Here is a 243,793-nt window from a genome sequence, read left to right as displayed (position 1 = left end):
CAGAGGTGATATCGGTGCGAAGGGAGTTGGGAATGGACTTCATTGTTGTAGGGAAGATGAACAACTGACAGAGCTTATATATAGTGCCGGTTGTGCCTGGATGAGTAGTAGATGACATCATATGTGTCATCCTGATGATACTGAGACTTTATGATGAGTAATAGCCAGGAACAAGGCATTCAGGAACCACACTCAAAAAACCCTTTCAATGCATCCCTTGATTAGAAATTCTGTAAAATATTCTAGACTTATCTGATTGACTTGAATCAAGATTTGTCATTTAGCTGAGAAGGGGCACTACAAACGCTACACTGACCCTGAGCTACCATTCTCAGTAGTTCCTCCATTATTCAGTGTTTTGTGCAAAAGTGACCAGCATAGAAAGGGTTTTTTGAGTCACTGTACACTGCCACGGCGGAGTGGTAAACCTGAATAAGCCCTGAAAACTGTGGGCATTCCTCTAGAGGAAGAACAATGTCGGCATTTTCAGAATGCGAGACACTGTGAAGAAAGCGGCAAATGAGCTCTTGCAGCTCTTGGCACTCGATTTGATTCCCCAGAGCCTGGACATCCCGGGGATACCCCTGCGCTGCTCCGAAAATTAGTCTTTGAGATCCGTTGAGGGTCTTGCTGCTCACCTGGTTTCTTAGCGAGCCTAACATAACCAAGGACAGATGGCCCATCAACATCTCCGTCATCATCTCGCTCGGATACACTGACACCGGGGACCGGTTCCTGGCTTTTCTCTTGAGGCGGAGTGGGACTCGTACTCCGTACACCATGATGTTCGTGGCCGCGTTGAGCTGTGAGCTATATGTCAGCATGTTTAAGAGTTCAGGATTTTCAGATACTCCTTACATAGCGGTGCTTGAGTCGCTGGATCCTGCGAGCTATCCAGCATGCCGCGGGACATGTAATCAACACGCATTGCAGAGAGTTGGTCCAGGCGCTGGTTGGTGACCATCATTTGCATGATTGCTTCGAAATGGTTGGATCGTCGCCAGGGCTCCTTGACCGCTTTAATGTGCTTAGACTCGGTGATCGAAGAGCATAAGCCATTCGGGGCGCCGAACAGGCGAATATGGGTGTGGTAATGAGTAAGTGCGTGCTGCCGAGGGAGGGAGAATCCTTCAGGTCGCACACCAGTTTCTTGGAAAATCGTTCGAAAAGCGTGGAACCGCTTCAAGGCATTCTCAAGGTCGCGGAGTGTTGCCTCGTCGTGAACGTTACGTCTTGTGAGGTAGCAAAATTCGAGAAAAGCTCGGATGGCTTGCACCATTCGAGAGGGGACGTGGCCGGAAAGTGCAGGGAGATAAACCTGAGGGCATTGGAAAACACTGCATTTAAGAGCATCAACAAGACAACTTACTTTCATCAAAGCCTTCGAGTCATCACCTGTCCATTGCTTGAACCCACGTCCTTGAGGAAACCGCCGCAGGCCAGGGAATGACGGGGTGGCACTGATTCTGGGCACAAGACACAATCAGCAATCATAAGGTGTTCTGTTAAGTTCGACCAGGCTTACCGGCGATCTATATCAGCGAGGATTTGATTCGCTTGCTGTTGTCCGTGAGTCTTCACCAAATATGCTTCCACCTAAGTAACTAGATGATCTTTAAATGAGCCCTTGATCAACTGGTGAAGAATATCTGGTGAGAGCAGCTCGTGGATATCGGCCCGCGGAAAGTCGTTTGTGAACGGCTGGGGGTCGGTTGTTAGTATCAGTGATGTATGATAAGGACGAGTCCTGGACGACACAGCAAAAAAAATGAAGGAACTCGGAAACTCTCGAGAAGAATGAGAATTGTACAGTAATGAAGCTCTATGTGTGAATATGATCATGCTAGTGCCAAGGTCTTCGAAAAGGAGCCGGAGTTGGTGTTCGACTTTGCCGACCCAGTTGGAGAGACAGTCGGCGCCTTTGTGCGTGTAGAAGGCTGAGGTGGCCTCAGGTGGGAGTGAGTGGGGGAAGAATGCGATAGCGTATGGGGAGGGTGCTTACAAATGCCTTTGCCGTAGCTTCTGCAGCTGGATGCAAGTGCACGGGCAAGGAGTCTTTTGCCTGTTCCTGGTGGTCCATGGAAAGGAACATCGCGCGGAGGAATGATCCCAAAGTTTTGAAACACTTCGGGATACAGGAGTGGGAGTAGCGTCACTCGCAGTGAATGAATGTCTGGAGGGTATGTACTACTTTTAAAAAGGCATATTTGGAAGCAAAATGAAAGGGAACATACGTTCATCCAATCCACCAACATCATCAAATGACACCGCCTGGTTGGGGCCCAACGGGCCGGCATCTGCGAGAGCAGCATCCCCACGTACCCGACCAAGGTTCAACAGAGTGCAAGACTCAGATCACCTGGCAACACACCAACTGATCCAACGCCCAACCGGGCGCGCCGCCGCACCCGTGCCAAACATATTGCCCATTGACCCAACAAGTCCTTTCCTCGGCCGCCGCGTGCACGTAACATGGTCATCTCCAGGCATGCCCATCCGCCACCCAAGCTCAGCACCCGGCGCACTCCATCCAAACTGCTTGCCCTTGCGTGCCACCCCACCCGCGCGTCACTCTCCTGTGCGAGAGCTGCCTCCCAAACTGCCACCATAACCGTTGACACGGGTGCCTTTACACGCGACCTGAGTGGTGGGGGAATCTGGTAGTTGACGGGTGCACGGCGGCGGAATGTGTACGGCTGGCCGTCGGTGTGCCCCGCCCGTGGCGGCAGAGATCCAAGGATCTTGGCTGGAGGGGCCATCTGAAGACCTAAGAACATGTCGGGGGTGAGGCTCTTGGAGCGCAGATGCGGTACCTGCAAAAGCCGAGAGATGTGTGTATGTATCCAACATTGCACAAAGCAGTAGTACAGTCATAATAATGTAAGGCTTCGCCTTGGTTTGAACGCGTACGCGCTCTAAATCAGGTGACTTACCCCGGGTTCGCACGATTCCGTTGAACAACCCCCTTCACCCTTGTCTCCACGACGAGCCCTTCATCGTACAACATGCCCTTATTCCCCTTCATATCCATATATCTTCCTCACTCCCTTTCACCCCTCGGACCATACCATACTCACCGGTCAACTATTTAACCCTGTCATACGCACTCTCAATGATCAGTCAGTTTCCCACCGAAGATTCACCTCAAGCCTCGTTCGAACCGGCCGTCTCTCCCGCCCTAGCAAAGTACTCAAGGTAACCAGCCCTTAGCTCAAGTCCTCAAGTTTATCAAGAACCAATCCCTGTTTTCGCGCGCATCGAACAAAGAATACTATTAAAAGGTCAATTCCTTCCAATATCTATCTAACTAACATCACACCCGGTCAAAGGAATCAGAATCGGCTAGCCGGAGGCAGCCTCCCTCGCATTAACTAACCTATTCCACCCCGGATAGGATCATTACAACTGGAGCCCACCGCGAGGGTTTCTGGTTTCCTTTGTTTTGACACCATCCCGTATTCCCATCCGCGTTCCTGCGGCCACCTCCAACACGCCTCCCAAGCTCCCGCCACGCGATAAATCCGGCCGCTTCATTTCCAGCTCGAAAGCCTCAACGTCTGCCTCTCCCGCGCCGCCTGGTTCATTCCCATTCACTCGAACGGGACTCCGCTTTCCCCCAGCACCCTCTATCAACGAACTACGCGAGTCCCTGTCAGGAACTGCCTCTGCCTCGCCATCTCACACCCTCTCTACCGAGCCTTTCACCCCAATCTCTGAGCCAATAAGCCTCGATCCTGCTGCGAACTCATTCACCCCATCTCCCGAGCTCTTCGAATTAGATCTCGAACCACCTGAGCTTGAATCCCCTGCGCTCTCTCCCCTCACCAACCACGAATCTCTCCCCCCTCGTACCAACACTCCGCCTCCCGCTGCCCCTCCACAGATCATGGCTACCCCAGCACAAATGCCTACGCGCGGCCACCATTCTGCACCCAAATTCACTGGCGAAGGACAGTTTCTCAGCCGGTTCTTCGACGAAATAGAGGCTCTAGCTGTGGCAGCCAACCTGAACGACAGAGACAAGATCCTCTGGACCTTACGCTACGCCGAAAATGCTGAATACGAGATCTGGTCCACTGGATTACCTGAGGCCAGCGGCGCAAACTGGATCGCATTCAAGACAGCCGTCACGCGGCTCTACCCTGGCTCTGATGACGATAGGCGCTACACCGTCAGCAACTTCGAAAGCTTCTGCGAACTCCACTCACGAAAGGTCATGCGCACGAAGGAGGACCTTGGCAAATATCATCGTGAATTCCTCACGATCTCCACGTTCTTGAAAGGCAAGAGCCGCATCTCAGAACGCGAAGTCAACAAACTCTACTTCTCGGGATTTGACAGCGCGTTCCAGCAAAAGATCCGCGAACACTTACAGCTACGCAACCCGCTCCATCACCCCGACGACCTCTACAACGTAAACGACATCTATGAAGTTGCGACCTTTATCCTTGATGCACCAGTCCCTACCATTATCAGCAATCTCATGCCTTCGCGTGAGCGTGCTCCCGCCCTCTCGCCAGTGAAACAAGAACCATTTGACATGTCAGCGATACAAGCAGCAATCACGGCCTCTATGCAGACAGCCATGACCGCCGCCACCCAGAACATGACAACAATGATGCAGCAGTTTGCGACATCAATACTCCAGCCAACGATAGCCACTAATTTAGCAGCATCACAAACACCTTACAGGCCTTACCAACCACCTGCTCCTGCCACGTACACACCCACGGTGCCCGTATCTGCAGCACCAGCTCAGCCTCAGAATACACCACTCCGCCCAGCTCTCCCTCCCCGCTGCCCCTTTTGCTATGAAACCACCTCTCACACTCGCATGCAGCAGTGCACGATCTACCACGCCGCCTTACGAAAGAATTGGGTCTACCGTAACGAGAACGGCCGTCTCGTGCTCCCAAATGGTCAGGAAATAACGCGAGCGCTTCGCGGCGGATGCTTTATGGAGCAAATCGAGAACTGGCGACGCGACAACAACTACCCAATGGACACGCCCGATCCAGCCGCATCGCAAACAACCATCCGTGATCCCCCTCCTCACCAGCCTGCTCCCGCGCCACCACCAGTCGCCTCTGCAAACCTCATCACCGTCGGGAACTACAACTGGAGTGAAGCCGAAGATCCATCAGCTAGCATAGAAGAAGTAGACGAAGAAGATGGGCCGTATGATATACCTATGGAAGAACAACTCACCATTGCGCAGAACGTGATTTCAACCCTGTTCAAGCAAAAGAAGCCTGATTCGACTAAGAAAGAGGTCCGATTCGAACAACCCAAACGCGCAACCAGGTCATCGACGGCCTCCACCACCACTCCGACTCCACCCGCAGCTACGACAACTCCCGCCAAACGAACTCCGTCCTCTTCTACCCCCATTCCTCCGCCCCCGCCACCAGTAAACCACCTCAAAGAAGCACTAGAGACTGGCCAAATCAAGTCAAACCCGCAATATCGTTACCAATCAAACGCGGAAGATCCCAAGATCGCAAGTAGTGTGATTGAACGCGCTCTCGACGCGCCAGTTACTGTCACTCAACGCGAACTTCTTGCACTCGCACCGGAATTACGGCGCCACATTCGCGACCTCACTATGACGAAACGAGTGCCGACAAGCGACACCAAAGTCTTGTACCAAGAATGCACCACCGATTGCGGCAACGCTGAGGCTTCTTCTTTCTTCAATAGCGAGGCTGACTTCGAGCAGGAACATGCCTTATCTCTCTTAGTACAGGAACGCGAACAGCTCGTCTCGGCCAACGACATGGAATCCCTACGTGTCGTCACTCTCAAACTAGAAGACACTCATTTCGTCAGCTGTATCCTTGATTCAGGTTCGCAAATCATCTCTATGCGACGCGCCATCTGGGAAGCACTTGCCATTCCCCTCGATCTCGACAAAGGCCTCGTTATGGAATCAGCAAACCTCACGACAAACAAGACGCTCGGCCTTGCACGCAATATCAAAGCAAGCATCGGCGAACTTGACTTTTACCTGCAGATTCAGGTTGTCGAATCGGCTCCGTACGACATCCTCCTTGGACGCCCGTTCCATTGCCTACTTTCGGCTGTAACCCAAGACTATCCTGACGGGCGACAAGACATTTCGCTTCGTGACCCCAACTCCAACCTTCGCATCTCTGTCCCCACGACCGAACGATGAGTCAAGCGCTGCCCGAAAGGCCACATGCACCCCATGCACCAAGGCTCACACCATTTTCACGCGTCGATGATCCGCCAGTAAGGGGAGACGTCTTCTCCAATACCTATTCCGTTTATACCACTTTCATTGATCCCTCCCCGTTTTCTAAACCAGTCTCGCAACCATCTTCGGTCTCGTCCTTAATTCATACTATACTTCCCGCGCTCTCTCTGCCTGATCCCCATACTCCGCCGCCCCCTCTGCCCTCTTCTTATGTATCTCATTATACTTCTAATATTTCTACTCCGTCTCTTTATCATTCCGACCCCCGCTCTACTGTATATCTTGAAAAACCCCTGGACAATTATTCCGTACCTAATATTTCCATATTCTTTGCCGCGAATGATGACCTCCCTGCAAACGCTATGTCCCCTAGTGGCCATGTGCGCATTTGCGAAAAGGGAAAAGTTCTGAGCGGTTACTACTATGATATTCCATTTACTTCACCTTCATTTGACTCGTTCGCTTTGTCTCATGGTTCCCAATCTTCTTTCTTACCTACCGATCCCCCGCTTCCATCTGCTACGTCTTTATTATCTCAGAAAAAGCCCTACAAGAAAGTCGCTAACCGCATTAAACCAGTCGCGACAACACTCCCTGCTGAATACCGCATCGTACGACGAGATCCCCCTGACATCCTCGCCGATTTATCCCCACTTCCTACACACCCTCCCGACTTCTCGCCTGGCAAACGCTACACCCAAGAACGCTTCGAAAAGCAGAATATCGACCCTACCAACTGGCTCTGGCCCGAAGAAAAGAAGCTCGCCCACTTCATTCTGCGAGATAAAGAGTTCGCCTTCGCATGGGAGGAACCAGAGAAAGGCAGGTTCTCATCCGAATGGTTTGACCCAGTAATTATCCCTACAGTCGAACATGTACCATGGGCACTTCGCAACATCCCAATCCCACCTGGCATCTATTCCCGCGTTATCGACATCATTAAGGACAAAATTGCATCCGGCGTTTATGAAGATTCAAGCTCATCTTACCGATCTCGATGGTTCTGCGTACTCAAGAAGGACGGCTCCTCGCTACAGCTTGTTCATGACCTCCAACCACTCAACGCGGTCACCATCAAGGACGCATCTCTCCCACCTCGCATGGAAACCTACGCCGAAGACTTTGGCGGCTGCGGATGTTATGGGCTCTACGACGCCTTTGTCGCCTTCGATCAGCGTGCCCTCGATGAACGATCAAGAGACCTTACCACATTCCAGACGCCCCTTGGTGCCAAACGACTCGCTTCACTTCCTATGGGTTACACCAATGCTGCGCAAATTATGCAAGGCGACGTCTCCTTCATATTCCGCTCCGAAATCCCCCACATCACTAACCCTTACATTGATGATGTCCCTGTTAAAGGTCCTCGAACTCGCTACGAACTGAAAGACGGCTCCTACGAAACCATTCCCGAAAACCCAGCCATACGCCGTTTCGTCTACGAACACCTCTCTAACATGTACCGCCTCGCTCACCGTATGATGAAGTTTGGCGGCACCTTCTCCGGCAAGAAGGTTGAGCTCTGTGTCTCTCGCGCCCTTATCGTTGGCCACAACTGCACCTACGCTGGCCGCGAACCAGATGATAGTCGCGTTCAGAAAATCAAGGACTGGCCACACTGCAAGGACCTCACTGAAGTCCGTGGTTTCCTAGGCACACTTGGTGTCATGCGCATCTTTATCAAGGACTTCGCCACTCATGCTCGTCCTCTTGTCAACCTCACAAAGAAAGACACTGACTTCGCCTTCACTCCTGAACATATCAATGCTATGAACACACTCAAGCATCTCGCCGTCAACTCTCCCGCGCTTCGCCCTATCAACCACTCCTCTGACAAAGAGGTTGTTCTTGCTGTAGACTCTTCCTACATTGCCGTGGGCTACATTCTCTCGCAGATTGGCAACGACGGCAAGCGCTACCCATCTCGTTTCGGCAGCATCACCTGGAACGAGCGTGAATCACGCTATTCTCAAGCGAAGATCGAGCTCTACGGTCTCTTCCGTGCCCTACAGGCTACTAAACTCTGGCTCGTTGGTGTAAAGAAACTTGTCGTTGAAGTTGATGCCAAATATATCAAAGGCATGATAAATAACCCAGACATTCACCCTAACGCTACCATTAATAGATGGATTGCCGGCATCCTTCTCTTTGACTTCGAGCTTCGACACGTACCTGGAAAATCTCATGCCCCCGCCGATGGTCTCTCTCGCCGACCTCACGCTCCAGAAGACCCGCCAGTTGACGAAGATATTGAAGCCTGGATTGATGCCGCAAACGGCTTTATGCTTGAAATTCGGTCGCGTCATCAATGTCGCCCCACGTCACCTCACCATTGGAAGCTCGAACCCGCTATCTGGACTGTCGTCGACCACGGTGAAGACTTGCCAATTCATCCGCCCCAGAACTCGCGAGCTGCTGACCGCGACAAGGCTATTGGCGACATTGAACACTTTCTTCGTACCACCGAGAAGCCGGCTCACCTTAAAGACTCCCAGATCCCTTCCTTCATCCGCCGCGCTCTCGACTTCTTCGTTCGTGATGGCAAGCTCTGGCGCAAAGACCCTCAAGGCCGTCACAAGCTCTACATCCCACTCCCGCGCCGATTCTCTCTCCTCCGCCAAGCGCATGACGAGCTTGGTCACAAGGGTATCTACACTACACGCACTCGCCTCCTCGAACGATTTTGGTGGCCACAGCTTGGCCGCGACGTCCAATGGTACGTCAAGACATGTCACGACTGCCAAATCCGCTCTACGCAGAAGCTACATATTCCTCCCACTCCCACTATTCCCCCTTCCCTCTTCCGCCGTGTGCACATTGACACCATGGTTCAGCCACTCGCCAACCGCTTCCGCTACATCGTTCACGCTCGCTGCGCCCTGACAGCGTATCCAGAATGGCGTGCGCTTCGCCGTGAAACGGCCGAGCACATCGGCATGTTCATTTTCCAAGAAATACTCTGCCGTTGGGGAGCCGTTGAAGAAATCATTACCGACAATGGAACACCTTTCGTCAAAGCTGTCGACTACCTCGCAAAGACTTATGGTATCCATCACATCCGCATTTCACCCTACAACTCCCAGGCAAACGGTCTCGTTGAACGCCAGCACTACAACGTCCGGGAAGCTATAAGCAAGGCATGTGACGGCGATGAAAAGAAATGGGTTTCAGTCGCACCAGCAGTCTTCTGGGCCGAGCGTGTCTCCATTGTCAAGGCCACAGGTTTCTCCCCATACTACATGGTTCACGGCGTCGAGCCGACTCTTCCTTTCGACATTCATGAAGCAACTTACCTCGTTCCCCTCCCTTCCACCCAACTCTCTACTGCCGAACTCATTGAACATCGTGCCCGACAGCTTCGCAAACGCCCTGAAGACATAGAGACCATGCGTCAGAAGATCCTCAAAGGCCGCATCGCCTCTATCGAGCAGTTTGAACGCCGCTTCACCTCGAACATCCACGATTACAACTTTCAGCCTGGCGATCTTGTTCTCGTCCGCAATATCAAAATTGAAAAAGATTTATCTGGCAAGATGAAGGCGCGGTACATCGGTCCTATGGTAGTTGTTCGGCGAACGCAAGGCGGGTCATACATACTCAGTGAACTTGACGGCGCTGTCTCCGCTCTCCGATTCGGCGCGTTTCGTGTCGTCCCTTATTATCCCCGCTCCCGCTCGTCACTTCCCCTTCCAACACATTCAACGGACGACCTCCTCGATGACGAAGCCACAGACAATCTTATACACGCTGTTCCCCTCATTCCCCGTAATGTTCCATCCTCACGGCACCCCATCTAGACTCTTCTCCCATCTGTTTCCCTCTTCTTTCCCACCCTTTCCCTTGATTTATGTATATTTCCTCTTCTTTTCTTTTTTTTCTCTTACTCTACTGTGTTTTATCTGTGTACGTTGACCACGGAGGGTCAACATCTATACCCCCCGGGAGATGTAAGGCTTCGCCTTGGTTTGAACGCGTACGCGCTCTAAATCAGGTGACTTACCCCGGGTTCGCACGATTCCGTTGAACAACCCCCTTCACCCTTGTCTCCACGACGAGCCCTTCATCGTACAACATGCCCTTATTCCCCTTCATATCCATATATCTTCCTCACTCCCTTTCACCCCTCGGACCATACCATACTCACCGGTCAACTATTTAACCCTGTCATACGCACTCTCAATGATCAGTCAGTTTCCCACCGAAGATTCACCTCAAGCCTCGTTCGAACCGGCCGTCTCTCCCGCCCTAGCAAAGTACTCAAGGTAACCAGCCCTTAGCTCAAGTCCTCAAGTTTATCAAGAACCAATCCCTGTTTTCGCGCGCATCGAACAAAGAATACTATTAAAAGGTCAATTCCTTCCAATATCTATCTAACTAACATCACACCCGGTCAAAGGAATCAGAATCGGCTAGCCGGAGGCAGCCTCCCTCGCATTAACTAACCTATTCCACCCCGGATAGGATCATTACAACTGGAGCCCACCGCGAGGGTTTCTGGTTTCCTTTGTTTTGACACCATCCCGTATTCCCATCCGCGTTCCTGCGGCCACCTCCAACACGCCTCCCAAGCTCCCGCCACGCGATAAATCCGGCCGCTTCATTTCCAGCTCGAAAGCCTCAACGTCTGCCTCTCCCGCGCCGCCTGGTTCATTCCCATTCACTCGAACGGGACTCCGCTTTCCCCCAGCACCCTCTATCAACGAACTACGCGAGTCCCTGTCAGGAACTGCCTCTGCCTCGCCATCTCACACCCTCTCTACCGAGCCTTTCACCCCAATCTCTGAGCCAATAAGCCTCGATCCTGCTGCGAACTCATTCACCCCATCTCCCGAGCTCTTCGAATTAGATCTCGAACCACCTGAGCTTGAATCCCCTGCGCTCTCTCCCCTCACCAACCACGAATCTCTCCCCCCTCGTACCAACACTCCGCCTCCCGCTGCCCCTCCACAGATCATGGCTACCCCAGCACAAATGCCTACGCGCGGCCACCATTCTGCACCCAAATTCACTGGCGAAGGACAGTTTCTCAGCCGGTTCTTCGACGAAATAGAGGCTCTAGCTGTGGCAGCCAACCTGAACGACAGAGACAAGATCCTCTGGACCTTACGCTACGCCGAAAATGCTGAATACGAGATCTGGTCCACTGGATTACCTGAGGCCAGCGGCGCAAACTGGATCGCATTCAAGACAGCCGTCACGCGGCTCTACCCTGGCTCTGATGACGATAGGCGCTACACCGTCAGCAACTTCGAAAGCTTCTGCGAACTCCACTCACGAAAGGTCATGCGCACGAAGGAGGACCTTGGCAAATATCATCGTGAATTCCTCACGATCTCCACGTTCTTGAAAGGCAAGAGCCGCATCTCAGAACGCGAAGTCAACAAACTCTACTTCTCGGGATTTGACAGCGCGTTCCAGCAAAAGATCCGCGAACACTTACAGCTACGCAACCCGCTCCATCACCCCGACGACCTCTACAACGTAAACGACATCTATGAAGTTGCGACCTTTATCCTTGATGCACCAGTCCCTACCATTATCAGCAATCTCATGCCTTCGCGTGAGCGTGCTCCCGCCCTCTCGCCAGTGAAACAAGAACCATTTGACATGTCAGCGATACAAGCAGCAATCACGGCCTCTATGCAGACAGCCATGACCGCCGCCACCCAGAACATGACAACAATGATGCAGCAGTTTGCGACATCAATACTCCAGCCAACGATAGCCACTAATTTAGCAGCATCACAAACACCTTACAGGCCTTACCAACCACCTGCTCCTGCCACGTACACACCCACGGTGCCCGTATCTGCAGCACCAGCTCAGCCTCAGAATACACCACTCCGCCCAGCTCTCCCTCCCCGCTGCCCCTTTTGCTATGAAACCACCTCTCACACTCGCATGCAGCAGTGCACGATCTACCACGCCGCCTTACGAAAGAATTGGGTCTACCGTAACGAGAACGGCCGTCTCGTGCTCCCAAATGGTCAGGAAATAACGCGAGCGCTTCGCGGCGGATGCTTTATGGAGCAAATCGAGAACTGGCGACGCGACAACAACTACCCAATGGACACGCCCGATCCAGCCGCATCGCAAACAACCATCCGTGATCCCCCTCCTCACCAGCCTGCTCCCGCGCCACCACCAGTCGCCTCTGCAAACCTCATCACCGTCGGGAACTACAACTGGAGTGAAGCCGAAGATCCATCAGCTAGCATAGAAGAAGTAGACGAAGAAGATGGGCCGTATGATATACCTATGGAAGAACAACTCACCATTGCGCAGAACGTGATTTCAACCCTGTTCAAGCAAAAGAAGCCTGATTCGACTAAGAAAGAGGTCCGATTCGAACAACCCAAACGCGCAACCAGGTCATCGACGGCCTCCACCACCACTCCGACTCCACCCGCAGCTACGACAACTCCCGCCAAACGAACTCCGTCCTCTTCTACCCCCATTCCTCCGCCCCCGCCACCAGTAAACCACCTCAAAGAAGCACTAGAGACTGGCCAAATCAAGTCAAACCCGCAATATCGTTACCAATCAAACGCGGAAGATCCCAAGATCGCAAGTAGTGTGATTGAACGCGCTCTCGACGCGCCAGTTACTGTCACTCAACGCGAACTTCTTGCACTCGCACCGGAATTACGGCGCCACATTCGCGACCTCACTATGACGAAACGAGTGCCGACAAGCGACACCAAAGTCTTGTACCAAGAATGCACCACCGATTGCGGCAACGCTGAGGCTTCTTCTTTCTTCAATAGCGAGGCTGACTTCGAGCAGGAACATGCCTTATCTCTCTTAGTACAGGAACGCGAACAGCTCGTCTCGGCCAACGACATGGAATCCCTACGTGTCGTCACTCTCAAACTAGAAGACACTCATTTCGTCAGCTGTATCCTTGATTCAGGTTCGCAAATCATCTCTATGCGACGCGCCATCTGGGAAGCACTTGCCATTCCCCTCGATCTCGACAAAGGCCTCGTTATGGAATCAGCAAACCTCACGACAAACAAGACGCTCGGCCTTGCACGCAATATCAAAGCAAGCATCGGCGAACTTGACTTTTACCTGCAGATTCAGGTTGTCGAATCGGCTCCGTACGACATCCTCCTTGGACGCCCGTTCCATTGCCTACTTTCGGCTGTAACCCAAGACTATCCTGACGGGCGACAAGACATTTCGCTTCGTGACCCCAACTCCAACCTTCGCATCTCTGTCCCCACGACCGAACGATGAGTCAAGCGCTGCCCGAAAGGCCACATGCACCCCATGCACCAAGGCTCACACCATTTTCACGCGTCGATGATCCGCCAGTAAGGGGAGACGTCTTCTCCAATACCTATTCCGTTTATACCACTTTCATTGATCCCTCCCCGTTTTCTAAACCAGTCTCGCAACCATCTTCGGTCTCGTCCTTAATTCATACTATACTTCCCGCGCTCTCTCTGCCTGATCCCCATACTCCGCCGCCCCCTCTGCCCTCTTCTTATGTATCTCATTATACTTCTAATATTTCTACTCCGTCTCTTTATCATTCCGACCCCCGCTCTACTGTATATCTTGAAAAACCCCTGGACAATTATTCCGTACCTAATATTTCCATATTCTTTGCCGCGAATGATGACCTCCCTGCAAACGCTATGTCCCCTAGTGGCCATGTGCGCATTTGCGAAAAGGGAAAAGTTCTGAGCGGTTACTACTATGATATTCCATTTACTTCACCTTCATTTGACTCGTTCGCTTTGTCTCATGGTTCCCAATCTTCTTTCTTACCTACCGATCCCCCGCTTCCATCTGCTACGTCTTTATTATCTCAGAAAAAGCCCTACAAGAAAGTCGCTAACCGCATTAAACCAGTCGCGACAACACTCCCTGCTGAATACCGCATCGTACGACGAGATCCCCCTGACATCCTCGCCGATTTATCCCCACTTCCTACACACCCTCCCGACTTCTCGCCTGGCAAACGCTACACCCAAGAACGCTTCGAAAAGCAGAATATCGACCCTACCAACTGGCTCTGGCCCGAAGAAAAGAAGCTCGCCCACTTCATTCTGCGAGATAAAGAGTTCGCCTTCGCATGGGAGGAACCAGAGAAAGGCAGGTTCTCATCCGAATGGTTTGACCCAGTAATTATCCCTACAGTCGAACATGTACCATGGGCACTTCGCAACATCCCAATCCCACCTGGCATCTATTCCCGCGTTATCGACATCATTAAGGACAAAATTGCATCCGGCGTTTATGAAGATTCAAGCTCATCTTACCGATCTCGATGGTTCTGCGTACTCAAGAAGGACGGCTCCTCGCTACAGCTTGTTCATGACCTCCAACCACTCAACGCGGTCACCATCAAGGACGCATCTCTCCCACCTCGCATGGAAACCTACGCCGAAGACTTTGGCGGCTGCGGATGTTATGGGCTCTACGACGCCTTTGTCGCCTTCGATCAGCGTGCCCTCGATGAACGATCAAGAGACCTTACCACATTCCAGACGCCCCTTGGTGCCAAACGACTCGCTTCACTTCCTATGGGTTACACCAATGCTGCGCAAATTATGCAAGGCGACGTCTCCTTCATATTCCGCTCCGAAATCCCCCACATCACTAACCCTTACATTGATGATGTCCCTGTTAAAGGTCCTCGAACTCGCTACGAACTGAAAGACGGCTCCTACGAAACCATTCCCGAAAACCCAGCCATACGCCGTTTCGTCTACGAACACCTCTCTAACATGTACCGCCTCGCTCACCGTATGATGAAGTTTGGCGGCACCTTCTCCGGCAAGAAGGTTGAGCTCTGTGTCTCTCGCGCCCTTATCGTTGGCCACAACTGCACCTACGCTGGCCGCGAACCAGATGATAGTCGCGTTCAGAAAATCAAGGACTGGCCACACTGCAAGGACCTCACTGAAGTCCGTGGTTTCCTAGGCACACTTGGTGTCATGCGCATCTTTATCAAGGACTTCGCCACTCATGCTCGTCCTCTTGTCAACCTCACAAAGAAAGACACTGACTTCGCCTTCACTCCTGAACATATCAATGCTATGAACACACTCAAGCATCTCGCCGTCAACTCTCCCGCGCTTCGCCCTATCAACCACTCCTCTGACAAAGAGGTTGTTCTTGCTGTAGACTCTTCCTACATTGCCGTGGGCTACATTCTCTCGCAGATTGGCAACGACGGCAAGCGCTACCCATCTCGTTTCGGCAGCATCACCTGGAACGAGCGTGAATCACGCTATTCTCAAGCGAAGATCGAGCTCTACGGTCTCTTCCGTGCCCTACAGGCTACTAAACTCTGGCTCGTTGGTGTAAAGAAACTTGTCGTTGAAGTTGATGCCAAATATATCAAAGGCATGATAAATAACCCAGACATTCACCCTAACGCTACCATTAATAGATGGATTGCCGGCATCCTTCTCTTTGACTTCGAGCTTCGACACGTACCTGGAAAATCTCATGCCCCCGCCGATGGTCTCTCTCGCCGACCTCACGCTCCAGAAGACCCGCCAGTTGACGAAGATATTGAAGCCTGGATTGATGCCGCAAACGGCTTTATGCTTGAAATTCGGTCGCGTCATCAATGTCGCCCCACGTCACCTCACCATTGGAAGCTCGAACCCGCTATCTGGACTGTCGTCGACCACGGTGAAGACTTGCCAATTCATCCGCCCCAGAACTCGCGAGCTGCTGACCGCGACAAGGCTATTGGCGACATTGAACACTTTCTTCGTACCACCGAGAAGCCGGCTCACCTTAAAGACTCCCAGATCCCTTCCTTCATCCGCCGCGCTCTCGACTTCTTCGTTCGTGATGGCAAGCTCTGGCGCAAAGACCCTCAAGGCCGTCACAAGCTCTACATCCCACTCCCGCGCCGATTCTCTCTCCTCCGCCAAGCGCATGACGAGCTTGGTCACAAGGGTATCTACACTACACGCACTCGCCTCCTCGAACGATTTTGGTGGCCACAGCTTGGCCGCGACGTCCAATGGTACGTCAAGACATGTCACGACTGCCAAATCCGCTCTACGCAGAAGCTACATATTCCTCCCACTCCCACTATTCCCCCTTCCCTCTTCCGCCGTGTGCACATTGACACCATGGTTCAGCCACTCGCCAACCGCTTCCGCTACATCGTTCACGCTCGCTGCGCCCTGACAGCGTATCCAGAATGGCGTGCGCTTCGCCGTGAAACGGCCGAGCACATCGGCATGTTCATTTTCCAAGAAATACTCTGCCGTTGGGGAGCCGTTGAAGAAATCATTACCGACAATGGAACACCTTTCGTCAAAGCTGTCGACTACCTCGCAAAGACTTATGGTATCCATCACATCCGCATTTCACCCTACAACTCCCAGGCAAACGGTCTCGTTGAACGCCAGCACTACAACGTCCGGGAAGCTATAAGCAAGGCATGTGACGGCGATGAAAAGAAATGGGTTTCAGTCGCACCAGCAGTCTTCTGGGCCGAGCGTGTCTCCATTGTCAAGGCCACAGGTTTCTCCCCATACTACATGGTTCACGGCGTCGAGCCGACTCTTCCTTTCGACATTCATGAAGCAACTTACCTCGTTCCCCTCCCTTCCACCCAACTCTCTACTGCCGAACTCATTGAACATCGTGCCCGACAGCTTCGCAAACGCCCTGAAGACATAGAGACCATGCGTCAGAAGATCCTCAAAGGCCGCATCGCCTCTATCGAGCAGTTTGAACGCCGCTTCACCTCGAACATCCACGATTACAACTTTCAGCCTGGCGATCTTGTTCTCGTCCGCAATATCAAAATTGAAAAAGATTTATCTGGCAAGATGAAGGCGCGGTACATCGGTCCTATGGTAGTTGTTCGGCGAACGCAAGGCGGGTCATACATACTCAGTGAACTTGACGGCGCTGTCTCCGCTCTCCGATTCGGCGCGTTTCGTGTCGTCCCTTATTATCCCCGCTCCCGCTCGTCACTTCCCCTTCCAACACATTCAACGGACGACCTCCTCGATGACGAAGCCACAGACAATCTTATACACGCTGTTCCCCTCATTCCCCGTAATGTTCCATCCTCACGGCACCCCATCTAGACTCTTCTCCCATCTGTTTCCCTCTTCTTTCCCACCCTTTCCCTTGATTTATGTATATTTCCTCTTCTTTTCTTTTTTTTCTCTTACTCTACTGTGTTTTATCTGTGTACGTTGACCACGGAGGGTCAACATCTATACCCCCCGGGAGATGTAAGGCTTCGCCTTGGTTTGAACGCGTACGCGCTCTAAATCAGGTGACTTACCCCGGGTTCGCACGATTCCGTTGAACAACCCCCTTCACCCTTGTCTCCACGACGAGCCCTTCATCGTACAACATGCCCTTATTCCCCTTCATATCCATATATCTTCCTCACTCCCTTTCACCCCTCGGACCATACCATACTCACCGGTCAACTATTTAACCCTGTCATACGCACTCTCAATGATCAGTCAGTTTCCCACCGAAGATTCACCTCAAGCCTCGTTCGAACCGGCCGTCTCTCCCGCCCTAGCAAAGTACTCAAGGTAACCAGCCCTTAGCTCAAGTCCTCAAGTTTATCAAGAACCAATCCCTGTTTTCGCGCGCATCGAACAAAGAATACTATTAAAAGGTCAATTCCTTCCAATATCTATCTAACTAACATCACACCCGGTCAAAGGAATCAGAATCGGCTAGCCGGAGGCAGCCTCCCTCGCATTAACTAACCTATTCCACCCCGCATAGGATCATTACAATAAGTACGAGGTAATGGACCATATAGTAAGTAGTGGATAGATAAGTAAGGTGTCCGCATAGATAAGCATGGTGTCCGACGCGGGCAGTGCAAGAAATGTAATTGTTCGAACAAGAAAATGGTTCAAGTGAGAGACAGAGAGAGAGATAGAAAGAGAGAACAAAACATAGTCAACAAAGAGGACAAAGAGGCATACTTACTACGATATCAGCAACAAGTCCGTATTCATCCCAAGCCTGACCAAGCTCGAGATTCTGTGCAATGGCATCTGAATGATCCCGAGTTCGGGGAAGGGCTTCCACATCGAGGTCGTCGGGATGAGACATACATCTAAAATCGAGAGTTCAGCATTGAACATCAAACAAAGAGGGGCCTGCGTACTTGGGGGCCAAGCCCAAAGATAGTGTGTCGAAAATGGCCATCGGGAAAGCGCAAGACCTCGGGAGTCGTCATGCCTGGGCGAAGCGATTGAAGGATATATGAAAGTGAAGAATGGAAAAGCTGGCGGCGGAATTTTCGGAAGGCTGTACTATTTGCGTGTTCTTTATCGGCTGTGATTTCTTCTGTAAGCTGAATATCAAGGTAGTATAAGAACAATCACATACTTTTAGGAATGGCGAGAAATCCAACAAGCACTACTCCGTCACGATGAGCTCGGCATGTTGTGTTGTGAATATTGCCAATGGAGAGGTAGAGGGGATAATATTCATTTTGGCCCGTTGCGACAGATACCGTTGTTTTGTCGCTGCCAAGGATAACCGGGACAAAGACGGCACCCTTTGTCTTAGGGTCTTTGGCTATGATGTCCTACATTACGGAAGTGAGATTGGATCACTCGCTGGGAGAGAAGTGCTTACAGATTGTCTCCAGGCCCAATCACCGGACATGAAGTCCTTGTACCGGCGCTCGTCGCTATCGTCGTACTCGCGGTATGCTGCATAATCAAACTCGCCTTCAAAATCGGGATTATCAACGATGTTTTTGACAAGTTCCCGGGGATCGCGGAACCAGACAGTGTTTTCGTCATCCATCCACTGGGGGATGTCTGTAGCTGGCTTCGCGCCTTGGTAGAATATGGAAATTGATTGCCACGGAACGCCGCCGAGGGGAGAAGAGTCGATTGTTGCCAACATCGCCTTGTGGTTGGCAAAGGGTGCAGACCCTGTTTGATTCCATATGTTCATTAGGTCGTCGATACGCTCCTGGCGCATTTGAACACGCCGAAAAAGCAGGTCAGCGGTTTCAAACGCGCTGCGGCTTTCAAAGGGGGTCCAGTCATCATCCGGTCTAATATTTCGAGGCTGTGGCGACGCGTTGGGAGGAAGAAAGGCGCCTTTGGCAGTACATGGAGCCCCTGCCATGGTGGGACATGTGTCAATACTAAATACAAGGCCAGAAATTGGCTGAACATACCATTAATGATGGGGTGGAAGTGCTTTGAAGCCCCTGCATTAAATGCGGTCTCGGCATCTGTCTCAATCTCGACATCTTCCTCGGAATCGGCAGCACTTGATGCTGAGTCTGGGTCTGGGTCTGGTTTTGCATAAGTTCGAGCTAATGCTTCGGTATAATAAAACTAGGAATGTACCTGTTGAGCGAGACTCTAAGTCCAAAAATGAGTTTGATCTGTTGTCCTCATCGGAAAAAATTGTGTCGTCTAGTGAAAAATCGGAAGTATCATTGTCGTTGTATATCGGTTCCGGTGCGTGAGTTGGTGAGAAGGGAAAATGATTGGGTTGCTCTTCAGCGTGCTGCTTTGCATGCCAGCTCAAGTGCTGAGTGAGGCCGGATTGTGATCGGAAAAACTTGGAGCAACCCTCGATGGAACATGGAATCACTTTGGGAGCGCGATTTCGGCGTAGGCCTGCGGTACGATGTGCTGGAGAAGCCATGGAGGAGCAGATTTCGAGAGATTTATTCTGGAGAACTCGGCGTGAGGTGTGCGGCTGTGGAGAGTGTCCCAAACGCCCTAGTTCCATCAATCTAATATATAACTTAGTGACCATGTTGACAAACAGAGAAAAAGCGACACATACCCTGTTCCCACCGTTCGAGTTCAACCACCACCTGCCCGTCACTGAAAACACTTCCTCTGCCTCCCAATCTCGATGCCTCCCAAGACCCGCGCGAAAAATGTCGATGTGCATCCCGGTGATGCGGTCCCGAAGCAACGGCGACGCAGCAAGGCTGAGATACAGGAGGCGGCTGAGGCCGAGAAACTCAGCAAAAAACAGGCAGAGGTAAAAACCAGGAAAAAACTCACCAAAGTTGCCCAGGCAGAGGCTGCTATTCTCCGCAACAAGGAGGCAGACGAAGCAAGCGAGCCTCGTGTTCGTCCTCGGCGGCAGCCTCTGAAGCGTAGCCACGCGTTGTTGGACGTCACACAGCCAGAATCTGACAAGGAGAACCATGGTATCAGCTCAGATGGTGAAAGCAAGTCATCCTTTGTACCTGAGGGCTTCATGGATCCTAGCTCGGACTTCGAGGTTCCCGTTGCTCAACCTCGCGCAAAGCCCACCACCAAGTCCAAGAAGAAAAAAGGCGTCTCTATACGCGCTGAGATCGAGCTACTTCGTCACCATGGCTTGTTGGCCATTGACGAAGCGCAGGAGGCGGAGGAAGAGGTGATGGTGATGGAAGAAGAGCCTCAGATGCCAATCCCACCTAAGGTCAAGTAAGTCATCTCGATTCTCATCATCAGTCAAATGCTCACGCGTTGTCAAAGTCTTCGCAGGGCCTGGGAGACGCGAGGTGCCAGCGTGAACACAATCGAAGAAGCCATGATGCCGCCGGCGAAGAGGGTCAAGACGGGAACAAAGTTCCCCGGTGAGAAGGCTGCTGAGATTCAATCTTTCGATGTGAACAAGGCACCCAAGGTGCCGAAAGGCAAGGGACGCGAGAGGGCTGTCACGTTCAGCGACAACGCTGAGCCTGAGCATGCCCTGGAGCCTGAAACTCCCCATCCCCGTCCCACGAAGCCTCACTCGCGTGCACCAGACAACCTCTTCACCCCCGGACCCGGCCCAGCACCTCACCGTAAAGCCACCTTTATTCCCGATTCTCCCCTTACTCCGGAGGAGGCATCTCCTGTCAAATTCGGTGGAATTGCGGATCACAAAGATGGATCCGATGATGAAGAGCAGATTGCGGCAAAGTTGAGTCCTGTTAAGGCTGGAAGGCGTGTAACCTCGACAGTGAGTTGTTATTCACCCAAATACCTCCAATTTTTCGAACTCACTGTTTTACTAGGCCATTGTCGCGATTCAGCCTGCGAAACTGCTGAAGGAGGTGCAGCCCAGCAAGCCATCTGTCAAGAAGACGAAGACGCCCACGGACATAGAGAGGCCGCATGCTGCTCCTCCGAGTCCGAGTCGTGCCGTCCCTCATGCCCACTCTAGTAGCCACAGCGTAGAGGCTTTTGATGCTGACTCTGATGACGGCATTCTCAATGCCCGGCCTGTGCAGTTCCGTTCAAGGGCTGAGCCTACGGTTGGCCACGGAGAAAGATCCGAGAGATCCTGTGAGTTCTTGTGTTCAATGTGTTACATTTATATTATCCTGACTCGTTGCGCACCTTTTAGCTCAGCATGAGTCTGTCCCAACCAAAGTCAGCTGCGCACCAAGCACCGTTCCAAGCCGTCCGCCCTCGACAAGGGCTACCAACAAAGATCTCCCAGCTGGTGTCGACCAGGCAACCTTCCGCCGGGTTTACATTGAAACGGTTATCAAGTATGCCGCAAGACTCACCAATCCTTGGGAAAATGCGAGTGCCTTGCACATCAAGATCTACCAGGCAGTCTGGAACACTGTATTCCCTGAGGTTCCTCATACGTTCAGCCTGAATCATACAGATGATAAAGTCCTGTCGCTGGTAAGCCCTGATGTTGAAGACTTCCTGGCACCAACAACTCACTGTTCGGTGAATCTCCAAGATCACTCAACGCACGTATGAATGGCGTACAAGGCTTGCCGGAGAAGCGATCAACGCTGTGCTCCAACTTGAGAACAGCGATGCCGAGTTCAAGGACCTCGAATACCGCAAGGCGTGGGTTACTTGGGCTCTTAAACCCAAGTACTGGGGCTTCACGTTCGCTGTGGCCGACTCTGAAAATCCCAATGTCAGTATCTCCAAGTCCCAGTTTTCAATCATCGGCAAGTCTAATTATGGGCCGTCTAGGACTGGGAGGGTTCGTTTGAGTCAGATATTGTTGCTAAGACATTTGCGGCTCACTTCAAGTTCATCAACCGCGCTATCACCGTGAAGAGTCTTCCCCACCTGACATTGGTTCCTCCTGGAGGCGCGTTGGCACTTTCCCTTGTTGCTGTAAGTTTTTTCGCTGCTTTTGATCTTTTTCTCACCCACTGTCTTTTATTAGGTGGAGCGCGCCTTGGAACTCTGGTCCCAGGACGTGCTCAGCCCCTCTCCTAACGGTACCCAAGTAACCCTACCAATGTTCGACTCCGCCACTTGGGCCACTAAAACCGCTGGCTGGACCCAGAGCTTCCTTAAGCTCAGCCTCGAGAGCTGGGGTGACATAATCGAGACCGCGCAGAGTTTTACTTCTGCGGCGTGTAAGCCCCCGGTCAAGGACAAGGTTATGTTGGCAGAGCCTCTTGATGCCCGTGCGAGCTTTGTTCCCCGGCCGAGGCGGAAGTAGGGCTATGGAAGCAACGGCGGTGAGTACCATAAGTATACTGTTAGCTGCAACGACACTAATGATTCCTGATTAACCAAAGAGCCTCCAGCGCGTGCGCCTCTACCACTGCTCAGGCCCTAAGTATACCCATGTCCATATCTCCTGCACGCGCACAGTACTCTTGTTGCGCAATTGTACATACAAGGCTCTCATCGCTTCTCCGCCATGCCACGTACATGATGTACCCAATACGGTGCCGCACCCCTCTCGTTCTCAGCCGTAACCCCCCTCCGTCTGTCTGATATCCACACTCAATGAATCGACGAGCACTTAACTGCTGGCTGTCGCTATACCCCACGAGTCCTCAACATATATTCTCAAGACCTTCATCTTGATACACTCTTTTGAAATTCCTTCTTTTACGCTATTGCTTAGTTATATTTGCACTGATTTCACTTTCATACACATGTTCTTTACTTACTACTCTCCTTCGGACACTCTCGCTCGACACCCGCCATACTCGCCCATACACGCTCGATCTTCTGTCTTGATACACACTTATTCGGCACCTTACCACATTGTTCCGACTCCTTAATATGATCTTTGTTATCCTTTTTCTTTGTCTGAAAGCCGGCTGAATTGAATCTTGACTTGTCTTGATACTCTCTTGATGCTCCTTGAAGAAGTCTTAGTCTTTCTGAGCTCAGAAGAGTGTCTGAACTCAGAAAAGTGACCCTTCGTAATTAAGAGTCTCGTCTGATTGTCTGAAAGCGCTTAATAAGCGCTTTCAGACCCCTTGCCCTTTTCCTGATGTTATCCATTATGTGCAAATTACCTTCGTCGAATTGGTTGATGTCCGATTACATAAGTTAACAAACCTTGAAAGTGCAACTATACAGAACACTTCACACCATTCGGGAGTTTCCGAACCACCCCATCGAATTATCTGGTAGCAAGTAGATCACCCATCGGCGGCATTCTCAACAACAAAATGGTCAACATCCCGAAGTACGTCTTGACGGTACTTGTCCGCACAATACCTGACCACCATTTGTTCTGCAATATTCTAGGACTCGCAGGACCTGTGAGTTAAGGCAAACTTCCGAGATCCTTCTGACTTAACAGCTCGTCTCTGATGCGTAGACTGCAAGGGCAAGACATGCAAGAAGCACACGTACGTCTAGAATTGCTCTGGATACGGACGTATGGCTAAAGGAGGTGATGTAGCCCTCATAAGGTGACACAATACAAGAAGGGCAAGGATTCCCTTTTCGCCCAGGGAAAGCGCCGCTACGATCGCAAGCAGTCGGGTTATGGTGGTCAGACAAAGCCTGTCTTCCACAAGAAGGTAGGCCCTCGCGCGTGGAGTGTACCGATTACGGATCTCACATTCCCGTCTTTCGTAGGCTAAGACAACGAAGAAGGTCGTACTACGGTTGGAATGCACAGTGTGCAAGTACAAAATGCAAATTTCCCTGAAGCGATGCAAACAGTGAGTGATCTATACTTGAAGCTATTCGTATGATGGTATATCCTATCTCCAGTTTCGAGCTCGGTGGCGAGAAGAAGACCAAGGGTGCTGCCCTCCAATTCGTATGTGTTCAATGCAGAAAAATATCCTAGCAATCAGTGACTAACCTCTCTTCCATCTCAGTGAACGACGATATACACGAGGCCATGCTTATCGACGTTCATTCATTTGTCTCTATGCACACAAGCAGTTATGTACTCTTGCGCTACAATTATCTCCTTGATCACTACATGCCACGCGACGTATGTATATGTGGATAATCCTGAATAACTGACAGGAAGAGATAAATGAGTTTCCGAACGTAAGCGAAGACTAGGTCCGGCTGTTCACACTGCGAGTAGTAGTTGATGAAGGCATATTCAAGAGCTTCAAAAGCGATATAACAATGAACAACGAACAGCGTACGAAAACAAACAAAAATGAACCCAGTTATCTCTTTCATCGCAGTTACTTTTCTACCTCATTCAGTCTTCGACATCCCCATCTTCGTCTACACCAAGGATCAAATCCCTTACCAGCAAATCGGAACGTCTCATCTCCAATATGTCCTTTAACCGGATCATCATTTCCTGTTTATTTCCACCGGCGAATATGGTTGGGTTAGCGATAGCGTGAGCAGCTAAGTTTCGTTTCAGTGCCCCCGCTGAGAGTTGTCCGCAAACTTCTGGAGCGACGACGAGCGGCGGAGCGGGGCACGTTAGATACTTGGTATGAACACCTGTAGAGAAGGTCAATCAATCAATGCATCCACAACTATATGTGATGGAGGGCGAGCTTACGCGAGATGTATTTTTCGCATTCGGCAGGGCAGTCGATCCTTATGGTACGGTCATCTTCCCAGATCGCGTTGGCAAACCGGCGTAGACCAGGCATCCGTACGCCGGTGCCGACAAGACAGAGATATTCGAGTTTAGTTAGCACGAGGAGAGCGGGGACGGAGTCGTCGTCAATGGCGGGGTTACGCGAAAGGGAGAGGAATGCCAAGGTACGTTTGAGGGCAGTAAGGTGAAATATGCTAAACGTGTGTGAGCCATTGCTATCTGAAACTAAAGGGACAGTGCCTACGTTTCGTTTCCAACACCGGTTTCTTCAAGGAATAGGCTACTTAGACGGGGAAGGTGGTGTACATTCAGAATGTCGATGTCGCGAAGTTGAGCCCCGTTGAGGGAGAGTTCCGATAGGAATAAAAATGCGTCCGGTTTTCCGAGGACTAGGATCTATCTGTGTGATTCGTTGGTAACGGAGATGCGTGGACCTACCTGAGAGTGTGTCGTAGGAACCCAGGTTGAGACCGTTTTCGCGTGCCAGTGATTTGTCGAGAGAGAGGAAGCGAATCTCAGACATTCGAAAAGTGTCGAGAATGCGATATGTGAGAAGACCTGAATGGAATAAACGGACGCAGGTAAGCGACCACGATTCACAGCGTACCGTGGTTCCCGAGGAAGTCAAGGATGCCTTGATGGGATAATTCAGACAGAGCATATATGCGATCTTTGAGGCGTATACCCGGCATCAACGAGTCCAGGTGTTCGATAAATAACTTGATTCCTCGAGGAGTTTCGGTTCCAGTTACGGGACCTCGGAGAGCATCTATATATACGCATATAGTCTGAATTCCCGCAACGCAGAAAGCAACTGGACCTTCTAGAATTCGAATCCTAGCCCTAAGGCGATCTCCCTCAGACCTGGTGTCCTCAGAGGCGATTTCGGGAGGGGAAGAGACGAGGCTAGAATAGCGCAGTTTATCACGAGTTAATCCAACCTCGAACGAGCTATCGTGAACAGAAGCGCATGAGCGCGCGTATTTAGACGGTCCTTTTAGCTCAAGAAACGTTCCAGAATCATCGCAGAGTCGCTTCCGTTTCGAAGGCCGAGATTTGTGGGGGTTTCGCGCCAGAGAGTCCATGTCCGAGTCACAAACAGTCAATGTCGATTCGTCGTCGTATTCCCATAGAGGTGGCAGATGAGCATATAGAGACCCGGAAGATAGTTTTTCGGATACAGAGGGCATCGCGTCTAGAGCTTGAACTAGCAGACGAGCGAAAGATCTGGACAGAGTTCTTTGATCCCCGAAGGAGCCTTGGTTTCCTCGTAGATGGCTCAGGTAGCTAGAAGGGGAGACCGCCGGGCAGTACAGAGGATTTTGAGGGTCGATGAGTGGGAATTTGGCTGAGGGCATGATCGTCAAGAGAGAACCTAGTAGTAAGTAACGTGACTGATGAGTTGGGCAACCCAGAGTAATGTCGCGGCGCCAGCTAGTGGCTTCGTAGTGTATGCTCATCATCAAAGTTGGTTACAGTGTTCACATGACATTTGTCTTGCATAAGCTTCTTCTTCGTGGTTGTAGGTCATAACCACGATATTTGACATGTCACGTAGAAAGGTTTGGGGTCACACCTCTCCAAGCACACAAAAGGACAAGTATAATAGTAGGGGCGGAGGGAAAAAATATGAATTCATCGTATCATCCCTTCACTGTCGCTCCAAGAACTGCTAGCGTACGAAGAGCTCAACTCGTTATATCGAGCAATCTTGAGGCTCTGGGACGGTGGGATGAGTTTCTCCTCCAAACCGTGTGGGTGGTCACCATGCAGGACGCCGACGCGCTTCATGGCTAAGAGCTGTGGATGGCGAAGATTAGAAAAGGGGAGAAGGAGTGGGGTCTTGAGATGCGTACATTGTGCGCGGCATTGGAATGATCGTGAACGCCTCCGACGAAAGCAGTAGTAGCATCCTTTCCAATCATTTTGATGAGTAGATGCCGCCTGCCTGGATGTTCTTCCATGAAGCCAGAGACAAGGATAAGAGGTCGTTTCTGGGCTTGTTCTTGGACTGTGAGAAGAACGGAGTAAGCTATGGGGAACGAAATTTGTTCGCAAGTCCAGATGAACCATTTGGTGGGATCGTACTGGTACCATTTAATGGCGTTACGGTAGTCCATAGGGAATCGGTGATGGGAGTTATGATATCCTTCGCCAAGTTACGAGTGCGGTGACTACATGATGCCTATTCTGCCAGCGTACGATGGGGGTCTTGCTCAGGTCGGAAATGTCGGCGACACCGGTCTTGCGGCGGGGCCCGACTAGCATCCACCTGAAGTGTGAGTGGTAAAAACCTTTGTTGGCGCTGTAGGGATCGAGCTCGGTGCCGGTGTAACGATGATGAGCGTGATGCTTTCTAGACCAACACTTGATCGAGCCCTGACACGCACCAGAGCCAGCAAGAGCCGGGGCGAGCTGGAGTGGTACACCGGCATTGTATGAGCGATGAGACCACAGCCTATGATACCCAGCAGTAATCCCTAACCCCGTCACATAGTAATAGAGGATTGAGAAGAGGGCGGTCTGCCATGTGAGCCTCGTGTAGAATGCGCCGACGATCCCGATGACGGGGTAGAGATCAGCAGGGTAGCAGAGATCTAGCTGATCTCGTTTCGCCAGTTCTTCCAGGAGAAAGGCCGACGAGGTTTCTCGTTCTTGAGCGTGTATGCGACATAATTATCGGGAATGTCGATATCAATGGGGGCAATATCCGGCTGTGTAGTCAAAGTCGACATGGTGGTGACAACAAGAAAAGAGGAAAGAAGCGTCGAAGCGTGCAGGAATGTGGCAATATATATGATCACCCATCATCATAGTTTTTGGGATTTGGGAGTTGACGGATGGATTAGATGTACTCGAATCCCCCGTCGGCCTATTGTTTATCTCCCAGCCCGGTGAGGACGATAAGCGGGAGCCGCTTGGCTGGGAACTTGTTTTGGTATTGACCTCCCCAGCTTGGGGAATCCGTCTTGGGCTGATCTGATTGCTTTTCAACTGCTGATGAATAGTAGCCAAACCGAGTGACCGTTTGTGACCGTAGTAGCTTACTTTTGAGTACACATGAAGCAAGCTAGCACAAGTAGAAGGAGACAAGCCAGCGAACGAGTATGACCTGGTTGATTTAACCTGGGAGAATAACTTAGCGGTAAGTAATGTGACCGAGTCAGTGTGACTTTGTGACGACCACCTTGTACTTCGTCCACGACCATGGATCCGAATAACAGCCCTTTGCGATCACTGACAGTTGGGCTGACGAGAGTTTCAGGTCAGTACCATGTCAGACCTCAAACTAGAGGTCTACAAGGCTCTCGAAACCTATATTCACTGTCTTAGCGCATAGGCTTGACCGTCGATGGTCTAATTCACAATGTTATTCGGAATTAATCTCCCTCTGACAGAATGCTTTCAAGTTCCTCGCTACTGGTGCATCCGAAGAGAGGGACGTTTACTGCACTAGCAATATTACTACAGCTATAATGTGAAGCTATAACGCTCGAAGCTTTGCACACAGTACAATGAAGTATGTCTGAATGATTGGGCCAGCGAGGGGAAGGAGGCTAGAAACATGGGTGTGCATCGAGTGAGATAGGTTGACAAGCTACACGAATCAACACCGAACATACATTGACCTCCTCCTCGGGACCCAGCGTTATAAATACCGCAACAACTCTCGCATTCTACTCAGACATCAGTCAATTCTCTCCGCAAGTCCAATACTTGTGTTCCCAGCTGGTAAGATATTTGCTGACTCTTCTCTGCCCGATGCTCACCAATAGTAAATCAGAGATGCCTCAATACCAGTCTACCTTTGTTCTGGCCATCCTTGCCGCCACTTTGGTTACTGGGCGTGGGGCCAATGACTGGTCCAAACCATGCTTTAATGGCGAATGTGCATATGATATTCCGACAAAAGGACAATCGGCCTCCATCAGATTGGTTAGTTCATAGCATATATCCTCTCGTGCATAGGTCTCGCTAACCAACCTTCGGGATAGATCGGTGCACCCCACGCTATCTCAGATATCACACCTGCTGCAGGATGGGTCATACTCGACTGTGATGCAAATTCGATGGCGCAAGACATTCGTCTTGTATGTAACTCCGACGATGCGGAAGCCGCTGGTTGTAGGTCTGTATTAGACCCATATACGCTGTTAGACGAGAAATTCACCCCTTTTGGTAAGCCATCTCTTCGACAGCGCCGGACCCGTCCACAAGTATGTTCGTCTACCTGAAAACGTAAACGGGCTTCAATCTCCTACTCCGAACTAGACTAACAAATGTTACATCGTAGTGTGGATCTGAGCCATTCGCCCGCGTCGCCAACCTCCGGGTTCATGAAAACCAGTCGATCCCCGAACATGCTGCATCAAAGATCTCGCGCCGTGACGGAACAGCGCCTCAAGTCTTTGCTATCAGCATCGATGACGATGTAAAGACTATTGTAGTCAAAATTCCGAACAATAACTGATTAAATGTGCAGTTCCCGAGCATTGATGTAACCAAGTACGGCCAAGTCCTCGCAGTTGCCGTTGGTCTGCAGTATTACACGTTTCAGCAAACATAATATTCACTATTGTCCACTAGGCACCAATGTCGCGGGTGTAGACACCGATTTCTCCGTCCCACGGAGTATCATCAGTCAGGTTGGCGCGGATCAATGGAGTGCACAAGCGGTAAAGGGTACGATCAAATAACCACAGAGCGAATGGAATAGTAACGCATTGCGCTTTCCAGACGTCACCGAAAACGCAATCAAAACCGTCAAGGCCATCCTAGATCCCTACTACGCCGCCAAACCTGACGGCGAGGTTGATGTAAAGAAATTGTTGTTTTGGGAAGAGACTGATGGCACAAGAAGCGACGGTGGATTCAAATGGGGCTCAAAGACGAGGAATTATACGCTCTCTTGGGCGGAAGACAAAACATTAGCTGGATGCAACGATCTAGCTTTCACAGCGGAAATTAATGCCAGGGTGGATAACAAAGCGTATGGTAGTGCGGCCTTCTTCAGTGCGGCAGCGGTCGTGGACTTGACCTTCTCGTCGATCAAGGCAATGGCAAGCAATCTTGTCGGTGAGCTATCTTATTTCTTTGCTTCGAGCTCGATTGATTAGATCGCTTCCTTCCCTAGACTTCTCCGCACACTTCGAGCACCATCTGACTTTAGCCCTCTCGTTGGAGGTAAATTCTACGGCCACTTAGCAGAACCCAGTAGTAACTAATCCCCATCTTTAGGGGACATTTGAAAAATCCTTTACTGTGTTAGAACCAGTGGCGATCCCTGATGCGGGGGTTGATCTCAAGTGTGTAAATGTTTCGAGTGCTATTGTACCATGGCTGACACTTTGGGTGGCAGGTATCTAGCTGCTGGTCTTATGTTCGGCATCGACGGAGAATTCCATACATCTGCTCGAGTCGGTCTCGAACTCAAGACAGGCTTTAAGTGGGGCATCGATAGAGGTATGCCATTGTGCATTTGGGATGTTGCTTGGCTAATAACCTGTATCAAGCTGTTATCTCCATCCCAAGTACTGAACAATCAACACCATATGCTCGAGACGGATGTGAGTGCCCCACAAAGATGACTCAGGTCCGCAGTGCGCTAACCCCACCTCGGGCAAGACTTCGACTTGAGCATCAGCGAAGATGAAGACGGCAACAAAGCGACGGGTGAAATCGGCTTTTCTATCACTCCAAAACTCATCCTCGGCGCTGAAGGCAAGGGCAAACTTTCCAACGTCAAGGTTTCTGGGAACGTTGGGTTGAGAGCTGGTGCTGGTCTTACGGTTGGGGTAACGGGGCCTCCCAGCGGCAATTCGGATTGGTATTGCGCGAAGCTTAATGGGTTCATCGAGGGTGTTGCTGGACTCGACTTTAAGCATCCCATTGCTCTCATACCAAATTGGGAGACGGAATATTCGTTGTTCAGGAAGGATCTGGAACTCTTCACGGTGAGCTACGATCTCATCATTATGCCTGGGCGGTTCCGTTTATTATTGGTGTAGCATGGGAACTGCCCAGTGCCAAAGCAAGAGAGGAGGAGTTTAGCTGGGTTGTTGCGACCTCGGTCTTCAATCAAGTCCCTCATCGAGCAGCTAAAGAATGGGCTGCTGTGCCCTAAGAGAGATATTAGCAAGGTGACTAAGGCTGACGCAAAGAGCGGCTTGGATTCTTCAACGTACGCGCCTCATTTTCCAGTTTCATCATGTGCGGCTCATCATTTTGATACATAGCATGAAGATGAAGAATTCAAAATGAACGCGAGGTCCGAGATTTATAGGTAGTCGAAGCTACGTACTGGAACTCCCTTCGTGTTGGTATTAAAGAGCTCGCTTATTTGATTCTGTGGTGCCTCCGATTGGGGGAGAGAAGTGTTATCAACCAGTGAAAAAACCTAGTTTTCCGCATACCTCAAATACTATGACACCATAGCGGACGTCCCTCTTGTCCCCTTGCTGAGCGGACACCGCTAGCGTAGTCGCGACTATCATTCATTTCCTTCGATTTCGGGAGCTAAGAGACATAAAAAGGGCCTGACCGGGAATTGAACCCGGGACCTCTTGCATTTCAGCCTTTCCATGAAGGGCGGTATTACTATGCCTAGAATGGCATTCCCCGAAGCAAGCATCGTACCACTAGACCATCAGGCCCTGTATTGAGTAGCCTACACTTGCGCTACAGGAGCCCTGGAACACAGGACATCTGCATTTTCCACGCTCCTAAAAATTAATCACTCGCGATCACACTTGCTATTTAAGGTAATTCATGGATTTAGACGCTCAAGGCTATTTGTCCTTATGATACACGCTCCTTTCGGTGATTCACAAGGTTACTTTTCAACGGCCACTCACAAAGTTACTTTTCAATGGTTATCCACAAAGTTACTTTTCGGCCTAACTTTCGTATGGGAAAAGTGAGTCGAAAAAGAGTGCACCAAATTCCTTTTTGGCCATTCTGTGTCCACTTTTTCCCATACAAAAGTCCCCAAAAGTCAGAAAAGTAACTTCATGATTCATGAATCACTGTCGAAAAGTAAACTGGTGCTTCACCTCACGACTGTGAGAAATTGATTCAATTGATTGGATCATTGACAACTACTTACGGTTACATAAATGTCCTGCTGAAATTGTTGGTGCTGATCGTGCTGAAATTGTGCTGCCAGTGAGCGGTAGTGTATGAGAGGAGTGAGGATGCCCTTGGAATCTGCGTCAAGTAGGTTGGGATGGAGACTGGGGGGAGGGTGTATTGAAAGAAGGGGAACTCACGGTTCTGTGACCGCCGAAAAAGGAATTTGTGCAGAAGAACTGCTCCCCAAGGGTAAAGCGAGGTGAAAAGCCTTGCCGATTTGGGCGAACATCGGACAGCTGATTCTCTTGTTGCCAATTGCCATTGCCAATTGTATTGCTATATTTTGCAAGGTGTTCGATGGTGGGGGTAGTTGACACGGGGGGGAGCTTGCCGCGATTAGTTGGGACTTGCGTCGGGCAGCACGAGCTGGTTCTTCGGTGTACTCATCGGTTGGTATTTGTTCCCTTAATTCGAGATGTTCCAGGTGTCGAGGCCCAAGCGTTCGCACAGTGTGCGCTTGCATGAATATAACGAGAGACAAAGAACGATAGCAAGTGGGTAGCAAGGGACATGGAATTTGCCTGGAGCAGAGTCATAATCCGCCGCGTGCTGTAGAGGACCTCGCCATTGAAGACGACGACGGATGTATGGTAGATGACGTCGATGTGCCGTCCTGTGGGTTGCCTGGATAATACGCCGTGGTTGAGTTCACAGCTGAACAAGCGCGCTTATCATAACGAGTACAGTTGCCAGACCTACGGTCCATCCTCATTCAGAGGCTGAGGAGCGACTGAGTGACGGAATAGCGTCGGTACACCCGCAATTAAAGGGAATCAAAAGGAGCTAAGGAACGGAAACAACGTGAGGTTCCCAGGCGATCAGACAAAGGGCGGAAAGAGAAGCAGGCCTCATGATGGAACACCTTACACCAACATGTGCTCGGATAAGGTCAAAATCCACCAAACGCGTACGAATGAACGGAAAGGATTGTCAGGCCGCTGTTTTGGCCAGGAATAGCAGACATGCGACAGAGCACACACAGACATCAACGTCAGGTCACTGTCTTGAGAACGACGGAGGTCACATTTGACCGAAAAATGTCATAATTCCCTTCCTTCCTCCTTCCAAGCTAAGCACTATGTCAGCGGGGCCACATTCGATGGTATAACACCTATGTATTTCGTCTGAGGCACTCAGGTTCTATGTGATTGGTAAAAAGATGATAACGCCTTAATGCCCTGCCCGAATGTATCGACGGGATGATAATGCGGCTGAATCCATCCAGAGAGCTTGTTCTTGATCGTTTGAGATTTATACCGCTTGTCTAGGAATATCAACGCCGCCCAGTCGTTTCGGTGCCTGATGGCGCGGCCTGGTTGGAAGTGAATTGGGTGGATGTTACGGAGAGAGGTTCATGTTTGGTTACCTATGCTCTGGTTGACGCTGTTCATGCAGATGTTTTCGTATAGTTCAACACCGGGATCTTTCTTCCCTTGCGACTGTGATTGGCTGTTCGACTTCGTTCTGACGAACTTCATCCGTTCCTGGAGTTCGGCTGACCCAAGGTTAGGGAAAGGTAACCCTATAATAATCACTGCCCGTGCGAGTTCGTCAGAGAAGTTGAGCCCTTCGGACAACTTTGCACCAATTACAGCGAACAACAAAGCGCCGTTTGATGTACCCTACGAAATGGTGTTAAACGGAAGGATTACACCATTGGATGGAGCCACCTTCGCCGCCTGGCTGTACGCTTTCAGCGTTGCGTCAACGTCGGTAGAGTCATGGGGTTCGAAGAAAATCTATCGTCAGTATGAAATCAGCATACCATCCGGAATCCGTGCATCACCACGTACTTGTTTCCTTTGAGTCAACTTCATAAGGGTACCCTGCTTTTCCCATAACGTGCGAACCTTGGCCAAGAATCTGTATGAAGGAAAGAATGCCACAGTACCGGCAGGAAGGAGCCTGCAGAGATTTAACAGAATTTGGCCGAGTTCCATCACCTACGAATAACCCAGGATTATCTCTAGCAGATCGAAATGAATAACAGACGTACGACTTTGTCGCTCTGCTGCTGCTCTACCCTGTAGTCCAACTCTACTCCCGATGGTCCGTTTCCAAGCGCCACACCCAGCAAGTTAGAAGGGGGCATTATATGCCCGCAGCTGAATGTCGACAGCCTTGATGATTCCAAGGGGTAGAATAACTGAGCGATAATATCGGACATCTGTAGGCCACCAGATCAATTTGATTGCTGCCCGCAAAGTGGAGAAGACTTACCGGAGACATTGTCCCGCCAGCAAGGATGACCGCTCTACAGGACTCTACCACTTCCATGAAGGCAGGAGATGGGTTCAGTGTCTGGTACTTGACCTCTACATCATCCGGGCCAGTGCAGGTGAGCATCACGCAGCCGTCTAGAAACGTGGTTCGAGTGGCGGTGACCTACGACCGTGAGGGTACGCACCTTCATTGGCAGATACGAGGGCGACAATCAACGCTTCGACATGTTGGAGAGGTGGGAGTGTGATTGACTCGTGGTTAGGCAGATCTAGGAGATTTTGGGATGTGAGTGGGTGATTCGTCGGTTAGATAAACCACGGACTGCTATGAAAGCTACTAGCCTCCGCATATTTGGATATCTTCTTCGCAACCTTCGAGAACACGCGTCAATGATTGACCGAAGATTCGATCACGTTCGTTACTTTGCTTTTCCGTAAATAACTCTCAATCTCCAAGAAGTTAAAGCCGGCAACATTTTTTCCGACGCGTTCCAAAAGACGAGCGGGTGTCAAGGCTTCTGTCTTCGTCTTCGCGTGGGCCTGCGAAGCACTGGCAGGTGACTTGGCCCACTCGACCAGGTATTCTTTCAAGGCTTTCATGAAAGTAACGAGACGCTTGAGATGGAGCATATGGAAGGCCAGCAATCTCGTCCGAAACTTGGCAACATAGTGGCATACTTGGGCAAATGCAACGCCTAGTGCTCGCGATGTCAGCCGCGCGCTTGTGATAGACAGAAGAGTGGAAATCAGGTCTGTCATAACCTCGGTTAGTCTGCTGCGAACCGAATGCTTCACTAGACGTCATACTGTGTGCTTCGTCGATAACAACAACCTGGTCTCGTAAGTCGATCCCCAAAGCTTCTCGAGCACCTTTGTGTAAGAGAAGATTGTAGGGAAGCGTCACCAACTGCTCCCTATGAGCTACCAATAGAAGAAGAGAGATGAAAGAAGGTACCTCAGCCTGGGGAATCGCATGGCGAGACCCGAAATACGGGCATGTATCAGCTATCTTTCCTGCTTCGGCAAGTTCTTCGATATCCTTAGGCGTCGACTAAAATATCCCTGTTGATTGTATCTGTCCAAAGCAGTCATTGGACCTACTAGTACTTGGTCTCGAAAGTCGATCATCTTACTCTCGTCCCCAATTGGAGGAAGATAAGGACATCGTTTATCAGCCTTGGCTAGGAAGTAATAAACATCATGGGACATTAGACAGAGGCGTATGCTTCTCGACTCACCGTCTAATAGGTCACGGCACTTATCATCAAGGTCCCATCGGTTTCGCCGCAGCTCCTCGTGTATGCAAAGCTGTTTGCGGGATCCCAGGGCTACGGCAGGTGTGAACAATGTAGTTATGTCGTCACTTTCGATCTCTTCGGCACTGCGTTTGACTCCTGGGGTGGCGGTTGTATGTTGGACCGTGGAAATGTCGGCGTGTAGGTTGAGCCGTCTTAATTCTGGAATGACTTGAGTAAGCTGCGAATGCGTACGGGACGCATAGTATATCTTGGTAGCGTGTGGTGTATTTGCTGCTCCATCCCATCCATTAGCTTTATTCCCGCCGATTTCAAACCTACGAACGCTCAAGATAAGTCAGTTGATACAACAATACGGCACTACAAACTTAGCCATTAGGGCCCGCACACTTGGCGATATATTATCGTCCGTGTCGACATCTTCGTCGGGTAAAAACATGTCATCACCCTCGATCTCGTCGGTCGTATGACTTTGCTCAGTAGTTTTCTCATGATAGTACCTGTCAACTTTCATAGGCAGTGCACGATACGATAATTATACCTGTCGTTTCTTAACCCTGGCTTTCGACATCTTGACCATGGCCTCTTCCCGCTTGCGAGCTTTAATGAGGCGGTCTCGGGTCTCTTGCTCCTCCACCTCAAGTTCACGTATCAGGCGTTGCCTCGTTTGCTCCACCACCCAGTCAGGTGCTACAATTAATATTTTAGAACCGAGCAGGCCTCATCTGGACTCGATGGACGGTACCATCACCGCTTCGCCTAGATTCTGGTAGTTTTCCCTTCTTTGCTCGTTGCTTCTCATCCATTAACCACGTCAAAGTAGCACAGAGCAAGCTTAATGTCTTTCCCTGCATGAGGGTGTAAACGAATCATCCCGTGTTCGCATTCGCAACATGAAACGCGTACCGTTCCTGTGGGACTCTCGATAATAGCTACCTTGCGGTTTTCGATGGCAGAATAGACATGCTTCATCAGATCCACTTGTATGGAGTAAGGAGGATCGAACGGAAATGCTGGAAACGATTCTGGGGTTCGTAGCGACAATGACATGGTACTCAATCAGAAACAACAAGGGTGGCAAGACGCGAAGTCGCGTAACTATCGGTCAGGTGAGAAAGAAAGGGAAATAGGAGTTTCTCCTAGCGAAAGGAAGGATGCACGTAAGCTTGTACAGTATTTACAGCAGCGTTCATGAAGTACAGTAAATCAAAGAGATTCGAAGGCATGGAAGCAATAAATGATAGGCTACAATGGAAAATATGATGTGTCTAGAGGGCTCGCTGACGAGCAAGCAGATCGAAAGGATAAGTCAGTCCCCGTAGATTCCAAGCGTGCACCCCAGCGCAGGCAAATCTTTGTTACACACTGATTAGCGGCATCACCATCCCCGGTATATATTAGATCCTCTGACAGGTGGCACCTCCCAGCTTGGCCTCCATCATGAAGCAGCCTCCATTTCGTCCTTGTAGTATATATGGAGCCACTCTTCAGCCTTCTCGTTTTCCTTCTTCGCCTGGCTGACCATTTGCGTGATTTTCTGCAGTGCTTCAGCTTGACCAAGCTTGCTTTCTCCCACAGCATTGTCCCCACAGTGCTGTATCTTCTCGCAGGAGGCCTGTACCTTCTTGATTCCGATGGCGGCAGAGGAGCCTTTCAAGTAGTGGCCCAGTCGTGATAGCTCATGTAAATCCTTTGCCAATCTGCGACACTGGGTTAACACTTAATCGTGGTGATGATCGGTGCAGTAACGTACAACGCGCGATCCATGTTGACGAATGTCTCCTTCGCCTGAACTAGATACGCAGCGGTCATTTCAAACGAAAACTCTTTCGTGTCCCCATCGTCGAGATCGAGGATTTGGTTGAATATCTCCTTATCGATGATGTCCTAGCATCAAAGACATTAGCTCAAATGGCTTTACATGACCTCCAAGGTGGCTGGGGTCTATTGAGAGTAGAGAATGGATAAGACATACTGATGGAATGTTGTCGTCGCCGTCATCCGTCTCGTCGTCAGCCAAATCATCCTCATCTGCCGGCGACTCCAACTCCTTTGCTGGTGGGGGCGAGGGGGCATCAGCGGCATCTACGGGCAATGGTTTCACCTCGGACGTAGGTAAGCTTTTAACAGGAGGAGAGGAATTTCGCCGTTTCTGCGTAGATTCCATGCCAACAGGAGTTTTGTAGGGGGCGTGAGCGGTCGACCTGTGATGCTGAATGCGCCATTGAGAAATGAATTATAGAATTTGGTGATGATGGGAGAGAGCCAAGAACGGCTAACTGATTATCAACGGACCGACCTCAGATTGATCTACTCTTTGTTCATATGACGTCCCATATGTACCCGTGGATGGGGCTAGAGTTACTGCTGTATACTACTACCTACACAACCTGCCCCTCCTTCAATTCCTCGATTTCCTTCGAGCTGTACCCCAATTCTTCCAGAACCTGGAAAGACGAATGTTGGGAACAGCACTTGTTAAGGGAGCACACGACCCCATACCTCGGACGTATGTTGTGACAGCCACGGCGGTGGGCGTCTCACGGGCATTTTCTTACCGTCATAAAATACTGCTGGGGCGACAACCTTGATTTTCCCTGCCCTCGGATGCTTTTGTCATAGTCAATACGCATTCGCTCGGTAGCATGCGGCCTTACATCAACCTCTACAGCTGCATGGCGAGCCTTCGCCTGTGGATGCTCAAACGCTTGGCGAACGTTGTTGATAGGACCAAATGGTATACTGTCGGTGGAGTCAGACGGAACAGCCTTATTACGCTCGATAACCACCACATACCCAAGCCCAGTGAACTTCTCTATCCAGTAATCTCTCGTGTTGGTGGTGAGCACGTCAGAGATGATCTTGATCAGTTCAGTTCGATTCGCAACCCTGGCAGCATTAGACGAAAACCGAGGATCATCGGCCAACGCGGGCTGCTCTAGAATGCGTGTAGCCAGGGTTTTAAACTATCGAGGTAAGTTCCTACACGCGTCGTTCGACATGAATAGGGTACACTTGCCTGGCGTTCATTTCCTGTCCCGAACATCAGGAAGCCATCTTTACAAGGAAATGCTTGGTATGGAACAATCGACGGGTGAGCAGTTCCATGTCGACCGCCCTCGTGTCCTGCGATTAGATAGTTCGACGCGACATTGGCGAGACCAGCGAGCTGTAGAGTTCAGTTTATCCGAGATTCGGCAAAGACGCGGGGATTACCTGGGTATCAAACAGGCTGCAGTCTACCCAGACGCCCTTGCCAGTGCGTTGTCTGGAGATGAGGGCAGCCATGATGGCCCCATGAGCATACAACCCTGTCGCAATGTCCGTCGATGCGACACCAACCTTGCAAGGCGGTCCGTCTGGCTCCCCAGTTCTATTTGGATATTGAGGGCAGCTGCACAGGACCGTAAAGAAGCAGGCAGGCTTACATGTGCATGAGCCCACCTTCGCCGGCGATTATGACATCGTAGCCTGGGGCTTGGCTATATGGCCCGGTCTGACCATACCCTACGCCAACTCAATCACAGCCTAAACAGCCTTGATACCGAGGATGACGTACCAGTGATGGATGCGTACACAAGGCCGGGGTTGATAGCTTTGCAGTCTTCATAGCCAAGCCCCATGCTAGCGAGTTTGCCGGGAATGTAATTCTCCACGAGAATATCCGCCTGGGCAATCATTTTATGGATGATCTTCAATCCCTCCGGTTTCTTGAAGTTTACAGTCATAGACCGTTTGTTTTTGTTCGCGGCTAGGAAGTAGGCCGACTCCGCTGGAAGATGTTTTGCCTCCGCAGGTGCACCTTCGATCAAAGGTGCAGATGGTGGGTCCCATTGTCCTTGTATATGCGTTGGTCAATATTCTGACTTGACTGAGAGTTTGCGGTTCCGCTTGTAACATATAGCTTGGATCAGGGGAAACCACAGGGGAGATCATCGCTTTAAGAATTCCCGCTTGGGCGATGGCAGCATTCCGCAGCCTCTCAGCTATCAAAATACGCGACGCACTGGTGTCATCACCCCGAGTAACCTCTTCAACTTTGACCACGTCGGCGCCGAGGTCTGCCAGCAACATCGTTGCCGTCGGGCCAGCCAAAACCCGGGTGAGGTCTACGACCTTGATGCCTTGTAAAGGCGGTGGAATTCCATTCAGTGCACTTGCTTGTTGCTGATAGAGCCTATGTGATAGTCCACGTAGAAATCTTGTACTCGCCCTTGTCATCAACATCATGGGAGGGTGGGGGCGGGGGGAAGGCAATGTGCACGAGTGAGAACCGCGGCCATGAGAGTTGGCGTTAGTTACCGGATCCGGCAACTTGAGCTCGTCACACCACAACCGTCAGCGTTCTCTCCCTGATTCATCTTTTACCATCACCACCACCACCGTCTGCAGTGCAGTATCCCTTCTTGAAAATGCTTTGCAGGCAAGTTATCCGACGCTTCCCAGCGTCGCCTGCAACATGGGCAAAGCAGTCTCATCGTGCAGTCTTTGCACTAAAACGTGACATGGCTACTCCGGCCAAGCCTCCGTCACCTAACGATCCTTTTGCAAATGGCACGAACGCATATTATGCTGAGGAGATGTACCGGATCTGGAGGCAGGATCCCAAGGCGGTACATGCTTCTTGGGACGTTTACTTCCGAGGCATGGACAAGGGCCTGTCGAGCCCGCAGGCATTCCAACCGCCCCCAACTGCAACCCAGCATTTACCACCCCCTGCTGATGGAGCGCCTGCACTGTATTCTACATCCGGGGAATTGGACGACCATTTGAAAGTGAGTGGCATGACGCAACTTGTGGACCATAAAATGTTCATCCCGGTTTTCTCCAGGTCCAACTGCTTGTGCGAGCATATCAAGTTCGAGGTCACCATGTTGCGGACTTGGATCCTCTGGGCATTCTTCACGCCGATCTTGTCGACTACCATCCCCCCGAACTTGAACTGAGTCGCTATGGCTTCTCAGAGCGCGACCTTGAAAAGCAAATCACGTTAGGCCCCGGTATCCTTCCACACTTTGCAACAGAAGACCGCAAGTCTATGACCTTGGGCGAGATCATTAAGCTCTGCCAGCGTATATATTGTGCGCCAACTCTTCGTGCATTTTTGGCAGCCATCGTTAACCCAATTTATTAGGTGGGGCCGTCGGTATACAATATGTCCATATTCCCGACAAGGAACAGTGCGACTGGATCAGGGAGCGTGTCGAAATCCCCAAACCATGGAACTACACCGTCGAGGAGAAGCGTATGATTTTGGATCGCCTCATCTGGTCAGAATCATTTGAGAAGTTCATGGCCAGCAAGTACCCTAACGAGAAGCGCTTCGGTTTGGAGGGTTGCGAAGCTCTCATCCCTGGGATGAAAGCTCTCATTGACCGTTCTGTCGATCACGGTGTGAAGCACGTCACTATTGGTATGCCGCATCGTGGCCGTCTGAACGTCCTTGCCAATGTCATCCGCAAACCCATTGAGGCCATTCTCAACGAATTCTCGGGAGACGAGGGCGATTCGCCTGCCGGTGACGTCAAGTACCATTTAGGCGCCAACTATGTCCGCCCCACTCCTTCAGGAAAGAAGGTCTCGCTTTCCCTCGTCGCCAACCCGTCACATCTGGAAGCCGAAGACCCCGTCGTACTTGGAAAGACTCGTGCTATCCAGCATTTTGAGCAGGACGAAACTTCCCACAACACGGCCATGGGTGTTCTGCTACACGGTGATGCCGCTTTCGCGGGCCAGGGAATCGTTTATGAGACCATGGGCATGCACAGTTTGCCAAGCTATGGTACTGGAGGCACCATCCACTTGATAGTGAACAACCAGATCGGCTTCACCACCGATCCCCGTTTCTCGCGTTCTACTCCTTACCCCTCTGATATCGCCAAAGCTATCGACTCGCCGATCTTCCATGTCAATGGAGACAATGTTGAGGCCGTCAATTTCGTTTGCCAGCTTGCCGCCGACTACCGTGCTAAATTCAAGAAGGATGTCGTCATTGACATTGTCTGCTACCGTCGTTATGGCCACAATGAGACTGATCAGCCAATGTTCACTCAGCCTCGCATGTACAAGGCCATTGAGAAGCAGCCTACTCCTCTCACACAGTACACTAAATTCCTGGTTGGCCGAAACACGTTCACCGAGAAGGATATTGAAGAGCATAAGAAGTGGGTATGGGGTATGTTGGAGAAGGCCGCGGCCGCATCCAAGGACTACGTACCCACGAGCAAGGAGTGGTTGTCTGCTTCATGGCAAGGATTCCCCTCGCCGAGACAACTAGCCGAGCAAACACTTCCCACCCGTCCTACCGGTACTAGCGAAGAGATCCTCAAGCGCATCGGAAAGGCCATCTCCACCTCTCCCCCCGACTTCTCTCCCCATCGTAACCTTCAACGTATTCTTACGACCCGTGGCAAGACGGTCGAGGAAGGAACCAACATTGACTGGTCAACCGCCGAGGCACTTGCTTTTGGTTCTCTCGCCCTAGAGAAAATTCACGTCCGCGTCTCCGGCCAGGACGTCGAGCGTGGTACTTTCTCGCAAAGACACGCTGTCATTCACGACCAGCACAACGAATCGCAGTACATTCCTTTGAACGACCTCGGCTCTAACCAAGCTCGCTTCGTCGTTTGTAACTCCTCTCTCTCAGAGTATGGAACACTCGGCTTCGAACTTGGTTACTCCTTGGTTTCCCCCGACTGTCTTACTATGTGGGAAGCTCAGTTCGGTGATTTTGCCAACAACGCGCAGTGCATCATAGATCAATTCATTGCTGCTGGGGAGCGCAAATGGCTTCAGCGAACTGGTCTGGTGGTGAGCTTGCCGCATGGATATGATGGCCAGGGCCCCGAGCATTCTAGTGGCAGAATTGAACGGTTCCTGCAACTATGTGATGACCATCCTCATGTTTTCCCCACTCCGGAGAAGATCGAACGTCAACATCAGGATTGTAACATGCAAGTGGTGTACCCCAGTACCCCTGCCAACTACGTGCGTTGTGATTTGTCCATCCGATTTCATTGCCTGATCATTGCAACAGTTCCATGTCCTGCGTCGTCAAATCCACCGCGACTTCCGCAAGCCAGTTCGTAGACATCGTCATTTAGAACGCGAGATGGTTATGCTGATACTTCGACAATATAGCTTATCATCTTCTTCTCGAAGAACTTGCTCCGTCATCCCAAGGCTCGTTCAGATCTTTCTGAGATGACCGGCGAGACTAGCTTCCAGCGATACATTCCTGACCCCCATCCCGAAGAACTCGTAGCTCCTGAGGAGATCAAGAGACACATTCTTTGCACTGGTTAGTCGTCTGTTTTGACACTCCTTATATTATGACTACATTTGTTATAGGTCAAGTCTACCAAGCTCTTCTAGCCGAACGTGAAGCCAAGGGCTACAACAATGTTGCCATTAGCAGACTTGAACAGTTGTCGCCCTTCCCTTACGATCTTGTGAGTTTCTTGACTGTAAGGTTCCGGGGCCGTAATCTAACTGTGTTCGTAGGTTACTGCACACCTAGACAAGTACCCCCACGCTGATTTAATGTGGTGCCAAGTACGCTTTAACCATTCTCTCTCCTGACTGGCCCGATGTTTACTCTCTTTACAGGAAGAGCCCTTGAACAATGGTGCTTGGAGCTACGTTGGTCCTCGTATCTACACCGCCGGCAGCCAGACAGCGCACCATAAGGGCAAGTACCCGTACTATGCTGGTCGTGAACCAACCAGCTCTGTCGCAACCGGTAGCAAGGTAAATTTGCCTGACTCACCTCAGACATTCGCCTCTGATTATCGTTCTATAGTCACAACACAAGAGAGAGATCGAGGAGTTCCTTGCCACTGCTTTCGATCTTGAAAATGTTAGACGTCTCCGTATAGCTTCATAATTCATTCTTGTTACTTGTCGTTCGCTGTCCATGGATGAACCATTTGTTCACGTAAAATATGCAATTAGATCTTGATAATGAATATTCTCTTCTCCAGCTCATCAATTAACAATTGTGTACTTCAGGATATGAACAGTAAGAGAGGCCTTGAGGCCTTGAGGAATGGACGTGGAATGATTGGATCCCGAAGTGCAATGTGGATTTGGCAATTACTACCCACGGCTCGGCATCCAGCGACTGCCGCCGAGACTCTGACCGTGAATTTCCGCTCTGGTCACTCTTCCAACAAATCTTTCCAACGGCCTCCAATGCTTTCACGAACGGTGCTCAGTCGCGCTGCTAGAAGCGCTGTGCGCAGTCCAGTATGTTTCTCTTATACCAGCTTGTAATGGTTTCTGACTTGGGGTGCTAGCGCTCTTTACGGGCATTTGCTACGGCGCACAATACTTCTGGTCCTTTTACGGAGGTGACCACGCTTTCCAATGGCCTGACTGTTGCAACGGAGGCGCATCCGCAGGCGCAGACCGCCACCGTTGGTGTCTGGATAGATGCCGGCTCACGAGCAGAGACCGACGCAACTAACGGCACCGCGCATTTCCTGGAACACATGGCCTTCAAGGGCACAGGCAAACGGACGCAACACGGTCTGGAGTTGGAGGTCGAGAATATTGGTGCCCATCTCAATGCTTACACGTCCCGCGAGCAGACCGTGTACTACGCCAAGAGCTTCCGCAAGGATGTTCCCGTCGCCGTCGATATCATCAGTGACATCCTTCAAAACTCCAAGCTGGAGAACTCGGCTATCGAGAGGGAGAGAGATGTTATTCTTCGGGAGCAACAGGAGGTTGACAAGCAACTGGAAGAAGTCGTTTTCGACCATTTGCATTCGGTTGCTTTCCAGGGTGCGTGCCTTCTACCTCCTTACCTCCGCTCTCCGTCTTAGATCATGTTGCGTTACAAAAGGTCAACCACTGGGGCGTACCATCCTCGGTCCTAAGCAGAATATTTTGTCTATCAAGCGCGACGACCTTTCATCTTACATAAAAACCAACTATACCGCCGACCGCATGGTCCTTGTTGGTGCCGGTGGTGTCGACCACGCTGAACTCGTCAAGCTTGCCGAAAAGCACTTCTCTTCCCTCCCCGTCTCCCCCAACCCCATTCCCCTCGGCCGTCTCGCTCACCCTAAGACATCATTCGTCGGCTCTGAGGTTCGCATCCGTGACGACGAATCACCGACTGCCAACTTCGCCATTGCGGTTGAGGGTGTTGGCTGGAGCTCGCCGGACTACTTCCCCATGATGGTCATGCAAAGTATTTTTGGTAACTGGGATCGCAGCCTTGGTGCCTCGCCATTGCTCTCATCACGGCTTTCACACATTGTATCTTCGCACAACCTCGCCAACTCCTTCATGTCCTTCTCGACGTCCTACTCAGATACCGGTCTCTGGGGTATCTACTGTGTTTCCGAGAATGTAGTTAACTTGGACGATCTTGCCCACTTCATCCTCAAGGAGTGGACTCGCATGGCAGTCGGTGCTACGGAGGCCGAAGTTGAGCGGGCAAAGAGCCAGCTCAAGGCTGGTCTCCTCCTTGGTCTCGACGGAACAACAGCTATTGCTGAAGATATTGGTCGCCAACTCGTCACTACTGGACGCCGAATGTCGCCCAAGCAGATTGAGATGGCTGTTGACGCTGTCACCGTCGACGAGATCAAGCGTGTCGCCCAGAAATACATCTGGGATAAGGATGTTTGTATTCATTCCCTCCGCTACTTGATAAATACTGATCAATGCCCTATTAGATTGCAATTGCCGCGATGGGAAGTGTTGAGGGTCTCCTGGATTATAACCGTATTCGTGCAGATACATCCTCGCTTCTTTACTAGATGTTCCCTCCTGTTTCTCTGCTGTGGGTCTAGTATAAAAAGTAGAATAATTCCCATTCACCATCACGTGGTCATTGCGCGCCATGAATTGAACCCCCTAAGTCTGTGTGTCAGTGCGTGCGTGCCTCGCATCTTGTGCTCGTATTACCACCATCGTCTGTACCATGACCTCTGTCGCCTCTGTAACCCGTCAAATCGCCGCCCTCGACATCAATGGAAAGAAAACTGCGTCCTCCTCCTCGATAAATCGACCAACTCACGCGAAACACCCCAGCCAGAGTAACGTTACGAAACTACTGACTAAGTTTGCTGCACCAAATCCGTTCCCGAACTCAACAGCGAAACAACCTTCAGCCTTGAGGCACCCCACCACAGCTGCAGCTTCTTCCTCACATCATGCGACAACCTCCACGAAATCAGATCCCCGCAGTGGCATTGACATTGGTACATATGATGGCGGTCTGGAAATTGAGAACGAAAAGAGGGGCGAGAAGGTTTATGGCGAGGCAGCAGAAGAGCTTGCGTTAGACTCGAGCACATCCAAGTACGCACCTTCTCAGAGGCTATTGGTGGTGGTTCATTGATAGGTATCTTAGGAAATGCCCAACAAGAGAATGGACACTTCACTCATTCGATATGGGGCGTCCTCTCGGTAAAGGGAAGTTCGGTCGCGTATACATGGTTCGCACGAAGGCCGAGCCCAAGTACATCCTTGCTCTGAAAACTCTCTATAAGTCTGAAATCATCCAATCCCGAGTGGAGAAGCAGATCCGCCGTGAAATCGAGATCCAGCAGAACTTGCGACATCCCAACGTCCTACGGCTTTACGGTTATTTCCACGATGAAAAGCGGATATTCCTTATGCTGGAGTTCGCTGGGAAGGGGGAGCTGTACAGGCAGCTCAGCAAATACGGCTGCTTCTCTGAGAAACGAAGCTCGCGGTATATCGACCAGATGGCGGACGCATTGTCGTATCTTCACGGGAAGCATGTTATTCATCGCGATATCAAACCGGAGAATTTGTTGCTCGGGATCAACGGGGAGCTCAAGATCGCTGATTTTGGGTGGAGTGTGCACGCGCCGGGCAATCGTAGGATGACCTTGTGTGGAACGTTGGACTACTTACCGCCAGAGATGGTGGAGGGCAAGGAACACAGCGAAAAGGTCGACTACTGGGCTCTCGGTGTCCTCACTTATGAGTTTATGATCGGCAGTCCTCCATTTGAGGATCGCAGTAGTGTGAACAGTGAGTCCTCTCCTTACTTGACCCGCGTATATTGCAGGTCACTAACTCTAGATAAGATACGTATCGTCGTATTGCCAAGGTGGATCTCAAGTTCCCTTCATCGATGTCTCTCGAGGCGAGGGACTTGGTCACTAGGGTGATTCACTTTGTATATCTCATTCGTCCACGAAGTGTTTCTTATCTACTTGCAATAGCTTCTACGATACGATCCGGAACAACGACTCCCATTGTCGGAAGTCCTACGGCACCCTTGGATTGTCAAGTACAGATCGAAAGGAGTGATCCGTGACGGAAGTGTGTAGTGCGCATCGTGACCACTAACGACCATCCGCGGATACCTTACCCCTACAACTACTGTCCGATGTACTACTTGTAGCCGCAGTAACACAGCGTTAGTTTCCGTTGCAAAGCAGGCTCGTGCGTGGCAGGAGATCAAAGTCCTTCGTGAACGCGTGGATGGTTGGTGCGTCCCATCGTCCTCATGCTCGATCTACGGCAAACTTCACTGTCATTTGGGTAGAAAAGCAGGCTAGACTACGATGTCTACATTGTGCCCTGCGACTTGTCTCAGACAAGATTGTAATACGCTGCAAATTCGTCTTCATCTTCTTCCTTCGCACTCAGCTCGATGACTCCTCGAATAACTTTGGTCACCTCTTTTCCTAGCAAGTATTCGAGGAATGCATTGGCCATGTCCATTCCTTCCGAAAAGTCAGACAACGCTTCTAGTAAGGAGATGTAATCCACCACGTACCTGCGGTTACTCCGGAGCTTGTCCAGATCTTTCGGTTGTCGTCTTCATTGATAACAAATCGTGCCTTAGGTATCCACTCAATGCCTTCCGTTTCGGTGCTTTTCTGATTCACGGACTCAGTCCAGATAATACGATGAGAGCTCGAGAAGGCTTACGACAACGAAGTTGAAATAAGATTTATTGGTGGTTGCTTTCTTACCGCGGAGGAGGCCCGTTCCCGCCAGAACCCACGAGCCGGTACAGACGGTTAGAATATGTTTAGCACCTGGTGCTTGGCGTATAATGAAGTTGAGCAGAGCCTTGGGGACGCCGTCCGGACGGGCGGAAGGACCTAGGAGAAATGTCAGTGCTGGCAATGGAAGACATCATATTAAGGAGCGACTCACCGCCAGGAATCAAGATAAGATCAAACTGCTCGTCGTCCTTGATCTCGTCGTATGTCCTGGACGGTACGACAAGAGGGCCTGGTGATGACTTCACGGGATCCAGTGTATGTGCCAGGTATGTGATCTCGATTGTGTATTTAGGTGGGGTTGAATTCTTGAATACAGGCAAAACTTTGACGACCTCTGGCTCAAGGAAACCAAAGAGAGCAATGGGCCCTTGATAGTCCAGGGACGTTACGTCGTCGAACAGGCAGACAGCAAGACGGAGGTTGGTTGGAACCGACATGTCGTTGACGGCTGCAAGTCACCTTCGCGCCAGGTTTTATACAGGATCATTGAATACCTGAGGCGCTGGTCACAATCAGCACTGACTAAGAATGCACCCATCTAACCGGTTGTCCATCAGACTGCGCAGAGTCGCGCAGTACATAGTACCCGTCAAACAAGGCATCAGGCGGGTCAGCTTGCCCGGTGTGCGCAATAATCTTGGTAAGACGAATGGCATATGGAGAACAGAGTCGATACAAAGACTCACATGGGTTCACGACCCTTGTCTGCGAACGCCCGCAGCACTTCGATTCGAACGTTTGAACACAATCCTGAGTCCTGGATTCGTTGTACGTTCTATTGAGGTATTGTGATGGCACCGCATATCCGTGAATCCATAACCTGAACACATCTTCCTTTGCGCCTAGATCAATCGAAGGGACACCACGAGAGCCGTGACAATCAAAAGGCCAAGCGAATTCACGTACAACGCGGGCGTTGCTCTACTTCTTCTACAAGAAACGGTACTTCTGATTATATATTTGTCGGACCATTGTCCTGAATATAGCAATAAGATTTCCATGACTGCTAGTCATCGAATAACGTCGCCAAGTAATCGTGGTTCGTCCTCGTCCTTGACTTTCTCGTCCTTCCTATCGAAATGATCTGGCCAAACACCCCTCCCCCCCCACCACAGTACTATGATATATTTCTCCAGCCGACGGACGATATCTTTTGTTACTTTGCAATCCCAGACTTCCAATCAGGCCAATAGGCGGCTCGAGATTCCTACGCTCGTCAAGAAACTGCTCCACTGACGGGACGCAGATGAATGTTACAGTAATGCCACTGCAGGGTTTCTATCTTGGCAAAAGCTGGTTGCTCGGCTTCAGACGGTTTCAAAAGTGCTTCAGAACAACTTGAACCTATCTCTTCGGCTATCAAGTCCTGCACATGTCGGTGTTGTTTGAAGAAGCTCGCCCCATCTTCTTTCTGTATTGAAGGAAAGTCCCGAATGCGTAAGGCAGCAGCGCGCAAAGGTGGCAGCAGAGAGTCTGAACAGAGGAAGGACCGCCTGCCTGTCGTGCCCTATATACATGTCGAATCCCATCGATGTCTTGTAAAGACAAGTGACATTTGCGGCGTCGGCATAACTCGCCATACGTGGGTCGTCAGTGCAAGCTCTGGAAGGGAAAGGATCAGAGAGCCGTAATGTGAAACCCACTTGTACAGAAGGGTGATAGCGTAGGTGCTGGAATGGCAAGGATGAGCGCTCTGCAATGATTGCGGTGCCAGCGTATCATTGCTTATGTAAGCGTCCGATGATTTCTATTCCTGGTTGGCGTGCCAATTCCTAGTCCGAGTCACTACTCTAAACAACCAAGCAACAGCGGCATCGAAATATCACGAAGCCTAGATTGGTGCCAACAGTTTGCGTCCCTGTGCCCTGTAGAATGTGTACCGGCTCGAGCTCTCCATCCACGGTGCACGGTCTCCAGCCATTCGTGCAATACCAGGTCATTTCCTGGAGCCAAGATGTATAAGAAAGTCTCAAGTACTCAAGCTCAAGGCGTTGACTCGTGCAGGCTGCGCTCAAGATTCAGTGGCACACAATGTGGTTGAAGAATTGAGACAAGTCAACTCGCCAGGGATGGGAATGTACAGATGACGGTCAGAATATTGTCAACTCCTTGAAATATTATTTTGGAAAGCTTCCGCGCAATTCACATAGCTCCAAGGAGCCTGTCCTTGCTAGCTCCAGCGACTATTCGCTTCTTCTAGTCCCCTGGTACTGCCAGTAACGTCTATTATTCTCATCTAGTACTGCAAGCGCCAAACTGACTACCGCTTCACGACGCTTCTCGTACTCTGTTGGCAGCTAGCACATCTACTAATTTGTGCTTTTCTTCCGCCGACGGCCTTTAAATAGGTGCCACCGTCCGCAATGCTACTCTAGCCAGTCCTCTTTTGCTTGCAATCGTACCCCCTTTGTGATCAACTCGTATGTTTTCTTCCTTGCTTGACCACTGCCTTGAACTTATTTACCGATGATGGCCACAGATAAGAGATGGCTAAATACCAGTCGGGCTTTGCCCTCGCAATCCTCGCTGCCACCCTCGTCGCAGGTCGTGGCGCGAATGACTGGTCAAAACCATGTTTCGACGGTGAATGTGCATACGACATCCCGATCGAAGGGCAATCAGCCTCCATCAAGATGGTGCGGAACGCTTCATTATAACAGCCTAAGTTTGTCGACTGAAGTCATCCTCTCCATCGTAGGTTGGTGCACCGCATGCCATTACGGATATCACACCCGCTGCAGGATGGGTCGTCCTCGACTGTGACGCAAATGCCAAGTCGCAGGAGATTCGACTTGTGTGTAACTCGGACGATGCTGAGTCTGCTGGCTGCAGGTCCGTATAAATTGCATCCCAATCGATATTCACTAAGGCTCGCGGTCATTGTTAGCCACCTCTTCGAAGGTGACGGTCCCGTACATAAATACGTCCGTCTACCCGAGAGTGTAAGTCGAAATCGTCTTCGATCAGCGATGTTCAACGTATTAACGAACACGCACAGTGCGGGTCTGAGCCGTTCGCCCGTATTGCGGACTACCGAGTTCACGAAAACCAGTCGATCCCCGAGCATGCGGCCTCGAAAATATTGCGCCGTGACGGCGTAGCTCCTCAGGTCTTCTCCGTCAGCATTGATGATGATGTACGCCAATCTGTTACTTGCGATGATGGCAAGGACGAGTGATCGACTCATATTCTTTTAGTTCGCTCTCGTCGACGAATCCAAGTATGGAAAAGTCTTCGCCCTTGTCGCTGGTGTCAATGAACCCAATGTCGATACCAACTTTGCTGTCCCGCAGGACATAGACAACCAAGATGTCGCGGATCAATGGGCAGCGCAAACAATTCAGGGTATGTATTCTGAAATGACGCACTTGTTGGGGCTCATCTGACCATTGCTGCAGACGTTGGCGTCAAGAACCTGAAGGCCACACTTTCGACCTACTACGTAACCAGACCTGATGGCGAGGTCGAAGTCAAGAAAACGAAGAGTGGAGAAGAGGTCGAGCCTCTGAAGTCGTCGGGCAAGTTCAACTGGGGATCAGAAACGAAGCCACTTACGCTTTCATGGACGGAAGAGAAAAAGCTCGCGGAATGTGGAAAAGCCGGCCTCAAGGCTGAACTCTCTGGCTCATTAGCAAACAAGGCGTATGGCTCGGCGAAGGCGTTCAGCGCAGCCGCGGTTATTGAACTGAGTGCATCGTCAATCAAGGCCATGGCAAGCAACATTCTTGGTGAGTGTAGAGTTGATTTGCGTCACAGAATAGCACGCTGATGCGACCCTCAGATTTCTCGGCGCACTTTGAGCATGATTTGACTTTGACACTATCTCTGGAGGTGGGTATGAGTAACTTTACTTAGAATCTGAGTGGTTGACATACCGTATTTAGGGCGAGGTCAAGAAAGAGTTCACCCTCTTGGAGGATACAGCCATCCCTCATGCTGGTATCGACCTCAAGTGCGTAAAGTCTATCACTGCTCAAACATTTGTGCTGATCGAAGACTGCTAATCTTTGCGTCGTAGGCTAGTGGCGGTTGGCCTGTTGTTCGGCGTCGGAGGAGAGTTCACGATTGCCAAAGCCAAAGTTGGTGTGGAAGTCAAGACAGGGTTCAAATGGGGGATTGACAAAGGTTTGTTCTATTAACTTCACAATTATTCTTTTGTATGGATGTTTATCTGTTTCCAGCTGTCATCGCCATTCCTGGCACTCATGCCGCCACGCCATATGCCAAAGATGGGTGTAGGTCATCGTGTATTGATATTCGTCCGAGGCGCTCACGCATATTCTTTCTTGCCTTTTGCTTTTTAGACTTTGACTTCGCCCTCAGCAAAGACGAAGACGATAACAAGGCAACTGGGGAAATCGGCGTGTCAATTACCCCCAAATTCAGCTTGGGTATCTCAGGGAAGGACAAGCTCTCGAAAATCAAGTTCACCGGTAGCATTGGCTTGAAGGCGGGACTAGGCCTTACTGTTGGGATCACGGGGACGCCGCCCAAGCGGGACTTGGATGCAATGGACGCCTCGGATGCATGGTATTGCGCGAAGATTGCGGCGTACATCGAGGGTGTCGCTGGTGTTGACGCGAAACACCCCGTCAAATTCATTCCGGATTGGGAGAAGGAGTACTCATTGTTCAAGAAGGAGCTCGAGATCTGGTCGGTAAGTACATCGTGTTCTAGGGATAACTGGGGCCAGCTTATTGGGCCTTGTGATAGCATGGCAACTGCCCCCAACCGAAGGAGAAGAGGAGCAACTTGCGCGGGTTGCTGGAGTCGAGAGCGACGGACCTGACGGTGAAGGATGTTGTCAACGCCTTGAAATGCCCGAAGAAGGATATCAGCAAGATGACTAAGGGAGATTCGAAGAAAAGCCTCAGCTCTTCAGCGTACGTATTTTCTGTCGGAGAATCCGGACATGGCTGACTAGCCCATTATAGCATGAAGATGAAGGACAAATAGAGGAATGATTTGTCGGCCGTCAACGAGAGACGATAATGCGTTAAGTACACGTCTTACATATCATTACCAACAGACTGCATCAGTAATAACATTATATCCTCGTCGCGATAGCCATATGGAGTGAATCTGAGTCTGCGTCCTGTTTCCCAGGATGGAGTTGAACGCTTGTTTTGCTTGACCCATGATCATGTCATTCTGTGTGCGGAATCCGGTCATGTCACCAACGGAAAGAAGCTCGTTACGAACCTTGTTTGCTGCGTGCGGATTCCCTATCTCTCGGAAATCCAGCGGAACCGCGGCCTTTGACAATACCCCAGGCGCCGACGTTCTCGTCGGCGCTGCACCGCAGAAGATTACCACCTTCGCTAGATTCCCGTGCACACATGTCAATGGCCATGATGTATGGTATGCGCTGAATTGTATTCAACCCTAGATCGCAAGGCGACGAAGGCCCAGGTACGGGCTGTGAAGCATCTTTCTTAAAATTCTACTGACTTTTCTCATCGGAATAAGGAACGTTGATGGAATGTTTTGAGGACAGTATGCCGGTAGGCGTTTCCAAAATTTCCGTAGTGGATAATGTGCATATACAGGTGTATAAAAGCTCAATGAAAGTGTCTTTTGGAAGCAACACTATTCGACCCAAGTGTTGAATCGATACTCGATTCTCAAATCTCCCCGATCACCATGTTGAACTTGCAGACTCTTGTCACCATTGTTTCCCTCGCTTTGGGGCTAGCCTCTCACACTCTTGGTGCTGTCCTGACCAGTAAGTCACTCATGTGCTGGCCACGGACAAGTCACAGACTGGCGTATCTGTATCCATTGACCATCGTTCTAGGTAGCATCGAAAGAGTCGCAACCGACAAAGCTGCCCTCCATGTCAACGGCATCGACGTCAATGTCGGGACGATCTCCGTCCCAGAAAGCCACATAGACAGGCTCATCAACGCCACCCTCCGCGTGCGATCACCGCACCCGGAGACGACGCTGACGAAGAGAACGGTCAATAATTGCTGCTCCTACGGATGTGGGTTCTTAGCTTTAATCGAGGAATGGGCCGCTTCATTGATTGATGGTCGGCATATAGGCAGGAGGACGTGCGTTGACGGGCTCAGCACCTCCCCTGACCCCCCGACGTCCGGCGACTGCGCGGCGTTGAAAAGTGCGCTCGAGGCACTCGCGGCCAGCGAGTTAGTCGGTGCGTCATTTCCGTGCAATTTACCCAACCAAGCTTCGTGTAAGCCTCCGAGTGCATTCTACATTCAATCGTTTAAAGCTGAACGGTTATTTGAATATTATGTATAGGCCCCAACTTCATCGTGTCGCCCGGCTATGAACGAGCGTACTGGTACGGCACCTGCTTAGTCGGCTTCATCAATCTCAACCCAACAGGCGGTGCGGATGAATCATACTGTGACTATCTCATGGTGCGTTCATAATAGGACGTTATATGAATCCAGGGTATGAATCTGACGAGGGTACTCGCCGGGGTTGTAGGCTGGGATCATTACGAGCTCGTATGACGAGTGCGTCGCGACGCAAGGGAAGACCGGGGGCTATTGTCTTCAGTATTTGAGTCCAGGATTTGTATATGCCCTCGAGTAAGTACTAAGCAATGGTTATTCCATGATCCGAGTCACTAACCGTGATTAATTGGGGGCTCGTGCAGATTACGACACGTCTGATACCTGACTTTATCGAGGGAGCTATCCCAGGGTTCTTGCGCAGTAGACGTAACTGGCACATTCGTTTTGGTCCTACATATGGGCAACCTTTTTAAGTATCATTGCGTTGGTCGTCTCGTTGTGAAATCATACGTTTCCCTTGCAAGAATATGAGTACTCAAATCAGGTTCCCGCTAAAACGAGAGGATGTTATAGATCCATCGGTAGAATGTAGGCACACCCCACATACCGGGGCTTGTGCTCGGACGGAGAGTCATGTGTCCATGACATGCTGGAGGAACTCTTCATCCGCGAATCATAGCGTACGTTGGGTGAGTGACGAGCGCTTGAGCACTTCTGGGCGAGTTGGGGTGGTTCGGAGCACGCGACGCCGGGAACTGGGGATGTAGACCAGATGAGTACCTGATCTTTTCTATGTGAGGCCAAGGCACGGACTGTACCTATGTAGTAAGGCGGCGGCGGCATTGCTGGCAACAAAGGGGAGAAGGCGGCGTCAGCATGTGCAACGACAGGTAGCAGGTGACGCGACCATGGGAGTAGAATTGAGTCACAAGATAAAGAGAGGTCGTGATACATCATCGTCCAGTCACTATACAACAGGTAGTAGTCACTAGCCATGATGTACATTATTATATATCACCAAAGCACACAGGTGGCGAACGAAGCGAGACGCGCGAGCGAGGACGACGCGCCTGGCTCGACCGCTCAACGCAAATGCAAATGCTCGCACTCAGACGCTTGCGAGACGCAGACATCACAAATGGCAGTGGCAAGTGGGCTGGGAGTTGGGGCTAGTAGACGGAGAGGAAGAGGGAGGACTCATGAAGGAGAGGGAGACGCAAGAGGGAGGCAAGGGGAAGGGGGGAGGGGGACGAAAAGCAAGGCAAGGCAAGGCAGCGTGAAGCGAGAGCGAACCAACGTACCTCAAAGCAACCATATCGCACGAGCACGAGGGGAGCAGAGGGCGTACACTAACAACAGACAGATATTGTTGGTGAACAGACACGTGTGGAGACTGCGAAGACGAAGGCCGCCAAATATCATGAATTTGAGATACAACATACTGAGCGATACAAGGGCATGTCTGTCGCAAGCAATCGTGCGGTGCGGACTTACACCGTAAAGGAGTCTATTTCCTCTCATTGTCCAACCTCACCATTTCCGTCACCTCCACGTTGGCTTGATAGAGTCCACCCAGAATCGGAAGCCCTCTGGCCTGCTCCGTTGATGAACCTGGCGCGCACAGAGGTGGAATTTCAGCCGTCCCAATGAGTGCTGCATAAGCTCCTTCGTGTTCTTGTAAAGCCAATAGAAGGAATTCGTCCAGAGTCTTCGGAGGTGTAGCAGGGCCACCTGTAGAGAATATCTGTCCTTGAAGAGGAACATACGCTAAGCCTGATGCTGTGGCCTTGTCGATGGCACCGCTGACAATGCCCCCGAGGATTGCACCAAGAACGAGTGGTAATTTGCCGTAGAGCCCTGGGATTGTACCCAAGGAATCGACATCCCATGCAAGGGGAACGATGTCGTATGTATTTGCGAGATTCCCATTCCACATCTGATAGGGAGCGGGACCATCAGTGATCAGAGGGAAAGCCCCTGCAAACAAAGCCGCAAACGGTTCATTTCCGGGAGATGGTCCCGCGGTTGGGTACACGAACACATTCTCCGGCGCATTCTGGAGTAGCCCCGCCTTCAGCAAAGCTAACGCGACTGTTGGTGACAAAGCGCCCCCTAGACTGTGTCCAGTGAACACAAGGCGTGAGCTAGGCGGAATGGTGCCCAAGAATTCAGCCATAGTCTGCTGACTAGCAGCGTTGGCCACAGTCAAGAGGGTGGAAATGCCGATTGCCGTTCCAGAGGCGACGTACGGCTTTGTGTGATCGATTGTAGTGGCTTGCTCTGGAGGGGTGGTGATCCCGGCTTGTACCCAAGCGTTGAAGTCGACGACTTTGTCAACATCTGCATCGATGGCGAAGTTCTCCGCCGACCCACGTGCGGTACCAGCGACAGCGAGAACATAGGTATCGAATGACGACCCATCGACTCCGAAATTGGCTGAGGGGTTGTGTGCAATGTACCAGACGCGGTCGGGTGCTGTCTCTGCGTTATCAGGCTCGGCCTTCCATACAGTGGGCCCCCAGACGACGGTCCAATCGCCAATGTTGGCGTTCGTCAAGGCGGGCTGCAAAGCCGAATCAATCTGGTTCTGCAAAGCTTCCTGCGTGCCCTTGCACGTCGAGAGCAAGTTGGACGCGATGGAGAGGGCGAACACTTGCTGATGGATGTTGTAAGACATGATATGGTTTGGGTTTCTATAGAGCGATTAGCACTGGGGAAGCAGAGAGCGAAGCAATCTCACTCACATACAATTTGATGGTCAGTTGAGATTGCCTGGTTCCTTCTTGCGCAGAGCCTTTATATATGTAGAGACTGCACCGTCCTAGACTGCCTGGGATATACACGCGCGCAAAACGCCGGAGCAAATGATATGTCTGAGGTACATCACGTCCCTCGAGGTCCCGAACAACTCTTTCTAACCGAATTGCTTTGAATGTGTGAGGCGAAATCTGACATGTATCTCTACATGTTCTTCGGCACAGGACAATCTCCGGACAGCGAGAAGCCGTCAATGGCTCGACTAGGACTAGGACCTATGTAGGAGTCTGGAGAATAGCACGCGGGGAGAAACCAAGACTGGGCAGCCGATGTGCTCTGCGATGGTATGTGGGCATTGCGGTCGGAAGTGGGCGACGGTGACTGATATTACTATTCGGCACCCACGTCGAGGCTGAGAGAACATGGGTGTAGTAGGCCAATATCGGGGACAGTTGAGAGTCATAACGCAAGGGCGAGCGGCAATAAGCAAACAAGTGGCAGATGGGTGGAAGGACAAATCTGGTCCTTACTCTTGGAGACGGACATGGAAGGGAGTCGGACTACGATAATACTGATACTGCAAAACCACAAAGCCAAACCGAGCTTTCTGGGAGCGGTCGCTTAACGTTTAACGTTCGCGCCCTTCCCCAATTCCACTTGACAAGCAAAGAATACACCCCACGTAGGGGGCGTATAGAACTCCTTGCTCTTGGCAGCTCTTGCTTAGCACGACCAATAATTTTATCGCAGGACCACACATCCCATGTTCGCTCACTCACAAGGCACAGAGACACAGGAAATCATGAGTGGCGTTGATTAAGCGTGGGTATCGACAGGAAGAAACTTTTGGGTATCGACGAGACCCCACGAGCGTAGACTTGGTTGGTGTACACCTAGCATTGCAACACGGTCAGAGAGCGTAGAGTAGGGACGACGAAGGAAAAGACCAACAAGTTCGTTGAATATAATCGCCGGGTGCTTTCGATCAGAGAGCGCAGAGCTTGGGTGGATCTTCACTGTCTGTAGATCGCAATACATCAATGAATCACATCGCACTGTGGATCGTGATGTCGGCGGTCTTACCGTATGTCCCATCGTCTGCTTATACGTCACTCCATCGGGCTGCAGCAGCGCGGAATTCTGCACTAAACCGTGCGCCAGAGCTTTGAGCACCGCGTCGTCATTGTTGTTGTCCGCGCGCACGCCCTCATCGAACGAAATCCCAAACCGCGCGCAAGTCTGTTTCAGCTGGTCACGAATATCGCGCGCCTCCAACAGGGCCCTTTCGTTCAAAAAGTGCTTCCGACACCACTCTCGTCGCCCAGCCTTGTTTTCTGCTAGCGCAATCTCCTGGTACGCTTTGACGACGCCGAGGATCGTTAGGTGGTCCCCCGTCGGATGGCGGAACTTGCGTCGCAACTCCGCGGCTGAATCGCGCTGATCGCTGACGTCGACGAACAGCTTTGATGAGGCAGAGAGGACGGAGACGATCTCGACGATCTCGGGCGCGCAGTTGTATTCCTTGGACGCGAGGACGATCCGTGCATAGCAGGGGTCGAGAGGGAAGGCAGCCATCTGGCGCCCCGTCGGCGTCAGTTCCTTCGAGTTATTGAGTGCGCCAAATAGCCAAAGTGACTTGTACGCCGATACAACTGGGAAGCGTGGTCAGCGCAGGTGCTGTGACAATTCATGATATAAAGATGTACCCGAATCATAGTCCGGCTTGTCCATGAAGTCGAGTTCTTGGAAATCCTGACCCAGGCATTTCAGCTGTAGAACACTCGATGTAAGGCTGCATCGTCTGATCTCGGGATCTGCAGAAACAGCCATGTTGTTGTAGGCCGCTTCTGTATACAGCCGGAAGCATACCCCGCTTCCCTACGAGGACGCGCAGTTATTCATGGAGGCGAGTCGAAGAAAGCTCGAGTTACTTACCTCTCGACCAGCACGTCCTGCTCTCTGATTGGCTGAAGACTTGGTGATGTCTTTCGTCAGAAGGGTATCAAATCCTGGAGCGCCTTGATTTCAGCATCATGATATCTCACAAAGGTCGCGGGACGCGCACCTCCACCGGTCTCTCGTGCGAGATATTGCTTCTCTTTGCACTTGCCTGTATCAATGACGTATTTGACGCCCGGGATGGTGATGGACGTTTCCGCGATGTTGGTGGCTAGGATACATTTTCGGGTATTTGGGGGAGCCGCGTTAAATACTTTTGAGTTCTGCCCTGCCGCTTGGGCAGCGTACATTGGACATATTACAACCTAGTAGGCAAGGAATTATTTGTTAGGGAAAAAATAGACGGACGGGGAGATCTTCTGGGTATATCGGCATACCTCCATAGATTTGTGGGGTAATTTATTAGCGTATAATCGAATGGACTTTTCGAGACTCTCGATGTCGTCTTGGCCTGGCGGGAGAGTATCAGAGAATGATAAAAGAAACGTGAAGGGTAGATAGGTATACCTGGTAAGAAAATGAGAACATCCCCAGGCCCTTGATCGGTATGAACCTGGAAGAAGACTCGCAGCGCCGCGGCCAGGTAATCGCTCTGACTCTCCGCCGAATGGAATATTTGTACAGGATGCTGCCTTCCTTGTATATACTCAATGGGAGCACTAATGTCGTGAAGTTGCAGTGAGCATACGAGTCACTGCGTAGCCTGCGGGACGTACTTGTCGAAGAACTTGCTGAACTTTTCCGCGTCGAGCGTTGCGCTCATGACGACAATCTTGAGGGGGTTCAGCAGCGAAGCACGGCCTTTCCCCTTCGCGTCCGACGGCTGGCTGCGGTATTTCTGGATGCCCTTGAGTGACGCAAGGAGGAGATCCGTGCGAAGGGTGCGCTCATGCGCCTCGTCGACGATGATGACGCTGTAGCGCGAGAGGAGGGGGTCGGAGAGGAGCTCGCGGACGATCATGCCGTCGGTGAGGTACTTGATGCGCGTGTCTGGGCCGCTGCGCTCGTCGAAACGCACGGAGTAACCGACGGCGGCACCGACTTTCACGTTTTGCTCGGCGGCGACGCGCGCGGCGAGGGAGGTGGCAGCGACCCTCCGCGGCTGCGTTACGGCGACCATCCGGGTCCCCGCGATCCCGGATTCGAGGATATATTGGGGCACCTCTGCGGGTTTTTGGAGCATCAAATTTAGTTGCGAGGAGCAAATGTGAAAGCATGGACGCACGGGTGGTTTTACCAGAACCTGTTTCCCCAAGTAGCACGATAACATCGTTCTGGCGAATTTTGGCGATCAATTTTTCTCTGCCTGGGCAGTAAGGTCAACCTGGCGCAATTTGACCACGGCACGGGAATTTGTATACCTAGTGCAATAGGTAATGCGCGGCGCTGCTCTTGCAGAGAACTTGATTTTCCTGGCTTAGTCGGTCCATCGACAGAGCCATTGGATTTCGACGGGGAACTTGGTCCGTTGGGAGCAGAGAATCGATTCGGTGTCTTATGAAGGCCATTCAACGAGGGACGCTTGCCTTGTTTTCGTTTCGATCGCGGGGAATCCTCTACATCGACCCAAGGCATTTTGACACGGCGTTTCTTGGGCGAATCGAAATTCCGAAGCTTGGCGGCTTTCTTGTTGCTCAGGATTCGTATTTTGGCCATTTACAGGGGAGGTTCGTGGCAGAGAAAGTGTTTGAAGCAGGCGACATATGAAAATTGGGTTCGTGGTGGACTTTGGTCGTACCTCTAGACGATCCATCACGTGTGCCTGGCTCCTATTCAGCTTCGAGTTCATGACTTCGTGTGTCCTTGCAGGTACAGCAGGACATTTACATACAAATGTAGTAAGGCCAGCTCTTCCCATTCCAGTCGCAGCGTTCCGACGGATAAAGTCTAAGCAGTGGGGTACGTCCGTATTAGCGTCCGTGCTACTGATCTCTAGTCCGAAGTGCGCTGGCTAACATGTCAATTTCCACAGCAACGCCGAATGGAACTAGGATGTCGAGAAGATTCAAAAGGTGGACGAGATAAGGCTGTGGACACTAGGCCCTCCGACTCTATCTCGCCTTCTTTCCAAAGTTGTACACTTGGATCCTTCTGCCGCCATGTTCGCTGCACCCGCCACAATGCTCGTCCTCGCGGCGCTCGCAGCCCTCAGCTCGGCCATCCCCGCCGCGCAGACGGCGAGCAAGTGCTCCACCGGGCCCGTGCAGTGCTGCGACAGCGTCGAGCACCACACCCAGCCGCATGTCAACAACCTCCTGCTCGGGCTGGAGCACTTTGGGCTGGTGAAGGGGCTCGTGGGCGGGCTGACGGGCAACGTCGGCATCAAGTGCAACCCGATCCTGCTGTCCAGCAACGACTGGTATGTGTCTTATGGGTGAGCGCTGGCAGGAATGAGCTGACTGTCTGGGGTTCGTGCAGCACCGCGCAATCTGTCTGCTGCGAGCACGTCCACTTCAGTGAGTCTCAGAGTGTTCGTGTACCGGGGCTAGACTGATTCACGCAACAGAGGGAAATATTGCCGTTGGCTGCACCCCGGCAAACATTGACATCCTATAGATGTAGTATGCACACAAATACGATGTTATCGCGATTATCGGTGTGTTATATACCAGTCGCTGTCATGTACCTATGGCCAGCCGCAGCGACATCCCCAATCTATAAAGAGATGGGATGAATTTATGATTGCAATGTAATTTATCCGAAGCCCCTGTCTATCTATGCAGAATGACCGCCGACAGATCAGTCATCACTTTACCTGTATACCACCATGAGTGCGAATGTCACCTTCGATCCGCTTGCAGGACATCTCCACCACCTCACCGCCGAGCAAATCGAGGCCTTTATTGAATTCAAGGACAATCTTGCGCTTGCGGGGCTGTATACCCATGCCGCCGAGCCAGAGTCGCCAACGGCATCGCATGATGATCCTACTTTACTGTGCGTGAATAGTCGAATAAGCTTGCCTCCCGGGCGGGCTTTGGCCTCGAGTGCGGACGCTCATGGGCGTGGACGTGCAGGCGGTTCTTGAGAGCGCGGCGCTTTCACCCGGGCCCGGCGCAAAGGCAGTTCGCGGACACGGAGCAGTGGCGCAAAGAACACGGCGTGGAGGGTTTGTACAAGACGTTTGACCCGCAGGAGTTCGAGTCGGCCAAGCGCTTTTATCCGCGATGGACGGGGCGGAGAGACAAGGTATGCGTCGTTACTCCAGATCACGCTCGTCATGCTTGAATCTACCGCGAGTGCAGCATGGATTGCCGCTGTATGTGTACAAGCTCGCGGCGGTGGTGCCGTTGCAGAAGGAACTGGATGCGGTCCCCCCCGCGCGGAGATACCAGCGAATGTCAGTGCGTGGCGCGCAGCTCTTCCGCCGTGCATTCACCGTGACGCGTCCGCCGTTGCAGCGTCGCCCTCTACGAGTTCATGTGCAACTTTGCGCTCCCGCTGTGCTCGCACCTGCCGCACGCGACGGCGCCGACGCCGGTGTCGTCCGTGATGACGATCATTGATCTGAAGGGCGTGGCGCTGACGTCGATGTGGTACCTCCGCAGCCACCTGCAGGAGGCCTCGCGCCTCGCGACGGCGAACTACCCCGAGACGCTGCACGCCATCGCCGTCGTCAACTCGCCCGGGTTCTTCCCGACGATCTGGGGCTGGATCAAGGTGCGCTTGCGTGTTTCGTGCGGGGTGGTGTAATGCGTTTGCTAGCTCGGTGTCTGATGTGTAGGGCTGGTTCGACGAGAACACGAGGAATAAGATACATGTCCTGGGGCGGGACCCGGGGCCGACGCTGTGTGAGCTGGTGCACCCGGCGGACCTGCCGAAGGAGTATGGGGGCGAGCTACCGTGGACGTTTACGGACGAGCCGATGCTGGATGATGAGGCCAAGGCTGCGATTGGGGAAATGCCCAAAGGGCCGGTCAAGTTTGTGGATGGCAGCGTCGTACGTTTGTACGAGTGAGCACGGCGGCATGGACACTTGGACGTTCAAACCCTCAAGTATCTGTAAGTATACAGCAAGGGAATTGGCTGCAATAATACTGCGAGTAGTACAAGAGCGCGAAGCAAATAATCATTTACTACAAGAATATAACATGGGGATGGCAATAGCGGGCTTCTGTGATTAGTACATATCCACCTGCGAGTTGGCTATGGCCATTGGGAAGGAAGGTGAGGTCATGCGAACGCTGACAGCGGGGCGCCTCGGTCATAGAACTACGCTTTTACTGCTTTTAGTAGTACTACTCACTCGCTTACCACTCTACAGGAACGCGACTGTAACGGGATCCCTCTTGACGACGACGACGGCGAGGCGTATAAATATTGAATATAATATTGAATACGTGCACGTTGGAGGTGAGCAAGAAGCAAGGCGCGATAGACCATTCTCTACCGGAAGTTGGGCACTGGTCGTAGGCCACACTCTGTCGTTGAACTTGTCTGCGGCGACGGGATTGGGAATATGCGGAAATCAAGTCTCCTGGATACGGAGTGGGTGATTCATGTGCCTTTCACTGGGACTGTGGCTTGGGCATGTGGCAGCACGTCTCTTGGCGCTGGTGACTGTACATCTCTTCAAGTGGGGACCACCAAAGTACCCAGACGTCTGGTTCCGACACGAGCTCTGGTTCGCAGGGGAAGCGAGAAACGAGGCCGACTTGAATGTGCTCTGTTGTGACTTGTTGCCTCATTAATATTGACCCCAGGCTATAGCTATATGCGCCTATGCACGTCTGCGTGTTGGAATGTGCGCTGAGTCGAGTGTCGAGCTTGCAGCGTGTGCGTCACCGTGACGATAATCAGACTCGAGTATGCAATGGCTTGGGATAAGCCTGGGCCGACGGACGACGCGCTGAAGGAGAGGCTTGTCATGGGTGACGTACATATCTGACCACAATTACCTTCTTCGGCATTTTCGTGCTGTTCTTTTTAGGCTTTCCTTCTGCGTCGTCGCTCTCTTTCCTTTTCATTCACCGTTTTTTGTCGTCGTCTGGCACGCACGATCGATGTCGACTATTCTCGAGCACCACACGAAGCAGCAACTCGACGACGAGCTGCCCATCCCCGACAACTACGTCACCCACTCCCTCAAACAGCATCCACCTCTGCCCCCCTTCCAATGGCGCAACTGGCGCACAGAGATAACATGGGTTCCCCTCGTCCTCCTCGTCTCCACCCCCCTCATCGCCGCTGTCGGCGCATGCTACACGCCTCTGCGCTGGCAGACTGCCCTGTTCTCCGTGTTCTACTACTACGTCACCGGCCTGGGCATCACCGCCGGCTATCACAGGCTGTGGTCCCACAGATCCTACAACGCCTGTGTCCCGCTGCAGTATGCTCTCGCCATGGCTGGTGCCGGCGCCTGCGAGGGCTCCATCAAGTGGTGGTCACGCAACCACCGCGCACACCATCGCTACACTGACACTCCCCTTGACCCCTACGACGCAACCGCAGGCTTCTATCACTCACACATTGGCTGGCTCCTCCTCAAGCCCCGCACAAAGCCTGGCTTCGCGGATATCAACGACCTGAGCAAAGATGTCGTCGTAAAGTGGCAGCTCAGGTGGTACCTCACCCTCACCCTCGTCATGGGCTTTGCCCTGCCCACCCTCGTCCCATGGCTTGCCTGGGGCGATCCGAAAGGTGGATACGTCTACGCCGCCATGATGCGCCTCGTCTTCGTGCACCATGTGAGCACCCGTCTTTCCCGCCCCCCTTAACGTTCTGATGCCCTGCCAAGTCGACGTTCTGCGTCAACTCCCTCGCACACTGGCTCGGCGCTGCCTCCTTTGACGACAAGCACACCCCCCGCGACCACCTCCTCACCGCCCTCGTCTCCATCGGCGAAGGCTACCACAACTTCCACCACCAGTTCCCCGCAGACTACCGCAACGCCATCCGCTGGTACCAGTACGATCCCACAAAGTGGTTCATCTCCGCCTGCGAGCGCGTCGGCCTCGCGACACACCTCAGGCGCTTCGGCGAGAACGAGGTCCGCAAGGGCAGGTGGAGTATGCGCGTGAAGGGCTTGAGGAGGGAGCAGGACGGCCTGGCGTGGCCCAGTCGCGCGGAGGCCCTGCCCGTTGTTGGATGGGATGCATGTGCGCTCGCTCGTTCATTTCTGTATATATGATCACGTTTGACTGTTGCGTAGTTCAGGAACAAGCGCGCACGCGCCCGCTGATCCTCGTCTCCGGCTTCATCCACGACCTCGCCCCCTTCCTCGACGCCCACCCCGGCGGCCGCCACCTCCTCGTCAAGATGGTCGGCAAGGACGCCACCACCGCCTTCTTTGGCGGCGTCTACGACCACTCGAATGCCGCGCACAACGTAAGTCCTCCTTGAGATTTTATGATTTTGTTCCATTAGTGATGTGCTGTGCGTGCGTAGCTACTCGCGATGCACCGCGTGTCCATCCTGCACGGCGGGGGCCCGCACGCCGCCGACGAGAGGTTCGTACCCCCTGCGCAGCGCCTCCGCATCGTGCGCCACGACGAGTAGGCGGGAACCCAACATCGCGGTGAGTCGATGAGGGGAAGAGAGACGAACGCGCGGCGCGTATATAATCAACCGTCTCACGAACGCGTTAATCCTTGGGCACATACATACACTTCAAACATTGGGACTCGTGATGCTATCGACGCTTTAAAGTTTATACTTGATATACTAGAATCTTTACCTACTTGCTCGCTACTTAGATCGTCCGTTCCTTCATTCTTTACACGCTGTCCGCCCTTCCGTAGCATAGTGACCTGCGCACCTATTACATGGAACACTCGTTTCGGTCATGGTCTGTGTGTGTCAGGTACAGGTGCGACAGTGTCAACAGTGGACGTCACTCAATGCATGCACCAAGCAATTTATTGCACCGTCACATAGCAGTATGCGTACTCGAGATGACAGAACACTATTAGAGAAGCCTTCTAAACGTCCTTCATCTTCATGCTATACAACAAGTCAGTTGGTTCATACCCGCGACGGACATGGAGCAGAAGCACGCACGCTGATGAGCTCAGTTTGCTCTTTGATTCCCCCTTCTCCAACTTGCTCTGATCCTTCTTCGGGCATTTCAATGAGTCGAGCACGTCATGGAATGTCAAGTCTGATGCCCTCGACTCCAGCAGACCATGAAGGGTGCTCCTTCTTGCCTTGGGTGTGGGGCAACTACCATGCTGTAAAAATATCACCCAGTCGGGCTGCCGAAGATCCTTGACCAACATATGCACTCACTGTCCAGAGCTCAAGCTCCTTCTTGAATAAGGAGAACTCCTTGTCCCAATCCGGGATAAACTTGATGGGATGCTTCAAGTCGACGCCGGCGACACCCTCAATGTGCGCAATGAGTTTCGCGCAGTACCAGTCCGACGACAGGGCGACATCCCTCTTCGGTGTTCCGGTGATACCAACAGTAAGCCCCAAGCCGGCCTTCAGGCCGATGTTCGCGCTGGCCTTGACATTCTTGAGCTTCTCTTTGCCGTTGATGCCCACGCTGAACTTGGGGTGGATGGTGATGTCGATCTCGCCGGTTGCTTTGCTACCTTCGCCATCTTTGCTGATTCCAAAGTTGAAGTCTTGTATGGGTAAAGGGCGGGTGAGTATTTGTGAGAGACCGAACACAAGATACAAAGACGCACATCCATCCTTCGCATATGGCGTGGCGGCATGAGCACCAGGGATCGCGATGACGGCTGGAGCAACAGATGAGACGCAGCGGGAACCTATAAAGCACATGGACGAACCTTTGTCAACACCCCACTTGAATCCTGTCTTGATTTCTACGCCAACCTGGGCTTTGGCGACCATCTCTCCGGAGACGCCGAACATCAGACCGGCCGCGACATACCTATACTTCATCAGTGAAAATTCCGAGGAGCAAGCAGTCACGCACTTGAGATCAATACCGGCATTGGGGACAGCGGTGTCTGGCATGAGGGTGAACTCCTTCTTGAGCTCACCCTAGATAAGCCAAATGAATGGTCAGACGCTTCCTTTGCAGCAACCCAATGACATACCACTAACGACAGTGTCACCGTCAAATCGTGTTCAAAGTGTGCGGAGAAGTCTGGGGGAAGAAGACCCAGTCAACACGCCAGAGCTGAGAGACCGAGACATTAATCACCTAAAATGTTGCTCGCCATGGCCTTGATCGACGAAACGCTCAACTCAATAACCGCAGCAGCACTGAACGCCGCCGCCGACCCATACGCCTTGGTGGCCAACGAGCCCTTCAGTTCAGCCTTGAGAGCCGCTGACCCGCAGCTCGCCAGTGTCTTCTCCTGCTTCACCGGCAGCGTGATTGCTTCGGTGCTCGACCCCCACTGAAGCTTTCCTGATTTCTTGGGAGCATCAAGCTCTTCTCCACTTTTAGATGTCTTGACATCGACCTCTCCGTCAGCCTTGGGCACGTAGTAGACGGTGGAGATGGTGGCTTTCAGGCCTTTGACTTTGATTTCGGCGTCTGACAGGGAATCATGGCTCCGCGAGAGGACCAAATGAGATCATAGTGGGATACATACCATTCATTGCTTGCTGCGCCCATTTGTCAGCGACGTCCTTGTTATCGATCCCTTGCGGGATAGCGAAGTTGGTGTCGATGCCTGGCATGTTGGTACCGACGACAAGCGCAAAGACTTTGCCGTACTTCGTCTCGTCGACCCTTGCAAACTATACAATGAGATGCATATCAGTCAGTTGCCCTCTTCAGCACAGAAGGCATGGAACATACGTCGTCATCAATGCTAACTGAGAAGACCTGGGGAGCGACACCATCGCGGCGCGAGATCTTTGAGGCCGCGTGCTCCGGGATCGACTGGTTTTCGTGAACGCGGTAATCTGCGATACGTGCAAACGGCTCGGAACCGCACTGTGCATTACTCATTACTTGATTGTACGACGAAACACGGAACAGGGGCTCACACTCTCTGGCAAGCGCACATATTTGTGGACGGGACCATCGCCCTCGAAGAGATGGCTGCAACGATGGTTAGCTACATGACTACAGGTGGAGACACCTATTCAGACAACACACCTGCAGCCAGCAGCCTCAGCGTCGTCCGAGTTACACACAAGGCGGATCTCCTGGGATGCCGCATTCGCGTCGCAGTCAAGCACGACCCACCCTGCAGCAGGCGTGATATCCGTAATAGCCAGCGGCGCGCCAACCTACAAAATCCAGTCTCAATGCCGAGTATTTATCAGAAAAATAAGAGAGATGTACCATCTTGATGGAAGCAGACTGGTTCTCGGTCGGGATATCGTAGGCACATTCGCCGTTGAAGCAGGGTTTCGACCAGTCATTGGCACCACGACCTGCTACCAGGGTGGCAGCGAGGACGGCGAGGGCGAAGCCAGACTGGTATTTAGCCATCTCTTACCTGTCACGCGCACCAACGAATCCCAATCAGCATGGATACATCACAGGAGATGAACAGAAGAACACACGAGTGTATCACAAGTGGGGAGCTTGCGAAGAGGGCGGGCTGGGGAACCCTGCAGCAGACATGGGGGATATTTAAGCATCGGGAGCCACGACTTGGCCGCTATGTTGGCTGTCAACAAAGCCTGAGAGCTATCAGCAGTAGTCTCGCAAAATCACCGTTCGAGACAACATGGTGGGTGTCATTGACGCGAGCTGGTGGCGGCGAGCTAGTGGTGTATTCGCGTCCTCGAGCTGTCTGCTAAGAGTTTCGGTGGGGCCCAAGGACTATGCCAGGGTCTAAAGGTCCTCTCTATCTGGCAAGCCAAAAGCTATCTGTCACCGATCGTGCCCATCATGTAACAGGCCTCTCTTGAACTCGAACCAGGAACCCTGGATAATCCCTGTAAATGTTGGATCGGAAAGTGCCGGGTTCGTGGCCAAAATGGGTGGATATAATAAAATTACCATATTGGGAAACTGAAATGAGTGGATTTCGAACCGACCTCCCAAAAAGGAAACAGGAGAGCTCCAGGCAGAGCCTGTTCTTTCTAAACTATGGACACCACCCACGGATGGGGGTTACAACGCTCGGGGAAGCATACTTGTCTGATATTTTGGAAGAAAGTATATTGAAAGTATTCTAAATACCTTAACATTACCATTATATAAAGTATTACTCAAAGTATGCAATGATTTAGTATCATACCCAATGGTATTTCTGACTTAGCAAAAAGATAAGCAACTCCGAAATCAAATACCTTTGAAAGATATCCTCCCAATATTTTCTACCAAAGTATAAATCAAGTATAAATCGTTTTGCACAGTAGAATACTTTTGTTTGCACCTTGCTGTTTCCAACTTCTATTGCACTAATCTACATACTTTTTAGCTGATCTATCTACAAAGTATTATACCTATAATACTCCAGACATTGATTCACCTCCTTTATTCTGAAAGTATAGATTGCTTGAGGGCTGGTTTGGTCTAAATGCAAGTGGGTTGCAGAGCGCAGTGTGTGTGTTCATGCAAGTAGGTGCAGGTTTGTGGATGTGGCTGCAGTTTTGCTGGTGCAGGTGCAGGTCTGTGGCTATTGTTATGGTTCAACATTCCTTTCTTTCTATTTTACTATTCTTTTCCTTATCTTATCAGACACGTAGTGTATTATGCAAGCATGCTTACCTACTTACAATATTCTGCTTATGAGCTAGTGGTGTATTCGCATCCTCGAGCTGTCTGCTGGGAGTTTCGGCAGCGCTGAGGGACTATGCCCACCTCATTATCTGTTATGGTCTAATGTTTCTTTTCTTTTTTTCAACTATCTTTTCTTATCTTATCGGGCACGTGATGTATTACAACATGCTACTTACATCATCCGGGCCGTCTTACTAATAGTCTCAGTCAGCGCCTTGCTGCTACTGCATGGGCGCAGTCAACAAGTGTCATACCTCGTGCAGCTGAGCTAACCTTTCCATGGAAAGACGGTAGGATACAGCATGTAGATAGACATGAGGACGTAGCATGTGTAGTAGTATATAAGTATCCTAATAAACACCCCGAGACGTTAACTCGTTCTCTTGGGATTACCACTGATATAGTGCCTAAGTCAGCGTCTTCGCGCTTTCTCCTCATCTCTCACTTCTCAACTTACTATCTCTCACTCTGATTCTTGTTGGGTCCGCATACACTTTATAGTGTATTAGTGCCGCCCTAACATTATCCCACATTAGTAAACTAAATAGCCTAGACCCTGACATGTGTATGACATGATTAAGTAGTTAGAAAGCCTAGTATATAGCGACTGCCAGTATAATCACAGCTATCTCCCAGATTGGGAGGTAGCTGGTTTTCCTAATGCGTGATAGCCACATCACCATCAGCCACCCCTTGTAAGGGGACACTCCTATTTTCTCTCCTTTCCTTCATCCCATGGACTCTTACCTACATTCCCTTCATTCCCCTTTGTTCCTTTTCGCTCCCTTTCCTTTCCACTTCCTTTCCACCCACTCCTTTTGCATCCGAGCCGCATCCGGTGACTCCGGAGTCTTCCCGCGCTTCGGACACTTCGGACTCGCTCGAACTCATTTCAGACACTTCGAATATGCTCGGACTCGTCTATACTCTTTGGGGCTCGTCCGGGTTACCTCTATCCTCTTTCCCCACTTCGTTACCCTTCACCCTTACTTCCCCAAGTCGCTGGCACAACTCCTGTGCATTTACCCTCCACTTTATTATCACATGTTTCCTTGTACCTTGTGATATTCGCTCGGACTTGTGGCTGGTGTACTGTACAGTTATCCTGCATTCCTCTCACACTATTACAGTATATACTTCGCTTCCTAGCATGGAGAATCCTTATCCTGTTCTCTTTGGATTCTCCCTCTGCTAGGTGAGCAGCCCTCTCATGTATTGTAGTTAGTCTTATTCATTCTTTGGATTCTCCCTCTGCTAGGCTCGTGCTGTGCGGCCATCTTGAGGTTGCCCTTACACCCCTGGCATCAACGCCCCAAGTCAGCTGATTGCGCCCTTCCCATGTGAGTCCCAATACCTCTGCTCAGGGCGCTGTCGCCTATTGCCACGGCGCAAAGTCCCACCCGCCGCCTGCCACAGTGAGCTCAATGCTTCCCTCCCCACTGTGCTCTACCTACATAATATATATATGTACAGATAGCAACGTGTATGCTCTATCCATTCGTCTCATTCCCTACAACTGCCAACTAGCTCGAACTCATGGTATACCTGTTAACTAGGGCGGGACTTCAAATCAGATTCTCCCACGGCCTTTCCTTTCAACAATCATGGCCCGCTCATCAATAGGCCTGTCTCACAGTGCCCACCTTGTGGTTGCTGACCGGCAAATGGGTGGCCGATCAACATTTCAGCCAAGGTCCCTTGTAGCGCATCAACGCAAACGAAAACGAGCGCTTCAAGAGGCAGATCAAGATTTACAGTGTCAGTACCTCTCTACCTTCCTACTTACTCACTGAACCATGACAGTTCTCAGCACAGAGACTCAATGAATTGTGGCCGACATACGTACCAAAGTCCACTCCGAAGAACCAGACAGAGCCTTCCAACAGTCCGACGCTTGATGACATGCAAGACAATGAGATGGAATGGGAGACTTTACCAAATGAGTTAAATGGTGATCAGCTCTTCTTGCACAGTATGCATGACATGCTTTCTACCAGGTGTGTACGTTTTCTTCCTCCTTACATGTCTATGAGAACATCCCATACACCAGATGGGATGGAGTGCACCACAGATGAGATCACCATACACAACACGAGAAGTTTGAATGAGTGTGGTTTCACTGGCAGCGCCTTCTCCCGGACCTTACCGACGCCCTCATCAGGTGGAAGAATGCCTTGCCAATGGAGCAATCCTCATCTGAAGACGATTCGACCACCAACAAAGACTTTGATGTATTCATCATTGATCTCTACACCCTTGAACACACCACCACCATCCACTGGACGCCTGATACTGAGGCTGCTGTTGCCCTCGTGCGGAATGGATACATTGGTGCCTCTCCTCAGGCCCCCACCCTTGCCATCTCCCTGAAGACGTTGGAACTCTATCACCGGCTACATCTACAGAAGCCCTTGTTCAGCTATGAGGCGTTTACAAAGGTCCTTTGTGACCTATACAATGTATAGTTCCCGCTTTCTCTTAACCCCCCAACTAACAAAAACTCCTAGGCACCCTACCGCTATTGCTGGCGCAATGCTTTGGCAAATACATACAACATCTATCTCCTTCTCCTGCACACAATTGACAAGCACATTTGCGAGGCGCTTGGGCGAAACACGCCGAACTGGCATGTCCTCAATGCCTGTCCACCCTGCGGGTATGAGGTGAGCCAGTCCTGCCCCGTTGATTGCATGCCTGACCCTCGTTGACAGCTTGAGGGTGAGCCTGAGCTTGCTTTCCGCCGAATGTTGGTACTCAACGGCAACAACTCGCTCAAGCAAATCACTCACGCTGGCCAGCATGACATTGCTGATTGCCGTGTGTATACTCAGAGTAACTACTTCCTCCCCCGTGACTTCGTTGATACCTTGACATGCGACAATGCTACCACTCTTCACCTTTTTTTTTTTGAATGAGCACCTGACAGTTCACCACGTCTTCAGTTGGATACCAACTGGATCCAGTTGGCAACTGGTGTCCAATTGGTGTTCAGTTGGTGTTCAACTGAATTTTTGACATTTTTTATTTGGCTGGGAAATGGCTACGAAAGTTCAGTTAAATATCAGTTCAGTTCAGTTCAGTTCAGTTGGACACCAGTTGAACACCAAGTGAACTAAGTGAATAATTAGTGTTCATTTGGTGTCCAACTGAAAATTCAGTAGAATGCCAAGTGGTCACCAATTGAACACCAAGTGAATGTCACTTGAACACCAATTGATAATAATGCAATTGTATATACATATATATTTTTAACAATTTTTAGACAATTTCTGTGAATTTATTTGAATTTTCTACAATTTATTGGTGTTTTTCTGAGGCAATTTCCGCTTTGGGACGTCCAAAAATGAGTTAGCAAGGGTTATCCGATGATAACTCATTTTTTTCCGGACGGGCGCTTATTGGGCGCTTTACCACGAATATTAATATTCTTTTTATTTTATTTTACTTTACTTTTTTTATTTAGGCGCGCGCCTATCCGGCAATCGCCGCGACGCCACGTGCATGTGACAGTGGCGTGCCACGCTGGCACTGCCGCCTCTCTCCCCTCAACCACCACCATCCCCCATCCTCTTGCTTTCACCAAACCCCCCCCCCCCAACGTCGCAATGCCCCACGCAAGCCAACGTCGCGAGGACGCGGAGGAGCTGCCAGGAACAACGAGGAGGGCAGGCCAAGGTAAGCTGCCCGCCCCCCTCCTTTTTATACAACTGACCGCCGCCCCGCCTCTCCCCCCACTCTCCAACGTCCACCAATGCCCCCCCCATGCCCCCCCAACGCCATCAACATCCCCCGTCGTCCCCAACGCCCCCCAACGTCGACGACGATGATGCGCACCCCCCGTCGTCCCCTCAACGCCGTCGACGACGCCACACGGCCCCCAACGCACCCCGTTGTCCCCCCAACACGCCCCAACACGCCCCCAACGCCCCCCAACAGCGACGACGACGACACGCACCCCCCCGTTGTCCCACCAACGTCGTCGACGCCCCCCTATGCCCCCTATGCCCCCTATGCCCCCATTGCCGTCGACGACGACGCCCGCCCCCCAACACGCCCCCAACGCCGACGACAACGACGCGCACCCCCCCCCGTTGTCCCACCAACGCCGTCGACGACCCCCAACGCCCCCCTATGCCCCCCAACGCCCCCCTATGCCCCCCAACGCCATCGACATCCCCTGTCGTCCCCCCATCACTGTCGACGCCCCCAATGGCCCCCGTTGCCCCCCGTTGTCCCCCCCATTGCCGTCGACAATGACGCCTGCCCCCCATCACCCTCCAATGGCCTCCGCCATTCCCTCAACGCCTGCCGTTGCCCCCCCAATGCACCCCCCAACGCCTACTGTCACCTGTCGTGCCACCACCAGCACTCCCAACAAGCCCAGGTCAACTAGGTCAGCAACCAAGGCCCTTCAAGAGGCCCTCAGGTGAGTCAGCCCCCTCTCATTCTCATTAGTAGTAGTTAGTAGTAGTAGTACTTAGTCTAGTAATAAATATAAATAAATTCCTTTTAAATTCAAATAAATTGACAATGAATTGACAACACCTTGTCTGATAGTGAGGACCTCCCTGTGCAAGTTAAACAAGTCAAGAAGACTCCCAAGACCAACAAGAAAACCAAGTAAGTCCTCCGTTGTCTATTTACTCATCCTCTCTTCATGCTGGTTGTTTGTAGGACCTCCGCCAACCGTGATGAAGAAGATGAAGAGGCTGAGGAACCTACTGTGCAGAAGATGACTGCGTACGTTTTTACTTGCTCTTGCTTGTGTCCACAAACTGACTGTCCGCACCAGTACATCTAGAATTCTCAGTGAGAGTGGGGCTGCTCTTGCTCCGCCACCTCGTCGAGCTGGGACTGGGGTTCTCCTACCTCCAGTCGCTCCGAGGATTGTCTCCACCCGTGTTCGCCGTGCTGATCCGGGTGATGTTCCCCAAGTCGTAGACAAGGGGAAAGGTCGCGACTTGACCAATCTCGGCTCATCTGACGCAGAGGACGAGCCAGAGGATAATGACGAAGAAGAGGAGGATCAGGAGGAGGAAAAGAAGTTGAGTGATGAAGGGCCAGGGGACATGGATGACGATGAAGAGAAGGAGAAGACATCGAGCGAGGAGGAGAAGGAAAAGATGTTGAGTGATGAGGTGTCCAATGCAGGTGACGACAAGAGTTCTGACACAGGTGACGATGCCATGGACCTCGACTCCAACATCACCCCTCGCAACCTGCCTGCCTCCAAGCGTCAGGCTAGCGCCTCTCCCATCACCCATCGCCATGTAGCTCAGCGCAGCAAGGCTGACCATGCCAACAATACACCTTTGCCTGCTCCTGTCTTTGCTGGGTTCAATGATATGCCTTCCTCTCCCATCGCTGACGACTTCAATGATTTGCAAGGCGCCTCCCGCACCATGGGTGGAGTTGCAAGGGCCAAAGGACATGGGGTAGCCCCCAACATGGCTGACTTCAGTGAGTTTGTGCTTTTCATACTTGGCTCACTTACTGACTTCTTTCTTAGATACCCAGCAAGCAGACCTTGTCCCCATTCACAATGAGGGCAGGGTCTTGGTGTACAAGCATGAGGACCGCACCATCGCTAAGCCCCGTGCTGTAAGGATCCCTTTGGCTTACACCTTGGGGCCTGTCCTTAAGGCTATGGTCAAGAAAATGACCGCTCTTGCAGGTATGTCACACATTTTGACTTGGCGTTTTTTGCTTACTATTTGTTGCCATTTAGACTCTGACATCTCGTTGTGGGTCAACGATGACTGGGAGATGAAGGGCCCATTTGCTGTGGCTATTGAGGGGGATGAGCCTGTTGAGTGGGACAACAACAAGGAAATGGAGTTGTTAATGGTAAGCAAATTCCGACTTGACTTGAAAAAAATTCTGACTCTATCTCACTCAGGAACGCTCAACCCAAGGCTCTGGCTTCCACCCCCCTCTGTCACCTCTGTCGACGCTCCCTCCACCATCTCATCTCTTGCCCCCTCTGCCTCTGTCTCCACTGCTGGTGCCGACACCGCCTCGCTTACCATTTCCCAGCAGCTCACCACCGCCTTCTCCGACCCCGCCCTTCTTCAGCTTGCCATCATGCTGAAGGTGCCCTACAGCATGACGCCCAAGGCATCTCAGAAGGGTGAGATCCTGCAGATCTATGCTCGGATGAAGGCAGCTGCCCAAGTCCCAGCAAAGTGGTTGGAACTGAAGAATGCAGGGAAGTGGATGTTGAAGTGATGTGCACACTTGTTGTACAAATGTATAACAAAGTTGCGCTATACCAAGCGCCCGGTTCCCACGCATTGGGGACCACCCATAGACACTGCCAACACCCATTGGGATGACCCAGGTCATCATGGGATGACTGGTGTTGAGAGCATTGCTAAAAGTGTGCAAGCACTGTTTAGCAATCTGTACATACATTACAAGCGCACGACTCCCACGGTCAATGCAACGTTCCCACGTTCAGCGCCCCATTAGTAGGTCTGTTGACCTCTATTGTGACCGCCGGAACAGGCACCGGAACGCCTCGGTCTCCGCAGGGAAGCAAAAGGAGCGAAAATAAAACATGGAGCCATCATTAGAATGATGTCTGGCATGTTCCCAAGCTGCTCCGGAGCTAATCAAATTCGGACGCGATTTAGTGGACACCTATATTCACGCCTCGCGCAGAACAGTACCCGTGGGAACCTGGGATGGTCATTTTCCTTACATGTCTAGAGTAATAGACACAAAGAGTCAATAGAGCGCAAATCATTACATATTATGGATTGATTGCATCAACATCATTAGTGATTGTTACCAAGGCAATTAGAGTGCATTAGGACGCTTCTACAAGCTTCTAATCAGACTATAATAGCCTATAGTTTAACAGTGGACTGGTCATGATCTTTCCATCGACGAACTTCGCTCACTCTACATCCGCAAGACCAACTACAACACCTACTCCAAGATGTTCAACAACGCTGAGCAGTTCCCCATCCTCCATGCTCTGTTGAACGACCCCACTTACGATCAGAGCTCAGAGGAACACAGAGCTGTCTGGGGAACTCACAAGCTTACGAAGGAGAACTTGGCAGCTGTCACGAAGGAGTTGAAGGACAAGGAGGACAAGGAGAAGAGGGCCAAGGAGAAGGCCAGGCTGGCCAAGGAAAAGAAGTCCAAGAAGGCCTCAACTTCGAAGTAGGTAGTTTGTTTGTGAATCATAGATGTAATTCAAATGATTTCGTGTTGCCATTTCTTGTTTGAATCTCACCTTGCATTTCAAGTTGTACTGACTTCAGCAGTTTTTCTTTACAGGCCCTGCTCATGCTGCTCTCTTTCTGGCTGCTCCTCAGACTCCTTCCATGTGTCTCTGCAGCACCACTGGAGGATCCCTTCCCAGGCATCCTTTTTGCAGACTTTGCCAAAGTGATCAAGTCCAGCTTTGGTGCCGACATCACTCTTGCCACCGTCTTGATGCTCCTCTTCAGTGTCACCAACAACACCGACCTTCTCAACCTTCATGGTCAACAACAAGCTGTCCCTACCAACACTCAGGTCGTGACTAGCTGGATGGCTGCCTTTGTCCGTGCTATCAAAGACAGGCTTCAGCTTGACTCCCTTGTCGCTGATGATGATTCGGATACTGAAATGAACACTGACTCTGACTCTGGCTCTGACTCTGGCTCCAACTCTGGCTCTGCATCTGGTTCTTGTTAAACTTTAGGCTATTATAGTCTGATCAGAAGCTTGTAGAAGCGTCCTAATACACTCTAATTGCCTTGGTAACAATCACTAATGATGTTGATGCAATCAATCAATAATATGTAATGATTTGCGCTCTATTGACTCTTTGTGTCTATTACTCTAGACATGTATGGAAAATGACCATCCCAGGTTCCCACGGGTACTGTTCTGCGCGAGGCGTGAATATAGGTGTCCACTAAATCGCGTCCGAATTTGATTAGCTCCGGAGCAGCTTGGGAACATGCCAGACATCATTCTAATGATGGCTCCATGTTTTATTTTCGCTCCTTTTGCTTCCCTGTGGAGACCGAGGTGTTCCGGTGCCTGTTCCAGCTGTCACAATATGTTGGAATGATGTAATCCGGCACATGATCACCATTTGAATGGACTGGAAAGGGGCATTGCCCGGCCAGTAATGAATAAATGGTTGGGTGGTCATGTGATGGGGAATACATAATTGTTGGTTGTGCAGTCATTGAACAAGGCCAGATAGCTCAGATGGTTAGAGCGTCTGGAAAGCATCCAGGAGGTCCTTGGTTCAAACCCTAGTCTGGCCATCTTTTCTTGCCCCTGATTTTAACACAATAGAGGTCAACAGACCTACTAATGGGGCGCTGAACGTGGGAACGTTGCATTGACCGTGGGGGTCGTGCGCTTGTATTGTATGTACAGATTGCTAAACAGTGCTTGCGCACTTTTAGCAATGCTGTCAACACCAGTCATCCCATGATGACCTGGGTTGTCCCAATGGGTGTTGGCAGTGTCTATGGGTGGTCCCCAATGCGTGGGAACCGGGCGCTTATGTAGCGCAACTTTGTTATACATTTGTACAACAAGTGTGCACATCACTTCAACAGAGTCAGGTCAGAGTCAGGTCAGAGTTGACATGTTTCACAGGCCAAAACCATCTGGAGTGGAATGGACTCTATATAGACTCTACTTGGAGTTTCACAGTTGATCCAGACTCAGACTGCACTCAAGTTGGACTCCATCCAAATCCAGGTTCACTCTGATAGGTTTAAGCTACCAGAGTTACTTAGAGTGGAGCTGGAGTGGAGCTGGAGTCTAACCATAGTCTAGTGAGAGCCAGGTCAGAGTTCAGCCATATAAAATGTGGCAATCTTGGCAAGTTGGGCTAAGAGTCTGAGTTGAATTTATACTGATTTTGATTCTCATATTACTCGGCAATGGAGCCTTCTAATATCAAATCAATCACAGATATTGTTTTTTTTTCTATGGAGTAAGTTAGAGGTTATTACACAACTGTTGACTCTCTTCTGAAGCATGTGTACATTAGTAGATTCCTATTGTTCAAATCACAAGTTCAATTGCATTTGTAATGACTCTTATCTGAGTCTATCTGAGTCTCAGTGTTCTTTAGAATGGGTGCATAATATTATCAGATGATAAGATTAAGAGTTTATATAACTTACTCCCATGTGACTAATCCAATCTGAGTCTATTTAGTGTACTACTCTGAGCAGCATTTAAATTGTTTAATAATCTACCAGAACTTCAAATCACCACTTCATACATGACTTATTGAACTATTTGATTGTGAATTAACACACAGAGTCATTCAGGACAAGTGTAATCTATCTGAATTCTTGATAGAGTTTTGGGTTCAATCTAGATAGAGTCTAAACTGACTCTGGATGAGTGGAGTGTTGCACATGCACCTCCACATGACCATGACCATCAGGACATGAGTCAGACACGCAGTTCGCAGTAAAACTTTATAGAAGTATCTTACTAATGATGTGAGTCATACTGACTAGGTATTGACTGTGCATCTATTTATATCTTAGGTAGATAGTAGTATATAAGGAGCCTGTATCTGTCCACAATCTACCAAGTGTGTTGAAGTGATGTGCACACTTGTTGTACAAATGTATAACAAAGTTGCGCTATACTAAGCGCCCGGTTCCCACGCATTGGGGACCACCCATAGACACTGCCAACACCCATGGGAACGACCCAGGTCATCATGGGATGACTGGTGTTGACAGGATTGCTAAAAGTGCGCAAGCACTGTTTAGCAATCTGTACATATATTACAAGCGCACGACTCCCACGGTCAATGCAACGTTCCCACGTTCAGCGCCCCATTAGTAGGTCTGTTGACCTCTATTGTGACCGCCGGAACAGGCACCGGAACGCCTCGGTCTCAGCAGGGAAGCAAAAGGAGCGAAAATGAAACATGGAGCCATCATTAGAATGATGTCTGGCATGTTCCCAAGCTGCTCCGGAGCTAATCAAATTCGGACGCGATTTAGTGGACACCAATCTTCACGCCTCGCGCAGAACAGTACCCGTGGGAACCTAGGATGGTCATTTTCCTTACATGTCTAGAGTAATAGACACAAAGAGTCAATAGAGCGCAAATCATTACATATTATTGATTGATTGCATCAACATCATTAGTGATTGTTACCAAGGCAATTAGAGTGCATTAGGACGCTTCTACAAGCTTCTAATCAGACTATAATAGCCTAAAGTTTAACAGGTTATGGGCCCTGCATCAGGTGATTGGTCACCTGAGCGTGTGAATTGATGTGCTGGATTAGGGGGCTGTGTTGGAATGATGTAATCCGGCACATGATCACCATTTGAATGGACTGGAAAGGGGCATTGCCCGGCCAGTAATGAATAAATGGTTGGGTGGTCATGTGATGGGGAATACATAATTGTTGGTTGTGCAGTCATTGAACAAGGCCAGATAGCTCAGATGGTTAGAGCGTCTGGAAAGCATCCAGGAGGTCCTTGGTTCAAACCCTAGTCTGGCCATCTTTTCTTGCCCCTGATTTTAACATGTTGGAATGATGTAATCCGGCACATGATCACCATTTGAATGGACTGGAAAGGGGCATTGCCCGGCCAGTAATGAATAAATGGTTGGGTGGTCATGTGATGGGGAATACATAATTGTTGGTTGTGCAGTCATTGAACAAGGCCAGATAGCTCAGATGGTTAGAGCGTCTGGAAAGCATCCAGGAGGTCCTTGGTTCAAACCCTAGTCTGGCCATCTTTTCTTGCCCCTGATTTTAACAGGTTATGGGCCCTGAGCTCTAACTTGACAACACTGATTGATTGTTCCTGCATTATTGAATTGCTGCCTATTGTTATACTGGGGGTTTATTGTGATTGATCTAGTGACTCATTGAGTACTGATCTCGCATTTTGGCCTATTGGAGCTTATTGAAAGTCACAACAAGACTATAACATTGTTATTGATAGTCACTACAGGACTCTAAGCTGTTATTGATAGTCATCACAGGACTCTAAGCTGTTAATTGTCAGTCACACAAGACTATAAATTGTATTGAAACACTATGTCTACTAGTTCAAGCTCAGATAATGGGGTCAAGGTGAAGCCACTGACCAACTCCAACTATCAGGAGTGGTGTGGTGAAGCCAAGGCCTATCTGATGCGACTGGGGCTGTGGAGACTAGTGTCTGGAAGGGAATCTAAACCTTCAGACAAGGCTGAGCTGACCAAATGGGAGGCAAAAGCTGAAAAGGCTGCTGGGGAGATTTACCTGTTGGTTGAGGCGGACCAAAGGATTCATTTCCGAGGTCTAGAGGATGATCCAGTGGGAATGTGGGCTGCCATAGAGAAGGCACACCTATCCAAGAAGCCCGGCGCACGCTTCAATGCTTATGACGACCTGTTCTCAATCCACAAGGAGGACAACGAAGGTCTCATCGATTTGGGAGTCAGGATTAGCAAGGCAATGGCTAATATCCAAAATCTGCGTCCAACAGGCTTTACCATTGAGCAGTTAGACGAAGAGCTACAGTGCATGGCATTGATTCGGGCTTTGCCTGATGAATACAAGCACTTGTCAGCTTCTTTGTTGCTAATGGAAAAGCTGGACAAGGATACTATACTCCAAGCATTCCGAAGCGAAGAGCTTAATCGTCAGCGCCAGACTGAGCAAGCGAATAGAGCCAGTCACAAGGGTTATGGAAAGAAGGGCGGGGCATACAATGGAAAGGGCAGAGGTCACCCCACAGTTGATGCAGACACCTGCTCATTCTGCAAGGGCAAGGGTCATTGGAAGAAGGATTGTGAAGCATTGAAGAAGGTCATTGCTAGCAACAAAGAAAGTGGATCAGGGGGGAGCAATGCCAAAGTGGCAGTGGAAAAGGCAGATGCTGCGACGGAGTTTGCTGGTCAGGCAAGTGCTCGTTCTATGAATGAAGCTTGTGCTGCATTTTCTAATGATACCCATTGGAATACAGATACAGGGGCCACTTCTCATATGACACCTCACAAAGAATGGATTCGCAATTATACCACATATAGAGTGCCAATTAGGCTAGCGGATCACACCATTGTATATAGTGAGGGCGTCGGAAATGTGCTCTTCAGACCTGTAGTTAATGGTAGACAAGTTAGAGATGTGGAGATCACTAGAGTACTCTATGTTCCTGCATTGTGCAATAATCTGCTTGCTGTTTTGTACTTGACTCGCAATAAAGGCTTTAATGTTCATATCACAAAGGAGAAAATGGAGTTTGTTCGTAATGATGTTCTTTTGTTCTGTGCTACAATCAATGATGCTGGTATAGGCTATTTAGATGGTAGTACAGTAGACACAAAAGAATTTGTTCATGTTGCATCCACTCTGCCTTTGGATCTGACTCTATGGCATAGACGGCTTGGCCACCAACACCATGACGGAATTAAGCAGATGATTAAGGATGAAATGGTGGTTGGATTGACACTGGACTCTTCTGCAAAGCCAGATCCTGTTTGTATTCCCTGTCTAACTGGGAAGATGCATGCAAATCCATTTCCTTCGTCATCCAACAGAGCTGATGAGCTGTTGGCATTGGTACACTCTGATGTTCACTATGTTGGCATTGATTCCCACTCTGGTCAGAAGTATTGGGTCACATTCATTGATGACTACTCCAAGCTGAAGGTGGTGGTTCCACTGAAGCTGAAGAGCGAAGTCTTTGCTGCATTTAAGCGGTTCAAAGCATGGGCTGAGAACCAGACTGGCAAACATATCAAAGTCTTCAGATGCGACCAGGGTGGTGAATTCATGAGCAAGGAGTTTGACAAGTATTTGGAGGAGCATGGTATAGAAAGGCAGTTCTCAGTGCGAAACAGACCACAGCAGAATGGAGTGGCTGAGCGTGCAAACAGACTGCTTAGTGAACGGATCACTGCAATGCTGGATGAGGCTGGATTGTCAAAGGCCTTTTGGGCTGAGTGTTTGGCTGCACTTGTTCATGTCTTGAACCGATGCATTACGTCTTCAGTAGCTCATGCTACGCCATATGAGGTGTGGCATAGACGAAAACCTGATGTTGGGCATTTGCGGGTATGGGGATGTGTTGCTTATGTGCATGTCCAGAAGGACAAGAGGGAGCATTTGGGTTCGCATATGGAGAAGTGCATATTCATTGGGTATCCTGATGGGTACAAGGGTTGGAAATTCTACAATCCAAAGACGAAGAAGGTCATCATCTGTGAACGCGCAGATTTTGATGAGCGCTACACTTACAGTGGCCAACTTCTGAAGGGCATTGATGAGCACGACCTCTCAGAACCAGCTCCTCCGAAAACCAGTCAGCAGAGCGCACCAGAGGCAACATCCAAGGACAAAGACAATGCTCAGCAAAGGGTCATCGACTTGCCTGCAGTTGATAATGACGATGAGGACAATAGCAGTGAGGATGACACTGTTGATGATGATAATGTGAAAGAAGAAGAACAGGTGGAGGGTGAAGCGCAACAGGATGATAATGAGACACCAGAGCCAGAAGAGACTCCCCCACCTCGTCCTCGTCGCAGAAGAGCTGCACCTCGTGTGGATGATAGTGATGATGAAGCGGAAGTCGATGATAGACCAGTGGCTGTAAGAAGACCAAAACGCGACATCAGACCTCCAGGGGAATGGTGGAAGGTTCCTGCTGCACCTCCAAAGGCCAGGGAGGCAACTCCGGACGTCTGGGAAATGCGAGATCCAACTCCTGCTTTAGATGATGATGATTCACAGTCTGAAGAAGAAGCTTTGGAGGCTGGTCCTGTTGGCAAGTTAGTAGAGCCAGAGACTTATGCTCAGGCAATGAGGTCGCCCCACGCTGCACAATGGCATGAGGCTGCACTAGCTGAATACAACATGCTGCTTGCTAATGGGACTTGGACACTGGAACCTTTGCCAGAAGGAAAAGTGGCAATTGGAGTCAGATGGGTCTTTCGGGTCAAGTATCATGCAGACGGAAGCATTGAACGGTTCAAGGGCCGGATTGTTGCTAAAGGATTTAGTCAACGGCCCGGATTTGACTATAATGAGACCTTTGCTTCGCCATCGAGACACGCTACCATCAGGACTGTGCTCGCTCTAGCTGCTAGAGATGATCTGCACTTGCGCTCAGTTGACATTTCACAGGCATTCATAAACAGTGATATTGATGCTGAGGTGTATATGGAGCAGCCTGAGGGATTTAAGCAAGGTGTAACCAAGGGTCAAGGAAGGATAGTCTGTAAATTGAACAAGTCTCTGTATGGGTTGAAGCAGTCACCTCGGTTGTGGAGTGAGAAGCTGGGTGAAGCACTACATTCAATGGGCTTCAAGAAGATTTACTCTGACCCCTCGCTCTACATCTATGATGATGGCACTGTCAGAATCATAGTCCCAGTGTGGGTGGATGATATCACTCTTGTTTCGAAATCAAAGGAGGCTCTTGACAAGTTTGTGATTGAGCTGGAAAAGCATTTCAAGTTGCGGGACTTGGGGGAGACTTCGTATCTGCTGGGCATGGAAATAACACGAGACTGGGACAACCACAAACTCTACATCTCGCAGCGTCAGTACATTGTCAATAAGCTTGCACAGTTTAATATGTCTGATTGCAAACCAGTGGGGACTCCCATGGCTCCAGGTATGAAGTTGACCACAGATGACTGTCCCAAAACATATGAAGAGGCACAAGAGATGGTGGATATCCCCTACATGAGTGCTGTTGGCTCCTTATTGTACTTGGCTACAATGTCCCGGCCTGATATAGCCTTTGCTGCGAGTGCACTGGCTAGGTTCAACTCGAACCCAGGCATGATCCACTGGAAGGCTGTAAAGCACCTGCTACGCTATGTGAAGGGCACGATGGATATGAAGTTGGTATATGGACCTGATCCCGCCATAGGAGATGAAATCTTCGTCACATACAGTGATGCAGACTACGGCGGTGATAAAGGGACAGGGCGGTCTACAAGTGGTTACTTGGTTAAGATTGGGCTGGGAGCGGTCTGCTGGAGCAGTAAAGCGCAACAGATGGTTGTTCTGTCAACCACTGAAGCCGAGTATGTTGCTGGGGTTGCTGCTGGTAAAGAAATATGCTGGATGAAGAACCTCCTCTCGGAAATTGGTTACAAGCCAACTTCGCCATCCACGCTCTACATGGACAACCAGTCAGCGATTAGAGTGGCAAAGAACCCCGAACACCATGGCAGAATGAAGCAACTCGACTTGAGCTTCTTTTGGTTACGCGATCAAGTTGATTGCAAGCGCATCCAGCCAGTCTATCTTCAAACAGAGGAAATGCCGGCAGACCTGCTCACCAAAGCACTGGCCAAACCACAAGTGGAAAAGTTGAGGGAGATGATGGGATTGGTGGGATAGGAGGACGTATTGGGCCAGGGGGTTGTTTGTGGGTGCCCCAATACGTGGGTCCACCAAGTGTTGCATCAGGGGGTTGTGTTGAAGTGATGTGCACACTTGTTGTACAAATGTATAACAAAGTTGCGCTATACTAAGCGCCCGGTTCCCACGCATTGGGGACCACCCATAGACACTGCCAACACCCATGGGAACGACCCAGGTCATCATGGGATGACTGGTGTTGACAGGATTGCTAAAAGTGCGCAAGCACTGTTTAGCAATCTGTACATATATTACAAGCGCACGACTCCCACGGTCAATGCAACGTTCCCACGTTCAGCGCCCCATTAGTAGGTCTGTTGACCTCTATTGTGACCGCCGGAACAGGCACCGGAACGCCTCGGTCTCAGCAGGGAAGCAAAAGGAGCGAAAATGAAACATGGAGCCATCATTAGAATGATGTCTGGCATGTTCCCAAGCTGCTCCGGAGCTAATCAAATTCGGACGCGATTTAGTGGACACCAATCTTCACGCCTCGCGCAGAACAGTACCCGTGGGAACCTAGGATGGTCATTTTCCTTACATGTCTAGAGTAATAGACACAAAGAGTCAATAGAGCGCAAATCATTACATATTATTGATTGATTGCATCAACATCATTAGTGATTGTTACCAAGGCAATTAGAGTGCATTAGGACGCTTCTACAAGCTTCTAATCAGACTATAATAGCCTAAAGTTTAACAAAGTGCTCTACCAGAGAACTTACTTAAGTGTGTGCATTAAGACTACCTAGCTACAAGTAGTACTAGTTTTATAACCAGTGAGTAGACACTAGTCTTTCACTCAGCGCACGCTTGTCCTCCCCATTAGGGTTGATGGACAGATGGTCGCTCAACATGGAGTCCAACCGTAGGTAGTCTGAGTGGACTCTCACTCCACTCAGATAGACTCTGCTCAGAGTGTAGTCAGAGTCCCAGAGTCCAGTCAGAGTCCAGTCAGACTCATACAGACTGTACTTAGACTCTACTCAGACTCTCAGAGTTCAGTCAGAGTTGAGTCAGACTCAACCTAGACTCAGCTCAGACCCGTGGGTCAGTGTCATGTACACTCCGTGGTATAATACGAGGTCCTGCTCTTCTGACCATTCCGCTTCTCTCAGCACCTTGGTCGGCGACCTCTTTAGTTCGGTCACTGCCTTAACTACTGATTCATCATAGTTTTTTTATTTTCTAATTTTTGATAAAATGGGCGACTCTGCTCTGTCAATTAGGACATGGCCTTGCTGCATGGCCTTGATTCGAAAATATTCCGGCTTCAAAAGGACCATTGTGTTGTCGTCCTCCCCCCTATCAAGATCCGGTCGTTTCGACAGGACGTCTGCCTTCATATTTGAAGCTCCTGGCTTGTGTTTTAGAATAAAGTTAAACCTTGACAAGTATAATGCCCAGCGCGCCTGGCGTCTGTTCAATTTTTTGGTTGTCATGAAGTACTCCAGATTTTTATGGTCCGTCCAAATAGTGAACTGACGGCTATTTCCTTCCAGGTAATGTCTCCAGGCCTCCAGGGCGCGAATGATGGCTAGCATCTCCTTGTCATGAATGTCATAATTCCTCTCCGTCTCTGAGAACCCTTTCGAAAGGAAAGCGCAGGGTCTCCACTTCTCATCTTCGCATAACATGGAGAGCACCGCTCCCAATGCATAGTTGGACGAGTCCGCCTCAATCTTCATTTCTCAATCCGTGTCTGGTAGCACTAGGATCGGTTCCTCCGTAAATAGGGTTTTGAGCTTCTCAAAAGCTTCCTGCCTCTTCTCGCTCCATATGAACTGCTCCTTTTTTGTGAGTTCGTGCAACGGTTTAGCGGCGGTGGCGAAGTCCTTTATGTGTTGGAATGATGTAATCCGGCACATGATCACCATTTGAATGGACTGGAAAGGGGCATTGCCCGGCCAGTAATGAATAAATGGTTGGGTGGTCATGTGATGGGGAATACATAATTGTTGGTTGTGCAGTCATTGAACAAGGCCAGATAGCTCAGATGGTTAGAGCGTCTGGAAAGCATCCAGGAGGTCCTTGGTTCAAACCCTAGTCTGGCCATCTTTTCTTGCCCCTGATTTTAACATTATGAACCGTCGATAGTAGTTGCTAAATCCTAGGAACTGCTGTACTTGTTGCACGTTCTTCGGAACCGGCCAATTTTTTACCGCTTCTATTTTCGCCTCCTCCATCTGCACTTCGCCATTTTTCACTACTACTCCCAGGAATTCTACTTCGTCCACCTCGAACGCGCACTTTTCTGGTTTTACATATAAATCATTGTCTTCAAGAATCTTTAGCGCTCTGCGTACTACTTCTCGGTGTTTTTGTACATCGTTGTCCGTGAAGATAAGTAAATCGTCTAGATATATAACTACAAGTCCTTCGTCGATGAGGTCCTTGAAGAGTTTGTTCATCATAGTTTGGAAGGTAGAAGGAGAGTTACTGAGTCCGAAATACATAACCATGGGTTCAAACACCCCTCTTGGCGTCTGAAAGGCGGCCTTCCATTGGTCTCCCTCTTTTATCCGTACATTGTTGTACCCCCATCGGAGGTCCATCTTCGTGAATAACCGTGCCTTCGCTACCTTGTCCACCAATTGCGAGATTAACGGCAAAGGATAGGCATTCCACACGGTGTGTTTATTTAAATACCGATAGTCCTGTACCAATCGTTTTTTCCCGTCTTTTTTCTGGACAAAGAAAACCGGCGATGTCTGTGGGGACTTCGAGGGTCTAATGTATCCTTTTTTCAGGTTTCCATCAAGGAAATCGTTGAGCTCTTGTTGTTCGACCGGCGACAATGGATAAACCTTCGAGGCCTTCAGTTCAAAGTCTGGGGTGAGTTCAATGGCGTGGTCCCATGGCCTCTCCAGCAGCATTCTCTCCGAGTCTGGTTTCCTAAATACTTTCATGAAGTCGTGATAGTAGTCCAGTACCATCTCTTCTTCCGTTTTTTCCTTTTGCTCCCTTAGTTTCTCCTGATCGTGTTCAATAACATAATCGTATTTTCCTACTGCCCTCAAGTGCATCTCCTCTTCTTCTTCGGTTTCAACGTGCATGTGCGTCTTCCACATCCGGTTGACATACATCCGGGCAACTGACTCGTAGTATTGGTTGGTCAGGTCGTCCAGCTCACGCAGGTATCCGCTTCCGAGGCGGTTCCACTGCCTTACTCCTGCTACCAATATGTTTCTCAAGCCCAGCTTGGGTTTCAGCACCTCGCCTGCCTCTTCCACATCTTCTTCTGACTCATCCTCTCCTGGATACGGCTCTCCTTGCATAAGCTGTCCCTGCTGGTCCTGGTAGTTTAGACACTGCCTTGGGCATCGCGACATGACTACCTCTCCCGTCTTCCAGTCGATCTCCGGGTTGTGCTTCTTCAGCCAGGTCAACCCTAAGATCACATCGACGTTTCCTAGGTTGGTTACGTAGAACACCATGACCTCTAGATGTCCTCTGAACAGCATCCGTATTTCCACCTTCTCTGTCACTCTTCCTGCGTTGTTGGACGTGCCATCCGCATTCCTGATGACCGCCGGGTTTGCTAGTTTTTTAGTTTTTATGTTATTTTTCTTTACGAATCCTTGGTCAATGAAAGAGTCTGATGCTCCGCAGTCTAGCATCGATTCCGGGCTCAGTGTGGTCAGGGTATCGTGCGTTCTAAGGGAAATGTCAATGGGTACATAATTTTTGCTTGAGAATGATCTCTGCACATAGATATCTTTGGTTGTTTTTTCTTTTTCTTGCGTCTTAGGTGTCTCGTCTGATGTCGAAGGAATAGATATATTGTCCATAACTACTGGTACATGGGGTTCGGCGACAAAAGAGGAGTCCGGCTCCGCGACGAGTGCTGCATACTTATTTTTGGAACTCAGGTCGACGCCTCCTGGGTTCCTTCGGAAAAACCCTGGCGGGTCAGCTCCTCTTGCCAGTACTCCTGCTGATCTTTGTACGTCATCTGCCTCACGTCTAGCCTTCTCTTGCAATCTCGGGCCATGTGCCCCAATCCTCCGCACTTGTAACAACGGATCGGCCCCCTCTGTGACCTATCCACGTCCATCGCATTCGGATCTCTAGCTGCGATTTGCGGAGCCGGGGGTGTGGGCTTCGCAGGTTGCTGCTGCTGTTGTTGTTGATTTTGGGGCGGCGTTTGTTTTTGATCATACGGGCGCCACTGGTTTTGTGGCGTTGTTGTCGTCTTGGTCGCCAGCTTAGCTGGTGCCGCTTTTGCATAAGCCTGCGCCTCTCTCCATTGTCTGTCCAAGGCGATGGCTTCCTCCTGCCATTCCTCGCATCTTCCTGGTAGGGGCCTCCTACCGTATATCCGGGTCAACAAACCCGCGTTCAACCCTCTCTTGAACAATTCGACCAAGGCTACGTCGTTGTAGCCTGTGTCGTCTTTATATGCGTTGAACTTCATGACGTAGTTGTTATGGCCCGGTCTGACCCGAACGATTATCTTTTCCTATATCTTATCTAAACGCGCCTATTACTAATTCTCATTACCATACCTTAGTAAGATCCTCACGTCTAACGCATGTCCGCAGTACATTACCAAGCTCCTCATGGAATCGGTGCGCGTTCCATGGAAAGACGGCTGCAGTAGGCATGTAGTAGTACACGAGGGTTATGCATGTATTTTAGTATTTAAGTACCAATAATATACCAGAGAACGCTAGCTCGTTCTCTTGGGATTTCCGCTAGTAATAGTGAGACCTAAGTCAATAAGCCCTTCATCTTTCTTTTGAGTTTTAGTATTCTTGTAGGAGCCACGTTAGTCCTAGACTAGTGTCGCCCTAACAGTAGTCCTCTGCCGTGTCCGAGCCTTGATGAAGATGGGCTAGGGCCGTGATGGCCGTATCCCATGGGTTGGGGTCTCCAAACGCCTCCTGGAGGCTCCGGCAAATTCTTCTGAGACTCGAGACCTGCTCGTCTGGTACCCGTGTCCTTACCCAGTCTAGCACTCTACCCGTCATCGTATTCTTCCAGTTGTCGACCTTTTTTGTAAGGGGACACTCCTATTTTCTCTCCTTTCCTTCATTCCATGGACTCTTACCTACATTCCCTTCATTCCCCTTCATTCCTTTTCGCTCCCTTTCCTTTCCACTTCCTTTCCACCCACTCCTTTCGCATCCGAGCCGCGTCCAGTGACTCCGGAGTCTTCCCGCACTTCGGACACTTCGGACTCGCTCGGACTCGTCTCAGACGCTTCGGACTCACTCGGACTCGTAGATACACTTCGGGGCTCGTCCGGGCTACCTCTATCCTCCTTTCCCACTTCATTACTCCTTGTCCCCACTTCCCCAGGTCGCTGGCACGACTCCTGTACATTCCCCTTCCACTTCATTATCACATGCCCCCTCGTACCTTGTGATATTCGTTCGTACCTGTGGCTGGTGTACTGTACAGTTACCCTTCATTCCTCCCACGCTACTACAGTATATACTTTGCTTCCTAGCATGGAGAATCCTTATCCTGTTCTCTTTGGATTCTCCCTCTGCTAGGTGAGCAGCTCTCTCATGTATTGCAGTTAGTCTTATTCATCTCTTTGGATTCTCCCTCTGCTAGGCCTGCGCTGTCGGCCATCTTGAGGTTGCCCTTACAGATGTCCTGCCGTCCGATGTTAGTGACTGCGAAAAGCATCCGTTCCGTGTGATCCTTGAACCGGAGTACAAGGTCCACGACTTCGGAGATAGATCCGTTCTCATTTGGTGATCCGTCAACATTGAAGACCGGAATCGGAGCGGACAGCTTGCGTCGGGTGAAACCATGGGCATCAGCAAAGCGCGGATGCATGAAGACTCCGGTGGCTCCGCAGTCCACCAGGGCCTGCAGGGTGCATCAGTGTTGTGTATCCGTGCTCTGCACTTCAACAGGTATATCTAGCGAAAGCTTGCCGGGCAGCGCGGAGATCTTATAGCTACTGGGTAGCCGCCGTTCCCACTGCGGGCGAAACCTTCGGAGTGTGCGGATTGTAACCGGAGTCATTTGCTTAGCGTCGGACGAATCATCGGAGTGATTGGAATCGTCTATTTCGTCTACGCTAAGACAAGCAAATCGGTTATTTACCAACGAGGTCGCACTGATCACTCGTTGGTCCGGACAAAATCCGCCGTGTCCGATTCCTCAACCGGGGCCGTTCCCTCATCGTCTATTCCTTCCGAGGTCCCCGCACTTTCTACAACGTCGGCCGCGGTCAAGAGATCTTCAATGGCGGACATCCGCTCCTCGGTGGTCATGAACCGGACGTCGTACCGGAGTGGGCACTCGCGGGACATGTGACCGGGCTTGCCGCATCGGTAGCAGAGCTGTGAGGTGGCAGGTCGGGAGCGGGTGTGGTCGACATCCATTGGGACACCGGGTGAGAGAGCCTTTGGAGGAGGCGGAGGTTGGAAACGGGGTTGCAAAGGTGGGAGCTGAGTCCGAGGCGTGGGGAGCACACCCGCAGGAGTCCGAGCGACTCCGGAGCCGGCTGCTGGTCGGACGAGGGATCCGGAGTGTCCGGAGTTTCCGGAGTGCACGCCAAAGTGGAAGGATTGGTTAGCAGCACGGTTGTCAGCAACCCGCTGTGCTGCCTTGTACCATTCCTCGAAGTCATCCTCGTCCGGACAGTCTGCGGACTCGGCAACACGGCTCTGGATGATGGAGTCCAATCCACGACGGAACTTCATCGTGATGTTAGAGCCCTCGGTGTATCCAGACTGGTCTACGAGGTCCTGGAACTCGTCGAGGTACTCCTGGAAAGTCCGACGCCCTTGGTGGTACCGGGTGGACTCCAGTTTTAGCATGGCGGCTTCGCGTTCCCGATCCGGAAGGAAGCGAGTCCGGAACTCGGTTGCGAAGGCGGCCCAGGACGCAAAGTATGGATCCTTCGGACTCCGGAGCACCATGTCTGCGTACTCCTTAGCTCGATCCTTCTGGAAGAAGGAGAGACACCAGAGGATTTTGGCCTGCTCGGTCGGGAAGTGGTCCGGACAGAGCTGGAAGTAGATGGAGCACGCGTTGTAGAACGCGCGACCATCCTTGTGGTTTCCGTCGAAGATCGGGGGAGAGGCGGGCTTCAGGCGGGAACGTGGGGTGTTTTCGGATCGACTCGGGGCGTGCTGGGAGGCTTCAGTGCCCCTCAGCTCGGAGTCCGGAGTCGTTTTCGGAGTAGTCGGACGGGGTGTTAAGAGGAGTCCTTCGATTCGGGCAAGTGTATCCTGGATGGAGCTGATTTGGGTTTGGTGTTCGTACGTCTGAGCCCACAAGGTCTGCAAAGTCTCGGAGTCCGGTCCTGAAGCGACTGGCTCGGATGGCGGGATCTGGCTGGAAGCGCCCGGCATTTTGGAGTCGTCAGGGGAGCGAGGGATGGAGTTCCTTGGGTCCTCAGAGGTGGGTGGGAGTAGCAGGAGAGCGTCCGGAATGTCCGCAAAACCGGAGAGACGTCGAGAACGAGTCCGGAGTGGCGCAGGACGTTTTCCGTAGGGCTCTGGTGCCAGGATGGGAGATCCTGTTCTGCTGTAAGGGCAACCTCAAGATGGCCGACAGCGCAGGCCTAGCAGAGGGAGAATCCAAAGATAATGAATAAGGCTAACTACAATACATGAGAGGGCTGCTCACCTAGCAGAGGGAGAATCCAAAGAGAACAGGATAAGGATTCTCCATGCTAGGAAGCGAAGTATATACTGTGGTAGCGTGAGAGGAATGCAGGATAACTGTACAGTACACCAGCCACATATCCGAACGAATATCACAAGGTACAAGGAAACATGTGATAATGAAGTGGAGGGTAAATGCACAGGAGTCGTGCCAGCGACTTGGGGAAGTAAGGGCAAAGAGTAATGAAGTGGGGGAAAAGGATAGAGGTAACCCGGACGAGCCCCGAAGAGTATAGATGAGTCCGAGCGAGTCCGAAGTGTCCGAAGTGCGGGAAGACTCCGGAGTCACCGGACGCGGCTCGGATGCGAAAGGAGTGGGTGGAAAGGAAGTGGAAAGGAAAGGGAGCGAAAAGGAACGAAGGGGAATGAAGGGAATGTAGGTAAGAGTCCATGGAATGAAGGAAAGGAGAGAAAATAGGAGTGTCCCCTTACAAGCTCCCTCCGGGCTTATCCCGCCTCCACCCTGTCTTCCCCGTGGTCAAACTCTTTCCCTTCGTCCCGGACCCCATTCCAGGTAGACGCCCTGTTGCTCCACCCCCTCCACAGCTTGTTGATGGAGAAGAAGAGCATGAGGTAGAAGAGGTCCGGAATAGCAGACGGTTTGGTCAGGTCCTGAAGTATCTGGTACGCTGGCGAGGCTATGGCATCGAGCATGACTCCTGGGAGCCCGCGAGCAACCTCCAGCATGCTGCCCAGAAGGTCAAGGACTTCCATGATCGTCATCCGGACGCAGTACACTCACTCCGGACGAGTCCGACGACTCCCGCACCGCTCCGGATGACTCCTACAGCACTGGACCAGTCTTGGGAGCGTTGGCGCAGTCGGAAGGCTCCGGGCTCTGTGCAGTCGTACTTCGACATCTTCTCGCAGCAGTCCGGAGTTTCGGGGTTGGTGAATTCGTGGCGCGGCAGGCAGGAATCTTGAAGGGGGGGTGATGTAAGGGGACACTCCTATTTTCTCTCCTTTCCTTCATTCCATGGACTCTTACCTACATTCCCTTCATTCCCCTTCATTCCTTTTCGCTCCCTTTCCTTTCCACTTCCTTTCCACCCACTCCTTTCGCATCCGAGCCGCGTCCAGTGACTCCGGAGTCTTCCCGCACTTCGGACACTTCGGACTCGCTCGGACTCGTCTCGGACGCTTCGGACTCACTCGGACTCGTAGATACACTTCGGGGCTCGTCCGGGCTACCTCTATCCTCCTTTCCCACTTCATTACTCCTTGTCCCCACTTCCCCAGGTCGCTGGCACGACTCCTGTACATTCCCCTTCCACTTCATTATCACATGCCCCCTCGTACCTTGTGATATTCGTTCGTACCTGTGGCTGGTGTACTGTACAGTTACCCTTCATTCCTCCCACGCTACTACAGTATATACTTTGCTTCCTAGCATGGAGAATCCCCATCCTGTTCTCTTTGGATTCTCCCTCTGCTAGGTGAGCAGCTCTCTCATGTATTGTAGTTAGTCTTATTCATTTCTTTGGATTCTCCCTCTGCTAGGCTTGCACTGTGCGGCCATCTTGAGGTTGCCCTTACATTTTCCCCCTGGATGTAGGAAAGAAGGAAGAGGACTTTTGTGGCCTCGTTGGGGAACTGGTACACATTCACGAACACGTATACTTCAATATTCCGGATGAAGGTCCGGCACTTTGCCCTTTCTCCGTCGAATGGTTCCGGGCGTGCCATTTTTGGGCCATTTCTGGCTTGGGGCGCGTCGGGAATGTCTGCGAACGGCGTTGGGGGCGGCGGCGGTGTAGGGGGTCCGGGTGGTGGTGGTGCTCTTCTGGGTATTTGGGGAAGCGGCCTTTGACTACCCATGCTGGGTGGTCTGCTTCGTTGATTCAGCGCTTGCTGGATCCGGGCCTCCATTCTCGCCTCCATACTCTCCATCATCTCCCTCATTGCCGCCATCATATTGTTCGATTGTTGTGGTGGCATTGGTGGATTTGGGATAAACGTGGCTGGCATGTTGGGGTCCATTCCCCCTCCCCAGATACTAGTTCCTGCGGCGGCCGCCGCATCCGCTGATGTATCTCTCCCGAGAAGTGTGGGCCTCCGCTGCCTGTCGTAGGGCTGAGCGGCGATTGGTCTGGTCGTCGAGAACGACATTGTTCCCATTGAAGAAGTGTCGACCGGGGGTGTGGCGAGGTGTTTTGCGAAGGTTGGGGGGGAAACTGGGATGATGATAGTTTCGAAAAGCTATGGGGTGCTTCTCAAAACTTGGATCACGGTTCGTTGGTTGCGTCGGTTGAGAGTTGGGTCGGGGATGAGGAGGTAAGGGAATACGGTGTAAATGTGCGAACGGGTGAGATGTGTGCGGGATGGGGGCATATAGGGGTTCCTGTCAATTAATTCCAAGTTTCAAACTAGCACGCGCCGGTGCCTGAGCAAATGGAATTAACGATTTAGGTTTCGTCGGCTACTAGATGCGAAGCGGTACACCGTCTTGCTGAACAAACAGAGTAGGGCCTTCTTTCTCTGCCCAGCACTCTGCGCGTTGACCCTTCCCCAAGGGTTGGTGATCAGTCAACGCCTAAAGACTCACTCAGAGGGTCGTCTAAACGTTACCCCGCTAGAGTGTAGAGTCGGTTGTTCGAATAGGGTGCACAGCTACAGGGGTATGAAATAAACAATCAAGCGCAAACGGCGCTCTCGAATGAAATGGAAAAAGGGTTAAAAGTTGGAGAAAATGGATTTAGAGAAACGTATCCTGCGTTTGACGTCGGTTCTTCGCAGTTAACGCTGCTGGGTGGGCGTACAAGGGGTAACTCGTTCTTCTGTTAGGGTGACGCTAATACACTATAAAGGCGTACGCGGACCCAACAAGAATAAGCGTGAGAAGTAATTGATTTGAGAGATGAGGGGAGTAAGAGCGAAGACGCTGACTTAGGCACTAGTATTAGTGGTATTCCCAAGAGAACGAGTTAACGTCTCTGGGTGTTTATTAGGGCACTTATATACTACTATACATGCTACGTCCTCATGTCTAACTACATGCTGTATCCTGTCGTCTTTCCATGGAATGTTTAGCTCAGCTGCATGCAGTATGACGCTTGTTGACTGCGCCCATGCAGTAGCGGCGAGGCACTGACTGAGACCATTAGTAAGACGGCCCGGATGATGTAAGTAGTGAGTCATAATACATCACGTGCCTGATAAGATAAGAAAAGATAGTTGGAAAAGAAAAGAAAAGAAACGTCAGACCATAACAGACTTGGGGAAGTAAGGGCAAAGAGTAATGAAGTGGGGAAAGAGGATAGAGGTAACCCGGACGAGCCCCGAAGAGTATAGACGAGTCTGAGCGAGTCCGAAGTGTCCGAAGTGCGGGAAGACTCCAGAGTCACCGGACGCGGCTCGGATGCGAAAGGAGTGGGCGGAAAGGAAGTGGAAAGGAAAGGAAGCGAAAAGGAACGAAGGGGAACGAAGGGAATATAGGTAAGAGTCCATGGGATAAAGGAAAGGAGAGAAAATAGGAGTGTCCCCTTACAGATAGAGAGAACAGCTTTGATGAAGGTCTTGACAGATGTCGAGGAGTCGTGTGAGATAGAGTAGAATTTTTTACGAAGGGACATACACGTAGATGGGGAATCTCTCTTGTACTCCTTTTGAAGGACTTCCCATGCCTGTCGTCCCAATTTTGTTGCCAGAGCATTCAAGGGTCCTCGGCAAGCATCTTTGACAAGAAAGAAGATGAGTCCATAGGCCTTGGCGTCACTTTGCATCTGGGCGGTCTTCGATAGCCCCGAGAACAGCGACTCAGCAGGGTTAGAACCCTTATCCGCATCAGAGGCTGAAGCAGAGGCAGTGGCACTAGCAACGGCAGGTGCAGGTTCAAGAATAGAGCCAAGGTCTTGAGTGTACAAGAACGCGGTAACATGGTCCTTCCAGCTAGCATAGTTTGTTCCGTTGAGTTTTGGGATGGTCGCAAAGAGTGATAGCGACATTTGGGCAAAGGCGGCAGAAGAAAAGGGTCGAGGCAGGTAGGGTTGAAGAGGAGATAAGTGGGCGCGAGAATTCGCAGCAGCTACACAGTGAACAATAGGGACAATCGTGGGCGCGAGGATCGCAGCGGCGGCACAATATAACTTGAACTTCGAAGGTTCAAACACAGAGGCCCATAACCTATTAAGAATGGTGGTACGGTGAGAACGACGGATCATATTAATTAGTCGCAGGTGGCGCGTAGTACAGAGTATTTGTACATGTTATTATAATGTAAGGCAAGACTCAAATTCCAACACTCCGCCGCTGAAACCTGGTACGCCTTGTTAGCTATCCCTAGGCATCATGACCACAACCAATTCACATTATTCAACAGGTGCACGCATTAAAATGAGCGCAAAGTCACACTAAAAGCAACGTCGGGCGCCTACCTGCCGCCGGGTTCGAGGATTAATTGGATGACGTAACTCGGATTCTCAGAGATCTTTCAGATCTGAGAGGGTCTCTTCTCTGTGTGCCACGATGAGCGCGCCTGTTCAGCTCTACGTCTACGACCTCAGCAATGGCATGGCATCCCAACTATCGCGCCAACTCACCGGCCGACAGATCGACGGCATCTGGCACACCTCCGTCGTCGTCTTTGGCCGCGAAGTCTTCTACGGCCAGGGCATCATGTCCGCCGCGCCAGGCAGATCCCATGTGCGTATACCACCCACCCTCACTCATGATCACTCACCGAGCTCACTCGCCGCCTGCATGTAGCATGGCACGCCGCTGCGAGTGATCGACATGGGGGAGACGTCGCTGGACGAGGCGACGTGGAATGAGTACCTCGACGACATGCGCGAGCACTACACCGCAGACAAGTATCACCTCCTTGACTTCAACTGCAACTCTTTCACCAACGACTGTATCGGCTTCCTCACCGGCGGCGCCATCCCTGACTTCATCAAAGATCTCCCCGCAGACTTTCTCTCCACTCCCTTTGGTGCTGCGCTGCGGCCTACCATCGACGCCATGTTTCGTGCTCCATCCGCTTCATCTACGCCCACCCCTGCCCCTAGGATACCCGAAACCCAGCCAGTGCGACCTGACCCGAATCCCCAACTAACCGCGTCGTTGCTGCAAGCCATAGCGAACCAGGCCGCCCTCCCAGAGCTCCCCCCTCCATTCACTCCTCCCACATCGACTTCAAATCCAACAGCAGCCACGCAATCCCTAACAGGCCCCATCCACCTCGCAACCAACCCCGCCTCCTTCCACACTCTCCTCCGCACCCACCGCGCCGTCGTCGCCTTCTTCACCCAGCAATCCTGTCCGCCCTGCCGCGTCATCGAACCCGTCTTCGAGCGCCTTGCGCACGATACCACAAATAACATCACTACTAACAGAAAGGGTGGCCTAGCGTTCACCAAAATCGACATTGGCGTCGGACTCGGCTCGGCGCTCGCGCAGGAGTTCAGCGTGCGCGCCACCCCAACGTTCATCTTCTTCTTGGATGGACAGAAGATTGCAGAAATCAAGGGCGCGGATGCGGGAGAGCTCAAGACGCAGGTCGATCTGCTCGTCTGGGGAGCATGGCCGCGTGAGTCCCCCTTCCTTCGTTATCTTCGAATCGTCTCTCTCATTCTTCTATTGTTCCGATTCCGTTGACTGATCGTTCGCTCACCCATTCGCTCGTTCCTCCGTCCATCTGCCCATTCATTGATTGGTGTTTAATTAATTAATTAACAACCGACGAACAATTAATCATGATTAACGAATATCCATACAAACTCATCAACCTATTTCTTTGCCAACAGCCCACCCACATGCGTCCCTCTCGACGCGCGCCCTCTCCTTCTCCCTTGCCCCCATTCTCTTCACCCAGCAGCCCCCCCTCGACGCGCTCGCCACCAAGTTCACCGCTTTCATCGACGCGTACTGCGATGCCGCCAGCGCGGATTCTGCGTGGGGGTTGGACGACACGGACACGGGTGGCAACAAAGACAAGTCATTGGGGGACGTACACGCAGCCAAGGCGGCGTTAACAGGGCGCGTCGTACCCTTCCTCAAAGCGCGGGCCACCCTCCTCTCAAACTCGTCCTCGAATCCCTCCTCCAAACCTCCTCCCAATACGAACGGCGCGTCGTCGAGCTTGGCGCTGAAGATCCCCATCGACCCCTCGATGCTCACCGCATTCACCCGCGCAACGGAAGTGCTGGTGGGAGCTCTCAAGGTGGAGGAGCTGTTCCCGCTCGCGGACATGTGGAGGTTGGCATTCCTGGACCCTCGCGTCGGACAGTTTCTCGCCACGCAGAACTCTCAAACTCCGAACCCCATCGAGGTATTCCTCGCGAAACAAACCAACTCAAACAACTCAAACGACGCGTCCACATCAGCACCGACATCGAGGAACTACACCCTCGTCCTCCTGCGCCTCCTCGCCAACGCGTTTTCCTCCCCCGAGTTCGCACTCCTTATGATGAAATCGCGTAGATTGAAGGACGCCTGGACGCCCCTCCTCGTCGGCGCGCTCCTGCACGCAGACGCAGGCGTGCGCACCGCCGCCGCAAGTCTGGCATTCAACGCCGGGGCCTACGGCTTGACCCAACGTCTAAACCCAAAGCCAAACCCAAACTCCCCACCCACCAGCTCCAGCTCCAGCTCCAGCGCGGAGGAAGACGGCGACGGCGAGTGGGAGGTAGAGCTGGCGAGCGCGCTCGTCGAGGCGATCGACCGGGAGACCGCCAACGAGGACGTCGTGCACCGCCTCGTCGCCGCCCTCGCCGCGCTCCTGCGGCTGTCGCCGTTCCACGAGCAGCTCGGCGGGCTGCTGGAGGTGCTGCAGGCGAAGGAGGTACTGAAGCGCAAGCTTGCCACCGGGAATTTCGGTGCAGGGGGAAAAGGAGGGGTGAAGAAGGAGGAGGTAAGGGCCCTGATTAGGGACGTCGCCGACAAGTTGTGCACGTAGGTATAGAGTGCCTTGGGAGTATAGTGCGTTGACGGTTGATTAGATTTAGACTAGGGGTGTTTCGATACAACTATGAACTATATTTATTTGCATGATTCTATTGGTATGATGGGCAATTCTGGTAGACTGGCTAGGCGTAGCACGACTTCGGCGAGTAGCTTTAGTACGGTAGACGAGATGGCTGTTATTATCCAGCGCATTACGCTGAAGTATGGATTGACCTACGTTGTACGCCAACCCCGTCTATGTGCAAGTGCAGATAACACCTAAGATTCCTTGCCATAACCTGCGAACCGGAGATCCTTTACTAGTGCCTCTGACATCCGGATGGGTACCCTCTGCTGCAGTCTCCAGCCGTTCGACTCTCGCCTCTAGCCTTTCCAAATACGTTCCTACAACCGATATAAATACCTTGATCTGCGGCAAACGAACTGATCATACTCACCATGATCGTGATGGAAATCACGATAATCATCGCTATCTCTCCGAGGAGCCGAGAACAACAGATACTGCACAACATTCAATACTACGTGTGCATTAGAAATCCTGGCATCGAAGTGCTGATCTCCGTCGACGCGATTGAACGTCCCGCTCGCGTTGTTTGTGTTCGATTCGATACTGCCATCTTGCTGGGTCGCAGCGCCCGAACTTGGCGCGGGAGCACTTCCGACCCCAAGACCTGAATCATGCAAAGCCACCATGCCTTGCAAGCATCAAGCAGGAACGTCAGTAGCTCGTCATACGGCAGAGGTCGATCTCATACCTTGATAGCGTAGTGCAGGGCCTAATATGCTATTCTCGTACGGTAGTGTGCCAGTGGGGGTGCGCGGACACAAGAGTGGAGGGGATACTATGTTCTGCCGTTGGAGACAAGCTTTGGAGGCGAATGTGACGACTATGCGTTTGTTGTGTGCAGGGTAACACCGTGGTTTATATATCACTTACGTTCCGGGTCATAAAGCTTTCAGGCTTCGTATTACAGTGTCGTCGGTCCGCATGCTGAGTTGGAGAGGACGGAGAAGGCCCAATTAGGGGAGCGTTGGGGTTCAATTGCTCGATGTCAACGTTCAACGTCAAGCGGCTGTGCCCTAAACTTGGGCATCTTCGATCACATTAGTGACCCCCCCAGTAGATAATATCATGATGCGAAACAATCGAAAATAACTGCGGACACTTTCTCATCCATAGTGTAGACTTGCCAACAATGCGGCCCTGGATATTGCAATCGTCGCTTGCTACAGCATCACTGAGCCCTTAGAAAGACAGAAGGCTTGAAATGGCACTAGAACCTCACAGAACTTTTAATTTTGCATCCAAAAACCCTCCCCTCATATCGTACGGTCCTGCTGACGGCAGCAGCGGCGTGATTACATTTTCGTTACAAAAAGGTCAAGCTCATCTTGAAGCCGGAAGTATACTGCCGGGAGTAAGATGAGGTGAGCGTACGCGCTATTCCTGTGGGAAGTTGTTAAAACAAGTCTTGATAAACTAGACGCGGGATCAAACTTATGGAATAGCTGAGTCAGGCGCTACTTGCTGGCTCTGAGCTGGTTATGCTTCTGATTTGGGAAGACGCTGTTAGTTTGATGATACTCCACTTGCCGTCAACCCAAAGCCGACACACGCGGGAAGGCAGAAAACGAATAGTATCACAACCCGTTCCAGTCTGGCGCCCGGGTACTAACCAGCGAAGTAAATAAGCGCCGACGGACCTGACTGCGACGATGAAGTACACGGTCTCCTCCAAGGCCTACCTGAAGATCTTCTTCCACGTCGCCAAGCACCCGCACACGCCCGTCAACGGCGTCCTCCTCGGCTCTCTCTCTTCCAATGTCGTATCCATTGTGGACGCCGTGCCACTGCTGCACCATTGGACGAGTCTCAGCCCCATGATGGAGATCGGCTTGGACCTCGCTACCCAGCACGCCGCCTCGCTCGGTCTGCAGCTCGTCGGCTACTACCAAGCTTCAGAACGCCTCGATGACACCGCACTCGCGCCAGTCGGTGAACGCGTCGCAAGTAAGATCAAGGATGGCTTTAGCGATGCAATCGCTTTCGTCGTAGGTTCACCTTTTTACTTTCGCCTTATTCCATCTAAAATCACTCGGCTCACCGCGATGCACGTAGATTGATGGAGAGACGATAGGCTCAGGAGCTCCAGCTCTGCTCGTACGGGTTTTCCCCTCTTCCCGTTCACCCCTTCTCATTCCCTGTACACAGCCCTACGAAAGCACGGGGCCAACCCCTTCATCATGGCGTCCATCTCCTTCTGACTCCACTCCCTACTCTCTCGATGACCCCGCCATCCCCCCACGCGCGGTATCCCTCGTCCGCGAGAGCCGCCTTCACGAGAAATTCGGCGACTTCGATGACCATCTCGAGGACGTTACTATTGGTTCGTCCCTCCTCCCGCTCTATTCCCATAAACACGTCGTTGCTCGAACCCTACTCGAACCCTTTCACTATGCTATTGGCGTATATTTGAATACTGCATGCTAATTGGTCTGTTTTGTTTCCAGATTGGTTGAGGAATTTAGACTCGGTACCCGCAGATCTGGGCGTATAGTGCCCACACTCCCCGCATGCCAACCCCTCATCACGTCACCGTACAACACTGTTTTCATCGTACCCACAATGCACAATCCATCGATTTAAGAACACGACCACCCTGCACAGGACTGGAACATCTTCTGTCCCTCGCCAAATCAATACCCAAACTGGTTATACGTGCATGGTTAGTAGCAAGTGATCGTACAACAGCCGGCCGTCCGGACTGTTCGCGCACAAAGTGTCATGCATTTGCTGCGGAGTTAGACTCTATGTATTGCCATGGTCTGCTGCTGAAATCATCTTGCTCCAATACGCGGAGGTATCTTCAAGATACAGAACCAAATGTATGTGGATGTTGATACTGGGGGGTTCGGTTTCGGGTATGAGATCACGTCTCTCAGCATTCCTATTGCAGATATTCGTAAATTGGCTAGGCAGTCCTCGCTGACGCTAGTCTTTGTTTCTCGCATGAGGAAATCCAATTTCTCGGCACCAGTGAGTAAGGATACGGCGGTGGCACTCTCTGGCAAAGTCCAACTTGACGGACCAACGACTCGTTCACAGGAACTTTGCATATATTGAGGCAGTGTGGAAGATAGTTGTGTGGTGTGTTGGATTCCTCGGCAGGCGAGGTTTGAATTTTGAGCGCTGACGAGGACTAGTGAACACGATTCGACTCGCTGCCTACTCACGATAGCAAAGGGGTGGGGGCACGCAGTGTAACAACAAAGCAATACAGCAGCAAATCAGGGTAGGATTGCTGCACCGCCTCGGTATGATGGTGGGCCGCGAATCACTTCAGCAGGTGTGTGATGAAAATCGAGTACAGTTGATTATCTCATAATGCATAAATGGATTTTGTGATTTTCTCGACGAGGGCACAACCTCTCCCCAAATCTATTAGTTAGATATTCAAGATGTCTATTATATCTATATTTTGATATTTTATTCGAAGCCAGCATGTGAGTGTACGATTTACACCGAGTCGATTAGTGTCCAAAAATATTATGCATTATGAGATAATCAACTGTAATATATGGTTGGGTTCACCGTTCCACTATAAATTACTATGAACATTTCGAAGCTGGGCCAAACCATTCCCCTCTTCTTCTCCACACTTAGTCGCATACAATAACCAAGGTTGCGGAGACAAATCCCAAGCATGTACAGCACCCATCCTCCCCACGATCGTGCGTTGGATCAACTTCCCAAGAACCACATCTGATTATTGTGTTGATAGAGTCTGTCCAAAGGACACTACCACATCCCGAACCACGTCCCAACCCACCCCAAGAAACTACCTCCAATCTGCCACACCCACCCCTTCTCCCCGAAGTTTCTCACAGCACTATCCCCAGCCAAAATTCTAGCATCCACAATACCAATAATTCGAGTGGCACGCTCAATCGTGTTACTGGGGACCAACGCTTCGATGCGCGTAGTGTCAGCACGCTCTTAAACTGCGAAGGGACGACTATCCAGTTGGTGGTAATGTCGGGGGAAGCTGCAGGGGAAGCTGCAGGGGAAGCTCGTGCTACGGGGCAGGTTCTGCGAGACGGAGACGGTGGTGCCAGCAGCAGTTCGTGCAACAAGTAAATCATAGGTCGCGGTATTTAAATCCATTTGCAGGAGCCGAGATACAAAGGTTGCAGGCCAGAACGGAGGAACTCCAGTCCGACATTGAGTGGATGGAGACAAGAGCAGAGGATCTTTTGCTGGAGATTGAAAGGCTGAAGGATGATGTACATACATTGTCAGGCAGATTGAGACGTTTGCACCGCGGAATAGCTTCCGCCTCTCGAAGAATGGGGAGGAATAGAGCAGAGCGAGCAAGGGGGTCTGGTGGGCGGGATTGATTAGATCATAAGCGTAGAAGAGTATGATAATAGCACCTTGGATATATTTATAGCGCCACCCGTGTAGCCGCATGCCCACAAGCTTTGATTAGTTGTTGATTAGTTGATTATTCGACAGACGGGCAGCACATCTATTCACTCAACGCATTCAAGGTTACACATACCAGCATCTCTATCTCAAGGTGGCGATACAGTGGCTAGGGATATAACGTGAGACCCTCCTTACAGTGCGCCGATCTTGTTCGCCAGCATCCTAAGAGACCAGCTTGAACATACGCGTCATAGATTAAGTAGCTCTGTAGCGCTTAACGATGGTTTACAATAGTAAACGTAGGTGACTTATTCGCAGAATCGCCCATCACTTCAAATACCGATCCAGTTAGTTCTCAGGATGCATCAAATATACCTAGTAACACCGAATGTTTACGACTCACCAACAACAAAATAATCGCCTCGCGGAGGCGTGTCTTGCGGAACGACGACGTGTGTTTTCCCTTCCATGATCGGTATCTTTTCAGCTAGCGGGTGCGCATTATCTAGATGCTCGTTCTTCCCTCTTCCGTGTCCAAGTACGACTTTGATAACTGAACTCTTACTTTCATCGGGTGCCCCTTTGGTGTTCCAGGTAACAGCAAACGGCCGCCCCGCCGTGATCGTGGCGCTTTCCGTTGGATATGTGACAGGCGGGTTATATACAATCTCCGAGTCACGGCGGGGGAGTGTAACGCGGTCTAAGAATGATTTTGATAACGAGGCCGAACGAGGATGGGAATGGATTTGGGGATGAGAATGAGGGTTCAAAGGCGTCCCCGAAGTAGGAAGAAACACGCCAGCGGAGAGGAGCACCAGGACCGTCGTCGGAAGTCTGAGTATAAAGGGCGATTTCATCGCGAGCTGGTCCAGATACGCTTGTGCGGATAGACGTTTAGATCACTGGGAGATTTGGATGTCACTCGACACTCAGTGCTTCGAACGTGAGAGTGAGTCTGCGAGTAGACTAGATATAGAGCTAGGCGTATCGATTGTTGTCTGCTGTAGCACGGTCGTTAGGTGTTTCGTTATGTGGTCCTGTAGATTTTGGCCAGTGTCCGGTAGAGTGTCTGGAGGTGGATGTGGAGTGGAAGCAGGTGATAACTTGAACGTCGGGAATCAAATTTACGTCCAAGTTGCGATCATGTGCTTGTCCTTGAGTCCAGTCGGCCGGCTCCGGCGTACCGAAACCAGGAATAATGCAGATTGAGAGCATATTGAAAGTACATATATACAATCGTGATTTAAAGCAAAACGAAAACATAGCGGGGTCTATATCAGCGATAAAACATACATTGAACCGTCCAGTCGCTCTTCTACATCCTTGCCTCCAGACTGGCCCACCTAAATGCCCACGAACCGACTAAACCCGCCGACCCTCTCTACACTCCTCCCCATCTCCTTCTTCCACCCCTCCAGCGTCTCTCTACATTCCCCGCACTTTCCCTTGACGTATTCTTCAGCAGGCCGGAACAGCGTGTTAATTCCCATCGTCCCCCTTACCCTACTCCCGTTCATTGCTGTTCCTACCCCGTTGCCATTGGCGTTTGCGTTGGCCGCTACCACGGTAGGGGACAGGGACGGATTAGGATTGGAAGAGGGCGAGAGGAGCTGTGTGAGGGCTGTTTGAAGAGCTTGAGATGAGGACGAGGACGAGGAAGGGTGTAACGGCGATGGGGGCAGCGCGTTATTCACCCCTCCGCCTCCGCCTGGTGTATCTGTATTCCCACTATCGCCTAAAACACTCGAACCCAAACCCAAACCAACCTCTACATCTCCCAGCATCATCCCGACACCCCCGGAGCCCAGCCGGCTGACCACCATTCCCCAGCCAACAGCCCAAACGTCGCAAGGGAGGTCGATGTCGCGGGAGGTGGGATTCCAGTGGTGAGTTGTTGGTGGATAGAGGAGAAATTGGTGCTGCAAGAGGGTGTGATGGTTGGAGGAGTACGCTATCTGTGGACAAGGTCAGTGGATTATAAGAAGGCGCACGCAGAAGAGGAAGAGGAATAGAGGAATAGAACAAGGACCAGTACTTGCAGTGACGGTCGGAGAAGGTGGTTTGATAGAACGAAAATAACCTAAATATAAGTAGTAGAAGACAGATTGAACGCACCCAAGCACTTCGAATAGAAGGCGCCAACATCTCTCCCAACCCACCAGTCCCACCTGATCTTGACCCCGAGCCCGAGCCCGAGCCGCTGACATCAACATCTACGACCATTGAACCTTTTGGATAATGCAGTGAGTGGGAATACGACGGAGAAACGCGAGTGATGAGGAGGGGGGAAATAGATAGTAGGGAGGCGCGTACCATCGGAGTTTGCGTTCAGTACCGTAGGCGTACTATTACCATTATCTGTAGTAGTGACCCCCTCGTCCCCCTCATCATTGGAATCAAAATCACTCGTTATTGATCTCGTTCGTCGCGTGCGTGAGGGCGGGGGAACAACCAGCCCCATTGCCAGCGATGATGCTCTGAGGCCCCATTCAGCGGCGGCATCTACCAGTGAAGGGTGCTTGTGCTTTATTGCGAAGGAAAGGATTTGGAAGGGGTTGGTGGGGAGCGACAGCCTGTGGATAATAAGTTAGCGAGCATAGTCCCGACTGGTTCGGCTTGTGGAAGAGAGAGACACTGGGGTGGAAGAAAGGCACGAAACATGATCCAATGATGCTACTCACCTAAGAGCGCGAACGGCGGCGTCAATTGCGAAGAAAACCCGGTATTTCTCTGCTGCTTCTGCAATTTGTTCCAGGAGGGGGAAGTCTAGCGAGCAATGAGCGGAGTCCGGTTGCTCATATCAGAGATATATAGCTCACCGTCGTGCGCGAGAGCCGAAAGGTCAGGCGGTGGTTGACGATACATGTAGCGCAACAGGATAGAGAGGACGGTGGAATGTTCTGCCAATGCTACGATCTCCGGAGCCTGCTGATTCGAGGTCTTGAAGGTAGATATATCGTCTGCATCAGCGAATATGTCAGAGTGCATCTTGAGGTTGATGCGGTGGACCTTGAAGAGGACATTGTCAGACGACAGAAGCGAAATGTCCGAGTCGGGGGCGTTGACTGGCACAGAACATCAGCATCAGAATCGGTGCAAGTGACGAACGTGAGTCAGACGTACATCGTCGAGAAACCGTTTGTCCGCTGATGTCCATCGCGTACAGCGGTGAAATATGGTGAACAGCTTCTGTGATTGAGCGCTAGTACAAGAATTGCATTTGAGCGCCCACGCGTCAAAACCAGTCAGTACACGATCCTCCAGCCGCTTCTGATTGCCGTTAATTGTATAGATCAACAATTAGCCATTGTCGATTTCTGCTGGCTAGCACACATTCTTGTTTGTCTGCACACGGATACTTTTACACAGTGTCTTATTGAGAGTAGAACGCCTTCAAGCGAGTCATTTACCTATCGTTCTCATTCCATCTCAAAGCTTGGAAAGAGCATGGTTGCGCAATCGTTTGTACAGTATTTTTACTCTACTCGCGACCACGTTGCTATGTTCCTGATAAGGATAAACCACTCTGACTCTCTGTGCTCGTCCTTTCTTTATGTCGTCCGTCCGATCTGGTATACGACAGTCGCCGCCAATGTACCGTCACAAATACTCACTAAACCTCTTCATCTTCCCCATCCGATACAAGACCTCCTCTTCCCAATCCATCATCCACTTCGGACAGCTCATGCACCTCAGCCCGATCACCTCCCTCGTCTGCCTAAATATCTCCTTTATTCCTCCACCTCCCGCTCCCCCACCATTCCCATTAGCGTTAGCATTATTACTGTCGTTATCGCCATTACTATCACTCAACCCAACGATTCCCCCAACCCAGCCCCCAATCCTCCATGCCACCTTCGCGTATAACTCCGTCCACACTTCGCACGGCGAATCCATGGTCTTGACACCTGGTTTGTCTTTAAGAGATTCCCAGTGATAGCGGGTGGGTGATTGGTACGTCTGGATCTGATGTAGGAGGAGGGAGAAGGAGTGGTGGTAGTGAACCTGCCAAACGCATCAATAAGAACTTTGATAACTGGGGAGGGGGAGGACGCACCCAAGCAATGAACGTATTCGCGTTCAAAGTTGATTGGATGTCTTTGAGAGGGAGACCAAGGGTATATGGCGCTGCTTCATCCATCAACGAGGTATATCTATGGATTGTCGCAATATGCAAAACTTTGAGTGGTTGGTGTGGTATAAACTCCCTATGAAAATGCGAAGGACGGTTTGAGTGATAGAATCGATAGAACTTTGACTGGTTGCACAATTCCAGGTGAAACAGGGGAAAGCCGAGGCCAACATACCTTAATCGATTCCTACACGCCTCTTTCGCGGCATGAACTTGGTACTTCTCGACTGCGGAGACGAGGGCTACAAGGGAGCTAAAAGAGATTACTGCGATGGTCGCTATGGGTTGTGGCTGATTGTGCATGAACTGGAAGAGAATTTCGAGGGTTGCGGAGGATTCCGTTAAAGTTATCGTCGGTGGTGGAGTGGGGCTGTTTGAGGGGGCTGTTTGAGTACGATTGAGAGGTGGGGGAGAGGGTGTGGGTGAAGGAGGCGCGCGACCATAGTGCTGAGACGGCGTAAGTGTTGATGTTGACGCTGAAGAAGGTGACGGCGATGGCGATGGTACACTATTTCGATTGCCGTCCACGCTGAAGAACTCGTTGCTACCTCCTTTTGTGCCCCCTCTATCATCCCTCGCCTCCTGGTCGCCCTCCGCCTCATCATCAGTATCCAGGCCCTTGCCTTTCGTTCCCTCGGCATCAACGATACGAAATTCCCCGCAGGCATCCAGCTGGGAGTGTCGTTGCTTTGATGCAGACACAGGCGAACTCGCAAAGGTATTAGGTGAGTCCGCGCTAAGAGCATCCGCGAAGAGAACGGGAATATTGGAGAACATTTGTAAGTTTACGCGCTTCAGTTTAAACGATATGAAGTCTGAGGAACGGCATGTTATGTCGCTCTCTGGGTTGTTGACTAAGTTTAACGACAAATATAACGTCAGTGCCCCACGTCAATCATCGACGAAATGCGCTAAGAACTCACTCACACCGAGAGGATATTCTCTCCATTGTCAATCGCGACTTAGGGCTGGGAGGGAGGTCTCTGAGTTGTGAACCATCAGATCTTGAAACCTTGAGGTTGATGCGTTGGTGCCTGGTTACAAGGCCGGGCTCACCTGCAGAATATAACAGCGACTCTTTAGATGATGATGGAATAGAAGAACAGTGTGGCGCTAAGCGTAGAGCGTGTGAGGGCGGCCATTACATAAGACTATGAGATGCTCTTTGTCAAGTCCTTCTGCAGTTGGTTTTCCCAACGTTGGCTTGCTGCATTGACGGTGTTGTTAGTCGCTTACATGCCACGTACACAGATGGACTGAGCTTGGAAGTAAATTGATCGCGAACAGGGGGTTACATATTTTCAAACTAATTTACATCGTAGGGATCTCGCCCAACCGCAGTTTCGCTGCTCCGAAAGGTATCAAGTTCACCTTCAATTTAGGTCCGACGCACGCGTTGGGACTGGTCGGGGGAGTAGACGCGGTCCCCTTAGTTAACCCCCACTCAATCTGGCAGGCGTCAGCGGTCATACTGACTGGCGACGAGTCGGCCGCCCAGGCGTAGAAGGGCAGTTCGGAAATATCTGCGGATTTATCAATGACCCTAATGCTGGAGGCATCGATTGCAAGTCGCCATTCCCCCGTAGGAAGCAAGGTATGGGCTTGAGTGTGATTGTCAAACTACGAAAGTGGCCAGAGTCAAATTAGCGTACACGGTTGCACTGAATGCGACAAATCACACCACTTACAGCCGTCAAGAAATCTTCAGGGGCGTTGGGATACAACCTTCTTACATCGTTCAAAGCCTGAGCACTCCTACGCGAGTTTAAGCAACATAGGCCGGAGCGTACATAAGTAATGCATCACCTTTGACCCGGTGTTACAGTATCATTGAACTGCAAGTCTATTGCATACAGTAGAGGGCCCCGATTCACGGCGATTGCACCATTCGGCCGAGCCTCGATGGTAGTCGGCATATCCAGTGTCACTTTAAACGTCGTCGTTCGAGCTGGTACCTAAATTGACCATGCCATGAAACTTAGGCACCATGATGACTAAGTCCAAAGGAGCACGTACTTTTACGATATGGAAAGAAGACGCATCTACATTCAAGCGAGCCGCACGACCGTTGTTCAAGGATATTGTGCTCTTGCCACTCTGAGCCCAATCGGGGACGCGAATCTTGAAATCGAAAGCTTGTCTCGCGGAGACAGTATATGTCAAAGACGGCCCAAAAGGATATAACGTGTCGACTGTAACTGTTCACGACATTCATCGTGCTGCGTAGATTCATTTCTGGGCGGAATACGTACCTTCAACTCGATTACTCGATCCCAACCGGCCAGAGAATGTCGCCGGTCCAAGGAAGGCATGGATGAGAGAAGTCCCATTCGCATCGGTGACGAATGAATTCGCCCAGAACTTTGGATATGCTTGCGGATGGTTGACAGTGCAACAAGGATAGTTTCTGTGTTGGATGGGTTAGGGATCACATTGAAAGCGAAGGAATTTAGACAGACAACTCACGGCTCGAATCCAAAGACATTGGAATCTGGGCCATTGTTGCCCCACGGTGGCGGATTCATTTCTTTAGCCCAAATCTGGTTGACTATCATCATAAGAAATAAGTCTGCGCCAATGTGCGCAAACGAGGGAATCCTACCTTCTTGGTCGTATTGGTGAGCTAGCAGTTCCGTAGTCAATCAGACGTCAGCTAATAAAGACTGGACTACCTACACTTCCAATCGGGCATGAGTGCAGCGGGCAACGCGTTGTACGCTAGAGTCTCTTCGATCGCAATTCTAGAAGGATGTTCTGGTGGTACATACCTAGCTTTTCGGCTCTATCAGCTATGGAGTTGTTGCCAAATATCTGGTAAATAACTGCGAGCGAGAATATCTGTTCACTGGCGCCACAAGTCAGACGGTAAGAAAGTTGGGGAGTGAACTCTACGAACACGACGGTGCACAGCTCTGTTCTGTTCTGATATCAGATAGGGAAACTAAGACATCACAAAGGGTGAAACGTACCCTCGTGAGGGATCCAAACCAGCGAGGTGCTCGTCCGCAGAGAAGGTACCTTTTTAGGGTTAACGGCATTGTAATATTGCAGGGTACTAATGTCATACCAGAAGCACGCCCGTGATACTTGTACAATAAATCCAGACGATTAAATGTGCTTTGCTTGTCACTCTCATCGCCGGTGAAGCGATATGCCAAAGCTTCCGACTTCAGAGCTAGCCACAAGGTAGCTGTGAGATCGACGCTTGAGCTGAGTAGACGGGATCTCACCTTCGGCATTGTTCACACCATGTCTGCGAAACCCGTAAGATTGTGAGGAAATGTCGACGAGTCACACTCACGTTTGCATATTTAGCGACGTTACAGCTTCCTTAGGAAAGTTGGTGTCTGTGTACCACTTGTTTTTCCAATCAAATCCGGATGCTCTAACCATTCGCATCGACTCTAGGAGCTCGGCTTCCTTGCCTACAGTAATAGAGGAGACGTTAGAATTAAAACATCTCTCGAGAAAACAAACCTCTTGGGAAATTATCAAAGAGCCATTCCAGAGATAATATCAACTAATGAAACAATAGGTAAACGTAAGCGGCGTTTGAGGAAGCTTACCTCTTCCCAGCGAACGAACTGGTAATCGAAATTAAAACCGTTAGAAGGCTGGCCTTGCTGATTATTGGACCAGATTTGATGGACTAGCGATGCAAAGCGATGCATCGCGTCCACGATCCGCTCAGTTTGTGACGGATCTGCTTCAGCGTATTGCTGGAACCTCCCATCAGTATAGCCATGATTTAGCTAGTGGCTATTCGGTAAGCCCACGTACAATGAGCCCCAGCAATACGAGATATCGAGGCCACACTAGCCGAGGAATCGACATGTTCCAATCGGGGCCAATCCAACCATCTGGTTGCTGGTTGTCCAAGTTGAAGTCAAGAAATTCGCGGAGTTGACCAATCAACCTTTGGTCTTCTAGTTGAAAGGCCAAGGCAATCATTCCGTTACTGTATCCAATGAGAATTTCGGAGCACCAGGGGACGGGGAGTTTACGCACAACCAATAAGGCCCAGATTCGTGCATCTCACTATATTCAATACTACCTCCTGGGACCCAGATTGAGCCTGCGACACTGGGTTCATGTAAGAAGGTTTTTGGATGAGGCGTAGAGTGCGGAACTTACTAACTATCGAAATCCCTCAGATGGCCTGCCAGACCCTCTGCTTGAACACGGGCTTGGTTCAAAGACCATCCAAACGGTTTGATGGCGCCAGTTGGAAGGCGTCCAAAGCGTGGGGCAATCACTAGTTCCAATCTGTTACTAATAGCTCTCTGAGTACATTGTGCATCCAGACGTACAAGTGCTCGATGCACCCTCAATGGGTTGCGGTGACGATGAAATCAATGCAAAGAGCGTTAAACCGGTCGAGACTTTCATCTACACATCACAAGTCAGCGGATTTTCTTCATTGGTAGATTTTGGCTACCTTGACTAGGAAATGAACTTTTGGACTGTCATTGATATACGACGACTTTATGTATGGCTTTGAAGAAGCGGGGCCGGTAGCGAGCTTCGTAGACTCTACCATCCGCAACGGACCGCTGATGAGAGAACATTATCGTCAGCTGATGTACTTATGGTGCAACTGATTGGAGGCATTTGCGATTGTTCCATGTGTCGCACTGGAGGCTATAGTATCATAACACCAGTACGTCCCATTTGAACATGAATCGGGCCCTGAGGAAGTGTATATTTTCCCAAGAACGGCGGCAGCGATCCGGATGTGTGCAGACATCGTCCCGGAATTGATAGTCGACGTAGTCATGAGAGCGTCCTTCCCGACTGTCGCGCTTACCCTTGTGTCACGTGGGATTTATACGACGCGCCAGACGCCGCCACCACCATTGCCGATCCGCCTACTCTTCGAAATCGATGGCCCGCAATGGACTACGGTATCAAGTCGCTACCAAATGGCAGGACTCATTTCGGAGGTTTAATCAACGCGAACCAGGGATCTCTGGGTTGATTGCCTTCAGTCAGGTAACACCATTGAACCCTCTTTGACGAGCGCTGGGTTCAAGTGGCCCGGATTAGGCTTGGGATGTCGCCACCGAATTTCTGAAACCAAGAAATATCAACGAACCTCTGCCCCCAAGGCAATACAGTAAGATGTTGCTCGAAATCATGCAGCCGTTTGGGTCCAGACACGATTCGTCACAGCGCAAGCAGTCCGTGCAGCACTGGATGTTATTCACAAGAGCAAGAGGCTACCTACACTTATCGAAACGTTCCTCAGTACGTGCTATATACTCGACACGATAACTGTATTAATTATCAGTATTGTAGGTCAAGTAGAGAGCCTATTTTATCTCATTCAGCAGGAAGTCGACCAATTCATGATCGAATACACTGTGAGTTCAGTTTTGGTGCTTGCTGCCTATCACTTCATCATAGGAACTAGGCGGACTTGGACGTCGGCATTATCTCAAAGATGGTCTATAGAGTACACGAGTGGATGAAAGAGTGGACACCTGCTACCGAGTGAGTAATCGGTTTCGCATTTTACCGGTAGGTATCTAATTAGCATTTGAGGCTTGGAGCTGCATTCCAATCAGTATATATCAACTTCTTCCAGACACATCTCTTCTCCATCTTGCCAGAAAGCTTTTCCAGTGCCTTTAAAGACCTCATTGCATCCACTCTTGCACCAGAAGAGGAGGGCGAGGCGCTAAAGCAGGATCATCAAATTTGGTCCACATTTGACGCGCTTGGCTTCATTGACCGCTTCGAGTCCCTCATCGCTAGTGTTGGTTATGAACATATTGAGCGCCATGTTCTTGAAACATGTACCGGACAATGGGGGGAACCCATGCTAACCCCTACGAGGGACTGGATGACTGCCAAGATAGTCCCATGGATGATTCATGTCTACGGACGTAACATCACAAGCAGTGAGCACTCACCACCTCACTCGCCGATCCTGAGTTGACTGGTATCATAAGCCGAGGAGGCGCGGGCCATGCTAGCTGGTGTGGGATCGCGGTTTGACTTTCATATGGCCAAAACCCTTTGTGACTTACGGTATTTTAGTCTTCCTGCCGTCAGTCTTGTTGTTGACCACTCTCATGCCAAAGGACCCGCGAAATTTTTGATATTATCATCGACTTCCCTGATTCTGAGGGGGCTCTGAAAGATCTAAAGGTGAGTCGGTACTAAAGCCATCCCCGTACGCGTCTTCATGGGGCTTTGTGACTGCTCTAGGAATGTTTGCAACGCGTAGACCAGCGCGCTGCCTTGGTGCAATCGTTACGCCAAGCGTGTGTGGAAGTACTTGCATCTATTCGGTTCCCACTAATCCCATGTCGAATAGTCACCGCAAGAGACTCCTTCACCCTGGTGCGGACACAAAACTTATCCTTTCACAATATGTCGCCACGATCAAGTGTCTTCGAATTGTCGACCCTCCCGGAGTACTTCTTTTCAAGGTAGCTGATCCTATTCGACGGTACCTTCGGTTAGTCTTATACCGTTACGTACCCTTCATCGATGCTTACCCGCGCTCGATGCAGTGATCGGCCCGATACAATTCGATCCATTGTAGCCAACCTCGTAGGCGACGACGACAGTGGTGATGCCCTCGTTGACGAAACTGAGCCACCTCGGCCGCTCCAGGCTGCAGAAATTGAAGACTACTCGGACCCTAATTGGGAGCCCGAGCCAATTGATGCCGGTCCTGGTGGGTCGAAGTGCCACCATCACCGAATCAAAGATACTAATTCCAATACAGACTTTCGAGCTAACAAACCCAGCGACATCATTAGCACTCTTGTCAGCATCTATGATTCGAAGGATTTCTTCGTAAAAGAACTTCAAATTTTGTTGGCCCAGAGACTGCTCGCTGCTGGTGATGATCAATCCGATAAGGTCGAGAAGGAAGTAGGTGACCATGCCATCCTTTTCATCGAATTTTCTCATAAATACGCGGGGTATTTGTAGAGGAGAAATATTGAGATATTGAAGATCCGGTTCGGCGAAGCTGCGCTGCAAGTTTGCGAGGTCATGCTCAAGGATATGACCGATTCCAAGCGAATCGACCAACATATACAATCCCAACAAGCGGTAAGTATCTCCTCCATTCGCTGTAGCCTCCTTCTCGTTTATCTTTCACTACTTTACAGTCGGTAATCCATCCCGCGATTATCTCAAAACACTTCTGGCCAGCTTTAGAATCCAGCGAAATTTTGATGCCCGGTCAATTGAAAGAGTAGATTATTTCCCTGCGGTGGTAACTACGCCCGTTCTTCTCTCACTAACCAACCGTTTCTTTCAGGCTCCAGGATCAATATACTGCCGAATTTACCAAGTTCAAGCCCGATAAAAGACTGCGCTGGTTAACGCACCTTGGCACGGTTGACGTCGAACTGGAGTTTGAAGACCGAGTTGTTGAAGCTCTCGTTTCGCCTCTTGAAGCTGCGGTCATCGAATTATTCTCGGAGCAGAGTATGACGGTGCCTATTTTTAGCTACTGCGTGGCTTATATGTGACATAGGCGAGTGGACGCTTGACGATATCGCTAAACGAGTGGGCTTGTCCCAACCGAATATCCTTTCCAAAGCGGTCAACACATGGCTAGACCTTGGTGTCTTGGCGTCAGCAGGGGAGGGGATTTACAGAGTCCTAGAAGTCTCCGCCGGCAAGGGTGCTGAAGCAAAAGACCACGTCCACAGGCCAAGTGAGTGGACGAATGTTTCTACCCTTCAATCTCTTATCGCTGCGATAGCTACCGTCGAAGTGGAAATGCCTCCAGTGGTTTCCGTCCAACAACAACAGGCAGAACAGATGAGAGTCTATTGGAAGGTGCGAGTTTTTGCTTAGAGCACCGTAATGTTTCAACTAAAAGCACTTCTAGTTCATCGAAGGCATGCTGACGAACTTGGGGGCGCTTCCGCTCGACCGAATACAAACGATGCTGAAATTTGCCCCTGGGTATGATCGGACGATCACTCAGCTCGCGGGTTTCATGGAAGCTGCAAGAAGGGAGGACCTAGTAACCGTTCGTGACGGGATGTGGAAATTGAATAAATGAATGTCGCTTCCAGTACCCCTCGACCTTGTAACGTTGTCAGCGGCGTCGAAATTTATCGAGTCGCTCACTTGACACTTATTGCTTCAAGTGAGGCATGCTACATACCAACCATATATTGTCTATCATACATTCACGTCGCCATGGATTAAATTGTACTCGCAAGGTCAATGACGCGGTTTCTTGTCTCCTTTTAGAGGTATGTGTTCGGACCTGGAAAGTCCAGGGGCAGGCGGCTGGGATTGCTGTGTTGTAAGGCGTGCCTGGTCGATATATTTATTGTGTACCTACCATCATTCCTTCAGTCAAAAATATGGCAAAGTTGCCGTGCTGAGAAATAATGCGCGTAGTTCTTGGGAGGCATGGTGGAGCGCTGCCTCTATGGTACTGAATCTATAGTACCGAAGCCGGACTATTCCACATTTGGACTCGAGCGTCGGAGGGGGCGGGGCAGGAAGGCTTCGACGTTTCGGTTTCGCTTCATTCCCCAAGCTGCTTTCGATCTTGATTTTGCCAGAATCGAATTAGCCTAAGACGGAAACGGCCATACTTCTGATGTCCCGAAACTGCGTGTTAAATTTCCCTGAGGCGCAGGGTCTCACATGCACAAGCAAGAAAAAAGGTATGATTGTTCTCAAGGCCTCTCTCACCGCTCTCCAGTGCTCTCCTCGTCTTTCTTCTTTGCGACTCGAAGATTGCAGCAGGCTGAACCCGGTTTGAGCGAAACCACACATTCTTTTTGACCACAGTCTTTTCCTCGACATACTCTCTCTTTTCCGATCCGCCAATCCTCCACCTCGCCGATGAATCACCATCTACGTTCACATACGCACCATGCTCGCGCTCACTTCAAAAACGATGTATTAGCAAGAGCTCCTTTTCCTACGCCAGCCCCCATCGACCGTAGGGCTATCAACCTCAACATAGATCTGCCCATCATCGGACCGCTTCTGTCTGTGCTTGGCTTGAATGGGGAAAAATCTACGTCAACACCCCCGAAGGCGACACCGACGCCAACACCCGCCCCAGCGCCCGTCACGACACCAGCGCCCGCGCCTACCAGTGGAAATACTGCAGGGAACACGGGAAATACAGGTAACGCTGGAAACACAGGTAGCAGCGGTGGGAGTGCCGACAGTGGGAGCGGAAGCAGCGGCGGAAGCACTGGCACTAATAATGGCGGTGGGAACGCAAGCAGCGGGACAGGGGCATCTGGTGACGGTACCGGCAATGGGAACAGCAATGGAAGCAGCGGTGGGAATAGTGCCAACAACAGTGGGGGAAATAGTGGTACCGGTGACAGCGGCAGTGGGAGCAGCAACAGCGGTAGCACCAGCGATGGATCGAGCAGCGGGGGCAACAATGTCAACTCGGATGGTTCGAGTACATCGCTCTCTGGGAATGGATCGTCCAGTTCCGACAGCGGTGCATCCGGCAACAATTCTGGATCTACCAGCAACGCAGCGAGTGGCAGCACCAACAATCTGGCTGGCGGCGACTCCCAGTCTGACAGCAGCAAGTCAGGCTCTCAGGTCGGTGGGTCGCAATCATCTGGGTCCTCGAGCAGTGGTGACGGTGCCGATGACTCCAACTCTGGTTCTGCGTCTGGCGGCAACAATGCGGGCGTGGCCGCCGCAGTGACCGGATCGCCAACTAATGGTGCTGCATTGCCGGGCATCACTTCCAGCGGAGGGTCTGCCAGTGGTGACCGCGGGCAGACGAACGATGGAAGCGTCACCACGAGTGGGGCTGGAGCCAACACTAACAATGGAGGCCTGTCGAAGGGAGGTATCGCCGCAATCGCGACTATAGGTTCCCTCCTCCTCTTACTCCTTCTCCTCCTTCTCCTCCGTCGTCGTTACATGAAGAAACGTTCCCAACGCCACGCCTTTTGGGGAGCGGCCTGGGCAAGACGGGGCTCGGGCAGCGAATCTCTGCAGAGGAGTGAGCTGACCATGATTGAGAGCGGTGGCGGATATCTCAGCGCACGAAGCAGCTTCGCTAACACCGACTTGGAATCCAACGGCTCTCCTCCATCATCGTATCCCGCGACGCCTCCCCCTCTCTTATTGAGTATGGATAGCCCGTCAATCAGCCCCCCGCCAATGGCGCAGATCAGAGATGGTACGGAGAGTACTCAAGGAAGCCCAGTCTTGATGTCCTTCGACAGTCCCCCGATGGCCGCTCGGTCTCTTTCCCCCGAATTTGATGTCAGAGTTGTCCAGCCAGAAGACAACGAGGACGACGAACTACAATCTATCTGTGTCCGGCCATTCACACCGTCCGAATCTTTCACATTCCCCAAGCCCCCTTCCCGACCTTCAACCGCGAATTCTGCTGACCTCAGCCGTCGCAACACCCTCACTCAGCAATTCCTCCCAGTTGGCTCTCGTCCCGCAACGGCGGACAACGTACTCGGCCGTCGACCAACATTAGCCCGGAAAGTCAGCACGCAAGCCCGCCCCCAGACTGCCGACGTAAACGTTTCTCGCGCTACTTTCTCTCGTTCAATGAGCATCATGTCCCGATCCTCCAGTCGCCGCTTCCGCCCCCCTTCTGCAACGGCCATGCCCAACCCTTTCCTCACACAGTCCGAAATGGACGTCTGCTCCGTCCGGAGCGTTGACCTCGAAGTCATCCAAAGGCCCTTCAACCCTACCTTGGACGACGAACTCCCCGTGCTTCCGGGAGACAAGGTCCGCGTTGTACAGGAATTTGACGATGGCTGGGCCTTCGTCGAAAAGCGATTCAGTGTCGACGGCCAGTGGCAATCAGGTCTGATCCCGGTCGTGTGTCTGCATGCTGGGATGGACTCCCAAGAAACACTGAACGCCCAAAGAATGAGTGCTTACGGAAGTACCTATGGAGTTGCTCTTTGAATGGTCAGTTCTTCGCCGCTTCTCGTCGCAAATGAGTAGCTAACAGTGATCTTCTTTTCCAGTGTAGTACTTAACCATTTCTCCTTCGCTTTGGGTGGAATAAGGCTTTATTGTGTATTGGACGTTTCCAACTTCCCCGCATTCCGATTCTCTTTCTATCTTCTAGCTGATCAACTAAATTTGTATATCTGACAGCGACAATCGTCCTCTACTTGTATATACGAACGGTGTATATCGGGTCCCTCATATCGTGTTTGTTTATACCACAGATCTTTTCTATATTCGACATTTATATACGTATTTTATCCTTCGTCATATTTATTTTTACGGTTTTCCTAAAATAGAGTGTCCTCTACGAGATGAGATGTAGGTACTTGGCTAATATTTATCGCCAGTGTATTTGGACACCTAACCAGGCCTTGATCGACGGTCAACATTCAATGATTAATGAGACACGAGAAAATAATCACCTTCCTAAACCTTCACCATGCGAAGGGGTTCGATGGTCGTAGCACATACGAGGCTCGAGTTTCAGAGGAACGTTCGCTAGGGTGTGTTGATTACAGAGCCATGCATGTGTCACTTCTGATAACGGCCCCACGCTGGGCTCGAAGCGCATGGTCATGATCAGCAGCTGGCAAGGGTGATTCGAAAATTCGAAATACGTATGGGTGATCGGGGCCACACGTACGTTCATTACAACTTGAAAGTAAATTTCGGCTCCGATGAGGCAAATAAAGCGACGTAAATATAACAAGAACACCGGAGAGCGTCGGCACCGTGTACCGCAATTACATCGATTTTGGATAGCACTTGATATAAATAAGGTAGGTCGTCCAAACAACCAGTGAATAGAATACACTCAACGGCAAGTGTCCTCTACCACGCGGCGCTAATATGAATGGATATTCATTCAGTGGTGAGTATGATACATCTGTGTTCGAAATTACATGTTTCTCAATCTTGGGTTTGGTCCAAAGTGAGATTAACAGTCATTTTACCCGTTCGTAACAACGGGCCGAACGCTTCGTCCAGCTTCGCAGCCTCCCCCTCGTGATCATCTTCGTACACCTTGCCACTAGCAACATACGTCTTGAGTGTGACGTCCATGTTCCGCAATGCCCCGTGCTGTGCGAGCGAGCGTACTGCGCGGTACAGTTCTTCATAGTCGGCGAGGGAAGGATAATCCAGTGCATCCAGATCCTTGCCCTCCTCGTTTGCGATCTCGATTACAAGCTCACGAATGGCACAAGGAAACGGAAGGCGAGCAATACAGTCCCGTATCCATACCATGGCACTGCGGTACGCCTCATCGGATTCCTTCTGGACCTCTAGCTTCAGCTCAGAGGGCCGTATGCGCTGACCTAGTTCGGGAATGAGAGACGAGCAGGGCGCTGGAAGGAGGATCGATCAGCGGGCACGATGCGGCGGTGCGGACGATATACCTGTCACAGTGAGATCAACTAGCTTGTCGGAGATTTTTGGGGGTATGCCCCAAGGGCCGTCGCCTAGGTGCTCGATGGTCAAAGACCTGAGATTCGGACACTCTATAGCGTCGATACGAGGGAGTCGATCTCCCTTGCCGATCACAACTAGTTCGCGGAGAGCCTCCAACCGAATGATAGACGGGTCCGCGGGTCGTAGCAATGCTCCATGGTCGAAGGTGTGGGTGATCACAATCACAAGTTCGTCGAGGCTGGTTGAACAGGCTGAAAGGAAGGGCAGAATATCCGAGCCGTCCTCGTCAACTCGCCAGCCGACTAAGGCAAGTTCTTTGAGGCAAAGTTCAGGGATTAAGGACATGATTCCAAGCGTGGATAATGCGATGTGTGCCGCGACCGTCGTGGAAGGATCCCAAATGAGACATAACGAAGTGAGATTCCTCATGTGGGCGAAGCAGTCTGAGACCCATGGTGGTGCTAGGGCAACATCATCATCCCACCACAGATGCAGGCAGACAATATAACGGGTGAGGTAGGGTGCAGTGAAATGCAGGAAGGAGAGTCGATCAAGAAGTCCAGCTGTATCTTGGTTTATGACTATTTTGCTGAAGATGCGGGGCCGGCAGATATCGTTCCAAGCGTGACAGACGAGGGAGCAAGCGATGAGAATGGGTGATACAGTATACGTAGCGGTGAGGTCGTCGTCGTCTTCTGGATCCTCGATGGAAGCAAGAATCTCGCGCACGAGTTCTACGGGGAGTCGGGAGGTCATTCCTATCAATTCTATCGCACACCTGCTGCGAACCGCAGGATTCAGAGCCAATATTTATGCTGTAGAAATGTACCCACCCGTCAGAGAGGAAGCTGTGAGACAGTTGCACTTTTGACAGCGAGACTTCTTATGAGTTGTGCAGTGCTTAGCGCTCAGGGTCGAGTTTCGTGAATCAGAATTCTGATCATCACGACAAGACTCACGATTCTATCGCAGTGTGCACTGCAATTCCAAGACGGACCACGCTGAAGGAAGACATCATACTTCGAGCGGACTACAGTACTATAGAATCAGAAGGGAAATGCCTTTCGTGAGGCACGCAGAAGTCGCAGACAAGGCAAAAGTGTGGGTTATTTTAAATGACCAAGTCAAATATCATTCCAACAACTAATGAGTATACACAGATGCATTGTTGACATCTACCCATGCTCGGTATACGCGACATCCCACTACCATATACAACTTTGCACGAGGCTCAGCCAGATACACCTCAACGTCGAACCCGCTTGGAGGCACTTCCCTTGCCTGCCGATGCCTAAGGCCTAATGCCTCAACATTGTTCGGCAAATATCCTTCAGTTCCTTCCCATGAAACGTAAGAAGTTCTGCCGTTGTTGAAAACTCCTACATCCTAACTTGACATTCGAAATAGGCCGTGTTTCAAACCGTTGAATCTTAGCGTTGGTACTCTGTCCGGAGACCGCCAGCGTCATTTTGGGTACGGCGACAAGCTTCAGCCACCTAATCTCCTTCAGGTCTTTGCTCTCCTTTTCTTGCCCTTGTCACAGCGGGGCTGCTATGAACAGCGCAATGGAATTGTTGGCATCAAAGATACGATCAAACTGGAACGCTACACGGATGTATGAAAAGCGTGGTCTACTTAGTTATGATTATAGTCCGTGAGGAAACACATGAAGAAAACACGACGAACACTAGAACAAGGCTTGAAGATTCAAGAAAGGCAGCACCAGAGATGATGTGGTGGGTTCTTCAGCATTGGATACTACCTTCAAACTGACCTATTATAGTTGACCGTTGCTGCGGACCTGCGGTTCCCTTTTGGCATGCTGTTTACAATTTGATAGTTCCTTTTCTGGCGCCCTGTTCGAATCACTGCACGGCAAGGCTACTCACGTCGACCCGCTTGGGCAGTGCCGAAGCTCCTTGGGCGACTGCTCAGGCCTCAGGCCCAGTACCAATCATTTGTCAAGCAGTGTTTCGCCGCTCAGTGCTCTCGAAACTGACGGTCGTATTGCCAACAACTCTTCGGCACTGGAGATATCACTGCGGTAACCGATATAGGTTTGATCCCTTGTGCCTTCTTCCGAGAGAATTCAGCGAACAGGACTTCATTCGTGTATAAGTACTACCCCAAGTTGATGGATGTTTCCTCAGCCCGGTGCTCTACACACAATCTCTTCTTCGGCTGGTCCGTTCAATCAGTACACATCAATCTCCATCTCTCCCCGCCATCACTATGCGATTCTCAGCAACACCTTTCGTGCATACTGCTTTGGCGTTGATGCTGATGATATCAGTGACGGACGCTGTTCCACTTGGCCGTGCAGCGCCAGCACCAAAACCTGTACCCGCTCTCCCTAAAGCTGCGCCGGCACCAAAGGTACCTGCAGTACCGCCCAAGGCCCCTGTCCCCCCGAAGGGTGCTCCCGGCCCACCGAAAGGCGCACCTATACCCCCCAAAGGCGCGCCGGTGAGTATGCCAGTACCATGGCATTGAACATCCCAGCTTAATGAGCTCAGAAGGTACCAACAAAGCAGCCAAATGGACCCGCTCGGCTGCCACCACCGTCAGGGCCTTCCAGGCAACCCCCCGGTGCTAGTCCGGGGAAATCAGATCCGTCTTGTGATGTACCTGTCAAGAACAGCAAAGGAAAAACAATTCATAAACGCTGCGATACATCCAACGACCCTCTTTTGGCTCACATCACCATCGACTCAAGTTGTGCAGCTCATGAGGCCAAGGTGAAAACTGCTCTGACGGACGCGATTACTCTGGCAACCACGGCGCATGGTATGGGGCCGGCTGACCAAGCGTAAGTAGTGACTTGGCATTGCAGCCTTTCGTTTAGTTGATGCTTTGTTATTAGGTTCAAGAACTACTTCCTTCCTACAGATCCCGATGATGTAGGTACAGTCCCAAAGGTGTTCGCAGCGATTGCTGGCTCGAAGATGTCAATGAAAGTGACATGTCCTACGGAAGCCCAAGAACCGAGTTGTAAGGGAACGTAAGCTGCAGTAACACTCCTTGCTCCAGCTGTAATGACAAATCCACGTCTGACTATAGGTTAGCATTGACGGACACGAAGCGATCTGCCAATCCTCCGACCATGAGGCTCTGTCCTGTCTTCTTCACAGATCATGAAACCCAACTTGATCTCAATAGCAAGCTATTTACCCCTACTGGATGGTGTACGGCTCCTCCACATACCCTGGGGAATTTCGTCACAGCAGGCCACACTATTCTGCACGAAATGACCCATTTCGGATATATCGGTCTCCAGGCCGGGCTAATCCAACCCACCGATAATGATGATACAGCGTAGGTTGAATCCTCGTTACGATGTCTATCCGTACTTACATCCAAGTGGAAATTCAGCGGGACTCTCGATATATTAGGTAAGAATGACGAGAATGACGGGAGGAAGAAGTACGGCAGTCCGAGCAGATATGCTCCGGCAGCGGCGCGGACACTCCAGCAGCATTGGGTCGCTTTCCAAGCCCAACAAGCATCGGGCACTAAACCCCAGAAACCGCTGAAGACTCCACCTCTTGCCCCAATGGAGAATGCTGAGAGCTATGCAGCTGCCGCTACTGGTGAGCCAGTCATCTCGCTTTATCAAGCATCCGCTAATGACTTGTGACCCACAGAATTCTATTTTGCACACAAGTGCCCTAACTTCGATCCCACTCAAGTGACAGCTGCGCCTTGAGATCCTGATGAAATTGATGGCGGTGCTACCTAGAAATTCGTGTAGCTATTCACTCCCTTTATTGATTGAGAAAAGCTTGCTTGCGTATCGCAATATTTCGTGTTTTCTGTGCGATCCTTCGTCAACGACACTCTGATTCCTATCCCGACTCCCTTTCCTTTGTCGTTTAGGCCCCAGGACCACAGAGCAACAAAGCTTCCTTATCTGTTCGTGTATCCAGTGGAAAACGAACTAGGATTTAAATGCTAGCCAGGCCCAAGACAAACGTCCCGAACACTCGTTTCTCCTCCGGCCCAAACATGTAGCTATGGTGTTATAATAGAGTGAGTGGTCGAGCGGCATGTGTCGATTCGAATCGGAATTACAGCCCATAAGCAATACGAAGATGTTTCATGATGTTTAACTGAAACACAAGTACCGACGGAACGGAATGAACGCATCTTTCATTTGACGAAGCATAGCAAAGCACAAACAAAGGTCGACTAAATAGCGATATAGTATCGCGGAAATATGGATATTTTTCGGATACCTTAAGTACGACAACGAAGCGAACTTATTCAACAGTAAATCCTTCGGTTTCCCTGTCGAAGTTGATCGTATCAATATATTAGCTCTCCAAAACCAACAGTTAACTGGACACGCACTCGATGGCGAAGAGCAGTTTACTCTCCAGGCTCTTGTAATCTTCATACGGCGGCAAATCAAGCCTATTGAAACACGTATGACTCCTCGGAAGCCCTTGAGGGTCGCCGGACTTCTCGATGGTGAATCGACGCGGTCCATCGGACCCTTGAAGGTCCTTGAATCCGTTGACGGGAAGGCGAGAGGTACCTGTTGTAAACTGAAGGAGGCGAACCTTGCGTTCGGCGGGCCATGAACGAAGACATTGCCAAAACCATTCTATGACTTGGTCGGTCTTCTCATAGCCCCGGTAGTCGGTGAATTTATTCCAATCATCACTAGTGGCGGTTTGGGATTACACGGCGTCCACACATCAATAACAAAGACATAGGTAGGCAAACGGAGAAGACGTACATGTCAATGTCAGACATCCCACCAATGAGCAGCTCAAGCTCGCGTTCATCAAAGACATTGATCAAGTCCCACGAGATAAGTTCGAGGAGTCCGCGGCTGAAGGCATTGAATTGTTCCTTCACCCGTTCAGATATCCGGTAGGCAACGACGGCCTTCACGTATTCGCCTTTGTTCTCTTCCGTCACGGGAATATCGCCGCCACCTGGTTTGAGTTCGACGGTCACAATCTCCCCAAAGCGTTCTTCCATCGTCGTGAATGTCTCGTCGAGGACGTCCGTGATATCGTTTTCCCTACGTAATCGACAAGGTGAATACAACACTAGCTGAGGGAAGGGGGTAATGGTAACTCACAACATCCAAGTTAATGACCGGTGTAGATCTGTATCAACGCTATCTAGGTCCTCCAATGTTGACGTCTTTTTTAGGATCATCTTGTAGAAGCTGCGGACAAAGTAGGCATCAAGAAATCGTCTGTGGAAAATCGCCAGGCCAAGGCATCGTCCAATGAATCGGAAGTAGTCCAAATGGTCAGGGTTGATGCCGGACGCTGGATTGATTTGGAGGGTGTAGTTATCACTGGTAGAATATTCGAACAACCCATAACTAGGATTGAAGATTTCGTGTGACAAAAGGAAGAACCATTCTCTAGTCAAGACACGCGCACTTAGTTGTGCTCCAAAGGATACGTGTATACACTAACCTCGAGACACCGCCATAGTCTAAACCTTCCTCGCCATCGAAGCTTACCATCAACCGGCGTTTGAGGTCAGTAGCTGGGAAGGCCATGACAGCAGTGAAACTATCTTCAAGGATATGACTTCGTCGCACTTTGATCTCGCATTTCCCTGGTGAGACCTGCATTCTGGGTTGACTCCTGAAGTACACTACTTTCCTGCGATAATCACGTTTGTATTTGGGTGCTGATTCGTCGACCTGTGATGGAAGCCGGGGATCGTCCCAGGAGGTAGTTCGTGTGTTGTGGTCAACAAAGTAGATTCGCTCAGCAGAAGTAATTCGCATCTCCCAACCCGATGGAAGAGGTCCGAGCTGTGGATTGGGGACTTGTGAAGGAAGGGCGGCTGTAGATTGCTGTTGCTGTCGTAGGGCAAGTTGTTGTCGGCGTGGATCTACCCATGTTGTAGCGCGAGTTCTATGATCAACAAAGTATGGTCGGCCTTCCGGCGTAGCGCGCTCTTCCCAGCCAGCAGGAAGGGGGATAGATAGAGGTGCAGCAGATGGCGGAGTCGGTATCGTTATTGTGCTTTGAGTTCGGGGTGGTGCATTCGAGACGGCTGGAGATACTGCACGAGCTGGTGTGTTGGAAGCGGAGACATGCGGAGACGGTGTCGTGGGAGGAGGAGATTGCTGAAACGTTAACGCTGGAGCATTGGGGGATCGCCAGCTTGTTGTCCTCGTGTTGTGGTCGACGTAGTAGGGCCGTCCGTGGGGATCTAATCGTCGCTCGAAACCTGGAGGCATAGGGTCGTCGTTCTCTATTGAAGGTGTAGGCATGGATGGAGCACTAATAGTAGAATATGGTCGAAGGGATGATGAGGATGTGGACGGCCTGGTCGACGGGGGTAATGGTACTGAAGCCCGGGCAGGAGTGAGGGACGACGACAAAGCCTGTGATGAGAACTCGGAGGAGAGACCTATAGTAGACTGTGCTCTAGGGAGACGCGAGAAATCTTGGGCTTCAGATGGTCGTTGTGATGGGAATGCGAATGTGAGCATGAGCTTTCCGTAGACGTTCAGCTTGTTTTCGGCCATTGTGAGATCTTTGGTGATGAGGCCTGAGATACATGAGATGCATGAGGCTACTGCGATGGGTAGATGGGCCTACTCACCACGATTCTCTTCCGCAGATTGTATCACCTCCGAAGCAGGAACACTGACTACACCAAGGAAACCCTGGTCTCGGTTTCGAAACTTCTTGTGGTCGAATACCTGGATCGCGATGGTGGACGACTGGCGGATATTCCTGAGGAGGGTTCAGTCCACGGGGCGCTCATCTTGTGCAAGGGAACGCGGACTCACACATCGAAGGTTTCATTCCAGAGTGGACTCAGCGACTTCTTCATGATTCGGGTCGTATTCGTTTGTTCACCGTCGACGGTGAGCACAGCGAATGGATCAGGAAGGCTAAAGAAGTCTCTCTTGACGAGCCCGTTAGCTCCCCCCACTGCATGCCGCCCAATAAGCATGAGAACCTAGGAAACGCTCATGATACTCACGAGTAACACGAATGGCCCTCTCTACGGTGCTTGAGCTGTGGAAGACAGAATGAGCCGGGCGTGAAGAGCGCAATGGAAGAGCTGACCTGCTCGCCATAGCCATTGAGATGGTATACGGTTGTGGTAGACTTGCTGCGGCAGCGTTCCAACAGTCAGCTTCAGGAATCAGCTTCGACGGGCGCTCGGCAAGCGGTGCCTCTGCAGAACGTGATCGTGGGACATAAAGCCCGCCTTGTCCGCATATGGAAAGAGGCGGAAACGTTTGGCGTCGGGCCATGGGCGCGCTGCGCATGTTTAGGATAGCGGAGGTGCGCGCGCGAACGCCCCTTGACACTTGCTACCATGACCAGGAAGTAGTGCTCCCTTTGAACGCTCTAAGCTCTAATACTCAAAAGCATTTAGATGTTGATCGCCAACTCTAATTTGCGTCAAACTCCAATGAGATAACAGTTGAACAATGAAAAAATCCAGTGATGACGTGCACGGTTTAAAGAATAAACGGCGTGTAAGTTACTTATGAGAAGCGACATGTGCGAAGCGCGCGGATAGAGTAGGTGCGAAGGTATAATCGGAAGCTAGGACGAGAGGGGCGGTCTATGCGTCTGTAGTCTAGTAACCTTCCTCTTCCTCGGGTTCGGCGGAATCAAGGCCGACCTCTTCGTAGTCCTTTTCGAGCGCCGCGAGATCCTCCCGAGCCTCCGAGAACTCGCCCTAAAAATCACAGACGATGAGCAGGGATAGCCACACGAGAGGGATATGCATACCTCTTCCATACCCTCACCAACGTACCAATGAACAAACGCACGCTTGGAGTACAGGAGATCGAACTTGTGATCTGATAACACGTATATCAGATTTATATTCAGGGCAAGGGTGTAGGTTACTCACCGAGACGAGCCCAAGCACTGGCAATGGCCGTGGTGCTAATGAAGACATTAGTCCCTTTCAGTTTCATGAAGATAGCATATACGTACTTCGACAGCATGCAGAGACTGCGGGTGTTCTTAGCGAGATCGCCACCAGGGACACAAGCAGGTGGCTCGTTGCAGATACCAAGCTAGATGACATCGATAAGCAAAGACACAGCAATGAGTATAGATGTCACCATACCTTGAAACCAGTCGGACACCAGTCGACAAACTGTATCGTACGCTTCGTCTTAATGGTGGCAATGGCAGCTTGGCAATCTTTGGGCATCACATCGCCTCGGTACAAGAGGGCGCACGCCACTGCAAAGTGATTGAGCAACGGATAGATCCGCATATCCCTCATGTTCACTCACTGTATTTTCCTTCTCTGGGGTCACATTTCACCTACGGTGCATGTCAGTGTATGCCAGATGGGGCTATCAGAAGTGACTCACCAACTGGTTACCGCTCTCGAAGCAAGATGTCGTCATCTCTGCAACAGAGTTCTGTTCGTGGCTAGCCTTCTCCGATGAGAGGAGGGGTGCATAAGTGGCCAAGGGGAAGTGGATACGAGGGAAGCTGAGCAGCGAAACTTAAGTAACATCCAGGTAAACGTCGCAGAGGCAAACATACGGGACAAGATTGGTTTGGAACTCGTTGAGATCGACGTTGAGGGAACCATCAAATCGAAGAGAAGCAGTGACCGAAGAAACGACCTGGGCGATGAGACGGTTGAGGTTGGTGAAGCCAGGAGAGGCGACTCCAAGTTTGGTCTTGCAGATATCGTAAATAGCCTCGTTATCCACCTGTCACAACGTCAGTCGAGATCAGGCACACTAATGAAAAAATACCCACCATGAACGAACAATCCGCGTGTTCCAAAGTCGTGTGCGTTGTGAGGACCGAGTTGTACGGCTCTACGATGGAACTCGACAACTGGGGAGCGGGGTAGACACAGAATTCTAACTTGGCCTTCTTCCCGAAATCTGCTGACAATCGCTCAAGCAGGAGGGCGCCAAAGCCAGACCCAGTTCCGCCACCGAAGGAATGGAACACAAAGAACCCTTGAAGCCCCGAGCAGTTGTCCGCCAGGCGCCTCAGCTTATCCATCACCGGGTCGATGAGCTCCTTGCCCACGGTATAATGACCTCTCGCGTCTTCAAAGAGGGCAATGAGAATTGAGAGATGAGAAGCGATAAAAGGAAACATACAGTTGTTGGCCGCGTCTTCTTTTCCAGTGATCATAGTCTCAGGGTGGAAAAGAGACTTGTACTTTCCAGTCTTGACATCGTCGATGACCCCAGGCTCGAGATCAAAGTACAGTGAACGAGGTACATGTTTGCCGGACGATGTTTCAGAGAAGAACGTCGAGAAGCCGGCATCAGTGTGCGACAAGGAGTCCGGAAGAAGACGCCCATCAGGCTAGAGCAAATGCTAAGAACCTGCCGTTATCGAAAAAAAATGGCACGACTTGCCTCTATTCCATGTTCCAAGGTGTATAGCTCCCCTGCAAATCTTGAGATTAGAACGTATCAATATACGATGGAACTTGCACATACAGCAGGCATTGCCAATTTGGACTCCTGCTTGGCCTACATGGATAGAGATGACTTCGCGCATATTCCAAGATTTTGACGATGGTGGTGGTTGTGCGTGAAGGGTGCGTGTTCTGAAACATCACGTGGGCGAATATGTACTTCGTGTATCGCCCCTATCATTCGCCCCTATATGGGATCAGACTCAGCGCTATTGTATTGCGCACGACACAAACACACACATCGACATCGTTTTCCTTTACATAAATGAATACATGAATAAAGACAGCAGTTGTACATCATCAACTAGAGTGCTCGATAGAACTCTTCCGGGGGAATACCATTCTTGTCATCCAAGTCATCATCAAGATCGTCGAGATTGTGATGGCCGTTCGTCGGGTTGCCATTGATATTTGGATATTGCGCACCGATTCCTGTGCCATCAGCAGTGTATGGATCAGTGGTCAGCCGAATCGGCACAACTAAGCGTAGCTCGGAAAACGGCGCCTTCTGAGGCTCAGGAGGAGTACACGACAAAATGACACAGTCCTGATCATGAGTGACAAACAAGCCGTTAGCGGTGAATCATGTAAACACGTTCAGATTTAAGACGTACCACAACCGTTAAACCGGCTGCAGAAAAACCACCGACTTGCACATTCTCATCGATAGCGATTTCCCCAGAGTACGCAATCCAATTCGGTCCGTCCCCCTACATTCTTTAGTAAGAAGAGATTCGAAGTTGCCAACCATCACACGAACCGCCATTTTGAATGCCCCAGTGCCCACCGTGTCTACGCGCCATATGTTTGTCTTCGTGCCAAGGACTTCGGCATTTCTTACGTCCACTGTCGTTTGTCGCACCAAATGACACTTCGTCATCCGCTTAGTGCTAGTGGTGCTAGTACTGGGTCCATAAGGGAGGAAGCTGGCCAATGAAACGGCCGTCGATCGAAGCTTTACGTGGAACGGTATCGGCTGAGTCATACAGAGCACCCTCGACGCTGGAATAAATAGAGTAACTTCTATGTCATGAAGATTCGGTGATTTGGATTCGATTGTCGAATGGAACGAGCGCCAGCCCGGCGTATCGCTAAAGCCATTCTGAGTGACCGTCATGGGGGCTGGAAGGGCTTTTGAGGGGCGGGATCGAGGGTGGTATACGAAAGATGTGGAGACAGCCCTACGAAGATGAATGAGCGCTTAGGACGAAGACGGGGACGATCTCAACAGACACATTACTGTGATTTGTCGAGCCGAAGATATGAGACTTGACGAGCGGTACAAGACTTGGCACAACATGTGGCTTGTCGACGAGGACAGATATTGAATAGTCAATTGTAGCGGTGAAGCCAGGTAACCCTGAGAGCTTGACATCATATGTGGGAGGTAAAGGCTAAGGCAAGATAAGCGACATATGACCATGAGATAGATCGAGCACACGCACATATGTTTTGCCCTCATATTCGAAATGAGTGGGTAAGGTCAAACTAAAAGGTAGGGTCGTTGGGCATTGCCCCCCTCCATCGGACTTGAACCACAACTGTTGTGAATCTAGACACAGCTTCGCCGAGGTATGACCGCCTTCTGCGACCTCTTTCAGTCGTAGCTTACCCTCAACCTACCCGGGTGTCGCTGATAAATTGCGTGGATATAAATTCACGACATACCTTGACCTCTACATTAGTGACCACCTCTGGTTTCACAAGATGCACCTCCCCTTTGACCAGACTTGCTGTCCCATACAATGGCAGAGCCGCATCCTTATCTTGCTCATCGAGCTGCAAGCTGACGTTCCCACTCTTCGACGGCTTCACGAACTTCCCTGCCGGTCGAGGGCTTAGTGCACCAGCTATAGCAATCCTTTCTTCGTATGAGGCCGGCTCTGCAGAGTACATGGGCGTTGCCCCGTTCACCAATGATGAGGCGCCCGTGCCATATCCTGGTAGACTAGTCGTGGACATTGCTTGTTGGTTGATGGTGTGGAATCAAAGACCGGGTGAAGCGCAGCAACAAGGTCGGCCGCACAATTCCCTGAATAAGCAGCTGTTTGCACACACACGGGCGTGTCAAAGCAACCGGATGCGCTAAGTGGATACTCGAGGACCATATGGTTTCCGGAGCCCCTGACTCAGCCCAGTAGTTGCCGCGACTCGGCATCATATCACCTTCTCACGATTTAATCATGGAAGTAAATACTGCGCGCCACTCCAGTGAAGTGACGTCACTTTGAAGTAGGATATATAGGCTCGGCGCAACGCCAGGCCCTCTCTGATCAACACCACCATCTACAACAATGTCAGACACTACAGAGAGCAAACAGCACCCATCACAGGTAGTTGCACCAACGAAGATCGACAGCGTTTCACAGCAAGGTTGGTGGTGGACCTCGAGCATCTTTCATGCACTCAATATTGATTGGTTTGGCGACACTCTAGCTTCTACACAGCCGGGAGATGGTTCCGAAGTCCGTATTGTAGATCAGCGCACCAGGGAAGAACTAATAAATGATCCCAACGTGCATGTCATTGAGGTGCCGGGCCAGAAAGTACCCTTCAAAGATCAAGTAATAGGTTATGCTCAGGTTGGTGTTATCTGGTCCGCCAACGCCAGCCTGCTTACTCACATAATTTCATTCCCGCAGAAAACTCGTGGCACGGTGAGCCTATGTTAGATTGTGCACTACGTGAATCGATCTCACATTTTCATTGACATCCAGCTCTTAGGAAAGGTCTGTCTCTAAATGCCAGTTGTAGTTACATGATGTCTTACTCAGTGTTGTAGACCGAAACTAAGCAACATGGGGACCAAATCCTCGAGGGCCGCGCAGCAGCTAGGGAGTGCAACGAATAAGAGAGGGTAAACGAAGGCCCCGGCCGACCTGGGCATAGTGTACATCTTTGAATAACGACGAGAGCATCATCTATATACTTCAGGAATAGTTATACATGCTACGACTTAGAGAAGGTTGAGCATACGTCTCTGTCGGCGTCAACGCCGCGCTCCTCGCCATCCCAATCAATGATATTTTGGGTGGATACTCAAAGTTTGCGGAAATGGTGGAAACGACAAGGCCAACAATTTCGACCTCCAATTTCGAAGATTGCTGGAACAAAGAAGGGAGAGATGAGGTATGTATCGATTCGTGGTGTAACTTTAAAGTCGGCGAGTTCAGGGTACTGAAGGGAGGGAATCCCTTGAGGCACGATATCAAGTGGGTTCTGGTAATGGGTTGCATTTCAGTCGAAGATACTCGAGCATGGGCGTACTTGCGCGCCGTTCCGGTACAACAACCGTAAAGTAAAGGCCCAAGACTCGCCTTCAATTTTTGGATCTCACAAATTATTTCATGTATGTTGTACAACGTTAGGTAAGTTGGTACTGGCACTAGATGACAAGCCTAACCCGCGACCCATAATTCATCACTGGAATACTTCTACAGGGAATGCTTGAGCCATTGCTTCGTATCCGGCAACACTGAGATGAAGAAAGTCTCCCGAGTTGAATTCAGCCTTCAATTGAGCAGGCGCCGCAGGATCCTTGACAGCGGCATCGAAGTCCACGACGGCATCGAATAGGTTACTCTCCCGAATGAAGGCGTTCACTCGCTGCCTCGTCTGTTCGCGAATAGAACTCGAGTACGGTTGGATTGCAGCGCTGAACCCAGGTGCGCTGAACGGGGTGATAGTGGCACCAAAAATGGGAATGTTCGCAGCATGCGAGCGATCGATTATTTGCTTGAAGGCAGATATGAGTCTGTCTCCAATATCCTGTTGGGCCTGCGCAGTAGCCGCTGCCACACCGATATCGTTCACTCCCTCGAAGATTATCACGAATTCCACGCCTGGTTGAGCCAACACGTCTCTGTCGAATCGACTCAACACATTGGGCCCCAGTCCGTCTGCGAGTATGCGATTCCCTCCGGCCGCCTGGTTTGCGAAGGAGAGTGCCTTTAAGGTTGGGTCTCCAGATGATTGGAGTCGTGCGAACAGCAGATCCGGCCAACGGTTGTTCGCGTCCGTTGTACTCCCCCTTCCATCCGTTATACTATCTCCAATGATGGCAACCGTACTCTGCTTGGTCGGAACCCACGCATCCAGAGTACTGATGAAGAACCAATGCGCTGTATTCTGCACTGACGGCGCATTTTGCAAGGTTGCCGCGTTGACTAAATTGCCGAATCCCATCCAACTAGTTGTGCGACTCCCAGGGTGACTCGTAATATCGTTCCCCGCTTGCCCCGAGGCCAGATACAAGCTCGCGGTCAACTCTGTCCCAGCCACGACATCCATATCAACCGGATCGGACACCACCAATGCTGCGGTTGGCACTGTAAACCCTGGCGCACCGCCAAACGTCAAAGTCTTCAGCGTCGTGGTATCGATCGCTGGACTTCCTGCGCCAGTGTCTGCGCTGCTCGCCCTTAAAGGCTTTGCGAGGGTGACAGCTGTGATAGGTAGGACTGTGGACCCGAAGGAGTTTGACAAGCGTAGACGAATTCGAGAAGATGTAGCTGTAACATGAATAGTTTGTCGGATAGTGGTATTGGAGAAAACGCGACCGCTGGTATTGAAAGGTGGGTTCGGTAAGTTCGCTGGCTCGGTCAACTGGGGCATCGAAGTCCAAGCAGCAACCCAATGCCCATCGGTGGCCTTAGCATGCCGACGATGGTTTTGGAGGGAGGAAGCGCCGTAGGTTTGGTCGATAAAAAACGCAAAGAGAAAGAGAACAAGGATGGGGAGTCGATTCGAGCCGGAGGTGTTCATCGTCACCGCGCTAGAGCTGTGAAAAGCCTAGGGTACGTGTCTGGTCATCGTTCTCTCTTATAGCATCGCTGGGAGGCGGATATTGCATCAGCCTGAACGGTGGGCACATAGCGGTATAACATCGGGGGGGCCGTGGGGCGGTCCGGGTGACATTATTGGACGTCGAAGCCCAACAACTCCGGCTACTGTCCTCGTCGAAGGTCAGCAGGACGGTATCGACGTCCTCCAGCCGGGCTTTTTATATTGAAGATAACATCTGTTGAGCGTGTAGCCATGCACCCACGGTATGTGCGAAACATAGTCGGAACCCGAATCGAAAGCCTCGGAGTCATCGCCGATACGTCCAGTCGAAATCAAGATGTAAATCCTTGTGGTCAACGAAGGGGAGATGCTTTCGTCGGTTAAGCCTGTCATGAACATGGCATCATTGCACAGGATCATGTTGCAGGCGCTTAGCTGAGCGAACTGGTATGTAGTATGCAATCAAATGCAAATTGGTTGTGTAAACGCGATTCGAACGCTCATGGACCTCATTTTGATGCCATTGGTTCGTATGAAAAACAGAAAACTATGGGAAATTACAAAAATCATGCGGGTTGAATGATGTAGTCTGGACGCTGGTTGTAGAGTATGCAATAGTCACTACAATGAGGCAATAATAAAATCTAGATAGCACATAGTAAGCACATCATGTCCGTGGGCAAACTGTAGTCATAATTTTGAGTGTTGGTATGGTACCGGAGTCCCTTGAAACGGAAATGTCATTAAACGTGCTACCGCGAAGTTAACTGGTCGAGCTCGTGTCCAGTGAGGTCCGTCCATGGATCAGTGACGAAACGTATAGGATGAGCATACTGGAATTCGAGCAGAGGTGAGGAATGTGGATCTGGGGGTGTAAGTGCAAGAACGATGAAGTCCTTCACCGCGAGCTGCCCAGCGTTAAACCCGCCAACCATGGTGTTGCGGTTGCACCTAACCTCTCCTTCCCAATCCAGGTTGGCTTCCTCTCTTTCAGGAACCAAGCAGTCCATGCTTCCTGCTGGTGGAGGAAGCGGCCATATCTTGCCTTCTCCAAGAGTGCAGTTTCTCCACGCCTTCTGCCCGCGCACTTGAACGGATATTTGGCGGAGTAGGAACACACGTATGACTGGCTTGGGGGTTGGGGGCGTATAGGAAGAAGAACGTGAAAGCCGGTGCTTTTGGGGTTTGAGGGAGGAGGATGACGGGCAAACGGAAACGGCCGTGGGCGGGAGCGAAGACAATGAAAGGGGGGAGTGTACTAGGGTAGCGGATGTATCGACGGTTGAAGTAGTGTCGATGGGTGACAGCGGATAGACTTCCGTTGATTGAGGGAGGAAGGCCCGCAGTGACGCGATCGTTCCAGTGAGTTGGATGTGAAAGGGGATGGCCTCCTCCAGACCAAATATTTGAGCCGCGGGTACCATCAGCTATCACATCGGCAGCGTTAATCACATAAATGGTTGGGGATTGGGGACGGAAGGACGTACATGACAATCAATAGGTGTTAGGCTAGAGCTAGGACGCGGTTGCATCTGAGCAGTTGCCTGTTGCCATTCTTCGGGCGCAACTTTCAGTGACGAGAATAGACAGGGACTCGAAACGTTGGGACGATGTGGTCGTGTCCGGGGATGGTAGTGGAGGCGGATGGAAATCCTGTAGGTCATTCATGTTCGTAAGTACATGAATTAAGCAAGTATGATGGCAATCTTTCGACGTACGTTTTGTTCTTTGTCAACCAAGTCATTTTGCGGTGGCGGATCTTTACGATTGTAACTACCAAAGTGTAGATACATTTGGCGAAGAGACCGGGCACGCCGGGGAAGGCGGTGTCAAAGGAGGGAGGGAGTGGTCGCGTCTTGTCGCCCTCTTCGTACGTTGACGGAATCAACAAAGAGAACGGAACAGAGTACGGGCATATAGGCTGTTCGGCAGTGGCATCCTTCCTCGACCAAAGAGTATATGTCTCGTTGACTAGTTTATGGGATTTGGATCCTCCTTCGGATATTGTAAGGTCCATCCTCCCATCAAGCTGGAAGTAAACGTTTAAGCGTGCTGTCGCGTCGCACTATCCTCGCTTCACTCACTTTGACAGTGACTTCCTCAACGATCGATGGGTTCTCGAGGCAAATGGCTCCCGAGACCACCGCGTGGCGGCCGTACGAAGGAACGCGGACACCATCCTCTTGCTCGTTTAGCACGATGCTCGTCCTCCCCGCCTTCTTCACAAACACCCCGGTGGGTGTTGGGCGCAACCTATCAGGTCGAGGAGTATGTTCAAGCCTCTCCTCGCCCAAAAGGAGTTCATCTGAATACTCCGGAGCAGGAGATGATGGGCTGTATTCCGGTAACGGGGATATCGAGACTAGTTTCGTGACTTCAGTCGCTGGCATGTAAGTGTATGTATGACAGTTCGAGGACAATTGAAGGAACCTACATCATGTCTTGGTCCGGTATTTATTGAACGGATTGAGCATTTCTTTGTACATGACTCAGTCAGGCGAAGGTCTGTGCCTGACTGCTGAGGTTCCGTTCACCACGCCTGATCATCGATCAAGGCTTGGGTTGGTTCGCCCAGCAAGCTCCAGTAAGGCTGCGGCACGGGCTCCAGCCCTAAGAATCGCCCTATATCGCCATATCGACGTCAAAGCACAAATAAATTTTGTCCACAAAAAACGTAAAGGAGGGTATTCGATGCAACCAATAGACACGGATTAAAAATAAACAATTCCATCAATACAAAAAAATCGCGCAATGGATACAAAGCTTTGCAACTACAAGTACCTGGAGACACCAACGCATGGTTCAAAACGAACGTTTGAGGCCTTTCATCTACGTGATGTCCGTGATTGCTGAGAAAGCCTCGAACTGGGTCTCTCGAGCCGGGAGAGCGTTGCTTCCAACCTCCTCGCACGTTCCGCGTCGCAGATGGTGTCCCACTCTTCATCTCTGCTCATGTAACTTACTGGCCTCGATGGCCGGTCGTCACTATCCGCCCGCACTTGGCTTGCTTGACTGGCCTGCGACCGAGGTCTCTGCGCCCTTGACGAATTCGGTAAAAACCCTGCCAAGAGCAATGTACTCCCGCGCGTGTTGCCGTATGCCGGTGGGGGTGGCGCCGCGATGAGATGGTCTTCCACATCACCTGTTCCTACACCACTTTGTGCCAGGGCCGACGCATAGGTGGGTAGCGGCGGGCGGTTCCACGGTGATAGTGCGATGAGGGAGTCCATATGAGGGTTGTGACCAAAACGCCGGGACGTTGGGAGCATCTCCCCAGCATGGAGATGGGCATAACGTTCAGCGCGCAGACGGAAGATGCGTCGCTCAATGAATAGCAGCTGGCCGAGGGTGGCGATGGCGAAAACGACATGCACAAATATGAATGATGATGTGCCTTTTAGCTCACGTCCTGACGAGGATCCTGGCTGGACACGCTGAACAGCAACCACCCAAGCGGCAATTGTACCACCCAGTATTATCACTTGAGCAGCGAGAGTGAGGAGCGTGGCAAGTCGAACGCCCCAGTATACTTTTGATTTGTTGAAGAAGCCGAATATGAGCTTCTGGTTAGCCTTGGCGCGGGCGGTGGTGTCAGTAGATGATATGCTGGACGCGGACGAAGGCAAGTTGTCTGTCGAAGCAGCGGAGACATGGATGGCGGGCGGCGGGGGAAGGTCTCTGTCTGCCGGGTGCCGACTTGGCATAGGAACATCGACATTGTTCGAGTCGCTGGGTCCTGCAACTTGATCCTCCTCCCTGTAGCCTATCTCCCCTCGTTTCGACGGCAATGGCTCAGCCTCTGGCCGTCTCTCCCGCGAACTACTTGGTGATGCTGATGAGATGGGTTCTGTCATCGCAGGGGTACGAGTAGGAGAGGATGTCGATGTCGATGGGCCTGGGGAGGAGAAACTGGAAGTCGAGGCGTCGACAATTGGGTTCATTTGCGCCAGAGACTCTCGTGAGACAAGGGTCGCTTGGTTCTGAGAGAGCCTCTACGCCCCCGATCTGTCCAGTTGAGGAAACGTACTTGGATTTACGCTGGTGATAACGTACAAGGGCGTCTGGGAAGAAAAGAAAAGGGCTTGCGCCTGGCAAGATCTTGAGCGAGTGGTGCGCCCAGCTGACCACGTCGTCGCAGAAGTGGATGAAGGAGAGATCGCTCGGTGAGGTGGCAGCAACCAGGCAACCAGGTCGGTCGTCGCGGTTGTGTTGGCAGAGCACGAATGGTGGGAACAATTCACCGACTGGCAGCGACAATCATTCCGAGCGCCAACGTTCAGACGTCCGGGCAAGTCCCAACAGTGGATGCAACAAGAAACAAATAGTTATCAATCAATTGTTGCGGGTGGAGTATCAATTCATCACATGGTATTCATATATTCATAGGGCACACAGCAACGAGACTCAGACTCAAATTCAAAGCTCAAAGTCGACCACTTTCGGCTCTTCGCGTGGTATAATCGGTCCTAGATCAACGACCGTGTAGAAAGCAAATGTTTTCACATCTGGTTGTTGCAGGGAGGAGGCCTGCTTCGACGAACCGGATTTGACTGGTGAATCCGTCGTCGGACTAACGCACGAACCAGTTCAGAGAAGACCGAAAGAGTGCTAGTTGATGGACTTACTCATCCAAAGCGCCGCCTTCGTCCGACCGGTATGTGTAGGTGACAAGCATGTTAAACTGCATGGAGGTTTGAGTAAGCAAGGAACCTCGGAATCCCGGAATCGAGTCAGAGGGAGTCATATCACGGACTTTAACATTACCCTTCGCCTCCTTGCCAATCACGACTTCACCGCCAACAACGGTGACATTCGCTCTTTTTTCCAATACACCAACGTTCTTTGTTTTCGTCTTCGCTTCTTTTTCGCGTGCAGCACGGCCGAGAGCACCATAGCCCGTCCCTCCCAGACCAAGACTTTCGTCGTCAAACATGTCTTCGTCGTCATCGTACTCCCAGGCTTCCGCAAACGCGGCGACAGCGAAGAAAGAAGTTGGCAATGAAATGGCGAAGGGTGGCCTCCGCGCCTTCTCTGGAACACTGGGGCTATCTTTAGAAGCTGTCTCCGCGGCGCTAGCACTGGTGATCGCAGTCACTGGCGTTGCTGTAGAGGATTGTACGCGTTGAACGGAAAGCTTAACTTGTATTGGATCATACAAGGGGTTGGTGAACGCCAGATGAAACGGATATGTCTTCCCCGCGTTCATCCCACCTTGGCTTTCCAAACTCTTCTCGTCCTCGGCTTGGGGAGCAGCTGTTGATCTTCCAAGGGTCCTCTTCGCATCCTGGGGAGTCGGACGAGCGTTCTGAACGTGAGGGAGTGTGATGACGATCGCCGGCAGATAATTCGCAGCCATGAGTTTGATCTTAAATCGCACAGACTGAGCCTTCTGCTCAGGCTTGATGAGAATATGAGTGCATGCAGGACATCGTTTCGTTCGTTTGGCATGGAGGGGGACACGAAGAGGCTTCAAGTCACTAGAAGATAAGGTTGGCACGACCGACGCAATCAATCGGGTTGGATACGCACTCGACCTTGAAAGACGACATCCAACTTAATTCCCATCTTTGCTCTATACTCGCTACCTCGTACGGGCTTTCGAGATGTTGCATCAGCTCCACATCGCGCTCCCCACCACCGCCTAAACTTGCTGCTGACACGACATCCATCCTGCTTTTGTATACCGGAAATTCGTCCTTGTTGGCCGTCCTGTCCCTACCCGGCCGACCTGGAGTGCGCCCATGAGCATTATTGTACCTACCCATCCCAGGAACATCGCGACTGAGCGCGGCCGACGCACCGGCCATCGCGGTAGACTGGTGTGTATGCGCATGGATATGTGGAGGATAGCCCGAAGTCGACGCGGCTAACGACGATGCGCGTATGAAAGGCTCGAAATGTTCGCGAAGTCTATCAAATTCGAGGGCCTCTGGAGCTGATTCTTCCGTTTTGTGCAATTGGGCTGAGAAGCCGCCATAAGTTCTAAACGGAATATAGATCCAATTCACTGGACCACGTACCAGCAAGGCCTGTCGGTTTCTCAAACGTGATCCCCACTTCTGCCGAGTCCCATCTACAATGATTGCAGTACAGAAAGAAAGGTGCCTCCCCCGTTCCGGACACATTTCCATACATCTCCGGCGGGTCAGAAGGCACAACGCTCAGCGTATTCATACAGTTCGGGCACTGAAAGCAGTTCCTGGCACATCGATTCTTCTCCGCGCGAACACTTGCGCTAGGGACTTCAAAAAGACAGTTCGGGCAGTAGTAGCCACTGACTTCGACAGAGACACAGCGGTTGCAGCGTACGGCGTCGCATTCTTCGCAGAAAAAGAGGGTGTGCAGGGGATGGAAGCTATGCGATGAAGACGGCAGGTGAGGTGGTGGTGGGACTGCCGTCTGGGACAAGCATGGGCAGTGGTAGTGAATGCTGGGTCCCATTGTCAAGGCGAGCGGCAAAATGAAGTTTACGCTTCCGATAGGGGTATCGAGGGGTATCAGGTGATGTACAGATCAGGGGCTAGGGTCTTTGGAATCCCACGCTCCCCCTATAGACCCTATCAATCCCTGTTCGCACAGAACCATAGAAGCTCACTCTGCAAGCACTCGAGCATTGAGCAGCTCGACTTCCGAAATGCTAGCAAATCTAGCCATGAACGTTCCATTTTATGGACTTACCGATATCGTATATTATAGTCATGGTCACGATTTGTATTACGTTGTAATAAAGTCAATAGGGCTGCACTTTTGACCTCTCTACCTTCGACCATGTATCTGACGCCTCACTTTGAGAGAGGACCACGAGTAATCACTAATACAAGTATTCATTCGTGCATATCTGCAAGCCGTAGACATATAACGCATAGTAGAACTCGGAATGTATCACATTCACTTGCTTGCTCTGGAACGTTTACACTCGACATCTAATAGTAAGTTCTATTTGAATTGAGAGCATTTGTACTCCGCTCTCGCATAGTAAATACTCAGTATTCAAGAAATACCCTTCCAACGCGCTGCTTAAAAGTTAAAAAGGTATTGGCGACTGCAAATGGTACACTGAATACCAAGGACAGCGTCAAAGAGGAGTCACTGTTAGGGAAGCATAGGTCAGTGCATGAAGCCTGCGCATGATGTCCGAGGCAAGCCTCAAGGCAGCGCAGACTCAGAGGGCTGATTGAAGCCCGAACCGCACCGCTGATCTTCCTCAAAAATTCCGATCATCCTCGCAACCTCGCTTTCATCTGACCAGCACTCCATACACCAGCAGGATCATTAGATACCCTAGCATCCCCCCGGTACACAGTCAGTCAAGTCTGAATCGCCCTCAAAACTCAGATGACTGTGACGATACCCAAGCCAGACGCCGAACATACCGTATTCCATGCGGGGTTAAAAGAAAAAGATGGGAATGTCGTGGGTGAGACTGAGGAAAATCCAGTGGTCACAAGCACACGATATGCTTTTGAGGTTCGTCGGTCTAGTGATAGCCTTCTCGGATTCCCAACTTGCTTATTTATACTTTCTTTCGTAGAAAACCGATTTGGTGCGCGTCAGCGATGGGGGAATCAAATCAGCCGCTCTATACGTGCGTCTTTAGAGACCCGAGAGGGATCGGGCTGACGCACAACCCTGACTTCAGATCTACCACAACCTCAAAGTCCAATCATACACTCCTCGAACTTGGCGCACGCACCCTCTCCACATATGCCCGCCGGAGCCTTACGACCCTTCGGAGCCCCTCAACAAATCCGTTTTCGACTGGATCTTCTTAATCTCGTCTCTTAACTTCAATTTCTGGTCTGAGAAAGAGGGGAGCGAAGAAAGGTTTGGGGTCGAGTGGCAGGAGGGATGGGAGGGAGCGGCGGCCACGAATAGGATGGTCCATACAGGCTACTGGAGCCTAGTAGCCGCCCTGAATCGAGGTCAATCTCCTCTTGAAGGAAACGACAGATAGAGGAGCTGAACATTTGACCATTTAGCCATGGCCGACGACGGTATACCAATAACCGATCCGAATTTCTACTCATCAGAAATTCTGTGTCCCGATTCGCTGATCGAACATGTATTCCGACCTGCGCAGGAGTGCTCGGAGACGATTCCTCTCCTCCAAAGTCGCATAGCCATCATGAGAGAGGTTGGCCATATCCTTTGCACAGTGAGTACTTTTGCACCCGTCCAGTCAACCAGAATGTTCAATACAACTTCAGAACTTCGGCGGTTCTTTCAAAGGGTTCAGCGACGCCTTTCAGTCGAGATACAACAACGAAGGGACTGCCCTTCAGCTAGTCAAAATGGTCACGGAGACCTTTCCCTCCTTTCGGGACGAGGTTTGGTACGAAGGACGAAGAGGTCAGACAAATATTGTTTTTCCTCTCAATTTCATTTATGCTGACCGTCTTTACAGTATACCTATGGAAGCGTGCACAAATCCTCGTCGCTGAGACATGGGCAGCGTTCTATCCACCATCGCCGCCATCTCCCTCCAACCCCCATCCACTATTTCCTGGCCCTCGCGGCGCGTCCATCCACCAACTGACCATGTTCGCAGACTACCGCGTCCCTCAGATCCTCCACCATCTTCGCATACTCGAATACCCTCCTTCCCTCCTCTCCCTACTGCACGCCGGGGCCACCCTCGAGTATGGGTCGCGCGAGGAATTGAGCTTGCGTTCGGCGAGTATAGTGGCTGTGGAACGTGTGCGGGAGGAGATCTGTTGCTTGATGGGGGAGAACGGGGAGGATGAAGATGGAGTGACGAGTGTGCTCATTGATTTCTATCTGTGGGATCTTGCGAAAGAGATTGAGACTGGAGATGGGAACGTCGAAGGAATCCAGACGGTCGCAGTAGCACCCATTCACAGGACAAGGAGTATTTGGTACTGAATGCAATTACGTGAGGGTGATACAGAGCATGGCAAGAATTTATAGTCCAAGGCGATATCTCCCCCTAAGGCTATCTTTTCTTTATAACGTCTATGGGTGACGACGCCTGAGGGAGGCATTAGCGATGGAGACGCGATAGTTCTGATAAATGAGGATCCTCACTTCATTCGTCGCGACTCTACGACTCTTGATGATCAGTTCAGCTTCATCCCAGAGCGTATTCCCGCTCCCGAATTTTGCCCAGTCGCTCCAAAGATCATCTGGCTGACGATAAATATACGGAACCGAGACTTCAAAGTGTTCTGAAGCCGCGAACACGATGCGCTGATCAAGTTCACCCGACGCGATTGTCTTCTTTCTGGCGAGGTCATCCCCGTCCGGCCATTCCTCGAACAGGACGCAGACTTGAAGGCTGGGCGGGAAATTCGCGATCAAGCAAGAGATGTCCGAGTCGACTTTCGGGAGATCTGTGCACAAGTGGGTGAGGCGCGGCAATCTGGCGAACAACCAGTACCAGGTCGTGCCCTCTGCGACAATCAGGTCAAGATGGGTCAACTGCACGAAGGCTGGAGGGAGCGGGCCGTCAAGAGCGGGGAATAGGGTCGGGAAGCAGGACAGGCGGCGCAGACCCTTGTTGTAGGAAAGGTCGATGGCTTCGTCGTTCCAGACCAGAAGGCTGACAAGATTGGGGCAGAGGGGGAGGATCTCGATGATACTTTGGATTCTGAATCGGTGTGGCAAGGTAAGTTCCTGTACCAGCAATGCTAACTCGGGCGATTTGACCAGCGTTCGCCTCAGCAAAGGCAGTCCGGTGGATATGTAGTCTGAGTCGAACGTGATCGAACGGTAGAGCTGTCGATAACACCTATGGGCACAGACATGTTAACCAATGTAGCGCAGCCTGAAGGCCTCCACATCCAGTGGAAAACGCGGAATTCACCAGTTCTTGAACCTTCGACACACCCACAAGACAGTTGGAAGCTGCTTCGGGGGTGTTGATTTACCCAAGACGAAATCAGACATGATTGCTTCGACACAGAGGCGCTCTACGTCTAGTGGAACATCAGGCATTTTGCTCGTGGTCACTGGTGATGGTGTTGAAAGAGCAAAGAGGTAAACTCCCATTATACAGCGCGTCAAAGCTTAAACATATAGACCCGACTTTGATAGTCCGCTTCAGCTTAGGGAAAGTACAATGAAAATCTCCACCTGGATGACAAAACATACAATTCGGTTGGTGGTAGTTCTGACGATGGCGGGGGTCGACTATAAAGTAAGTAATATACGAAGATAATAATGATAAAGGCTGGACAAGATACTATCGGCGTCGGCCGCTGCGCGTGCTCTGAAATTTGGACGTCTCTCTCCGTAACCGTCTGCACAAAGTCAGCACGAAACACTCAAAGGGGGTAAGAATGCGGACGCACCGACTGGCCCTTTCTCTCTCAATCTCCCTCTTTTCGACCTCCTCCGAACTCAACACCTCAAACTTCGTCCTGAAATCTTCTATGTCCGCCCAATCCCTCCACGCGCTCTTGAGCGTCTTCGGTCCCCTGCCGTCTTTCCCAGACCTACTCCATCCGAGCCCCAAGCCGGTTTTGTCCTTCATTAGGCCTGCCCCACTCTTATCCCGTTGTACGGCCCCACCAGCAAGAACAGACCCCGCTCGAGCGTGTTCTTCTTGTTCTGAGCTGCCTATAACTCCCCATTCGATCGCATCCTTTTTATGCTTGATGAGCTCTTCGTGTATGGCGTGGGCTATCAGAGGTACGGCCTCCCCGGTCAAGCCGAGTTCCATGCAGAGCTTTTGTGAAAATACTTCGGGCGTAAGTGGGGACAGAAGATCCCACTCGATGTGATCTTGGAGGTGATGATTTGCTATTTGGACGTCGATCTAACATCACTTTAGTATTAGTCTCTGAAGTAGACAGGGTCAAGGCAAGGAGGGGACTTGGACTCACGCTAACGATCACTCTGCAGTCGGGGATTTCTTCGCCCTCGCCCTCAACATCTAGGTCCATAGCCCCATCCATGCCAATTTCCATAGACGCTACTCCTTCGTGATCTTCCAACTGTGCACGAATCTGGTTGGTCACAGTGTCAACCCAAGGAACTGGCGACAGGTCGAGGTCGGCGCAAAATATCTTCGCGAACGTCTCGGGTTTCGTCAGTGTGTCGTTGAGGTTCCATACAAAGCAATCCCGTATGCGATGCGTGTCTGTCTCGAATTCGACGCGTATTGGGACGAGTGCCGGCGTCCGTTTAGCATGAGCTTCCAATTGTTCATGCGTCCTACAATGTCTATCAGCTGTCTATCCGCGTCGATGTCAGTATTCACTCACGCGTACTCGTGCGCAGTTGCCGCTACAATTCTTGGCTTGATGAACCTCTCCGGTGGTACCATGCCTAGGTAGCTTCGATCGAGTTCGGTGCTCTGTTTCGGTGGTGCCACAGGGACCGGCGTGGATGTTCCTGTTTGCGGGTTGCCAGTCCGCCGGGATTGGCGAATAGATGTTCTCGTTCCACCACTAGCCACAAAATCCGAGTCGTCCGACTCTAGTTCGCCAGCATCGGGAAGGTCGTCCCCGGAGCCAGGGTCCGCATAGTTCACCACGCCCCCCCTGCGCGTGGCCGTACGAGTAGCAGTGGAAGACGCCGTGGCAAGGATGGGCTGCATGAGCAGCGTCGTTCCGGTCCGCAGACGCGACGAGTATGTCGAGTAGACAGCCTGCCTCGTAGTCGGGAGAATGGATCGACGAGTAGGGGGTTGCGGGATAGGAATTGGGAGCGCGGGGATTTGCTGCGCTAGGAGGTATGCTTGCTGGGGCTGATATGGAGTAGGGGTAGCATTCGTTACGTTCATGGGTTTATTGGCTCGAGAGCGAGAGCCGCGCGTAACAGCCCCGGATTTGGGGGCTGGCGTCGGCGTTGACGACCAAGTATGCAGATTCTTCATGTACACTCCGGTTGTCGCGTCAATCTCGGTGCCATCGAGGCTTGCAGTATCGGAAACTCACCTTTTGAATTTGCTTGCTGAGGTACCGGTGCAGCGTAGCCTATTTGCTGGCTGGCGTTCTGCAAGCTGGAAATTGTTTGCTGCAATTGGATGTCGGACAAATTTGTATACTGAGTTGGGAAGGAAGATGACATTCTTGCAGTAGCCTGGTTTGGAAATGTGGGTGAAATGTACGTGGGAGTGGATCACAGAGTCCCCTTCAGCCTTTGACGAAGTAATTCTCTCCAGAGTACCGTCGGTATTCCTCTGGATCGATGCTGGCGACACGGCGAACCACTTTGGATGGGAAATGACCGTCAAAAAGCCCGAGATATGGCGGAAGTTAGGTCCAAATGCCGGGCGCCTATATTGGCGCCAGAATGGCTAGCCGACGCGCTGCGCGACGGCGCGGCAACACGCTTTCTTCAAGTTCCAACATGTTACCGCGAATACGACATTGCTGCTGTTTGGATGCTACGCTGAGAAGTATTGCCTCGCAAAGATGCGCCTCCTCTACTGCGTCAAGACAGAATCTAGGTCCTAACGACGGCATCCTGGAGGTACTCGAGCAAAGTGAGTTTTTCATTCAACATGGTCGAGTATTTCTCGCTGAGAAACTTGTGTCGACAATTGGAAAGATATGCAGGAAGAGGCCACAAAGCCTGAACGGAATCCATATAAAATACGCGCGTTTTCTACGGCTATCAATGCAGTTAAGCAGCTAGAGCGACCAATAGTCTCAGTGGAAGAAGTTCGATTCGTGCGTAACTTTCTTTGCTTACAATAACAGATATATTGACGTATATTAGCTGAGGGGAGTCGGTCCGGGTATAGCTCGTCGTATACAAGATTATCTTGACGTGCATTCTCCTGTCAGTATGTGCACTACAACTTTCAATGGAATTTGTTTTTCATACCAATGAGTCTTAGGTACCACGTCCAATTCCAACAGTGAAGACATCTGAAAGCTCGCTCTCTGCCTCCGAAGTCGCGAGACTGAAGGAGGACCTCATGTCAATAAGCGGAGTGGGGTACGTCTGATGGTGATATAATCCAATCACGACAGCAATTCTCAAAAGCACAGACCTAAGAAGGCCCAGACGTTGATTGATGCTGGATGCACATGCTTGAACGACCTGAAGCTTCCACAATATCGCTCAAAGCTTAGCAATGCCCAATTAATTGGAATGGACTTCCACGACCATCTACAGGAGTCGGCACAGAGGCACGAAGCTGAAGTAGTGGCGGTGAGTAGCCTTATGGTGTAGATGCGCCCCAGGAACATATACCCCCAGCAGCAGCTTATCCAGGACAGCGTCTCCTCAAAATTCGAAGTTCATTTGGTGGGGGACTAGTAAGTTGCACTCCCATTACTTGCGAACGGTCATATCATCCATCTAGTTAGTCGTCGCGGCGCATCCGCCTCCTCCAGCATTGATATCATGCTTCTGCACCCCTCGCATGTCCACATCCCCACTCCAGCACCCTTTACCTCGGCATCCAAGAAACCATCTCGCTCTCAATCCGTCTTCCACACAGCACCCCCTACCAAATCCTCACGGGCCAACTCGCCCCTCTTGACCCACGTCCTACCGTCGTTGCAAGACCGCGGACTGGTCGCTGCGGCTCTTTCGTTTGGTCTGCAGACGTGGCAAGGCATCGCGCTGGTTCCTGACGGTGAGAGCGGCGGTCGCGAAGATCGGCAGAAGCGGTTGCAGATGATCGGGAAGAAGGAGGGTAATTATAGACGATTGAATATTAGGTTTGCATCTTGAAGGTTACGATAATCCGCCTAGAACTAACCACCTATTTTGATGCTCATCTAGTATGGTTCCTATCAAATCTAGGGGCGCTGCGCTCCTTGCACTCACTGGCGATGCCGAATTTAACCGTCACCTGTACACCAGGGCCACTAAACTCGGTCTGCACCTCAACGAGTACGGCTTATGGCGATGGAATCACGAAGCTTCGACTGAGAGCGACATGAACCCTTTTGACTCAGAGCAGTCGGATAGTCAGTCTATACGAGGCCATTGGGAACTTATTAAAGCGGAGAGTGAAGAAGATATCTTCCTCGAACTGGGATTGGATTACGTCGCGCCAGAACGGAGGAATTATGGGTTCTTGGTGGAGATGCCAGGAAAGAAGAAACGGGGGAAGAAGCTGTCTTCATGACACTCATGCTCAGGGCGCTATCTGTCGTTCGATCTGTCGTTCGATCTGTCGTTCGCCGTCTACGCTCCTTGTAGCCGTCCCCTTCCACCTTTACTGAGCCCCCTGTGGTCTGGCTGCACGAATAGTTCCACATTGATATGGTAATAATAACTGCCCTTATATTGGTCTGATGGACATTCGGGGGAACTTGAAGATAATGACTTGATTGGCCATTAAAGCACTGCGCACCTTCTGTGCTAGTGCACTCAGTACCAAATACTCCTTGTCCTGTGGATGGGTGCTACTGCGACCGTCTGGATTCCTTCGACGTTCCCATCTCCAGTCTCAATCTCTTTCGCAAGATCCCACAGATAGAAATCAATGAGCACACTCGTCACTCCATCTTCATCCTCCCCGTTCTCCCCCATCAAGCAACAGATCTCCTCCCGCACACGTTCCACAGCCACTATACTCGCCGAACGCAAGCTCAATTCCTCGCGCGACCCATACTCGAGGGTGGCCCCGGCGTGCAGTAGGGAGAGGAGGGAAGGAGGGTAGTCGAGGATGCGGAGATGGTGGAGGATCTGAGGGACGCGGTAGTCTGCGAACATGGTCAGTTGGTGGATGCATGCGCCACGGGGGCCGGGAAATAGTGGATGGGGGTTGGAGGGAGATGGCGGCGAGGGTGGATAGAACGCTGCCCATGTCTCGGCGACGAGGATTTGTGCACGCTTCCATAGGTATACTGTAAGACGATCAGCGTAAATGAAATTGAGAGGAAAAACACTATTTGTCTGACCTCTTCGTCCTTCGTACCAAACCTCGTCCCGAAAGGAGGGAAAGGTCTCCGTGACCATTTTGACTAGCTGAAGGGCAGTCCCTTCGTTGTTGTATCTCGACTGAAAGGCGTCCATAAACCCTTTGAAAGAACCACCGAAGTTCTGAGATGGTACTGAGGATTTTAGTGGACTATATGGGCAGAAAGGGTTCTGACCATGCAAAGGATATGCCCGACCTCCCTCATGATGGCTATGCGACTTTGGAGTAGAGGAATCGTCTCCGAGCACCCCTCCACAGGTCGGAATATATGTTCTATTAGTGAATCCGGGCAAAGAATATCTGAGGAATAGAATTTCGGATCGGTTATTGGTATACCATCGTCGGCCACGGCTAGTTTTGACAGATTCAGTCCCACCGCTTGTTACTCACATCGCAATACTCGCCTCGATTTAGCGCCACTACTAGACTCCAGTAGCCTGTATGGACTTTTATCCTCTCAGCAGCAGGTCCCTCCCATCCTTCTCGCCACTCGACTCCGTACCTATCTTCGTCCCCTCTCTCTGACCAAAAGCTGAAATTGAGTGCTGCGATCAAGAAGGTCCAGTCAAGGACAGATTTATTGAAGGGGTCCGATGGGTTGAACGGCTCCGGTGGACATATATGGAGAGGGTGCGAGCGCCTTGAAGTTCGCGGGGTGTATGACCGAACCTTGAGATTGTGGTATATCTAGAGTCAATGCTGTGCGTCACCCGGATGCCTCTCGAGTCCGAGCATGGATCGAACGCACGTATCGGGCAGCTATTTTCACACCGTCGTCGCTGACATGCACCAAGTTGGTTTTCTAGGACAGAAAGTATAAGTCGGGAATCCGCATGCAAGTCTACCACAAACCTGAAATGCATATTCCGTACTAGCGATTACGGGGTTTTCTTCGGTCTGTCCATTGCCAATGTCTTCATCCTTTTCCTTTGACCTTGAATAGGATATATGTTCGGAGGCTGGTTTGAGTATCGTCACAGTCATTTGAATTTTGAGGGCGATTCGTAATTGACGGACTGGCCAATAAATGTATTAGTTAGGTATCCAGTGGCAACAGTACCTGTATCAGTGCTGCTTACTGACTGAAGGAGAGGGAGGTTTGGGGATGTTAATCGAGCTTCCCCTCCAATTGCCTTGAGGCCTTCTCGATTACGCCTCGGGTATCACTGACCTTTAAGCTTCCCGTACTCCTCTTTGACACAGTTCCTATCGAACGCATTCGCACCGCTGTTCGGTATTTAGTATACTATGTGCCCGTTGCATCGATCCCCTATGTCTTGGACGCGATTTCTCCCATAAGCAGCGCAGCTGGAAGGGTGCTTGGCGTACTAGCCGGACATCGCGTCTCGAATATAGCCGTCTCCAATTGTCGCAGATTCGTACCATTGTACACTTCTATTACCAGCCGATCTTGGACTTGCTACAAATGGGACTAAGGAACGTTTTACCCGCCCGCAATAATGGATTGAACACTTCGCTCTACTTCGCAGTCATCTTGCTGCTACTTTTGAGACGATTCTTGTATCTTCCAATTTGTCGTGCTGGGGGAGGGAGCTAAGTCCTTCGTAACCGGCAAGAGAAGACAATCCAGCCCATCTTCAACACGGCCAACGTTGCGTAGAGACACGATTTCAAAGGCAGATATCGCATGGTGGATCCGCATGTCCGGGATCCCGACAAGCTATAGCGAGCGCAGGATCTTGTATCGGTCGAGACAGTTTAAAACCCAGCTAGGTGCCAAGTAAATATCTCCATCGCGCCACAGTTGCAGCTGGCGGGTGTATGTACTGAGATGTGGAGCGGGAAGGAGAGTTGGCCGCTGCATTGTCTTTAACGATGTACTTGCTTGAATTCCCTCTCATGCAGAAATCCACAGGCCAGACTGTTGACATTGTCACCAGGTGCTATCCACATCTCTACCGTTCAATTGCGCTCAGCGCGGCAGACAATGACACATCTGTGGGACTGTCTTTGCTAAGACGGACGCTGGTCGAATTTCCCGAGTTGGCGTCACTGGTACAGGAACTCACTCTACCGCATCATTCAGCAGTCAGCGACGTCGAAGAGATCGTCCCTCTCTGCCGCAACCTAATTAGCCTTCTGGTCTGGAATAACAAAACCTCAGTAGACCTTTCCAACCACAAGGCTCTGCGCCGCCTGTCCTGCTTCCCAACCCCATTCCCTTCGGCTCTGGGGGGCCCGCCCCCGCCAAACTTCGTCCATTTGACCCATCTCGGTATATTAATCTCGGAGGGCTCAACCTGGTACCCGCAGCTCTCCAGATTGATAAACCTCACACATTTATCCACAGATCTTCCGTCGGTCCACTCGGACCTTCTCTGCTTGGTCGAACATTTCCCTCCAAGCCTTTGTGTCTGCGTCCTTTTTGAGGAGTGGCCATGGGTAGATGTCCGAATGATGTCCATCGCTTCAGGTGAAGTGGACCGACGCATCGTGTTTTCAACCTCCGAGACCGACATCGACCTCCCGGTTCCATATATATGCCGTCCGACAGAAGATCTTTGGAGAGACTGGGCAAGACGTGGAAACGGGAATACTCTCTGGGATGAAGCTGAATCGATCATCAAGAACCGTAGGGTCGCAACAAATTAGTGAGGGTTCTCGCCCACTGAATCTCAGGCATTCGTCGCTGAGATGCCCTTGAGAATGGTTAATCCAGGGACTCCCAGGGAATCTGTTACGATGTAATATGACCATACGTCTTGAGCTTGAGTGGTCAAGACGCACCGGCGTTGAAGGGGAGATTTTGTGTAGAATCTTGCCAGTCGCGGAATCCGGAGGCTTTAAATCCTAGAAGGCGAGCTGCTTAAAGCTTAAGAGAAACGTCCCATGCTTGGAGTGAACTCGCATGGTATGGTTTGGGGCAGACAGGGGTTGATAGGGTCTATAGGGAAATCGTGGGATTCTGAAGACGAACTTCATCTAATTAGACCGTGTCACCGCCGCTCAGCTATCTCCGTGAGTTGTTTTCTTTTAGTTTACAGAGTACGGTAAATTTTTAGCAAACCACGCAACCCGGTAGAAATGTTCGATTTCCCAACAGTCCCAACAGAAATAGAGCGCCTCTGCGTCGAAACCGCGATATCTGATATCGTCTGGGATTGTGCAGGATGTCCGGACGTGATTCCTGCCCTAATTCTGACATGCAAACGATTCAAGACATGGTGAAAATTTCCACTATTCATCTCAACGGATCAATCGATTTACCTGGACGAACTTTAGGTGCTATCCCTACATATATCGGTCCATTCGAATTGAGGACGAGGACAAAATACCTCTGCTCCGACGAACCCTTCTTGAATCGCCTTCGCTAGCTTCACTGGTCCAGGTACTGATCTTACCGGACGAGGCCCAACTTGACGACGTCCTTAGCATCGTCCCCCTCTGTCACAATCTGACCAGTCTTATGTACTGGCAAACTGAGTTCCATGGTGAAGTCGTCGCTCTCCGGGAACACAACGCTCTGCGTCGCTTATGCTGCTTCTTCGACCTTTTCTTCTCAAAACCCAACGACTGGAACCCTTCTCCTTTCATGCAGTTGACTCATCTTGACCTCGCTACCCACGATGAAAGCTGGTATCCAGCACTCGCGACATTGACCAACCTCTCATACTTATTTATCGAACTCGTCCCTGATACTTACGATCTCCCCCTGCTCGCCGAACACCTTCCGGTTAACCTAAGAGTCTGCGTATTGTTTATCAACCAACGTTGGTCGGAAGGGGACGTTGTCAACGTCAAGCCATACGCGTCTGGCGAAGTGGATAAGCGTATTGTGCTCGGCTCCTTTTATGACGCCGGTCTTTCTACTCAGTACGTCCATCGTACTATAGCGGAAGTGCGTTTGGAGTGGACAACATACGCAAGAGGGCGGAGCTTTTGGGAGGAAGCCGAATCAATCGTGAATCAACGCAGTGTGCTGAAGGAAAGTTGACCCTTCCCTCGCCTGTCCTAGCATTCTTTCATTCAAGTTGTTTACATAGGACTTTGTAACCGAAATCACACAGAGGGCTAGTGTCATTCAGCAGGAGAATAGTGCTGTTCAATGTTGTCCCTAGCGCACATTAGTTCCAAGCCACGACGAAGGCCTTGCTTGGTCGGCCAATCAGCTGGTCTATACTCCAACCCTCTCATGTTGCCAGACAGAAATGCTGCTAATTGCTCGCATTCGCCAAACGCCGTTGGTCTTCGCATTCTTCACGCGATGTCAACTATCTCCCGTCTCATCTGAGCTATTCAAACTGGTCAGGTTTGCAGCACTAGTATTTGGCATTTCAACTCAACCTTGTATCAAGTAAGCCGCATTATACACATATATAGCTGAATGGGCGTTTGAAGTGGCTCCGTTTAGTCTAAGCCCTCTACATGTTCACAAGTTACATGCAACGCTCATGTTAGCACTTCCCCACATGAGCTGAGACTGCTTAGTAGTGCCTGTTAAAAGGCCCTCTAGTTTCCAGCTTATCCTCACTCCCCACCGAACAAGACCCTGTTCATAGGATGTTCGCTCAAGGTCACTTTAATTCTGACGCTTCGAAATTTCACTAATCATAATACCTCCCTCCCAGGAATCCTTTTCCTGCTCCTCGCCCTCGGTCTGGTCCAGGCTCAACGACCAGGTCTTGTGTATCCCTTCGTCCGGGATCCTATGAGCTGACTCCTGAGACTCTGTCTGTACGGAAATTTAGGTTGCACGGCGCCGACACCTTCGCCGGGTAATGGAACCTGTGGTGCAGCGACGGCTACTCCGACGATCGCCCAACCCTTGGGCCTCGAGATCTCGAAGTGGATTTGGACTGGGGAAAATGCAGTACCCGCCGGTCCCAATCCCCCCGGTTCCCGTGCATTCCGCAAAACGTTCACGTCGCAATGCGGGAAATGTGCCGTTAGTGCAAAGATCTTGATCACAGCGTCAGTCATAACTCCCTTCCCTGCTCGCACATACTAATTTGCCTCGTCGATGTTGTAGGGACAATTCCTACAAGCTCTTCGTGAACGGAAACCCCATCGGCACAGGGGCCAACTTCACCGACGCCGAAGTATACTACGTCGCTCTGCAGCCGTCGTCAAACCTCTTCGCTGTTGAGGTCACCAACACGGAAGAGGGCCCTGCCGCACTCATCGCCAGCATCCTTGTCCAATACTCCGACGGTTCTACGGAGACTGTCATCACCGATGAGACATGGAGAAGGTTCCTCGGCTCTCCCAAAGGCTTCGAGCTCCCAACCACCACCGATCTGAGCAAGTGGGGCTTCGCTACTTTCCAGGGCTTGTATGGTGTGGCACCCTGGGGAAAGACGGTCGTGCCGCCCGCATTGTCGGTCAAGGACGCTGTGGTCATCTGGACGGGGAAGTTTGACAACAAGACTGGTGTCGCGCCAACGGTTGCACGGGCTTTCCGGAAGACAGTCGTGACGCCAGGGTGCACGAAGCGCGCCGTCAGCGCGACAGCCGTCATCTTTGTGTACGTCCTCATCGCCATCTTCGTGGATAACCCGTGCTGAATGAAGTCACAGTGACAACCAATTCATCTTCTACATCAACGGCGCGGTGGTTGGCTCCTTCGCTAGTTGGCGCGAGGCCAGGGTCTACCATATCCAGGTCCTCGACCCCGACGTTAACGTGTTCGCGCTCAACGGCAAAAATACCGGAGGACCGGCGGCATTCCAGGGCGTAATCCAAATCCTATACGACGATGGAACGTCCGATACAATCGTCACCGACACCACGTGGAAGGCCCAAGAAAAGGTGACCGCAGGTTTCGAGTCCCCCAAGTTAGACGACTCGAAATGGGTCAACGCAACATCAATGGGGCGCGCAATCACGTACAGAGTTCCTTCGGCGTAGTCGAAATTATAGAGTACCCCATGACTTCAATATAGCGCAACTTGGATGATGGTTGGATGGAAGATTTGATCATATAGTCTTTCATTCCTTTCCCACCTATAGAAGTAGTCAGTTGTATGAAATATCACTGAATGGGGACGAACGTGGGCAGACAGGATTCAAGCCGCCGAATGTTGACGGACTGGGGCAAACCAAGTTACACAACTACAGCTATCAATGACATCCTGAAAGGTACAATTAGGTTGGTACAATTAACGACAGACGACCACGCCGGGTCGATATCCAGAGACTCGAGAGAGGGGGGTACACAGTAAAAATACACGTAAGGGATGTGGCCTGTGATCTACGAAGATGTATATGAGATCAGTGTGCGATGTTCGTACGCGGCCATCACGATAAAGATGTTAGTGCTGGGTAAGGGTAACCTCGTGTGTGCGAAGCCCTTACCACATGAGATGAGATAAAAATATAAATGACTACGAGGGTGTATGGTAGTCCGTGAAGCGTTCTATGCTGAGTCGAGAACTTGAGGGTATCATTCATTGTCTAGATTGTCCGCTGATAGAGAGGCTCGACATCAGTACGATCAGTGCCTCTGGACGAAGATAACTTACAGGAGCCATCCCCCATTCACGATCCATCGATTCCAATCTCTTATGCATCGCCTGTCTGCACCGCGAACAAGTGACATGCCGAACAAGGGGGCGGAAGGTCCCATCAATAGTCTGAGCAGACACACCTATGGGAAACGGTGAGTTAGCTGGTTACATATATCTTGAAGAAAGCAGTCGCGCGGGTACGCACCAGGTCCTGCGGTGCATATTATATACGCCGCTGCCAGAGCCCACGCCCGTTTCAACGAAGCCTGATCTTCCGCGCTGCACCGATCTTCTGACGCACGGTCAATCAGGTGCCCCTCAGGAGCGGTACACACGATCTTTCTCAAGGCCTCCAATCTGCGTTTGTGCATCCCCACCAGACGCATGAGATACATGCCGCCCATTTTCCGCCCCATCTCCGGGACCAGCCCCAGCCTCCCACCAATGGGTTCGCCGTCGTCTGTCGGACATAGATCGAGCCCATGAAGATAGAGAGACGCGGTTTTAGTAAGCGGGTAGAAGTCAATGGATGCGGCGAGAGCGTACACCTCAACCGGATAAAGAGGGGCGTTGGCCGTCAAAAGCGCGAATAACGACGGCTCGCGGGGGTGGATATCTGATAGTGCGTCGTTCACGCGGGGCGAAGATAGTGCTAGCGCAGAGCCTTGCATGCCGTGGTTCACGTCGACGCCGTATACATTGTGGAGGCGATCGACAGCTTGCGAAAGGATGTGGAACGGGGGGGAGTGATGGGCGGGCGAGATGTCGTATATGAAATGGAGCATGATGTTCAATACCTGCGACTGATCGGGCAACATCACGAATTCGATTTCTGCATCTGTATCTGCGTCCGTCGCGCCTCGCTCAGTTTCCCGTGGGTTGTTCCAAGGCAGAAAGCCACACAGGTTATTATTCGATGCGGAGCGTAAAACCGAGGAATGGACGTAGAAGAACACGGAATCAGCAGAGAGCAGGACGAGGTCCGGCTCGAGGTCGCCACAATTCCTGGCTGCTGGGTGAAACGACGTTGAAAGCGAGACAAATGCGCCAGGTGCTTCGATCTCTTTTGAGGGACGTTGCGTATGTTCCGAAGACGCTATCAGGTCGTGTTCGTTGCTCTCCGATGGGGGTACCATGCATATTGATGGTGATGTGAGCGGGGTATACTATATCGCACTCCTCGCATAAGTCAACTCTTCAATTAAATAAGAACCAGACTCACGGGCGGTGTGGGTATTTCACCAGCACTCCCCTCCCGTTGGTTATAACATGTATCCATGGACGCGGGGGATAAGATATGCTGGAATATTGCCTCGAGTTCTGATTCAGTGGCCATCTCATCCGACGTGTTCATTATTGTGGGCGCCAGTGGCTGAAACGAGCGGAAGAAGAAGGGAGTTGGCCGGGAGATAGTGGTCGAGAAGAAAGAAGGAACGGAGTTTCGCCCAGGTTTGACCTGCTCTGACCTGGGATACAGAACTTACATATAGGACTGGAGGTTGCTCGCCATAGGCTGGCTATAGATTGAGTATTGAGAGCCGGTAGAAATCGAGGGTGTGCTAGGCCGGCCCATCGCACCCTATATATACCCTGATCCCAGCGATTGCGCTTATTGGCTCAGGTCGTCCACACTGCTACGTCGCTGCGCGTCTCGCATGTATCGAGAGGGTTTCCCCGTTCTCTTATGCAATTGGTCAAGCGGACGGGTACCCGCGTGGTGGTCGCCTTCCGGGTTTGTACGTACATCGTCCAAGGACGAACCGAGAATTCATACAAGTTCATCAATATTTTCGTCGGAGTGCTGGAGCGCTACTCAATCTCAGCCCAGCAAGAATAGTTGAATGCTTTACCAGAGACTAAGCGAAAATCATCACTAGCTACACTGACACCTGTCTCGAGTGCCACCCCTTCAGATGAGGCGGGAATTTCACAAGGATAAAATCGGGAATCGGTGGTAAGCCCCCATCCTTGCTGACAAGATTTCCTGGTACTTTGACAATGTCAAAAGTACATTCATCTCAATCGCAAGAAGCGAGCCAGCGTATGTTGCATCTACGTGATTAGCTAGTGTTGTCTTAGAGAGAGCATTCGGAGTGACAGTCGGCGGAAAGAGAGGCAACGAGCATACCGAAGATGTCTCCCTATATTGACAATAGTGATGGTAGATCAGCTAATGGTGATGAGGCGGATCCTGCCAACTCGACGTTCGGAACAAAGCAATAATGCGTGGCAAATCGAATCAATGGAGGGGTTGGTCATGCCGAGTTCGACGCAGATCAACGAGGGCGCAAGTACGGGTCACCACTGAGGTCAGGTCTGTTTTTGCCGTGGTTGCCAGGTCCTCGCGCCCAAGGGGTTAGTTATTCAATGAGAATGGAAACGCTAGCAGCAAAGACTTGCGTGCTGTTGTTGAGTTGACAAGCTCAGCGAGCTGTCCACCCTAGTATGGGATATCCTTAATCAACGATGCAAGCTTTGAGTTGACAAGTCACAAGAAGATGGATTGACATCCGGCAAGGGTAATTAAGAGGTTCATGTCGGTGTTGGATGGCGAGGCACGTGGGACGCAAAATCTCCTGGAGCACCTAGTGTAATCGGAGGTATCCCAGATCACTCATTGTCTGAGTTGGTTGTTCAGCGAATGATTAATGAGGCCTCGCTGGGGAAAGCGGGGAAAGCAGTGGACGGCCGAACCAATGCCTGTCTTCTCTTTATTTAACAGCAGTGGGGATCTAGGGTTTGAAAAGGCTTGAAGGGCTTAACCACTTCCCGGCGGTGATAGTATTTTAAGGCTTTGATGGATAGCGTTCATGATCTCGGACGATCTAAAATTTCCGCCACCGATGAGTATGAACAATGGATAGCGGTTGTGATGCCAAAATCCAAACATACCCGTACCGACGTCGAGATTAATGAAGCTAGAAGCCCGTGTCCTGGATAGGGGGTGTATCCCCATAGCCTGGCTTGAACATCTTCATCTGTCGATGATGTTTTGACGACCTCAAGGTTTAAGCGTGCAGGCAAAAGAAAAGATGTACCCGTTCTGGCGATCCCTGATGTAGCACTTGACGCGCGTTGTTGCCTGCAAGGGCTCCGTTCGTGTCTGTTCATGTCCACTGGTGAGACGCGATTGGGATCAAATCCAATGTCGAAGCTTGAGCGAGCGAAGCGAAAAACGGTTCACACCGTTGAGATCTACCCATCTGCTTACCGCCGGAGGACACAACAAGGCCCGGCGAGTCTGGCAGCAAAAGAGTTGTCCAACGGAGTTGTGCAATTAGCATCAGAACCCTACTCGAATGAGGGCGTTTTCCTTATATAGAAATCTTAGGCGGGATTCGAAATTACATGCTTTCCCCCTCGCTTTCCCAACGATTTCCTCGTTAGTTCTGCGAACCAGACGCGTATTCAGGCCGGCACATGCCTGCATTATTTTAGAATGTTTCCGTGATCCTAAAAGCAGTGCTCTGTGTGTCCATCGCCCAGGTATATAATAAGGCCCTTCAGTTAAAACCTAGTATCAACTCAGCTACTACCCCTCGCGTCCCCCAACCGTTTGACCAAACTGATGAACAGCTGGCTATTGAACACCTTTGACTCCTGCGACCCAAGGGTGCTCCCTGTCTGCGATGGGGGCATTCCCCCCTACGCACGCCAGGATACTCCCGTCCCGGAGGGGGTTTTACAACATGGCTTTTCGCCATTAGTTAACACTAGAGAGCCGGCCCTGCCTGACGCGTTGAAATTCCTCGTGCATGGCAAATCCGCGATAGACACGGTGTACGAGGCACTGTGCAAGGTAGGTGTAATCCCCCAGCAATGATTGATACAGCCCTCACTCAAAAGCATGTCTAGACGAACAGCGACAATGGCTGTTCGCTTGACAATCTTTTGGACATACATACATCGGACGAAAGTTTCCCAATTGAACCCAATATTTGTATGTCGATGTCGAACAGCTACGAAACTGGCTTTATCGCGCAGCCGATGTTTGACAACGCGGTCCGCTACGACGTTCCTCAATCGTGGCCAGTGCCTCCTCCCGATATCGCGACAATACCATCTGCATCATACCAGCGCTCCTACGCAGGGGGCAAGAGGGGCAGGGAGCGTTACAAAGAACATCTAGTGAGTACTCACAAATGCTGCCGGACACGGAATACGGAGGCTGAAGTTGATTCTTAGCAATCCTCCCCCTACAATCGGACACAACGGCAACACGCCGCGAACTCGGAGTGGTGGTACGGAGGGGACACTGCGTATCCGCCTCCTGAGCCACCCTCTTCGTTACGTCAATCGTATCGGGAGGATACTGTAGCCCAAAACCCGGGCAGCCAGAATGGGGCAAGCCCCAACGGTAGAACATTTAGAAACAGAGATTCGGGAGCCAAAGTCACAGTAAGTCTGCACCAGCACCTCCTCTCTGTTTCTAAAGTCTGATCATTGGGGCTTTCTACCACTCGGTGCACACGTAGTTTGACTTCGGCCTCCCCAGTCCCGCCGACTCCACAGCTTCGTCAAACGGGTCCTCGGGCTCTAGCGTCGACTCGAGGAAAAGTAGGAAACACCACACCGATAATGTGCGCAGCAAGGCTATCAACAACGCGAGGAACAGGCTGAAAGCCCTCTTTCCATCGAGAAAGCTGGTCGATGCTGAAGAAACAGGTACGTCAGAGCCGTAACTGCCGAGGTGTAGCACCGACGGTACATTCTTAGCCGTTCGCGTTTGCAAGTACATCCTATCGACTCGGATCGTCCCCGAGGATGAGGGAGAAGTCCAGAGGTGGTGGTCGAACCTGGCGCCCGCAGCGACTTCGCCCTCGGAAAGCGGGAAGGCCCAGGCTGGCGCGTTACCTGAAGACAAGGATGCACGACGAAGGGAGCTGAAGCGTCGGTCAGACGGCCTTCGGCACGAAGCCACGCGAGCCCTCAACAACGAGCTTCGGGCATTGTTTGGCCCGTCCGGATCTCTGGTAGATACCATGGATTTAGGTACGTGCGCCATGAATCCAGAGAAAGAACCGTCTAACGAGTGTATCTCTGATCAGCGTACGATTTCTTGGTGCATGCGAAGGAGCGAAGAGTCGTACCTGACATGACGGCGCCGGCATGGCGTGAGGAGTGTGCGGTGACAGCGGGTCCCTTCTTCGAAAAGACGAAGTGACTCACCATTGCACTTTCCTTCATCTGGGCTAGTCCCATATCTGTATCAGACCAGGAATGTTGCATCGTACCTAGAGCGAGGATGCAGCATGGACAGGACGTGTTGGGGAAAGGATAGGATGTTGTTCTCCGCGCACATATATATGATCGTCCGTTTTGCCCATCTTCGTCGTGGATGCGAGAGCTTGAACAGCAAGCACATGCTAAAAATGATGAGCCTGAGGTATTAGATGGTCGATGGATAGGTTTGTTGTATTTTCGCCGAGCGAACATGACGGATCGAACCCCGAAAGCAACGTGTTCGACCAGAGATGGCAATAACAAAGGATCCGTCGCCTGTATCGACCCCCCATTAGAAGAATATTCGAGGGCGTATACAGGACGTCAACGGAAGATAACGCGCCTGAGGTGAGCAATACTCCCACCTTTGCAGGTCCACGAAAGCGGCCGGAAGTGGACACACTCGAAGCTTGGAGCATTGGGGTGCTTCATGCCAACTCCGATTTCGCGCTCCGAGCCGGGTGACGCGTACACGCCGCCGTGCACAGCGGCGACACGCCTAATGAAGTGCACCCGGCGAGATTCTAGAAACTGTACACGCACTGGGTCAATACCCCAGCTCCCAGGACGACAACAAACGCAACTTACTCCAGAGCCCCGGGGGTGTACATAGTCCTTGCATAGCTCTCTGAATTATGCCGCTATTTTATAGTATTGCACGCAGCCTGTTCACCAGCTCCGGAGTCATTGTTCTTCGTCTAGGTATACGCGCGGAGTGGGCAGAGTACATGCGGCAGCTGCAACCAATCATCAGACCGTGGATTTGAATAAAGATTCCATTTCTGGTTCCCAAACCTTCCTATTGCACAGCCGGGACGAGGACACATGTCTGGGATTGACTCGCCGATAGGGAGGTGACTCACCAAACGTATTGTGTCCTCACTAGGGAGTCCGCGGTCTGTTGGGTATCGTTACCATGGTAGTATTCGTCCATTAGAGAGTTTGCGAAAGCCACCGAATGCCCAAATCGAGCGATTTTCAACTTGCGCAAACTGGTGGCTGGTTAGACAAGCATTTACTCCTTCTGTTGATTTTGATTTCTGCGGCATAATAAGCTCATACGCGCAGCTGTGAACGCGCAGCACAATACAGCTAGCCTGCTGCTTGGAGGAGAGGCTATCAGCAAATTCTAAGTAGACGCCCAAAGCCACCGAGTTCCGCAAGCTCCGCGAAAGCCACCCAGTGGCTTTCGCAAACTCTCTATTGTCCAATAGCTCAACTCTGAACGGGTCTCAACCCGCAGCGAAGTAAGTGTGATATCGAGACAAATGCAATTTCTAGTCACTGAGCGCCCGAAGTTAGGCGCTATGGGTATTTGCAACGCATCATAAACTCCATTGTGTGTATAACAATGGTTGTATGACTTATATTCCCATGCTACTCGCAAGAAGGTCCGTGAAGTGATCGATATCATCACGATACACGATTTGTGTCTGTAATAAGCAATCAGGTACCCTGCGTCCGAGACCGAGAAAAGGTTCACACGTCGTTGGTGCTGGACAATCGAAAGTCGAACGAAATCGTGAAGTACACGATTGAGGAGCACCGACAGGTTGTCGACGAAGGTAACGAGGACGCGTCTGAATTGAATTAGACGATGAATTGTGGCTCCTCTTCCTGATGGAACTGCTGCTAAAGAAAGCTGGTTTGATAGCACAAGACCCTTCAATCGCGATGTCGCGTAGACTGCAGAGGAATCGGGATTGAAGCCATATCATTCCGACTGTGGTCCCGGGCGTGTGCCATTTCGTTATCTTAGACTGACATGATGATGCTACCATACTAGTGCCCCTCCTTCCGTTCAAGTTGGCAACCGTTGAAGAACTTGCAGTGGATTTGCTCCAGCGCTATGCCCTTGCCAGCCTGGTATAACGAGCTGCGAAGACGCCACACCCAGAACTAACGTTTGCAACAACGGGAATAGTATAATCTACGCACAGCACTGTTATTCGCATAAATAGGGCTTCTTTGACTCTCAACTACTCAGCAACTATCCAGGAAGTGATTTCAGTTGTGAGTACTCTTCTTCAGCTCCTACTCTCCGAATTGATACTCACCCAATGCACTCAACAGGCCGTCATCACATCGTGCGTTCCTCCTCCAGATACTTACCTCAGCTCTGCCATTGACTTCTCTCGCAGAGTCGACCATGCGCTCTGCCTTTGTCATTCTCGCTCTTACTGCCCTTGCGGTTGCTCGTCCATCTGGGGCCCCTGGGGATATCACTGCCCGCGCGACTGATGACAACGACACTATATTTGACTGGGTAAAGGCCAACCAAGACAAGATTGCCAAAGTAGCAGCCGGTGGTCCGAAACCTTAGGCCAGCGTTCACTTTACGGCGGAGTGAGCGAATGTACACTACATCCGGATATGTCCATATGCATGTGACGGGCGTAGCTTCGACTCTGAGAAATGTACTGCCTTCCTCTATACAAGTGACACTCTCGCCGGATATTGTGGACGACTTTACGCACTATATCATATGAGTACCCGGCGCTGGGAATCGCCCCAGTACAGGAGAACTACTAGTTGAACCCAACTCAACATCCGGTATGTAGTTACTGAAGCTTTTGATAGTGAGTTGACGGAGGCGAACAGGCAAGCAAGTATGATGGATTGTCGACAAAACTGCTGTCCCAATCTTGCAGACAGTCGACGTGATTCCCAGCAACAGAGGTGTTGTAACCGTGGGAGTTGCGTCGTAACGTCAACTTTGAAGTCCCTTATTCTTCACAATGGCGAAACGGCGTAAACGGCCCCGATCAGGACTCTCTGGAGGAGATACCTTTTCACTCTATCAGAATGTCCTTCATGTGTAAGAAATACTCAAGAGGATGATACCGATTCCCGAGGACGAAGCTGCAAATCCAGACAACGACAGTCAGGATCTTACTCCTGTGGACGATATTGCTGATATCGTGGAGACATTTCGGAAGCTGCTAGGACCAAAGCTTAACTCACGCCCAGTACGTCACGGTCGAATATCACAATTCCCCTCTGTTGGATTTGAGCAATCTTGGCGGAACAGGGGTATAGAGATGCACGTGACCACTGTAATACCGTGTCGCGCGCATGTATTTCTTTATGCGTTTGCTGGAGTCTCAGCCAAACGCAATATATCTACTTGCTCACTCGGAACTCACGCGACCTCACCGGCTTATTTCAACACCCTCGATTCTTGGTGAACAGTCATCCCTAGGTGCTCTCTCTCTCTAGTCTTCGGCAAGAGGACATTGAAAAGCTCCGAGTCCACCTCCGAAGGGCCGTATCTGACGCTCGTGGCTAATCCGGGGCGGTTGGACGAGGAGCGTGTTATTGGCGAAAACCAGCTATGGTCCCACGAAACGTTCTATAGGCATTTGTGTCTCTTACAGTCCTCTGTCACCCAGGTGAATTCTAGAATTAATACCGCTTCGTCGCTGGCTGCTAATTTCTTCAGACTGAAGCCAGTGCTCGGATGTTCATCGATGCCTTTTGTTACCGTGCTGCAGCCATTCTTTCCTAGCGATCTTCCGAAGGCAAGCGAGTTGTTCTTAGCCTCGAGGTACCTATCAACGCTACCGCTAGAAAAGAAGAAGCTGCCTTAGAAGGTTTCGTTGACTATGCCATTCTGTTTGCTGGGGACAGTCGTGCTAGTGAGAATCTCATCTCTGCCCGATCTCTGCAGAGCCGATGCTTCTTGGTCTAATAGCTTCTTTCATTCGCGAGCCGCTTCTGTCAAAAATCCGGCTGCACTCTGATTTTGTTATCTTCGTCACGGAAGCAAAAGCCGTCGATGTATCACTCTACCACCAACTCCCTCAGGCGCTGGGAGAAATGTACGCCTGTTCTGCAGCCGTCAAGTTAGTGCCTGTCACGAGTCAGTCATATATCCGCTAACCCCTCGACTTCAGCAAGAAAATAATACGCGGAGCCCTAACCAATGGGCATGGTTGTTCCTGATTCTGAAAGTCCTTCCTGATGGTCAAGGTGGAGAGTACAATGTTTCTGAGGAAATCTCGATCATGACAGCCGGTGCCAATTTCGCTCTCGAAGTCAATTCAAATCCGTGCGCGCAGATTTCTGTCATCATTGCTAGCTGGGTGTGTATCGAAGCAGCTCATGGGCAGTATTCAGCTGATTGGTTTTCCTGCCTAGATCGAAAATAGTTTTAAGGACCTGGACAGCAGTGATTGGTACAGGGCCAAAGTTTAGGTTGTCTCGGTATTTTAGTGTTCGCGTTTGTGGAGTGTTTACTTTGTTTCATTCAATCTTCACTGACACATGGATGATCATTGTTAGTTGATACGAGGCCTTGGGTTCTCGGACATCAATGCGCAGGGCCTCACAGTGGCGCCCTACGTGGTCAGTTGGTTCATGGTCGTCCTCCATGCTTGGCATAGCGATCGCACGAAAGACCGCGGTTATCACATAATGCTCTCTTGTGCTATTTCGTTGGTGGGCTACGCCATTCCGAGTCTGGCTATCTTGTCGCCGAGGAACGTTGGAGGTCATGTGGGTGTTCCGAACCACACACACAAGCGCAGAAACTAACTTTTGACTTTAAGGAGCCGGGCAGCTAATGCCTTCTCTCTGACATCCGCAGGATGCGTACAGTGCATGTCACCAGGTCACGACAACTCGGTTACCGGGTGGCGCCTAATTTCATACCTTCAACAATCATAATTCCATACGGCATCGAAACGAGTCAGAAACACTTCTAACAGGTTGACATAGGCCAATGCTAATATTATTGTACACCCCAGCGAGATTGATCAAGTTTTCAAAAATTCATCTCCCTGATCACTACATGATAATGCTGATACCTCCCTCAGTGTTGCAGCCGAAGTTGGGCTTGATCCTCAGCGCCACGGCCTTTGAAAGATTTGAATGCCCGCAACACGAAGTACCGTTTTCTCGACTCTCCGTCTCTTCGATGTCACAAAGGTACGTAGACACGATAATGTTATCTAGAACCAACTGTACACTTGATGTGCCCATCATTGTCTTCTAAATAACTACAATTGGATCAAACACAGCTTCCAATCAAAACAATTGGCATTCAGACGGACCAAGTATGGTACGTAGCTTAAGAGGTGTCGCACGAACGTTGGCTTATTCTTTCGACTGACGGGACCATAATACACGAGTGGGATACCCTCCCCGTTAACGCGGACCCCCGTTCATTTTCCATGGCGGAAGCGACCCCAGACGTACCATTGGACAGCCTTATCATGGCACCGGAAGTTCCCACTTCTCTCCGCCGCCCAATCTTCAAGCTTCATAGATAGTCCAGATGCCGAGTAGCGTCTGTTGACATCATGATGCTTGGTTGTTGCCAAGTCCGATGTTGCGTCAGGCCCATTGATATTGCCCTCAAAGCTCATTCGGACTACAAAGGTGTCACATCGAAGTGCAAACGAACCGGCTTTGGTTGGATCTGAGCCTAGTTGGACGCCTGAGTTCTACCCTTTATACGGCGCCGACTAGTGAATGCGCTCCCCCCACATATGATGGACGTTGCCACCCCCTTCGCATAGCGTTGCAGAAGTCGGGGCCTTCGGGACGATACAAGCCGCGTCTTCCCATTGTCAACAGCAGGCAAATCCGGGGTACCTCACGCCCGAGTCGATGCTAGAAAGTGCCTGTGATATACGCCTCATACACTAGCTGGTTCTACTGGAATATTGGCCACCAGATACGACCATTGAGCAAGTCAACTCCTTAGGCATGTGCTCGGGCATCATGACCGAGCCATACCCAATAGAGGCCATCTCGGTACCAGTTCACTGCACTTGTCGCAAATGGTCAGTGCGTACTTTGGGGTAGCATCCTAAAATTTCGTGGGCTTATTGTCGTAAGTTATACAGGTGTTCGTGAAGGTTACCTCTCAGTTCATTCGGTTCTCTGGCCTCAAATGAATTATCCGAACACAACCTGCAATATGCCTCTTGATTGAAATCCCGTCTCCGACTCGACAAGCGAGCGCCGCTGCTAGCGCTACGGGCAGTCACAAGCTCACCAACAGTATCCGACTGAATGGGAGATTTCTGATCATATTGTCCCATGAATTTCTTCACCAGCGCTCAACGTTCAATCAGCACCAGCAAGTGCCACGTCGGCGAGTTTCTATAAAATGCTCCAGATTGTTCAATGGATGTACAACAGCCCACAGGTCACGAAATGGACGCCTTCTCCAACGTCAGTAACTGGCTCGCGCTCGGGACTGCAGTGTCTTTCTAACCGCGCCGAATCCCCCTCTTGCAAAAAGCGGACAGGTGATCAAGACATGGTACGAGAAGACAATGTTGATGCGTACGGCAGATATGTCGTTCTATGAACTTTGATCGAACTTGGTCATTACTCAGATCACATTATTGCAAATCCTCGTTTGCTCCGTCAGTTTCATGCACATCCTTAGCTCCTTTGCGGGAGATGAACTTGGCATATGCACTGCACGCCCGTCCTACGACGCATTGGGAAGCTTACCACGATTCCCTCTACACAGATGATCATCGGCACCTGCTTGAGTGTCTCGATGACTGCGGTCCGCCTGTGGTGCTTCGCAACACTTGGCCAACACTTTGATTTCCAAGTCAATATCAAGAAGACGCACCGGCTGATAACCCACGGGCCCTACGCGTTCGTCCGCCATCCTTCCTATACGAGTGGCGTCGCAGTGTGGCTTGGAGCGACGTCAGTCATGTTCTCAGCCGATCATTGGTTTTCCCGGTGTGTTGTCCTCCGGCGTGCCTGGGGTTGGGTACTTGGATGTGGCTTACAGAGTTGGTCGTGGCGGTACGGTTTGCCCTCGTAGTGCGACCTAAGGCGGAGGACAAAGCGTTGAAGGCTCACTTTGGACAGGAATGGGAGGAATGGGCGACCAGAGTGCCTTATCGTATATTCCCTGGTAACGTAACGAAGGAGTCCCTTGAAACCCGTGTGTCAACGTCCCCGTCCTTCTGCCCGTCGCGAGAAGATATCTTTATCGTACCTACACCCGCATTTCTCGCGCCATTGTCATGTTTTGTCGCGTACCTATTGGGAATGGATGGATGTTGCCATCATGAACGTAGCTTTCGCGAACCATGGTGTGATTTGATGACTTGATGCCTCTAAATATTGTAGTGAACCGTTGATATTTTTGTGTCAATCGCATTTACCCAGCCAAGGCATGAATAATTAATGTTTTATAAATATCGCGAAGCAAGCCCAGAAAAGCAAGAAAAACATATATACGGTACGTCTAGAGGGGATATATAATGTACGTATAACTAGCAGACACTGAGAGCTAAAAGCATGGAGAGGTGTGATGTATACAGTCTAAGAATATGCTGAGAAGGGATTGGAGGCTGTGGGGAATGTCCATCGAGATCTATATGTACTCGTAAAAGTCGTTTCATCGTACGTGATCAAGAGATGCAGGTTCAAGGGATGCAGTTCGTGACGGTTAAATCGATGCGTATATGAAGACCAATGGGGGAGCATCCAAAGTAGGGAGAGATGCCTGGCTTGATATGGCTTGCACGACATACGATATGTCGGCAAATGTGGGAGGAGAACAAGAAAGCCGATCAGAATATCAGAATTGCGGAAGCATATAAGCGTAAGACACATAGGAAAAAAAACAGTTCGACTTCGACTTCGAAGAGGTTCCCTTCAACAAGTACCCGAGCATCCATGCGGAGGGAGTAAGAGAGCAAATTTAGAAACACGGTGAACATATCGACCACGTGCGTAGGTCGCTAACCTCCATACGCGCGTCGATGTGGGAGCAGAAGGGAGTTGTCGCTGTCCAAAAGAGGGTGTCGATATTTCTCCGAAAACGGTCCTTCGGTGAAACCTCACGCATTTCAATCCTCACATACACCTGCCGGAAGCCAAGAACCAAGAAACAGACAAGGGCGTAAGAAGAGAAAGAGGCGGATTATTGGGAACCAAGGTGAAGGTGCTGGGCAGCAGAGATATCGCTGGGAATCGGCATATGCGCGGCAGCTTCGAAGTGACTGAATCCGGGGAGTTCGACCTTCTCTCGCTCGACGGTCTGTGTGGGCGTAACTTCCATTTCGTCCACGTTGCCAATGGTTTGTATGGTGACCGTGTTGAGATCTTTCGTTTTCGTGTCGTTGTCCTCTTCGGCGATACCCTTGGCAACTTCATCGCCGCCGGTCCCCAGAACACTTATTCCAATATTCTTGCGTTCCTGATCCCGCTCCGCGATCTCTTCATCTCCACTAAGCTCCATTTTCCCGACCATGCCACGCTGGGGACTAGAATTGTTCGAGGCCCGTTCTCCATCTCCATTGGATTCGGAAGAAGCAGAAGAGACCTTCTCATCCGTTCCCATGAGCGATTTGAGTGACCTGAGGGTAGGTGACGAGGTGGCGCTGGCTGCGAGCTTCAACGGCGGTAATGTAATTGGTGGCGAGCCAGACCGTGAGGCAGGTACCGAGCGCCCGAAGCTGAAACCAAAACCATTACTCGAGGTTCCAGGACCAAAGGCAAAGCTAGGCGTAGTCGACCCGCCTGAGGACACGTACGTAGATCGAGTACTGCTGTTGGGATGGATGGGTGTCATACCGAAGGCCATTCGCACCGAATGAGCAAGATGATGGTGATTCCCGCTTCCACCAGCAGGACTGATGCGATCCTCTCGCTCGCGTCCACCGAGGAATAAGTGAGGAGAGGGAGGTCGGGAACTAACAGCACTGAGGGTACCGCTGCCGCTGTGCACTTCCTTCTCTAATTCCTTACCCAATCCACTGGTCTGTAGAGGCAGGGGAGGGGGCAACGCATGGGTAACACTCTTAGGGCTACTTCCACCGCTACTCGGTCCACTGGACAATTGGGGTGTTGGCAGCGCTGCGGCACTGAAACCAAAACCGGACGGAGGGGGCATCTCTCCGAAACCGTTGACAACTTTCCGCTTGATAGAGCGCTGGGAGTCTCTAAAGCCATTGCTGCTGGGCGGACTGCCATACGGCGCGGTGTTAAAACGACTGGGACTGCCTGGCTCAAGTTTCACCGCGACGTCTTTGGAAGAACTGATCGGACTAAGGGGATGGCCTTTGGGAATAGCATGATGGGAGGGTGGCGGAAGCATGATAGGTGATGGCGCCCTAGATGGATTTGCAGAATGAAGATTGAGTGTTCGCAACGGCCCCAGGAAGGGGCTTGTCGAAGGAGTTATGAAAGCGTTGGTGCTGGAACTAGGATGCGCCGCCGTTGGCGAGTGTATCACACCCTGGGCGCTGTGATGTCCATCTTGATAGTACTTGTGGGGATCAGTGCTGTGTCGGTGAGAATTTGACGCCCCACGGCGAACTTTAGAACTAGTGTGCATCATGAGTGATTCAGAATCAGAGCTGATTGGTGAAGGCGATTCTTCATGGCTAAGTCCGATGGGTTTGTACTGACGGTCATGATGTTGATGGCGATGGCGTATTTGGGCAGCGCTAGAGTGGTCGGGACGTTCACCAATGCTGTGCGTACTTGGCCGATGATGTTCGTGATGCTGCCGGAGTTCATCTAGATGCGATGATGATGATGAGTGATGATGTGCGTGGGGGTGATGTATTGAGGAGGAAGAGCTAGGATGGCGCTTGTATGGGGCATACAGCGCGTGAGGTTTCGCATATGCATGGGGATGAGCGGGCCCAGAGCCAGCCGCGTGCGCAAGATCGACAAGATGACCTGAAGAAAACGACAAGCCCATACCAGGACGCAGACGGCTCCCTTGCTCGCGCTCGCGGGGATCCGCATCACTTGAGATAGGCGTCATTTGCCAAGCGGGCCCGCTGAGCCTCCTTGTACTCCTCTCTTCTCTTGGATACAAGCGATCTTCAACATCCCTCGGTTCATCGTCTACTGCCATGCGCATGTTAGACTCTCTCTCGTCCGATATGTCCAGCAAGCTGCGTGGGCCTTGATAAGGAGTGCTGATTGGACTGGTCGTGGCGCTCTGAGATGTCTTGATATTGAGACCACTGCGCAAGGACGACAGTGAAGACGATGATGCCCGGGTACTTGTGTAACCGAACTGCTGTTGATAATCGTATTCGCGTTGGAGCGCATCGACCTGTCGGATTTCCATTTCAGCTCTGCGTAGTGCTTCGGCGTGGCGGGCCTCATACTCAGCCCGCCGCGCAGCTTCGGCGTTCTCTAGGGCTACAAGTTCTTCCATAGCGGCCCGCGAAAGTGTTGCAAAGGGGCGAGCATCTCGTGATGTCAATGACGCTGAAGAAGGCTGCGGAAGGGGGGTCGGCAAGGCATGGGGTCGTAGGTTCGGCGGAGAGTGCTCTTCTGAGGTGTGGTGCGAAGAGGAAGGGAAGCTGCGGCGGGAATGGGGGATATCGTAGGAACCAACCGAGGTTGGGCGAGCGTAGTAGGAATCATCCTGAGGAACAGCAAGATGTTATGTCAGAATACAGCACGAAAGAGAGAGATGGTCAGAGCGCACCTCGTCGTCGCTGTTGGCGCGACTGCGAGCCTTCTTCTTCACTCTAACCCCGTGACTGCGTTCATGGTGTTGTGGATAGTCATCTGTCCCCAGATCACTCATGCCGAATATGGGGTGCTGGTCATAGTCGTCTTCCTTGATACGTGGTTCATCGACAGCATGGTGTACGTGTTTCTTGCCCTTCTTTAGTCCACCAGGCTCGCTTGGCTGACTGTGGGCGGAGATTTGTTGATTGGTATGTATTCTGGAATGTCTTGTAAGCTCGTCTGAGCGGGAGAAGCGCTTTTCACATGCAGGAAAACTGCAAGCAAAAGGTTTTTCGCCAGTATGGGTGCGTATATGCCGTGTCTATGGTGCGCAAAAGCTCGTCGGTGAGTGCAATCACCTAAGCGTGATAAGGAAGCTTGCAGACCTGATGCTCGAGTCTGCTGAAAGCACGGCCGCAGAGCGGGTATGGGCACTTGTACGGTCGCGGGGTGACTTTGTCGCCAGGCTTGTCCTGGGACGAGGAGGGCATGGCGGTGGTGGTGGTGGTAGGAAGACAAGAGGAGAGGTAGAAAAGACCGGAGAATGGCCGGGGAATGGATGTCGATTGTTAAGGATAACGTGGGGTAATGTGTCAGTCGAATCTAGCGCCCGAGCACTGAGAAAATATCATTTTTGGCGAACCCGCTTGATTGGGAGTTCCCCGCATTCGGATCGGTCCGATTGATACCGGTGCCTTTACGCTGCATGCGCTTACAGCGATTGTCTGGCATAGAATATTTCTGTCAGAAATGCAATTCCGCCAAATCGGCCTAAGTTACGCCGGTGAGCGTAGCGCGACAACCTCGTAGACAATAAGCGCTGGCGGATAGCCCTTACCGAGGCAACGTTGAAGGAACTTATGTACTTGGCAGTAATCCATTGCGATCGACTTTAGCAGACATGTGATTGTCTCGCCAGGACTTAACACGTTCATCGGGCAGTCCCGGAATCCCTTTCCCAGTCGGACCCGAATCCATCGTGCAAACATATGATGGAACATTTGACACGGTGATCTGCATCCCAGCCGCGCGCGGGGAAGAGCACAAAGCGGTTCAGAATGGTTCAGCGGCTCAATTGATCCACTCAAGGCGGCCCAGTACAGCACGGCGCGCCAAGCCAGCTGTACGTTGCAAAGAAGATACATTCATACCGTCTCCACCGCACCCCAGACTCGTACGTAGAGGCCTTGAACTTTGATCCCCATTGATCTATTCCCAAGTCCATCTATCACCCCTTCTCCTGACTCCTGCTTCGCCCATCAGACGCTCCTTTGTCCATCCGCCAGCCACATTTTCCATCCCGCTGATGCCCTTGAATACTTAGTACTTAACGCCCAGCGCCATGCAATGCAATGCAATGCAACCAGCTCACTAAATATAAAATCGGAAAATTTCACTAGCCCCATCCGCCGGTTCTGCCATCTTCGTGCCAACCCCATACTTACCCCGATGCGGCGGAGACTTTCATAGACCGAGCCTCCACCCGCCTCCACCAACTTTCGCCGGCTTCACGATGGTGCCTTCCGCGGAGATGATGCACAGAGCGATAAGATAATCAGGTGCATCCGATAAGATAACTCTGTCACGTGGAAGCGATTGTTTTGGCACTAACCTTGCAGCGCTTATTGTCGTTTTCGTTTTCAAACTGCAGAACACACCGGCTGCAGGTGCTGCACAATATTTCGAGTTTTGTCCGATTACCGACACAAGGTGTTCTCTCAAGGCCGTGAGTGCAGCGGCAGCACTCATCTCCTCCTCCGACAGAAACCTTTTTTGTGATTGATCGAGGTCAAGAAGCTCAATAGGTGTAGCCTCAAGTAGTACAAATGCAATACATGCAGTAGCAGAAGTTTGTGCTAGAGGTTTAGAGTATTGTACCAGGGGCAGCAAGTGAGCAATGAGTGCGAAGGCGCACTAGGGCTAAGTCCCTGTAAAAAAGTCCCCAAAGCGGCACACACTTAAAGGAATTAGTCGACACCAATCATGTCTGTATTCTGGTCAAGTTCATGGCCAGATATCCTGCAAGCTCCTAAGCCCCTGCGGGTCAGGTGATCGCAATGGTATATGAGACAGGGGAAGGGAAGGTTGTGAACGTGAGTTTACATCTATACTATCGAGTGCACAAAATAAGTATGTCACATAAGGGCTTGGCCAAACGGACCAGTGGTAAACCGTTCGCTGGCCGATGATCGCCTTCCGTCAGACTCCGTTCAACCGTCTCCCCGCAGCTCGTTGCGAATGTACGTATACACGCTCCAGGCGGTGGAGAAACTACGCGCTGGGCTTGGCTGGGCTCGCAATCGAACTAGTCGTCATCCGAATCGTAGGCTGTAAGATAGGAATCTCCGAAGGATCACGTAAATAGGGTCTTACGAATTTAGGGGAGCCTAGTCCATTTCGAGTGTCCAGATTGTTGCAGTGGGAACCGGAAAAACATGAAGGTTTACTTCGTGGTTTGCGAGATTCACCGATGGAGCATAGGGGCAGGGGCGCTGGCACCCAGCCGGCATACAAGGGAATAAGTGGGCGATAGAAAGATATGTGGGAGCCAGTACATATGTTCTGCAGCACCCGTTTCTCACACAATCTACGTTACATCGCCTCATAATCACCCCGCACTCACATGTGTTCACAGGTTTGCGCTGTCTGCGCTCGCTGGAAGCCTAAGTATGTGAATGTGCCAGCACTCGTGTGACTGACTTCTGATGGTATGTGCTTGCAGACTCGGCAAGTATGATTCTCAAGCCTGGCCACCGCAACCGTAGGCGAAGCCAGCGAAACCTTACTTTATTAATGAGTTATAAGCTCAAGCTCAACGGTGATGGAGTGGCTGGAGTTTCTTGGTTCCGGTGGGACATATGCACGGAGGCGGCCAGGCCTTACTTCGGAAATACATATAACCAGCGGCCCATCAGCGAAGCTGGTCGTCGCTGTCCCGTCGAGCCTCGCTTAACTTGTGTGGGGTCCAAGAGAATTCCATACACAACCACATGTCTGATTTTTCTTTTTCTACATATTCACAATCAGGGTACATCGAAACAGCGCGGACACAAGGAAACAAAAGAGGGAAAGAAACTGCATATGGATGATGGTAGTACAACTCCCGACGCGCACAACCCCATGGGCGCAACGAACTTAGCTCAGCCCTGGGATCTGTCTTCATATTTACTAGCCACCCAGTGACGTACTTCGCCCCCTGGTGCCACATTGTCTTGATGGTGAATGGTAGGCTCCCAGAAGCTTACATTGTACGGCTGTTCCTTCTCAGGTTTCGCCGTCGGTGGGAGGTCTCTGGGGTGGATTGCCTTCATGTGCCTCTTGGCGTTCGAAGGGGCCGAGAACCTCTGGGAGCAGTAGTCGCAACGAAAGGCTAGCATCCTTGTCAGTGACGGTTTGAATCACATCAGGGACTCACGTTGTTCCCCGGTATGGGTATTTTTATGCGTATCCAACGCGCTAGGGCGAGTGAATGTTTTGTCACACATATCGCACGGATGTGCTTTCGACGTTGTGTGAGGCAGCGCAGAGGTAGAAGGTGAGTCCGTCGTGCTAGTTGCGTCGCTGTCGTAGGTGTGGGCTCGTGGATACGGGTGTGCCGTGGAGGAGGAGAGGGTGAACCCAGAGGAGGCACCATGAATGTGGGTCCTAGCATCACTCATGGTGCTTGTAGGCCTGTAGGTTCCGCCTCTCCCACCCAGACTATTACATGTAGGAATGGGGGAAATCGGGGTGCTGTGTCCGTCGTAACCTTGATTAAAGCCTTCCAAGAATTATCGATATGAACGAATAGCCAGAGTCGGAGACTAAAGAGCCAAACCTCGTGAAGAACTTGCATCCTCGAATCTGTGGGGGTCACGGTGCCCCTGCCCGCGGGGCACCTGGCCTCGTTGGGAATATACACCTCTGTATGTACCTTTGGCGCGTTGGATCTATCAGCGGGCCTTCCCGGATCACAGAACGGCAAAACGCTTACCGCCACTGTCGTTGTCTCCACCGCACGTGAGACTTCTTACGCTTTGGAGAGGGATAATAGGCGTACCCTCAGGCAGCTGTGCAGCATTATTAGACACAGCTCTAACATGAGTACCGAGGGCTGTCCAGTTAATACTTACAGGCGATGGTTCATCGCGGGGCGCAGGAGGCACGGAATCTTTCCAGTTGAACACCGTCAACGTTGTGGGCGTCGGAATAGTGTCTGCATTGGGATATCCTGGGCCGATGCCTCTAGGTACCTTCGACATGTCGATTCGTCGCTACGTACGTCGATATCGACGTGACTTTCTGACACGGCTAGAAGGTCTCGAATGTACCTACCGAGTCGGTCGTTTCTTCGACCAAAGGTGGGGCTGATCTAGGTACGCGTAAGATAAAATTTTAGCGGGAGAAGCCGCCACCTACTACTTGGATAGAAGGGCGAATTTAAGTGTCTCCTTCAAAGATTAGCAAGAGGAGTGTAAAACTGCTTGATAGTAGTCAAGAGGCAGAGGAGATGCTTGATCCCTTCAATACTGAGCCATACTTATAGCATTGGAGGTAAGTATGTGCTGTTCTATGAACTTGCCTGAAACATAGCCGGGGAAGCTAAAAATAACGGCAGGCTGATCATCGAGAAGGGATCGAAGGTGGCTCAATGTGCGATTGAGGGAGATTAAAGGGGTACTATATTGCAACGTGGAGAGGCTGCAGGACACTACATTGCACTGTGGCGGTTAGAATATGCTCGAACGTTGCGTGGTTCGCCGGCGGCTGTAATGCCAAACCTTGTTCAATACGTGATTCTGCGTGAAGACACGAGATTACTGTCAGTGGCGATATGCGTTCCTTAAACATACTGACCATGAAGAGACGTACGTCATGAAGCGTACATGTTCCTTCATATACATACGTCGCAAGCACAGGCGTGTTCTTGATTTGATGCTAAACTGGGCGATCCGCAAGGAATTTGGCTAACGAGTGTTACAAAAAATATATCACCATTTCTGTCTCCTTGCCGCCTTCTTTGCGGCAAGCGTCTTTCTGCCTCTTGCCCCTCTGACGACCTGTAACTCACTAAACTTCTTCTTGGCATAGCGCTTCGCCTCTGCATCGTCGACAAGTTCGTCCACAATCGTGCGTTTTCGGTGCGATTTGGGCAGATTATCACTGCTTGGCGTGCCAAAAGGCGTGTCAGTAGGCAGCACCGTTCCGATCTACAAAACAGGACAACCGTGAGTTCGGAACTGAACCGGGAACGAGGCGAGCAGCTTACGGCGAAGTATTTGGGCAAGCCTTTGATGCCCTTACCCTCGCCTTCATCTTTCCTGTAAAACCGCTTCGGATCCAATTGATTACGAAGGCGAAGAGCTTCCACTTCACGGTGGAGTCGTGGTAGATCTGCCTCAGCAGGTGCCGGGAGATCGAACCACCCAGGCCCTGCGGTTTGCTTTTTCAACTGTACCCGAGGCCACGTTAATATCGCACATATGTATTTAACGGAAATTAGAACTGACTGCCTTTCGTTCCTTCTTTGTTAGGGGCTTTCCGGAAGATGAAAGTTCGGGGGGTGGCATCGGTGGCGCAGGTGCTGAGAGTGAAGACGTTGCGAGCTCAGCACGCTTGACATCGGGATCGTACGCAGGACCCTTGGGGCCTTTCTCGTTCAGTGAAAGGTAGGGTGACGGAAGTGGGCCAGGATTCAATGTGGGTAATGGTCTGAAGATGCGTTATTGAGGGTGCATTCTGTAAATTAATTATGCCACACACATATCGGTCTTGTCTGCCCCCAATATGAGGACGTCCTCCTCCTGGTCGAAAGGTATTGAAGGCTTGGCTGCTAGCCGAGCATTTTGTCTTGATTTTTCTAAAAGACTCTCCAGGTATGATGGTGTTACGAAATCGTCGCTAACTTCATTGTCTTCTTCATCTGAACTGGTTAATGAGTCTGATTCAGAATCTGAAGCACTGTCGCTGTCCGACGAAGACGCTGTAACCCGTAAGTTTCGTGAGACACCCAGAAATGAGGAGATTTACCTATTTCTCTCCCTTTGCCTTTATCTATACTTGTTGGTGTCGCTATCAGACTGATACGACGGGGAGATGCGTTCGGGCTCGACATGGAAATTTCACGAAGGTGTAAGCGCTAATATGCAACTGAGCGCTAAATTATACTCCTTCCTTCCGCAATGTTTCCCGTGTCACGGTTTTGTCGACAGTCAGTTGTGCTACGGCGTTGGGCGCGTCGCTACGCTCACACCGAATCGAATGCCGGCCCCAAAACAGCCTCGTTTGGCTTCAAGACTGTCAAAGAGGAGGAAAAGGAGGACCTCGTGAAGAACGTGTTCGATTCCGTCGCGACCTCGTACGACCTGATGAACGACGCGACTTCCTTTGGTGTCCACCGACTTTGGAAGGATGAATTTGTCTCCTCGTTGAATCCGGGAAAGAAGGGACCTATGAAGTGTATAGACGTCGCAGGGGGTACTGGAGACATCGCTCTCCGAATTCTTGACCATGCTCGGGAGAAGTTCGCCGACCGCGAAACGACCGTGGAGGTGGTAGACATCAATGGGCAGATGCTAGGAGAAGGTTACAAGCGGTTCAAGAAGACTATGTACCATAACAGTCTGTTTTCCATAGTTCTTATAGGTTGATGCACTTGCTGAACTCTGGCGCAGCTCCTCAGGTATCCTTTCACGAAGCGAATGCCCAGGCCTTGCCCGAAGCTCATTTTCAAGATAATACCTATGATCTTTATACTATCGCATTTGGTATCCGCAACTGCACGTCCATACCATCCGTTCTTGAGGAGGCGTACCGCGTCTTGAAGCCTGGCGGAACGTTTGCTTGCCTTGAGTTCAGCAAGGTCAACAATCCTCTCATGAGCATGTGAGTCGTGTATTCGCTCAGGATGCTACAACGGGTGATTCATATGAGTGCCACCAGGTTGTATGACCAGTACTCCTTCAGTGTCATTCCCCTCCTTGGGACGATTCTAGCTGGTGATCGGGACTCGTACCAATATCTGGTCGAATCCATACGTAAATTCCCGCCACAACCCGAGTTCGCGAAGATGATTAGAGACGCCGGTTTCACCACAGGAAAAGACGAAGACGGCGGCGCATGGGTGGACTTATGGGGAGGAATAGCCTGTATACACAAGGGGGTAAAAGTGTAGTTGGGGCCCTCTATAGATATTATTTATTATTTAGATGATTCTCCCCCAACTCTCGTGTGCAATTCGAACACCACTACTTCACTGGCACGCGTCTTCAGTGTGGCACGCCCCTAGTCGAGGCGACGGACCGGCGCCAAATACTGATCTCTACTACCTACCACCACCATCCCCACCATCTCTCCTCCTTCACCTTCTTCTACTATACTCAATCGCATTTCTTCGGGCTTTCGCAAGAGCGCTAAACTCATCAAGCGAAAGTCCCTCCCTCTATTGAAATCCGACGCCTCAGAAGATACCTTAGTCACGGACAAGATGTCTTCGACAGCTGGGCCCGCGATGCCTCCGGCTTCGGCTGACTTGGCAACGACATGGGCTTTCCTCGAAGAAGGAGTGGATCATATCATGACCAAGCTCCAGACCGGCGTGAGCTATAGGTAAGCACCCATCAATCGGCTTCTGTGGCTGTTAAGATGGAACGATGACCATGCTCTTTCGAAACACTCAGCAAATACATGAGCTTATACACTGTGGCGTACAACTATTGCACGTCGTCAAAGATGAGTGGCGCGTCATCAGACCACCCGACCGGGCTGAGCAACCGTTGTGAGCGTCTTTCACGCCAATGCCCTCAAACTAAGTCTTATCATGCATCGCATCTTCGGAAGCAGCTGGGGCAAACCTGATGGGATCCGATCTTTACAACAACCTGATTCGATACTTTGTGTCACATCTGAAAACGCTGCGTGAAGTAAGGACCCTAGTCGATCTTAATGAGCGGGCTTCCGGGCTGATTCTGGGTAACTCTAGGCATCGGACGCGCTCCAGGACGAAGAACTGCTCCGATATTATGCTCGTGAGTGGGATCGGTACACCACCGGCGCGAACTATATAAATCGGCTATTCACCTACCTGAACCGTCACTGGGTGAAGCGAGAGCGCGACGAAGGACGGAAGGGCGTATACCCTGTGTATACATTGGCTCTCGTGCAATGGAAAACCAACTTCTTCATGCATGTACAGCAGAAGAACACGAAGCTTGCTGGTGCCATCTTGCGATTGATCGAGCAGCAAAGAAATGGCGAGACAATAGATCAGGGCCTCGTCAAGAAGGTTGTTGACTCATTCGTTTCCCTTGGTTTGGACGACACCGATATCAACAAAGCGTGTCTCGATGTATACAAAGAGCACTTCGAGGTTCCCTTCATAGACGCCACCGAGAAATACTACAAGCAAGAATCCGAGTCATTCTTAGCCGAATCCAGTGTTTCCGATTACCTAAAGAAGGCCGAAGAGCGACTTCGGGAGGAAGAGGATCGCGTTGAACGATACCTACATACCCAAACCCGTAAACCTCTCATAAGCAAATGCGAACATGTTCTCATTAGAGAACACTCCGAACTCATGTGGGAAAGCTTCCAAAGCCTGCTCGATTACGACAAAGACGAGGATCTGCAACGCATGTATGCTTTACTCTCTCGGATACCCGAAGGCCTTGAACCCTTGCGCAAGAAGTTCGAGGAGCATGTCAAGAAGGCCGGATTGTCTGCCGTCACAAAGCTGATTGGGGAGGGTGCAGAAAATGTGGACTCGCTTGATCCGAAGGCATACGTAGATGCTCTCCTCGAGATTCACCAGAAGAACTCTGAGACCGTCACTCGAAGTTTCCGGGGTGAGGCGGGCTTCGTCGCAAGTCTCGACAAGGCTTGCAGAGAGTTCGTCAACCGAAACGCCGCCACCGGGACGTCAACCTCGAAGTCGCCCGAACTTTTGGCCAAGCATGCGGACATGCTGCTCCGCAAGAACAACAAGATGGCCGAAGAGGGTGATCTCGAAGGGGCATTAAATCGCGTTGTAAGCTTCTCCGTAACGGCCGCACGTTCAATCATCTTACTTTGATTAGATGATTCTCTTCAAATATATCGAGGACAAGGACGTCTTCCAGACGTTCTACACCACCAAGCTTTCGAAACGCCTCATCCACGGCGTCTCCGCTTCCGACGAAAGCGAGGCAAGCATGATCTCCAAGCTCAAGGAAGCCTGCGGTTTCGAATACACGAACAAATTGCAACGCATGTTCACCGGTAAGAACGGATAGCCACCCCCCCGACACGTTCACTTAATGAAACCGTAGACATGTCACTGAGCAAGGACCTCACCGATTCCTTCAAGGAGAGAATGCAACAGAACCACGATGATATGGACATCAACTTCAGTATCATGGTTCTTGGCACGAACTTCTGGCCTCTCACCGCTCCGAACAACGAATTCATCATTCCCACTGAGATCCAGCCAACCTACGAACGGTTCCAGAAATACTACCAGACGAAGCACTCGGGTCGAAAGCTTACATGGCTCTGGAACTACTCGAAGAACGAACTTCGGACGAATTACTTGAACCAGAAGTACATCCTCATGACGAGCTCGTACCAGATGGCGATCCTCCTGCAATACAACAACAACGACACTCTTTCATTATCCGAACTTGTAGCTGCGACGTCCATCAACAAGGATCATTTGACGCAGATTCTAGCTCTCTTGGTCAAAGCGAAGATCCTCATCAACGAAGAGACAGACCAATACGATCTAAACCCCAGTGAGTTACTACGATATGGGCTACAATTCATTGTTAAGTCTTTGTAGACTTCAAGTCGAAGAAGATTCGTGTCAACCTGAATCTTCCTATCAAGGCCGAAGTCAAAGCGGAAACAACGGATGTGCTCAAGACGGTAGATGAGGACAGAAAATACGTCATACAAGCCACGATCGTTCGGTCTGTCGTCTTTCCTCTCTATTACCAATTGCAACTCACGTTCGGCGAGCAGTATTATGAAGGCTCGAAAGACGATGAAGAATCAGGCCCTGATCCAGGAGGTTATTTCTCAAATCTCGCAACGCTTCGCCCCGAAGATACCTGACATCAAGAAAGTAAGCACTATGTAACCCCCACGCTGTTATTTCCCTAATTCAGCCACTTTCTCAGGCCATCGATACTCTATTAGAGAAGGAATACATTGAGCGTGTTGAAGGTACACGAGATACCTTCGCTTATGTCGCCTGAGCAAGTTACCTTCGTGATTGGGATATTGTCATTGCCTCCTTTGTAGCATATTGTTTAGCTTCTTTGCTTTTGTTATTTCAATCATCACTTTTCCAGGTATCGCCGCAGGAACCCCGCATGAAGTGAATTCAGAAGGAAAACATCAGCAGTGGCGCCTCTCAAAGGTTGATTCGGGCTTCTCAGACTGAGTTGCTAGTTATTTTCCGATACCTATGTGTGTAAGGAGGCTTCAACTCTTCATAGTTCGGAAGCAAGCAAAGTTCTCACACATCGTGTCATTTTTCCTTCCTTAGAAGTTCAGAATTCACGCCTTGGGGGGTTTATCGGCTCTTCACTGAATGTTTGGGCCAGTAATGCGAAAGCGGCAGCCGGCATCCCTCCCATACCCCAGAAAGTGATTCTCAGGTTTTCACAGCAATCTAAATAGTACGTTCTCCTTGCATATAATAGCCACTGTGAACGGGAGGGCCCACTTCGTTTGTTTGCCATGGATCCTCCGAAACTCGATGATACGTATGGCGGAGCACTCATCGGGCTGGTGGTAGGGGCGATGTGAGTCTTGACGTGTCCCTTACTTCCCATCGCGTAGTTGATCACGAACGGCTCGCTTGGACAGACTATATGGCGTCACTATCCTTCAATCGTGAGTTCAAACATGACCGTATACTCACTACTGCGACACCCCTTTGCAGGTACTTGTATTTTAGGTGACCCCCCTTGCATTGTTCTCTAAGGAGCATAATTCTAAACCCAGTCCGTAGGCGGTATCCGCAAGACTACTGGTTCGTTAAGTCCATGGTTATACTCCTCTGGTGAGTAAATGGAGACGATCCTTTCCGTACCGTTTACGGACGCCCACACCAAAGGGCTCTAGATACCGTACATCTCGTGCTTTGTACGATCACTATCTACTGGTATTACTTCCGGAACCTTTGGTAGTGTGCCTATGAAGAAGCTCATGCATCGTACATCGTGGCAGGGTCCTCGTCACGAACTACTCAAACCCCGAGGTGCTAAGCCAGACACACTGGTGAGCGCGTTCTACTCCGAGTACACGTGCGTTGCTAATATTTCTGTAATTGCGGGCCTCAGGAGCATGAACGTAAGTATACAACTTTAAATAGCTTGATCCCTCGCACGACCTTTACATGAACCGCATGTCAGCTACAAACCGACTGTAATGTAAGTTTTAGCTCCCCCTTGTGGTCATTTGCTCATCACAAGGCTCAGGGACTGATAGGGCTTGTGGTTGAGCTGTGAGAGGATACTCTGTGGGTCAGTGCACTTCGGTTTGCATTAATGTATCCTGTAGGTTCTTTGCAAGACGTGTTTGGATCAGTGAGTGATGTAATTTCAGGCACTGCGTACCTTAACGTTACTTTATTAGTGTCGAGGAACTGGGTTTTGACTGGTATCATTGTAAGGAACAAATTACAAGACCGTCGAATGGCATTGATGTTTATTTTTATAGATTGTGCTGGCCAACGTCCACTTCAGTACGTCTACACAATTCGTACTCTTCAAGCTCACTGAGAGGTATAAATAAGGTCTTGGAATATGTGAGCATCGTCCTCGTTGCCGTCAATCACCACAGCACTCAAAGATTACTCCAGACTTCACGGTGGAAGCGTGCGTCGGCATTATTACGCGTGATCCCAGGCTTTAGGTTTGAGCGCATGCTTTAGATTCCTCCTTGCTTCCGTGAAAGAATTTCCCAAGCTCATCGTACGTGTCGGCCCCGTTTACCCGGCTGTCATCTAACGAAACACGCAGTGGGTAACGAGTACTGGATTGGGGAGCGCTGCTGCCGCGGACATTATTATCGCCGTGTCGCTGTGTTTCTATCTAACGCGCAGTCGAACGGGCTTCAAGCGGCAAGCATTTCTCGGGACGCCGAGTCACACCGCCCTTCTCACTCGTCCATCGCAGAACGGACTCGCTGATATCAGCGCTGATCGCTTATAGTCTAACCACAGGTCTTGTCACCAGGTGATGAAATTTGCTTGATTCCTCCGATGACCACTCATCCTTTGCAATATGTAGTGTGATCGCGTCAGTATGTGTCGTAACGGTGAATCTCACGTACGTATCAACTCCTTGAATAACATACTAACATATCAATAGTTTGCCATCATGCCCACGAATTTCGTATGGTTATCATTTTTCTGGATATTGGGAAAATGTAAGACATCCCGCTAGCGTATGTCTTCGTTGATTAATCCGGACTAGGTTACGTGAATTCATTCTTGGCTGCGTATGTGTGGCAATAGCTACAAAGTGTCATGTACTGACGCGACTGGTGACAAAGTCTCAATAGCCGCGACTACCTACGAGAGAGGGCTATCGGTCACCGGGATGGATCGTTTCTCCAGTTGTCGCAACTACACCGCAGCGTCATATCATACCCAGAATTCTCAACCCCCATGGCTATTATAAAGGTATTCTCAGCTGTGTATTTTCATGCGCAGCATATTTGACTGTTCTCGCAGCCAACACCATTGTCTATCAACGTAACCGTCGAAACGAGTATTGCAGCAAAAGGGGAGCGTAGTGCCGCGGAGGTAAGACTGATCCACCGGAATATGTCTGGGTGATGATCCTTACTTTCAAGGAGCTAACTCCATCGACGTGTATATCGAAGAGTGGATCGCAAGAAGTTGTCTAATCATTCCTTAGTGGAGGGTCTACAGGATATGAATCGTCTGACTTCTGTCCTTAACTTACTTTGTGCTGGTCTTTACCTCTATCGCTACGATAATATGTTGAGTTTGTGAAGCTCCTAAGGGCTCCTGTTGCTCGTCCTGATTGGGTGCTACACGTGATTTCCAGCGCTTGCCAATAACGATCACAACGAAAGAACGTCTTCAGCCTTTCACGGCCTCTCACCACCAATGACAACGAATTTGCGCGACAGCATCCTCGCGGCCCTCGCGAAACTACCTGGAACTCGAGAATTCCATCTTCATGTTCTCGTATCTGCTCCAAGAAAGCATTCGGAGCTGTATCAATTTGCCCAACCCAGGCCACGCACATATTTGCAGGATATTCTGATTCTTTTGTCCGAACAAAAGACCCCCGACTCGCCTCGAATACTGGTCACTGCCGTCGAAGCGTGCGTCTACGTCCTACCGGCGACCTCTTGCGCTCTGTTGTACGTCTCGAAGGTCGACTCTACTGGATTCGCCTCCACGCCATCTCCAACATCGACCCTTGTTCGAACGCTGCTCGTTTACTATGGGAGTCCTACCACTCGGCCGGTGGCAGTTGATCACGTTTGGATCCAGCTCTTCGCGCGCGCGCAGGCCCAGTACTTATTCCCCAATTCCTCAGAAAATCCTGGAAAGCGCCCCCTTGGCGACGCGAAGCTCTGCGCATGGTGGAAACGCGTCCTCACAGATGTGGCGACGGAGCTGAATTCCTTGATAACCCCCCGACCTCTCATTAGGCTCCATTATATCCTCCCAGGGATGAACGAGCTTGAAAGCTTCAATATACTGAAATCGGGTCCCACGTCCCACAACGATACTCACGTTTGGAATTACAATCACCCATACTCACAAACCGAGATCCCCTGCCCCTGCCCCGCACCAGGTGACGCACAGGGGTCAACCAATCTGGGACACTTCATCCCTTACTTCGACGATGACCCCAAGTCTCGGTTCATGGACGAAATCGCGTATATCACTGATAAAGACGGTGTCAAGTCTCCTGTTCGGAAACGGCCGCGTAAATTATCGCACACCCAAACGGATCGCGAAAAGGCTGAAGCGGAGAGGCCGCCTTCTCCCAAAGGCACCCAGGTATCCCCCCTGGGTGAATTGGGAAGGGTGAGCCCTGATGAGTTTTGGGAACGGATGTCTTTCCGTCAAGAATGCGTTGCCGGTGCGGTGACTGGCTTTTTTACGCTTATATTATCCGCACCCTTGCCACCTTCTGACCAGCCAACGTCAAGCCCGTCCCCTCTCGCTCCGCAACCTGGGCAAGTCTCGTCCCAAATTAATAAACGCATCATGACTTCACTTACCTCTGGCGTTGAATTCTCTACGGAAGAGCGAGCAGTACGGGGGACAGAGGCGATAGAGGGAGCGATTAAAGGTTTGTGCGAAGGTTTGAAGACCATTCCAGTGGTGCCAATTTCCACGATCCATGCACCTCGCCCTCTCCGAGCTTCCTCCCCACATGATGTTGGCGGAGGACAAACCCCAGACCCATCACCATATCTCGCACTCCCGCGAACACCTTCACCTAAATTGGTGAACGGCAAACGAGCAGTGCCTGATGTCTCCCCGAATCCATTCCCAGAGCCTGTTGTATCTCTTGAGACCTACCGGTCGCATATCTACGGCTCCGTCTGCGTCAGCAACCCTCCGCTCAAAGAGCCCACGGAGAAAGGCGTGGGTGCAATCAAGGAGAATTCCACTGACAACACGGATGCAAGTGCGCATGTGACTTTGTTGACAGCTCGGAGGAAGAAGAAAAGGGCCTGATGAAAAGCAGAGGTGAGTGCATTGTTCTCATTTTACTTTACACTGTGGGTTTAATCAGGGTATTTTTAAAAGATGGACCATTGGAGAGACGGCCTAAGTAAATGTCAATCGAGAATGTAATTTGGCTTGTGTCCGTGCAATATAAATGCAAGGCTGATGAGGAAAGATATCAAATGATGGAGCTGTGCACGGCATGATGATGGGAGGATTTGAAGTATGTTTCGCAGAGGCACCATTGCAGTGCAGAACTTTGGCGGTATTTTGGTCCTTTTTTCGGTAGATTGCGATAAGCAGTTTCAGAGTGAAAGTGTGATGATCGGACGAAAAATGGTTCTGTTATGGAATTCTGTTAAATTAAAACAGAGTTCCCGGTTTGGCTGATTCTTGGCGCACAAGGACGAAGCAACCATCGCCTTCCCTCTTCGTTGGTTACCTCCCATCGTCGTGAACGACGACGACCACACCGAGTCCGCCGTTCGCCACGACGTCCAGCTTCTCTCCTTCTCACATTACGCTTTCTTCACGCATTTGCCCGCCCTTCGAAATTCTCTGCCGCTTTGCTTCCTAACTTTGCCCTTTCCTCGTTTAACCCTCGTTTTTATTTTCCCATCCCTCCTCCCAACTTACGCAATGTCCTTCCACAACGCCAGCGTCGCCACGCACGCCCCCCAGTCGCTGCCGCCGTTCGCGCAGGCCTTCAGCAACACAAACCTGGGCAATATCTCGTCGGGGGGCAACTCATTGCCTCCGATTCAGTCTAATGCTAACGAAAATAGGCGCGTCGCTTCTCCCTCAAATCGTTCACGCCCCCCGAGCGAGGAGGCCCCTGGCAGTCGAGTAGCTGGCAAGAAACGCGCTAGGGCAGATATCACGTCTCCTGAGCGCGATGACCAACTCTCCGACTCTGAGTGAGTTCCATACTCATCAAATGTCTACTATCAGCTCATTTCGATGTTCACACATAGGCGGCACTCGCCGCATATTGTTCAGATCAAAGAAGAGCAGGAACAAGAATCCTTGCATGCATCTCCGAAGGCTGGTTCTAGGCATCCCCCGGACCCGGCGAACATCCCTCCTCCGTCTTCGCTGCAACCGTCACCGTCGAAAAGGCGCCGAGCAGCGACCCTCAGCGGTGCACCCCATGCGTTGAATCTGAACACTGACTTGCGTCTACATACTGACCAGACCAACTCCACTCCTATCTCACCTGTTGTCAGGGGATTCACCATTCGTGACGACCCCGCTGCCATCGAGCAAGTACGATCATCTATTTCAATCAGCCAGCAACAAAAGGCCCTTATAGAGCAGCGCAGAGGCAGCGTAGCTGGAATTCTGTCACCCGGAACGAGTCGCGGTACACCTCCACAAACGGCTGGAGAAGAGAGGACGGCGCAGAAGTCATCAGTCCCGCAGCGAACGCGACGTAGCCCGAATCCCGTGCTGAACGTCCCCGTCACACGCCGCGCCATCAATCGTCCACCTAGTCCCAACTCCATCGTAGTACCCAGCCAACAACCGCAGCAGGCACCAGGAGTTAATACCCTTGGTCCTCCGCCAATCAGCTTCGCCCGTCGCCGTGCAGGCTTCCTGGGGGGCAAGAGGAAACCCGCTGACATCGTCATCAGTCCCCGAGAAGCACACACTCAGGAGCAGTTTGCTCCTGCTATTCAAAGCGCGCCGCCAATCCCTCAAGCTGGTGGACAAGCAGCATTATATTCTGGGGGATTTCCAATGACACTCCCTCGCTTGCCATCGGTAGCAAGCGGAGGGGATTCTGGGCGAAAAGTTGGAAGTGGAATAGTCCCTCCTACCCCTACGAGGCTCGCCATGCAGCAGCGTATGGCTTCTGGGGCGGGAGCAGCGGCACATCCTATCCCCGCATTCACCGGCCGTTCACCGCCTGTACCCTCAGTTGCTATCTCATCTACCCTGGTACCACCCACACCCAGTGCACTGCAGTATCCCGGATACTCTGGTGACAAGTCAGCCTTTCTTGCTCCATTCGAAATGTTCTATGACGCTCTAAATGATTCCAAGCAGCTGAAGAATTGGTTGGCGGAACAACTAGCCAAATCAAATTCGCTGATGCAAGGGTTAGCGCAGCAGCAGGAAAGGTTAAACGAGACCGTAGAGGCCCTCGTTGAGAGGCGCACCGGAGGCATGAAGAGCGAGATGGCCTCTTTGCGACGACGTGTGGATGAGTTGGAGGACATGTTACGGGACGGTGTACATGATCGTGCCGACACAGGTGACAAAGGTCTTCGCAATGGCGCTGCTACAGAGTCGTATGCCTTCCCTCCGGGGCCTTCTTCCGAACGCGCTCGCCCCGACGCACCAATGCGGAACGTGGAATCGCAAGGTTGGGGCCCGGACAAGGAGCGCGATAGAGATTATCGTGAAGAAATCGAAAGAGGGACAAACTCGCCGGCGTCTTTCGATGCACGCCGCCATTCTACCTCTGCGGCTCGCCTGGATCCTCCCCGATCTCATCACCAGTCTGAGATAGCACCTCCGTCGACATCACCTCAGATGTCGAGATTAGCCGTCCCATCACCTCCACAGGCCTTTCGTGAGGGTCCCGGGCGAGGGCCTTCTCCTCTTGGCAGGGTTTCTAACAGTGCCGGTCAGCGCAACTCTGGCGAACGACCTTCTCTCAATCGACAGCCATCTAGTTCGAGGTTGGGGTCCCATCGCCCCACTTTCCAACAGCCGAGTACGGAACCTACCGCCGAAGGCAGACAAGGTGTCGTTGAGGGTACAAGGAAAGGCGAAAATCGCGATCGTCCTGAATCATCCATGGACGAAACGTGAGACTGGGTCCGACCGCAAAGTTGTTGTATTTTCGGTCCAAAGTTGTATTTTTTATGATTCGCCCTCCATTCTGCTATGTTCGTTTTGCTGTCAGTATCATTCTATCTTTGAAGCACCCTTCACGACTGTCATGTGAGTTCACACATTCTTTTTTTACACCTTCTTCCACTCCCAGAACACAACATGAACACTTCGTGCTCGGATTAGCTCTGTACTCTTTGCTATTTCCAAAATCCGTTGTCGCTTTACTTTCATGGATCTCGCCGGTAGTATATAGTAGTCTTGTATCGTGATGCTATTATTTATCCACTTGTTTCTTGCGTAAATAATGGCAGCCCTTCGCTTCGTTGTTCTTTCTACACCACCGGGGACAGTAAAGAATCCTTCTCACGACTTTCATTTGTTCGATATTTGGCACGAACCCCATCCATGCCACACTCCTTACCCACAATCGCATTATACCAACGTTAACTTCCCACATTCCTTTGCCGCCTCCAAGTCAGATTCGCATCCATGTGTACATTTCCACCTATTCAATCACAGTTACCCTAATTGTATGATACCAAGCGTCCGCCAACATTGAATTAAACTTGTTTCGTCGACCGCTACTGGAGCTTTTAAATCAGCCATGGGCTTGTGCTAGTACCGATGGTGTGGTTCCATTCACGATGTCAAGCCCTCTGATTATCCGATATGATGGCTTGCCTTATAGTCTGTGGAGGTTCGTTGTTTAATTAGGTGCTTTAGCTCTCCACTTTCTACTATTTGTTACCATGACCCTGATGCTCTAGGTGCTATCACAGCCTTGCGATGATTCCCTCTAGGCTGTGACGGAGGGGTCAAACCGAACACACATGTGCTTCGAATTCAAGGCTCTACCTTGATTTTTGGTACGCTAGTTTTCTTCTGGACTAGGATAACCCGACTAATAATTAACCTATAGTAGCACAACAATTTGGGTGTACCAAGTTGACTGTTACGCGTTGTAGGTGGCTATAAATGCGCCGAGGGCATCCGTTTCACGCATCATTTAGCATCTAGCAATCCTTGGTGAGTATACAACAAGTCACAGTGAGCACGCAATTGACACATGGCAATGTGTTTTACCATTAGCCACCGAGTCGACTCAAAGTCCTCGCCATCTGACTCCCAACATGCGCGTCACCTTCTTACTCGCCGCTTTCGCTGCTGTTGCTTTTGCCGCGCCGGCACCGGCACAAGATGTCCAGGACGGCGGCATATCCGCATTGGACGCGGCAAAAGCTATTGGCGGAGCCTGCCTTAATGCACTGAAGTGCTCGATAGTGAAGAAGGTGAAAGGCGCCTAGTCAACGAAGGGGAGATATGCAGGTACCTCATTCAATCGACACACCGTAGAGCGCCGATACAGTAATATACTCTGGGCGAACGTTCGGCCACCAATTGAGTTGAAGTGAATACTCTGGTGCCAAGTCATGCACGAGAGGCTGACGTGTCAGTGATGCCATTATTGCGGTAGGCACACTGTGACAATATTAGCAATCCTCGAGCCTCGGTTGTCATAGCCGAAGGCATGAGATTGAACGGCGACGTAGCCTGGTGCTCACATGCCAGTTGTATGCTTGCATTCCTGGAAGTAATCCTTACCGGTGTCCAAGTGTTGCCTTGGAGACGTGATTTATTTAAAGTTTTTGAAGTATCCAGATTAACACCTATCAACACCCAAAAAACATCTCTCCAGATCAAAGGTAGATCATCTGTACGTGACTGGATGGACGTACTATCCCTTATGGAAAGTAGAGCGAAATACTGGTATACAGGGGTACACAAGGGGCTGACAGGGGCAGCCCAAGCATCCTTCATACATGTCACTATGTGAGAAGGTAGGCGTCATTTTCTGCTTCCGCAGTGAAGGCTGCTTACTGTAGCATGTTCAAGGGGATGGATAAACCCTTTTCACCCATAAACTTGCATCGACAATCGGCAAGATCTTAGCAGCAGCAATAGGCGTGCTACCAAAGAGCAAATCAGTTGAACTTGCAATGCAGTAGAGTTTCTTCCTTTTTGAGAGCAAGCATGAAGCTGTAACAGAAATATACCTGATACGGTAACACGCCGTGCACGGATTGATACTTTCACCCTGGGATCGATGAAAATAATATTCAAGTAAACGGATTATTAATTAATTACTTTCACTTAAAATATCTTACACTGCCACATTCAATACTATGCCCGAAAGTAAGCTTAAAGTCCCAAAGACTTAACAAATTAATATCTGTAATCAATAGTTTTTTTTCTTATACTTACTTGTTGCTAACTTTTAGAATATTTTCGGGTGAAGTTGTAAGGGCAACCTCAAGATGGCCGCACAGCGCGAGCCTAGCAGAGGGAGAATCCAAAGATAATGAATAAGACTAACTACAATACATGAGAGGGCTGCTCACCTAGCAGAGGGAGAATCCAAAGAGAACAGGATAAGGATTCTCCATGCTAGGAGGCGAAGTATATACTGTAGTAGCGTGAGAGGAATGCAGGATAACTGTACAGTACACCAGCCACAAGTCCGAGCGAATATCACAAGGTACAAGGAAACATGTGATAATGAAGTGGAGGGTAAATGCACAGGAGTCGTGCCAGCGACTTGGGGAAGTAAGGGCGAAGGGTAACGAAGTGGGGGAAGAGGATAAAGGTAACCCGGACGAGCCCCGAAGAGTATAGACGAGTCCGAGCGAGTCCGAAGTGTCCGAAGCGAGTCCGAGCGAGTCCGAAGTGTCCGAAGCGAGTCCGAGCGAGTCCGAAGTGCGGGAAGACTCCGGAGTCACCGGACGTGGCTCAGATGCGGAAGGAGTGGGCAGAAAGGAAGTGGAAAGGAAAGGGAGTGAAAAGGAACAAAGGGGAACAAAGGAAATGTAGGTAAAAGTCCATGGGATGAAGGAAAGGAGAGAAAATAGGAGTGTCCCCTTACATCACCCCCCCTTCAAGGTTGCGGCGACCCGACGCGAAGATTCCTGCCTGCCACGCCATGAATTCACCAACCCCGAAACTCCGGACTGCTGCGAGAAGATGTCGAAGTACGATTGCACAGAGCCCGGAGCCTTCCAACTGCGCCAACGCTCCCAGGACTGGTCCAGTGCTGTAGGAGTCATCCGGAGCGGTGCAGGGGTCGTCGGAGTCATCGGACTCGTCCGGAGTAAGCACACTGCATCCGGATGACGATCATGGAAGTCCTTGACCTTCTGGGCAGCGTGCCGGAGGTTGCTCACAGGCTCCCAGGAGTCGTGCTCAATGCCATAGCCTCGCCAGCGTACCAGATACTTCAGGACCCAACCAAACCGTCTGCTGTTCCAGACCTCTTCTACCTCATGCTCTTCTTCTCCATCAATGAGCTGCAGAGGTGGCGGAGCAACAGGGTGTCTACCCGGAATGGGGTCCGGGACGAAGGGAGAGAGTTTGACCACGGGGAAGACGGAGTGGAGATGTAAGGGGACACTCCTATTTTCTCCTATTCTCCTGTCCCCCTCCCTTCCTCCTCATTCCTTTCCCCCTTCCTTCATTCCACGGACTCTTACATACATCCCCTTTGTCCCCTTTCCTTTCCACTTCCTTTCCACTCACTCCTTTCACATCCGAGCTTCGTCCGGTGACTCTGAAGTCTTCCCGCACTTCGGACTTGCTCGGACGCTTCGGACTTGCTCGGACTCGTAGATACACTTCGGGGCTCGTCTGGGCTACCTCTATCCTCCTTTCCCACTTCATTACTCCTTGTCCCCACCAGGTCGCCGGCACGACTCCTGTACATTCCCCTTCCACTTCATTATCACATGTTTCCTTGTACCTTGTGATATTCGCTCGGACTTGTGGCTGGTGTACTGTACAGTTATCCTGCATTCCTCTCACGCTACTACAGTATATACTTCGCCTCCTAGCATGGAGAATCCTTATCCTGTTCTCTTTGGATTCTCCCTCTGCTAGGTGAGCAGCTCTCTCATGTATTGTAGTTAGTCTTATTCATTCTCTTTGGATTCTCCCTCTACTAGGCTTGCGCTGTGCGGCCATCTTGAGGTTGCCCTTACAGCAGTGTTGCACAATCAGGACGAATTACCCCTGTCATTCCCCTGTGCGACCTTGTGTGACGCGACACTTCCCTTACTGGTTGTCTCTTGCCACAGAAGCCCTCATTGTTCGAGGGCTAGAAAGACATCTGAAACAGCGACAACATTGAGACTCAACAGTGTTTCTTTGCATGAGATAGTGATCGACTTTTAGCTGGATAAAATGCTCTGGGCTTGTCAGAGGAGAGATGTGTTGAATTTTCGTAGAAAAATAGATTCGCAAGCCTTGAGTTTGAACGTTTGAACGTTTCAAGGGATCATCAATCCTCGATCAGCACTTTCCCACGATCTAACTACGTACAACCGTGGTTAAACCAACGTCAACACTCTTCTTTAGATATTTTTCTCAGTACGAATTACGAATGGAGGGGTTGATAACGCGGTACGTTCATGCGTCACAGTGGTAGTCTGAAGCAAAGGCAGAGCAAAGGAGGCCCTCGTTCCACAGCTGTAATTCGCAAGTCTCTGCTACTTAGACGAATTGTCTAGTGGAGTCATCATCTCAACTTTCTTGGACTTTCAGATCTCAGCTCTTGAATTGATGATCCCGCTGGCATGTTTTTTATCATCAGCCCGAGATTTTCGCTTTCAATGAATGTTCCTCCTATTCTACATTCTATCCGTTTCTGGCATGCAGTGCTGCGGGTTGCGACAACAGGCATGGTCATTTCCATGATTATATCATTCGATATTGAAGCTTGACTTCTGAGACTCGCCGAATAAACACTTCCATCGATTGGATCTCAGGTTTTCAACCTCGGTGAACAATCTCGGTGATTCTGATTGACGATCCCTAAATGAACCTAGAATCTTAACATTTTCTATCTGGGTTTTACGTTCGTATTGTATTTGAGCTTATACACGTTAGGTTGGCCATTGTAGATTGTTCATTTCTTATTTTGATATACACGACAAAAGGTTGACACTTTAAGACCATGTACATCCCAACGATACGACCTTTCTGTGCATGCCACTGGTTGGTACGCACCGGAGCTCAAAGCGATATTTACTGGTCGAGTTCGTGGGGCGGCTTCTGAAGTATGAATATACGACCATTCAACAATCTTGCCACTGTAAACCATGTGCCGGTGGAGTTTTTGCCTAGGGGAAGACAAGGAAGCGATGGACGCGACAGCGGAGAGGGGAGGCGGGAAGAGGATCGTTCGAAATCACTTTACCAGGCTAACTGGGCATACAAGCACCAAACATGAGATCCTTCAACCAAGTCTCAATTCGTTCCAGGTGCCTCCTGCAAGACTTTCTTGTTAGTACAAACGGGGATACCGCGTGTCCAAAACGGTCGTTTGGTGGATTCATCTATGTACATATTGGTCGCATATTTGAAGGATATCCCGTTGTCTACTTTCCAAGGTGAACTCTGCCACGAATTCGCCTAATGGAAACTCATCGACAACGGAAAACGGCTCTAGAAGTGTGGATGACGGACTTAGTTCCTAGGAGCCTTGTGTTGGCTAGCCATCACTGCACTGGCAAACTTGCTGCGAGATCGAATGGATGGCCCAAAGAAATACAATACCTGCGAAGCAATATCCGCATCGGCCCACAACGAGTAAGCATACCATAGGTGGCGGGCAGAAGGTTACGTACATATGGTATTGGTAGTAACAACACAGCGGCGAAGGCGAGCAAGGTATTTGCCCATTTGAACGTAAGCGCCGTCAGCAATGGCTGGATGAAGAGCGGAAAGGCCATTCCCAGTAAATTACCTGTATTTGGATCGCTGGGTTATTAGACTGAACAGGACGTAGATTTAGGTGAAAACAACGACAAAGAGATGGGCGTACGGAATAGGCTCTGGGCAGCTAGCGCAGAGGATGCAAATGGACCATAACTAGGGTGCATGCACATCAGTACATGCCACTACCTTTGCACTGATGCGAAAGACATACCAGTCAGCGAGGTAGGTGAACACCGAGTGGTAAATCAAGAACGATGCCCATCCAAAGATCTAGATGTGCGTGTACATCCAGAGATCAGTCGGCTAAATTTGCGTTCGGAAGGGGAGGCACATACCACGATGCCAATAATCAAACCAATCCAATGCACCCGCGTGAAAGAGCACCAGGCGTATATGAAGATGCCTGCCGGGAACAAAATCGCGGCGAAACACGCTGTGTACAATCGGGCCTCCATATCTCGCTTTGGATAATATTTCCTATACGAACAAGAGCGAGTTTAACTAGTCAGCAATAGATGTACAAAGCTAGATGAAAGACATACTTATAAAGTTGCTCCTGGTATTGAACCGTTATGAAGCCGAAGAGAGTCCCGATGCTACGATGGTCGAAGAGAAACAAATATCGTGAACATCGTGAGGAGGAAGCACATAGCATGACGCACACCATGCTGACGAACGCTGTCCCTATCTGCCCTTGATTAAAGTTATGGAGTGTCTTGAAGACAGTACCCATGGATCTAGGCGGGAGGCAGGTTATTAATTATCACAGCAAACGTACAATACGGGTGTCCACATACTCGATGACACCGTAGATGATACCCCAAGAAAAGCCGATCCACAACTACGCGGAGTAGGATTCAGGGTAAGTCAAAGAATTATCACCGATAGATCAAGAGCAATTTACACTGAACGCTATCACAATCGGCTCCGTGAACAACAAATCTGCAACGCCTTCGTAAATAGCAACAGGCATAGATGTAAGAAAGTACACCCACAAATGGGCCGGGTGCAGGAAACCCAAATCAGCTGCCCCAATCGTGGTCGATCGACTTTTGCACGAATTCTGTTGTAATCCGGATCGCCATTTTTCTTGGCCTCTTTGCGCGCCTTCGATGCGAGGCGATTGATGAGGATGGCAGATCGTGTCTCAGTAAGAACGAACGGTAGGATCAGAGTATACGCGACGCTGTACCTACACAGATGGAAATGATCAGCCTCGTGGACGACACAACAGAAGGCAAACACCGACATTAACTGTATCCATTGAATCCATCTCCAGTCAAGATGCGGATTCATTTCAATCCAGCCGGCAAGAATTGGACCGACGCCGGTACCTCCTACGGCGGCGGCAGAGAACAAAGCCATGGGCAGGCCACGTCTGTAAACAAAGTCAAACCCGGAAAATGCGAAAGCACCGAAATTCACGCACTCATGCGGGGCCCAAATATCGGCAATCGTGCCACCGACCATGGTAGCGCCAGTGGACCCAAACGCGCCTAACAAGAACCGCATAACTATGACGGATTGGATATTCTTCGCTCTGCCAAGGTCGGCGTAAGAGGCGGTAAGCGCTCTGTTGAAATGAGGGCCTACAGAGCTGTGCCTAGAAACATGGCACAAAATCCCACAGCGCTACCGACGTACAAGGGCATTCGGCCAAATTCTTCGCTCCATGAAGCTGTCACAAGAGGGACAACGCCGAAGCCAAGGGGATAGACCGCGAGGCCTACTGCTGCTTGAAACTCCGTGCAATTTAAATCGCGAAGCATTGACGGAACCCCCATATTATAAGCTCCCGCCGCGGAGGCTGGAACATTCGGATGTTACGACGATCGCTACCACAACTATGTCGCGACTTACATGCGAGAATAGTGGACATCGAGGCGACGAGTGTAATGGCCCATTTTCTGCGACGCGTGAAATTCATTGGATTGCGAGGGTCGTCTTCTTCGAAGTCGATCTAAGGAGGAGGAAGGTTATTAGATAGCATTGTCGGGAAGCAGCAATCACTCATACATATCGGTATCCAGGATGTTCTACACTGACGGTAGCTCCCTTCTCTACATCAAGGATGTCCTTGCTAGTGCCGACCGTCGACGACGGCGATGCAGCACTTTTCGTACCGTCGGCGGAGATTTGTACTTGTACGGTATTGTCGTCAATACTCGCTTCCCCCTCTACTGAATCAGAAGGTTGGTCTACGACTTGCGCATGGTGCCGCAAACCTGCCAGGTGTGGGACGTGATCCATATCCAATGCTTGGTTCAAAGTGGGGATGAAGCTAACGTTCAGCGGGAACAAAATGGTGGTATATCAGCCACCTGTGGTAGGAGCAGGATCAAAGAAGAGCCGCGGGCTGAGCGTTGGTACCAGCTACAGCGAGGGATGAACACAACGAAGGTGGACCGAAGTCAAGCAGAGAAGCAACGCCCACTGGTCCGGTAAAACCTTCGCGAGGCAGCTGAGAAGTCCAAGGTGAACATCCACGCGGCTCTGGGAGTTTATGAGTGCGATAGCGACAGCGTAGAAGATCCCCAGAGTAAAGGAGGAATTACAGGCCGATGCCAAGAGAATCGTGCTGCAGGATACGCGAGAGACGGACCAGGTGATAAAGGCCGCGGCAGCAAGGGGAGCGAGAGAAGTAATGGAGGTAGGACTTGAGGCCGTGGGGGATCATCGGATGGGTGGTGGCCCATGTGAGGGAGATGGCGGAGGAGATCAAGCATGGCATCGCAGGGGTGGGTGGTAGGAACGGGGGACAGATAGGAGTGACATACACGGATGCGACGAAGATGGGACAGGCGATCTGGTGTTTGGTGACTTTAGTCCCTGGTCCCGCCACAGAAAATGTTATGATGGATTGCAAACCTTTTGAGTAACATGTAAAGAGTGGACTTTACATGCTTGCTCCCAGGATACATAAAGCTCGCCCTCGGTCGAACCATTGTTTGCAAGAGGGTGTCACTGAAATAAAATAATGACCGACGGATGATTTTTCTATCAAGACAATGTTGCTCGAACCGACCGGTGTAGGAGAAGGATTCCATATTGGGGAATTCCATCACGTGGAGAAGGCCACAAATTCCAACTCAGCGATGTTCCCGCCTACTACGTACAACCGAACCACTTTGTCGCCGCTCAAACACCCCCGTCGCACATCCCAGTTTCTGGAGCGGTGAGCCATGAGGCCTTGAGGATGCTCACTTCCTTTGGTCAGACAATACCCATCCCATCAACATCCCATACATCTGCATTCCATAACCGGAACCCCTCCTGACTTTCTATCTCTCCTCCAGTTCAATCTCGCAGCTGATATACTCTCTCAATGATTGGTGAAATAACGCACCTGCTTCTTTTTATTCATTCATTCATATGGCGTATTGACATTAACATTAAGTCTGGCGTGCGAAGCAACATCTCTTTGTGGACAGTCTATCGTCTAGATCTGTCATTCGTTCCCAAACTAGTCATTCTTGTGGGCTACGGACACGTACTCACTCGCCAGTGCTCGTGTCACGCTCACGCTCGCTTTCGCGTTGAGAACGGTCGCTTGTCCGTCATCCAGCCACTCGGACTGATCTGCATGCACCATTTGTCGGGGCCAGTGTTTCACAGCATACAAGGACGGGGGGGACCACATGCGTCTTGTGCCCCTGCTGGCCTTGGTGGGCTCTCAGGTCTATGCTGATCTACTACTACTTATGTCGCTCGTTCATCCTAACCTAATCTTCTACCAAATCAGTCTGCGCCCCCGGCATCATCCCGCCGCAATCGCGACTCAATCTGTGGGGACTAGTGAGTCAGCTCGGCTAGCGCGTGCACCAACTACCCACCTAGACACGGCGCACTAATCCTTTGTCCGCGATCGCGATGACCTACAGGATTGGACGTGAAACCTGCCTGCGAGTCCACCGCACGCGCCATCTTGCGCCGTTGTCCATCGCTGCCTCGACGAATCTGTAACTCTTCGATAATAGCTCGTGTCAGTTCACTGTGTCAGCAAAGTAGCTTGCCCTGGTCTGGTCGCCAGTTGAGTCGGACTCGTAATGGAGCTGTGCTGTGCTGGTGCGGAATTCGAGCACGAAGAACTGTCAACGGTCGATATCGACAAGATCTAGCCACCGGTAACTGTATCAATTATACACCATCACTGTTCCTCACCGTTGTCGACGCTTGAATCCGCGATCACAACATTTCCGGCAGCGTGAATCATGATGCATGATGCATGAGTGCCGACGTATGTGATTCGTCAACACTGCGGAAGGTTGTATGAGAATCACTGCGTTATTTGAATACAAGGCGAACTCGTCACGAACCAAGTTTTGCCTTGCGCCTTTAGGGGCTTGCTGATGACTAGGGCCACAACGGTTGGGTTGATACGAGAAAAAGAAGATGACTGTGTAGGCCTTTCCAAAAAAGGCCATCACGGAGGCCCAAGTTGTCGTGGGGAAGAAGAAGCGACAGGTCGACAGCGAATATTGTAACCTCGACACCGGCTACGACACCCACAGCGAAGTCGGCACCTAACTTAGCAAATGTATCGTAAATGGGTCACAAGGCTGCCTCGTATGCTCCCTGTACAGCCTCGGTACAGCCACAACAAAAACCTCTACCTCTTGCCCCAACGCCGATAAATCAAAATGTTTATCACTTATGGTAGCTTTGCTGTGTTTGCAGGCGGAGACGATGCATACCCTATACCTTTTACTTCCTATCGTGCGTGAATCACGATTGCAAGCTTCCTCATTCAATACATCGTTGGATTGGGCTTTACACTTCCGAGTTGGCTTGACAGTTGCGCCTCGACTCATTTCTCCAGAGCGAAGTGACTTCTTTGAATTGTATCCTATTGCACCCCGATGTTTCCTGGGACATCCATCTTCGCAGTTGACACAGGGAAAATCAAGATATAATGTCGGAAAAGTTTATCATCCTCAACGATGCGCTATCCCGACCTCTTCTATCCATTCCGTCCCCCCTCTCCTCTCCGTTGCTGTATAACCTTCCGCACCGATTTCGCAGTCGCCATTAATGAACAAGATTAGTCCGTCTGGCGGCTTGATCATATCAGTCTAAGATAACGAAATAGCAACCATAGTCGGAACAGTATGACTTTACCTGAAACCAGAAGGGGTCCAGTCGTTCAGCAGGAGCCAGTACTAGTGTTGTTATTTGATAGCCGGCTAAACGATAAGGATGCGAGTTCCAAAGCGTGGCCTTTGCATGTGTGCAAACAAGACCACGTGGACTAGGGGGCGCGGCAAGAGCGCGAACAGAGCGTCGTGTTGGAAGACTTACAGATTCTTCATTCAGGCATCTACTGCATCTACGCATAGCCATTCCTCAGATATAACGCAGGCAAAAAGGTTGGAATGAAATGGTCGATCAAGGAGAGAAGGTGAGAGTTGACAATCTGGTCAGCACCTGCACCCTCCAAGACAATTAGATCTAGATGGGTCAAATGTACGAGAGCTTGAGGGAGCGGGCTGCCCAGATTTTAAGGAAATAGGGTCGGGGGACAGGCGGCGCAGAGCATTGTGGTCGTCTCTCAATTCCAAACCAGACTACCTGATACTCGTTATCTTTGGTAAGTCGAAGCTAGAACAGAGGGGGGCATATGCGTGGTGGGCATCTTGGGTTGCTTGGGAAGATCAGTGGAGTTGTGGGCCTGCCATCATATTGCCTGAGTACCAGCACACGCATGTATCGGCGCACGCTGATGGTGCATATCCCGGAAGTGCTTGTGCTGGGCAGGTTGGGCCGGGAGAGTTTGAAGTGGACGGTGAATACGAATAGGGCAGCGTCAATACGGTGCGCCGAGAAGATGAGGGTGAAGATGTACTGAAGTGGAGTTGTTGCCCACGGGAGGATAAGGAATCAATCTGCTTCAAGCGTCTCCTGCATTCTGACGAGCACAAACGGGGATACTGCTTCTCATCTATGAAGATGGTTGGGCGGATTCACCTATATACAAATTGGTCGCGTATTTGAAAGAAACCCCGTTGTCCACTTTCTAACGTGGGTTTCTGATGCGAGGTCGCCTCATGAAAGCTCATCAACAACGGGGAGTGGCCCTAGAAGTATGGTGATAGACTTATTTCCTAGGAGCCTTGTGTTGGCTGGCCATAACCGCACTGGCAAACTTGCTGCGCGACCGAATGGATGGACCATAGAAACACAGTACCTGGTAAGCAAATCCGCCCATGACAACAATTAAGCATACCACGGGTGACGGGAAGATGAGGTGTTACTTACGTATGGTATTGGTAGTAACAACACGGCCACGAAGGCGAACAAGGTATTCGCCCACTTGAACGTCAGAGCCTTCAGCAATTGCTGGATGAAGAGTGGAAAGGCCATTCCCATTATATTACCTGTATATAGGTGGCTAAATCATCAGACTGAACAGAGCGTAGATCTGGGTTTGGGAAACAAGCAACGATGGAGAGATGGGCGTACGGAATAAGCTCTGCGCAGCCAGCGCAGACGATGCAAATGGGCCGTAGCTGTGGTGGATGCACATCAGTGAAAGTCACTTTTGCACGGATGCGAAGGACATACCAGTCAGCGAGGTAGGTGAACACCGAGTGGTAAATCAGGAATGACGCCCATTCAAAGATCTAGATGTGCGTACATATCCAGAAATCAGTTGACTATAACTTCGCAATAAAAGGGAAGGTGCATACCACGATACCAATGATCAACCCAATCCAGTGCACCCATGGGAAAGAGCACCACGCGTATATAAAAGTGCCCGCCGGGAGCAAGATTGCTGCGAAACATGCTGTATAAAGTCGAGCCTCCATATCTTGTTTCGGATAATGTTTCCTATTTGAACGTGGTCGAAATCACCCTAGCGTGAAGCGAGATAGATGGAAAACATACTTATAAAGTCGCTCCTGATACCGAATTGTTATAAAGCCGAAGAGTGTCCCGATGCTATGATACGTGGTAAGAAAGCCATCATGTTAGCATTGGGAGGAGGAGGCGAGTAGTATGACGCACACCATGCTGACGAACGTTGTCCCAATCTGCCCTTGATTAAAGTTATGAAGCGTCTTGAAGACAGTACCCATGGATCTATGCAGGGAACAGGTTATTGATTAGCACAGCAAACACACAATACGGGCCTCCACTCACTCGATTACGCCATAGATAATACCCCAAGCAAAGCCAATCCACAACTACATCAAGTGGCATTCAGGGTGAGTACAGAAATTTTAAACGATAGGTCAAGGGCTACTCACACTAAAGGCCATCACAATTGGCTCCGTGAACAGCAAATCTGTAACCACCACCTGAGTAAATACCACAGGGGTAGGACACATCAAGGACACATACATATGGGCCTGGTGCAGGAAACCCAAATTAGCTGCCCCAATCGTGGACGATCGACCTTCGCACGGATTCTGTGGTAGTCTGGATCCCCATTTTTCTTGGCTTCTTTGCGCTTCTTCGATGCGAGGCGGTTGAGGAGGATGACAGATCGCGTCTCGGTAACAACGAACGGTAGGATGAGAGTATAAGCCCCGCTGTAGCTATACAAGCGCAATTGATCAGCTTCGTGGATGTTCGCAGCGAAAGGCAAACACCTACATCAACTGTACCCACTGAATCCATCTCCAGTCAAGATGCGGATTCATTTCAATCCAGCCGGCAAAAATAGGACCAACGCCAGTTCCTCCTACGGCGGCGGCAGAGAACAAAGCCATGGGCAGACCACGTCTAGAAAAAAGTCAAATCCGGAAAATTGGGAAAGCATCGAAACCCACACACTCATGCGGAGCCCAAACGTCGGCAATCGTGCCACCGACCATGGTAGCACCCGTCGACCCAAACGCGCCTAGCAAGAACCTCATAACTATGACGGTTTGGATATTCTTCGCTCTGCCAAGGCTGGCGTAAGAAGCGGAGAGCACTATGTTGAAATGATGGCTTACAGGGCTGTACCCAGCAACATAGCACAAAATCCCACTGCGCTACCCATGTACAAGGGCATTCGGCCAAATTCTTCGCTCCATGAAGCTGTCACAAGCGGGACGATGCCGAAGCCAAGGGGATAGACCGCGAGACCTACTGTTGCTTGAAAATCCGTGCAATTTAAATCGCGAAGCATTGACGGAAACCCCATATTGTAAGCTCCAGCCGCAGAGGCTGAACATAGTGTTACGACGGTCATTACCACAGCTAGGTCTAGGTGTCGGGACTTACATGCGAGGATGGTGAACGTCGAGGCCACGAGTGTAATGGCCCATTTTCTGCGACGCGTGAAGTTCATTGGATTGCGAGGGTCGTCTTCTTCAAAATCGATCTAAGGAGGAAGGTTATTAGATAGCATTGTCGGAAGGCAGTAATCGCTCGTACATATCGGTACTCAGTAGATTCTACACTGGTTGTAGCTCCCTTCTCTACATCAAGGATATTCTTGCTGGTGCCGACCGTCGACGACGGGGATGCAGAATTTTTTGTACCGTCCGAGGAGATTTGTACGTCAATACTCGCTTCTCCATCTACTAAATCAGAAGGTTGGTCTACGATTTGGGCATGACCATGCCATGAACCTGCCAGGTGTGGGACGTGATCCATATCCAATGCTTGGTTCAAAGTGGGGATGAAGCTAACGTTCAGCTACATCAAAATGGTATTTCAGTCATCTGTGGTCGGGCAGGATTAAAGATGAGCCGCAGGCTGAGTGTTGGTTTGTCATCGATTCCGGGGCGATGGCAAGACCGATATGCGTGCTTCGAGTCCATCGTACGATGGTATTTACCCAATAGATGCCATTAGCATCGTGTACGGGACCTGAGTATTGACGCAGTGTCCAGATGTAATGCAAGTTTCCAGTGAAGTCGACAGTGAATTGATTTTATCACGTGACCGCTTGGCTGCGACTCTGGCGACTGATCGAATTCGTTGTAACTTCTAAGTTCTCATTTAGTGGTAAGTGCATAATTCTATTATGACCCACTCACGTTTCGCCAAATTTTACTTATATCTGACAATAAACAGTAGGCGGTTGGGGGAGCTATTTGATTGCATCCTCTCCATAGGTCAAGCAAACGCGCCTATCGAAGCTCAACCGATGAACTAGCGAATAGCAAATTTGCGAACGTCAGCTGGATCCCGCTACGATGGACCATAAGAGTAAAGCGGTTGCGGGGCGCGCCTGGTCAGGTCAAGGACGCGTAAGACTAGGACGAGAACCTGGATGTCGGCGTACAAGCTTGACGTGATAAAACCAAACTTGCTGTGGAGGTGGACCCGAACAAGCAAAAAAAATGACAGAAAGAGATTGAGTTCTACGGAGGCTAATCCTTTATTGGTCAAAGTTACTCACTGAGGATGGCGCGTATAAAGCGCGACGGAAACATATCCTTCTGCCGCACCATTGGTCCCTTCTCAGCAGACCCAAGATGCACGCCGGCCCATGGTTGGTTGTGACCACTTTCCTTTTAACCCATGTCGTCGTTGCCAATCCTCTACGGAGGGCGCCCCCTGTCGTTACTCTCGATTCAGCCACAGTCACTGGGACCCAATTTGGGAGGGTGAACAGGTACCTGGGAATTCCATTTGCTCAATCACCGTAGGTCCCACAAGACTGTTCATTACTCGCCGACTGGATTTCGTTTCTGTCTTACAGAGTTGGGGACCTGAGGTTCAGACGACCTGAACCTATCGCCCCGTATACGGAATCATTTTCCGCCCTGACATACGGGAAGGCTTGCCCTCAGCAAGATGTGCAGCTTTCGCTTCCTGGGATCTTGGGCTTGGCCGACAGTACAACGGACTTTCTGACCAACACAGCTTGGGGAGTTGCCCTCCCGGACGGCGAAGATTGTAAGCTACAGTACTCTTCCTGTGAAAAGTGGTTGATAGAGGACTCCTAACTAGGCCTCACTATCAATGTCGTGACACCAGCATCTGCAACACCTGCGTTGAATCTGCCTGTTATTGTCGTGAGTTCAATCCCGTTGCTCATGCGATCATCGAAGGTAACCGCTTGTCCCCCTTTAGTGGATCTACGGTGGTAAGTGCATCTCGTGACCGCGTTTTCGAGCTAGTGCTTGACATTGACAAGGTGGTTTCCAAATTGGGAGCTCCTCCTTGTAAGACTCAATCGTTCTCTTTCAAAGAGCGATCTGACTGAGTACTTGCATCGACCTAGATACGATGGCGGATCGGTTGTTGAAAAGTCGATCTCAATGGGAGAGCCCGTAATCTTCGTTAGTATGAATTATCGTTTGAGCGGTATGTTCGCATTCTTTGGTTTCGTTCATAGTGGTTGAGAGCTTCGATCCGTCTAGCTTTCGGCTTTCTAGCAAGTCAAGAAGTCAAAGATGCTGGCGTGGCGAACCTTGGTCTGCATGATCGTGAGTTTAGTCCTATTACAACTGTCGGATATTGTAGTGACGAAGATGATATTTAGAACGCGAAGCGCTTCGATGGGTCCAGAAATACATACATAAGTAAGGTGGCGTCGTCGACGTTCCAGCAGAACAGTGCTCAAATTTTGATAGCTTTGGCGGCGACCCCACGAAAGTGACTATGTGAGTCTACAACTTTCTGCACGAACTGTAGCTAATTCATCCGTCCATCGTAGTTGGGGTGAAAGTGCCGGCGCCGTCTCGGTCTCTATGCACATGGTAGCAAACGATGGGGACACCGAGGGACTGTACCGCGCTGCAGTCATGCAATCTGGAACACCCGTTCCAGTTGGCGATGTGACCAAAGCTCAAGTTCACTACAACAATATCGTAGAAAATACCGGATGCTCCGGCGAAAGCGACACCCTAGCGTGCTTGCGAACCCTGGATTACGAGGTCTTGAAGGGCGCCGTGGATCAAACGCCGTCTATAACTGGGTACAATGTTCGTCGACTCCCATTGATTTTCTAGGAATGATTCACTTATTTGCTTCTTAGACGTTAGTGTTGCCCTGGTTGCCGCGCACCGACGGTACCTTCATCAGGGAGGATGGGCAGCGACTCGTCCAACAGGGCAAGATCGCAAATGTTCCCTACATCGTCGGTGACTGCGATGACGAGGGAACACTGTTCGCCTTGATTCTAAACAACCTCACGTTAGTCCTTATGTCACTCACTTGAACGAGGCTAACTTTATGATATGGTTAGAACCACCTCTGACGTCCGGGGGTACCTCAAGGACGTCTGGATCCCAGACGCCACTCCCGCCGAATTGGACCAGATCTTAGCTCTCTACCCGGCCGATATCACGAAGGGGTCACCTTTCGACACCCAGATTTTCAATGCGTTGACACCCCAATTCAAGCGGGTTGCTGCGCTTTTGGGAGATGCGGCGTTCCAAGCTCCTAGGCGGATGTTCTTGGACCACAGCGCAGATACGCAGAATACTTGGTCGTTCCGTATGTACACTCCGCGATGATTGAAACACGCACTGCACTCCCCGCAAAAGTGAGCAAGCGCCTGAAAGCGACTCCCTTCCTCGGCTCGGTAAATCCCTTCCTCGATCTTCCACGTCCCCTCGACAGGTTTGCTGACGTCTCCTAATCCCTCTGTAGTTCCATGCATCCGATCTACTCAACTCCTTTGGAAGTGGCGATCTTGCAGAATATATTATCCATTTTACAAACGCTCTCGACCCCAACGGCAATGGCATTACCAGTTGGCCGAAATACACCGCAGACACTCGAAAGCTGATGACCTTCCAGGACCAGCTCTTGCAGCCGCGAATCATCACTCAGGACAACTACAGACAAGAAGCGATCGCATTTCTTACCGCCGTCATGCTAGCGCACCCCATTTAAAAGTAATATCTAGTTCACTACTTGGTCGTTCTATCTCCTATGCACTACCACTATACTTCGTAATCCTCGGCTTAATCCCATGCATGAGGCAGCCTAAACACCCGTCTCATATATATTGAACTACAATCTATGCCAGGCGGAAAAAAGACAACAATGCCACAGAAGATCGCTGTCAATAGCGCCTTGAGGGTCGGGTATTCGGACACGGCATGGCTGGATAAACCCTTCCTCTGGGTGGCGCGACTACACAACACTTTATGGACTCTGAGCATTGCCAGAACTTAGAAGAGCGACTTGACTTACTACTTATGGAAGTGAATCCAAGAAATCGTGGGAAATTTGTGCTTGTTGATTTAGTCGCTTGCGCTTCAGGGTCCAACTTCGCGCTCGACGCGCTTCGACTCATCTCCAATACAGGATTCCATACTTATCGTCATTCGAGGAGGACGATGAGCCAGCCTGCTACACAATTCGACGCTATATACTATGGTCTCAACTCTGAGCCCGGCAGTACGTGGACTTGAGTGCTACAGGGGACACGGAAACTGATGATCTTGAAGAACTACGCGTGGCTCAAAGTGGGATGGCATGGAAAGGCTCGGGGTCAGATATTACAGCGGTTCCATCAGCGGACATCAAGTGGGCACAGTGGCTGCGCGTTGCCCGTAACTTTCAGCTGCGCGTCGGAGTGAAAGATAGGAAGAAAATATGTTTCGACGGTTTTGTGCGGGAGGTATGTAATTACGAGAGATGTAACAACAAAAACTTGAAATTAGCGCAGGATCACGACAAACTGCAGACTCTGTTGAAGAATTACTTCTCGGTGACTCTGGAGACGAAAGAAGTGTCGTTCAAAGGCTGGAATTGGGGAGAGACCGACTTCCAAGGTGCGCGCTCACAGACCCGACGAATGCGAGTCAAGTTACTGATGAAAAGCCACCAGGCCAGGATCTTGCTTTCTTGGTATCTAATAGAGTCGCTTTCGAATTGCCGCTCGCCCAAGTGGCCAATTCCAACATTGCAGGACGTACAGAGGTTTCGCTTGAGTTCTCAAACCCTTCGAGCAAGGCCCCGACCAAATCGTCACTCGACGAAATGGTTGAGATCCGTTTCCACGTACCTGGGGCTTACACGAAACCACGCGCTTCAGATGCCGGTTCGCAGAAGTCGGACGATGAGGAAGATACCAACGAGGCGGAGATCAGTGCCGCCCAGGTATTCCACGATATGATAAAAGATAAGGCCGATATCGGGCAAGTGGCTGGAGACCTTATTCTTAGCTTTGAAGAGGTTCATGTCGTGGTTCCTCGTGGTCGCTACGACGTCGACATGTTCCCCGACTTTCTTCGTCTGCGCGGGAAGACGTACGACTACAAAATTCTGTATACGAGCATTGGTCGACTTTTCCTCCTCCCTAAGGATGATCAGCATGTTCTTTTCATTGTAAGTCCTCATAAAGGAAGCTTCGCAATTCATTCTGACCATTCGGTTAGCTTGGATTGAACTCTCCTATTCGTCAAGGACAAACCAGATACCAATATCTGGTCATGCAATTTAATCGAGAAGAGGAGATGACGGCGGAATTGAATCTACCAGAGTAAGGTTCCTCAGCCTCATTCCACTGGCAGATAGACTCACATGGATTCAGAGAGGAAGTCGCCAAGTACGATCGCCTGAAGAAGAATTACGAGGACCCCACTTTCGAAGTTGTCTCAGGAGTCTTCCGTGCCCTGTCAAAGAAGAAAATCATCAGCACAGGAAGCTTTCAAAAGTAAGATGACCATTCGTCCTGGTGGCAATGATTAATGTATTCCCAGTCGGAACGGACAACCAGCTATCAAGGCTAACCTCAAGACTGTCCAGGGAGACCTCTTCTTACTCGAGAAATACATCTTCTTCGTCTCGAAATCGCCAACTCTCATTGAGCTCTCGGACGTTCACCAAGCCGTATTCTCTCGCGTTGGCGCGAGTATGGGTGCCAACGCCGCCCGCACATTTGATCTCAAATTCGTGACAAAGAGCGGCCCCGAAATCACCTTCTCCTCAATCAACAAAGAGGAGCATGAATCGACTGAAACGTATCTCAAGGAGAAGAAGATCAAGCTGAAGAACGAGCTGGTCCCAGACGTTGATGTCAGGTTGGCTGCTGGAAATCTAGATGACGATGACGATGACGATATGCAAAGTATTGCTTCTGATGAGGATGTCGCTCCTAAAGTCAAAATACGGACTGGCGGCCCCGACGACGAAGATAGTGAAGAGGATGGTGCGATCGTTCTCGTAATGTTGCGTCTACCATATGTCTGACATTATCCTACAGAGGACTTCGAAGCGTCTGGCTCGGATAGTGGATCGCCCTCGGACACAGATTCCGATGCCTCCGGGGCGCACACTGCTTCGGACGCTAGCGGTGACCGTGATTTCATGAAGAAGAAAGTGAAGGGTAAAGGGAAGGCAAAGGCGAAGAAAGACAATGCCGCCGCCAAAGACAGCGACGCTGAGGATGACAATGTCGACAAACCCAAGAAGAAGCCTGCTCCTAAACCGAAACCCAAGGCGAAGAAAGACACTGACATGGATGTGGACGAGGACGGCGATAAGCCGAAAGCGAAACCTAAACCTAAACCCAAGGCAAAACCCGCTGCTGCTGCTGCTGCCAAAGCTGGTCCGTCGAAAGATGACATGGATGTCGATGGCGAGAAACCACGACCCAAACCCAAACCGAAGGCTAAGGCTAAGCAACCACCTCCAGGAGATGACGAACAACCTCCGAAAAAGAAACTGAAGGTCAAGGACTAGGGTTCAGTATAATATACATAGCAGTTTTTCGCTTCATCATGTACCATAGTTCGGAAAAAAATCTTTTCCAAAAAGTACCACAGAAGCTACACATAGTAATAATTATACATAGGTTGCTGGTATAAATAAGGGTCTAGGAAGGACTGTTAAATAAACGCTACACATATAATTCAAGACTTTCTATGCAAGAGGGAACCTGGAACAAATACATCTTGCGAACTGACATCGACGAAAGTCTGACCTGTGCGGCCAGAGGGAGTCTTTCGGGTGCCGCTTCGAGACAACCCCGTGCCGCTTGTAGAAGATCCGGCTTTGGGATTGAAGAGAACATTCTTTTCCTGGTATAAAACATATGACTGGAAGAAATAAGCAAAGGCGAAGCAGGCGTTCGAGACGAAATACTTACCCGAGCAAGAAGTATAACCTCCATCCATTTTTCACCGTCCTTTTGCGAGCACGAAAAGACGTGCAGGTAGTCTGCCGTGTTCTCAAAGAATGAGAGATTGTCGGTAGACTTCGTCGCAAAAACATAGGGCTTAGGAGCCTTATGGACGCGAGTAACAGCGTATGCGTCGAAATTTGACAGTGAACAAAGGAAAGTCTCGTCTTTGCCCTAAACCGTTTACGTTAGCTACAATCGGGGCAGGTACTATGGGAGAGCACCAACCGAATCACGCTTTGACAACCACAAGCTGTGCTCTCGAAGTTGCATCCATCTTTTCGTCCACTTGCCACGTTTGGCTTCCCACTCTACCCAACCAGAGTGCATTGGCGAGCTGGAAGGAATGTTCTATAAAAGAAATAACGAGTCAGCAGAGTGAGTAGATAGTCAAGTTGCCGACGAACCGAACGAGACAAAATGCCAGTCAACGACGTCATCTTGATCACAAACATGTTGACCATCTTATCCTTGTTCCACGATGCCTGAACATCGGCCAGTAATTCAAAGCTTCTGATGGGGCGTTCTACACGACATATGAGTTGGAAATAACGCACTTGAAAAACCAAAACACTTACCCATGCCGAAATCCTGAGCCACTTCGAAGAGCATCCAGCCACCCGAACCTACGAATTGCTTGAGGGACCCTTGGGCCTTCACCATGTCAAGCACGTCTTGAGCAGTGGTGTTTGACGAGATTTCAACGGTGTTAAATGATTGCATGTCGCCGATGAAAACGCGCTGCTGAGTGATAACAGTGGTCTTTATGTCGGCCAGAGGAAGTGGTGGGATGGGTGAAGGGGTCTGGCGTTGTAGACTTTTCCTAGGGACAGGGTATGCATCCCGATCCATTGACGGCCTGGATGGTCGACTAACCGATCGTTGTCGTGCACTGAGATGGACCGTCGTCGATTGTCCTTCATCTTGTCTACGTCCTCTCGCGAACTGGTCGATATCCGGAGTTTCCGTTGCTTGCATATTGAGAGACTTAGACTTGACGCCATGTTCGACAGTCAGGTCGTCGCGGCGCCGGGACCGGCCCTCAGTTTTACTTCTTGCTAGCTTCTGATGTTCGACTGGAATCGGTGGAGCGGCGCGATCGACCAACGGTCGCGTCTCCGTTCTATGAAATGATCTCATCGGCCGTAAAGTCCGGCCTGGCTCGTGGGTGGGTAACGGATTCCTATCTGGGGAAGGGTGTCTAGATTTCGAACGACGAAGTTGCGGCATCTCTGGCATCGGGAGAGGATTGTGGTCAGGAGAGGGGATCCGGGTCCGAGACTTAGAACGAGCTCGTTCGATGCGCGTTTGGGGTTCCGGTATTTGCATGGCCTCCAGTCGTTTGGATAAATCGTCAACTGCAAACGGCCTGGAGCTATTGCTGGGCATGGTCATGGTCCGCATGCGACCCGATCGCGTTTGTACATTGGACTCTTGGGAATCTACTGCTGTATGGGGTCCGGAAGGCCCAGCGGGGCTCAAGGGGGTGCGAGGATGAGGCGGATGGAGTTCCCCATTCAACGCTGCCTTTGCGGCCCTTTCGCGCCGGCGTTGGTCTCTCTCCTCCTTTACCTTCCTTCGTATAGTCTTCTGCGCCCTAAGTGCGGTGGGAATGCGCTGGGCGAGAGGCACATCGTCGTCAGACGCCGAGTAATCATTGGGTACGGTCTTCTTCGACTGGGAAGCCGATGGAACACCATAATCATCCTCCGACTCGCTTTGTTCCTCTTCAGACCCCGAGGTCGGGTCAGTATGGTGTCCATGACCCTCACGCCCACGACGCCCGCGTCGGTCATCACCATCATCGCCGCCATTTCCCCAGTTACTACCTCCGCCAAATCCACCGTTGCTACGGCCAGAAGCTCTCCCATAGCCACTATTACCTCCGTAATACCCTGTGCTCCCATTGGACGAGTAATGACCGTTCTGTCCGCCCTGCCATTCCGATCCCTCGACCATCTCGCCGTCGTCGTCGCCAGTCATCCACTTGTTTGAGTGTCGGCGGCCTCGAGATAATGCCCAAGCGTGGAATGAGCTACCGCGGATAGTACCTTCCGACGAGCCTGGCTCGAATGCCGCGGCGTCAGTGCTGCCCATGCTCAGTGAATTTGAGTGGTGAAAATAGATCGAATGATGAGGCGTGCGATCCAGACCATGATATGGCACATCCACCCCGCTGCCAATTTCATATCCAACGCCATCAAGCTCTTCGTGATCCTCATCAACCAACAAGCAATCTGGAGACAACGATCGCGGGAAGATGAAGTAGCTCTCGTCTGGAGGGGAGTTCGGGATGTCGCTGTCGCTCTCAGCAGAAGATGAGTGTGGTTGTCCGGATGTACTGTGTTTGAAGTCATCAGATCGACGAGAAGTGCTGTGTCGCGACTGGGAGTCCCGGCAGATGCGGTCCTCTGAGTCCGACAACGAGCTGGAGGATAAAGAACGGCTGGAGGAAGAGGACCTTGAGAGGGAGGAAGAAGAATCGGCACCAGAAAGGCTTTCGGGGGAAACATCCAGATGTTCCTGTGAGAGTGGTTGTATCTGGAAGGAGTGTTCGTTGTTCACATCGAAGCTGGCAGAAAAATGCGGCTCCACGGTTGGGTCGTCAAAGTCGTCAAAGTCGTCATCATCTCCGTCGTTGTCGTCCGTAAAGTCCAAGAAATCGGTGTCAAGGTCAGTTGTAAAGTCCTGCCCGCGGGGCGAAAGCATGGACGAAGGGGGCCCTGGCACCATCTCGGCAAACTCAGAGATTGAAGACCCCAATTCCCAAGGTTCGAATGGAAGGCGCGCACCAACTTTACCTTTCCTATGCTTTTGACCATGGTTTAGGGTGGGATAAACGGTTCCAATTGGCTGATACGTACCTTTCTAGGTAAGACAAGGGGCGCGTTCATCTGAGCTAACGCGTGTAGGGAAGGAAGAGAAGGGCGAGGGGCAAAAGCGGGTCGTTTGTGCGCAGGATGAGTGAGGTGTGTTCTAGGGAACGAACTCATTGTCGCGGGGGACGACCTGACGGGTGACGCTAGTCGGTTCGCGGATTCAGAGGGACATGGAGAGAGAGGTGAACGCGGGGTAACTCGAGTAGAAACGGTGGACGCGAGAGGCGCCTTCGCGTCAGAGGAAGAAGTGACTTGGGTGGCAGCAGTGGACAGATTAGCAAAGGGGTCATCATCGAGCAGGAACGTGGGGGAGGCTCGTGAAGCGGCGTCATCTAGAGGAGGGTGGTATATGAGTTCTGAATGGGAACGGGCCCGAGATGGTCGAAGCTCTGGGGTAGACGGGGTCGAGGGGGTCGGGGGAACGCTCGAAGGGGGTGAATGTAAGAAAGAGGGGATAAGTATCGACTGCAAGGAACGACGTTTCTTTGCCATAGGGGAACTGGGTGTCACGAATGAAGTGATCGCTTGAGTCGTGATGTATATGTGTGCCTAGCAGAAGCAACGTGAGATGTTGGTCTCGTAATCCGCGCATAACAAAATTGCGACTGGGCTGAGAACATCAAGGAATCGCGTAAGTCGCGTTCCGGGCATTCCATGAAATCAGGCAAGGGACGCGCAGAAGACGGCCAAGCGCGCATATAAAGGCTAACCAACTCACCAAGCTTCTAGAATGGTTTTGGGCGAGTAATCCTGCGAACGGAGGGTCCCTCACGAAGATGCGGCCTCCTCCAATGTCGTGGAGGTCGACTGGGGCACAGTGGCCGTCGAGCACGTCGTCTCGTTCAAAAACGTGAATCTGCTTGGTGGGTAGATGATGGTGGTCGGGTTTAAAGGAGTTCTCGAAATCGCCCTGAGAAAGGCAAAGACCTGCAGTGATATTTGGGGATTGTAGGGCGGTCGCCATGTGTGTGCGGTGTGAAATAAGCCGATTCCTCGCGATTCGGCGAGTCTCCAAATTGGCTATTGAGCCCGGCGGGATAATTGTAGTTCAGGAAACGGAACGGTGTCGCAGTGGGGACAAAGGCTCTGGCACATGCACCAGTGGTAAATTCGAGGGTGAAATCTGAGGAGAAATTTCAGACGGTCGGTTATAACAGCTGGGAGTTGCCAGGTCACGCTGGCTCATAACCTTGAGGCTCGTTAGCCGCTCATTTCCCTGACAACGCCAACGCCCACACTCAAGACTATCTGCGCTCACTCGCCTCATTCGAGGAATCTCTTCACGACCATCCATCATCACTCAATCACCTCAATGACACGCCCCATGGCATCGGGACGCCCTCTGTCTCTCAGTCGTCGATATCTCTCGCTCTATGACTGGCTCAACACGCTGGCTCAGCAAACTTCCAAGCCTATGTTAACCCTGTGATTGATCCACGGCATGTTGCTTTTACGCAAAAATCACGACGTCTGCGGGAAAATCCGACTTGGTTCAAGCTGAATGACTGCGAGCAGCCCGGAGGATGACAAGAAAGAACCTGCACGACATCTACTTACTTCAATAACTACATATGTGACTGCACATCTCGGTAAATCCACAGTTTGTTTGCGCCAAGACCTGTCCTAGTGGCTGAGCTGTCTATGAGTGCTCACAAGTAGAACCACTGTCAAATGCTACAGCCATCCAATTTCAATGATCTCTAGAGTGTCCAAGTCCAAATACTTGAGAGGAGTCAGTGAAATATGCTCATCTCCTAATACCCCTTAGGGGTAAAGGGGTGTTACTAGTTTCTGACCGTATGCCTGAAGATTTCCATGTGCACACTGCATGAAAATTAGCTTCCGAACAGAAGCTACCAGATATCTGGGATACTCATACTCATATAATAATATGTGAGGAACCAGCAATTGTTGAGCTAGATAACAAGCCTGAGCCAAAACTGCACATCGTCAATGATCACTGGTTGCGGACTTCTCGACTTGATTTGACATCTGTTCCTCTGATTATACATCAACCATTCTTACACTTTAATTCATGGAGAAAATACACATTCTTTTGAACAGCCCGCATGTGCCATGAAATAGGTGGGAATTCTCACGTAAAAATATGACTACTATATGGAACTGGGCGAAGTGGACCCTGAACTTCTTAGGCCCCGCCAACTTGTTGTAACCACTGAAACAAACCGAGCCCAATGCCTCTACAACTACCAGGGTTCTATTTTGACGAGGAGAAGAACAGGTATTTTCCCATATCATCCAGGCCACCAAGCAGTGCCGCCCCCTCCCGTCAGGGTGCTACAACCCCGTCAACTGGTGAGCCTACTTCCCAGTTGGCGGCCTCCGAGTTATCGCGGACGAAGCCCCGAGAGCTCAGATACATAGACACTTTGCCTCGTTCGTTGTTCGCGCATGATAGATCAAGGCAACGACAGTGAATATCTCCTATTATACTTCCTGTGAAGAGGACTGACCAAGCACGCAGCCGTTTGGACGCCTCGAGCTTCGCTGCGACCTCGAGGTCCGAACATACGTCTCCACCTCTAATCGGCGAACTGACGACATTCACGGTGAACTGATAGCTATCTAAATATACTACCCTCCACTAACTATTTTTTTACCGTTCAGAAAGCAACCAACACCGCCGGGGACACCCACTTCCTCGTTGGCGACAGCTATGGCTGGATCTGTCGCGCCACTATCCCATATAACGAAGACGACTCGTACCATGATACCCCCTCGCAAGATTTCTGGGGAATGGACTTCAATCTGAGCCCGAGCTCAGAGGTACGCAGACACCCAACTGAACCAGCTTGTCTTTTCACAGCTTCGTAATGACTAGATCTCCTCAATGTGCTCTTCAGGTTCTCGCTGCGTGTGAGTGATACGATATAAACGCGCAAAGGCGCCCTTGATGCTAATTTAATTACCGTCGATAGCGCCACTTCTGCTGGCAAAGCGGCCAAGATAACGGTCATGGACCTCGATTCCGCAAGGTATACTCTCGTTCAAATGAAATATCTGAGCGCGGGGGATATTGACACCCGAAATCGCACAGTTTACACTCAACACTGTACAGTCTCAACGGGCTGCATGACATCTGGACCAGCCATCTATCAGGACGCTCGTTGGTAATAGGTAAACCATGTCTAATTGTTTGGATACCAGATAACATAAATTAATCTCGGCGGCACTTCGCAGGGGCAGAGCGTCAAGCCGTTTACATAGAAGACATCGACGTTGGCCCACCGCTGCGAACTCTAGAAACGCAAAGCGACGTCTTCTCTGTCTACAAATCTGACGTACGTCGCCTACTTGCTGCAATGTTCCATCCCATGCCATTACGTGTTATTCTTGGCTCAGTCACTCATTGATATCGCATAGTCTCTCGTCTATACAGGAGCTCGGAACGGGGATATTTCGCGATTCGACCTCCGGTCAAGCAAGCCAGACGTCTTGGGGCCACTGCTCCCAGGTCGGTTCGCTGCCAACTGCGACTCGATCAAGGGGAATACGAAGACCAGAAAACGAAACACCGGCCATGGCACAAGCAGGACGTCGGTGGTCCACCTCGATATCATAAGAGAGTGGCAACTCCTCGTGAGTCATATGGACGGACGAGTGAGTACCACCATCTCTCTCCATTCTCCAATTTCTTTTCTTTTCTCCTTTCCTCTTTTTTCCTTGTCCTTTTTCCACCCCCGAAACGATAGAATGAACCGGTCATCGCTGCATTCACATGTCCACTTCTCTAATGTCTCTAACACTACGAAACCCCAGCTGGCAACATACGACCTTCGATTTTTGCGTGACACAAGACCCGTCCGCTCTTTCAACGGACACGTAAACACATTGACCCGTCGCTTGGTGCGTGCTTACGTCTAATTGAGGATCTTAGCTTACGGTGTTGCATCAATGCGTAATCGCCCTCCGTATATAGGGCATCGCCGTAGATCCCCAGCAGAACTTTCTGTTTGCTGCAGGTGAAGATGGCTGGATTCGCGGATGGTCATTGCAGACCGGCGAGTCCCTCCACCCGCCTCCGCTTTCGAATCCAGGAAACAACGGATCAGGACCTCATCCTGCTGACTATTCCGGCAGGTCTTTGTTGGCAACGCGGTTCTTGAAGCCCATCGTCTCCATGCAGATCGCAGAAGAACCGGGTGGTCTGTGTTTATATGCGGCTGGGCCAGGTGGAGATACTTTACCTTCTGTACACAAGTATTTCCTTGGTGACGCAAGTGCGGCCTCTTAGTGATACGATTCTGCATGCTGCATCGACGCATTCCCGGACATAGATTCCTCTAACCGTTTAACATTTTGCTCTTATCACGTGGGGCAAAGGTTAAACGTTACAATCCAGATATTACTGCGTACTAAATCTATCAGTCGAAAGGACTACATCATAAGCGAATAATTATGCACAAGAACTCAAAACTCTGAACGGTGATCTACTTATATCTAACATTTATCTGTGCGTTAGAAGGTTGGGTTACTGGCAGGGGCCTTCTTGGCGGGATGAACGGGTTTGCGACGGAAGAAAGAAGTAACAGGCTACTCTCCAGCGGACCGCTGTACGTTGGTTTGCTTCAGGTTTGCTTCGAGGTGACTGGTGGGGGCCGTTTCTGCGTTGTATGATTTTGCGCTGGCTGGTGACGGCACCTCTAGTGGCTGCGGCTGCGATGTCATTATGAGGTATGTAACCAAAGAAGGAAGGATATAAGATACCTAAGGGAAGGGGGTAAAGGCTCTGAAGACACCATACTCGCCACTTCGTTTGCGTTTAGATTGCCAGAGTTGCGGAGAAGGTTCAATTCAAGAATGGCCTGGTGGTAAGCGTTCAAATCGCTGAGTCGAACTCTAAAGGACAACGGCACAGGACGAGAAGCTTGAGGACCGAACGAGCCATTTAACGACATCGAGCTTGAATGTGTTTGCAATCCGCCAGAGGAGAATCCAAGACCATATGAAAGGTCGCAGAGCCGAGAGGGATAGAACTGCTGAGAGCTATGATGGGTGTTGAAGGCTGAGTCGGGCCGGGGTGGAGTGAGAATGGTGTTTTGGGTGAGTTGGGTAAATACACTGGAAGCTCTGAATTCTTCGGAGAGATCCAGGCTACCGCCAGTATCAAAGACTGTAGGGTCCGGTTGGATTACCGGTAGGCTGAGAGGTGCATTTTGTGTTCCTTCGAAGTGCGCCTTGGGGTCGCCCGGTTGGGTACCAGGATGCGCGGAGAAAGAAGGGAAAGTCGCGGGTATGTAGCCAAGAGACGGAGACTGAGACAAAGACCTTGAAGAGTCGTGTAGCTCACTTGAGCCTAAATCCGGAGTCAGAGCAGGTGTGTTGCCGCTCAGACCAGTGCTTGGCGATTCAGACGAGAGGGTGCCGCCACTTGGGAGTGAGTCGACGCTCGCTTCGTTGCTAATCAAGACATTAGGCTCGTTTGCGGGTGTACTACATTCGGATATTCCGGAATCCGTTCCCCCCGCAGAGATTGAGGACTGCCTCGAGGAAGAAGGCAGGGACGAAACAGGCATGTAACGCAAGAACTCCATCTTAAGACCGCCTATAGGTACAATGCCGGCGGAGGGCGGGGTGTTTTCTTGGTGGTCGAGGCTGGCGTCGGCACAAATTCGCGGAAAACCAGCATCCGGTCCTGCAACCCGCCTTCGCTTATTCTTCCCAGTCTCGCCATTGGTCTTGGCCGGCGAATTTGTTCGTTTCTTCTTTCTCCGCCTAGTGAACCAATCATTTATCCAACCGGGGTTGCTAGAAGGTTGCAAGATAAGCAGTGCCAAGACGAGAATCTTGGAATGGTGAGACGAACAGGCCAGTTTCGCAAGCAAGGCGGTATTTATCCTCTTCGTCCAGACGATTCTTCGAGAGGAACGCAGACTCCAGAACCTGTAGCTGAGGCGCACTGGCGAAGGTTGGAAGACGGCGTTGTGGTTTCAGCATGAGAGTATCGGGCGCTTGAGTAATGTCGACGTCTTCCGACAGATGGACCCGCCCATCGGGAGCCGCGGAGAAAACTTAGAAAAATGACTTGGTTAATCAAAATATGGATGTCCGTGTAAATTCAAATAATGAATAATTGTCGAAATTGTGAACATGGTACAATGAAGATGCTGTGATGGCTAACTACTTTTTGCCTCCCCCCTTAGAGCTTCGCAGAGAACTGGGATTCCGTGACACCCTTGCCCATGGCAGACGTCGAAGAAACACCTCCAGTAACGGTTTTGATCAAGTTGTCAGCGTAGTCGGCACCACTCCACTGTAAGCAACGATGAGATATGAGAAGCAGACATATGGTCGATGACTTACGCGTTGATGAGTGAGGACATCAGTGCCCAGAGCGCGCTCCTTTCGTTGAACGAGCTCAACGTAGGACTTCATGCCAGCCTTGGCGTAATTCTTCGCGAAGAAGTCAGAGATGTACGCGTTCGAGTGCAATCCACCAAGCTATGGGAATAGATGTTAGTAGCTGGGAGACTTGAACCATCATAGCGACCTACGGTAATGAACTGCCAAACGAAGCCAAGTTTGCCGAGCTCCCAGATGAAGGCCTCCATCTCCGCTTCCCCCATGCCAGCGGCATCCCAGTTGAAGGAAGGAGACAGGTTGTATGCGAGCCAGTGACCGGGAAGAGCGTGGTGAACCTGATCCGCGAACTCCTTAGCCTGGGCAAGGATGGGCTTCTTGGTCTCCATCCACAAGAGGTCGGCGTAGGGGCCGAATGCGATGGCGCGGTGAATAGCACATTCGGTGCCGCCCTGGTAACGGTAGTAGCCTTCACGGGTTCGGGGGGCGTCCCAGTCCCAATAAGGAACAGTCTTCAGACCGAACTCAGCCTTCGCGATCGCAATGGCCTGGTAATGGGCGACATGAGCGGCACGAGACTGGAATTGGGAGATTTCCCTGATGCCATGGCCCTCAGCGCGGAGCTGATGTCCAATAGTGTCAGTGAAACGCTGGAGTCTGGCAGCGACTATCCATTGATCCTCGATAGCTTGGAGTTCATCGCCAGATTTGCCGTGTCGCTCAGCGTCAAGCATCACAGTGGCCAGAGGGCCGATATCAGGGTTGGTGCTGCCGAGGATGAAAGCGTGGTCGCGTTCGTCAATGTTGGAAGTGATGAGGGTAGCGGCCTCCGAATCGGTGCGGGCAATGACAAGGTTCTCGACACCCATGATGTCGTATTGCAAACGGATGGCAGTCAGACGATTAATGTGTTCCTGAATGGGAACGAGGACCTTGCCAGCCATGTGGCCGCACTTTTTAGTGCCGGGTGCCTGATCCTCGACATGGATACCGGCCGCGCCCTTCTCAACAAACATCTTAGCCAACTTCATGATGGCAGTCAAGCCACCATGGCCAGTATCGGCATCAGCCACGATGGGGCGCAAATAATCGACGTAAGGAGTTTCCCGGAGTTGCTCATCGTTCAGGGCAGATCGGGCTTCGCGTTGCTTGCGATCGTGGAAAAGCTGAGCCATGAATAGCTGCTCAACCTTGTTGGGAACAGTGTTGGAGGGGTAGTCTACGGCATTTCATCAGTCAAGAAATGCAAATACCTGATGAACATGGGAAACTCACCAGCAAGATCGGGTCCAGGCTCGTTCGTAGACGATGCCGTGCTGGAGCATTGCCATCCCGACACGTACACGGTCTCAAGGTACTTGGCCATCTGGGTCACTTGAACGGTGTCAAGGCTGTAAAATCATTGCTTAGGACTGAAACGCCAACTGAGACAATGGTCAACTTACGCGCCATAGGTATGCGATGGTGTCCCCTTCTTAGCATGCTGCGCGAGCAGAGCCCACAACTTCTTTCCCTGAACGTTGGACGGGTACTGGATAGGAATCGTTCCCCGCTTCGATACGACCTGCGCAGCGGTATAGGGCCGCTTGACTCTTGCGAATCGTGGGTTCTGCAACGCGATAAGCAAAGGTCACACTATTGGAAGCACTTTTGCTTACCTTCCACCAGAGCTCAACTTGAGCAACCTCGGTTTGGAAAGCAGAACGTTCTTGCGACATTGGTAGTGGGATCAAAGGAGTAGTGGACAGGCGCTGAGGCCAAGGCGACAATGCCCGGTATATGAGCGATTTCGAAGGAAGCCCCTTTTTCACCTGTCCCTGTTCCGTTCGGAGGGGCATGTGATTCCGGGTCCCGTCTACTACGGCATTCCCCGCCAATAGTGCCATCGGCTCCCCCTCTTCAGGTCTAGCTCCTTCGGAGGTGTGTTTCGCCGGCAATTTGTTAGCCCATCCCTTAAAACCCGCTTCCCTGGTTGCAGCGTGAGTTTCTCAGACAGCCATTCGGCGAGGCGTCTTTACGCTCTATCTCCTAGCCGCCGAGCTCACAACTACACAAGGCTCAATCTTATAGCGTTACCCCACGCTCTGTCGTTGCGGAGGTTCAGCGGGGTGTGGGGAGGCTTGGTACTAGGCTATTGCGCAAATGTATGTATTCGGGCTGTGTCACCGTTTTTTGAATTTGAAGGGGCCTCGTCAAGGTCAAGGGAGCAATATTGATCACTTAGAAAGCAAGTGGAATCATTAAACTCGATCACCAAGGGTTCATTCAACCCTATACACTAATCAGACTGTCACCAGATACATAAAGCAAATTTGAGGAATACTCACTGTCCGAGCCATACTCAAATACCATGATCGAGGATATGCAAGCACCGCATCAGAAGACACTTTTAATTGCGTACCACTATCTACGGTCGCCATCGTACACCAGACCAGCAAGCCCGTACCTAATGAAGAAGGCTAGTACACTGCCTGCGACCTTAACGACGTCGGTTAACGTACACGCAAGGCACCAAGGACAAGCCGCTTACCTGTACACACATCAACACTTGGACAAGCCTCTTTTCTGACATCGGCCCCAGTCTGACAAGCAGAAAATTCAGAATGGTCAAATTTGTCGTCTCATGTATTAGCCCTGTCTTGGGGTGTGGGGTCGCAACGGTGAGCCCTAGCACGGAAAAAATTTGAAGGATGAATGTTGTTAATCGCGACGGAGGCCGCTCAAAAACAGCCTTGGAAGGATGGAGGAGATTTGTCGCGGGGTCGAACCTACAGTAACGATTCGTTGAATTAGGATACCATATTTGTACCGCTAGTCTCACCTAGGGACTCGGTGACGTGGACAAGGTACGAGGCCGAACAGTTGAGGACACGACAAGATAAAATTAAATATCTGCGGCATGAAGAAGAGAAGCAGTGTTTTTGAGAAGTGTGCTTGAATTCCGACCACAGCGAAGGCCATCCCTGTCATATAGCAGAGGGTGTCTCCAGGAAACGCTCTAGCTGGATACCTGAAATACCTCGTGTCATTGGTATTTATAGATGAAAGGAAGAATGACATCGCCTGACCAATTATGGTACATGAAGCCTGCGCATACCGCGACAAGAGGAAGCATGAAGTAGAGGCTGAACAAATGACGTTCAACCAGCTCCTTGCTACCAAAGGCCATTCCCGCCTTCCAAACGCCTCCGAACCCTATTTCGGTGTTGTTGCCAAGAAGGTGGACTGGGACGCGCACTCCTATGGGCCATGGGAGGTATAGAAGGTCGTTCAAAATCACTGAAACGGCGATTATGAGGGCTTGAGATACCTCGGATCCATTAATTCCGGCGAGTATGTTGATCGAATTGGTGCAGAAGGTTGAGAGTAATGACATGTATAAATAGTACAACGGCCCTGCGAATCAAAGGTCGGAGTGCCGCGCACGCGGAACAGTGACGAGACGCACCAAGGTTGACGAGGGTGCCGAATAGAGACCGCAGAGGTAAGGGTACGACGACGTTCGTGTTGCCGCGTTCCGCAAAGTACACCATAAGTAGAGGGATAGACGCGATGACTGGGATTGGTAGCTTGTGGCGCCAGCGTATATCAAAGACATCGTCCAGAAAACCAAGCAAGGTCGCCGTTAATAGGGATAGCAAAGATGAGAGATACACTGCTAGCTTCGTAAGGCAAGTCTTAAGTCTTAATACTCTGCTAACACCATAACACCCACCTGCCTATGTGGAAATTCGGACACCGTGATTCCTTCCGCAGTAGCCGATGAATGCACCGGAGTTGTCAACGCGTCGGAGAAAGCAAACGGGATGAACAATGTCAAGGTCACGATATAAACCGACGCGCAGACCAGCCCCATGCTTTCCGGTCTATAAATGGTCGATGAGCGTAGTGCTGAGGCGTAAATTGAACCCACCAACATCAGCGTTGAGTATGTTTTCAGGAGATCATTTCCAGTCAAATTGGCGTTGATGAAAGTAGGTCCAAGAGACGGCACGAGGTAGATCGTAAACAAGAAAGCGAATATGGAGAATCCCAAAGAGGTGTACAAGACAGGTAGTTGAGGTACTGGCTCGAGCAACGGCCTGACAATGAACCAACTTGCTACGGGCACCAAAGAGAGCAGGAGGATGCGGTTGAGGGGCCTTGGAGTAGGAAATACGGCCATCGTGGTTGTGCGAAGCTTCACAAGCTTGACAGGTTATAGAAGTAGTGGCGTGGCGTCTATTTCGAGCGCTTACTTCAGGTTTGTCACAACCGTCACAGACTCACAACCAAGCGACATTCTTGCAACCGCAAAGTTACGAACATATAATGGTTCCCTCTACACGTCGTTTCCCAAATGTCAAGCCCGACCCACAACCTATCATCCCTACTTATTAGCTCACTCAACGGAGAACTTTACCCAGCGGAGAAGTCAACGCGAAGGTTCGCTCTGGACCCTGCAAGAGCGAAATGCAACAACCTCCCCGAACACTCCCACCTGCTTCCAGCTACTCCAGTTTGCCGTCTATGGTGCAGAGTAGCAATTGATTTACCCATAATCTGAGGCTGTATATCTTCTTCTGCGTCCATGCACCTTGTCGAACTGTTTTTGAAGCACTCTAAGTCTGGAAGGAAATCAGCATCTCTCGTCGTATTTCTGCATAGTTCCGCCAAATCATGTCCAAGCAAGCCCCTCAACTCAAGAGCCTTTTGCTGTCCGTGACTGCAGTTGTCACATTCCAATTCTCAGTCAGTACAATTCCAGGCTTAATAGACTTGAAGATCATGGATCTTGACCTTTGAACCCTCAGGGGGCATGTGATAATGAAGTGGAGGGGGAATGTACAGGAGTCATGCCAGCAACCTGGGGGAGTAAGGGCAAAGAGTAATGAAGCGGGGAAAGAGGACAGAGGTAACCTGGATGAGCCCCGAAGTGTATAGACAAGTCCGAGCAAGTCTGAAGTGTCCGAGCAAGTCTGAAGTGTCCGAAGTGCGGGAAGACTTCGAAGTCACCAGACGTGACTTGGATGCGAAGGGAGTGGGTGGAAAGGAAGTGGAAAGGAAAGGGAATGAAAGAGATGTATGCAAGAGTCCGTGGGACGAAGGAAAAGAGAAAAGGAACAAGGAGGAAGGGAGAAGGACAGGGGAATAGCAGAAAATATGAGTGTCCCCTTACACTAGCTGAGTGACTGTGACATGGTGTGACTGTAGTAATGATACTCGGTTTTGTTTGTTTGTTTCATTTCGTTCGAAGGCCATTCTGTTATCATTTGTAGCTAAGATTTGTAGCTAAGAAGTAGGTCTAGACAAGGCTTTTGGTATTGTATTTTAGCTATACATAGTTAAGCTATCTTATCTGGTGAATCAACAGATCTGTAAGGGGACACTCCTATTTTCTCCTATTCCCCCTGTCCCGCCCCCTTCCTCCTCATTCCTCTCCCCTTTCCTTCATTCCCTTTCCTTTCCTTTTGTCCCCTTACCTTTCCGCTTCCCTTCCGTTCACTCCCTTCGCATCCGAGCCCCGTCCGGTGACTCCGAAGTCTTCCCGCACTTCGGACTCGCCTCGGACTCGCTCGGACGCTTCAGACTCGCTCGGACTTGTAGATACACTTCGGAGCTCGCCCGGGCTACCTCTATCCTCCTTTCCCACTTCATTACTCCTTGTCCCCACTTCCCCAGGTCGCTGGCACGACTCCTGTACATTCCCCTTCCACTTCATTATCACATGCCCCCTCGTACCTTGTGATATTCCTTCGTACCTGTGGCTGGTGTACTGTACAGTTACCCTTCATTCCTCCCACGCTACTACAGTATATACTTCGCTTCCTAGCATGGAGAATCCCCATCCTGTTCTCTTTGGATTCTCCCTCTGCTAGGTGAGCAGCTCTCACATGTATTGTAGTTAGTCTTATTCATTTCTTTGGATTCTCCCTCTGCTAGGCCTGCGCTGTCGGCCATCTTGAGGTTGCCCTTACAGCAGAACAGGATCTCCCATCCTGGCACCAGAGCCCTACGGAAAACGTCCTGCGCCACTCCGGACTCGTTCTCAACGTCTCTCTGGTTTTGCGGACATTCCGGACGCTCTCCTGCTACTCCCGCCCACCTCTGAGGACCCAAGGAACTCCATCCCTCGCTCCCCTGACGACTCCGAAATGCCGGGCGCTTCCAGCCAGATCCCGCCATCCGAGCCAGTCGCTTCAGGACCAGACTCCGAGACTTTGCAGACCTTGTGGGCTCAGACGTACGAACACCAAACCCAAATCAGCTCCATCTAGGATACACTTGCCCGAATCGAAGGACTCCTCTTAACACCCCGTCCGACTACTCCGAAAACGACTCCGGACTCCGAGCTGAGGGGCACCGAAGCCTCCCAGCACGCCCCGAGTCGATCCGAAAACACCCCACGTTCCCGCCTGAAGCCCGCCTCTCCCCCGATCTTCGACGGAAACCGCAAGGATGGTCGCGCGTTCTACAACACGTGCTCCATCTACTTCCAGCTCTGTCCGGACCACTTCCCGACCGAGCAGGCCAAAATCCTCTGGTGTCTCTCCTTCTTCCAGAAGGATCGAGCTAAGGAGTACGCGGACATGGTGCTCCGGAGTCCGAAGGATCCGTACTTCGAATCCTGGGCCGCCTTCGCGACCAAATTCCGGACTCGCTTCCTTCCGGATCGGGAACGCGAAGCCGCCATGCTCAAGCTGGAGTCTACCCGGTACCACCAAGGGCGTCGGACTTTCCAGGAGTACCTCGACGAGTTCCGAGACCTTGTAGACCAGTCCGGATACTCCGAGGGCTCCAACATCACGATGAAGTTCCGTCGCGGACTGGACTCCATCATCCAGAGCCGCATTGCCGAGTCCGCAGACTGTCCGGACGAGGATGACTTCGAAGGATGGTACAAGGCAGTGCAGCGGGTTGCTGACAACTGTGCTGCCAACCAGTCCTTCCACTTTGGCGTGCACTCCGGAAACTCCGGACACTCCGGATCCCTCGTCCGACCAGCAGCCAGCTCCGGAGTCGCTCGGACTCCTGCGGGTGTACTCCCCGCGCCTCGGACTCAGCTCCTGCCTCTGCAACCCCGCTTCCAACTTCCGCCTCCTCCGAAGGCTCTCTCACCCGGCGTCCCCATGGACGTCGACCACACCCGCTCCCGGCCCGCCGCTTCACAGCTCTGCTATCGATGCGGCAAGCCCGGCCACATGTCCCGCGAGTGCCCACTTCGGTACGACGTCCGGTTCATGACCACCGAGGAGCGGATGTCCGCCATTGAAGATCTCCTGACCGCGGCCGATGTTGTAGAAAGTGCGGGGACCTCGGAAGGAATAGACGATGAGGGAACGGCCCCGGTTGAGGAATCGGACACGGTGGATTTTGTCCGGACCAACGAGTGATCAGTGCGACCTCGTTGGTAAATAACCAATTTGCTTGTCTTAGCGTAGACGAAATAGACGATTCTGATCACTCCGATGATTCGTCCGACGCTAAGCAAACAACTCCGGTTACAATCCGCACACTCCAAAGGTTTCGCCCGCAGTGGGAACGGCGGCTACCCAGTAGCTATAAGATCTCCGCGCTGCCCGGCAAGCTTTCGCTAGATATACCCGTTGAAGTGCAGAGCACGGATACACAACACAGATGCACCCTGCAGGCCCTGGTGGACTGTGGAGCCACCAGAGTCTTCATGCATCCGCGCTTCGCTGATGCCCATGGTTTCACCCGGCGCAAGCTGTCCGCCTCGATCCCGGTCTTCAATGTCGACGGATCACCAAACGAAAACGGATCCATCTCCGAAGTCGTGGACCTTGTACTCCGGTTCAAGGATCACACGGAACAGATGCTGTTCGCGGTCACTAACATCGGACGCCAGGACATCATCCTCGGATACACCTGGCTTCGGAAGCACAACCCCGAGATTGACTGGCAGACGAAGGAGGTGACCATGAGCCGCTGTCCGTCCGGATGCGATACCTGTCGGAAGGAGTTCCGCCATGACAAGCTGACCCGACGCAAGGAGTCCGTACGACTCCGGGAGTGTCGTACGGGTCCGATGCCAATGGTCGAGGAACTGCACTCGGACGATCTCCCGCAGCTTCAGGACTGCGAGGACGACAATGAGGACGATGAGGCCACAACTCCGGACGACTCCGGACCTTGAGAAGGGCGACCGTATCTTCGCAGCCATTCCTCCTCCGACTCCGGAGTACCTTCGGAGTCTTCGGGAAGAACACGTCCGAGCTTCGGAGACGGTCTCGCAGCGCCTCGCATTGGCTTTCCAGCGCAACAAGCCCCACGATCCTTGGAACAGCGCAGTCCCGGACTTCCTCCGAGAATTCGAGGACGTCTTCGCCAAGGAGTCCTTTGATGAACTGCCCATGCCGCGTCCGTGGGATCACGCCATTGAGCTAATGGACGGAGCGGAACCGACCTCTACCAAATGCTACCCGCTGTCCCCCGCGGAGCAGAAACAGCTGGACGAGTTTCTGGAAGAAAATCTCCAGACTGGTCGGATCCGCCCCAGCAAGTCGCCCATGGCTGCCCCGGTGTTCTTTGTTGAGAAGAAGGACAGATCGCTCTGCTTGGTCCAGGACTACCGGAAGCTCAACAGCATGACGGTCAAGAATCGGTACCCACTTCCACTCATCTCGGACTTGGTGGATAAACTCCGGAACGCTCACTACTTCTCCAAGCTCGACGTCCGGTGGGGTTTCAACAACGTCCGGATCAAGGAGGGCGACGAGTGGAAGGCCGCGTTCCGGACTACGCGCGGACTCTTCGAACCGTTGGTAATGTTCTTCGGACTAACGAATAGCCCATCCACCTTCCAGACCATGATGAACGACCTCTTCCGGGAGCTCATTACGGAAGGTGTGGTCATTATCTATCTGGATGACATTCTGATCTACACCAAGACACGCGAAGAGCATCGCCGGGTTCTCAAGCGAGTCCTAGAGATCCTCCAGCGGAACAAGCTCTTCCTCCGAGTGGACAAGTGCGACTTCGAGCAGACCAAGGTGGAGTATCTCGGAGTTGTCATCTCTGAGGGTAAGATCGAGATGGATCCCGTGAAGGTTTCCGGAGTCGCGGACTGGCCGACCCCTCGGACTCGGACTGAACTCCAATCCTTCCTCGGGTTCGTCAACTTCTACCGCCGCTTCATCAAGGACTACTCGCATATTGCCCGGCCTCTCTTCGACCTCACTTGTGCAAAGGAATGGCAGTGGAACGACTCCGCTCAATCCGCATTTCTTCGGATCAAGGAGCTGATCACTTCGGAGCCCGTTCTGGTCTTTCCGAAGGAGATCGGCCTTACCGGGTTGAAGCGGACTCGTCGGATTACGCTATGGGTGCGGTCTTGTCGCAGCTGGATCCGGATGATGGTAAATGGCATCCTGTCGCATTCTACTCTAAAAGTCTACAGGCTGCGGAGCGGAACTACGAAATACACGACAAGGAGATGCTTTCAATCATCCGGGCACTCGAAGAATGGCGACACTACTTGGAAGGCACAGAGACTCCGTTTGAGATCTGGACGGACCACAAGAACCTGGAGTACTTCATCAAGGCCCAGAAGCTCAACCGCCGTCAAGCCCGCTGGTCGCTATACCTCTCCCGCTTCGACTTCACTCTCCAGCACCGTCTGGGTCGGACAATGGGTAAGCCGGATGCTCTCTCGCGCCGCTCGGATCACTCGGATGGTAAGGATGACAACAAGGATGTGGTTTTACTTAAGCCGTCCTACTTTGCCGTCCGTGCCACGGGTGTCACTCTTGAAGGGGAGGAGAAGGATATCCTCACGGCTATCCGGACTGGAGTGCGGAATGCGAAGTTTGAAGATGCAGTGGCAAAGGCGGCGGAGGAGCTGAAGAAGACCCAGGGCAGTCGCAAGACAGTCCGGAGTGCGGAATGGTCTCAATCGGACGGACTCCTGATGTTCCGGGGTAAGATCTACGTTCCAGACTCACCGGACTTGCGTCGGACCATTGTAGCCCAGCACCATGACACTAAGGTCGCAGGACACGCCGGCAGATGGAAGACCCTAGAGCTCGTTTCGCGCAGCTACTGGTGGCCCAACATGTCCCGGTACGTCGGATCCTACACCCGCCATTGCGACCTCTGTCTCCGGACGAAGGCCCAAAGGCATCCGCCCATGGGTGAACTCCATCCGCTTCCCATTCCGGATGAACGCTGGGATCGCCTGAGTGTCGACTTCATCGTCGAGCTTCCAGAGTCCGATGGATTTGATGCTGTCATGAACGTGGTCAACTCCGTAAGCAAACGTGCCCACTTCATTCCGACTCACACCACAGTGTCTGCCCTCGGATCCGCAAACTTGTACCTGCAGAACGTCTGGAAGCTGCACGGACTCCCTCGGTCCGTTGTGTCCGACTGGGGTCCGCAATTCATCGCAGAGTTCACCCGAGAAGTCTACCGGATGCTCGGAATCAAGCTGGCTGCCTCCACTGCGTACCACCCTCAGTCCGACGGACAGACGGAACGGACCAACCAGGAACTCGAGTCCTATCTCCGGATCTTCGTCGGAGAGCGTCAGGACGACTGGGCTCGCCTCCTACCTATGGCGGAGTTTGCGTACAACAACCGGGTCCATGCGTCCACTCAGCAGTCACCCTTCCTCCTGGATACCGGCCGTCATCCTTGTCTCGGGTTCGAACCTCATCAGCCACCGTCTCGGATGGAGTCCGCAAACGAGTTTGTAGACCGGATGAAATCCGCAGTCGACGAGGCTCAGTCCGCATTGGTCAAGGCTCAGGACAACATGAAGTGCTACTACGATCAGCGTCGGACTCCCGCTCCGGAGTACCAACCGGGTGACAAGGTCTGGCTGGACTCGTCGGACATCAACCTTGCCCGACCCTCCCGGAAACTCGGACACGCACGACTTGGTCCTTACAAGGTCGTCCGGAAGGTTGGCAAGGCAGCGTACCGGCTCCAGCTCCCTCCGGGCTTATCCCGTCTCCATCCCGTCTTCCCCGTGGTCAAACTCTCTCCCTTCGTTCCGGACCCCATCCCGGGTAGACGCCCTGTCGCTCCGCCACCTCCGCAGCTCGTTGACGGAGAAGAGGAGCATGAGGTAGAAGAGGTCCGGAATAGCAGACGGTTCGGTCGGGTCCTGAAGTATCTGGTGCGCTGGCGAGGCTATGGTATCGAGCACGACTCCTGGGAGCCCGCGAGCAACCTCCAGCATGCCGCCCGGAAGGTCAAGGACTTCCATGATCGTCACCCGGACGCAGTACGCATACTCTGGACGAGTCCGATGAATCCGACGACTGCTCTACCTCTCCGGATGACTCCTGCGGCACTGGACCAGTCCTGGGAGCGTTGGCGCAGTCGGAAGGCTCCGGGCTCCGCGCAGTCGTACTTCGACATCTTCTCGCAGCAATCCGGAGTTTCGGGGTTGGTGAATTCATGGCGCGGCAGGCAGGAATCTTCGCGTCGGGTCGCCGCAACCTTGAAGGGGGGGTGATGTAAGGGGACACTCCTATTTTCTCCTATTCCCCCTGTCCCACCCCCTTCCTCCTCATTCCTCTCCCCTTTCCTTCATTCCCTTTCCTTTTCTTTTGTCCCCTTACCTTTCCGCTTCCCTTCCGTTCACTCCCTTCGCATCCGAGCCCCGTCCGGTGACTCCGAAGTCTTCCCGCACTTCGGACTCGCCTCGGACTCGCTCGGACGCTTCAGACTCGCTCGGACTCGTAGATACACTTCGGGGCTCGCCCGGGCTACCTCTATCCTCCTTTCCCACTTCATTACTCCTTGTCCCCACTTCCCCAGGTCGCTGGCACGACTCCTGTACATTCCCCTTCCACTTCATTATCACATGCCCCCTCGTACCTTGTGATATTCCTTCGTACCTGTGGCTGGTGTACTGTACAGTTACCCTTCATTCCTCCCACGCTACTACAGTATATACTTCGCTTCCTAGCATGGAGAATCCCCATCCTGTTCTCTTTGGATTCTCCCTCTGCTAGGTGAGCAGCTCTCACATGTATTGTAGTTAGTCTTATTCATTTCTTTGGATTCTCCCTCTGCTAGGCCTGCGCTGTTGGCCATCTTGAGGTTGCCCTTACAAGATCCTACAAAGAGAGGCTGCTTACTATGGGACTCAGAGTCGGAGGAAGGAAGCAACAGAGAGTGTAGTTTATACCACTTGCAAAAATAGTTGCAGGTATGTAGCCTTTTGAAGTTCGTAAACGCACTGGGCAGGTTGCCAGATGCAAAGATCTGTCCTTTGGTGATACTGCTGTTCGAGTTTCAGCTACTTGCTGAAAAGCAAGAAAGAGCCACTCACGGATCGGTAGTGATTTGAGGGTCAGTGAGAAGAGTATCACCACCTGAGGGGCATGTTAGCGGACAATAGCACCTCCTTGATTGCCAACATGCTTACCTTGAAGATCAGAAATGAAAACAGACTGTCTTGAAATACTGAACATACTGAGCAAAGGCGAGGAACTTTGCTTGTCGTTCCTGATCCAGATTCTCCATTGGAAGAAGCTCTGGGCTGTCATTGTTGATGTACTTGATGAACTTCCCATTGATGACCTCCTCAATGGGATAAGACTTCTTGACACCGTCCACCTCATTAGAATTTGCCAGTGCTGCATGAACAAAGCACATCTGGGGAATGTTGAAAGGCGCCTCCTCATTGCACTTGATGAAGTCATAGACCAGGTCCAATAATGCAGAGGCCCACACCAGGCAAGCGATCTCCTTGTCTAGAATCTCGCTCTGCTTGGTGCAAGAGTAGTAAGCAAGCTTGCCATCAGGCTTCTCGTAGAAGGCTTGCTTGATGCAAACATAGGGCAATGTGGTAGGTGTGGTAGGAAAAATGGGGGTGCTAACGTGTCCAAAGCGAGCACTCTTGAACGTGCCACAGAAAGCCTCTCCTTTTGGATTGACAAAGATGCTCACTCGCTTAGGGGTGACATTCTTCTCCAATTGGACAATACTCGGAGTACTGATCAAGTCCTTCCAGCTTGTGTGAGGTGCAACAAAGACGATGCATGGCATCTCCTCCATGTTGTCTAAACATGTAGCAGTAAGGAGCAAAACATGGAATACAGAAGTAGACACATACATTTTGAATGAGCACTCCCCCGTGTTCCTGATTCCTGTGCTCGCAGTGCTGCACAAATGGTCTTGATGTCAGGGGACTCTTGACCACGCTGAGGAATCTTGTGTGGTGGAGTAGACAGTTGATCTTCTGGTTGGTCCTCATTGTCATCAGAAGATGATGGCTGTGAAACAAAGTATTAGTCCTAGCAGAACCTGATATTCAACTCAAATCAGCTTACAATAGTTACTGGGTTATGCTTTGTCCCTTCATCTCAATTGTGTGCTTGCTTACTGATCATAGTCCCAGGTGCCTGCTGCTGAACAAGAACATAAGCACTCTTGAAATTACTATCCAGCAAATGACAGGGCTTACCACAGACATGGGGGGTCTATGGTTTGATGAGCAATAGCTGTCTTGGGTGGTCTTGGTTCCAAAGGGCTGCAACAATTCATCATCAAGACACCAATACAATCATAGAGGAATCAAGACTAACCTTGACTACCACTGGTGGGTGACGAGAGCTTTCCTCATCTTCTTTCTCAGCAGCTTGCTCAGCAATGGTGTCGCGGTAATTGAGGATCTCAATGTAAATGTGGTGTGGGATCGAAACGAAGATGTGCAATCCCTTTTTGGAATTAAACTTTCCTTTTGCATTTGTGAACTGGCTACGAAAAGGTGCTGGCATACCCACAATAGGAACAAGTTCATGCCAGTCAGTGTCACGAAGTGTAAGGGGACACTCCTATTTTCTCTCCTTTCCTTCATCCCATGGACTCTTACCTACATTCCCTTCATTCCCCTTCATTCCTTTTCGCTCCCTTTCCTTTCCACTTCCTTTCCACCCACTCCTTTCGCATCCAAGCCGCGTCCGGTGACTCCGGAGTCTTCCCGCACTTCAGACACTTCGGACTCGCTCGGACTCGTCTATACTCTTCGGGGCTCGTCCGAGTTACCTCTACCCTTTTCCCCCACTTCATTACTCTTCGCCCTTACTCCCCCAAGTCGCTGGCACGACTCCTGTGCATTTACCCTCCACTTCATTATCACATGTTTCCTTGTACCTTGTGATATTTGTTCGGACTTGTGGCTGGTGTACTGTACAGTTATCCTGCATTCCTCTCATGCTACTGCAGTATATACTTCGCTTCCTAGCATGGAGAATCCTTATCCTGTTCTCTTTGGATTCTCCCTCTGTTAGGTGAGCAGCCCTCTCATGTATTGTAGTTAGTCTTATTCATTACTTTGGATTCTCCCTCTGCTAGGCTTGCACTGTGCGGCCATCTTGAGGTTGCCCTTACACCCACGCCGTCAGATGTCTATGCTGACTTCCATGGATTTCTCTGTGAAGTGAGCACTTTTGTTGAGGGCATTATGGGCTCATGCAAAGCTGGTCTGGCTGCTGATGGCATGCACACTGTGCCGAGCAGGGTGTTCTTTGGCATGGGGGTTTACACACTTTGCAAGGTATTTTTTATGGCAGGTAGGTTGCTTTCCTCCTCTTCATCCTCCAAACACTCATCGCGATGAACACCTAGGAATTCCCATCCATATTTCGATACAAGACTTTTGCCAAAGTCCATCTCGAGTGGCCCGACTCTGTCTGGCACTATGGGAATATACAAGAAAGTCCCATGATAATCTGTGGTATGTTCAATCAAATATATTGATGATTTCACTGACTTATTATTATATATAGGCTGGATATTTTGAAGCCTGCATTGGTGGATAACATCTTGGCACCCACCAGAAGGCAGAGGGAGCAATATGGCCACTGGCTGATGGTGTATGGGAAGACAAGGACTCTTGTACCCCGTCGCATGGCAAAGTTGATTGTCAAGCATGAAGCAGTAAGCATATATTCCCAAGTTCTCAATGATCAGTTCACCTATTGTTAGAATGATGTAAACGGGAAGGGTGATATCTTCGAGCCTGGATATCTCAATATTGCCCTTCAGGAGCACCCCTATCTGGGGTATCTTGTTTTTGGAGAGAGTGCATGGACTCACCTTGGTGGGTCAGTGGGTGGGGGTGATCCCTTGTCTTCTCTTTTCAATAAGCACAGTATGTGATGATAGATTCCTTTCCCCCTTTTTCTTAAACATTGAGGTAGATATGCTTGATGCAAAATCCCATATCAACCCAGAGTACTACGACAGCATTGTCCCATACAACGTCATGGACAAGACTCGGCCACAAAAGCAGACCTACTTGTACTATCAAGCATATAAGACTGGCAGGAAGCAGCTCTGGATGATAGCCAAGATTCCTTCCTCGTGTGCTTATTTATCTATTTATTCTCCTGCTCCACTAACTGTTCCTTTCTAGTCATGTGGAGTCCTTCAATCTCAATACTGGGGTGGAACGAAAGACCCATCTCTTTTCCAAGATTGTCAAGAAGTCTGCAAGTGTTGCTATTGGGCCTTTAGAGTATTGCGGAAATGGCCACATCATAATGACAACACATCAGAAGAAGAGGTAAGCCTCCCCACTCATTCATACATTGAAGAGTACTGAGATAAATACAGAGTATTTGTTGTACAAGGTGACCCCTCACTATTGAACACCAATTTCAAGAGATACATCCAAGGTATCTATCGGTGTCATAGACCAGTCCTCACGCCCCCTTAGGGGTCCCCTCTACGCCCCTTTTGGATACTCGGACCTTTGGAGTCCCTTGGGCTCCGCCCTCACGGCCTATGCATGGTGCACAGCACTTGGATTCACCTGTTACATGTTTCACCTACATGTGTACTTATATACTAAGCCTCACTACATGTTAAGGACTGTGTCAAGGGGCCTCCTGACTCGTCCGCACAGGGGCGCGGGAACGCGCGGGAGCGCGGACAAGCGGACAAGCGGAGCACACAGGACTTGGCTTCAGCTTTGATGCTGCGCCCTCCTAGCCCTGCGGTGTCCCGATTTCGGAAAGAGCAAGGTGAGAGGCGGGCTACACGGAGGAGCCTGCAGCGAAGACTTAGAAGGCAAGAGGATGACAAATAGGAACTAAGATTCAGAGTGAAGAATACATGTCTACTAATGCTACTATAAATACTGACTAACACATGTATGTAGTGAGGCTAGTATGTAAGGACACATGTAGGTGAAACATGTAACAGATGAATCCAAGTGCTGTGCACCATGCATAGGCCGCAAGGGCGGAGCCCGAGGGACTCCGAAGGTCTGAGTATCGGAAAGGGGCGTAGGTGGGACCCCTAAGGGGGTGTGAGGACTGGTATATGACACTACATACATGTGTTAGTCAGTATTTATAGTAGCACTAGTAGACATGTACTCTTCACTCTGAATCTTAGTTCCTTTTCCGTCACTTGTCTCTTCTAAGTCTTTGCTGCGGGCTCCTCTGCGGAGCCCGCCTCTCACCTTGCTCTTTCCGAAATCAGGACACCGCAGGGCTAGGAGGGCGCAGCATCAAAGCTGAAGCCAAGTCCTGTGTGCTCCGCTTATCTGCGTGTCCGCGCTCCCACGCGTTCCCGCGCCCCTGTGCGGACGAGTCAGGAGGCCCCTTGACACGGTCCTTAACAACTGGATTAAGAACCACTTGGATGAACCAGGCCAACCAAAAAAGGGAATGTCCAAGGAGCACCAGATGGATCTCAATAAATGGATTACTTCCTTGGAAGTTGTTCGCCGCCATGCACTCTCTGCCATCTGGCTCAGGCCGCGACATGGAGGAGACTGAGGATGGTTTCAATGGCTCAGATGAAGCCGCCAATGATGACGATGATCAGCAGATGGTAGTAGGGCCTTCCTCCGATGATACCCTTGTTGGCGATGAAGATGATCAACCACCGAGAAAGAAGCAGAGGCTCAGTACGGATGCTCGGCTATTGCTGACCTTTGGAAAGCAGAATATCATTCCTCCACTCTTTGGCATACAGGTGACTAGACGTAGCAAGAAGCCTTAGACTTGATATATTGCTTTCGATTGACTTTGCTAGTATCAAGTAGTATACTTATATTTCAAAACTATTGATGATTGAGATGCACATGAAAGGTACCTGGGGTCCCACTCAAGGGGATTTGTTCGCAACCCTGTCGTTTGTGGCGGACCACTCTGGTTCGCAGGCAAACAGTGCAAGACTGACCTGCCAAGGAGCAGATCAGTCTTGCTTTCCATAGATTACAGACGGAGACTGTTATCCTGGTTGAAGAAGTATCCACGGGTGCAAAAGGCGATGGGCGCTGCAATTGAGAATTTGACGGTGATTTTGCGTTGTGTCTCCCGACTTCCACCAATTCAAGGGTCAATATTGTAGGGTTGGCACCCTGTTCGGACTCGGATACACGATTTCTCGTACGTATATTATCATTTCATTTACTTCTTGTTTCGGTCCGTGACCAGCTGCAGCCACATAGTTATTTAGGTATTAGTTACTTCCTCGTGCATGCACATCCTGTGTCCTTAATTACATATACTACAAGTATATATAGTGCTACATATCTACCTACAGAACAATAAGAAGTACAGTTTCCCCTTCCCTCCGTTGCGTTGCAAAAGTCAAGTCCAGCAGTCGCACGCGGCGCTGCTTGGTCGTGTTTCCGTCCTCTGTTCTGTTCGCCACGTGGCGTTCGGTTTCACTTTGTTCCTTCTCACTTCGCTTTTAGTGGGAACACCACCCATTCCCAGTCCTCGCATTCACACCAGCGAATACGACTTCGCACCTACAATATTGTAGGCCTCGATAACACTCCCGTTAAGTTAATCTTGGTGTGTCAAGTTTCTCCACCTTAGGCTACAATACTATATGACAGGTTGGTTGCCAACTTGCTGAATTCTTGTACTATCACGTGTACTGTAGTGCAAACACACATAGATGTGCAAAACCAATTTTAAGTTGTTGTAGATTCCATGTCCTATACTCGGACATGAAGTATGTTTGAGAAATAGACTTCATTGAGCTACTGTAAAAATCTCAAGGCATTTGAGAAGTTGCAAGTCCATTTCCGCGGGCAAAATGTGATGTGCAAATAGTCATTTCAAATTTGACTTGAATGCTGTGGAAGTAATAACAATCCTACAGACTTCTGATTTTTTTCTTAGCTAGTATAGTAGTGCTAGAGTCTGAATCTAGAGTCCCTTGCACTCGTACCTACTGGTTCATGCACAGGAAAACCAACAATATTTTGCGTGACAAAGAAGCTCCTATTTGCCCCTTGTTTTGCAGATCCATGTGTTGCCGAGCGAGCGGCCGAATGCATACGGCGGCACACGGCTGCGCTGCTGGGTCTGTGTAACAGAAATATACCCGATACGGTAAAGCCACGTTTAGCGCTGGCTAGTCACACTCTTTTCTAGCTACGCTCTTTAGTCAATCACTCTCTTTAGTCTAACCTTAGTCTCTCCTTTTATTAGTGTATTTACTATGGCAGTCATCATGGTAGTCTACTATATAGTTACGAGCCCTATGTACGTTGTAGGGCAGAGTTGCATAAACAAGGACGACTTACCCCTGTCTTTGACTTGTGTGACTTCGTGTGACGCGACACTTCCCTATCCGGTTGTCTCCCGCCACATATTTTAGACAGAACTATCTCGTCCATCTCATCTCTTATTCCCATCGACACTCTCATCTTATCTCTTTCTCCCTCGTAATCTCTCTCTTCGGGCACCCCTTGGTCTGATCAACCAAGGCTATCCGATTATATCCCGCTGAGTAATTCAGTTTCCCTATTTTACTAACCTCGTATTATTTAGTTTAGTCCTATTGGAGTAATGTCTCATCCCGCGTCCTCGTCTGAACCACAGACCCCGCTGGCTATGCCAGCTACTTATATCCCGGATGAGTCCCCATTGCCTCCATTAACACCCAGTACTGATGACTCGAGCTCGAACCAGAACAGCGGGATGTGAGCGACATACTCCAGCATCGCCGCTACAAACACTCGCGTTGGGTTCTCCACCCCGCGAGAGACTTCTCCCCTGCGAGAAGTTACCTCACTTGGCTCTCCTAGAGCCTTGGATGTCAGCTCGAATGCCGGGGTGTTCAGCCAGAATAACCCCGAAGAATCCGGGCCCTCCCACGAGGAACGCCCTTGGATTACGATTGGTCGTGGTGGACGCCCTCTCCGCACACCAACTCCGGAACTATTCCCCGCTCAAGAAGCCGATATCAGGCGCGCGGAAGATCTATTGACCCAGGATCAGAAAGATATGATCCTGCGGCGTAGCGCATCCGTACAAATTACGGATGACGATTCTCTGGATTCTGAATCCACGCCTAAAGATAAAGGCAAGGGTGTAGACCCACGTGAGCGTGGCGAGCCAGTCTTACAACTGGGTGCACACGCCCCTTTCCTCGGAAAGTTCAATGCTCCGACAGAAGAGGAAATTGCAGAGCAACAGGCCGCGTTTGAGTTTTGGCAGCCCAAGCCAGCTCTCACACCTTTGCCCAACATACCCAAAACCAGTACCTCTAGTAATACTGTACCTAGTATTCATCCAAATGATATAACCTTGACGGAATTGTTGAAAAATCTTAAGCTCATCCAGGACCGCTTTGACAAACTTGAGTCTCAAGGGCAGAATAAGTTTCAGAAGCACAGTGAGCCCAAACATGCTACGTTCACACCCGAAGTGTTGTCTGAGGATGAACGAAGATCTATTGAACGCAAGGCGCAGGGAAATTTCGCTCGGAATGATACTAACACAAGCTTGAACTTCCCGAACTGGAATCGTCGTGACCGGCGTCATGTATCCCGCCCTAATGAAGTAGTACCGCCGTCCTCGAACGTTGGTCGTATCTTCAACCGAGTTAGCGGACGTAATCATGATTACGATTCCGATGATGATCCGTCCTCAGACGGTTCGGACTCTGGAGGAGGAAGCAGTTCGAGACCTTCTCGTCGTAAGAGAAGGAAACGGTCGTCGAAATTAAAAGCAGTCTCACCTACTGTGTTTACGGGTGAGCCTAAGATTGATTTGTTCAATCGGTGGATGCGCGAAGGCCTGCACTACCTGGACGACACCCGAGTTGAACAGCGGAAGGAAATCCGCGCCCTCGCCCGCTATACTGAAGGAAAGGCGCAAGCCTATTACCAGAATGTCATCGCGGATGATGAGTCGAACTGGACACTTGAAAATTATTTCAAGGCCATTTACGATGCGTGCTTCCCATCCAACTTCCGAGAGAAACAACGCCGTAAATTGGAGCGATTCTATCAAAGTGAGTTATCGGTTAAGGAATATGCGGCGCAAATGTATGATATGATAAACACCATCGGAGGCCTTGATGCACGTCAGGGCGTCGTACATCTTTTCCGTGGTCTGAATCCTGAACTTGCGATTGCCTGTCGGCGCATGGGATTGAATCCCGAGGATGCATCTTGGGACGAGGTTGTCGCCGAAGCCGAGAATGAGGAGATTGTCCTCTCAAGTATTCGTAAAGATAACCCTCGGGGTGATAAGCGTTCGAAGGACTCGTTGACTCAGTCGAAATCATCCTCATCCCATGGCTCAGGAAGTCCGAACAAACCTGGAAGTAACTCCAATCAATGATCACGCAATTTCAGAAATAACAGTCGCCGGAACTCACCGAATTATAATAACAACTATGCAGAAGTGACTTCAGGCAATGATGTGCGAACTGCGGCTGGTAGCTCCTCGGGCAGTAAGACCAACAGTGGAGTGTCTGGAGGGCGCAAGGATCTTTCGCCCCAAGAGCGACAGAGACTTCAATCTGAAGGCAAATGCTTCCTGTGCAAACAAGCTGGTCATATTGCACGTAATTGCCCCAAAGCAAACCTCTTACCTGGAAGGGGGGGTAAACCACCAGGTATTCGTGTGAATCATATTGATTTTGCGGAGCACATGGTTGATGAGTACCTTCCCGACGAAGCGAGCTCTGCACACCTTGAGTTAGCTGCGCTGGGATCGCATGATGATGCCTTGCGTGCCGAATTCACGAAGTCGTCAGACCCAGGTGTTCCTGGATTGCTGAACGACGACGACTCTGATTCCGACGAAAGCTTGGAAGACTCCCGCCAAATTAGCGCACGATGGTTGAAGTTTCTAGCGAAGCATTACGCAAGCGACCAACTGGGCGATGCACGAGCGAACACGTATACCTGGCTGTTAGAATTAAGTCGCGATCTAGGTCTGCCGGGTGATGATTACGGTCAATATCCCTGGACTGAGCTGTGGTTCTCGCTAGATAGGGTTTCCGTATATCTGGCGCTTTACCACATTTATACATGAAGCTCATATGAAGCACATGACTTCACATCTTCCGTACATTTATTTCATATAAAGGTCATATAAAGCCCACTTCTTTTGCGAAACTTTACATTCCTTCATATGGCTTTACATTTCTTCTACATTTCTTCTACATTTTCTTTACTTCTTCATGACTTTGAGGCAATAACAATTGTTGAGGAGCTTCACGTAAAGCTTATATGAACTGCATGTGAAGTTTATATGCGACATTCATATGTGCTTCATGTGAAGTCCATGTGAAGCACATATGAAGAGTTTATATTCATATGGATTACAACTAAGTTATGAGTTTGTCTCATACACAAGTGCATACAAGCTTCATGTGTGGTTTATATGAGCTTTACATGTGATTTATATATGCACTACATGCACTTTATATAGAGTAAATGTAAACTTCATATGAGCATCATGTGTGGTTTGTGTAGAGCGAATGTATACTTTATATGAGCATCATGTGTGGTTTATACAGCATATATATATGCTTTATGTGCAGTTTATATAACATACATGTACGCTTCATGTGAACTTTATATGTGGTTTATGTGTGCTTCATGCGCACTTCATATGCAACTTATACATAGTAGAGGTAAATACTTTGACACATTTAGTCCTCCTCCTCCTCACTCTCCTCCTCCTCTTCACTCTCCTCTTCACTCTCTGAGTCTTCTTCATCCTCACTCTCCTCATCACTGTCTGTCATTTCTATTCCTGCTTCTTGATTCCTCTTCTTTTCCTCCTGCTTGGCAATGACCCGTTGAGTGTGTATGAATAACAGCACATGCATTGTGAAGTCAAAGTTGCTAACTGTCATTCGGTTGAGAACAGTCTGGAAACCTCCAATCCATGCATTGAGCTGTTCACAGGCCTAAGCTCAAATTAGACAAGTATGACTGCTAGACCACTAAATTCACTTACCTGAGTGTTGAAAGCCCTCTTATAGTAAGGGTTGCCTTGCTTGTCATTGGCAACCACTACAAGATTTGGTGCATCTCCATTGAGGGGTGCTGGATTGCACCAGGTCCGGCAAAGATGATCAGTGATCCGGTGGTTGATGTAGTGGTATGAGTCCACAATAATCCTAGTTGTTGGCTCCCAAGCAGGCCAGTGACCTTGCCTGACAATATGCTTGAGTAAGGCACACCCCTTGTCAATGGCAATGTAGCTGGGGCGTGAGGCAGGATCAGGATAGACATCTTCAAGGAACCGAAGAATCTTGGCCACCCCTTCTGACTTGGCAAACTTGCGCCAGGCAAGGACCACACCACATGGAGCACAGATGGTCTCCACGCAGTAGTACCTAGGAGCAGAGAAGTAGTTGTTATACTTGCTGCCACTGACCTGTTCAACCTCCTGCTCTGCAAGGTCATCATGCTCTGGCACCTCTGCTCCTCCACCAACAGGCAACCATTCCTGTCTCTCCTCCTGAGCTCTTCTCAACATCCGCTGCACTCCAAGAAGTGAGGTGTTGGCATATTGCCTGCGAAATGTAGCCCACTGCCCCTGGTGATCTTGACAGGCCTTCGTGTCACCAACCTTGACCTTGCCACATCCCTTCATATGGCACTTGTTTTCCATCCTCTCTGCATGCCTCTTGCAGAACACCCCAGTTTGGGCATTCTCAAGTCCTGCCTCGCACCCTTCCATTGCGCAATGTCGTGGCCCCATGACAATTCCATCAATGACAATCATGCGGACCTCTCCATGATTGCCAGGTGCAACAGGGCCAGTAGGCTGAACCACAGCAGCAGGCTGGTTGTCAACCTCCATTGCATCTGGATCAACAGGTTCCCCTGCATAGTCTGGAACAGCATGATTTTCATCATGGCCAACAACTGCAGCAGGGTCATTGGGTTGCCTTGGAATGACATCAGCAACATCCTTGAATGCATGACAACACTCATCGCAAGAATGTCCCTCTGCACTGCGGATAACTCCATTGTCGCCGAGTTCAATGTAGGCAGCAGCAACCAGAGCATTGATGGAGAGATTGTCTTCAAAGACAATCTGGCGCTTGTTGAACTTAGCCATCTGCCGGATAGACTCCTCCACAAAGGCCTTCCAGACTTGTCGACGTCCAAGTTTGAAGGTACCTCCACTTGGCTTGACAAATGAGAAGTTCCAAAACTCGGTAATGGCAGCAGTGGAAGCATGGAAGCTGTAGTTGGCATTGACGATAGCCCCAGAGACAGTGCGGTCGACCCAGACACTTTTGCCAACCTTGAGATACTTGGCATTGTTGAGGTACAAGCACAAGTCATCACCGTTGTTCTGGGTGAACCGCTCGTGATCTGCCCAGTAAAGTGAATTGCAGGAAGAGCATCTGCCAGCCAGAACAGGGACTTTCTCCAAGCACTGACTCCCCTTGAGCAATGTGACATGAGCAATATCACGTTCCCGGAGGTCTTGAGTAAGGCTATGGTCGTTACAGTCAAGAGTTGGACAAGCCATGACGATGGGCATGATAAGAATGATGGGTTGAATAGAAGCAGTGGAGATGGGGCGGAGTTTGGACTTGAAATTCCCAATACTGGAGTGTGAAGCAAGAGACAGAGAGCGGCTGAACCGGCTGAGTTTCTTGCCTGCAAGCGTAATTTGCTGCTGCTCAGATCGTGAAGTCCGTAAGTCGTCAGTGGTGAACAGGGAGACAAAGCCACTGTCAGAGAGCTTTGCTTTGACAGCACGGACCAGGGCAGCCATCCAGCTAGTAGACTCCTGTTGCTGAGAAGCCTGCTGTTGTCCATGAAGGTTGAGGAGATCCGTATTACTGACAAGAGTCATCAGAAGCATCAAGACAGTAGACAGCTTGATCTTGGGACCAAAGTTGTCCTGAATGCTTTGAGCAAACTCAGTGAAGAGCATGTTTGGAAATGGATCTTGTTTAGGTGCTGCAGCAACACATGGAACAAGTCCAAGCAAGAACCACACCACTAGCAGCATCATGTAGGTCTGTAAACAGAAACTAGGCAAATGAGCACGTGTTCAGACAGAATATGATGGAGACTCAAGCAAGAAATGGTGCAAAATATATGCAATTTTCAATAAATATAGTAGTACAAAGATATATGCATAGGGAGAAATTCTAGGTTGTATGAAGCTGATGACTTACTTCGATTTGGATGGCCCAGCCTTCTTCTTTGCAGACCTCTTCTCCTCCTTCTTCTGCTCAGTGTTGATCCGTTCCACCAGTTGGCCCAAGGTAGCCTTGCCAGGCTTGACTGCACCCCACAATTTCTTGTAGATGGCCGAGCCCACTCCAGCATCACCCTCCAGATATGTGAGAATATCTGGATGCTGAATGGCAGCCAGAAAGAGGGGATTGTAGTTGCTGAAGCTGCTGGGATTCATGTAGATGGCGCGAGTGTTTTCGACATTTGGAAAGGGAGGAAGAGAAGGGGATTTGGGATCGTGAGCGTCATATTTGGCCTTGAGTCGTTCTCGAGCAGTACTGGCAGCTTTCCAGTGCTCATACGCCGATATGATGTCCCCATCGTTGGGCTTGGTGTTAGGAACCAAGGAGACTGGGACCTCAAGAAGAACGGCGTACGGGATCAGGTGCTGCTTGGTGGAATAAGCTGCACAGATGTGGTCTGGAGCTGGCGGAAGTGCACCTGCAGTAGCAACACCAACAGATGAGATGGATGCTGAGGGCGCAATAGATGAGGGCGCAATAGAGCCACCAGAGTGGGCAACTGAGCTGCCAGAGTGAGTTGATATGAGAGAAGGAGGAAAGGCGGGAAAGGCCGAAGTAGATGCTGCAGGGAG

The 243,793-nt window shown here is 50.9% G+C and overlaps 72 protein-coding genes and 5 non-coding genes across 77 annotated transcripts; 41 read left to right on the top strand and 36 right to left on the bottom strand.

Annotated features, from left to right (window-relative positions):
- Nucleotides 1-350: 350 nt before the first annotated feature.
- PC9H_011036 (uncharacterized protein) lies at nt 351-2,777 on the bottom strand (the record flags this gene model as incomplete). The annotated part of the gene is made up of 8 exons (XM_036780521.1): nt 351-589; nt 639-803; nt 859-1,318; nt 1,370-1,466; nt 1,526-1,560; nt 1,606-1,947; nt 2,003-2,125; nt 2,376-2,777. 8 exons carry the CDS (start codon nt 2,775-2,777, stop codon nt 351-353), a joined length of 1,863 nt encoding a protein of 620 aa, XP_036627904.1.
- A 15,420-nt stretch (nt 2,778-18,197) lies between these two features.
- PC9H_011035 (uncharacterized protein) lies at nt 18,198-19,864 on the bottom strand (the record flags this gene model as incomplete). Its single annotated transcript, XM_036780520.1, has 6 exons — nt 18,198-18,302; nt 18,354-18,523; nt 18,578-18,779; nt 18,830-19,326; nt 19,386-19,505; nt 19,561-19,864. 6 exons carry the CDS (start codon nt 19,862-19,864, stop codon nt 18,198-18,200), a joined length of 1,398 nt encoding a protein of 465 aa, XP_036627903.1.
- A 216-nt stretch (nt 19,865-20,080) lies between these two features.
- On the top strand, nt 20,081-22,630 carry PC9H_011034 (uncharacterized protein; the record flags this gene model as incomplete). Its single annotated transcript, XM_036780519.1, has 7 exons — nt 20,081-20,646; nt 20,698-21,166; nt 21,222-21,492; nt 21,554-21,843; nt 21,905-22,090; nt 22,150-22,296; nt 22,349-22,630. The coding sequence occupies 7 exons, from the start codon at nt 20,081-20,083 to the stop codon at nt 22,628-22,630; spliced, it is 2,211 nt and encodes a 736-aa protein (XP_036627902.1).
- A 970-nt stretch (nt 22,631-23,600) lies between these two features.
- RPL44 (40s ribosomal protein L44e) lies at nt 23,601-24,266 on the top strand (the record flags this gene model as incomplete). The annotated part of the gene is made up of 7 exons (XM_036780518.1): nt 23,601-23,617; nt 23,680-23,693; nt 23,753-23,783; nt 23,837-23,957; nt 24,016-24,101; nt 24,154-24,202; nt 24,264-24,266. 7 exons carry the CDS (start codon nt 23,601-23,603, stop codon nt 24,264-24,266), a joined length of 321 nt encoding a protein of 106 aa, XP_036627901.1.
- Nucleotides 24,267-24,604: 338 nt separating this feature from the next.
- On the bottom strand, nt 24,605-26,319 carry PC9H_011032 (uncharacterized protein; the record flags this gene model as incomplete). The annotated part of the gene is made up of 5 exons (XM_036780517.1): nt 24,605-24,858; nt 24,920-25,155; nt 25,206-25,350; nt 25,400-25,519; nt 25,569-26,319. 5 exons carry the CDS (start codon nt 26,317-26,319, stop codon nt 24,605-24,607), a joined length of 1,506 nt encoding a protein of 501 aa, XP_036627900.1.
- Nucleotides 26,320-26,596: 277 nt separating this feature from the next.
- PC9H_011031 (uncharacterized protein) lies at nt 26,597-27,081 on the bottom strand (the record flags this gene model as incomplete). Its single annotated transcript, XM_036780516.1, has 2 exons — nt 26,597-26,761; nt 26,818-27,081. The coding sequence occupies 2 exons, from the start codon at nt 27,079-27,081 to the stop codon at nt 26,597-26,599; spliced, it is 429 nt and encodes a 142-aa protein (XP_036627899.1).
- A 1,666-nt stretch (nt 27,082-28,747) lies between these two features.
- PC9H_011030 (uncharacterized protein) lies at nt 28,748-31,222 on the top strand (the record flags this gene model as incomplete). The annotated part of the gene is made up of 13 exons (XM_036780515.1): nt 28,748-28,897; nt 28,957-29,178; nt 29,256-29,393; nt 29,445-29,496; nt 29,549-29,644; nt 29,699-30,037; nt 30,096-30,145; nt 30,200-30,267; nt 30,321-30,424; nt 30,475-30,528; nt 30,587-30,915; nt 30,970-31,142; nt 31,198-31,222. The coding sequence occupies 13 exons, from the start codon at nt 28,748-28,750 to the stop codon at nt 31,220-31,222; spliced, it is 1,800 nt and encodes a 599-aa protein (XP_036627898.1).
- A 271-nt stretch (nt 31,223-31,493) lies between these two features.
- On the bottom strand, nt 31,494-31,614 carry PC9H_011029. The gene has a single exon. It is a non-coding gene; the product is annotated as a tRNA-Pro (tRNA).
- A 1,611-nt stretch (nt 31,615-33,225) lies between these two features.
- On the bottom strand, nt 33,226-36,620 carry CHL1 (ATP-dependent DNA helicase chl1; the record flags this gene model as incomplete). Its single annotated transcript, XM_036780514.1, has 17 exons — nt 33,226-33,404; nt 33,459-33,714; nt 33,763-33,831; nt 33,886-34,035; nt 34,089-34,259; nt 34,313-34,449; nt 34,500-34,583; nt 34,638-34,686; nt 34,738-35,066; nt 35,122-35,221; nt 35,270-35,365; nt 35,416-35,495; nt 35,553-35,887; nt 35,939-36,057; nt 36,112-36,260; nt 36,316-36,418; nt 36,477-36,620. 17 exons carry the CDS (start codon nt 36,618-36,620, stop codon nt 33,226-33,228), a joined length of 2,550 nt encoding a protein of 849 aa, XP_036627897.1.
- Nucleotides 36,621-37,008: 388 nt separating this feature from the next.
- Nucleotides 37,009-39,800, bottom strand: PC9H_011027 (uncharacterized protein; the record flags this gene model as incomplete). The annotated part of the gene is made up of 12 exons (XM_036780513.1): nt 37,009-37,270; nt 37,324-37,457; nt 37,546-37,774; nt 37,956-38,017; nt 38,073-38,180; nt 38,228-38,312; nt 38,367-38,536; nt 38,584-38,739; nt 38,787-38,943; nt 38,999-39,077; nt 39,130-39,408; nt 39,578-39,800. The coding sequence occupies 12 exons, from the start codon at nt 39,798-39,800 to the stop codon at nt 37,009-37,011; spliced, it is 1,944 nt and encodes a 647-aa protein (XP_036627896.1).
- Nucleotides 39,801-39,982: 182 nt separating this feature from the next.
- KGD1 (2-oxoglutarate dehydrogenase E1 component) lies at nt 39,983-45,343 on the top strand (the record flags this gene model as incomplete). The annotated part of the gene is made up of 13 exons (XM_036780512.1): nt 39,983-40,345; nt 40,402-40,651; nt 40,705-42,557; nt 42,607-42,651; nt 42,711-42,870; nt 42,921-43,021; nt 43,074-43,124; nt 43,179-43,319; nt 43,372-43,428; nt 43,581-43,817; nt 43,868-44,357; nt 44,419-45,206; nt 45,260-45,343. The coding sequence occupies 13 exons, from the start codon at nt 39,983-39,985 to the stop codon at nt 45,341-45,343; spliced, it is 4,620 nt and encodes a 1,539-aa protein (XP_036627895.1).
- Nucleotides 45,344-45,507: 164 nt separating this feature from the next.
- On the top strand, nt 45,508-46,891 carry IPL1 (spindle assembly checkpoint kinase; the record flags this gene model as incomplete). Its single annotated transcript, XM_036780511.1, has 4 exons — nt 45,508-45,887; nt 45,940-46,589; nt 46,646-46,725; nt 46,784-46,891. The coding sequence occupies 4 exons, from the start codon at nt 45,508-45,510 to the stop codon at nt 46,889-46,891; spliced, it is 1,218 nt and encodes a 405-aa protein (XP_036627894.1).
- A 265-nt stretch (nt 46,892-47,156) lies between these two features.
- On the bottom strand, nt 47,157-48,015 carry PC9H_011024 (uncharacterized protein; the record flags this gene model as incomplete). Its single annotated transcript, XM_036780510.1, has 4 exons — nt 47,157-47,290; nt 47,344-47,446; nt 47,499-47,674; nt 47,730-48,015. 4 exons carry the CDS (start codon nt 48,013-48,015, stop codon nt 47,157-47,159), a joined length of 699 nt encoding a protein of 232 aa, XP_036627893.1.
- A 2,049-nt stretch (nt 48,016-50,064) lies between these two features.
- PC9H_011023 (uncharacterized protein) lies at nt 50,065-52,534 on the top strand (the record flags this gene model as incomplete). Its single annotated transcript, XM_036780509.1, has 13 exons — nt 50,065-50,214; nt 50,277-50,410; nt 50,466-50,520; nt 50,577-50,714; nt 50,776-50,923; nt 50,977-51,306; nt 51,360-51,409; nt 51,463-51,530; nt 51,597-51,703; nt 51,760-51,813; nt 51,883-52,235; nt 52,292-52,461; nt 52,513-52,534. 13 exons carry the CDS (start codon nt 50,065-50,067, stop codon nt 52,532-52,534), a joined length of 1,779 nt encoding a protein of 592 aa, XP_036627892.1.
- Nucleotides 52,535-53,221: 687 nt separating this feature from the next.
- On the top strand, nt 53,222-54,142 carry PC9H_011022 (uncharacterized protein; the record flags this gene model as incomplete). Its single annotated transcript, XM_036780508.1, has 5 exons — nt 53,222-53,303; nt 53,376-53,564; nt 53,625-53,774; nt 53,843-53,964; nt 54,035-54,142. 5 exons carry the CDS (start codon nt 53,222-53,224, stop codon nt 54,140-54,142), a joined length of 651 nt encoding a protein of 216 aa, XP_036627891.1.
- A 1,209-nt stretch (nt 54,143-55,351) lies between these two features.
- Nucleotides 55,352-56,521, bottom strand: PC9H_011021 (uncharacterized protein; the record flags this gene model as incomplete). The annotated part of the gene is made up of 1 exon (XM_036780507.1): nt 55,352-56,521. One exon carries the CDS (start codon nt 56,519-56,521, stop codon nt 55,352-55,354), a length of 1,170 nt encoding a protein of 389 aa, XP_036627890.1.
- Nucleotides 56,522-57,401: 880 nt separating this feature from the next.
- Nucleotides 57,402-60,216, bottom strand: DHR2 (putative ATP-dependent RNA helicase dhr2; the record flags this gene model as incomplete). The annotated part of the gene is made up of 11 exons (XM_036780506.1): nt 57,402-57,494; nt 57,553-57,621; nt 57,685-58,253; nt 58,308-58,479; nt 58,537-58,610; nt 58,667-58,865; nt 58,938-59,011; nt 59,068-59,219; nt 59,277-59,724; nt 59,786-59,866; nt 59,922-60,216. The coding sequence occupies 11 exons, from the start codon at nt 60,214-60,216 to the stop codon at nt 57,402-57,404; spliced, it is 2,226 nt and encodes a 741-aa protein (XP_036627889.1).
- Nucleotides 60,217-60,659: 443 nt separating this feature from the next.
- On the top strand, nt 60,660-61,116 carry PC9H_011019 (uncharacterized protein; the record flags this gene model as incomplete). Its single annotated transcript, XM_036780505.1, has 3 exons — nt 60,660-60,919; nt 60,979-61,016; nt 61,067-61,116. 3 exons carry the CDS (start codon nt 60,660-60,662, stop codon nt 61,114-61,116), a joined length of 348 nt encoding a protein of 115 aa, XP_036627888.1.
- Nucleotides 61,117-61,327: 211 nt separating this feature from the next.
- PC9H_011018 (uncharacterized protein) lies at nt 61,328-62,518 on the top strand (the record flags this gene model as incomplete). Its single annotated transcript, XM_036780504.1, has 5 exons — nt 61,328-61,497; nt 61,578-61,749; nt 61,806-61,900; nt 61,962-62,220; nt 62,285-62,518. 5 exons carry the CDS (start codon nt 61,328-61,330, stop codon nt 62,516-62,518), a joined length of 930 nt encoding a protein of 309 aa, XP_036627887.1.
- A 1,045-nt stretch (nt 62,519-63,563) lies between these two features.
- PC9H_011017 (uncharacterized protein) lies at nt 63,564-65,058 on the top strand (the record flags this gene model as incomplete). The annotated part of the gene is made up of 4 exons (XM_036780503.1): nt 63,564-64,247; nt 64,298-64,658; nt 64,712-64,887; nt 64,948-65,058. 4 exons carry the CDS (start codon nt 63,564-63,566, stop codon nt 65,056-65,058), a joined length of 1,332 nt encoding a protein of 443 aa, XP_036627886.1.
- Nucleotides 65,059-65,480: 422 nt separating this feature from the next.
- On the bottom strand, nt 65,481-67,924 carry PC9H_011016 (uncharacterized protein; the record flags this gene model as incomplete). Its single annotated transcript, XM_036780502.1, has 12 exons — nt 65,481-65,502; nt 65,560-65,729; nt 65,788-66,245; nt 66,297-66,400; nt 66,446-66,513; nt 66,570-66,619; nt 66,677-67,015; nt 67,074-67,221; nt 67,283-67,420; nt 67,474-67,528; nt 67,586-67,719; nt 67,775-67,924. 12 exons carry the CDS (start codon nt 67,922-67,924, stop codon nt 65,481-65,483), a joined length of 1,836 nt encoding a protein of 611 aa, XP_036627885.1.
- Nucleotides 67,925-70,770: 2,846 nt separating this feature from the next.
- On the top strand, nt 70,771-71,631 carry PC9H_011015 (uncharacterized protein; the record flags this gene model as incomplete). The annotated part of the gene is made up of 3 exons (XM_036780501.1): nt 70,771-70,924; nt 70,977-71,138; nt 71,276-71,631. The coding sequence occupies 3 exons, from the start codon at nt 70,771-70,773 to the stop codon at nt 71,629-71,631; spliced, it is 672 nt and encodes a 223-aa protein (XP_036627884.1).
- Nucleotides 71,632-73,158: 1,527 nt separating this feature from the next.
- On the top strand, nt 73,159-75,394 carry PC9H_011014 (uncharacterized protein; the record flags this gene model as incomplete). The annotated part of the gene is made up of 6 exons (XM_036780500.1): nt 73,159-73,592; nt 73,724-73,786; nt 73,841-73,906; nt 73,959-74,626; nt 74,676-74,840; nt 74,895-75,394. 6 exons carry the CDS (start codon nt 73,159-73,161, stop codon nt 75,392-75,394), a joined length of 1,896 nt encoding a protein of 631 aa, XP_036627883.1.
- A 715-nt stretch (nt 75,395-76,109) lies between these two features.
- Nucleotides 76,110-76,858, top strand: PC9H_011013 (uncharacterized protein; the record flags this gene model as incomplete). The annotated part of the gene is made up of 2 exons (XM_036780499.1): nt 76,110-76,339; nt 76,495-76,858. 2 exons carry the CDS (start codon nt 76,110-76,112, stop codon nt 76,856-76,858), a joined length of 594 nt encoding a protein of 197 aa, XP_036627882.1.
- A 510-nt stretch (nt 76,859-77,368) lies between these two features.
- On the top strand, nt 77,369-77,442 carry PC9H_011012. The gene has a single exon. It is a non-coding gene; the product is annotated as a tRNA-Ala (tRNA).
- Nucleotides 77,443-79,598: 2,156 nt separating this feature from the next.
- PC9H_011011 lies at nt 79,599-79,672 on the top strand. The gene has a single exon. It is a non-coding gene; the product is annotated as a tRNA-Ala (tRNA).
- A 164-nt stretch (nt 79,673-79,836) lies between these two features.
- PC9H_011010 lies at nt 79,837-79,910 on the top strand. Its single transcript has one exon. It is a non-coding gene; the product is annotated as a tRNA-Ala (tRNA).
- A 6,614-nt stretch (nt 79,911-86,524) lies between these two features.
- PC9H_011009 lies at nt 86,525-86,598 on the top strand. Its single transcript has one exon. It is a non-coding gene; the product is annotated as a tRNA-Ala (tRNA).
- Nucleotides 86,599-95,324: 8,726 nt separating this feature from the next.
- Nucleotides 95,325-96,124, bottom strand: PC9H_011008 (uncharacterized protein; the record flags this gene model as incomplete). Its single annotated transcript, XM_036780498.1, has 2 exons — nt 95,325-95,332; nt 95,668-96,124. The coding sequence occupies 2 exons, from the start codon at nt 96,122-96,124 to the stop codon at nt 95,325-95,327; spliced, it is 465 nt and encodes a 154-aa protein (XP_036627881.1).
- A 520-nt stretch (nt 96,125-96,644) lies between these two features.
- On the top strand, nt 96,645-99,075 carry PC9H_011007 (uncharacterized protein; the record flags this gene model as incomplete). Its single annotated transcript, XM_036780497.1, has 3 exons — nt 96,645-96,821; nt 96,885-97,707; nt 97,925-99,075. The coding sequence occupies 3 exons, from the start codon at nt 96,645-96,647 to the stop codon at nt 99,073-99,075; spliced, it is 2,151 nt and encodes a 716-aa protein (XP_036627880.1).
- Nucleotides 99,076-100,799: 1,724 nt separating this feature from the next.
- Nucleotides 100,800-101,574, top strand: PC9H_011006 (uncharacterized protein; the record flags this gene model as incomplete). Its single annotated transcript, XM_036780496.1, has 3 exons — nt 100,800-101,135; nt 101,203-101,244; nt 101,296-101,574. The coding sequence occupies 3 exons, from the start codon at nt 100,800-100,802 to the stop codon at nt 101,572-101,574; spliced, it is 657 nt and encodes a 218-aa protein (XP_036627879.1).
- Nucleotides 101,575-102,787: 1,213 nt separating this feature from the next.
- Nucleotides 102,788-103,485, top strand: PC9H_011005 (uncharacterized protein; the record flags this gene model as incomplete). Its single annotated transcript, XM_036780495.1, has 4 exons — nt 102,788-102,815; nt 102,866-103,204; nt 103,255-103,367; nt 103,414-103,485. 4 exons carry the CDS (start codon nt 102,788-102,790, stop codon nt 103,483-103,485), a joined length of 552 nt encoding a protein of 183 aa, XP_036627878.1.
- A 1,370-nt stretch (nt 103,486-104,855) lies between these two features.
- PC9H_011004 (uncharacterized protein) lies at nt 104,856-106,669 on the bottom strand (the record flags this gene model as incomplete). Its single annotated transcript, XM_036780494.1, has 6 exons — nt 104,856-105,467; nt 105,628-105,740; nt 105,826-106,085; nt 106,194-106,278; nt 106,332-106,577; nt 106,636-106,669. 6 exons carry the CDS (start codon nt 106,667-106,669, stop codon nt 104,856-104,858), a joined length of 1,350 nt encoding a protein of 449 aa, XP_036627877.1.
- A 443-nt stretch (nt 106,670-107,112) lies between these two features.
- PC9H_011003 (uncharacterized protein) lies at nt 107,113-112,184 on the bottom strand (the record flags this gene model as incomplete). The annotated part of the gene is made up of 25 exons (XM_036780493.1): nt 107,113-107,517; nt 107,570-107,720; nt 107,820-108,498; nt 108,572-108,678; nt 108,960-109,264; nt 109,333-109,399; nt 109,451-109,599; nt 109,661-109,836; nt 109,897-110,051; nt 110,111-110,192; nt 110,247-110,267; nt 110,321-110,362; nt 110,413-110,489; nt 110,541-110,561; nt 110,614-110,662; nt 110,712-110,819; nt 110,875-110,897; nt 110,946-111,069; nt 111,122-111,164; nt 111,211-111,363; nt 111,425-111,602; nt 111,653-111,727; nt 111,779-111,899; nt 111,955-112,033; nt 112,083-112,184. The coding sequence occupies 25 exons, from the start codon at nt 112,182-112,184 to the stop codon at nt 107,113-107,115; spliced, it is 3,492 nt and encodes a 1,163-aa protein (XP_036627876.1).
- A 344-nt stretch (nt 112,185-112,528) lies between these two features.
- PC9H_011002 (uncharacterized protein) lies at nt 112,529-115,682 on the top strand (the record flags this gene model as incomplete). The annotated part of the gene is made up of 18 exons (XM_036780492.1): nt 112,529-112,636; nt 112,691-112,760; nt 112,817-112,891; nt 112,943-113,007; nt 113,058-113,137; nt 113,189-113,547; nt 113,599-113,677; nt 113,731-113,797; nt 113,858-113,913; nt 113,967-114,110; nt 114,166-114,332; nt 114,384-114,532; nt 114,593-114,715; nt 114,775-114,860; nt 114,927-115,096; nt 115,146-115,328; nt 115,377-115,453; nt 115,506-115,682. 18 exons carry the CDS (start codon nt 112,529-112,531, stop codon nt 115,680-115,682), a joined length of 2,235 nt encoding a protein of 744 aa, XP_036627875.1.
- An 800-nt stretch (nt 115,683-116,482) lies between these two features.
- On the top strand, nt 116,483-118,558 carry PC9H_011001 (uncharacterized protein; the record flags this gene model as incomplete). The annotated part of the gene is made up of 1 exon (XM_036780491.1): nt 116,483-118,558. One exon carries the CDS (start codon nt 116,483-116,485, stop codon nt 118,556-118,558), a length of 2,076 nt encoding a protein of 691 aa, XP_036627874.1.
- Nucleotides 118,559-119,515: 957 nt separating this feature from the next.
- PC9H_011000 (uncharacterized protein) lies at nt 119,516-120,772 on the bottom strand (the record flags this gene model as incomplete). The annotated part of the gene is made up of 2 exons (XM_036780490.1): nt 119,516-119,952; nt 120,004-120,772. The coding sequence occupies 2 exons, from the start codon at nt 120,770-120,772 to the stop codon at nt 119,516-119,518; spliced, it is 1,206 nt and encodes a 401-aa protein (XP_036627873.1).
- Nucleotides 120,773-122,248: 1,476 nt separating this feature from the next.
- PC9H_010999 (uncharacterized protein) lies at nt 122,249-123,722 on the top strand (the record flags this gene model as incomplete). Its single annotated transcript, XM_036780489.1, has 6 exons — nt 122,249-122,482; nt 122,533-122,825; nt 122,880-123,017; nt 123,077-123,331; nt 123,389-123,606; nt 123,661-123,722. 6 exons carry the CDS (start codon nt 122,249-122,251, stop codon nt 123,720-123,722), a joined length of 1,200 nt encoding a protein of 399 aa, XP_036627872.1.
- Nucleotides 123,723-124,275: 553 nt separating this feature from the next.
- Nucleotides 124,276-127,094, bottom strand: PC9H_010998 (uncharacterized protein; the record flags this gene model as incomplete). The annotated part of the gene is made up of 9 exons (XM_036780488.1): nt 124,276-124,303; nt 124,367-124,681; nt 124,758-125,048; nt 125,109-125,402; nt 125,458-126,550; nt 126,605-126,738; nt 126,795-126,939; nt 126,992-127,026; nt 127,078-127,094. The coding sequence occupies 9 exons, from the start codon at nt 127,092-127,094 to the stop codon at nt 124,276-124,278; spliced, it is 2,352 nt and encodes a 783-aa protein (XP_036627871.1).
- Nucleotides 127,095-127,600: 506 nt separating this feature from the next.
- Nucleotides 127,601-129,519, bottom strand: TUB1_3 (alpha-tubulin; the record flags this gene model as incomplete). The annotated part of the gene is made up of 12 exons (XM_036780487.1): nt 127,601-127,702; nt 127,756-127,826; nt 127,880-127,914; nt 127,966-128,048; nt 128,102-128,220; nt 128,274-128,304; nt 128,355-128,478; nt 128,533-128,705; nt 128,755-129,056; nt 129,111-129,321; nt 129,375-129,406; nt 129,459-129,519. The coding sequence occupies 12 exons, from the start codon at nt 129,517-129,519 to the stop codon at nt 127,601-127,603; spliced, it is 1,344 nt and encodes a 447-aa protein (XP_036627870.1).
- Nucleotides 129,520-129,740: 221 nt separating this feature from the next.
- PC9H_010996 (uncharacterized protein) lies at nt 129,741-131,398 on the bottom strand (the record flags this gene model as incomplete). The annotated part of the gene is made up of 6 exons (XM_036780486.1): nt 129,741-129,983; nt 130,051-130,146; nt 130,197-130,617; nt 130,670-130,830; nt 130,882-131,055; nt 131,105-131,398. 6 exons carry the CDS (start codon nt 131,396-131,398, stop codon nt 129,741-129,743), a joined length of 1,389 nt encoding a protein of 462 aa, XP_036627869.1.
- Nucleotides 131,399-131,730: 332 nt separating this feature from the next.
- Nucleotides 131,731-132,287, top strand: PC9H_010995 (uncharacterized protein; the record flags this gene model as incomplete). Its single annotated transcript, XM_036780485.1, has 5 exons — nt 131,731-131,809; nt 131,873-132,018; nt 132,079-132,093; nt 132,154-132,165; nt 132,219-132,287. The coding sequence occupies 5 exons, from the start codon at nt 131,731-131,733 to the stop codon at nt 132,285-132,287; spliced, it is 321 nt and encodes a 106-aa protein (XP_036627868.1).
- Nucleotides 132,288-132,856: 569 nt separating this feature from the next.
- Nucleotides 132,857-134,200, bottom strand: PC9H_010994 (uncharacterized protein; the record flags this gene model as incomplete). Its single annotated transcript, XM_036780484.1, has 1 exon — nt 132,857-134,200. The coding sequence occupies one exon, from the start codon at nt 134,198-134,200 to the stop codon at nt 132,857-132,859; it is 1,344 nt and encodes a 447-aa protein (XP_036627867.1).
- A 773-nt stretch (nt 134,201-134,973) lies between these two features.
- On the bottom strand, nt 134,974-136,611 carry PC9H_010993 (uncharacterized protein; the record flags this gene model as incomplete). The annotated part of the gene is made up of 4 exons (XM_036780483.1): nt 134,974-135,648; nt 135,709-135,874; nt 135,940-136,250; nt 136,306-136,611. 4 exons carry the CDS (start codon nt 136,609-136,611, stop codon nt 134,974-134,976), a joined length of 1,458 nt encoding a protein of 485 aa, XP_036627866.1.
- Nucleotides 136,612-137,046: 435 nt separating this feature from the next.
- Nucleotides 137,047-138,162, bottom strand: PC9H_010992 (uncharacterized protein; the record flags this gene model as incomplete). Its single annotated transcript, XM_036780482.1, has 1 exon — nt 137,047-138,162. One exon carries the CDS (start codon nt 138,160-138,162, stop codon nt 137,047-137,049), a length of 1,116 nt encoding a protein of 371 aa, XP_036627865.1.
- Nucleotides 138,163-138,637: 475 nt separating this feature from the next.
- On the bottom strand, nt 138,638-140,395 carry PC9H_010991 (uncharacterized protein; the record flags this gene model as incomplete). Its single annotated transcript, XM_036780481.1, has 5 exons — nt 138,638-138,791; nt 138,847-138,902; nt 138,975-139,698; nt 139,751-140,183; nt 140,242-140,395. The coding sequence occupies 5 exons, from the start codon at nt 140,393-140,395 to the stop codon at nt 138,638-138,640; spliced, it is 1,521 nt and encodes a 506-aa protein (XP_036627864.1).
- A 1,161-nt stretch (nt 140,396-141,556) lies between these two features.
- Nucleotides 141,557-143,104, top strand: PC9H_010990 (uncharacterized protein; the record flags this gene model as incomplete). Its single annotated transcript, XM_036780480.1, has 6 exons — nt 141,557-141,688; nt 141,753-141,806; nt 141,861-142,143; nt 142,201-142,376; nt 142,429-142,570; nt 142,626-143,104. The coding sequence occupies 6 exons, from the start codon at nt 141,557-141,559 to the stop codon at nt 143,102-143,104; spliced, it is 1,266 nt and encodes a 421-aa protein (XP_036627863.1).
- A 90-nt stretch (nt 143,105-143,194) lies between these two features.
- Nucleotides 143,195-144,175, bottom strand: PC9H_010989 (uncharacterized protein; the record flags this gene model as incomplete). Its single annotated transcript, XM_036780479.1, has 2 exons — nt 143,195-143,969; nt 144,045-144,175. The coding sequence occupies 2 exons, from the start codon at nt 144,173-144,175 to the stop codon at nt 143,195-143,197; spliced, it is 906 nt and encodes a 301-aa protein (XP_036627862.1).
- Nucleotides 144,176-144,422: 247 nt separating this feature from the next.
- SFH1 (Chromatin structure remodeling complex protein sfh1) lies at nt 144,423-145,967 on the bottom strand (the record flags this gene model as incomplete). Its single annotated transcript, XM_036780478.1, has 4 exons — nt 144,423-144,480; nt 144,532-144,998; nt 145,066-145,396; nt 145,447-145,967. 4 exons carry the CDS (start codon nt 145,965-145,967, stop codon nt 144,423-144,425), a joined length of 1,377 nt encoding a protein of 458 aa, XP_036627861.1.
- A 512-nt stretch (nt 145,968-146,479) lies between these two features.
- On the top strand, nt 146,480-148,274 carry PC9H_010987 (uncharacterized protein; the record flags this gene model as incomplete). The annotated part of the gene is made up of 8 exons (XM_036780477.1): nt 146,480-146,672; nt 146,738-146,859; nt 146,909-146,971; nt 147,030-147,130; nt 147,184-147,346; nt 147,398-147,453; nt 147,505-147,861; nt 147,926-148,274. The coding sequence occupies 8 exons, from the start codon at nt 146,480-146,482 to the stop codon at nt 148,272-148,274; spliced, it is 1,404 nt and encodes a 467-aa protein (XP_036627860.1).
- A 245-nt stretch (nt 148,275-148,519) lies between these two features.
- PC9H_010986 (uncharacterized protein) lies at nt 148,520-150,056 on the bottom strand (the record flags this gene model as incomplete). Its single annotated transcript, XM_036780476.1, has 7 exons — nt 148,520-148,998; nt 149,053-149,194; nt 149,248-149,423; nt 149,463-149,518; nt 149,575-149,759; nt 149,821-149,874; nt 149,925-150,056. The coding sequence occupies 7 exons, from the start codon at nt 150,054-150,056 to the stop codon at nt 148,520-148,522; spliced, it is 1,224 nt and encodes a 407-aa protein (XP_036627859.1).
- Nucleotides 150,057-150,932: 876 nt separating this feature from the next.
- Nucleotides 150,933-151,685, top strand: PC9H_010985 (uncharacterized protein; the record flags this gene model as incomplete). Its single annotated transcript, XM_036780475.1, has 1 exon — nt 150,933-151,685. The coding sequence occupies one exon, from the start codon at nt 150,933-150,935 to the stop codon at nt 151,683-151,685; it is 753 nt and encodes a 250-aa protein (XP_036627858.1).
- An 814-nt stretch (nt 151,686-152,499) lies between these two features.
- PC9H_010984 (uncharacterized protein) lies at nt 152,500-153,027 on the top strand (the record flags this gene model as incomplete). Its single annotated transcript, XM_036780474.1, has 1 exon — nt 152,500-153,027. One exon carries the CDS (start codon nt 152,500-152,502, stop codon nt 153,025-153,027), a length of 528 nt encoding a protein of 175 aa, XP_036627857.1.
- A 431-nt stretch (nt 153,028-153,458) lies between these two features.
- On the top strand, nt 153,459-154,940 carry PC9H_010983 (uncharacterized protein; the record flags this gene model as incomplete). The annotated part of the gene is made up of 4 exons (XM_036780473.1): nt 153,459-153,486; nt 153,830-154,004; nt 154,063-154,557; nt 154,610-154,940. The coding sequence occupies 4 exons, from the start codon at nt 153,459-153,461 to the stop codon at nt 154,938-154,940; spliced, it is 1,029 nt and encodes a 342-aa protein (XP_036627856.1).
- A 546-nt stretch (nt 154,941-155,486) lies between these two features.
- On the bottom strand, nt 155,487-156,893 carry PC9H_010982 (uncharacterized protein; the record flags this gene model as incomplete). Its single annotated transcript, XM_036780472.1, has 4 exons — nt 155,487-155,498; nt 155,555-155,679; nt 155,745-156,705; nt 156,762-156,893. The coding sequence occupies 4 exons, from the start codon at nt 156,891-156,893 to the stop codon at nt 155,487-155,489; spliced, it is 1,230 nt and encodes a 409-aa protein (XP_036627855.1).
- A 2,214-nt stretch (nt 156,894-159,107) lies between these two features.
- PC9H_010981 (uncharacterized protein) lies at nt 159,108-160,703 on the top strand (the record flags this gene model as incomplete). Its single annotated transcript, XM_036780471.1, has 6 exons — nt 159,108-159,338; nt 159,395-159,667; nt 159,725-159,937; nt 160,015-160,204; nt 160,256-160,531; nt 160,588-160,703. 6 exons carry the CDS (start codon nt 159,108-159,110, stop codon nt 160,701-160,703), a joined length of 1,299 nt encoding a protein of 432 aa, XP_036627854.1.
- Nucleotides 160,704-162,822: 2,119 nt separating this feature from the next.
- PC9H_010980 (uncharacterized protein) lies at nt 162,823-163,085 on the top strand (the record flags this gene model as incomplete). The annotated part of the gene is given in 2 exon segments (XM_036780470.1): nt 162,823-162,849; nt 162,867-163,085. The coding sequence occupies 2 exon segments, from the start codon at nt 162,823-162,825 to the stop codon at nt 163,083-163,085; spliced, it is 246 nt and encodes an 81-aa protein (XP_036627853.1).
- Nucleotides 163,086-163,599: 514 nt separating this feature from the next.
- PC9H_010979 (uncharacterized protein) lies at nt 163,600-164,959 on the top strand (the record flags this gene model as incomplete). Its single annotated transcript, XM_036780469.1, has 7 exons — nt 163,600-163,795; nt 163,982-164,154; nt 164,205-164,247; nt 164,284-164,400; nt 164,457-164,607; nt 164,679-164,847; nt 164,903-164,959. The coding sequence occupies 7 exons, from the start codon at nt 163,600-163,602 to the stop codon at nt 164,957-164,959; spliced, it is 906 nt and encodes a 301-aa protein (XP_036627852.1).
- A 3,712-nt stretch (nt 164,960-168,671) lies between these two features.
- PC9H_010978 (uncharacterized protein) lies at nt 168,672-171,720 on the bottom strand (the record flags this gene model as incomplete). Its single annotated transcript, XM_036780468.1, has 3 exons — nt 168,672-171,140; nt 171,204-171,551; nt 171,616-171,720. 3 exons carry the CDS (start codon nt 171,718-171,720, stop codon nt 168,672-168,674), a joined length of 2,922 nt encoding a protein of 973 aa, XP_036627851.1.
- Nucleotides 171,721-174,140: 2,420 nt separating this feature from the next.
- Nucleotides 174,141-175,470, bottom strand: PC9H_010977 (uncharacterized protein; the record flags this gene model as incomplete). Its single annotated transcript, XM_036780467.1, has 5 exons — nt 174,141-174,182; nt 174,475-174,573; nt 174,645-174,685; nt 175,203-175,278; nt 175,342-175,470. 5 exons carry the CDS (start codon nt 175,468-175,470, stop codon nt 174,141-174,143), a joined length of 387 nt encoding a protein of 128 aa, XP_036627850.1.
- Nucleotides 175,471-176,199: 729 nt separating this feature from the next.
- On the bottom strand, nt 176,200-177,323 carry PC9H_010976 (uncharacterized protein; the record flags this gene model as incomplete). Its single annotated transcript, XM_036780466.1, has 5 exons — nt 176,200-176,418; nt 176,478-176,660; nt 176,719-176,920; nt 176,972-177,191; nt 177,239-177,323. The coding sequence occupies 5 exons, from the start codon at nt 177,321-177,323 to the stop codon at nt 176,200-176,202; spliced, it is 909 nt and encodes a 302-aa protein (XP_036627849.1).
- A 67-nt stretch (nt 177,324-177,390) lies between these two features.
- Nucleotides 177,391-178,382, top strand: COQ5 (2-hexaprenyl-6-methoxy-1,4-benzoquinone methyltransferase; the record flags this gene model as incomplete). The annotated part of the gene is made up of 3 exons (XM_036780465.1): nt 177,391-177,829; nt 177,883-178,093; nt 178,151-178,382. 3 exons carry the CDS (start codon nt 177,391-177,393, stop codon nt 178,380-178,382), a joined length of 882 nt encoding a protein of 293 aa, XP_036627848.1.
- A 312-nt stretch (nt 178,383-178,694) lies between these two features.
- PC9H_010974 (uncharacterized protein) lies at nt 178,695-181,440 on the top strand (the record flags this gene model as incomplete). The annotated part of the gene is made up of 9 exons (XM_036780464.1): nt 178,695-178,816; nt 178,888-178,985; nt 179,048-179,130; nt 179,190-180,233; nt 180,283-180,463; nt 180,514-180,975; nt 181,023-181,152; nt 181,205-181,307; nt 181,363-181,440. The coding sequence occupies 9 exons, from the start codon at nt 178,695-178,697 to the stop codon at nt 181,438-181,440; spliced, it is 2,301 nt and encodes a 766-aa protein (XP_036627847.1).
- Nucleotides 181,441-184,331: 2,891 nt separating this feature from the next.
- Nucleotides 184,332-185,927, top strand: PC9H_010973 (uncharacterized protein; the record flags this gene model as incomplete). Its single annotated transcript, XM_036780463.1, has 1 exon — nt 184,332-185,927. The coding sequence occupies one exon, from the start codon at nt 184,332-184,334 to the stop codon at nt 185,925-185,927; it is 1,596 nt and encodes a 531-aa protein (XP_036627846.1).
- A 630-nt stretch (nt 185,928-186,557) lies between these two features.
- Nucleotides 186,558-188,738, top strand: PC9H_010972 (uncharacterized protein; the record flags this gene model as incomplete). Its single annotated transcript, XM_036780462.1, has 2 exons — nt 186,558-186,835; nt 186,893-188,738. 2 exons carry the CDS (start codon nt 186,558-186,560, stop codon nt 188,736-188,738), a joined length of 2,124 nt encoding a protein of 707 aa, XP_036627845.1.
- Nucleotides 188,739-194,276: 5,538 nt separating this feature from the next.
- Nucleotides 194,277-196,778, bottom strand: PC9H_010971 (uncharacterized protein; the record flags this gene model as incomplete). The annotated part of the gene is made up of 15 exons (XM_036780461.1): nt 194,277-194,366; nt 194,438-194,556; nt 194,635-194,681; nt 194,740-194,798; nt 194,864-195,005; nt 195,071-195,124; nt 195,191-195,265; nt 195,326-195,369; nt 195,433-195,470; nt 195,524-195,720; nt 195,778-195,906; nt 195,958-196,068; nt 196,122-196,335; nt 196,389-196,488; nt 196,545-196,778. 15 exons carry the CDS (start codon nt 196,776-196,778, stop codon nt 194,277-194,279), a joined length of 1,653 nt encoding a protein of 550 aa, XP_036627844.1.
- Nucleotides 196,779-200,916: 4,138 nt separating this feature from the next.
- On the bottom strand, nt 200,917-203,114 carry PC9H_010970 (uncharacterized protein; the record flags this gene model as incomplete). The annotated part of the gene is made up of 13 exons (XM_036780460.1): nt 200,917-201,034; nt 201,090-201,148; nt 201,215-201,356; nt 201,414-201,467; nt 201,534-201,608; nt 201,669-201,712; nt 201,776-201,813; nt 201,870-202,066; nt 202,125-202,253; nt 202,305-202,415; nt 202,469-202,682; nt 202,740-202,839; nt 202,893-203,114. 13 exons carry the CDS (start codon nt 203,112-203,114, stop codon nt 200,917-200,919), a joined length of 1,503 nt encoding a protein of 500 aa, XP_036627843.1.
- Nucleotides 203,115-203,941: 827 nt separating this feature from the next.
- PC9H_010969 (uncharacterized protein) lies at nt 203,942-206,312 on the top strand (the record flags this gene model as incomplete). The annotated part of the gene is made up of 14 exons (XM_036780459.1): nt 203,942-204,081; nt 204,169-204,365; nt 204,420-204,484; nt 204,543-204,555; nt 204,607-204,634; nt 204,694-204,776; nt 204,833-204,898; nt 204,955-204,994; nt 205,046-205,075; nt 205,129-205,396; nt 205,450-205,607; nt 205,660-205,910; nt 205,961-205,998; nt 206,067-206,312. The coding sequence occupies 14 exons, from the start codon at nt 203,942-203,944 to the stop codon at nt 206,310-206,312; spliced, it is 1,623 nt and encodes a 540-aa protein (XP_036627842.1).
- A 449-nt stretch (nt 206,313-206,761) lies between these two features.
- POB3 (FACT complex subunit) lies at nt 206,762-209,111 on the top strand (the record flags this gene model as incomplete). Its single annotated transcript, XM_036780458.1, has 8 exons — nt 206,762-206,822; nt 206,873-207,045; nt 207,094-207,199; nt 207,256-207,755; nt 207,806-207,909; nt 207,961-208,083; nt 208,130-208,578; nt 208,633-209,111. 8 exons carry the CDS (start codon nt 206,762-206,764, stop codon nt 209,109-209,111), a joined length of 1,995 nt encoding a protein of 664 aa, XP_036627841.1.
- Nucleotides 209,112-209,281: 170 nt separating this feature from the next.
- On the bottom strand, nt 209,282-213,393 carry PC9H_010967 (uncharacterized protein; the record flags this gene model as incomplete). The annotated part of the gene is made up of 7 exons (XM_036780457.1): nt 209,282-209,467; nt 209,518-209,724; nt 209,779-209,901; nt 209,958-210,076; nt 210,129-212,361; nt 212,415-212,978; nt 213,148-213,393. 7 exons carry the CDS (start codon nt 213,391-213,393, stop codon nt 209,282-209,284), a joined length of 3,678 nt encoding a protein of 1,225 aa, XP_036627840.1.
- Nucleotides 213,394-214,624: 1,231 nt separating this feature from the next.
- Nucleotides 214,625-216,684, top strand: PC9H_010966 (uncharacterized protein; the record flags this gene model as incomplete). The annotated part of the gene is made up of 10 exons (XM_036780456.1): nt 214,625-214,671; nt 214,915-214,999; nt 215,058-215,216; nt 215,272-215,306; nt 215,369-215,425; nt 215,509-215,567; nt 215,631-215,731; nt 215,814-216,050; nt 216,210-216,296; nt 216,370-216,684. 10 exons carry the CDS (start codon nt 214,625-214,627, stop codon nt 216,682-216,684), a joined length of 1,182 nt encoding a protein of 393 aa, XP_036627839.1.
- Nucleotides 216,685-216,890: 206 nt separating this feature from the next.
- Nucleotides 216,891-218,387, bottom strand: PC9H_010965 (uncharacterized protein; the record flags this gene model as incomplete). Its single annotated transcript, XM_036780455.1, has 4 exons — nt 216,891-216,901; nt 216,954-217,093; nt 217,158-218,198; nt 218,257-218,387. 4 exons carry the CDS (start codon nt 218,385-218,387, stop codon nt 216,891-216,893), a joined length of 1,323 nt encoding a protein of 440 aa, XP_036627838.1.
- Nucleotides 218,388-218,589: 202 nt separating this feature from the next.
- ICL1 (isocitrate lyase 1) lies at nt 218,590-220,468 on the bottom strand (the record flags this gene model as incomplete). Its single annotated transcript, XM_036780454.1, has 6 exons — nt 218,590-218,703; nt 218,754-218,891; nt 218,945-219,969; nt 220,026-220,141; nt 220,196-220,359; nt 220,409-220,468. The coding sequence occupies 6 exons, from the start codon at nt 220,466-220,468 to the stop codon at nt 218,590-218,592; spliced, it is 1,617 nt and encodes a 538-aa protein (XP_036627837.1).
- Nucleotides 220,469-221,153: 685 nt separating this feature from the next.
- ALG7 (tunicamycin resistance protein) lies at nt 221,154-222,915 on the bottom strand (the record flags this gene model as incomplete). The annotated part of the gene is made up of 7 exons (XM_036780453.1): nt 221,154-221,228; nt 221,281-221,518; nt 221,572-221,760; nt 221,819-222,146; nt 222,199-222,412; nt 222,466-222,616; nt 222,668-222,915. 7 exons carry the CDS (start codon nt 222,913-222,915, stop codon nt 221,154-221,156), a joined length of 1,443 nt encoding a protein of 480 aa, XP_036627836.1.
- Nucleotides 222,916-231,032: 8,117 nt separating this feature from the next.
- On the bottom strand, nt 231,033-232,486 carry PC9H_010962 (uncharacterized protein; the record flags this gene model as incomplete). Its single annotated transcript, XM_036780452.1, has 7 exons — nt 231,033-231,079; nt 231,155-231,769; nt 231,823-231,982; nt 232,040-232,047; nt 232,093-232,117; nt 232,174-232,239; nt 232,295-232,486. 7 exons carry the CDS (start codon nt 232,484-232,486, stop codon nt 231,033-231,035), a joined length of 1,113 nt encoding a protein of 370 aa, XP_036627835.1.
- Nucleotides 232,487-233,172: 686 nt separating this feature from the next.
- Nucleotides 233,173-234,429, top strand: PC9H_010961 (uncharacterized protein; the record flags this gene model as incomplete). Its single annotated transcript, XM_036780451.1, has 7 exons — nt 233,173-233,281; nt 233,337-233,445; nt 233,498-233,648; nt 233,697-233,862; nt 233,912-234,074; nt 234,127-234,276; nt 234,327-234,429. 7 exons carry the CDS (start codon nt 233,173-233,175, stop codon nt 234,427-234,429), a joined length of 951 nt encoding a protein of 316 aa, XP_036627834.1.
- A 1,022-nt stretch (nt 234,430-235,451) lies between these two features.
- PC9H_010960 (uncharacterized protein) lies at nt 235,452-235,767 on the top strand (the record flags this gene model as incomplete). The annotated part of the gene is made up of 2 exons (XM_036780450.1): nt 235,452-235,697; nt 235,765-235,767. 2 exons carry the CDS (start codon nt 235,452-235,454, stop codon nt 235,765-235,767), a joined length of 249 nt encoding a protein of 82 aa, XP_036627833.1.
- Nucleotides 235,768-243,793: the final 8,026 nt, after the last annotated feature.

Source organism: Pleurotus ostreatus (assembly GCF_014466165.1).
Source record: "Pleurotus ostreatus strain PC9 chromosome Unknown scaffold_8, whole genome shotgun sequence".
NCBI lineage: Eukaryota > Fungi > Basidiomycota > Agaricomycetes > Agaricales > Pleurotaceae > Pleurotus > Pleurotus ostreatus.
The sequence above is the reverse complement of the archived record's forward strand: the minus strand, read 5'-3'. Positions and strand labels throughout refer to the sequence as shown.